This window comes from Chenopodium album, chromosome 27 (assembly GCF_948465745.1).
Source record: "Chenopodium album chromosome 27, dcCheAlbu1.1, whole genome shotgun sequence".
Classification (NCBI taxonomy): Eukaryota; Viridiplantae; Streptophyta; class Magnoliopsida; order Caryophyllales; family Amaranthaceae; genus Chenopodium; species Chenopodium album.
Window position 1 is genome coordinate 34,926,011 of NC_137860.1, and position 209,088 is coordinate 35,135,098.

Sequence of the window (209,088 nt, forward strand, 5' to 3'; positions counted from 1 at the left end):
TTATCTGCTTACAACTTGCACCAATTTCGTTAACTCAAACCTACCACAGAAGTATATGACAACATACAATGGTCATATATGCTTCCAAACGATATGATATGACCCCGAGATGTATCCCCTAGGATCACAAGACTTTTCGACACCGGGCCCAAATCCTCCAAAATTCCTAAAAAAATGTGGATAATAGCCTTCAATTTTGGAATTTTTTTACTTTTTTTCGCCCAAAAATAAAAATTGCCGAGATGTTTACTATGGTCCCTAATACCCTCCGAGAGCCCAATTAGGTGGATGGAACCATCCAATTTGCCTTTAAACTGTCAATTTACTTGTTTGCAACTTGCACCGATTTCGTTAACTCAAACCTACCACGAACGTTTATGACAACATATATCAATAATCAATCAATCAATAACTACATACTAAAAGACACACCAGCAATGACACGTGTCATCTTTTGGTGTGTCCTTAGTATATTTTTTTTATGTTAAAAAAAACTTTTGAAAAAAATGATAGAGAATATACGCAAAATATTTTCTTCCAAAATTTAATCGCAAAATAATATATTTACCAACTTAGATATCTAATCATATCTTTCTATTTCTATATAAGTAATTGCTTTTTAATGTATATAATTATTATTTATAGTGAAAAAAATCATGAATATAATCTTTCAACCTAACATAATTAGCGAATGAAAATTTTTTAAAATGTGAAATAAAAAATGTAAAAAAAGAAAGTTTGAATTAAAAATATAATATGTAGTCATAAAAAATAAAAATAAAATAATAGTAGTATTTTAAGTTGCTAGATTTGGGATAAAATAAGAAATAGACTATAGACCAAATTTTTTTTTATATTTAAATATAGTTTTAATTGATACTCCGTAACGAAAATTGAAAAACCGTGCATGGCACGGGATCTAACCTAGTAATGGACATATACGCTTCCAAACGACATTATATGACCCGAGATATATCCCCTATGACCACAAGACTTTTCAATACCGGGCCCCAAATCCTCCAAAATTCCTCAAAAAGCGTGGATAATAGCCTTCAATTTTGAAATTTTTTGACTTTTTTTTTGCCCAAAAATAAGAATTGCCGAAATGTTTACCATGGTCCCTAATACCCTCCAGGAGTACAATTGGGTGGGTGGAACCATCCAATTTGTCTTTCAACAGTCAATTTATCTGTTTAAAACTTGCACCGATTTCATTAACTCAAACCTACCACACACGTTTATAACAACATATAATAGTCACATATGCTTCCAAACGACGTTATATGAACCAAAGATGTATCCTCTAAGATCACAAGACTTTTCGACACTGGGCCCCAAATACTCCAAAATTCCTCAAAAAGCGTGGATAATAGCCTTCAATTTTGAAATTTTTTGACTTTTTTCGCACTGAAATAAAAATTGCTGAAATAGTTACCATGGTCCCTAATACCCTCCAGGAGTCCAATTGCGTGGTTGGAACCATCCAATTTGTCTTTAAATGGTCAATTTATCGATTTACAACTTGCACTTATTTCGTTAACTCAAACCTACCACACACGTTTATGACAACATAAAATGGTCATATATGCTTCCAAACGATATTATATGGCCCGTGTGACATATCCTCTAAGATCACAAGACTTTTCGACACCGGGCCCCAAATCCTCCAAAATTTCTAAAAAAGAGTAGATAATAGCCTTCAATTTTGGAATTTTTTGACTTTTTTTCGCCCAAAAATAAAAACTGCCGAGATGTTTACCATGGTCCCTAATACCCTCCGGGAACCAATTAGGTGGCTGGAACCATCCAATTTGCCTTTAAACTGTCAATTTACCTGTTTACAACTTGCACCGATTTCGTTAACTCAAACCTACCACAGACGTTTATGACAACATATATATAATGGACATATACGCTTCCAAACATCATTATATGACCCCAAGATATATCCCCTAGGATCACAAGACTTTTCGAAACCAGGCCCCGAATCCTTCAAATTCCTCAAAAAGTGTGGATGATAGCCTTCAATTTTGAAATTTTGACTTATTTTCGCCCAGAATAAAAATTGCCGAAATGTTTACCATGTTCCCTAATACCCTCCAGGAGTCCAATTGAGTGGGTGGAACCGTGCAATTTGTCTTTAAACAGTCAATTTATTTGTTTATAACTTGCACCGATTTCGTTAACTCAAACCTACCACACACGTTTATGACAACAGATAATGGTCATATATGCTTCCAAATGGTATTATATGACCCCGAGATGTATCCCCTAAGATCACAGGACTTTTCGACATCGGGCCCCGAATCCTCCGAAATTCCTCAAAAAGCGTGGATAATAGCCTTCAATTTTTAAATTTTTTGACTTTTTTCGCCCAGAAATAAGAATTGCCGAAATGTTTACCATGGTCCCTAATACCCTCTAAGAGTCAAATTGGGTGGGTGGAACCATCCAATTTGTCTTTAAACAGTCAATTTATCTGTTTAGAACTTGCACCGATTTCGTTAACTCAAACCTACCACGGACGTTTATGACAACATATAATGGTCATATATGCTTCCAAACGACATTATATGACCCCGATATGTATAGCCTAGGATCACAAAAAATTTCGACACCAGGCCCTGAATCCTCCTAATGTAATCCCCCGTATTTTTAAATATTTTATAAATGAAAATTTATTTTATTTATAATATTTATTTGTTATTTTTCATAATTTAATTTCAAAAGTTTCAAATTATTAATCTGGGTCGAAAATTATTTGAACAAATTATTTTATGCACCTTTATTCTACAATTTATGTCCAATCATACAAGCCTAACCCATTTGTTTACTTAATCGACCCATTATTTTTATGAGGCCCAATCTTTCTTTTTACCCTACAATAATTCTCTCCTATAAATATCCCATGAATCTCCAAAAAAAAAAATTTCCCACACAAAAAGGTTAGTCTTATTTTCATCCTCCTTTGTTTCATTATTTTGCTTAATGTTAATTTAATTGTTTTGGGTTTTGATTTTAGTATAAAGATTATATTTTTAGTATCAAATTATATTTTAATGGTATAAAGATTATAAATTTCAGATTATATTTATGTTATAAATTTCATATTTTATGAATTATAAACCTAGGGTTTCAATTTATTGAAAATCATGATTTTAGGGTTTTTATGAACAATTGATTTAGGGCTTTTATAGTAATGATGTTTTGAAATTTTGGTGATTATAACTACTGATTAGTTTAACTTAATTCCAGATTATTTTGAACACATAGATTCGTGTTTTAATTTTTAGATTTCCGTTCGTTAATATTAATCCCGTTTTAATCCCGACCAGGTTCTAAACTCATCCGATTTTGACAAAAAAGTAGTGTTTTCCATGTGGAAACCACGTTTTAAGAAAGACTCACTACCTTTGGTAGTGAGCACCACCCTCTCGAGGCCAAATTCAGCCTCTAAATATGATTTTCGGGCAGTTTTTGGTTTTAACGAAGTTTTTACATACTTAAAATATTATCCTTGAGTTTGATTAATAAAATTAATTATGTTTAAAGTTAATTAAGCATAAATATATGTTTTTATTGAAGTTTCAAGTGTTGGAAATAGTTTCTAAGTACTACTTTTGATGTTTTATAAAGAGGGTTTAATCACCCATTAAAAAGAGAGATTTTAGGGGGTTTTATATAATTTTCAGATTTTTATTAGACTTTGAACTTACTGTAATTTCATGTATAAGAGTGTATTTTAAGGTTTTTATGAAGAAAAATTTAAAGAACTATATATAAGCCTTTAATTTTAACAAAAGGGAAGGTTTTAAAGTGTTGTTTGATTTGGATTTTGAAGGTTTTAAAGTAAGTTAGTATTGCTGTAAATTTAATTGATTGGGTATTGATTGAGATGTTATTATTTGGCTTAGGAGAGGAGTTTATTGAAGGTGATTTCTAGTTAGTAAAGTGGCATACCAATTCGTTTGCTCAAGGTACGTACAAGTTACAAAACCTTGCTTTTAGGTGCATGTTTAAGGACGGATCGAGAACTTAGTATCATGTCTAGGGATGACTGGGTTAAATTGTTTGGTTATACATTGTGAATTTCCTTTGACGTGCACTATTCCTTATTGTAATTATTGGTTATGTTCTAATTATGCAAGGTGCGCTTAGAGGCAAAGGTATGTGATTGGTGAAATGACTTAATTATTACTCATTCATGATTTAATGAAATAGGATGAGTAAAGGAATGGTTCATTCTTATAAGACAAGGTTAAGAGTTTGGGGTGCCTTATGCACTCAAGGTGTTTATACACCGAGGTAGTAAAGGAATAAATAATAAATGTTGCTTGCCACTAATAAATCAAGAATTGAAATTGAAAAGTTGCTTTACTTGATTGAATTGATATTGGATTGATTGTATTGTTATGCATATGAGTCATCACCAAGTCTAAACCTGTAAATCACGTAAAGTGCAAGATGGATGAGCAATAAAACTCTGGATTGGTGCACTTCTGGAGTAATGACAATCAGGGGTTGGGGTACATGGGGTATTAGCCGTGTACTTTTCTCGAGGCCGTCTGATCTACGAGTCTCTTATTTCAAATATTTTTCAAAACTAGGAGTTAGGTGAGATCTCATACTAACTACGGTCACGGAGTCGCGCCCGTGGTCGTTGGATGTTTATTGATGTTTCCGAAAGGAGGCATGGGGTTTTCTTTTATTGATGTTCCAAATGGAGCATGGGTTGGACAACCTTGTCTATTGCGTAATCCAATGAATAAAAATAATGATTTACCTATTATTAATTAATGGAGTCTTAGTAATATAAATAGTTGAGTCGTGTGTTGAGTCTATATTTTAATGATGCATGATGATTGATTATTAGTAGCATGTTATGGAATTCTTAATTTATTTTGCATCTTGTATGTACTCAGCTTTGCTGATTGCGTGCTTTGTGTGTCTTTCTTTGGTCATGGCCTTCGCCTTTCAATGACCCTGTGACGATCCAATTTTTACACTTGTAATATTGGGGAGCAGAATTACCACAGGTTCTTACACATGCAGCATTCATCAGGGTTGTGGGATCTTGAGTAGAGAGTTGGTTGTTTCATTTTATTTCTTTTGCAAGTTTGAATTTATTTTAATTCGATTTTATTCGACACTATTTCTTTTGGGTTTGAATTTATTTGAACACTGAATTTAATCACTTACTACTTTTATTGGGTTTTGAATAAGGGCCTTAATGGTTCCAAGTTGTATGACTTAATTTGGTTTCATTCGTTGGTTTTGAAACTTATTTATAACTGATTTAGTTTTTCCGCTGCTATTTTCTGATAAAGCCTTAACGTTTGAACACGTGGCGGTAGCACGCCAGTAATTCTCTTGAATATTGTTCAGGGTCCTCAGAGGTTTAAAGAGAGAATTATTGGGGTGTTACACCTAAATTCCTCAAAAATCATGGATAATAGCCTTCAATTTTGGAATTTTTTGACTTTTTTTCGCTGGAAAATAAAATTTGACGAGATGTTTACCACGGTCCCTAAAACCCTCCGGAAGTCCAATTGGGTGGGTGGAACCATCCAATTTGCCTTTACACGATCAATTTACCTGTATACAACTTGCACAGATTTCATTAACTAAACCCTACCACGGACGATTATGACAAAATATAATGGTCATATATGCTTCCAAACAATATTATATAACCCCGAGATGTATTTCATAGGATCACAACACTTTTCAACACCGGGCTCCGAATCCTCAAAAATTCCTCAAAAAGCGTGGATAGCCTTCAATTTCGAAATTTATTGATTTTTTTCGCCCATATATAAAAATTGCCGAGATGTTTACCATGGTCCCTAATATTTTCAAGAGTTCAATTGTGGGGTGGAAACATCCAATTTGTCTTTAAACGGTCAATTTACCTGTTTACAACTTGCACCGATTTCGTTATCTCAAACCTACCACGGACGTTTGTGACAACATATAATGGTCATATATACTTCCAAACGATATTATATGACCCCAAGATGTATCCCTTAGGATCACAAGACTTTTCGACACTGAGCCCCAAATTCTCAAAAAGCGCGGATAATGCCTTAATAAGTTTGGAATTTTTTGACTTTTTTTTTCCCGGAAATAAAAATTGCAGAGATATTTACCATGGTCCCTTATACCTTCGGGATTCCAGTTGGGTGTGTGAAACCATCCAATTTGTCTTTAAACGGTCAATTTACCTGTTTACAATTAGCACCGATTTCGTTAACTCAAATCTACCACGGACGTTTATGACAACATATAATGGTTACATATGCTTCCAAACGACATTATATGACACTGAGATGTATACCCTAGGATCACAAGACTTTTCGACATGTAAATTTCCTCAAAAAGTGTGGATAATAGCCTTCAATTTTGGAATTTTTTGACTTTTTTCGCCCGGAAATTAAAATTTCCGAGATGTTTACCATGGTCCCTAACACCCTCCGGAAGTCCAATTGCGTGGGTGGAACCACCAAATTTTCCTTTGAACGATTAATTGACTTGTTTAGAACTTGCACCGATTTCGTTAACTCAAACCTACCACAAATATTTATCACAACATATAATGGTCATATATGCTTCCAAACGATATTATATGACAATTAAAATTTCCGAGTTGTTTACCATGGTCCCTAACACCCTCCGGGAGTCCAATTGCGTGGGTGGAACCACCAAATTTGCCTTTTAACGATTATTTTACTTGTTTAGAACTTGCACCGATTTAGTGAACTCAAACCTACCACAAATGTTTATCACAACATATAATGGTTATATATGCTTCCAAACGATATTATATGACCCCGAGATTTAGACCCTAAGATCACAAGACTTTTCAACACCGGACACCTTTTAACGATTATTTGACTTTTTTTCGCCCAAAAATAAAAATTGCCGAGATGTTTACCATGGTCCCTATTACCCTCCGAGAGCCCAATTAGGTGGCTGGAACCATCCAATTTGCCATTTACCTGTTTGCAACTTGCACCGATTTCGTTAACTCAAACCTACCACGGATGTTTATGACAACATATAATGGTTATATATGCTTCCAAACGACATTATATGACCCCGAGATGTATAACCTAAGATCACAAGTCTTTTCGACACTGGGCACGGAATCCTCCAAAATTACTTAAAAAGCGTGGATAATATCCTTCAATTTTAGAATATTTTGAATTTTTTTCGCCCGGAAATAAAAATTACCAAGATGTTTATAATGTTCCCTAATACCCTCTAGGTGTCCAATTGGGTGGGTGGAACCATCTAATTTGCCTTTAAACGGTCAATTTACTTGTTTACAACTAATACCGATTTCGTTAGCTAAAAACTACCACGGACGTTTATGACAACATATAATGGTTATACATGCATCCAAACGACATTATATGACTCCGAGATGTATCCCCTAAGATCGCAAGACTATACAACACCGAGCCCCGAATCCTGCAAAATTTCTCAAAAAGTGTATATAATAGCTTTCAATTTTGGAACTTTTTGACTTTTTTTTGCCCGGAAATAAAAGTTGCCGAGATGTTTACCATGATCCCTAGTATCCTCCGGGAGTCCAATTGGATGGGTGGAACCATCCAATTTGCTTTTAAATTGTCAATTTCCCTGTTTACAACTTGCACTGATTTTGTTAACTCACACCTACCACAGACATTTTTGACAACATATAATGGTCATATATATGCTTCCAAATGACATTATATGACCCCGAGATGTATTCCCTAGGATCACAAGACTTTTCGACACCAAGTCCTGAATCCTCCAAAATTCCTCAAAAAGCGTGGATAAGAGCCTTCAATTTTGGAACTTTTTGACTTTTTTTTGCCCGGAAATAAAAATTGTCGAGATGTTTACCATGGTCCCTAATACCCTCCGAGAGTCCAATTGGGTGGGTGGAACCATCCAATTTGCCTTTAATTGGTCAATTTACCCGTTTTCGTACACGCCTCTTGTATTGGCATAAGTTTTCACAGGGCCTTTACGTAGCCGAATAATGGTCATATATGGGTCGAAACAATTTTATATGATACTAAAATACATCCCGTAGTGTTCCGTGAATTTCTGATACCACACGCCCCCTTGACCATCCATCATCCCAGCACTTAGGCATTGTAACTTGTCTTTATACCGTCCATATTTCTAGAAAACAAGGAATTAAATGGGCCTAGACCTGAACAAGGAGGACGAGAGTTTGGTCCACAAACAAGGCTTAAGAGCTTCCATACTAAAACCAATTAGCAATAGTAGGAATTACTTCTCTACCTTATAAAGTGAAACTAACTCTCTTCTTTATCCAATGTGGAACACTCTCAAATGGGCTACAATATAACCATTGGTAATTAAATAATTGATGTTAAGTAATATAAGATGGATATATAGGAATATTGTTATTCTGATTGATATACAATTGCAGTAATAACTAAAATCAAACTATAAATATATGGATAACACCGTACCTTAATTAATGGCTTGATCAATTTAGAATAACTATATTTATATTTTATAGATTGCTCAATTTGAGACAAAGTCACGTGTAGCTGCTATGCCCTTTCGTCGGTGATCAATGGTAATTAATAAAAAATACAATCCTTTCTGAATAATATACTCTCTGCAAGAAGACTTACAATATTATCTTTAATATTCATCTTCTCAATAAAAGATTAAAAGACATTTTCAATCAATAATACCCAAATTCTTGCATTGGTGATTTGTTGTATGTATGGTGAGATGATGAGATTAGTGAAATGTTGACTACTACAATTTGAACATTTCTTATTCCAACCATAATGAAATGAATATTTCTTGTATTTTAATCAATTAATCATGTTTTAAGCAATTGATTTGTTAATTAATTATCCCACGTTTTGCGAAATTGCGTTGTCTCCTCCTCACTAAAGAAAGTAGTCCGTACCACTTATATGAGTAAATAAAATAAAGTATAAACAATACTTCACCTATATTTTCTTTCTATATAAATAGAAAGCATTACTCTGTTTTCAATATCAGTATATCACAAAGTATGAAAATGGGTAATTTACTCTGTTTCATCTTCCTCTTCTTCTCATCTGCTTCTGCTGCTTGTAATCAATGTGTCTTATCAAAAGCTTCTTTCTTTTCTAGCAATAATGGTCTTTCAGGTAATCTTTTGTTTTTGGTTTAATTAACAACAACCCAAATGTTGATTTGTCAAAAAACGAAAAGGGTAGTTTTTAATTTGTTGAAATAATGCAGCTGGAGCATGTGGGTATGGTTCCATAGCTTTGGACTACTATGGTGGACATGTTGCTGCTGCTCTTCCTTCTATTTACTCCAAAGGTGAAAATTGTGGTGCTTGCTTTCAGGTATGCTTATCTATTTCGCTAAATGATCTATCTTTTGTTCGCTAATTATTTTAAACTAGAAATGTGACAACTAAATCTGGACGGATAGAGCTATATTGATCAGTGATGTTACCAGTGAGTACTATATTGAATGAGGTGTTGTACGTGTTGAGCAGATGAGATGCAAGAACAGTGCTATTTGCACTACCAAGGGCACAACGATAGTTGTGACTGATGTTCACACTGATACGAGCAACACCACCGATTTTGTGCTGAGCAACAGAGCTTTTAGGGCTATGGCCTTGCCCGGCAAAGACAAACAACTCTTACGTGTTGGGATCGCAGATGTCGAATATAAAAGGTATTAATCGTTACTTAAGATTGATTGAAACTTCTGCCGCATTATTCATCAGTATCAATTTAATTAGTATACTATACTTTCATCAGTCCATATATAGTCAGTAGCACATGTACCCAAGTCCAACTAAAATTTGTTTATTCGGAGTATGTACTATGTACCACATTTTGCCTCTCACAAACTTTATTAGTTGTACTACCTCCGTTAACATTTAGTTGCAACTTTGAAATATTTTATGTCTCTCAAATAATATCCCAAAGTGGCAAGTAAATGTTAACGGAGGTAGTATTAAAATATGGCTCTCGATAGATTTACATGATTTGTGGCTTTTTTTTTTTTTTTCTTGTAGTAATATACACACACTAATGATATTGATCATTATGCAACAGGGTACCCTGTGTTTACAAAGGTAAAAACATAGCTATCCAAGTGGAAAAGTTCAGCAAATTTCCCAACTTTTTGGCTGTCAAAGTCCTCTACCAAGGAGGTCAAACCTCAATCTTAGGTGGCGACGTTGCCTCGGTAAGTAACAAATTAAAGTGTTACATGTTCTAATAGAACCTTGACTTGCCTAGAATGTAGTCTAATTAAACTCATTTATCTACTGTTTTGTCTATATTTTGCATATAGGTTGATCAGCCAAGTAATTGGGTTTCCCTGAGCCGAAATTACGGGGCAGTCTTTGACACAAACAACGCTCCAAGCGGGAAGCTGATGCTTAGATTCATCATCAACTCCGGTTTTGATGCACAATTTGTTTATGTTAATGAAGCCTTGCCGGCGAACTGGAGGCCTGGTGTCATATACAACACTAGTGTGCAAATTAACAATGTTGCCTTAACTGGTTGCGCTCCTTGTACAACCTGGAAATAGATCATGCACGCTGCTTTGATCGATCTCCTTGGAGTAGTGTAATAAGTGTGTTAGCATAGCTCATAATTGTAGCAAAAAATAAACCCAAGGCACAAGCTAAGGCGCTAAGCTAGGCTGGTTCGGTTTCATACTTTCATGTAATAGCTTAGTTATCTGATTTTGTATGTTTATCAATCTATCATAAAACTTATTGTACTCTTTTGAGTTTAATTTCTTTTCTTATTTCACAATGTTTTATATACGGCACTTGTCAAATTGTCGATCCATCTAAGGGCATGTTCTCTTCAAATTCAGCTTGATCACTAATTTTTGATGGAGGGAGTATTCTTTTTTAAACTAACAATAGTTCGATCAAAAGTGTGACAAATAAGCCAACTAGCATGGGGCTAAGAGGTCACATGGATTGATCGTGCCTAAACCATATTTTTTCATCAAGATTCAAGAGTATACAAGTATACAGCACATATCGACTCTTTTAATTGCCCAAACTTCTTGTACCAAGATTTGCCTCAAAATATCGAGCAAGAATTAGAAATTAGCTTGATGTCGAATTAACTACAGATAAATAACCATTAAACCTTACAGAGTATTACTCTACATGACTACATATATTTACTTTCTTGAAACTTCATGCAAAAAGTAAATGTGACTTTTATTTGGGAACAAAGAGAGTACACCGTATTGATGATTAAAACTATATATACATCAAAAATTATTAAAACTCCAAGATCAATTGTGATATGGGAGGAAGTATAATATGATATTTTTTAAGGATCGGTATTAATAAAAGAAAATGCAGACTAATCATTGATTTATATTGTAAAATATAACCATGCTTTAAGCAATTGGTTAGTTAATTAATTTTCCCGCGCTTTGCGAAATTGCTTTGTCTCCTCCCCACTAAAAAAAGTACACTGATTTTAGTAAAATAAACAATACTTTTCGTATTTTCTTTCTATATATAGAAATCATCATCATCCCAATTTCAATATCTCAAACAAATCTCCATGAAAATGGCTATTATACTCTGTTTCATCATCTTCTTCTTCTCCTCTGCTTCTGCTGCATGTAAACAATGTGTTTTATCAAAAGCTACTTTCTTTTCTATTGTTGCATATAGGTTGATCGTCCAAGTAACTGGGTTTACTTTAGCCGAAATTATGGAGCAGTCTTTGACACAAACAACGCTCCAAGCGGGAAGTTGATGCTTAGATTTATCATCAATTCCGGCTTTGATGCACAATTTTTCTATGTTAACGAAGGCTTACCGGCGAACTGGAGTCCTGGTGTCATATACAACACTAGTGTACAAATCGATAATGTCGCTTTAGACGGTTGCACTCCTTGTAGACCATGGAAACAATTCGGGCGTGCTACGTTGATCTCCTCTGAGTAGTGTTGTTGTGTGTGTATATGTTTTTTTTTTTTTTTTTTTTTTTTATCCAATAAATTTGTTACTGAAGCTCGTAATATTGTAGGTAAAAAGCCCAAGGCACAAGCTAGGGTGGCTCGGTTTCATACTTTCATGTAGTACTATACTCTGTAGTAGTTGTTATCTGATATAGCATGTCTTTCAATCTATGAAACTTATTTTACTCATTTGACTTTCTTTCTTCATTTCTTTTTCTTTGATCCTTGTCAAGTTGTGGACATTCTTAATTAAATGGTGTTCTAATCAATCATATAAAATTATGTGAATTAAAAGATGAGATCCCATAGAATCCGGATGTAATGAGCTTCATTTCTATCATTGTACCATTATTAAACATTTCATGTGGGAATTAAATTCGCATAAAATAGAAATTTATGTAGAAACTTAATTCATTTATAGACCAAAGAAGCACAAAAATAATGCAATATTGTCTTGGTTTCATTTTAAATGATCCGTACAATATACATAGTACTCCCTCCGTCGAACGACCTATTTGGGTTGATTATGCGGGTATTAAGAAAGTTAAGTAAAAATATATTGAAAAGATAAATTTACGTGGGGTTTGTAAAAAATAGAGAGAGAAAGTAATAAAATAACATGGAAAATAAAATTTTTATATGGGGAAGCTAATTTTGCACAAATATTGTTGCAAATTACTAGGTGTTTTAATGCAAATGGGTCATTCTTTTTGGGACAAAGTTTTGGCCAAATGGATCGTTCTTTTTGAGACGGAGGCAGTAGAAAATTATGGAGTCCTCATAATATTTTTCATGTCAAATAAATAATTACCATAATAGTTGATAATTTATCTTATTCATTTATTAAGCCTTCCCTCATCATCATATATTCGTCGACACTAGCTGATACGGATATTATGGATTAAACTCTTTTAAAGACAAGCATATTAAAAAAGACTCATCAAATTTGGGCAAAGTCACGTGTTGGTGTAGCCACATACAAGTATGTAGTTATTGCCACCCAACTCGTAGCTTAGGTGATCATTTTGATCAATGCTAATTAATGAAGCTAAGGGATTTTTTCCAAAATTGCCGTGCCATACTTTGGTTACTAATGATTCTATGTAGAAGGCTAAAAGAAGTGTTTGGCTATATTATTTTCAATCATAAAATGTTCAATTACCCATTAGGATGACAACCTAGAGCTACTTTGTATTTGAGAGAAATATCTATTCTTGGATTTTAAAAATATCAAATTTTTACTTACAAGTATATGTATGGTGGGATTCGAATTTGTGACCTTCTCCACCATCTCTATCAAGCAAGATCGAATATTAGGATTATGTTCCTCCCGTGCTGTAATTATTTTAAAACGTATACAATTGTAAGTTACGAGTAGTAGATAAGGAGTAGTTTAAATCAATTCATCTTGCTTTTAAGCAATTGCTAAGTTGATTTTCCCGCGCTTTGTGCATTTGGTAAGTCTCTTTCAGAGTACTTAAGAAACCTATGCTTTGAATAAATTAATCGCAAATAATCACAAAATTTACCATTTTACCCTCTTCATAGCCTGTACTCCACTCTCTCCCTTTCTCCCTCACTACTCACTTTGTTTTCTTTCTATAAATAGCAAACATCACCGTCTCCAAGTCCAACCCCTCCTAAAAAAAACCCTCACTCAAAATTCTCACTAAAAAAAAAATAAAAAATTGAAAAATGGGTGTCTTGCTCTGTTTCATCTTCTTCCTCTTTCTTTCAGCTGCTTCTGCTGCTACTCCAACTTGTAACCAATGTGTCTTTGCAAAAGCTGCATTCTTTGCTAGTTCTAAAGGTCTTTCTGGTAATTTTCTTCTCCATTTTCTTAAAAACTTTAACTTTTTGTTCTTCAAAAATTGAATTTTTTTTAAGACCCAGATGAATTTTAATTTAATTTTGGCTAAATTAGCAACAACCCAGATGATAATTTGGCAAAATATGAAGTGGGTAACCTTTAATTTGTTGAAGTAATGTAGGTGGAGCATGTGGGTATGGTCCATTGGCTCTGAACTTAAATGGTGGGCATGTTGCTGCTGCTCTTCCTATAATTTACAAGAAAGGTGAAGGTTGTGGTGCTTGCTTTCAGGTATACCCTTTTATCTTTGTTTTTGGTGTAAAATTTTGGTGCTTTTGTGTTATAGTGAAATTAATTGTGTGAAAATGTGGTTAAAGTTACAATTGCTAAGTTCTTCTAGAATTATTGCTTTCTTGTTCAGTTGTTCTGGTTTTGTAGTCGCGTTGATAGAGTAATTTGAACTAGTAATGTGACAGCTAAATTCGGACTAGATAAAGTGAAGTGGTTTGTTGTTATGTTGAGCAGATAAGATGCAAGAAAGTCGGTGTTTGCAGTACAACAGGCACATCAATTATTGTGACTGATATTCACACTGATAAGAGCAACACCACTGATTTTGTGCTAAGTAGCAGAGCTTTTAGGGCAATGGCCTTGCCTGGCAAAGACAGACTACTTGAACAAATTGGGATTGCTGATGTCGAATATAAGAGGTGACATTCATTACTTAGCTTATTTGAAGCACTATTGATCTTTATATCAATCACTATGTTTAATTTTTCATGTTTATGAAAGGCTAGGATTTTGTAGATTAATTCATGTGATTCTTGTATAAATTGGTAAAATTTAATTGCTTTTTTGAATTGTGATACTTTAATGTTAGAATTTGCTTATTAAGCTAGTTGCCTAAATGCCTAATTGTAAAAGTCAATAGTGCACTTATCCCAAGTCTTACTACAAGTTGATTAACAAGGTATTTAGGACTTTGATCATCCTTTTTGATATGATATCTACTTTCATAAACCTTAATATAATTGTTTGAGATTTCGTCCGAAATTTCAGGCAATAGGTTGATATTGCTGCTGTAATGATAACCAACATAGCAATCATTCAACTTTTTTTTTTCTTTCTTTTAGTTTGTCTTTTGAGAAAGCTCTTTCAACTCTATTAATTACTAGTTTTTATTAATGTATATAAGAAATGGCTTATAAAGTAATGCTAACATAATGATATTGAATATGCATCAGGGTGCCCTGTAACTACAAAGGTCAAAACTTAACTATCCGAGTGGAAGAGTTCAGCAAACCTCCTAACTATTTGGCAATCAAAATCCTCTACCAAGGCGGTCAAACCACTATCCTAGGAGCCGAAGTTGCTTCTGTAAGCAATCCTATACATTTCTTGATATGTTATGAATAAACCTTGGCAAAAGAATAGCTAACATTTAACTTTAATTTTATATGTTATGTTCTGTAAATAGGTTGGTAAACCAAGCTGGATTCCCATGAGCCGAAATTATGGGGCAGTCTGGGACACAAGCAAGGCTCCAACTGGGAAACTTATGTTCAGGTTTTCCATAAACTCAGGGTTCAAAGCTCAGTATTTCTACACCAATGAAGTCCTACCCGCGAACTGGAAGCCTGGTGTCATGTATATCTCCAAAGTGCAAATTAAGGATATTGCTCTAGACGGTTGCACTCCTTGTAAGCCATGGAAATGATCATGCCGCTTTGATCTCCTCTTAGTATTAGTGTTGTGTGGCTGAACATTTTCGTGTACTACTAGTCTACTATGTACTTGTTATTAGAGCTCAAAATTGTAGCAAAAAAAAAGGCTGAAGATCGAAGAGTTGGTTCATGTCATATTGTCATGGTTATCTGACTTTGTATGCCTGTAATGAAACTTAATTTACTCTTTTGTGTCTCTTAGTACTTGTCAACCAATCTAAGTTGAAAGACTTTATTCATATGAATGAATGAATGATATGAAAGATCTCATATATTGGCCATCTCTTCTATTCTGTTTTCACTCCCCACTCCTTATAACCTACAATGCAAACAGTCATCTTCTGAATGTTCTGATGTATATTTTGTTGCATCAGTTGTAGCCAGGAGCAACTCCGGCACTGCGATATTGAGACTTATGAGTTGCCTTTTCTCTCCTTGTTTGTTCTTGCTTTGCATTTGGAGTTGTTTTGTGAGTCAGTGAGTCACTTTCCCCTGCTTTGCTCTCCTTGTTTGTTCTTGAATTGGTTTGCAACTGGATTTGCCTAGTTTATCTGTTAAGGTATTCACGGCACAATGTGTAATGACCAAAATGCCCCTACTTATACTTTGTGTTTATGTGGCGAATAGCAATGTATATGTACAAGGATAAACTCAAGTTTTTGAAGGTCATCACTTAATTAAATGTCAGCTGTAATTGTGATAATTGTCTGATATCAGGTTGTTGTTTTGATGAGATTTTGGCGTTAGTAATAAAATGTGATTTGGTTCATGTGATTTTGTTTTTATGTTAGTGGGTGTCCATTTTGATGATCAAATCCTCATTAATATAGTGGCTATTTTTGGGAGGATTCAAGGTTAATGATCTTGTTTACAAGATTTTGGTGGGATCAGCATCAGACCTCAGCTCACCAGATACTGACCCACCTCAGATTAATATGAAAGTTTTTATTTTGATTTTTGTTAGTACTTAGTAGTAATTATTGATTGCCAATAAACTTGACCTTGTTTCCTTTCAAATTGTGTGACACATACAATTTTAACTAAATTGGCCTAAATTGAACCTGATCATAACAATGCAACTTGCTATGATTTCATCCACTCCTCATACCTTTCGTCCAAGTATATAATCTTGATAAACTAAATAAAAGGTTAGATTATTATTTCCATGGAAACATACATATTAATTTTGTTTCTTATTTTTTTTACAAATTAAATGATCAACTGTAACAAAAACTAATGAGCTATGTGAACTAGGGTACCTTGTGTTCACAAAAATAGAAACCCTTCCGTTCGAGTTGAAGAGTACATTCAAAGGCCCTATTATCTTGCCATAACAATCTTATACCAAGGTGGTCAAACACAGATTGATGCTATTGATATAGCCACGTTAAATAAATAATCTTCGACAACTCTAATCTAATCTCTATTATCCTTTTGATTTCTTGCATATATAGTCAAATTGATGCACTTATTTAGAAACACAAGAAATGTAATTGTTATAATAACGCGTGTATAGGTGGCACTCGTTTGGAGAACATTGAAGCATACCTATGGCCTATGGGGCTGTATGGGAAACAATCGTGTGCCAGAAGGCCCATTGAGGTTTGGGTTTTTGGTGAAATCAGGAGACGAAGATTTCAACTATTATAGGACTCAAGTTATACTACCATCTGATTGGACACCTGGAGTTATTTATGAAACTGGACTTCAAATTACGTTACTGATGTTGCTCAAGAAAAATGCTACCCTTGTGATGAAAGTACTTGATAATCTAAAGTTGTCATAAACGTCCGTGGTAGATTTAAGTTTACAAAATCGGTGCAAGTTATAAACAGAAAAATTGACCGTTTAAAGGTGGTTCAATCCACCCAATTAGACTCCCTGAGGGTGTTAAGGACCATAGTAAACATCTCGGCAATTTTTATTTCCGGACAAAAAAAAAAAGTCAAATTCTTCCAAAATTGAAGGCTATTATCCACGCATTTTGAGGAATTTTGGAAGATTCAGAGCTCGGTGTATAAAAGTCTTGTGATCTTAGGGGATACATCTCGGAGTCATATAATGTCGTTTGGAAGCATATATGACCATTATATGTTGTCATAAACGTCTGTGCTAGGTTTGAGTTAACGAGATCGGTGCAAGGTGTAAACAAGTAATTTGACTGTTTAAATGCAAATTGGATGGTTCCACCCACCAAATTGGACTCCCAGAGGATATTAGGGACCATGGTAAACATCTCATCAATTTTTATTTCCGGGCGAAAAAAAGTCAAAGAATTCCAAAATTGAAGGCTATAATCCACGCTTTTGGAGGAATTTTGGAGGATTCGGCGCCCGATGTCGAAAAGTCTCGTGATTTAAGGGGATACATCTCGGGGTCATATAATGTCATTTGGAAGCATATATGACCATTATATGTTGTCATAAATGACCGTAGTATGTTTGAGTTAACGAACTCGGTGCAAGTTGTAAACTGGTAAATTGACTGTTTAAATGCATATTGAATGGTTCCAACCACCGAATTGGACTCTCAGATGGTATTAATAGAGTGCATGGTAAACATCTCGGCAATTTTTTATTTTCGGGCGAAAAAGTCAAAAAATTCCAAAAATTGAAGGCTATTATCCACGCTTTTTGAGGAATTTTGGAGGATTCAGGGCCCGGTGTTGAAAAGTCTTGTAATCCTAAGAGATACATCTCAATGTCATATAATGTCGTTTGGAAGCGTATATGACCAGTATATATGTAGTCATAAACGTCCGTAGTAAGTTTGAGTTAACAAAATTGGTGCAAGTTATAAACAGGTACACTAACTGTTTAAATGCAGATTGGATGGTTCCACCCACCCAATTGGACTCTCAGAGGGTATTAGGGACCATAGTAAACATCTCGGAAATTTATATTTTCGGGCGAAAAAAGTCTAAAAATTCCAAATTTGAAGGTTATTATCCACGCTTTTTGAGGAATTTTGGAGGATTTAGGACCCGCAGTCGAAAAGTCTTTTGATCCTAGGGGATACATCTCGGGGTCATATAATGTCGTTTGGAAACATATATGACCTTTATATGTTGTCATAAACGTCCGTGGTAGATTTGAGTTAACGAAATCGGTGCAAGTTGTAAACAGGTTAATTGACTGTTTAAATGCAAATTGGATGGTTCCACCCACCCAATTGGATTCCCGGAGAGTATTAGGGACCATGGTAAACATCTCGGCAATTTTTATTTCTGGACGAAAAAAAGTCAAAAAATTCCAAAATTGAAGGCTATTATCCACGCTTTTTGAGGAATTTTTAAGGATTCGAGGCATGGTGTCAAAAAGTTTTGTGATCCTAGGGGATACATCTCGGGGTCATATAATATCGTTTGGAAGCATATACGACCATTATATTTTGTCATCAATGTCCGTGGTAGGTTTGAGTTAACGAAATCGGTGCAAGTTGTAAATAGGTAAATTCACTATTTAAATGCAAATTGGATGGTTCCACCCACCCAGTTGGACTCCCAGAGGGTATTAGGGACCATGGTAAACATTTCGGCAATTTTTATTTCCGGGCGAAAAAATGTCAAAAAATTCTAAAATTGAAGGCTATAATCCACGCTTTTTGAGGAATTTTGGAGGATTCGGCGCCCGGTGTCGAAAAGACTTATGATTTTAGGGGATACATCTCGGGGTCATATAATGTCGTTTGGAAGCATATATGAACATTATATGTTGGCATAAACGTCCGTTGAAGGTTTGAGTTAACGAACTCGGTGCAAGTTGTAAACTGGTAAATTGACTGTTTAAGTGCATATTGGATGGTTCCACCCACCCAATTGGAGTACCGGAGGGTATTACTGTATTAGTAGGGACCATGGAAAATTCTCCGCAATTTTTATTTATGGGCGAAAAAAAGTCAAAAAATTCCAAAATTGAAGGCTATTGTACACGCTTTTTGAGGAATTTTGGAGAATTCGGGGCCCGGTGTCGAAAAGTCTTGTAATCCTAGAGGATACATCTTGGAGTCATATAATGTCGTTTGGAACTGTATATGATCATTATATATTTTGTCATAATCGTCCATGTTAGGTTTGAGTTAACAAAATCGGTGCAAGTTATAAACAGGTACACTGACTATTTAAATGCAAATTGGATGGTTTCACCCACCCAATTGGACTCTCGGAGGGTATTAGGGATCATGGTAAACATCTCGGCAATTTATATTTTTGGATGAAGAAAGTTTAAAAATTCAAAAATTGAAGGCTATTATCCACGTTTTTTGAGGATTTTTGGAGGATTCGGGGCCTCATGTCGAAAAGTGTTTTGATTCTAGGGGATACATCTCAGGGTCATATAATGTCGTTTGGAAGCTGTATGACCATTATATGTTGTCATAAACGTCAGTGGTACGTTTGAGTTAACGAAATCGGTGCAAGTTGTAAACAGGTTAATTTACTATTTAAATGCAAATTGGATGATTCTATCCATCCAATTGGACTCCCGGAAGATATAAGGGACCATGGTAAACATCTCGGCAATTTTTATTTCCGGACAAAAAAAGTAAAAAAATTCCAATATTGAAGGCTATTATTCATGCTTTTTGAGGAATTTTGCAGGATTCGGTGCCCGGTTTTCGAAAAGTCTTGTGAACCTAGGGGATACATCTCGGGGTCATATGGAAGCTTATATGAACATTATATATGTTGTTATAAACGTCTGTTGCCTCGTGCATTGGTATGATCATTTGTTATTTCTAATCACATGAATTCGAGAGTTCATTCTCTTAGATTTGTGAGTAAACTCCTCTTATTACTTGTAATCTGCAATGTTTTTGGATGAGTAAATGAATACATGTGATGTTGGTCCAATGGTCCATAATATATGGAAGAAGATTTGGGGTTTATAAATAAATAAACAAGGGTTATGGGCCTTTTAGCCCAATTGGAATTTTTTTTTAAAAAATTAAAATAATTATATAGAGAATAAATTGGGCTTCATAATTCATACTTCGTATGTGTAATTTAATGTATCTTACCTTTTTTTTTTTTTTTTTTTTTTTTTTTTTTTTTTTTGTGCTCATGTATCTTACTTTGTATGTGAAGGTTAAGATGTTTTCTAGCAACATGTACCAAGGAATAACTTAAATCAATAAATGTGTTAATTAGAGATAATCAACATACAAGTATATCAACTCGACTGGGTTAACTATAGTGTAGTTTGGTTTCCATTCCTTAATATGACTTGCTTCGATGGTCGAGTATTCAAATAGTTTTACAAAGTATGATCTCATATGAAATTGCAATTTTGGGTGTATTACGGTTCCATAGGCCTATCAGATTATATAGGGTGATACTTTCAACTCAAAGCGTGGTTTGTAAAATTTACTTACGTTCACCTCTATAATTATATAATTAATCATTAAATAACCAATCAGACCTCTTGGTATACTGATGAATTATGTAAGCTAAGTGGTGTAAAGGGAACGGAATTTACACCTGGATGCACCATCAAACTATTGTACATAGTATGTTACATTTTACATTTTTACATTATATTTAAGAAGTGAACATATAAGGTGAATAAAACATGATCAAGAGTCCAAGACCGATAGACCAATATATTCCAAAATTTTCAACGACATAGAAAATAATGCTTATCCTGATGCATCTATATATATATTAAAACCCAAGGCAAGAATTGTAATCATGCCACGTGTCATCATTTTTGCCACATGTCGTCATGAATTGATAAATGATGTGAGGTCATGTGATTCATGTCATATTAAAACTAATCATCAATTTTCCCTCACAAAAAATTAATGCTCATAAATGCTAATTTTTTAATCCTCATTCTTTCGTTTGCTCATCTATACTTTGAAGAAATTTATAATGGTAGATAAAAATTCATTTAACAGATAAAACAAACTAATATGAAGTATAAAAGTTAGGTTACTGCATATTTCATAATGAATTTTGTTAATGTTCAATAAATTTTATAAAAAAATGTCTTTTTTAATTTTTTTTAATTATAAAACCATAAATAGATTTCCCTTTAATTTATTAAAGTTATTTTTTAAAACAATTTACTATAGTTTTTTATATAAAAAAAATGACCCGGGGTATTGCCCGGGCATCAAACTAGTTAATTAATTATTACCAAACGAAAGAAAAAAGAGTAGGTCTTGATAGGACTAAGGAGGCTAGCTTGCAAACTGTCCTCAATTAGATGATGCTGAAAGTTCTAAAACAGGAGAAAGAGTTGTTAGTTGAGGGTTATCATATAGTAATGTACTTTGGCTTTACATGCTTTTGGTACTAGCATGAAAACTGGAGACTACTACTACAAATAGATTAGACATTTATCCACTCTCTCTCCTATTGTTCGTCTCGTCACCAAACTTGTCTACTTTTTAATTAATTAGGATATTATTTCAGCTAATCCTTAGCTTAATCACAATCACAACCACTCGCGCGGCCGTGCATAATATACTTGTATAATTAACGATTTATTATTGAAAGGAGAATATTATATGCTTTCACCTAATTATTCTTCTTTAACTTTGATTAATCATTAATATTTGGTACCACTCATGAATATAGTAGCCATAACACTCCTGATTTCTGACCGTTTTAGATTTAAAGTTGTTTTTTATTTTATTTAGTTTGTATTTTTAATTATTTTGTATGTCGACAATGCAATGCAACAATGGTTCCATGGATTTGTTACACCTAAAGTCCTAAATGACACATTTACAAGCTACTCTATCTAGGAACACATATACTTTACACGAATTATATTACTCCGCCTCAAACATATAACCTTAAATTCATATGGTTTGATTCTCACAAGCTCCACCAAACTTACTTATTACCTAAGTAAGGGTCTGTTCACATTTACTGAACTGAGCTGAACTAAACTGATTGGAGCTGAACTGAACTGAACTGAACTGAGCTGAAATGAATATTTTATGAGAGAAGGAAATTAGGAGCTGAACTGAACTGAGCTGAGCTGAACTGAGCTGAAATGAATATTTTATGAGAGAAGGAAATTAGGAGTTGAACTGAACTGAACTAATTGAGTTGAACTGAACTGAACTGATATTAAGTAAATGTGAACAGGCCTAACACGTGATTTGCATATTCTATCATCTTCATAGTTCTAGGATTACTTGTATAAAATATAGTATATACACACTATATTTTAAATATACACTTATTTAACTATGTAAAATAGCCAAACATTACTATCAAGTTGGATCACTCCACCTTAATCAAGCTCTCTAACAAGAGTAAAAAAACTAAAAATATGTCAAATGTACAATGTTTCTCTACTTTACGTATCATTTATGCACGCCGGTTTAAAATTACATTTCTAAATCAATGAACAACGACCGTAAATCCGTAAAAAGTATAGATAATACACCGATAAGGCGATAACAATAAGAATAACAAAACATGAGAGTTCGTTCACACGATCAAATTCACCCTCATCCAAATTCCAAAATGACCTTGATCTTAGGAACATCATAAATAGATGAATGAATTAAGCTTCACTTCAAAGTTTCAAGTAACAAAATAATTGTTCGTAGCAAAACCAACAATAAACTTGCTGTCAGTGTTCACACTGCACCCCCACTTGACCGCTTGTCTCACTGTCAAACACTTCACTTACTTTCGCTTAATTTGTCCGACCGCCTTAATTTCTCAGAGGTCGGTGACTCCCATTTTTTCACTCTCTCTCCTTTTTTTTCTTTTCTTTTTTATATTTTACGCGTTATTCACCTTTATCTTCTTCGATCTTTCCTAATTACATTAAATAAAAAAAATTAAAATTACACCCAAAAAAAAAGCAAAAATTTATCTTACCTTTTTTTTTGCCTATAAATAAGAAAAAAAGCACATCACTTTCATTTAAGACAAACACATAACTATATACTTTACCCAGAAAAATACAATTGTTTTTTAAAAAAATGGCGAATTTAAGTTGGTTGATTTTGTTCTTGTTCGTTTCGTATGCAAGTGGGTGCGATCAGTGTGTTTTATCAAAAGCCTCTGTAATCACTAAAGCTTCCACTCTTTCTTGTAAGTTTTTGATTTCTGTTACTATTTTTAGCTCTTTTTTTTAGACCCAGATGATTTTAAATTGAAATTAGCTCAAATTAAGATTAACCCAGATTATAATTTGGCAAATAAACAAATGGGTAATCTTTAATTTTATGATTTGATGTAGCTGGAGCATGTGGGTATGGTTCCTTAGCTCTGAACTTCAATGGAGGACACGTGGCAGCTGGTGTTCCTTTTCTGTACAAAGATGGTGCTGGTTGTGGTGCTTGTTTTCAGGTAATTTTATTACTAATTTTATAAAGTATGATCAAATTAATTCATAATTATTTGATTGATTAATTGATTTTTAATATAATCTTTTTAATGTTATGATGATCAGATAAGATGCAAAAACAGTGGAATGTGTAGTAAAGCAGGAACTAAAGTGATAATGACTGATGTTAATAAGAGTAACAACAGCTCTGACTTTGTGCTAAGCAGCCGAGCATTTAGAGCCATGGCTTTACATGGCAAGGACCAACAAATTCTTAAACTTGGTGTTGTTGATGTTGAATATAAGAGGTAACGCTACAACCCAATTTAACTAATCGTACTTAGTACCACGTATAGATCTAAATAAAATCCTCCGTCCCATTTTTTATGTCTTGGGTGCATTCTTTCTATGTATATTGATTGGTTCATGCAAGTTTGTTTATAACACACTAATACACTTCTTAGTTCACTTCACACGCGACGATTAGAGTATTATGAGTTTATGACTTATGAGCCAAGTCGGGTCGAGTCATTGTTGAAATTAGACCATAGTCTATAAATTTGTGAAATTAGACGTTGTTTGGATACTTTTGGAAAAGATTGCTTAGTTGCACTCGAATGGCAATCATTGCTAATTTGTGACCATTGGCTTAGAGGTCTAATAATTTACCTATAGTAGCACATCTTTATTTTAAATTTTCTAGCGGATATTGAGAGATTTGTCAATTGTTTTGACATGATATTATTGACCTTGGCATTTTGTCCAATGGTGTGACAGCCAACGTATAAAAAATTATGGGCTGTAGCCAACCAAAAATGTCCTAGTCCATTCTTTATGCTTTAAAATTGAAAAATTGAAGTTACAACTAGCACATTGAATGTTAACCGGACTAGCTTGTCTAAAATTTTAATGCACATGTTGTAGATGCGCAATGTCTATTTAATTTAACTCGAACTTTACTCCACGCTTAGATATTGTAGGCCCTTTTATTTGCCCATATTAGGCCCGTTTTCGAGTGTCTTTAGAAAAATAAAGTACATGTTCAAACGATTACTCGGTTGACTTATTATTTGGTTGCATTTATGATCAACGGTTATATATGAACGAACAACAGGAGACGTAGAAGTGATTAATCATGTAAGCGTGTGGACTTAGGAATACATCTACTCGATCTAAACCAATAAGGAATAGTGCATTTAGCTTTTCCCTCGTGAAAAGGTCTTTTGATGGTTTTTTTCTTAAGAAGAATGTATTCCATGTTAATTGTAGTTTCCGCGCTTGATTAGTAATCTAACTTGTGTGTATTGTGCATCAGGATACCTTGCGATTATAAAGGTCAAAACTTGGCAATTCGCGTGGAAGAAACTAGCAAAAATCCTGGCTATTTGGCTATTAAAATTCTCTACCAAGGTGGCCAAACCGAGATTGTTGCAATTGATATTGCTCGGGTATGTCACAAACATTAGTAAGCTAGCTAAAATGCTAGATTGATTACATTGTATATGTAAATATTTTCTTCTAATGGTGCTAACACGTTGCTTATAATATATTTACAGGTTGGTTCAACAAATTGGACATTTATGAATCGGAAGTACGGAGCAGTTTGGGAAACAACCAAGTATCCAGGCCCTGGTCCATTACAGTTCAGATTCGTCGTGACATCGGGCTTCGATGGCAAGAACGTTTGGGCTCAAAATGTTCTACCTGCAAACTGGAAGGCAGGAGTTACATATGATTCTAAAGTCCAAATTGATGACATTGCGTTACAAGGTTGCACCCCTTGTTCTGATAGCCACTGGAATTAATCTATCTAGTTAATTATTCCATCCTCTGTATAGGACTAAAAATTTCTTTTTTTTTTTTTTTTTTTTTTTTTTGGCGTAATAGCAAAGTAGAATGATTATTTTTCAACATAAGTTTGTTATCAGCTAATAAAATTACTCGGAATTCTTTGTTTCTATTTCTCCTTTGTTACTTTTGAATCTCTCATTTTCGGTGCATCTAACCAATTATTTATGTGGATAAACAACATTGAATATGAATGATCAATTGTTTGGATCATGTAGATGTAAACAAGAGATATTGTCTGGTTATTGTTTATGAGTATTGCTAAGAAAACACCCCACATTGGTATTATTAGCTTGGTTTTTATCATGTTGGCTAATAAACCAATAGGTATTGTGGAGTATGGTCGCATACTCGTATATATGGACACTTCTTAAATATGTCAATATTCAAATTATAATACTTCATACTCGAACATTAATATGGACACTTTTAAAAAGTGACATTAGTGACAATAGTAAGATTATGATGATACTTTATAGTCGATTATTGATTATATGTACGTATGCCTTAGGCACGAAAACATATAACTCACCCATCTAGATTACTCGTACTTTGCTAACTGCTAAACATCAAGCCAAGCGATTTTGTTGCGTAACTTTAGCTTGCTTCATAATAACTAAACTATCAATGCTTGATCCTGAAGTTTTAAAAGTACTAGAGCAACATTTTAATGTCTTGAATACGAAGTATGTACTAAAGTCACTTCTAAGTTCTAAAAATGCAAATTCAGCAATTCATGAAATATCTATGATTCATCATCATGATTAGTATTAAGGCTATTAGCCGGGCCTTATACGGATAGATTGTCTTCTGTTTTACTTATCAATCATCAATATGGCAGTACCTTAAAAATCAACTTTTAAGCATGTTTTGTCTTTCGTTTCATTTTGACCTTTTAAGTATGTTATTACAGCATTATTTATAGTTTAAGCAACTCGATTTATTGATTCAAGATCCGCTACTGATTGAATTACATCATATCTCATTCGACAGCAAACAATTTTTCGCCTAGCTAATCGTTACTAATTACAACTAATAGCTAACAACCACCTCTACAACTACTCATATATTTTACTAAACAAGGCGCATATCATAAGGTGTTTCTGTTTAATAATAGAAAAGTAAAGAAAGTAACACCAACTTTAAACAATAGAAAATCTTTAACATGAACATTACAAATTCATCACTATGAGTGAACATTAATTTAAATCAATAGAACATTCATCACTATTAGCAAACATTAATTTACACCCATCTCATAATAAAATAAAACATGATGATACAAGTAATTAAGTAGGATTACACATGCCCTTATATAACAAGTTAATACTCCAATAACAAAATCACTAAATCATAAAAATATCATAATCATTCAATATAAAACCAATGAAATATTGGGTAATTGTCAATAGTCAAGACAGCACATAAGATAATGGCCACAAACAAAAACCAGTAACTAAGTGCCCTGTTTTACACATTCACTCACTTTCATCCTCCTCATTTTTTTTTTCCTTTTTTCGCCGCCATTTTTCCGCGTTTGCACAATTTCCCCTGTCTTTTTCCTTCACCCCCACAACAAACTTACCTCATTATTTATATCTCATTTTTTTCCCTCTTTTTGCTTACCTGTACACCAATTTTTTTTTCTTAATTTACAATTATTTTCTAAGTTATAATAGACTTCTATATATATGTGAGAATTAAATCAATAATATCTAACCCAATTCAATATATTCCACAAAATTAATTTTTTTAGGGAAAAGAATCAAATATGGGGAAATTTGCCGTCTTCATAATTATAATGATGTTTGTATCATGCGTAACAGCTTGTGATCGTTGTGTTCATCGATCAAAGGCTGCTTTTTTCTACAATGATTCACCACTTTCATGTAAATAAATATCTCCCCTGTTTTTATTAATTTTTTAATATTGGATTTTGATTGAATTGGATGTAATTAGAAAAATCTGAGGATAAAACAGATGATATTTGATCATAATATTTAAGTGGGTTTTCATCAATTTGTTAATTTGATGCAGCTGGAGCATGTGGGTATGGTTCTTTGGCATTGAACTTAAACAAGGGATTTCTTGCAGCTGGTGTTTCTAAATTGTATAATGATGGTGCTGGCTGTGGTGCATGCTTTCAGGTATATTCGGCCCGGAATTAACTACCACGTTGATAGTGTTCGTGTTGTTTAAAATAGTAGTGTGACAACTAAATTTAGATGGACGTTGGTGCAAGTATGTTTTAGTACCATACTTAATAAGATATACTCGTATTTGTTATGGCAGATAAGATGCAAGGATAGTAATCTGTGTAGTAAGGCAGGGACTAAAGTGATATTGACTGATTTGAATACAAATAACAAAAATGATTTCGTTCTAAGCAATCGAGCTTTCAAAGCCATGGCCAACCCCGGAAAGGCCCTAGATGTTGAGAAGCTTGGAATTACTGACGTGGAATATAAAAGGTTAAATTTTCCAACTAATTTTATGTCATCTTGCTTACATAATATATACTTCGAATATATTTATGAATGTGAAATGATACATTGAAAACAAATACAAGTGTGAAAGAATATGTTTTTTCAATATTGATGATTTTCAAATGCAATAACATGATTGTGGTGAACATTATCTAAGCTAATCTTAAGTATGTAGTAGAAACTAGAAAGTATTAAGGTTAAAATTAATCTTACATCATTTTACGTATGCATAACAGGATCCCGTGTGATTATAAAGGTCAAAATTTGGCTATTCAAGTTGATGAGTCTAGCCATAATCCTGGTTACTTGGCAATTAAAATTCTCTACCAAGGTGGTCAAACAGAAATCTTAGCAATCGACGTTGCTCAGGTAACCATTGCATCTTGTGAAAACTATTTCATCTATTTCTTCAAGCATATCAGGAAGTAGTTAAATGACTTTAGTGAAATTTCATCCATAAACCTATTAATTTGCAAACTAGGGATATCTCCATAAATGAGAGGTTTAGGCAAATATAAAATTTGAAAATAGAACTCGCATGTCAAAAAACATTAGCCCACATTTTAAGAATGTTTGTTCACATTTAATAAACTTTAATTTTTGTGAAATAATAGATTGGTTCACAATTATGATACCTTAATAAACTTTAATTTTGTGTTTGTGTATGAAATAATAGGTTGGTTCACCAAATTGGACTTTCATGAGCCGAAATCATGGAATTGTGTGGGACACAAGCAGGGCACCAAGTGGGCCTTTACAGTTCAGATTTGTTGTGACATCGGGCTACGATGGCAAAAATATTTGGGCCAAGAATGTGTTACCAGCAGATTGGAAGCCCGGTGTTATTTATGACACAAAAGTTCAAATCACTGATATTGCTCAAGAGGATTGCTCTCCTTGTGATGATACACAGTGGAAATAAATTTAAATGTACAAAGCTATAAGTTGTATGTAACTATGTATTTTAGAATAATAAAACTAGAAGTTTGTATTTACAAAAAAATTAAAATAAGTATTTGTATGTAATAATAAAAAAGATATATAGGAATGTCGTCTGAATTTTCCCTTTGAATACAAAACTTAAACTAATTCGCTATATTTACCATTAATTTGAACAAAAGGAAAGTGAAGGGATAGATGATTAGAGGTGGTGTAAAGTGATGAGGGTGGATTCTTGAGCTACGTCGTGGGGGGGGGGGGGGGGGGGGAGGGGTTTGACAATTCACCGCGTAATAAGTTATACCAACATCTACTTTGATCGTTTTACACAATAACTAGGCTATAACTAATACTCTCTTCGTCTCTTTATTAATGTCCACTTTCTTTATATTATGTGAGTAATAAATTATAGAAAGTGGATATTAATAAAGAGACGGAGGGAGTAGCTAGCTCTCAAACATGACGATAAACATCTAGAATTATTGGTATTTTATTTAAAATGGGTTACATGGGGGATTTTTTTTTTTTTTTTCTATTTATTGATAGGAAAAGAAAAGAAATGGATTATTAATTCATTACTAGAGAAAACAAAGTTGTAAACTTGTAAAGGCAAAGAAATGCTAAAGACTTGAAATACAACAACTCATTTGAGGAACAATGGTTTTATTCATGCAAAAAAAAAAAAAAAAAAAAAAAAAAAATAGTGGGCCGTTTTCATAATGTAGAAAATGGGCCTAACGAGCCGGTGGCCCACTAATCTTAAAGGAGTACAATACTCCACAAAGACCATTAAAAATGTGTAAATCCAATTCATTTACAAGAATGAAAACAAATGTTATGAACTTATCAATGTAGGATGTTTTTCTACCAATTTCCAGCCTTAGAGATGAATTTCACATCTTTGTGCGAGATCACAGTTTGGATAATGAGATCGTCAACTAATTTTATGAGTCTGTACGTAATTATTACAAATCCCTAATCCTTTATGAGATTGAGGTAGTCATGATATAATTTTTTGGGTAATGAGATATACAACTCTACATTCAAAATTAGTACTCCGTACATCATATTAATTTAGCTATATGAAACAAAATTACATGACAATCAATACAAACTAATGTTAGACTTTATTTAGTTTATTTTGCTTTAACTCCTTATATATATGCAATCATGTATTCGATTTCATCAAGATAAACGATTGATCTCCACGTTCTAAAGAGTTGAATTGTATAAAGAGGAACAAGTGGGAATAGTAATTCCAAAGAACAACTAACGCGTAGAAAATGAAATGAAAATGAAAATGAAAAGTGAGAAGGGAAGGTTATCGTATATGCAAAAATCAAGATTAAAGGGTCATTTTCAATTCAAGGGAAGATTCTTTTGGTGTGGGGGACTGGCCCCTCTTAACGACATTGAGGTTGACGACGAAGAGGGGAACAACATGTTCACTACTCTATTAAGCAACCAACACACTTCCATCAATTTCCCTGTTTCTTTGTTTCTTTTACCATTATTTTTTGCCTCCAAACTGTCGTATATCTTTGCTTATTTTTGTATCAAATGTCATATGTGACTAATATGGTCTCAACATGCCCTTTTTCTTGCAGGTTTTCGACTTTGAGTAAATTTGAATATATCCCGTTATTTACTTAGCTGATAATGATGTCGAGTTATTTAGCTCTTTGTTTACTATGATAAAATATGTTACATATTCACATAAATAAATTTGATATATCAAGAATCAATACATGTATGTAACAAATATTTCAATAAAACAATCGAATTGTATGTAATGACACTATGTCGTATATGCTTGTACCGATGGGCATTGGTGTAAGCAAGAACTAGCTGTGTTATACGTGTATATGTGGTACCAAATCTTAAAATTGACTTTTCTTACCAATTATTATAACAAAAATCAGTGTATAGTAGGGCATTACAGTGAAATTGAAAGGAGCTAGCTAGATAAGTCATTGGGAAATAGAAGCAAAACGAGTAGCACCAGCTAGTAATGCAGTGTAGGACTAATATAATAGCCCATACTTATAACATCCCCACCTTCAAAGTAAAACACCTGTTAAACATGCGAAAATGAAGCTATGTGGGCAAGATTTTGCCTTTGCTTGGAAACAAATCTACTTTGGCTTTGTTAGTATTCGAGGAAAATTTCTAAGATAGTCATCCACTTTGTGAATGAATAAAATCTAGTCTTTATCAATTTATCTAGCCATCCATGTTCAATTGAAAAAAAAAAAAAGGCAACATAGACTAGTGTTATAGCCGACTTGAATTGTATTTGAAGTTCCTACTTTTTAACATTGTACTTAATAATGGACTTTTTTAACGGATGTCCATGGACACATAAGTTTAATAGATCTTATTATTTAATTATTATAGTAACATAATTAAAGTTTGTGTTCGGACAATGGGTACATTAGTCATTAGTACATAGCCTATTGAAAGGTTATAAAGACACAACAACTCGGTAGGCATGGAGCAAGGTTGTACGTTAGAGTTGTGTGTGCAAAGGGTGGCATTTGTGTCACATTAGGTGCTAATTGCATGAAATACCACTCTAACGTAAATGATTTTGTGCTTCTTAAAAATAAGCGAAGCTAAGCTAAGCGTGTCCAAATCTAACAGGAAGAAATGCGCCTCGATGCCATAAAATTGAGGAGTACTTAGAGAGAGTATAGGAAGCGAAATGAAAGGGAGGGAAAGAGAAGGGGTGATGAGAGTGATGGTAATAAAATCAGAGTAACCGGAAAAAGGAAGATGAATAGACATATAAAAGGATTAATGCACGCAGGCCACAACCAACCAACCCGTAATCATTGCGCCGTTCTATGCAAACTTCCCCTATTCCTTCAGCTGCCGTAGCCTAAGCCTATTCCCTACTTCCTTACATTTTCTTTGGTTTTTACTGTAATTGTCAATGAGGTTTTACCGGTGTGTGAAATTATTCGTTGTTTTTTTTACCCCCTTAGACATTTTTGATAGGTTGTTTGAATATAAAAAAAATAAAAAGAAAAAAATAAAAAACTGAAAATTGATTATGTTACTCCGATTACATTTATAGATAACGAATAAAAAGTTATAATTTATAGATGAAAATTAAAATAATTCAAATAAAACATCAAAGTATGTTTATTTGTGAGTTTAACACTTTAAGGCATGTTCTCTTCAGATTAAATAAGGGTCTGTTCTCATTGACTGAACTCGGCTGAACTAATCTAAACTGAGCTGAACTGAACTGAACTGAACTGAACTGAACTGAAATGAATATTTTATAAGAGAAGGAAATCAGGAGCTGAATTGAACTGAAATGAATATTTTATAAGAGAAGGAAATCAGGAGCTGAATTGAACTGAACTGAGCTGAACTGAACTTCAACGTAAGAGAACAGGGCCTAAGTTCAGTTCAGTTCAATTTTTAATTTCCTTCTCTCATAAAATATTCAGTTCAGTTCAGTTCCAATAAGTTCAGTTCAGATCAGTTTAGTCAATCAGAACAGGCCCTAAGTCTTTAGCTCAACTAATAAAAAATTACTCCGTAATCAAGAACGAAGAAAGAAGAAGGGAGGATGGTAAATTTACGCAAAATAAATTTATTTTTCTTAAATAATCAAAGGATTCTATTAAAGAGCACCCTTAAAGTGTTAGATAACTAATTAATATTTCACCTAAAAAATATATTAAATATTAAAATTATGCGTAAAATATTGTAATTAGTGTTTATTATGCTTGTTTAAAAAATATGTTTTTTACAGAGTAATTTTATAGTGTTAGCACTTGTTCTAAATTATTGAACTGAGCTGAACTAAATTGAACTGACTGAAGCTAAACTGAATTGAACTCAACTGAACTATATGAAGTTGAAATGAATTGTTTATGAGAGAAGGAAATTAATAGTTGAACTGAATTGAATTAAACTGACTGAACTGAACTGAACTGAATTGAAGAGAACAAGCTCTTAAGGCATGAGCAATAGAACACACCTCTAAGAAGTTTGTTTACTTGCCACATCATCATCATACAAACCCCACACTTGACAAACCTTTCATCAACATCCCCATCAACAATAAAAACCTCTTCAAAGGTGTATGGGACCTACTTACAACTCATTAAATTTATCTAAACAATAAAATAAACTCTAACAAGATTTATTTTATTTTTTTTAAAAAAAAAAGGAGAAAGTGGGCCATTTGGAGCAAATGAACTGGTTTGTATATACAAACCTGTTCCTTATTTTGCTTTTCCCACAATAAGAGGTTTGTCAACAAATCTCAAAATTGTTCCAACAAACCCAATAACAAACCTCTTATTGTGGATGCCCTTAGTTTTCTTATCTATCGTCCTCTTGCATAGGCCCGATCCAACCCGATTCTTAAACACCCCTAGTTAAAATTGCAATGGAGACACAGAGTATAGGTAAAAGTAAAAAAAAAAGTTGAGATTTTATACAAAAAAGTAGAGCGAGGGAAAGGAAGGATGCGCTTGTAGTGTAGTGTGTGATGCGGAATAGCGGTCAGTTGAAATAGACGGACATTCTCCTATTGTCCACCTAAAACATGACACGTAGCCAGATTTGATTTGGGAAAGTGTATACATGAAGTATGAACAATGCTCTTATCAAATCAATTGTCATTTACATCCCTACATTAATTGCCCGTGTTTCACTGCCATCCCCTTACACTTCTCTCTAATCACTTTCACTTTCACTTTCTTTCATATATATGCACCTTCCATTCATTCTCTCTATTTCATCTCACCTCTTTTTTCAATACCATACCAATTTCTACCATATCATATTAATGCTCGTACCTCCGTTACAGGTTATGTGCAACGATTTGACATAAAGCAGAGAGGGAAAATGTCTAATCGTTGCATGCACATAATATGTAACGAGGGTAGTATTATGATGTTCTACAATGAACTACAACTATTTAAGGATCTCCCATAAATATCAAAAAAAAAGGAAATTTTGTCAGAAAAAACCATTTATAACAACCTTTTTGTTGGAAAAAACCTTATAAATTTTTTTTGGCAAATAGAAACCAGATTGTAAACTTTTTTTGTTGAGGACAATCAAAAACCCCTAATTGACATTATTAACCTCTAATTTCTCTTATTTATTCTAATTACACTTTTAACTCTCATTTAACTATTTAATAATTAAATTAATATACATATATTTTTTTTAAAAAAAACAAACAAACAAAAACCACCACCAGGCCACCACCACCCAGCCTGCTAGAGTGCTAGCCACCCCTTCCCCTTCCCCCTTCCTATTCAAGCCGCCACCTATAACCTCCACTCTCATTGGTGACCAACCTCCAATCAACCACCGCGTTCACGACCTTGGTTGTTGCCCGCCGAGCTCCCCTGCTGCGACCAGCCAAAAATTTCTTCCATTCTTTTCTAATCGTGCCATTTGCTACTGCCGACAAACAATTCCATGGCAAAATCAACATCTCACAACAAATTCAGGCAATTCAACAACAAAAAATGAGAGAAAATCACAGAGAAAGAGATGAAACCTCGAGGATTGATGACGAAGACGAGATCAGAGCAGCGAGAGAGAAGATTAGTGGAGGAGAGAGAAAATTGAGGCGGCATGGATGGAGGATAGCCACTCTATTGGGTGGAATTTTTGGGTTAGGGTTTAGGAGGGAGGTCGTGGCGATTGTAAAGGGGAAAGAGAGGAGGTTGGTTCGCTGGTGGAGGTTGGTCGGCGGGGGTGGGGGGTTCCAGGCGGCAGCTGGGGATGGGGGAGGGGGCTGCTACCTGCTGCCACGGGAGAGGGAGAAGGAATTGGTGGCTGTTGGCGGTGAAGGTGGTTTTTGTTTTTTTTTTAATTAACTTAATTATTAAATAGTTAAGTGAGAGTTAAGAGTAATTAGAAGGAATTAATGGGAAATTAGAGGTTAATTGACTGATTAGAGATCTTAGGTTGTCTTCAACAAAAAAAATTTACAATCTGGTTTCTAATTGCAAAAAAAAATTTATAAGGTTTTTTCCAACAAAAGAGTTGTTATAAATGGTTTTTTCTGACAAAATTTCCAAAAAAAAAAAAAAGTTACAAAAATCGATTAGCATTAAATTTCATTATCTACACTTACCAATTGTATCCTGATGACTATATCATTATTATGTTAAGCCTAATTATATATTTGTTAATCTTTTACAATATATAGTGTTTTCTTTTTATTGGTATATTATGATAGAGAATGTGTGATCCATTGTCATAACTTTATCCTCATAACCATATAATTTTTTGCTAATTACGACTCTAATACCTAGGTAGTTAGTGTGTTACGCTTTTCGAATACCATGAGAGAGAAAGCTAGAGAGAGAGTCCCCAACCCCTTCTAAACAACAACCTCCAACACCTTCTTCCTCCACCAATCCCCCTCTGTCTCCTCTGCTGCAACCAACAAACCACCTCCCTCCTCCTACCCCTCAACCTTCATCAACTCTATCTTTTTTAGATGTTGTAAAATCCAAATCTCAACCTCCACTCTCCCCATCCCTTGCAGCCACTACCCCCCCTGATTCCTTTGATGCTTCAAAAGAAGTGTTCATCCCTATTGAAACCAGTGAATATGAGGCCCTTTGTGACGATTGGTCAACCTCAATCATTTCCAAACCTTGTGGGAAATCATTCTCAACTGAATTCTTTACTGAAAGTATCACCAAACTGTGGAAACCAAAAGCAAAAGCATCCTCCTTCCCCATTGGAAAGGGATTCTTCATTACCAAATTTAACCTCATTGAGGACTTTGATCGAATTCTCAAATCTGGACCGTGGTTCCTAAACGGTACATTTATCTCGGTCGAAAAATGGAAGCCAGGATTCAAACCGTCTCTTGCGCCCCTGAATAAGACAGCAATTTGGGTCGAATTAAACGAGCTTCCAGCGGAATTGAACAATCACGCTATGCTAACAAAAATTGGAAACTCCATTGGTACCTTCGTAAAGAGAGATACTTCTAGAGGCATCAACTGTCTGCGGATGGCCAGAATCCTTGTTCTTATAAATGATGATCAGCCCAGGAAAAGCCACATTTGGCTAGGAAACTTAAAACAGGGGATTTCCTACAAGGAAATTCAGCAAAAGCAAACAGGAAATTCCAAGCTTAATAGTTCAATTCCATCCAATCAAGGGGAGTTGGCTACGGCGGCCACCTCAAGCAAAGTTGTTCAACCCAAAAGCGGCCGGAAAATCGTAGGCAAAGATGTTGCTCAGACGTCGTCAAATGAGCAATGGCAGATTGTTACTAAAAAAAAGTAATTTTTTGGCTCCATTATCCACTGGATATCCATGTGAGCAAATGTGGGACCCCCGGAAAAATAATCCCATTTCTTCGGTTGTAAATAAGACAACATCAACAAAAACGACAAATTCCTTCCAATTGTTGCAATTAGAAAATGAAGAGAGTGGGGCCTCTAAAGAGTTCATTCCCTCTGACTCCACCCTTACCCTTCTGAACAAAAAATCTTTCCAAAATCCATCTTTAACCCTTCCCGAAGCTCTTTCCAGCTTCTTCGCTGAGCAACGCCGCCTAAAATCGCCCTGTCCTCTCCAATGTCTTCTCAACCAGACCTCCCTCACCTTCCCCATAACCGGCACTATTCAAATTTCAAAACCCATACTCCTTTTTACCCAGTTAACTCTATCTTCTTCTCAAAAAAACCCTCTCATCTTGAAACTTTCAAACCATCACCCAGAAAATGGAAAAAACCAAAAAGAACGAGAGAACAGCCGCTCTGATCAAGCAAATTCAGCGCCACAACCCAAAGCACAGCCTCGTCACCGTGAAACAATCGCCGGAGAGAAACCTCATCACTTGGACCAAACCCAAATTCTCTGTAGCAGAATCGCTAATCAACCTGCAATCCTTCATTGTGCAGGATATTCTAGGAAATTGGCATACTCTGACGCCGGGGGTGGTGAGACAAATCTTGCTAGACCCAGCGGGAATTGCTCCGATGTTCACCAATCTGAAAATCGGGGACCCATCCGACCCGCGAGTCCTAGTACCGGCGCACGTGCCATCCATAGCAGATGTCACCCTGATGTGCGAGCCGTTGGGGATCCTGCTCAAGTGGTGGATCAACGAATTGCAGAAAGTGTTCTCCGGGATGGTCATGCCTTGGGAACTTCAATTGCTAGCCGATCCGGAGCTCGTGCTTCCCAAAGAAAGATTGGCGCTGTCGATTACCGAAGATTGGCTAGTGGTTCAGTCCGTAAACGGAACAAACAATGTGAAGTGGCTTCATCTTGTTCGGGAGGCGACCCAGATCCAACTCCATTGTGGGTGGGGGAAGAAGAAAAACTCCAACATCGAAATGTCGGGTATCAAGGTGAAGAAAAACACCCTCGAGAACAGTCATTACTCCGATCAGTATGTGACTCTAGACAACGACGCCGCCTTCGAGACGAAGGTGGAGATGACGAAATACCCTGCCATGAAACCCGGGATGTCAATGCTCCTTTGGAATGCTAGGGGGATCGCTCGTCGGGGGTTCAAAAAGAATTTCCGGCAACTGCTTAGGGACCACGATCCGGAGATAGTGATCCTTACCGAAACAAAGGTGAAAAAATCAGGGGTGGAGGAGATAATTCGCAATCTGCCATTCAATTCCTTCAAAGTAGTCGATCCTGTTGGGCTGTCAGGAGGAATTCTGATCCTCTAGAATAGCGGGGTGAATAACATCACCACTGTTTCAAAAGATAGGCGTTTCATTCACGCCGTAGTTCAGGTACAAAACAAACACCCATTTTTTATTTCGGTTATTTATGCAAGTACATGTTTTAAAGCTAGACTAGAATTATGGGATGATCTTTTAAATTTAGCGCCTCATATTTCCCTCCCTTGGTTAGTTTGTGGCGACTTTAATGAGATTGCTTTTGCTCACGAGAAATGGGGTGGAAATCCACATCCCATAGCTCAAATGCAAGCATATAAGGAAACTATGGACAAATGTAATTTAATTGATCTCGGGTATACGGGTCATAAATTTACTTGGTTCAACAAAAGGAGAAACTCTCCTATTTTCGAAAGACTTGATAGATTTTGGGCAACCCCTTCTTGGATCCAATCATTTCAAGAATCGATTGTTCAAAATTTGCCAAGAATGTCCTCGGATCACAACCCTCTTATTTTACTCTTTGAAAAACGGATTGATACTCCGGGTCAGAAACCGTTTCGTTTTGAGCCCATGTGGTTGTCTGAACCGGAGTTTCAACCCTTTGTTACAAATGAGTGGGTTGTGATCCATTCCTCCTTGCCTTATAAACTTAATGAATTGGCCATCTCTCTTTCTAATTGGGCTGCCATTCATGTTGGCTCGATCCAAAAGAAAATTAGGAGAATAAAAGCAAGAATTGAGGGGGCTCAATTGGCCTTCCAAAATAACCCCCTCAATGCTTTCTTTTTTGATCTGGAAAATTCATTAAATGATGATTTAAATCGTCTTTTAGAGCAGGAGGAAATGTTTTGGGCTGCTAGGGCCCGAACGGATTGGTTAATAAACGGAGATAGAAATACTAAATTTTTCCATCTCTCTTCAACTATCCGTAAAAAACGTAATAAAATTTCGGCTCTTAAAAATGAGGTGGGGGAATGGATTGTCGAGCCCCTCCAAATTCATGATCATATAATCCATCATTTCCAATCCCTTTTCACTTCTGAAAATATTCAGCTTCCTTCTCCTCCTATCTCCACTGAAGCTATCTCTTGCTCGGCCCTTCCTTCTCTCACCGAACTCAAGGAAGCTGTCTTCTCCATTAGGCCTTTGAAAGCCCCTGGAGAAGATGGTTTCCACGCCATCTTCTTCCAAAAAATGTGGGATACAGTTCATCCTGAATGTTTCGAATTAATATCTTCAATTTTCGCCTCAAAAGCTGTTCCCCATCACTTAAATAAAACGGTTATTTGTCTAATTCCAAAAATCCAAAATCCCACAAAAATCTCAAGCTTTCGACCTATCAGCCTTGTCAATTGTTGCTACAAGTTTGTGTCAAAAATTTTGGTCAATCGAATTAGGCCCCACCTTCATTCAATTATCTCCCCGAATCAGAATAGTTTTCTACCCGGACGTGGTACGGAAATAAATTTTATTATTGCTTCGGAAATTATCCACTCCATGGGGAAAAAGAAAAAGGGGAGAAAAGGGTTTTTCGCTCTAAAAATTGATCTTGAGAAAGCTTACGATAGATTGGAATGGCCCTTCATTAGACATTGCCTTCTCTATTTCAATTTTTCTATCGAAACGATTGATCTTATCATGAGTTGTGTCACTACGGTTTCCTCCTCAATCCTTATTAATCAATCCTTTAACCCCTCTAGAGGATTGAGACAAGGTGACCCCCTCTCTCCTTACCTCTTTATCATTTGTATGGAATACCTTTCGAGGCTAATCCATAAAGACTGTACAATCAATCATTGGAGTCCATTCCGATTTAGAGCTGGGAAAACAAGCATTTCTCACTTACTATTTGCGGATGATGTCCTTTTATTTGGTCAAACCAACAAAAAAACCCTTCATGCCATGTCAAAAACTCTTTCTCATTTCTTTAGAATTTCCGGTCAAAAAATAAATGATCAAAAAAGTTCCATTCTCTTTTCTCCTAACACCCCCCAATCAATGATTGATGAGTTCGAGCAACAACTTAATATCACAGCAACTTCGGATTTAGGGACGTACCTTGGATTTCCACTATCTTCCAAGAAGCCTTCCAAAAGAAACCTGCAGTTGGTGATTGATAAGTTAGGCTCTAAGCTTGCTTCGTGGAAGAGTAATACTCTAACCAAAGCTGGAAGACAACTACTTATTCAATCTTCCCTTCAGTCCATCCTGAGGTATTCCATGCAATGCATTCTGTTTCCCCAGTATATGAACAAGCAACTCGATTCAATCTGCTCAAATTTCCTGTGGGGGAGTAATTCGGACAAAAGAAAAATAAGTTAGGTTTCGTGGGCTAAGGTTTGCACGCCTAAAGAGCAAGGTGGGCTGGGCTTTGTGAAGCATGATGAGCTAAATAAAATCTCTCTAACAAAATTATGTTGGTCAGTCTATAATAACAAAGGCTGGGCAGCTCAATTAATTAGAGAAATCTACATTGATTCCAAACAAAATCCCACTTCATTCAACAAGGGTTCCTTCATTTGGAGAGGAATAGGAAAATCTTGGCCTATTTTCCAATCAAGCATTGTTTGGAATGTTGGGGAGGGGACCAGTATAGACTTGTGGGATGATAGGTGGCTGCTTAATCTTCCTCTAAGGCACTTCCTGGTGGGCCCTATTGACCTCCATGCCATTCATCTTCCCCTTTCTGCAATTAAACAATCCACAAAAAGCCAGTTACAAACACTCCTTTCCTTTGAAATTTCTGATCATTTATTCGACCTTATCCAATCTGTTTCATTCTCTCAAAATCCAGACACTCACTTCTCAACCTGGTCCTTCAAGGGCAAATTTGATTCTAAGAAAGCAAAATTGTTTATTCAAGAAGCTGCCAATCTAATCTCTCCTGATATGAACTGGGACCTTATTTGGAGAGCAAGTACTCATCCTAAGATAAAGTCATTTATGTGGCTATTAGCTTGGGATCGCGTAGCTCATAGAAAAAATTTGCACCTTAGAAAAGCAGCCACCTCCCCCAAATGTTCCTTCTGCCCAGACCAGGATGAAGACTGTAATCACATCTTCATTGAATGTGTAAGAGCAAAAGAATTCTGGGAAAAGATTCCTTGCCCATTCACCATTGGGAATGACTTAGGATGGATTGAATGGCTCTCTAGCAATCTGAGAAATAACACAATCACCAAATGGTCGATTCCTTGGAATGTCATATTCTGTTTTGCAGTTTGGAACATTTGGCTAAGGCGAAATGCTTGGTCAATCTCAAACACAAACACACCCCTCTCATCTTCAATCAATCAGTATATTTGGGCTGCTTCAGAATTCTACTTCTCCTTGAGGTCTAATTCTGAAAGCCAAGAGCCCATCCCAAGCCACTGGTTTCCTCCTCCCTCCAACTTCTTCAAAATTAATTGTGATGCTTCCTTTCTTCCCTCCACCAAGGAGGTTGGGTGTGCTGTTGTGTGTAGAGATAATTCAGGTGAATGGATTGAGGGCCAAACCTGGAGAGGGTACCTGCCTTCAAGTCATGATGCTGAATTAAAAGCTATTGAGCTAGCTCTTATGTTAGTTAAAACCAGGGGATGGAGCAATGTGCTAATCTGCTCAGATGCTAAACAAGCAGTGCTGGAAGTTAACTCCATTGATTGTGTATCTAATGCTCCTTCCATACTAACTCATTGCAGGGACCTCAGAATGGAGCTCCATCAGGATATGCTCTTTGAAAGTAGGAGCAGCAACTGTCTGGCTGATGAACTAGCAAAGGATGCAAGAGCCAACTTGGAAAGATTGAATGAAATTTGTATTTTGAGTCAACCACCACTTGTTTGTAATGCTACTTATGTGAAAGACTTTAACTTTTGTGCTGAGAACTCATCTCATTTGACTGGTGATATATCACCAAGTTTGGCTTGTAACTTAACTATTACTTATTGAATGCATCCTTTTTTTTTCAAAAAAAAAAAAAACGACTCTAATACCTACTAGTGATGTTGAGTCTCACATTAGTCATATGAGAGATAAATAATTGGGGTTTTAATAGATCGGCATATAGTTCTCCTTCGTGTATTATCTACTAGCCTCATTAAATCTACACACAAATATAAGTGTTGCGACATCAAGTTTGGTTAAGTAGCAAAAGTGCTAAACCTTGAGGTTAGGGTTCAATCCCTATTAAAGACACTCTGAAGGTGAGTGATCCTTTACCCTTTCGATCACTTTCTAACTTACAAATAATGGGCCAAAAAATCTATAAGAATTGAAGCCTGATCAACATCTTTCTCTTTATCTTTTTTTAAAAAATAGTAAGTATTGTGACTATACAGAGCTAGGGACATAATATTTTACTAACTAAGGACAGGTTTATTTGTTTACCTTATTTTGTTTATCCGAACTTGTTTTATGTGATTTGATCCGATTAGTAAAATCAGCAAGTAGAAGATAATATTGGGGAGTATCTTGCTTACATTGCATGAAAAAGAAAAAGTGATGGACCTAGTGTAGGGAATATTTCAAGCATCATGATAACCCCAAACTTGAACCCCACTGTGATCATACACTAAAGTACGGTGGCGTTCCAAAGGGAAAGAAAAAGAGCAAAAAGTCGCCAACAAGTTTTAGGAACTTGTAAACCCAAAAGACAATCCAAAAGGACCATCAACTACTCCATAAGGTCTTGAACCAAACAGGGTCCGGGGATGAGGGTACGAATCCAATCTACAAAAGAAAGGACCCGCCCTATAAAATAGGCCTCTACTTTGTTCTGCTCGTATTCATGTGCGCTTTTCGAATAACATACAAACATCATATTAAACCTACCATGTTTAATCTATGTTGGTTGAATATCAATGCACAAATAATACTATTATTGGCGATCACTTGAATTAAAATCACATTAGCCTAAACCAAATTATTAATCTTATTAAGCGTGATTTCAAGTACAAATTCCCTTTAACAATCATAAAAGGTGTGATCAAGCAATAACAATAAAAAATAAATCAAGCAACATAATAATAAATCATAAACAATAATGATGATAATAACATGATATAATAAAGCTTAAATATAATAGCAAGATCCTAGGCATGATACTAACAAGATTAATAACAAACCCTAGCATGTCACTAAACAATAAAGATCAAAGCTTTAAACCTAACATGGTACTAACATGACATTATAATATTAGAAATAAGTAAAGGTATCCTAAACATGATACTAGAAAGCATAAAATAACATCCTAACATGATATTAGGAAGCATTAAAAGCATCCTAACATGATACTAGAAATTAAACATTAATAAACATGCTTTCTACATTGAAAGAGAGTAATAAGATTACATACTTTGAAGCCTCGTACCTCTTGCACGTCTAGGGCGAAGGCAACTTCGAACTTGGCTAAGAGATTCCAAGTCTTGTGAATGTGGAATATTGTGTTTTGTAAAAAGGTAGTTTAGAAAGAGAGAGAAAAATAAGAATTAAGTAATTCTTGATGAGAGAATAGAGAGAATTAATTGGGAGAATAGATGAGAGTTGATGAAAGTTGATGATTGATGATGAGAATTCCTGATTCTGAAAACAGGGATTCGGACCCTTTTTATAATGAAAATAGTCCGGAAAATCATAGAATTTGATAAGGAATAAAACTACACGCTGTCGCCAGGAATCGACTCTGTCGCGACGCGACAGGGTCTGTCGCGCGGCGACAGACTTGTCGTTTGGCGACAACCTGTATTAACGCGTTTTCTTCACGCGGAATCCGATCTTTAATCAACTTGATCTACGGAATCTGTACAGAAGATAAAATACGTATTTTTAAGATAACAAAATAATATTTTACTCCAAATAAAGTCTATTTTAAAATAATTAATTATTAAATCTAATAATATTAGAATTAAAAAGAATCTCCTAGAAACTTCTAGGAAATTATAATTAATCCTAATAATTTTAGGAATAATAATTAACATCAGGCCCTCCTCTAGATCATTGGGCCGTATTTAAATAATTAACCGGGCCCAGTTTAGTATATTGGCCATAACTTCCTCAATATTTCATCGGAATTGGGCTTATAATATATCGTTGGAAAGGTCTTTTCAAGCTCCATCCAACTACACTATTATTGGACCTTAATCATGGACCAAACTAAACCGGTTTGGCTATTTTCAAATAAATAGAGTTATTTTCAAAAACAGAGAGAAGAGAATTTTAATAAAACTAAACCGCAACACTTGACTTTCAACCACTTTCACCTTATTCGATAATGGTTCGACGTGAAAAACATTCATCACTGGGTTTGGTTTTGGGGAGACACAAATGGATGTCTACACCTAGTAAAGTAGGAAAGGAAGAGATTTAAAATAAGATGCAGAAAACAATTAATGAGTAATGATAATAATAATATATCTACTGCCACACAGAATTGTCCATATCAAACTTGTCTTGGGAACCATCAGTTAATGATAAAGCTGAAGTCGATGAATTCCCGATAATCATCACAAATCATTTATACGCCATGACGTATTAATCCACTTTGCTACCTCAACTTTAATTCCTACTTGTACTAATTAATCACTACTCTCAGCTAGCTTGTAGTTATAAATACTACACCCTCTGTTCCTAAAATATTTTTACATTTTCATTTAGGATGTTCCTTTTTATTTAGTACATTTAGTATCTTTTCTTATTCGTGTATAAATTTGATTAATTAACTCACTAGGTTGAGTACACACACCCACATCCACATCAAAGAAGAAAATGATCATTTAACCTTTGTAGGATTTCATTCTATAATCAATTGATAATCAATAGGAAAACTAGCTACGTCATCGGTCTTAAATTTTAACCTTTATTTTTCATGTATGTATTTCTTCAATGTGGATAGCTACTTAGCTAGTCCTAACTCATACGCAGGTTTTTAACATCGAGAGTACTTTAAAAATGAAGGGATCATTATTTTATCCATTTATAATAAGAAACAGGCCAGGGGAAGTAAAATGTTACAAGTGCTTTAAAATTAAAGAGATCATCATTTTTATCCATTTATAATAAGAAACAGGTCGGGGGAAGTACAATCTAAAACCTCTCATAGATTCACAAGTCAACCCAATATGTCACACTAACAAATCAGCAAGCTAGTTAAATACTATACTTTGAGAATGAGTGAGAAAGATAAGGGAATTCTTAACCTCAAAGTACTCATAAGGGGTCGGGGATTAAACCTGGCCTCTGGTCTCAAGGTCAAAATATTCTTTCCTTATCATTCGGCTAATACTACTTTATTTGTGTAAAACCAATTTTGGATAAGAGTATAACTTACTCTTATCAAGAGAGTAAAATAAAGTCATAACTTTTATTAAAACGTACGTAGTATGATATAAGGAGTCACATAGAATTGGATAGAAAAGGAAGAGTGGTTTACGTTAACAAAAGGCAATAGCAGCAGCAGCAGCAGCAGCAGCTAAACGAGAAACACACTGATCGATCAGCAGCTAACCAACTGCTCTGTATGCTGCTGCTGCTGCACTAATTAAAGGTGCCTTAAAAAAAGCTAAGCTTATTCAAAATTACAAACAAAGATAGAAAGAGGTAACTTGCGTTGAAGCCTTGCTTTTGTGTGTGGATAAACACTTTTTTTTTGGGTGGGGGCTTATTACACTATCATTTGACCCAATTATAAACCAACATTTGTGAGTACAAACTAGTTTTTAGGGGGTCCAATTTAATTAAGTATTTTTATTTTCATCAAATTTAATAAATTGTTCACCCACACGTTGCCTTATGTTTTGTCACTTTCTCTTCATTTTGTATGGGTGTGTCACACCTACCCTTTAATTTTAATTTTTAAAGTGCCTTTCTTTTTTATCTTAACAACAATAGTAATTATAAAAGATGTGTTTAAATCAATTTCTATTTTGAGTATGTAAAATGAATTTAATTATATAAAAAGTATGTGCTTCACATGTGGAGTATAAAACGTGGATACAAAAATTGCGAGTGAGTAAAAATTGAGTATCCATAAATATGAGTAAGAGTTTAAGCGTACGTGAAATTAAGAATTTGTATTACACGCTTTCACATAGAATGATTTAACTTATAATTTCTAACATATTTTGAGATAATGAATTGAATTCATAAATTTTTACAATAAAATAAAAGAATTAACAAAACATATATCCATAAGACTACAAAATCATTGCTAAAAGTGCATTTATAGTATGTGAATGAATTATAAAATCTCAATTGTTAGGTTTGTTTGTTAGTTAGTTAGTCTCTTCAATGTTTAATGATGATTAGATGTATTGTCCACAACAAAATATGTAGGTAAGGGCGGAACAATTATTTATTTAAATTACGCTTGGCCAACATTATAATGAAGTAGTTATTTTTATCATATGAGTTTATCCTTTATCCTTTTGTATATTTTAATACGGAGTCATTTTTACTCTCACATATATACTTATTCGTATTTATTCTTTTATTAATGTATATCGATCTTATCCTCAAATAATATCTTAAAAATGGTTATCCAAAAAATATAAATGAGTATAGATATTCTATATGAAATAATTATAAAAGACTATACAAGCTAAGCAAGTCTAACACATAATAACAATGCTTTAACAATGCTTTAAGAATAATAATAATAATTAGGAGTATACATTGTACTCCGTACTTCATATCATTTTATCTTAGTTAAGAGGAATAACAATTACAATAAATGGTAATATTTAGAAAAATCTAATAAACATATATCTATTGTTTGGGTACTAAAATGATCATACCCATTTTAGTCTTGGGTAATTCTACCCATATAAGCCCAAAGGGCATAAAAAAGGTCTAAAAGGCCCCAAATAAGTCAAATGCATCAATATGGCCTACAACGGCCCACATATGTACTTTTAGGGCTCACAAACCCCCTCATGTACTCCTATAAATACCCCTCAAAGGGCATAAGGTAAAGGGAGGTCACTCTTATTATCTAAGATGACCATACTCATCCACTCTCTCCCTTAAACTCCTCTCAAAATATGCATTGTTTGGCTACTAACTTGGGCGTCGGAGGCTCCACCCCGGGGTCAACCCCCGGGGCTCGGGGTTCATTTTGCAGGTTCATTCAAGACCCAAATTCGAGGTTCTCAGGCACCCCTCCGAGGTCCGGTTAGCTCATTTTTTGCCGAAACAATTTGGCGCCGTCTGTGGGGAGACGAGTTCTACTACCCATGAAAATCCACTAATTCATGGCTACCGTGTTCTATCACGAAAATGGGTCAAAATTTTCAGTAAGTTTAGCCCAAAGTCCATTAAACAGTCGTATCTTTCTTCAGTTAAAGCCTTGCTAAAAGCTGAAGTGAGGTATATGAGTAGTTTTGTCGAACTACCACTTAGCCAAAGGTGGCAAAACTCATTTCCACTTTTGATTATTTACTAAACACAATTGCTTCATTTTCTCCATTATTGTGCCTTCTCAAACACATACTGTAATTGAACAAAGAAAATGGTGGAAAAAGGCAAGTCAAAGTATACTGTAATTTAAGTGGAACAAACTTTGTTCATTGTGCCTCGATATGCACGAAGGCATTAGGTGGTGGCATTAATTAATCTATGGATTTATTAAAAGCCACCAACATAAATCCAGAATAAGTAAATACTAAAGCTAAAGATCTTGTCCTCGTCAAATTGCCGAGGTCTATATCACAAGCTTCAAGGCTCGCAACTCCGCCACTAGAAGGAGGTTCAGCTGAGACGAATGAGGTTCAGCCGAACCAAATTGCATCCGAGCCGAAGTTAGCCATTGCTGAAGCTTATCTCCCAGGCGAGGTTCCACTAGACGAAAATACTAGTTGGCCACCGGTTCAAAACCCCCCTATGCCATCGGTTTTGAACCGGTGGTCAGTTGGGGGGTGGCAAATCCTTGAACAAAAGGCCACCGGTTCAAAACCGGTGGCAAAATAAATAATTGCCACCGGTTAACCGGTGGCAATTATATTTGGCGGTTTTTATTTTTAGGGGGATGGCAGACATTTTATATATATATATTTTTTTTTTGGTCTTTTTCACTTTAAATATAATGGACCAATTAACTCAAAAAAAAAAATAATAACATCAAATTTAAATATAATTGACCAATTTTATTCATTATATTCGAAAAAATTACAACATATAATCAAAAAAAAAATTACAACATCAAAATGACAAATTACAACGTATAAATCAAAAAAAAAAAAAATTACAATATAATACAAAAAAATAAATTACAACATTAAAATGAAAAACCCCAATACAACATCTTGATTCTTCAACTTATATTCGATCATCTTCATTCTTCGAGTTATTAAGATCTAAATCAATTAACCTGCATCAATTAAAACAAAAAAAATTACTTGACAAAAAAAAAAAAAAAAACCAGAAAAATTAATTAAACCCAGAAATTCGTTTAATTAACAAATCAAAACCCAAAAAACCTAGAATCCTTCGAAGATCATCAAAACAAGAAAAAATTACTTGACAAAAAAAAATTACTCGACAAAAAAAAAAAAAAAAAAAAAAAAAACAAGAAAAATTAATTAACCCAGAAAATTCGTTTAATTAACAAAACAAAACCCAAAAAACCCAGAATCCTTCAAAGATCATCAAAACAAGAAAAAAATTACTTGACAAAAAAAAAATTACTCGACAAAAAAAAAAAAAAAAAACAAGAATAATTAATTAACCCAGAAAATTCGTTTAATTAACAAAACAAAACCCAAAAAACCCCTAACCCAAAACATTCGAAGATCATCAAACCCAGAAAATCAAGGTGACCCAGCAAACGCAGAAAATGAATTATACATGCAACATCAATTAAGCCCAAAACTTTCGAAATCAACTAAATCCATAAATTTCGAAAAATCAATTAAGCACAAAAAATCACAAAATCAATTAACACAAACCTCGTGGCTCGTGCCGCTGCATGTCTTCGTGGTGGTCTTCGTGGTGGTCTTGGTGATGATGGAAATGAAAGAGAAGAGAAAAGGGAGAAGGAGATCAAAGAGGGAGAAGAGAAGAGATCGAAGAGGGAGAAGAGAGACGAAGGAGATCGAAGAGGGAGAAGGAGACGAAGGAGATCGAAGGGATCGGAGAAGAGAAGAGGGAGAAGGAGATCGAAGGGAGAAGGAGAAGAGAAGAGAAGGGTTTGGAGAAGGAGATCAGATGAATTGAAAGAGAAGAAGAGAGGGGAGAGCAAGAGAGAGAAAGAACGGCTGAGGGAGTGGGGAAATGAGGAAGCTAGGGTTTGGAGAATATAAAGGGGGCATTTTTTTTTTTTTTAAATTGATTATTGCCACGGGTTCAAACCGGTGGCAATTACCATTTATGCCACCGGTTCGGTTTGAACCGGTGGCAATGTGAATTAGCCTATCCCGCCCATTTTTTAAGCCACCGGTTTTCAAAAACCGGTGGCCATTGACCGGTGTTTTTTTGAATTTTTCTACTAGTGTTCACCTCGCCGAAGTTCGAGCTTCCAGGCGAGGTTCACTCTCGCCAAAGCTTAAGCTCCTTGCTCGGGTTCACCATTGCCGAGGTTAAATTGCTCCATGCCGAAGGTGGTGTCGAAAATTGGTTCATCCGAACCGAAGCTCACCCAGCTGAAGGAGTTTTAGCCAAAGCCGAAGGTGTCTCAGCCTAGGCCGAAGGTGTTTCAGCCCAGGCCGAACTCAGTCAGCTAACCAAGCATGAGGTTGGTTCGTCCGAGCCGAAGCTCCTCTGAGCCGAAGGTGGTTCATTCGAGCCGAAGCTCATTTCAGCCAGAGGTGGCTCATCAAAACCGAGGCCTATCAAGTGCTTCATGTCTAATTGTCTAGCCGAAGCAAATGATCCGAAGCAATTAGCTTCGGCAACCAATCAAATGCAGTTGGCTCAGATTGTACCAAACTTTAACCTTCATCAACTCTGATGATTATGGTTTATAAAAAAAAAAAATGTTGATTTGCTGAAGCTACTACGAAATGATGAAGAAATCAAGAAGGAAGTGCTACCTCAAGATTGTCTTCAATTTGATCGTGCCCATACAGCCTACTTTTACATAGTAGGTGGCGCATCATGGGCTCAAGCTAATTCAGCAAAGGCATTTGATTATTAAGGAAGGCCGACTACCAAAAAAGCCTACCAATCAAAATGCTTCAGCAAAATGAAAATGGCTCTCAATACTTTGAGTCAATATTTTCCTCAAAAAATAATCATCAACCATCCTCACGAGGACGATGATAAAATTAATCATCAATCATCCTCATGATGATGATGATAATAAAAAAAAAAAAAAAAAAGAGAAGTCCGATCCCTTCGGAATTCTTTGGGTTCCTCGGACCAAGAGTAAACTCTTTCTATCCTTGGATTAAGAGTAAACTCTTTCTATCCCCGGTTCAAGAGTGATAAACTCTTTCTATCCTCGGATCAAGAGTAAACTCTTTCTATCCTCGGATCAAGAGTGATAAACTCTTTCTATCCTTGGATTAAGAGTAAACTCTTTCTATCCCCGGATCAAGAGTGACAAACTCTTTCTATCCTCGGATCAAGAGTAAACTCTTTCTATCCCCGGATCAAGAGTGAGAAACTCTTTCTATCCTCGGATCAAGAGTAAACTCTTTCTATCCCCGGATCAAGAGTGATAAACTCTTTCTATCCCCGGATCAAGAGTAAGCTCTTTCAGTCCTCGGATCAAGAGTGATAAGCTCTTTCGGTCCTCGGATCAAGAGTGATTAGCTCTTTCGGTCCTCGGATCAAGAGTAGCTCTTTCAGTCCTCGGATCAAGAGTAGCTCTTTCAGTCCTCGGATCAAGAGTGATAAGCTCTTTCAGTCCTCGGATCAAGAGTGATAAGCTCTTTCAGTCCTCGGATCAAGAATAGCTCTTTCAGTCCTCGGATCAAGAGTGATAAGCTCTTTCAGTCCTCGGATCAAGAGTAATAACTCTTTCAGTCCTTGGATCAAGAGTGTTGCCTCGGATGAACTCTTTCAGTCCTCGGATCAAGAGTAATAACTCTTTTGATCCTTGGATAAAGAGTGTTGCCTCGGATGAACTCTTTCAGTCCTCGGATCAAGAGTAATAACACTTTCAATCCTTGGATAAAGAGTGTTGCCTCGAATGAACTCTTTCAGTCCTCGGATCAAGAGTAATTAACTCTTTCAATCCTTGGATCAAGAGTGTTGCCTCGGATGAACTCTTTCAGTCCTCGGATTAAGAGTAATTAACTCTTTCAATCCTTGGATCAAGAGTGTTGCCCCGGATGAACTCTTTCAATCCTTGGATCAAGAGTGTTGCCTTGCATAAACCTGAACAAATAAAGTCCTTCGACTCAATTTCTATGAACGAATTATTTGGGAAATTGAAACAAAACCCAACTCATTTTTCAAATAGAATTGGGTCTCGGGGGCTAATTGTTTGGGTACTAAAATGGTCATACCCATTTTAGTCTTGGGTAATTCTACCCATATAAGCCCAAAGGGCATAAAAAAGGTCTAAAAGGCCCCAAATAAGTCAAGTGCATCAATATGGCCTACAACGGCCCACATATGTACTTTTAAGGCTCACAAACCCACTCATGTACTCCTATAAATACCCCTCAAAGGGCATAAGGTAAAGGGAGGTCACTCTTATTATCTAAAATGACCATACTCATCCACTCTCTCCCCTAAACTCCTCTCAAAATATGCATTGTTTGGCTACTAACTTGGGCGTCGGAGGCTCCGCCCCGGGGTCAACCCCCGGGGCTCGGGGTTCATTTTGCAGGTCCATTCAAGACCCAAATTCGAGGTTCTCAGGCAACCCTCCAAGGTCCGGTTAGCTCATTTTTTGCCGAAACATCTATAAATAAATAAATAAATAATAAAAAAAAGAAATATAAAAGCACTAGAAATATTAGTTTTTTCAGTTATTATTACAATCCACGGGAGATGGAAGTTGGATATGGATATGATCATATGATCTAGGGTTTTGGGCGGTGGACGGTGGGGAAAAACGATACGAGTAATATTTATGGAAATGAAAAGAAATAATAATTGGAATAACATTGGCAAGTCGTACAAGTAAAAAGCATTTGTTTATGTCTATTTTATCCTAGTGCTGCTACTGCACGTGTAGTCGCCACCATCTTTTAGATTTTTTTCTTTTTAATTACTTCGAATTATTTTTTGAAAAATAATTTAATTTAGAGTATCATTTGATTTCATGAATATTATCACACCCCAAGACAGAAGGATATATGGACTTCGTAATAGCCTTGTTGATTGATCGTGCTTTCAATCAATATATAGGAGGTGCATTTCCTCATTTTTGATCAAGTCTAGATAATGTATAAACTATTAGGGTCTGTTCTCATTGACTGAACTCAGCTGAATTGAACTGAACTGAACTGAGCTGAGCTGAATTGAATATTTTATAAGAGAAGGAAATTAGGAGCTGAACTGAACTGAACTAAGCTAAACTGAACTGAACATAACTTAATTTAAATGTATGAGAACATACCCTAATTCGTACAAAATAAGTTCCGACAAACTTATAATTTGCCAGATGTCAAATAATATAAGTTCCGACAAAAGGCGTTAAATGAAACATGCTCATATATACACCTACGTTGTAACGTTGGCTACGTAAACAAGATTAATAAATTGGATAGGATAATTGACCATTTCGCTAATCTTGGAAACAGTCTAATAATACGTCTCCCGACTGGTAAACAAAATACATTTACATGATACGAAGATTAAATTATTAGATTCGATATTTGTTATAGTAGTAATTAGATATAATGGAATCTTATTATGACCTATTAAGATATAAAAATTGGTCAAATATATGGTTTTGATCATATAACGTACATATGTTGTTCAATGCGTATGTGACATAATATTAAATTACATACATCAGCTTAACACGTAAAAGTTTATTAAATTAATGTTAGATCTAAGCAAATATACTTGATGGCAACATAGGATAATTAGCCAGTAAGACAGTTGCTGTGAATTTATTAATTAATTAAGATTTGTGTTAACAATTTGCTAAAGGAGGCTGACATTACGTACTCAAGGTGTTAATATCAAACAAAATAAAGGAGATTAATTAATTAAACCTATATTAGTCCAAACTGTGGTAACAAGATTGTGTTAGATTGAATTGGATTCTTATTTGTCCAAATCCAACATTATTATAGTTTAATAAGTGTAATAAAGTTTATGTTCCGATATTATTTGAGGTTGATTCAATTTTGTCTCATTATGTTTATGCAAAATGAGGGTGGTTAATATAAACATAACCAATAAGAGAGTGATGGTACGGTCCAAATAAAGAGTGGTCGTCTTTACCTCTTGATTTCTCACTAATTTTTTTTTTTATATATATTTAGATTTAAAAAAAAGGTTTGAATTCTAAACACCATAAGAATTGAAATTTGGATTATTAGGAGTTTGAAGCTTAGATATGAAAGTACTCGTAGTTCTCAAAAACTTAAAAAGTCGAAACTTAATAACACCTAAACTTAAGTGTACATATATGAAACGACATCAACATCTATTCCGACACTATGAGTTGGAATGTTAAACACCTTAACAATGTAAACAAAACATCATATATCAACATTTTTTTGAAAAGAAACTTTGCCACATGGAAGTTTGATAAAAACTCTTCTATTATCTTGAACCTAATAAATAAGGACGGCGTATTGTCTAAATTTGAGAATGCGAAATGAAAAATGGAGAGTTATAGTTATCAGATTAATCTCCGTACTTATCATACCTTTAGTTGATTAATTAACAACATGCCACTTAGCCAGTTAGATTGAAGAATAATAAATTTCAAAACATACTACGAAGTACATTTATTTTCTACCTACATGCATATTAAAAGGAAAAATTTACCTAACAACTTAAATAAAACTTGTAAACGCAATAAAATTAAATATGAGTCAAACATTAGAGGCGATTAGAGTAATTGATACTATCATGTTATTTTAAGGAAAATATTGAATCAACATTTCTCACAAGTCAGCTCTGAAAAGTTAATGTTAGAGAAAGTTAATACTCGTATGAGTATAAAGGCCTATTTTGATTGACTGAACTGAGCTGAACTGAACTTATTATAGCTAAACTAAATATTTTATGAGAGAAGGAAATTAGGATAAGAACTGAACTAAACTGAACTGAACTGATTGGAGCTGAACTGAAATTAAGCTAAAGAGAACAAGCCCTAAGAAGATATTTTCTAAAACTTAAAGAAAAAATTCCAAAATAAATGTAAAATAGGGACACGTGGAGGGACCGGGTGGCAAGAGAAGCAAAGAAGAAGCCAATCTTTCCTTTTTGTCCTCCTCAACCTCATTTCAATATTTCATACTCTTGAATCTTGATACACTATTCCTCCAAAAGAAATGGGGGCTCCACTTTTTTGCCTTGGACCCTTGGTTCCAGAACTTAAAAACTACACATACTTTTTTCTTTTTATTTATTACAAGTATTTTGCATAAATAATTCAATTTTCATTTCATTAAAAAAAAAAAAAAAGAAAAAGACAAAGTACCCCTATAAAAAATTAAATTATGAAACTCTATAAATACTTTATATAGTCATTATAATCCCTTCTCATTTTCCCATCTCTCTCTATCTCTATATATAGTGGACCGACCTCTCCTTGACCAATCACCATTTGTTCCCCTTTTTATTAAATTATAAATTACCAAAAAAATAAAATGTGTTTTGAGAAACAAACAGTAGTAGAGCAAAAAATGGAGCCAACAACAACAACCATAGTAAAAGAAGCTGCTTCTTCTTCTTCATCATCTTCAAGATTCAAATGTGTTTGTGTTTTCTGTGGTAGTAGCACTGGTAAGCGTGATTCTTACCGTGAAGCCGCCATTGAACTTGGCCAACAACTGGTACTTTCTTCTCGTTTAGTAATTACTGTTTAATTTGCTAATTATGGAGTAATTTCTTAGCTTATTTTCTGGGTTTTAAAAGCTGATTTTGTGTTTTTTTGTTCAAGGTTGAAAAAAGATTGAATCTTGTTTATGGTGGTGGAAGTATTGGGTTGATGGGTTTGGTTTCTCAAACTGTTCATCAAGGTGGAGGTCATGTTATTGGGTATGATTTTAACCTAGATTTAAAAAAAAAAAAAAATCCTTTCTTTAAAAAAAAAAAAAAAAAATTTGAATTTTTGTGTAATAATTTTGTTTATTGTTTGATATTTTGTGAACAGAATTATACCCAAGACTTTGATGGGGAAAGAGGTAATTTTTTTTTGGCATTTTTCTGTTAAAATTATGTTACATGATTTTTATTTTTACAAAAAATAAGTTAATAATGAGGGAATGTTTGTGTATTTTTGGATAAATTCAACTATAGCTTACTGGAGAAACAGTTGGGGAATTGAGACCAGTTGCAAATATGCACCAAAGAAAAGCTGAAATGGCCCGCCACTCTGATTGTTTTATTGCTCTTCCAGGTCCCATTACTTCCCCACTCGCTAAATTTTACCACCCGCGTTAATTAATTGTCACGTTGATAGTGTAATTTGAACTCGTAATGTGACTCGAAGGTTGTCTATAAATTGAACAGGTGGGTATGGAACATTGGAAGAATTGCTGGAAGTTATAACATGGGCACAGCTTGGAATTCATGACAAACCTGTATGTAAATTTACATACACCTTACCATATAATATAAATAATAATGCATGCAATATAAGTGTAGATTGATTAATTAATTAAAGGGTGAAATTATGTTTATTATATGATATTGATGATTGTAATTTGATTAAAAAAATTATGTAGGTGGGATTGCTGAATGTTGATGGGTATTACAATTCATTGCTCACTTTCATTGACAAAGCAGTTGATGATGGTTTCATTCATCCTTCACAACGCCACATTTTTGTTTCTGCTCCTACTGCTAAAGAACTTGTTCAGAAACTTGAGGTGGGTCCTACACCTTTTTTATTTTTCATCTCTTAAACCTCTGTAAAAATCTTATCTTTTCTTTTTTTTGTGTGTGGCCTTACCTTACTAATTTTTCACCATTTCAAATACACTGTTACTATGTTGCACGGTTTGGTTTTAAATAAGTAAAACCCTCAATTCAAAATTGATTGTCACGTTGATACTGTAATACAAATATGAAATGCCGAGGAGGGTACCATAGTAGTTTCTAGGATAAGTTGGTATATTTGAACAAGTTTATGACTTTTAAGTCACGGAGTGAGTACGGAGTAGTATTTTATGATTACGGACACAAATGATGCAGCTTGTTATTTTGAAGGGAATCTTGACCCATAATATCTTTTTGATCATAACTATCAAGTAGTGTACTTAAATTTTTTGTGTATGTATATTATTTTACTTTTTGAGAGACTATTAATAACTTAGATCACCCTTTAATTAACTATGCTTGACTTTGAAAAAAGAGTGATTAAAGCTTAATAACATAATAATGAAAGAATAGTAAAATATTGTCATATCAAATTTATTAAATTATAAATGATTTTGTTAAAGGGGTCATATGCCAATTAAAAGGATAAAGATATTGGGATTTCCACTATATATATGAACCTTGATGTGTAATCTCCATCACCATATTAGTGGAAATCTTATCAGAGGCAATGAAAATACAGTAATATGAAATGATTTATTATTAATGATATTCATTAAAAAGTCATAGATAATAATGATTACACAATTAGTTGGCATTATTTCACTTTATTTTATTCAAATTTATTTAATTTGATTTATTTAATTTTATGAATTTAGGAATATGAGCCAGTGAATGGAGTAATAGCAAAGGCAATGTGGGAGGTAGAGCAACAACAACAACCTCAAGTGGGATTCAACACCACTCCTTTGCAAACTGAAGTGGCTATGTAAAGATCATGCATCATCAAACAAAGAAAGTCCAACTTTTAAAAATTTAAAAAAAAAAAAAATTATATTAAATTTTTTGCTGCTGATTTGGAGGGAAGAAAATAGGTAAATTGTGGAAAGATGAAGAATCTTCCTTTTGGGTCCCTCTAACTAAAACTATATAATAGCATGGGAAGTTATAAGGGGTTAAAAAAAAAAAAAAAAAAAAAAAAAAAACTCAAAATCATATTATTAGTAACTGACCATATGAAAAGTTGCATCAAGTGTAAAAGGTCATGGAATGTTGCAAGTGTTTTTTTGCTACAACTTTTGAATCTTCTTTTTTGAGCCTACCCCTATCTAATGTTGCTAGCTACCTCCAAAGAAAAAAGGAAAAAAGAAAAAAAAAAATACTACTAATGTCATTATATATATTATTGTAGGTGGTCTTGGTTGTATGTAATCTTCTAACTTTTTATTATCCATGAATTGTATGTATGAAATGAATATAATGAAAGTACTATTATATTACTATCTCCGTTCTTTGAAATTTTCATCTTTGTATTTCAAATGTGTTTTTAACCCAATAGACGTGGTATTCTACATGTCAAATTTAACCCAATCTCCTTATCGCCTAATGGAAATTGTCACAATAATCAATATATTTCAAATAATATAGATAAATTTTTAGTTGTGAATGGAGCATCTCCATGTCTATACATTACAATAAAACTCAAAATTCCATTAGTAGTTGTGAACTGAGCATCTCCATGTCTATACATTACAACCATTCTCGAAACACCAACTATGGAGGCGTGTTATCACCCTATGGCCCTGCCTCGTTACCATTATGCATTTTAAGGTAGTATGGCATAGTACACCGAGATGATATGCATAAGCAAAACAGTGTAAAATGATTAATAACAGCATGGGATTTGCATGCATCACTGAAGATGTAAAAAGAATAAAGCTAGGATGCATGATATTATAAAATGGTATGAGGCTTGGCTTCCTTTGCGATTATGGCAGGTATTCTTTGAGTGTTTAAGGCTACTTTTGTGTATACTTGAGTAAGAGGGTGAGATGCAATTTGTACGTAGCGTTGTGCTGCTTCAAATGATCAGTAAAGCGCGGTACACGATTTCAGGGGAGTACAATGCAGATGCTGCACAAGTAATTTTGTTTCATCTGATGTAGCTTTGAGGGCGTTTGCTGCCTGTCAATGGTCCTCCACCAATCAAACACCTGATTTCCTCTTCTTTTTTTGTGTGAAATTAGAGGGAAATGATGCAAGATAATCTTCTTATCAATAAACTTGACCAATCATGACTCTGCTAGTCAAGAAACAAATGGTGTAGTTTGTATTGGTTTTCTGTCTTTCGTTACAAGTCCGTGTTATTTTGTTGAATGTTTTGATTAATTTGAATGTTTCGAGCATGTATATACAAGGTACATACCCTTCACTATTAGTACGACGAGTACAAGAATAGATCCTGACTTGAATTGATCGTTTCGTGTGCAACATCCATACATCAAGCCATTCTTAAGGATTAGTAGTGCATGTATTAGTTGAGTTCATTTGTGGGGTGAGGAAAGAGTGTCAATATCTTCCAAGCAACTGCTACCCCTCGAATTGATCGATTATTGATACATTGTAACATTGTTATCAAGATTATTGTAGTGTAGTATCATATCATTGTCAAAATTCGAGTGTTTCTAATTACAAGTATACATACAATATTTTTATATTACATTTATAGCTATAAATGTGTATTTGCATGGACAGCATGGTATAGATCAAAAGAACCATTTTACTACCTCTTATAACATTCAGAATAATGGACCATTAACTATCATTATCCTAGGGAAAAATGGACCATGAACTATAGAATTATTTCTCTTCTTTTGACGCACATGTATTATGATAATTTTAGGTCGTCGGTGTTGAGAATGTTCGGTCATAAATAGAGGTAATGATAATAAGTTTATGCATACGTTTAGTAGGAAGTCTAATTTTATGTCGATTGTGTTCATGATGATACATTATTTTCGATGCATGTAATATTTTCCATAAAAACCAATCGTCTAGCACCAAATAAATCTACGAATAAAGTGAGTGATAGTAATAATTCATGAGTAAATTTTTTACAAACACAATGTTTCGTCACTAGTGATACGCTAATAGAATTGATTGCCTAGTGAATGTTTAAATTTCTTTTTGATAGATTTAATTGTTATAGTGTCACTTATCTTAATAGAACCTGAACTTATGAGAAGAATATTTAGCGAATATTCTCTATCATTTCAACTAGCTTTGTCAAGATCAAGCTCGGTACATAAGATGCCGTTATAATCTTAAACGTTGATTTCTTTGCGAGACTAAATTTCAAGTACGAAACCCTCAATCGTACATAAAATCTAACCCTAATCAATAGTACCATCTTAGAGAAAGGACATCTTAATCCACTTGTTTTCCAAACACACCACAAAAAAAAAAAAAAAAAAAAAAAAAAAAAAAAAAAAAAAAAAAAAAAAAAGCCAATTGATAAGAAGTAGTCCCCCCCAATATTATTCTCATGCAATACTTAAAACTGGTCACAACCCTCATTCACAAAGAACACATGAAGGACACAAGCCTAGGACAGTAGGAGTCCCCCACCAAACAAAGGCCACACCCACACCCACACCCACACCCACATTCGCACCGCGACACACACCATAGTTTGGTCTATTCTCATGGGCATGTCTTCTATTTTTGGAGCCCCGGGACATGTGAAAAGATGTGGACTACTCTTTGCTGTTTTTCCAAGTACATTGCTCACTTTTCTTCACTATAACCTCTACTTTAATTTTTTTTCATGTAATATAAATTTTTTATAATAATGTTTATTTCTGTCCTTGGCCTGGACCATATAATATAAGAACCTGGACCATATATTATACATACAATCTGTTCTTTTTACCATTCTTAGCTTCTTCTATGACTGTATGACGCTAACATTTGTAGAACATTTCTATTGTTTTTTTGCTATTTGTTTATATTTTGCATGTTTATTATCATGAAACTGAAACTTTAGGTACTGTAAAATGATCATATACTTGTATTAGATCAACTTTTGTCAAGTGTAAAAAGGTTTGTGACTGTCTCGTTTACCAATGTTTCATCAAGGTTCATATAAAACTCTGAAATAGTAAGTAAAATCATAAACTTTCATAAATTCAGAATGTACTTGAGCCTGGTTTTATGTAGTGTTACATTTAAACCATAACTCACTGTAGACTGTAGTGAATCATGACTTCGATCTGCTAATAATTTTTTGAGGGTGCTAATTAATAAAATTGGTAATAATATGTAATGTACAGTACATATTGTAGCACAGTATTTATGCACCAAATAACTCCCTAGTACTTGTCCACTTGTCCCTTTTTTAATTGTTTGTTGTAATCATTTTGTGTATGTACTCTTACTCTTTTCAAGTTATATGGGGTTTCATTCTTTTTGTATCCCAATTATCTACTCTAGTTTAAATATTTCTTTTTCTTTTTCAAGGAGAGGGAGGGATGAAAATGTGCAAATGGACACGATTATACCTCGTGGGTTAGAGGTAAGTGCGCCTAAGAGTATTATTTGCGCATTTAACACCTTTTTTTTTAATGTAATTTTTCTTTTTTTTTTTTTTTCATTTCACTAAGCAAAAAATTACTCTTGGATATACCTCACCCTGCATGCAACCTGTTACATAATAATAATTTCTCGCAAATTTTTGTACTTGTAGGGAGTAAGAACCTATTTATAGACGTGTTTAGCAATAGCTTTTGAAGTTGTTAGTGAGCCTCCCCAAAAATATTTCAAAATTAAAGATTATAATCCAACTTGTTAGTAGATTTAGAAAGCCTAAGGCCCCATTATATTGGTCACTAGATGTACCCCACAAGCCTACTACAATAAAGACTGTAAGCCTCAAGATTATAAATTTATTATAGGAGCTTGATCAGCCCACTAGTAAGAATTATGGGCTTTGATCGTATTAAAGTTTACGGAAAGGCCCAATAAGGATTAAGTAGAATTGTTTCTTTGATTCCAACTTCCTTTTACTTTCTTCAGTACAAAGGGCTGAGATGAGTCTAATTAGCTTAGGTAGTTTAATATTTTTAGTTATTTTATAATTAAGGTGCTTTTGTATCTAAACTGTTGTACGAAACACAACCTTGCTCTTTTTAGCATGGTAATATATGTTTCACCACATTTTATCCCACACTGTTACCATTTTTAACTCGGATTTGAAGATATGAACAGAGGATTAGATAAAAAGTTCTGGACTGCAAATATGAGATTGACAAAAAAGTTATTAGGATTCAATTTGCAATATTGAAAGGAGACCAAAAAAAGGCGAATTGTTTTAAAATTCAGATCTTGAATACAAGTATGAATTTATTTTTCGTTACTTTTGTTTTTGTATGTAAGTCACTTGATGCTAAGAAAAACACTAGTCTAGTCAAGTGGTTTTTCCTCTTGCTAGCTAAATACTTCATATATTTTGTACTTCGTAGCATTTTTTTCCTCTAATCAACATTTCTACTTTACACACGACTAACAACTATAACATGTACGTTCTCTATAGCAGTTATATCCAACATTGGTCATCTGTGCACTACTTTGAATTTGAGATTTAGAAAATTAAATATGATACAAACCGATAAAAGTCTTACGGTAAATGTCTGTAAAGTCTTAAAATATTCTCTTATAAATAGGTTTATAGACTTGGCCCAAGTAATTATATCTTACAAGGTACAGATAGTAACCTCTACCTTTGATTGTCCTTGTTAGAAGATTCCTGGAAATTGTAACATTACAAATATAGGGTTTCCCTTGAATTCCAACCCTATTAATTTTGGTACAAACATCAAGTGTCTGATATATCATATATACCATTCCCTTGATCAATTTTGTCAAGTTTCAAAAGGACTCTTGTAGACTGTAGGTTTGTAGGCTAAATATCTGACCTTAAAAAATAAGTGATTGAAAGCCGAAGCATGACTTCAAGTCAAGTCTTGAAAGAAAACGCGTCTTTTGCTATCATAACTTGATAGAAGTATTGTATAAACTTCGTTGTTGTTGATTTTTTTTTTTTTTTTTGGATGATATTGTGTTGTTGTGCATGCTATTAATTAAGGAAAAATAATTACAAAGCTAATCTAATGATTACTTGTTTAGAAAGATAGTTTTAACATTTATGGTCATTTAATTAAGGTAGTGTTTTATTTACCTTTTATACATTTTATTTTTTTATTTAAATTGAAAGTATGGTATGAGTCTATGAGACATACTCACCTTCTCCCTCAAGTTTCTAAATTCTTTACCTTTTGTGTTCGAGGTTTGGATTTAAAAATTGAAATCTTTTTAAAAATTCACTATTTGTTTTATTCATTCAAAACTTAAACCTCATACCAAAAATCTTAATTAGCAATGAAGGAATACGATTAATGGAACTAAAACGGACTACAACTACGATTTTTTTTTTTTTTGGTTGTTGTTGTTGTAAAGATCAAATACATAGAATTTCTTTTTCTCTTTTAAATGTGAAATATGACTAATGGAGTGATTAGATATAGTAATAAGAGGACTTTAAAACTAATCTAAGAGAATGAATAATCGTTGAATTCATATGTGAATAATGTGATTAGAAATAACAAATGATCATACCAATGCATGAGGCAACGGACGTTTATGGCAACCTATATAATGGTCATATAGGCTGTCAAACGGCATTTTATGACCCCGAGATGTATCCCCTAAGATCAACAGACTTTTTGACACCGAGCCCCGAATCCTCCAAAATTTCTCAAAAAGCGTGGATAATAGCCTTCAATTTTGGAAAATTTTGACTTTTTTTAGCCCTGAAATAAAAATTGCCGAGATGATTACCATGGTCCCTAATACCCTCCGAGAGTCCAATTGGGTGTGTGGAACCATCCAATTTGCCTTTAAACGGTCAATTCACCTGTTTATAACTTGCACCGATTTCGTTAACTCAAACCTACCACGGACGATTGTGACTAGTCATAAATGCTTCCAAACGACATTATATGACCCTGAGGTGTATCCCCTAAGATAACAAGACTTCGACACCGGGCCCCGAATCCTCTCAAAAAGCATGGATAATAGCCTTCAATTTTGGAATTTTTTTATTTTTTTTTCGTCCAGAAATAAAAATTGCCGAGATGTTTACCATGGTCCCTAATACCCTCCGGGAGTCCAATTAGGTGTGTGGATCCATCCTATTTTCCTTTTAACGGTCAATTTACCTGTTTATAACTTGCACCAATTTCGTTAACTCAAACCTACCACGGACTTTTATGACAATATATATAATGGTCATATACGCTTCCAAATGGCATTATATGACCTTGAGATATATCCCCTAGGAGCACAAGTCTTTTCGACACTGGGCCTTGAATCCTCTAAAATTCCTTAAAAACCGTGGATAATAGCCTTCAATTTTGGAATTTTTTTTCATCTAGAAATAAAAATTGCCGAGATGTTTACCATGGTCCCTTATACCCTCTGGGAGTCCAATTGTGTGGGTAGAACCATCCAATTTGCCTTTAAACGGTCAATTTACCTTTTTATAACTGGCACCGATTCGGCTAACTCAAACCTACCCCGGACGTTTATGATAACATATATAATGGTCATATACGCTTCCAAACGACATTATATGACCCCGATATGTATCCCCTAGAATCATAAGACTTTTCGACACTGGGCCCTAAATCCTCCAAAATTTCTCAAAAAGCGTGTATAATAGCCTTCAATGTAGGAATTTTTTAACTTTAATTCGCCCGAAAATAAACATTGCCGTGATGTTTACCATGGTCTCTAATACCCTCCAGGTGTCCAATTGAGTGGGTGAAACCATCCAATTTGCATTTAAACTGTCAATTTACCTATTTACAATTTGCATCGATTTTGTTAACTCAAACCTAACACGGACGTTTAAGACAGCATATAATGGTTATATATGCTTCCAAATGACATTATATGACTCCGCGATGTATGTTGTAGGATCACAAGACTTTTTGACACCGAGCCCCGAATCCTCCAAAATTTCTCAAAAAGCGTGGATAATAGCCTTTAATTTTGGAAAATTTTGACTTTTTTTAGCCCTGAAATAAAAATTGCCGAGATGATTACCATGTTCCCTAATACCCTCGGAGAGTCCAATTGGGTGTGTGGAACCATCTAATTTGTCTTTAAACGGTCAATTCACCTATTTATAACTTGCACCGATTTCGTTAACTCAAACCTACCACGGACGTTTATAATAACTTTTATAATGGTCATATTTGCTTCCAAACGGCATTATATGACTCCGACATGTATCCCCTAAGATCACAAGTCTTTTCGACACCGGGCCCCGAATTCTCCAAAATTCCTCAAAAAGCGTGGATAATATTCTTCAATTTTGCAATTTTTTAACTTTAATTTATCTAGAAATAAAAATTGCCGAAATGTCTACCATACCTGGGAGTTCAATTGGGTGGGTGGAACTATCCAATTTGCCTTTAAACGGTCAATTTACCTGTTTAGAACTTGCACCGATTTCATTAACTCAAACATACCACGGATGTTTATGACAACATATATAATGATCATATACGCTTCCAAACGGCATTATATGACCCCGAAATATATCCCCTAGGATCACAAAATTTTTCGACGTCGGCTCCGAATCCTCAGGCTTGAACAGCAAACACAAAAGTATGGTCCAATTATTATCAAATGGTTGAATGTTTCAAACCTTGCATTCAACAATCAAAAAAATCTGAAAAAAAAAGTCTAGATAATAAGAAGCTTTGAAATTTTTATAAAACTTTTACTATTCTATTTTTTTTCCCATCAATTATGGAAAGAGTAAAGGAATATATTCTAGTTTTAGCTCATTTTTAGATACGAGTATATCTCAAAAATACAAAGAAACTCATAGTGCTTTTTCAGTGGATGGTAGACTTAGGTCAACTTAAAGTTATTTGTTTAACATTATTTTCCAAGTCTATATTTGATTCTTTGGAGGTTATGATGATTAGGAAAGATCCTAAAGTATCATTCTTTCTTTTAATTATTGATTATCTCCATTAATTAATTTGCAATATTCTAAATCTACATTACTACTGAAATGAAAAGGATTGATATTTGAATTGGTCAATTGAATCTTCACTTTTCACTAATTTAATCAAAATTTAATTTATGTCTTTAAATAAAAATCTCATTTATTTCCCGTACACAATTTTTTAGAAGAAATTGTGATACGAGTATTATTGAAAATATGATCTCACTCGTTTTGTACTAGAAGATATCCATATCCTACATACTTGTACATCACTATTAGGCCCTGTTCTTTTCACCTTAAAAAAATAATATTAAGTAAAAATAATTTCAGTACAGTAAAAATAAGTTCAGTTCAGTAAAAATAATTTCAGTTCAGTAAAAATAAGTTCAGTTCAGTAAAAATAAGTTTTCTTAAAGAAGAATTATAATAGAAAATCAGTAAAAATAATTTCAGTTCAGTAAAAATAATTTCAGTTCAGTAAAATTAAGTTCAGTTCAGTAAAAATAAGTTCAGTTCAGTAAAAATAATTTCAGTTCAGTAAAATTAAGGTGAATCAAACAGGGCCTAAGGCCCTGTTCTTTTGAGCTTCTGGGTAGAGCAGAGCAGATTTCAGCAGAGCAGAGCAAAGCAGAGCAGAGCAGATTTCAGCAAAGCAGAGCAGAGCAGATTGAAGCAGAGCAAAGCAGAGCCGAGCAGATTTCATTATTATTATTATTATTATTATTATTATTTTTTATTATTATCATTATTATTATTATTATTATTACTAATATTGTTATTATTATTATTATTATTATTACTACTACTACTACTACTAATACTATAATAATAATAATTGTAATGCTTTATTATTGTTATTAAATATTAAATATTATTATTATTATTATTATTATTATTATTATTATTATTATTATTATTATTACTACTACAACTACTACTACTACTATTATTACTATTATTATAATCATTAAATTTTATTATTAAAAATTAATTATTATTAATAATATTAATATTATTAAATATTAATTATATTATTATTAATATATTATTATTAAATATTAATTATATTATTATTAATATTATTATTATTAAATATTAATTATATTATTATTAATATTATTATTAGTAAATATTAATTATATTATTATTAAATATTAATTATTATTATTATTAAATATTAATTATATTATTATTATTAAATATTAATTATATACTTCCTCCGTTTTCTTTTACGTGCAACACACCTTTTAAGCACGCAGTTTTAGGAGATGATTCGTGAGGGTAAACGAGCGATTTTATCAATATAATTTTTACACGAAAATTAGAATAGAGTTAAGTATCATTTGTAAAAATTATAATGAAAAATTTGTCCATTTACATTACATAAACCAGAGCTCAAAACACGTGCCACAAGGCTGTGTTGCAAGTAAAAGAAAACGGAGGAAGTATTATTATTAATAAATATTATTTATTTATTTATTATTATTAAATATTAATTATTATTATCATTAAGTATTAATTATTTATTATTATTTTTATTAAATATACATTATTATTATAATAATTCAATATTAAGTATTAATTTTAAGCAGAGCAGAGCAGATTGAAGCAGAGCAGAGCAGAGCAGAGCAAATTTCAGCAGAGCAAAGCAGAGCAGAGCAAAGCAGAGCAGATTTCAGCAGAGCAAAGCAGAGCAGAGCAGCTCTAAAAAACGGGGCCTAAGTCTATTATGCTGTTATCAAGATAGATTGCTAAAAGGCTCAGAAATTCAGAAATTCACAAGGCAAGTGACATGGCCAATAATAGTACATTTTTCATTTCTACATCTAGTGTGTGTAACCTAATTGTTTTAATTCTTTTGTTTACGATGTTCAAACAAAAGAATATAGCAACTCTAGTAAAACAATGGTCATAAGTCATATTTCTTTCTTATCAAACTAATTATACTTAAAATTGTACTATTTGAAATTCTAATACTTCCTCAAATTCTAATACTTTCTTATCCTCCATTCTTCCATATCTTCATAATTTCGGACTTTCGGTATATGACCATGAGACCATCTCTCAAATACAGAGTAAATTTTTCTACTGTAACTCTATTTCTTCCAAATGTTGATTAGTGATGCCTTACAAATTTCCTAGATTATTAATTCCATTCCATAGTCCTTCTTAGAGAGAAAGAAATGTCATATTTTTGCCAACCAAATAGTACCACAAGAGACAAGTAACCCCCACTCCTAATAACATAATTGTAAACTTGTAATCATAAGTTACAATGTTTGTTAAATTTACACTTTAAATATTGATAAAGTGAAACTAATCATAAACACATTGTTTGGTGCTTAATACACGTTTAATTTTAATATAAATAACATCAAAAAATAAAATAAGAACCCATAATATAAAACGGAAGACTTCAATAATAATAATAATATGATGAAATTACATTGAAGAATATAATGAATTTAGACAGCCATCATATTCATGGTTATGCAAAATTTTATTTGGCCATCTGCAATTGTTGTTGTCCGTATACTATTAATGGACTAGACGAAAGAGACGTCAACATAAGACTTGGTAAACAATTTGACATATGAGGTAATAATCCACCAGTTTAATCTAGAATTTGGACCGTTAACAATTTTTTGTGGTTGAAGCTTGAAATTGACTTCATTACTTTGAATTAGTACTCGTAGTAGTACTAATATTACCAATGCACCAAGAATCCAAGATATACTTGAAAAGGATATAATCATGCACTTACATCATTACCCGGAAAATTTCAACCATTTGCAAGGGCATTTCTTTGTTGTAAATATAGTGAAAATATAATAGCAAGTTAAAGTAACTTTACATGCTTAAACTAACTTAAACTGCTGGTAAAAAAATCCGTTTATTATATATCCAGATGTATATTAGCCTATACTTAACTACCAAATAATTTATCCCCCCAAAAAAATAAGAATAAAAACGGTGCCCAATGAAACCTATTTGTAATACGAAGTATATATAAATGAGCTAAATAACGGTTTAAGGACATATTGTCATACAAAAATAAGATACGGGTTAAGATGTAAGTGCATGATTGCCCTTAAACCGCCACTTGTAATAAATGTCATTCAAAAATAATTTATTTTTCTCAAAGGTGTCCTGATCAAGGTGTGGACAGAGCTTAATTAACAAACATTATCCATAAGTGCACAAAGGAATAGGCGTGGATAGAGCTTAATTAACAAACATTATCCATAGAGTTAAAATAAAATTTTGTTATGATATTTTGAAGAATCAACATTCAAACATCAAAAACTAAGCTTTTGTGCTTTTCACTTAATAAATTGATAAGTTTAGACAAAATTCAATAAGAGTTACCAAAAAACATAAAAACGTTAAAATAGTTGTAAATAAGTGAATATAATATGAAAATAAACCGCGCTAAGCAGCTAAATCACCACAAATACAATTCACAAACAATTCTCCATTTTGTTTGTACAAAGAATAGTCTTACCAAAAATAAAAAAAAGTGAGTCAAGCACCAAGACTCATCAATTGACAATAGTTTGTTTGATAGTTTTAAGACTCACTAATAAGTTTAAAGGGATTAAGATTAACCAAATTAAGAGGTGATATTATCATCTTCAGTGGGTCAGTCTACACCGTGTGGGTCCAACATCAATTGACCCCACTTCAAGTCCACTCTTTCCTAGACTTTTCGTTCATGCCTCTCTTTATTTAAACATTACCATCATTTCTTTTATTCTACAAAAACATTAGATTTTGTATTTCGTTCCTTATAAATACTTTCATGCTTCTATTTCATTAACCATAGTTTTCTCAAATAACTTGTAGTACAAAAAAGAGTATTTGAAAAATATATATATAGAAGTCATGGATAATAAAACTTCCCCAAGTTTCGAATTACCCGGTTTTCGATTCCATCCTACAGAAGAAGAACTCTTGGATTTTTACCTTAAGAACATGGTTAATGGAAGAAAAATGCACCATGATATCATTGGGTGTCTTAACATTTATCGCTTTGATCCTTGGGATTTACCAGGTTTGTTACATGCACAATATTGTTTTACAATTGATTTATATATTTTCTATGGCATTATAACGAGTTTTTACGTAATATTGTAATAATATGCAACTATCATTGAGATTATTGATGAGTTTGATTCATTTAGTGAAGTTTTAGTACGTATGTATAACTAAAAATGTTACATGAAAATGCAGGGTTGGCGAAAATAGGAGAAAGAGAGTGGTACTTCTTTGTTCCAAGAGACAGGAAGCATAGTAATGGTGGAAGGCCTAACAGAACCACTGAACATGGGTTTTGGAAGGCTACAGGTTCGGACCGAAAGATTGTGAGCTTGTCGGAGCCTAAACGGGTTATCGGGTTAAGGAAGACTCTTGTGTTCTACCAAGGTAGAGCACCAAGAGGTACCAAGACTGATTGGATTATGAATGAATACCGCCTCCCTGATAATTATGTTTTGCCTAAGGTTTGTCTATTGATGCATATCAAATTTTTCATTACTATCCATATACACACATAAACATCGAACAATATTACCTTCAATTAATGTGAAAAGTCGAGGATCTTTCCTAAAGTCCACATTAAATTCCACATGTATTACCAAATGATAGGCCCCACCAAGGTTCTATCATCAAAAAACATATATACAGACGCAAAAATCAGTTTTAATCAGTAAAAATCACTTCAGTTTACTCCGTATATCCTTTGTTATAATACGAGTCTCATGGTAGATAATGTTGATGCAGGACATAGTATTGTGCAAGATATACAGAAAAGCAACCTCATTAAAAGAACTAGAACAAAGAGCAGCCAAGGAAGAGGAGAAGTCAACAAATGGATTAGCATACTCTTATCCCACATCTCCTCTATCATCATCAAATGATACTCATCACTCTTTTTTCGGTGCTGCTAATGCTAATGCTAACGCTAACGCTAACGCTAATGCTAATGCTAATGTCAATAATGGTACCGGACAATTATTGCAAGACTTTTTTGCACCAATGTCTACAAACCATATGATTACAACTTTGAAGAAGGAAGAGCAAACTACTTTTGTGGAGAACAATTGCAAAGTAGCTGCTGCTGCTGTTACTCCTACTCCTAACACTATACAACTACCCTTTGGAAAGGAGAACTTAGAACTTCAAGTTCCGAAGTCGGGTATGGATTGGGGCCAAGACCCGTTTTGCTCATTATCATGCAGCCCATGGCTAGAGAATTTGTTGAACTTCTCTAGCCCAACTCTAATTTCTCAAATATTATGATCAACTCTACTTAATTAGTTGTGCTAGATGTGACTAATTTGGTTTAATTAATTGAGCTTTAATCTTGTTTTACTATCCTCCCTTCAAAGTAAATGAGAGTTACAGAGGGATGAGATGGTTGTTTGTTGCTAGAAATCAGCTCATTAATAAAGTGGAGTATTATATATGAGTTTTACTAGTGTGTCATGTATAGTGTATTCATATAGTAGAATCGTTGAACATAAATTAAGTTACTATATCATCCCCATTTTCTTAAATATTAATGTCTTCTTCTCTTATAGTTTGGATATACTCCGTACATATAAAGGACTGAGAACTAAAGAGGTTAAAAAATCTATTTGCGCTTTTTATTCATAACCTTAAACAAGCATTCATCACTCTCTAGAATAAAGGATAATTAAGAAACGAAATCTCTATTAGCCAGAGAAATTTTATAAGAACCTCTCCTAACCCCACCTAGGACGAGAATTTGTTTAATTTTCAAAGGTAGAGGGATAGTATGGATAGACCTTAATTCATAATGAATAGACACATAATACATCTTCGACGTTCAGAAAATTTTCTTAGAATATGTTCATTTTATATCCTTTTAATAGTTTGGTTATAGTCCCATTTGGATAAAAACTTATTTTTCGGTCATATTTAGGTCTACTATTGAATAACTTACGACACATTTGTGATTTTTCATGTTTAAAAAAAAAAAAAAAAAAAATCGGGTTAGATTCGTACCTCGGTACCTGCATAGAGAGAGCCCACGTGATTTTGTCCAGTGCCCGATAATCACTCCAGAATGTCTACCACTTCTGTTCGAACAAAGCTAATGACAGCATAACATAAACAAGTTTTTGAGCACTTATAGTTGATCACACATCACAGTAATGAAAATAATATTCATATTAAAGCTTTATATTTAGAAAATCTTTAGACTAGCAGCATAATTCTGCTTTCATAGTGTAGATGATGCACGGTATCTAAGATAAGATCATACTGAAAAAATTCATGCGCTCAAAATTTGAAGAAAAAAAAAATGCGTGGACGGCAGGATTCGAACCTGCGCGGGCAAAGCCCACATGATTTCTAGTCATGCCCGATAACCACTCCGGCACGTCCACTTCCTGTTACATAGGTTGCAGAAGCAACACATGACATGATCAGAACATGACTAGTAGATAATTAATTAATAAGCCAAGATTAGGAATATAATAATTACCATAAATGCAACTACTTACATTCCACATCGAATAATAAATAAAATAAGGAAGGGTTATCATGATTTGTTGCCATAAAATTATGAAAACATTTTAGCACAAGCCAACAAATGAGTATAACACGTAGACAAATACGTTCACTCTCTTAAATTCCATTTCTTATACACCCAAATGTTAACTTTTCATCCTAAAATCCTACTGCCTATGCAGTCTACAATGATTCTTCACTCAATTTAGACAACTTAAACATTTCAGCTAAAAGTATGGAAATAATGTTCATGGATTAAAGTTTCCTTGTGTCACCACATCTTCAATAGACTTCAACCAAACTCAACCAAAACATTTGCAATCAGTGAGTATGAAGATAAAGCAAAAACCAACTCACTTGTGGCTGACAACAATTGCGAATATTCAGAAGGTAGAACAATAATTTTGGATAGCTTCATTCTTCACCTTTAAAAATGGGTAGTAAATTGTTCAGGGCAATTCTATCATTTTCATCTTAATTCAGCATTGGTCTACTCTCAAGATATGAGCTTTTATCATTGGTGAAACATAAACAAATTGTTCTACAATCATTACAAATTGAAATATAATAATTTGTCAAAATTTTTACACAGTATTATGAGAGCAATCCAGCCATTATAATTTTATAAAGGGTCAGCGAGCATAATTGTATCACAAACTTAATATCGAGGGATTGTGTCAATGTGACTGTCATTTTCGGATGGAGGGGAATATAACTTACAGAAAAGCAAATTTAGTCATTTCATGATTAGGTTCACCACATAAAAGCACTTAGGAACAATTTTGTACCTTCCAAGAGCCATAAAGTATAATACACATGAAATTAGATACAATTAACAATCTAATTAATAAGAAAACAAACGGCAATCATGTTAAAAATGCATAAATGTGTATTGCATAAATTGGAGTATTTAAAAGTGTTTAAGACGAAACCTCAAAAGGTGCATCCCTTTAAAAAATAAATATGGATACAATGGTCAAATATTAGGCTCAAAGCCTCAAACAACCGAAAAATCTGACTTCGAAGAGGAAAAAGATCAAATGAAGTGTACTACGGAGTGACAAACTAATTACACCAAACAACAAGAAATCCAAAGCCTTAAATGGAAAAAAATGAAGTCGACTACATGAACCACTAATCTACTTAGGGCTTGTTCTCATTGACTGAACTCAGCTTAACTGAGCTGAGTTGAAATGAAATGAATATTTTATAAGAGAAGGAAATTAGGAGCTGAAGTGAACTGAACTGAATTTCAACGTACGAGAACACACCCTTAATCTCTATATATATCCACAAATACCATCTTTCTTCATTCATTTTTATCTAGTGCTACATGCTCTTGCAAACTCATTTTCTTCTCCAAATAAAATCGCCAAATAAAATCGAAACAAGATTCAAACCCCTACATTCCCTACTATCCCAACTCTTCACAACTGTCCCCAATAAATTACCCCATTTTCCTTTTAGGTTTGTCCTCTTAATTTTCCCAATTAAAACAATAATCCAATGCAAACCCAGTTAAATTAGTGTGCAAAGATAACTACAAATCCAATACAACTCTTAAAAAGTGAAAGTTGATTTCTAGGGCAAATACGAAATAGGGAGTATTGAATTAGTGTGTTGATAAAATAATAGTCTCAAAATTCCACTCATGGTGCATAAAATTCAGCAATTAATTAACAAATTGGGATGATCACTTCCTAGTTCCTGATAAAAAAAAAAAAAAAAAAAAAAAAAATTCAAGCAAGAAATAAGACAACTCCTTTCCAATTCCCAAAAGAAAACAAAAGGTAGTTTTTGGTGTAGATAATACTTTGTAATGAATAAGAATTAAAAATTGGGTAAATGTAAAGAAAATTTAGGGCAAAATCTGCACAAAACAACATCATAAATTAAAAAGTGAAAATAAGAAACAATTGATTGTTGGTACCTGGCAAAGAAGAGAGTGAAAAGGAAGGGTTTGCGTTGATAGGAAAGTGACGCCTCAAAGAGTCGCAAATGACGGCCATAATATTTCGTCGGAGAAAAGGGTCTAACGTTTCCGGCGATCTTCTATTTTGCAATGAAAATTACCACAGGTCCACAGGGTAAATTTACTACTTTCACTTTACCTAATTCCTCCGTTTCTTTTTGTCTGTCTCATTTTGACTATGTACGGGTTTTAAAATAATCTTTTAACCATTAATATCTTTAATTATATAAATAAATAAAAATTTTAATTATATATTTTATAGAACTTTGATATTACTTTTATAAAACTATACATCAAGATAATCCAACAACATATGTTACTTTTTTTAGAAAAAATATATTAATGTGAATGTTTGGTCAAAATTTTAAAAGTTTGACGATAAAAAGTCAAAATGGGATCCAAAAAAAAAAAAAAAAAAACAAAACAAAGGGAGTAATTTAAAATTTGCCTACTTGAATTTATTTAAACATGTTGAAATTATTTTAATTGTAATCATTGTAAAATTATTTAATCTGATTATGTGTTAATCTATTTTTCGTAATAAGTATAAATAAGGTGAATAGATTAAACATCTTACCCTCGACTATGCATAAACAAAGTTGTTGGTAGTAAGATTAAAATGAGATCAATGTTGACTCATCTAAGGGAAAATTGTTAATGCATTGATGAGATTATAAGGTGTTAAAAAGATTCATAAATTTTATGAAGTATGTTTGCTTTTTTGGTGAATTCGGCTATTTGAGCTAGTGTGAAAGAAAAGATCACAAGTTTAAATCTTATACATATCCATCCCGGCATTTCAACATATTTACCTCAAATACCCATGTCGAATTCTTAACACCTCATATGAATAACGTACTCGGACACTTCATATGATGAATAAGGTACTTAGACACTTCATTTAAGCAAAAAATTATAGAAAATTTTCTCAAAATAGCCAATTGGACAACAAGTATTCATATCAGTTTTGTGATATGAATACTTGGATCGATAGATACATTAGCAACAAGTGATTGTGAACATTAGCAACTTGGATCGATAGATAAATTGACAACGAAATGTAGAATTATAGAAAATTGTATACATAAATATTGCACTTTTATTCACAATTTGAAGCCTAGCTATAATTTGTACAGAAGTAATTTGTACTCTAATTACTTAGAATGTTAAGAAGAGTTGCTCTAGTCCTAACAAGATGCCTAAACAAGCATTCTAATGCTTCATCAAAATCTTGAATTTCAGACTCTAGTTTTACCATCTGACTTTTAATATTCTCTACTTGTGACATATTAATGCCAGTTTTCTTCTTCAGGATTAGTAAATCCAATGTATCATCAACAATGTCGAATTCGCTAACTGATGATGCTGCCTCCTTGTTTCCACCCTGGTTGATTAGTTTGGAAACTACAGACCAACTGCTTTTCTGGGACTGTAACTTTGCACCAGCAATGTATGACAGAAAGGACTTGAAAGTATCAATAGTTATTGCTTCTGTATCTTTCAGCATGCTTACTATGGCATCTGTTTCGACGTTTTTGTGAGCTTCCTTGATGTCTCTTAAGCACTTTTTGATGGTGTTCTTGGCTTTCTTTCTTGTGTTTAGATATTCTGTTACTTCATTGGCAATGCTTAATTCGCCACTGCTCCTTCTGCGCAGCACTGATTGTATGTCCTGTAATCGCTCTTTTGACTGCTGTAAGACATCCCTGGATGTACCACAAATCTCTAGGAGCCTCAGAGACCCATTTAAGACCTCTTCTATTGATTTTGTATGTTTGTTTTTGGATAAAAGTAGTTGATTAGAAGGCAATTGAAGCAACTCATCAGCATTGTCATACAAGTCCTTAAGACTGTTAAGTCTGTGGCTTACTGATGATGATGAAGTCGAGGCAGCTTGAGATGACCTCAATGTATACAAGTGTTGTTCAAATTGATTGGTTTTTGAGTGAGATTTTGATGGAAAACTTATAGAACGGGTTTGAAAAAAGGACTTGGAAACCGGAGAAGAAGTCATTTCAATTGTTTTTTGGACCTTTTAAGGGGAGCAAAAGGCTAAGAGCTCGATTGCAAGCTAAGTCTTGGTTTGGTGTCTTCTCTCCCACTCCTGTCTTTATATATAATCTAAGTAAGAGGAGACAAGAGGAATCTCATAGTAAGTGAGAGGTAGCGCGATTTCTTTTTTCTATTAGACGCTTTCTTGCATGGTTCCACGCCGTGTTTTCAGATTGTCTTCTCCTATCTATCAAACTTGGCAACTACGCAGTAGGCTGAATGGTCATATTCTTGAATACATAAAAACTCGAGGTTATGTATGTTGAATGTCCGGCATGATCCAATTTCAGCGCTGCACACGAGTGGAAATATATCACCTACACTTCTTAATTGTCTTGTTGAGCTGCGCGCTTGTTCCTTCCAGCTTCACGTCATATTATAATATAACAATCTGATCTATCCCTATTGGAAAGAAACATGTAGTTTCATAATCTGACCAACTGTCAAATTTAATAAGCATTCTAGACAGTGTATTATTTGTTTAAGAACTTGATGGTTTACAAGCATCTTTTCCTCGTGTTATATTTACTTAATTATTCAAGTTTTGGTTGATCAACGTATACTAATGTTGCACTAGAGAAAAGAAAGGCCAAGATAGTACTCGAACATGTACGTATACAATATGATTATCCGTCATACTACGGCCTGTAATAATGGAATTAGTAAACACAAAAACTATGCCAATGTAGTGTGTAAACTAGACTATAGTGGCGGCAAATAACTCCTACCTTGTACACAGCCTCGGACTGGTGTCTTGGGGCTGCTACGTTGTATGTAGCAAAGTATCATTAGCAGTGCCCCTAGATAACAAAATGTGCTCCCCTATTTTGGCATACAAGTCTTCTGCCGGCACTAGACAAGATTTAAGCAGCTTTATAATGAGATTTGGGGATACAGTTATTGCAGAAGAAATAGCTCTTGAGTTTATAAGGGAGAATGAATACCTTTACTAAAGAACCTGAATCCAACCAAATGGTTTTGTTCTGTTTTTTCTCAGCACTTACTAGCTAACATATCAGCTTCCAATCTGTTTCCCTTTGTTTAACTTGTTGCGAAAATTTAAGCTTAAAAAATTCCTGAAGATGAGGCTACACACTGGTGGCTCTGACAGCTTGTCTTCAGGGGTGAAAACTCATTGATGTTTCTTTCTTGGCAATTTGTTTTTTTAATGAAACGCACGAACGGTTTTGAATTAGTGATTGATTATACTATTATGAAATGAATGATTAGCATTTTCGAGTCCTGTAAGGTCATCTTTGTGCACATGTTATTTGCTATGAATAATTTGACAGCATCATCCTGTGATGCAGGCAGATGCTTCTGTGTGTTGTTTGAATAAGTCAAGGACATACTGATATGTATAGACCTGGCAAAAGTAACCCCATCCGAATCTCCTAACTCAAACCTATATTATTACATCCAAAACCACATGATCTGGTTTTGGACTATACCAAAATTTTGTATAATTTATAACAACGGATTTTTCATAACAACATAATTATCAATTTATCACAACAATGTTGATTTTGAGTAAAAAAAGGGCCATTGATATAATCATACAAGTAATTACAATATACATCTTGACGGACCAAAAACATGAAAATGAGAAAAACATTAAATTGGTAATCTATACATATATGACATTTCATATAGAGGTGATCGTGGACCAAGTCAGGTCACGATAAAAAAGAAGTCCATTTAGGCTAGACCTATTTGGCCAAGCACTACTTCGGACTCAAAAGTCAAAACATATCAATACTGTAAAAATCGGGTTTAATTGGATCGTGCCTCAGGCAAAAATAGCCTGAAATAACATTTCAGGCCAAAAAAGTGTTCCCAAAGCTGGGAAAAATTACCCGAGGCACGATTTTCAAACCGGAAAAATTCTGCCCAAACTTGGACAAAGTCGAGGCTGGCCAGGCAGGGTACTGATTTCAATTCAGAGATTTTCATGTGTAAACTTCTCTGGTTTTTGGTTTTTTGGGTGGTTTTTGATGACTTTACTTTAATAGTAGCTGAGATTTAGGAGGGTTGCCCTGGTCTTCACCAGACACCTGAACAAACCTTCTAACACTTCATCCAAATCCTGAATTGCTGAGTCTAACTTCACAAATTTTCCTCTCAAATTCTCAGCTTGCACTACATTGAGACAGCTCCTCTTCTTCTGAGCAATGATCAAAGAACTCAAAGTCGAATCGATATCTTCAAATTCATTTTTTGACACCTCTTCTTCCTTGTTAAATGACTCATTTTGGTACCTTATCAGCTTGCACATAACAACAGACAAACTAGCACTTCTCCTATGAGATTGCGCCTTTGACCCTGAAATTGCTTCTAATAAAGACTCGAAAATTTCAGCTGTTGCTCCCTCAACTTCTCTCAAAACATCTATCATTGCAACATTCTTATGATCTCCTTCAAAGGTACATTTTTTCTTCATCATGCTCTTAACATCCTTTGAGCATCTCTTTATCATCATCTTAGTCTTCTTCCTCATATTCACATACCTAACCATTTCCTCGCCGATGCTTAACTCTGCATTGGATCTTCTCCTAAGAGAAGATTGTATTTCTTGCATATGCTCCTTCATTTGTGACAATGCATCCTTTGCAATGCCACATACATCCAAGAGCCTCAATGATCCATCGAGCAACTCATCGATGCATCTAGCATTCGAGTATTGCTTAAGTCTTAGTTGGTTTTGAGGGAGAAGAATCAAATCACCCAAACAATCATACACATCTTTAAGGATGTTAAGTTTGTGGCCTAGTGAAGATAATTGTGACACCGAGGTAGAAACCACCTCGAAAGACCTTAGACTAGCTAGATGTTCGTCGATTTGGGGGACTAGTGGGTGAGGTCTAGATGGCAAACTAATCGAACGAATAGGTTGATTTGAGGGAGAGTTAGCCATCTTTTTACAATGAACTCTTTCAAGTTTTGAACATATATATATGGGGTGATTATCATGTAAGTATTTTGGGTTGTAAAATGTGTAGATAGATGAAGTAAAAAAGACAAAAAGAATCCCTTCTTTTTGTAATCTTCTGATTTAGTAACATGATTTTAATGCTAACACCAGCTAATTTCATGGCATGTCTTTCTCCTAGACTTTTAGCTTTACTTGGTTTCCAAGGTCCAAATTAGCTGTCAAGCTTTGCTGCAGCAACAATTTTGTCTCCCAAGTCGAGTTAAAGTTGAAGCAACTCCTATGTTTATCCCCGTTTTCTCAAATGCTTCACTTCTCAAAAGACACGGTGCAATTAATCTGTACCCAATTACACTTCCCAAAACCGAAGTTTACCCTCTATTAGACCTAAATTGAAATGACCTGACTCAAATTGATGTGGCAAATATCATTTATTTTTCCACGATAAACTATGTACTAATTGACAAAAATGACAACAGACACGAATCCAAATGACGTGTTTGTCTCCTCTATTGTTAAAACCGAATTACCAAGGTTTCTGCACATATAATTTTCTTATTTATGGTACATATGCATACAGCTATGTCGGCTACTCCATCCCAGGTCGATGGATTACTCATTCAGAAGGGTGTGTTTTCATCAGAATCATCACATGATTTGTTGAGCTTTATTATACCATGATCCATAAAATGTGCAAGTGCACGAGTGGGGAACATATGTTCATGTAACTGTGATTTTCTCTAACTTTTATGTAATTTTTGGTTGATTTTACGAGAAAAACATTATTAGCTTATTTCTGAAGTTACTACAGGCTGACTAGGACTAATGGCAACACATACCATCAGATATGGTAGCACCACAATACCACATGCTTTTTTTACTTTTTTTTTTTTCCTAAAGTTCTAGGGACAAATACTGCTCATAGCAAATATAAAACATAAGCAATTTATCTATTGCATAAGTGTTACATAAGTCATACTAATAATGTTCGGGTCGTTAGATTGAGGTTATGGATAGATAACATGTTCTCATGTGGGTAAGAGTTTGAGGTTTAGAGACGCCACTCTAAATTAAGATAAAGTTATTGAGAGAAACTCAAATTCGACACCGCATGAGCATAAGATGTGTTTTATTACCCATTTTAATATGCTCTTTTTTTATATTTTCCTTGGTTATATTATGTGAGTAATAGCTTGAAAATGACACAAATCCAACATAACCAAAATCTATGCTTGTAGTAAATTTAGTTTTTACTACCTTTTAGTTTACACTCGATATATTGTTTACTAGTTTTGGTAATATAAAATGGCTATAATTAGTTACAGAGTAACTTTGACTTAAAGCCATATGTGTTGTTATTAGTATAGCACAGTAAATGTTTGGTATTTATTTTCTTTTATATATGTTCTTCAAATGGACTTTCATAAAACAGTCTTAACTTAAGGTAAATTGGCCATCCTGTCAAAAAAAAAAAAAAAAAAAAAAAAAAAAAAAAAAAAAAAAAAGGCCATATGTTTTTACTGTACAATTTTATTCATAGCACTGCACACTTTAAATTGGCCAATGTACTTTTGTGCCTTTTAAATGCATTTTTATGTCCATTACAAAAGGGGCCCATCCAAACTAGCCCATATGAATTTCTTAATGGGCCATCCTCCCCATCCAGCCCAGCCCAATGGACACCCCTTATTCTTAACTTGGTGAAACCATAGACAGGAAATACAACAATGGTAGCACCTTAAGGTCCTTAACAGGAGTCAAGAAGATGATTAGAAGCTAAAGGTGGATGAATGAATGATGATAGACATGGAAAGCAATTTTCACACACCGACAAGGCGACAAGTTTATCAAGTTTATAAATTGACAATAATTCTCTTTATGTTCAAACAAGTTGCCTGTACAAAATATGTAAGAAGAAATGCTAGTATCATTCCTCTATTCAAGTCTTGCTAATAATTGTCACATTTGGCACGTCAAATTGATCAAAATGAACGGTGAAAGAATAATTTGCAACTTTGTTTGCAAATTGCATTTTCATTTTCACTTTTCCCCCTCTTTTTTTTCAATCTCTTACAGCCCCCCAATAACTTACAATGACCACACAATCATACAATCGAAAGTATAACATGATGCAATTTTTGCATCAATAAGAATCTTCTGTTTCCATTTCAGGTTTTACAGACACTCGGGTTCAGAGAAGAGTCAATCTACCCTTTTTCGGATGATCAACCTCTTCCACCTTTCTGCCTCTTTTCTTCAAGGCCAGATGCTTCGCTTAGCATATCAAGAGCATCCTTCTGCATGTCTAGTTTAGCAAGGGCAACTGACTGCATATAGAAGGCTGTTGGCCAATCAGGATGTACACATTGTGCTTGCATTGCATCTCTAAGGGCAGCATCTGCTTGGTCATTCATGAGGTAGCACAAGCTTCTCCTTGCATACACAGTTGGCGAAACCATAGTCCCCACATCGATAAACTGCCCCAAAGGAGACCCCGAAACAGAAGGGGGGGAAAAAAAAAGAAATAGATTCATCAAAACCCCAAAATTTACAAGCTTTGGCCAATGAAAGAACCAATTTAATGTGAAGGTCAATTACTGACTTTCAGACTTTCAATCTAGCAGGAAACAGTCAAAGTTTCCAGTTCCTTTTTCCCTAAATCCTTTATCTCTCCCTTATGAGTTTTTTTTAAACGGATAATCGCAACCAAAGTATTCTAGAAACTCTATAATTTAGGACAGTATGTCTAAGAGATAGTTTACACTAGCATTGACTTCAAGATGAGATAGATTTCAGGAAAGATAGTTGCTTAGTTTGTCCTACGATTAGGTCAATAATCCAGAAACTTCATGGTTTAAAGAGTGTGAAGATACCTGAGAGTAACAGTCAATGGCTGTTTTGAAGTCTTTCTCCTTAAAAGCATGATCTCCACGCTTTCTCGCTTCCAGCATATCTCTCATTTGCTGTGTCCATTCTTGAAAAGACAGCTGAACCAAAAGAAAATAAGGTAAAAAAAGGAAAAAAAAAAAACACACACACACACACACACATACACAATGTAAACATTAGTATATATAGTTCAAGTACCTCATTCGTTCCCTCATCATCTCTGTAGTGTGTCATAAACAATATTTGATGGATTGCTGTGAGATCCTTCCGAGAGCATGCTTCACCCATCGCCGAAAGAGGCCGCTGTGGTGTAGAGGGTGCTTCTTCTTGCTGTGATATCCCAAGCATGACATGTGATGCAACCTGAACGTCAAATATTACAATTACTAACGGCAGAAGCTCATTATGAAGTAAATGAAAAGTGTACATATTAAAATGGCAGAGAAAGAGAGAAATCAAGTAGCCACAATTTTTTTTACAAATGATGATAATGTTGCAAAACATATATACAAGACAAGCTCCAGTAAAAGAGAGTAGTAGGCCCTTACTTCTGGATTTGTATTCAATGGAGCAAGTGTTGAAACAAGATCCTTGGTGTTTGGTCTCTCCCGAGGTTCATATTGCAAACATTTAGATGCCAAATCAACAACTGCAGTGGCTTCTTCAGTGGAAAATTTTCCCTCCAAATGGGAATCCATCAAAAGGATTATATTTTTGCCACGTATCATGTCGAGGGCCTAAATGAAATAGGCACATGAAGAAAGAATAACCACTTCAACCAAAAAATTATGGAAAAATATATAACTGTATATACAGCCAGAAATACAATAGTGTTGTTAAGCCAGATCACTTCTTATCCAGAAGAAAATCCAGCTTTTATACACTAATATAGAAGCCCCAACTCCCCACATTATAATCAACTATCTTATCAATATATATTAATGCACGTGATATCTCTGAAATAAGCTGCAATTCCAGAATAAGAACTCAGAGAAAATGATTAAAAGCAGCATTTGCTTTCCAGAGTGATGAAAACTTCACCATTACTAAATCCATTTGTCTATAATTGGATGTTGGCCGTGATTATCCATTTGTATATAATTGGATGTTGGCCGTGATTGCAAAACTCCTCATGTGAAGACAAGTTTTATTAATTATATGATACATAAAATTGGAAATTAAACAAAGAAACACAAAAGAAAACACACAAGGTGATTCTTTTCTGAGGGAGAAAAACACTCTTGCAAAAGTGGGATGCAACAGCAAGCTTTAATTTTACACTATTGATAAACAAACTATGTTTATGCCATTACCAATGGGATAAAAACATGAACAAAACTTGATCAATCATCTAGCAGTCATGTAAAATCAAGTGACCAAATTTTACTTACATGACTTGGAGGTATGTGCTTTCCACTCAACAAGTCCAGAAGAATTGTACCAAAGCTGTAAATAACACTTTCAGGAGTAACTTTTCCTGAAATACAAAGAGAGGAAGTCAGAGCTAATGCATGCTAGAATGTCAGCCCAAAACTAAACTTTGTTTTTAAGGGGATGAGGGGAGGAGGTTGGTTGGCAGTTTTGTTCAATACAGCTTGATGAAGCTTGAAGACTAAACATTTTGTAATAGTACTACTGTACAATGCAAGCACAGTACTGCATTTTAAATTAGGGTTCTAGTGCACAAAATTCTTGCTACTTAGACATGACTGTATATCAACAATGTGTGGTCAACCATGAGTAATGATGTCACAATTGGCACATAAAACTGTAGATGAACCAAGGCAAGAAGACAATGTACAAGTTTAATGTTGGGTTTAAGCCCAAACCCACAACAAATGTATGATCTAAAGCAGAAGGTAGCATGCTGAGCCGTGTAACCCAGCATGATCACTCAAAGCAGCAGCAGTTTCTTTGATTGAGGCGGAAAGTAGCAGACCATGCCTGACAACAGGACCCCGTCCTGCAAATTTGTGGTGTGTAGTGTTTCAATTATACCATCACTTCAGGAAAGCCCTACTTATGATGTTGTATTCATCTCAATTTTCAAGTATATTAAGGATATATTATAATACTTAAGTGTCCTAATAATAGCAGCGGTATGGTAGGATGTATTACCAAAGTGCTCTGAGCCTTCTACTCCAATGAGATACATAATCTCTAGGTATAGGTTCTCGGGGAAGAGGTTTATTAACTGGGTGATTGAGATGGTATCCCCATTAAATAATCAGCTAGTTTTTGGTCACCTAGATTGTCAAATAGACATTCATTGTCTTATAATGCATGATTTTGATGAATGTCTCCTTTTTCAATAATTTTTCTTTCTTATGTGGTTATTATTATACAAGTATTTTATCATGAAAAGGAGAGCATATAAGATTACATAGTTCAACATGTGGCAGGTGGATTGACTTGAAAACACTTCTAATATATTAAATAGATAGATTAAGAATCCTTTAATTTTGCCCAAAATATTGTGTATTACTCTTATGGAGTATAATTTTGCTATAATTTTTTCTTGTATTGTAATGAACATCCTTAATTCATGATATTTTCCATATTAAATGATAAAGCCATACAGGAGCATTGCACAAAGCTCCAGTAATGATTTGATCTTGCCAGCTTAAACAGGGTGAAGTCTTGAGACTATCTTCTCTAGAATAGCTTATCCCAGATAGGACATCTGTCGATATGAAATACAAAATGCCTAAAATCTGTCTACAGCTAACATATCTTAATCATTCTATATCCTTGCGAAACTTGGAAAAAAAATCACGTATCCCCGTGCCTTGACCTTATTGACCCTTAACCCTTTCCAAGCTGATTAACTATTCTAAGCTTTTCACCACTTCTACTCATGTCAAATAGTCATAACTATAGATGCATTAACAAACTCTGTTCTGAGAGAGAGACATCCAAAGCAGCCACACAACAAGTTCAGATGTAAAAATGTTCATAACCCCTGTTAAATTCTAATACCACAAATCAGTTTCTTTTCTAAATGAAATGAACAACTTAACAATATGAGCATAAGATATACGAAGTATAACATTTACTATAACTATAAGACAATACTAAATTTACAAGAAAGAAGTCAGAACTACTCAAACAACTTTGGGATGGTTAAGAATTATTTAATGGAATAAGTAGGCTAACCAGAACTGAGAAGTAATTACCATTTCTAAGATATTCTGGAGGAGTGTAGGCAAGGTTGGTGCTGTAACTTTTTCCATCCCTACTGTTTTTCATCAATCCAAAACATGAAAGTCTAGGATCACCATTCTACAACAGCCACCATAAAATCACAAAATCAAGTAGATGTATTTGCATAGAGAACTAAAAAAAATCAAAGTTTTTTGCATTTTAATGATCCTACCTCATCAAAGAGAACCCTATAAGCATTTAGATCATGGTATAATGGACGACCTTCAGAACTGCAGTAATCTAAGGCTTCAGCAACATTGAGAGCTACTCTCAGTCGCATTGCCCACTCAATTGTCTGGTTTTCCCCTGCGGAACAAAAAAACAAAGGCTTAAGATAAAACTAACAAAAATGTTAACAAAGTTGATCATCAATTATAAATTATAAACGCAACAAATTAATAGCTCAGCAAAAACAGGAACCTGTACCTAAATGACAGTAAAAACCGACCTTTTTAGTTGCACTTAATATTTGACACTTGAGAAATTATCATTAATAATAGGTGATTAGACTGGTTACACGAGATTGAAAGATTCAAATAAAAGCATAACCAAGTTTAGCTCAATTTCCTCACTAGCAAGGCAATGTCTAACTCTAATCTTTGTAAATAATCATTTTAAAACACCCCAGTCAGGCAGTCATCACTCATCAGCAATCACATTTGTCAGTTGTCACATCAGAATATGACATATCAATTTTACTAATTCAAGTCAAGAGGAGATTGATCATTAATAGCCCTTATCCATGCTTTACCTTGCAGCACATAGTACAATCAATGTCCAAATGTCCAATTATCCATAAAATGATAATTACTCTCACAATTTCAGAAAACATGATTGAGCAATGTGAACTCCATCACCAGACTAATCTACTAACAACTCAAATTTTACTCAAATTTTACTTGATAAGCAGGCAAATGACTCTCAAAATGCCATATAGACCACAGACCAAAGTCAACAAGTTCCAATGAGCATTTGCTCAAAATATTTGGCTCAAACTTTCTACACTCCGGACAACCAGAAACCCGATATACAATCAATGCAGTATGGAAGCACATCAACCAAGATATAATGTAGTTAGTACACCCTCCATAAAGTAGAGATCACCTAATAAATACTATGAGTGAGTGACAAACAAAGAAGAAACAAACCATAGCATCATTTAATGAATTAACACCTATCACATGGAGTCAAGATAGAGCATAAATCCCATTCCTTACAACATTGCTTTGGACCACCAAGGGGCATCTGCCTTACCGCAATAGAAACAAACATGGGCAAAAAAACATGTTTGCCCGTAAAAATCAGGTACGACATTTAAGTCACTCAAAGACCAATATTCTCTTCTGCATAAAACTTATCCCACATTAAAAGATTTGCAAAATCTAAATAACATGATCAAATAGTCATCTATCTCCACATCAAAGTAAAGAACAGGAACCCTACACCGACATCCAGGGCCGGAAATTGGTTGGAAGGATAAGTTAGAAGCAACAAACAGGAATGGGAGAACAAATTACAGTGGAACAAATGCTTTGCAAGAGTATCATTAGGCATGAATTCAGCAACCAGCAACCTCTCATCACCATCACAGCAATATCCAATCAAATTTGCAAGCCTTTGATGTCTTAATTTACCAACTCCCCAAGCCTCCTCCTACAATGATAACAATCACAAAATAAACAATGTATCAAACACTATGCCACCAACAAAAAAAAAAAGAGACAAAAATACCTAAAAGCCTAAAAAAATGCCCAGATAAAACTTTTTCCCAAAAATGTATCACAATTTTATGCTAAAAAAAAGCATAAAAGCCAACAAAAAGGAAACAAAAGCAAATGCATTGAACCCTTTAAAACAACATAACTTACAAAAACCCAACTTCATTTTGCCAAAAACACAAAAGATACAATGTATCACCAATTTTAACAGCAAAATTACCAAACACCCTGAAAACATTTTGCCCAAATAAACAATGTATCAACAATTTAAACAACAAATTCATGAATAAAAACAAACCCAGATAAAATTATGCCCAAATAACCCCAATTAAACAATGTACCCCAATAAAGATATTAACTTTATGCAAAACCCATTAAACTTATTTAATGAAAAACGGACCGCAAATTGTTTAGGATCAGGCCAAGCTAATTTGGTAAACTTCTTAACAGCAATCCAGTGTTGATTCTTAAGACGGCCTTTATAAACAAGATTAGGCGCTTTTTCACCACTTTCTGACACTATATTTTCTGTACTAAAATTATTTGTTGCTGTTTTCAAGTCAGAAAACGAGAACTCAGCAAAGGCAGGAACTCCACCACCACCACCACCTCCCCCAACAACAACCCCACCTCCACCGCCGGCGCCGCCGTCAACTCCACCGACGTCAGCCGTATACGGCGTTTGCTGGTGGTGAAAAGGTGGGTTAGAATTTCTGTTAAAAGGGTGTTTAATTTCAGAGGATTGACAGCACCCCATGAAGAAATTAATTAATGGGTGTTTCTAAAATTTGTTCCTTCATTAAAAAAAAATTGGTTTTTTTTGAGGTGATTGTTAGAGGAAAAGCATTTGAGTAGGCTGGCAGCTTTGAGCAAGCTCAATCAGTGAGAGAAAAAGAGGAGAGAGAAAGTAAAATTAAGGAGTTTGTCTTTCCAATTCAGCCCAACCGTGTGCATATTCACAAAGGCACGGGAGAGGGAGGAGAGAGAAAGAGCAAAAGTGAAGGGAAAATGTGAATAGAAAGTGGAAAAATAGGAATTGGTTGTAAGATTCTTGTTTTATAAGTCTAGTGGGTGTTTAATTTATTTTTGTTGTTAAGATTTTTATATTTTGTGGAATAATAATTGGTGTATTTGATTTGATTACAAGTGTAAAGAGTTGATATTATAAAGTTTGTTATATTATGTTGTTGTACTTGAGTACTCTCCTTGAAATATATTGGCAAGTTCATTTTACTCTCTATGGACTATGGTTGTTGGATACTTGGATCAGTTGGATGTGTAATTGTGTAGTGGTTGGTACATCAATCTTTGGTCCTCGGTGTAATACGTCGAGTCTTATGACCATAATTACAACATATGTACTACTCCGTACTTTGTGTCTCTGTATATGGTTATATTTAAGGTTAGAGATGACTAAGGGTATGTCCACTTCAGTTCAGTTCAGCTCTAATCAGTTCAGTTCAACTCTAATCAGTTCAGTTCAACTCAGCTCAGTTTAGTAAATGTGAATAAGCCCTAATTATTACTTATCGATAGTTAACTTGTGTACTCATCAAATTAGATCACTACACTCTTATTAGAAAAGTGATTTAGCATGGTTTTGACTTTTTATGGCCAAGTAAATTTTTGCTACTTGTATTTCATCAATTGATGTATTTCCACTCTAATTTTTCAGTGTTGTGTTATAACCAATTATATGTAAATTTATTTGTGATCAAGGTTAAAAACTCTATACAATTACTTATAATCCACTCAGAATATCCTTGTCAAGTAAAATCATTAAAGCATTTTTTTTCTTTTTTCTTTTTTTGTTAATGCTTCCATGAAAATAGATTGTTGATTGATTGGGAGGAAATTAGGTTGTAAATAAGAGATTTAAACATATACGAAGTATACAAGTAAGCTGACCATCATTCATGATCATTGGCAAGGCTCTCATTATTAAGGACCAAGGTATTAAGACATCCCTTAGAAAACCGTGTATAACAAGGACGGTAGTAAGAGACATTTGGGCGGCTAGGAAGAGATAAAATAGAATTTGCTCCTAAATTATCTCAAAAAAATTATTACTCTGGCTCAACTAATTAAGCAATTACATGTACCATGTACTTAACAAAGTTTAGCATATTCAGTTTTTCAACCCTAAGGTTGGAAGTTCAATTTTTATTAGGTATACTTTGAGGATAATTTGTTATTATTTGTTATTTCCCTTACCTTTTCTCCTTATTATCAAAACGCCTAGCCTACAACTCGATCAGGTTACTCTATGAGAGACTTCATAGAGCAGGTCATCTTACCTGCCTAAAAAACAAAAAAGAATTTAGCAAATACATATATATACAAAGTACGGAGTGTATAGGATTAGATCCTTTCATGTACGTATCAACGTATGTTACTAAATACTACTCGTAATACCACAGTTTATACAAAGTACAAGTTAAATGAGTTTATTTATATTATAAAAAAAATCTAAAAAAAATAAAAAAGGAAAAAAAGGAAACAACGTGATACTCCGTAAATGGGTGATTTCAACAAGAGTCTTTGGAGTTTCTGATATGAGTACGTACAACACTTGTTTAAAAGATGAGATTACCTTTGCCGTAGGTCAAGGTTGTTGCCATTTATTCGCATTGTGTCTTCATCCTTGATGCACTATGTTTTCATACTCACTGATTCAGCTTTTACTTTTCTTCATTTTTTTTATTTGTCATATTATTATTGTTACATTGCTACTCATCATCCCTTTGAAATTTCCTTGTCAAATGTGTTCTTGGAATTAGATCCGAGTTTTTGTCAAACGCGATACATTTTAAAATCATGCTAGTTTAAATCTTTTTTTTTTTTTTTTTTTTTTTTTTTTTTACACTAGTATCAGAAATGAAAGTTTCTAGTCTAACTTCATGAAATTTTTTCCCTGCATCCAGTTTTGTTTTATAAAAAAAAAGGCGGAATGAACATATAGTTGTTTAGTAAAGAACATTTAGTTGTTTTGTAAAGAACATATATTTATCTTATAAAGATCATCACATATAATTGTTTTGTAATGAACATATAGTTGTTTTGTAAAGAACATATAGCTTTATGTTCTATATATATCTAAAGAACATCTGAAATATTAATAAAGAACATGATAATATAATGTAATGAATATTATTTGTATTCAACCACCTTAATCTAAAAGCAAAATTTAAAGAACATTTCAAAATAAACAATTAATTTTATGTCACAAATAAAAGTACATTATACTGTCAATCAAAGAACATTATTAAATAACACGCATGTTCTTTTCACTCTAGGTATATGTTCATTATATTTTAATAGTAGGTTTTTTTCACTTAAGGTATATGTTCATTGTATTTTAGTAGTATGTTCTTTTCATTGTAACTATATAGATATGTTCATTATGTTTCTATAATATGTTCATCCGCTTTATAAAATATGAAAAAGAACATTTTATTGTATTTTAATGTACATTGTATTATCTAGATCTACAACCTTTTCTGAATTTGCTAATTTGTTTGCTTTCTTTTTTCAAAATGTAATAATTGGTCGGTTTTCTTCAAGAACTTCATATAGTTTCTCATTGCAACACCAAAACCACATAAATCACAAATTTACACCAAGAACTTGCAAAAAAAACTACCAATCAAACTCAAATTGAACAACTATGCATGTCGAAATTGTGCTTACCTTTTGTTTTCATCAGTCATCTTGAACAATTTTGCACCAAGAAGTTTGAAATTAACGATTTTTTTATTAAGGTTTGATGAACTTGAAGTGGTTTTCAGTTTTTTCTTTTTTGGGAGAGAAATCTTGTAGAGAGAGAAAAATTCTAGAGAGAGAGTATAGTTTAAAATGATTTGAAATTACTGTATGGTAAAAAAATAATTACTATTTATCTTTTTGCTTTTTTACAAAAAAGAAGCTCAATATAACTCGTGTACATTAGAATTGAACAATATGTTCTTTTTACAACCATGTACATTATGATACAACATAATGTACATTCCGCAGCGAATGCACAATGCGGATCGTGCATCCGCATGCAGAAACCACCCACTACTAACTTCAAAATAAAAAATCAATAACACAGTGTTTGGCTAACACAAAAAAGTTTCGATGGTAGTAACTAGTAAGTTAGTAACAATATTGATTATACATGATATAGTGATTAAAAGATTTAACAATTATCATTTTTTTTTCCATCAATAAACTAAAATTGGGGTTTACTGTTTATTTCTTCTTCAACAAGTTTATAGTAAACATAACTTTTTAGCCATATGAGTCATGAGTATAGAATATTTGAGGGTGAAGAACAAATTAAAGTGTTGGTCGGTACAATAGAAATGTTGTATTCGAAGGTATCACAACATATGAATACGTGTCACAATTTATACAACCATGAAAATAGTGGTACCTTGATCAACAGTATACAAGTCCCTCCTTAAAAGTGGGTGATCCAAAGCAATTAAGTCAAATGATTTTATAGTTAAAGATTATTTATTTGTTTAATGAAGTAATATAATGAGGTTACCTTTAATAATATTATTGCGCATAATTAAATCTAGTATTAGCAAATGAAAGTGGACAGCTAATATGGTTTTTACTTGTTAATAATCTTCCGTGATCATCATTGGATTCTCTAGTTATATATTGTAGCTATAGCTAAGCTAGCTAGGGTATACTTGTATATTATTATTTGCTTTACATAGGTTACATTCTTACACTCAAAATAAAGAGCAAGAACATATTCTCCATTCATGGTATTTTTTATTGGCTTAAATTAACCATTCACTATTATCCTATATATCTCAATTATTCGTTATCTTGATCTCGTTGTTTTTCCTATTCGTGTAAATAGTGTATTTTAATCATTAGGACCATTTTAACCACTATAATTAATTTTTAATTCGACCAATAATTTTAATGTAAAAATAGTAATTTTATTTATGTGTCATTTCTATAAAGCGTGACACTTAGACTAAAGGTTTTTATTAAAAGCATCCGATATTTTTTCCTTCCCCTACACATACAATATGAATAGATTGCCTTTTTGAAGAAGATTTAGCTACAATAATCCCCCTTTAATAGACCAATAGTTAGACAAGAAGTTAATTTGAGTATAACAAAAAGCAAAAGTGACAATAATCAATGATGGTAAAAAGAGAAAGCAAAGTATGACAAGTAATTTTTAAAAGAGATATCCTCTTATGTCAAATGAGCGTAACTTGAGATTGATTGAGTTAAAAAGATTTGATTTACCCTTTTCAAGAGAGTATTCATACAAATTATCTCAAATGGCTAAATTTAAACATTAGGGAGTAATTGACAGATGTTGGTAGGTTAGTGAATGATTGTTCCTTTGAAAGTGATCCATGTCATCGTTGGATATGAATTATGATACGGTTTTTGTCCATTCGTGTTGTGCTAGAAGTCAGTAATTCGATAAGATAAGGTATCAAAGTAGCGAGTGTGCTTATAATACTACTCACATTTATTCGTGGTAAATTGAGACAGGTGACGTCAACATATATAATTTGTTAACATAAAATATTGAGCATATGTTACATCATAATTTATAAGTCTTTTTCAATTACTTACGCCTTGATATTAATAATATCAACAAAATACTTGTAAATGCCCAATGTTTAAACTCATCCTTAATTTGGATGTACTTTCCAATAGACAACAATTACTAAGAATCGTTGATTTGAGAATAGGTTAGTCTTCCAACACAACAACAAAGCAAAAAATGACATCCTCGATTATATGAGATGGCTAATGGACCACCAATTTGTACTCTTTGTACAATATTGTTTAAGAATTATTGCTTTGGACCATCTTAATAGTGAATTACTCCAAATTGTATCTTTTTTTTCTAATGAAAGATATAATAATTAAGATTTAAGACGATGGATTTTTGTTTGTCAACCCACTTTTTCTCTTTCAACTAAGCTAATTATTTCTTTGGTAGGAACATGAGATGTTATATTTCTATACACCACACCTTAATGGGTAATAAAGAATCAATGATCACCCATTTATTTAATTTTTTTCAATGGGATAATGATAATCGTTACACGGTGATGGGATGGATGCCATAACGTTTTTTCACTTCATTACGCATTTATGCTTTCGAAGATACTAGTTTTCTTAGTACATACTTCCTCCTTTTTATAAGTACATAACTATATACTACCTCCGTTTCATGTTTTTTGCAACTTTGGAATATTTTATATCTCACAAATAATGGCCAAAGTTGCAAAAAACATGAAACGGAGGTAGTAGTATATACTTCCTTCAGGGTTTTCTTAACTCTTTTGTTGTATTAGTACTCACTTAGACCATATTTAATTATCAATCTATACAAATAATAACCCTTAATTAGTCTCAATGCATTCTTATTTATTTATTTTTTGGCGGGATTGATGCCTATTGCAAATTATGATTTTTCAATCAACAATTTTAATAATTAAAAACCATAGATTTCAATACTTAAACTTATACATTGAAATAGCTAAAACTAGAAGTATTGCAACGTGGAGAAAGTATGTGCTATACTTTTTTTTTTTTTTTTTTTTTTTTGGTGTTTAGAGAGCCATAAGGGCGGGGATAAGAATCGATCCCATGATCTCCTGGAACCGGGAGGGAAGCTCTAATGCAATATTCATAGGTTAATATGAGGGATGGTAAAAACCAATGTCTTGTAAAAACTGAGGTGAATAGTAATAATAAAAAACAAATTATTTTTAGGTTTTAGTGTATGTAAAGAGAGCTACAAAAACAAATTATTTAGACTAGATCTAATATCATAGTTCGAATAACGCCTTTTAAAACTTTAACTAAGCTAGTTGATCATCTACGGAATATTAGGATATCTTAGATGGTGCTTGAACTTGAAGTCTTGAATAAGAACTCTGTTAGGCTCTATTCCCCTCAATTATTGGACACAAAAAGATACTTGTTTATTGGGTTTTTCCATACAAGGTGCACCATCTTGAAACATTGGGCCGAAGTATGAAACCATGGAAAGGATTTGCGTATTTCGGCTTTCTTGCGTCTTCCATTTGTCTTTGAGTAAAAAAAAAAAAACTCTTGATTATGAAAGTTCAGTCGTTTAGCTCTTATTTTATGGACATTATGTTCTCCAATCTTATCATTATCACATCATTCACATGTCTATATAATCTAATTTTCTTTATGTAATTTAGATATTAGAATAATAATTATTATTTTCCCTAAAGGTGAAACGGGATAATATATTGAACAAAATTTTCACTTAATAATGATTGGTATACGTGATTTTATGACTGGTTGACTGCCTTAAGATGAAAATGCTTTGATTTTACACTAATGGCGTCACCAGTGAGAGGGAGCTAATAGAAGGACGAGTTTCTTCCATTTTTCTGAAGTCAAAGAGTTCCAATTTCTTGCAGGTCGTCCAAATACTCGTAAAACTACAATGGCTAGAAAAAGAGATGAACACAAGATGCAGACTAATAATCGATTCAAGGGAACCAAAACCGCTTTATTATGAATAACAACAACAAATTTCAATCACCAGTTCCAGAAGAACTTCCTATCGGTGTATGTAATAAATAGGCCTCAATGTCAGTCTCCAAGATTCTGTACAACTAAATAACTCTTACACCTGATCCCTAAGATTTTCTATACACGGTACATCTCTAAATTCTGGGCACTTACAAAGACAAGACTTGCGTCCCCCCAACCCAGAAAGTCCTAATCTATAGCTCCTATCGGTACAAAATTCAAGTAATTACGATTTACCTGCTTAGGCAATGGTCATCCAACTCCTCACCAAAGCCAAAAGCTCTTGCTTTAATTTTCAGGGTGTTGCTGCACAAGACACCGAGGAACAGGATACTGCAGATCCAACAAGCAAGTATTGAGGATTTAAGATCAACGCGATTCTACTGCAATGTTAACTATGAAACATTTCCATGTTCTCGTAACACCTCTTCAGTGCGCTGAAGGAGCTCCTCATAAACTTTCACAGAATCTGTTGTAAACCTATCCAAGGCCTCAAATACATGCCGTAGACCAGCCTGTAAACTAGTCTTGCTGCTGGTATCACTCTGATAAACAACATTGCCAGATAAGGGGAGACCATCAGAGTCCCCAGAAGCTAGAACCATCTTCTTTTGCATTTTTATATCTTCTTTCTCCAAGTTCTTAACTTTCCTCTCCATATCTCTATTTGCTGTCATTCTCTGCCGTAGTTCACCTTTGTCCCGTTCTCTGAAGTGTAAAACTATCATGGCAAACACACGCATTGATTCAATCAGATCTTTCTCAGATGTCTCTGATATTCTTTCCAATGATTGATCCCACTGGTTGCATATAACAAAGATTGGAGGTGCTCCTGCCCTTCCAGGTGAGAAAGGAGCTATTCCATCAGCTGTTTCTTCGGGTTCATTCAAAATACATTTTAGAAGCCAACGATTCAAGGCTCTGACATAACCCTTTTGCGCACCAATCCATTCTGTGAACCGGTATGTCCAATTTAGAAGGTCATGTTCAAGCTGCAAGGAAGCGTCCAGGTGCGTGTCGGTGGGATTGCTAGGAAATGCAATTGCATCTAGACCCCTTGCCCCGTCAATTACCTCGCACTGACTGTGATGGCATTCAAGCATGGCTTTCCACATTCTGCTCAGGCTGAAGAAAGAATAGGGGGGGGAAAAAAAAGTTAGTCGGCACTAAGCAGGCCACTTTATATCATAGGAAAAGCAAAATATGAAAATTACAAAATTTGCAGCTGACAGCAATTGATCGATACATGATAACGTTGAAAGCTTCAAAATCGAGAAAGGATTAAGTACGTTATCAAGCAACCCAAATCACAGACAAGACCCACCCACCTCACTCCCCCACCTAATCACAGAAGAGAACCTTCAACCTTCAACTAAGTACCAAATACCATTATTTCAGTCAAATAAACCCTCATTACTGTAGATTTCATTACTAACTTAAAGGAACATTTAAATAAATAAAAAAAAAAAAAAAAAAATCTAAGTATGCATTCTTCAAGAACTTGCTCAAATACTACCTTAGCTTCAAGCCTTCAAAGTCTCTGATAGAGTTAATTTTAAGATCCAAACTCATTTTAATGACAACCCATCTCTAGTTCTCTACCCATGATACTTGTACAAACTACAGATGTCTAAGCCTGCATTCTACATGTCCTACAAGAGTAAATTATACCATCATCATTAAATTCATGCTAGAAATGATTCTATGTCCATATTGAAGTCATATGTTCCCTCGGGGCTGCACTGAAGCAAGCTGCAACTCAGGTCATTTATTTAAATCTCTCTCATAAAATTACTGACAAGGAAAATTTCCAGGATGCCACGGCAACATATTGTTACGGCCAATTTGGATTGATGCTAATGAGCTAATCCATGAGAGCACAACTAAAAAACAACCAGAGTGCATTTATCCTCATAGCTATCTTATAATATTGGTAAAGTACCTATGTTATGCCCTACATCCTCAAGAGAGCAACTAAAATACAGGACCAACAGGCTACCAGTACCAAATTTGATTATTTGTGCCTGGCAATACTTTAACCTAGAAGACTAGCTCAAGAATCAATGTTAACAATCCAATAAATCAGTATATCAAATTATAGGAGTGGAACACACAGTAAGAAAGTATTGAGTACAAAATTAAGCTGCGGACGGAAGAACTTATTGCACGGTCCAGGACCAAAGCCCCATCCTTTCATAAAGAGATTCTTGACAAGAGAGGGGAGTATCGGCCCAAGAACATGCAGTAATTTTTTGTGGTCTGGAGTCTAAAAGCAGAATTGCCATTTTCTATTTATTTATTTTTATGATGCCTTCTCATAATAGTCTTAAACCCGAAGTGAACTATCTTTATTGGTGAATATACAAAGACTGACAAACAACAGAAAAAACAACTTGATAAAAATTCACTTACCCTAGGATTAACTCATTCAACTGAGGCCATAACTCTTCATCTCTGAGCTTATTTATTTTAACTGAGATCCTGTCAACTATTTGAATTGCAATTCTTATCTTTGTGGACAGACTCCTCACCACGCTTCTTGTTGATTCTATCTTGGTGGGTTCAGCACCTTTTTCGACCAAATGGTTTAATTTTGCCAATTTTCTATCATGTGAAACCCTCATTTTTTCTTCAGCCTGTACAGAGAAAGTATGACTACATGAAGAATTGACCATTGGGTACAGAGATGAACCAAATTACTCATCATCAATGAAAAAACATAGCAGCAGATTCAGCAAATTGAAAGAATTACTATAATTGAAAAGGAGCGTAAATCACACTCCCCCACCCCTCTTCCCTCCCACAGTCCCACAGTCCAACCCCACCAAAACACAAACAATATATGAATCCAGAATGAAACATAAAAGCATAGATTATACAACTGAAAAAATTCCACTCAAAAGATTTTGCTTGACTCATAGCGATAGGTTAGAAACCAAGAGATTCTACTCTAGCAACAACTATGTATGGTATCAGATATTAGCATTCAAACAGATAGATAAAACCAGATAGATTTATCAGTCCGGAGAGCAATAGAGTAAGAAAAAGATTAAAGACCACAAAAAAGAGGTACAATCGCAAAGAAAGCAGATGTAATAAAATAGAACTTTTTTGGCAGCTTAATTGACTTCGTCATGCATCAGCATTATTAGGAAATAAATTTGCACACAACAATTCATCATGCATTGAATCAGGAAAAAAAAATGTGCTGCCAAAACTAAATTGTGTGCATTTCTTGACCAAGTATACTATAGTATAGGAAGGGACAGTCAGCAAAATAACATTAATTTAGAAAGTGTGGAAGTCTACTCTGCAAACCAAACTCAGTACAAAACAATTGCTTGCCCAAATCAAACTCTCAACCCACCCATATTATCCAGCTACATTTTCTTCACAATCTAACCATTTCATGATACCTAACTAAAAACCGCGTGGCAAAATTAGAATTGTAGCTACAGTCACAACTCACAAGGAAAAGACATCCTCTACCATTACCCAAACAACCTTTTGCATTACAATCAAATTTAATAATTTTTTTTTCATAGAAAAGCCCCAAATTGGAAATAACAGATCCTGATTCTCGAACAACCGTTAAGCAGAACAACAAATAAAACACAACAGATCAACAATAACCTTCAACAGTAACATATAATTTATCATCAAAACCTTGAATGATTGTATTAATAAGCATAAACCAGGTCAAATACTAACTATTTGGTGAAAGTGAAAGTGTATATACCTTGACTTCGTCAAAGAGTTTCTTCTCCCAAAGATACAATTTTTGCAAGGTAGCTGAAAGATTAGCTGATCGCAACTGCACATCTTCATCAAGGTCTAGAGAAGCCTCGTCTTTCGATGAAGAGGGTAATGATGGAGTAATCACATTCAGCATCTTTGTAGAAACTGTTTCACAAACCACAAATGTCAATTAAAATAAATTAATAATCCTACCCCCTGGTGAAAACCAAACAATTTAAGCAATCAAGAAACAAAAATAACTCAAAAACATAACAACTTGATGTAAAATGCAATCTCCTAACCTTGGTAAGCTGCATTCTTTCTTTGATACCGGAGTTTACCCACCTCCAGCACCTTAGCAATCTCACCCCCAGAAGTGGCAGCCCTCTCAAATTGCACCTGAATTTCCCTCACAACCTCGAAAACATTCTTAAAACCCGGCCTTCCACCGCCTTTACCTTGCTGTTCTGACTTCCCCTCCACACCAACCACCTTCTTTTCCACCATATGAACCTCATACTCCACCGGGGCACTCTCAGGCGACGACGCGCTAGGCCTTGCTCTATACAAACCACCATCACCCTCACTAACCCCAACAACCTCCTCAACCTCGGCTCGTTTCGAATCACCCTTCCCTTCACCCACCCCACCACCCCCACCCCCACTACCACTCCCCCCAGCATTATTACTATCATTAACAAATTTCTGATGGCCATGAACTTCCTTGACAACCTCATGTTGATTATCCTCATCCTCCAAATCAGGAATACCCTCTTCTTCCCTCACCTCCCTAGAATCCCTACTAGGAGTATAAGATGGGTAATGATTATCAATACTCTCAAACAAATTCATAAAATCCCAAGCCGACGTCGCAGGCGGCGGTGGCGGAGGTGGTGGTGGAGCTTGTTTTGTTTGCCCCATCGGCGGCGGCGGCCCACCATTCCAACCCCCATATCCACCACCACCTCTTGGTGGTTGTGGTGGGGCCTGATTCCCAAAATAACCACCATAATTCATATACCCATTACTATTACTATTAATATTACCATTACTACTATTATAATTATTATTATTATTCATACTATTATTATAATTATTACCATAACCACCTCCACCACCAAAATAATCATAATAATTACTGGAAGAAGAAGATGAAGATGGATCACCATACTGTACTGTCTCAGTCTGATAACTTACCGGCCTCTGTTCATACGATACAGACGGCGTTACATGCTTCTTCATATAATTCATCTGCATATTATACCCATTTCCTCCATTTGTATACATATACGGATTAAACCCACTTCCCGGAATATACCCACCTCCTCCCGGAATATACCCTCCACCTCCCGGAATATACCCACCTCCTCCGCCGCCGCTGCCAACTCCACCGCCGGCGTCAGCTTCCGGTGTTCCGTCGTACGCAATAGAATTCCGAGGAGGGGAATCATGGAGATGATGATGAAGAGACCCAGACCCAGAATCATCATCGTCGTCGTCGTCGTCGGAATCAGTGTGAAAGTGAAGGTGGGACCCAGAATTAGAGTGAGAGAGGTGACCGGAATCAATCGCCGGAGGGGGTAAATCGTCGGCGGCGAGTTTGCGTTGAGGAGGGAGGTCGAGAACCGGCGACGGCGGAGGAATTCCGGCGGAAGAATCGAAAAAACGGTGAAGAGAATCGCCGACAGATTTAAGGGAGTGGATGTATGCCACGTGGGATTCAGCGAATGCGTACCGTTGATGTAACGCTTGAGAAAGGAAGTCTACTCTTTCCCGGCAAAGGATTACCGCCGGGAGGTCGTCGAGCTTGGAGCTCGCACACCCCATTAAAGAAAGTATTATTCAATTTTAATTTTGGGATTAAATTAGTATTAATAAATATTAAAAAAAATAATAAAAATTGGAAAATGGAGGAGAACGAAGATTTGGGGGAGAGTTAAAAAAGGGAGATCTGAGGAGAGAGAAACATAATTAGGGTTTTCAGAGAAAAAATGAGGAGAGAGAAAGAAGGAAGAAGAAGAAGAGGAGGAGAGAGAAAGTGAAAAAGAAAGAGAGAATCTTTGACAGCAGAGACAGTGTCGTCGGGATATAGCAGAAGGCTGCTACACAGAGTAGAGCATTATCGTCGGTGAAAATTGGGGGATTTGGTAATAACAATTTTTTTTTTTTTTTTTTTTTTTTTAGAGTACTCTTTTTATAAATAAAATAAATAAAAATGAGTGATAAAGAAAATAATTTTATATGTACTTTATTATATTTTGTTGTTTAATATTTGGGTGAATTATTTGGGGTGGGGGGAAGTGGGGAGGAGAAGAGTTTGGGAGTGTCTTTTTCTCTAACTTTTATTTTAACAGTTTCAACTTCAAGTGGGGTAGGTCAATAAGGTCATTAGGTGTATTCTTCTATTGGTAAATAAATTAATAAATTTTGCTGATTTCATGCATTTTGAGTTTTTTCTGTTTTAGTTAGAGGTTGAATATAAATCTGGCTACATGACTAACATGTTAGGTAGATGATTAATGTTGGTAAGAAGTTCGAAAAAAATAAAAAGGAGTTGAAAGCATATTTCATACACTTTCTTTACTATGCGCGTTTCAATTCATTATTTCACACTCTTTTTGCTTTTTATAATTATAACAATTTAACTTTTTTACTAATTTAATTTATATTTTTTACTAATGAAATACAAATAAATTTATACTCGTATTAATTATTAATTATAATGTATATTTTCATAACATTAACATTTAAATTTAAAATTATTTGTTAGAAAAAGTAATAGACTGGAAACAAAAACACGAAGAACCATTGTTTTGATATAAACGGAATCGATGGTACTAAACTGATTGTCGGGCAGAAGAAGTATATGTGAGTACTCGTAGTTGACTAGGGAGTACTAGTGATGGATGGGTAGGGAGCGGCATGAGCGGGAGCTGATTCATTGATTTAAGCCATTGACGTTGGTTGCCGCCATTTGTTATTCCGGGTCAATATTTGTCATGGTCTTGTTTCCCGCTAAACACAAACAAACATTGGTCTTTTACTTTCCTTTTACTGCAATCCCTCAACTTTTATGTTGCACAAATTACGAATAGCCCCCCCTCCCTCATTCCAACGCCTTTTTTCACAACCTACCCAATTACTCCGCTCTTAAATTTGCCAACTACAGTACTCCCTTAATCCCTTTTCTTTTTTTATTTTATTAAAAGGTACTATTTCAGTAATTGGAAAAAAAAAAAAAAAAAAAGTCCCGTAAATAAGGTAGAATTATTATTAACATCAATATACGAAGTATATATTGTCCAATATCAAATGACTTACATTAACAATTCAATCTGTTGCGCAATTTGCCTCTCGGTTAATGAATTGGATAATCTAATTGTAAAAATGAGTGAGAAAAAACAAATGTCTTGATAATATGTTGGATCTGCTAAGAGACTGCCCAAATGTCTTTTATTGAGTTGATGACTAATTATTGGTTATCACTTCCAAATTCAACTAGCCTTCTGGCCCGTGCAATGCACGGGTTATTCATATAAAATTGTATTGAGAGATAAGTGAGGAAATATCAGTAAGTCATTATAGGGTATAATATGTAATCGGAAACATGATTAAAGAAATTAAAATTATGGAACTTTAATCGAAAAAGAGGCTTAAATAGAAGGTGGAAGGGCTAAAATTAAAGAGAGAATAGGAAAAGGTTGAATTTAAGGGGAGAGATGAAGATTAAAAGATGAAGTGTGTATGAAAGATTTAGTATAAGTTTAATGAAAGAATTAAAAAAAATTTTGCAATAAATAATTAATAGTGTAAGATGACATGTGGCACTATGGTTAGAGAAGTGTAATAGAATGGATGTGGACATGTGTCTCTCTTAGTTTATTGGTTATAGTTTTTAAATACTAAGTATAGATAGATATAGATGTTTTAATAGTACTTTGTATAACATTGTACTTTTGAACTACTCACGAAGTACTAGTTATCAGCACTCATATAATCATATTTCACTTTGCACCAAAAAAAAAAAAATAGTCATATTTCACTTTAATGTATTTGTTAAAAAAATGTTACGTAATAAATAACAATGTTTAAGGTGGTTTTACATAATATTCATCCCATTGTATATTTTCAATTCATTAAACTATTACGTGTACGTAGTATTTATCGGTAAATCAAGGATAATAAAGATAATGCATATGCAATTAAAATAGACATGGAACATAATGGATATTATAGCAACGAATAATGTACTTCGTATGCAATGGATACCATGTACAGATAAACTGATTCATACAGTATTCAATTCAATCATTTGTACCAGTATTATTGCACAAATAAGATTAAAAAAAAAGGAATATACTTGAATATGTTACATTTTAGTTAAAGCATGACACTAAATCTTATACGAGTAAGAAGGCAAAAATCGAGAAATACAGGTCAGAAATATCCGTTAAAAAACCAGTTCCCAAGTCCTCTGTAATCTGCATGAAACATCCAATGAATTTCCAAAGTGAGTTATTTCCATGAAATTGAGTTATTACCAATTCTCATACTTGTAAAGTTGTAATCCCTAGAAATAACACTTGAATTGATTTTTTTAGTGACTTATAGAGAAAAAAAAAAAAAAAAATAAAGTCTTTATCTATCGTAATTTCCCAAGCATTTACATTGCCCTTGCTTTCCATTGACTTATGTACTCCCCTTCTCCAAACTCGTTTAATAGTGTAGTATACTCTGATCTATTCAAGTCAATAACAACCCAACTAGCAACAAGTTTGTACAGGGAATCAAGCAAAACTAAAAGAGGCCTCATGAAGAAAAAAAAAAAAAAAGATTGTTGTTGATATTGCACTCGCGAGACAATACTATATGTACATAATTTAGCTGCCCGTTGGTTAGGTGGGAGTAAGTTACGTAATAAAAAATAAATGTATAAGGCAAAAATTGTCTGTAAAATTAAAGTGTTATTAGCTAAATAATATCCCACTTATGAGATTAAGACTTTGATTGATTGATTAATTAGCTAAATATATATATCCATTACAATATCAGCGATAAATAATTATTCACATTCACATTTTTTCTTAAAATCGTATACCGTATGCACGAAGTATATTTGTCTAGTGAATTGTAGCTACTTTCACCCAACGTTACAAATCTTGCAAGATTGCTTCTAATAAGAAGTTAAAGGTAATAAATGCATGCTGGTGGCTCAATTTACATTCTTTGTGTATGCATCGTCAAGCACTCCAATGTTTTCATTCAATCATGCATGCAATATTTTTCAGAGCAATTCTGTCATGCATGCTCTGTCCTTGAGTCATTAATATTGACACAAAGTTGTTACTCAACTTAAATTCCACATTTTCATTTTGCCCTTTTTTTTGGGCACATTTTTTTTAAGGTCCTTTCATAATACAATTGTCCTTCATTTGACTTTGATGTGGGAAGAGGAGGAGGACTGGAGGAGGAAGAAGAGTGAAGATGGATAACGGTGTTATTTCAACAAAAAAAAAAAATATGAAATATTAATAAATGTATTCTCAATTGAGAAACTGGAACTCCCTCCAAATACTATATACAGCGTACATAATATTATTATAGAAGAAAAGTACAAATTAATTTGAAAAATAACATTCAAAGCTAAAAGCCATACAAATTTGTGTATTATTTCATCGAAAGAAATTAAGTGATAAAATACGAATCAGGGTATTAGGTATCTAAATTATTCTAACTAGTACTCCGTATTTGACAAATACTCCTAGGATGATGCAATGAGTAATTGAGTATATATTATGTCAAATCTAGTAATAGGATTGCTACTTGATCCATCAAGAAGTTTGATTTGAAATAAGATTGGTAGGAGAAAACAAACAATAGTCTTAATCAAAGAATTTGACTACATTCTAGATATAATTGTAGTTTATCTTCTCGATTACTCCACACCCCTATTCCACAACATACCGGCGTCTTAGCCTCTTAGGGTTATTTATCTCCTCGACCTTCTCATCTTATGTAGTTACGTTGTCTATTTTGGCTACTCAAAAGTCCCAAATTCTGCATAGCACATTTTATATAAGGAAATTAACTTGGCCAATCAAATCCGCCAAAAGTTGGAAACTAAAATTGGTGTAAAATTGGTGTGACATATGACAATTATGTAAGACTTTTTGTAGGAAGTATATGCGATTATTATTTTTAAATTCATATAAAGTATATTGTACATATAAAATACGTTGAATAATTAATTTCTATAATATTTACTTTCAAGTAAGGTAAAATAAATGTTATAAAAAAATTGAAAAGTTATATGCAAGATTTGATCTCGTGTCTTCACTAGTTGTGAAAAATACTCGTAACGTTTTAATTACCAAGTGAGCTAGCTGATATCTACATCCCGTTATTAAAACAAAATTTGAATGAAAAAGGTTGCTTTTAATTTAATTAATCTAACCTAGCTATTGTACTATTCAATCAGTTAGCTTAAGCATAGTTAGTCATTGTTGTCTATGTCATCAAATTGGAGCTTCTATCTTAATTTGTCTTGATGAAGTTACATGTCCTAATTGGCTTAGACAATCTTACTAGAAATGAAAGTGAGCTAGTAAATCATCCAACTATCCAAGTATAGCACAATTCTTATCGCTATATATAGTAAGTGTCAATTTCAATTATGACTTTTTAATTTTTATTTGAAAAAATCTATGCACATAATGGCCCTCGATACACTTATCATTGCCCTAGTGCCTCGTATTTTATAAACTCGCAATAAATAGATTAACATTATTGACAATGACATTTAGCTTGGACTCATGCGTATAGCATAGGAATTTATACAAGTGCTTCAATTATTTGGATCATTAATGCATTTGTATCAATCTCTTTTGTTTTTTCCTTTTATACTAAATACAAATGAAGATCATAAATTATTACGAGAAAGGAGGGAGAGCAAAAGGGAGAAAGAGGCCGGTGAGGTGGGGATCGGATCAAATGGGGGCAAATGAAAGCGGAAATGATGACCAATACTTCTTATTGTGTATCTGATATACATAATTTGAGTAGAGGTTAAAAGTTAGGGTTATCAGATCAAGTAATACAATAATATTACATACATTTTGTTACTCAGATTGATGTCGACCCTAGTAGCAGTGGTCTACACATGTACGGACCTTTAACCTTACACAAGTAATGAAGTAACACTATAAAATGTACTATTCAATAAGAATATTAGGGAGTATGTACGTAATGTACTCGTATAAAATTACACTAAAAGAAACATATCCCCAAAATCAATCTTACTATACGCAGAAAATGCCAAGTGTATTCAAATTACCAAAACAATTTTTTAAAGTATCAGCACTAATGACCTGATTAGATGTGAAAGATAAGGAGTTAAATTAATAATTTCTATGATACTTATAATACTTTACTAAGCTCCAGAGAATAAACTTTACCGCATCCATTACCGTTGGTACATGTGTATATACTTAATTTATGTACGGGTTAATTATTCTTTAATTTTTTTTTTAAATCCATAATCTATAGTAGTCTACATATATTAAAAAAAATATATTAAAAAAAAAAGAAAAAGAAAAAGGAAATAAAAATAAAAAAATAAAAAATAAGTTGGGTGCTTTTAGTTGAGACTTAAAACTTGGATGCTTTTCTTTAAGTTTGGAATGGAATATTCAAAAATTCCTACCAGATGGCTGCACGTGGGAAGAGAATTGTCTAATTAAAATTAGAAGAATAAGTCAATAAAATTACGAGTTCTAGTAACAGTTTATAGTATGATTCATCCATGCACATGCAAAGACCAATTTGGAATGTTAACACATGTTAGTCAAGCTACCCAACTTTGGTATATATTCACATAGTCTAAAATATATACTCTAAAGTATATACAAGTACTATATTTGATTAAAGTAGTTAGTACAATGTGTAAAGTGATTTTTATTGATTGTGCAATTGATAGGTATTATCACAACTTGATTGCAAATTGGTAAATTTTTTTTGTAAAGGGTGACTAGTACATGCAAGCAAGCTTCCTATATTGGCATCGCGCCTGGTAGCTTTTAACAAACAACATGAATGATAAATACAGGTTTAAGAATGGAGCTCGATCTGATTTGATATATTTGTACATATTTTAATGTTATCATCCTTAATCTTGAAATATAGTTCAAATTAAATAAAACAAAACTCCGCAAAAAACACATGGGAAAAAAAATCAACATCAATCAATTATATGTATTGCATGTATTAAAGCTCAAATTGATCAATACCTAGACAATATATGGTTAAAATTCCCTATAGCTTCATTTGCGCCTACAAGCACCATCCTCTTACCTCAAGCAACCGCGACTAAACAACCTCCCTCTCCGGTCTCCACCATAGCTTAGAGGTTCCACATCCAATAAATGATATACATACTTGTGCATGATCATTGATCATTAGTCACAAAATCAGTTAATTAATTTCACTTTTCCAATTTAACCTCTAATCAATGAAATTGAATAATTATTAGGTTGATAATTAATAATATGGTGATAATAATGGGTATCCTAGTACGTACACTGGCACTAGTGATAAAAGGTAAGACAATGAAGCTCACAGAAAGCTGCACAACAGCTAACACTAACTAGACAATAGAAACAAACACAAATACATTCAACATCTATCTGATTATTGGTAGTGGGCCTCAATCACCACTTATAATCGCTTGTCATTTCTTTTTGATTATTGGTTCGATCATGAATGAGCTATCATTCAATTTTTTCTATATTGAATCTATACCATATATTTTCTACTTTGCTCAATCAAGCTTTTTCCCTCCTTTTATCCTCTTCCTTTTTCATACTTATGATATGTGTGGACCATAATTTTATAAGATTTTTATATTAATTGGCCTATAAAGTTTATCTTCTTTGCTTCCATCATTTCTTGGACTAGTATCGAGTCAATGCGCATCAAAAAAAACCTAATCGCAATACATAAATTATATACTGTTAAGCGTATGTAAAAACAAACTATGGATTTCTATTGATCTTGATTGAAATAAATTAAGCAAGTTTTAGTACTTGTCTAATTATTATCGTTAAGCTAAGATTAGAGCGGGTGCGCCTTACTTATTTGTTCATAATAAGCTGGAATTACTGAAGAAGCTAATTAAATTAAATCTGCCAAATTTGTTCAATTTGGACGAATCTAATGCAAAACTATCATTATATGTTGTTCAATTCAAAGTTGGCCCTATTGGGTTTAATTAGTGATTACCAAGGTAAGCAAAACTTGTCTTATTGCTTATTTGTGCCTTATCTTACGTATAGAATTGTTGTTTAATATAATTAATAATGCATATATATGGTGAATTATTGTATAGCACTTAGATTAGCAAATTAGCTTATAAGGCTAGGCGCATTATCAAAAGTATAAGTCTATTATATTCCATTCTTTGAAATTAAAGGATCTGCAAATGGATTATCTAGTGTGGAGATTTGTCATTGCTAGCTTCATTCATACATAAGATTTAAGTACAATATATTCTTTAGAGCCATTGATATATAAAGTACTATACAGTATGAAAGACAACTTGATAAGGATGTGCATTGGAATTTAGTCGATCATACATTCATACACTTGTTTGCTACATAATGCACGATCTTGTGCATACCACACACATATATACATGCAGTGATTGATGCAAAGACACGCACAAACACTAAAACATATACGAGTACTTCATAGTATGTTGTACGTAATAATATATATAAACGAACCCAGATTCACAAGACTTAATTACATTAGTTCGTTGCTTGTGTGCAAATCCCATAAATGAAGACACACACAAACACTGAAACAAATATGAGTACTTTATATAATTAACAGGTTTAAACGCACACATTCATGTGACTTAATTATATGATATCATTATACTTCGTATTATACCACTTCTATAGCTATAATATAGTTGTATGTGGAAATACGTGATGTTAGAGTGTCATAGTGAGTGACTTTAATTAAATGGTAGTTCATCTAATAATTCTAATTAGCTTAAAGGGGATAATTGATTAGACTTTGCACAAAATTAACCCATTAAATTGCATCTTTAATCACCGACCAAATACCGTCATTACTATTTTTGCATAAAGCCAAGCTATTTTGGGTCTATGAGTTAGCTAGGAATTGAACAAGCTTTTCTCTATCAACTACATTTGTTTTCCATTTTTTTTTTTTTAAGATGCATGATTATATTTTATACTATAAAACTTTACATTTTGAGAAAAAACCAACATACACAAATTAGGGTACGGTTCTCAATTAAGTCACCAAAAGCAGAAAAAGGGAAGAAATTTTCACTAATTTAAATTATTTAATTTAGTCGACAATCTAGACCATTAATCATCAGATACGATGTACATAAGAATTTTATTTTATAGAATTTTTTTATATCACTTCACTTTTAATATTCTACTTTGTATTAGTTTAATTTCAAGGAGGGGAAACTATCGATCACGTGAGAAAGTTAAGCTTTTATTTTCCAATATTCATCAAATTCAACGTAATTTTTTTTTTATTTTTTTTGACGAAAAAATTGCTATCCTTGGTGTTGCGAAACTTATTTTTGATAAATTTCACAAAATGCTATTCTTAATGTTGCATATTGGATGTCAATTTAAATTCAAATTAAACTTTAATATCCGATTTAGATCATCAATATATGCAAGTATGAATTTTTTTATCATTATTTTCTTTCTTAGGTCAAATTTAACCTTATGAAAACACATAAAATGTGGCAAGAAGGTTGATTTACAAGTAGGTAGTAGTACTTCCTCGTGGATGTTGTATAAGGGTAGAAATGTGAAAGGTAAAAAACAATGTTGGCAAGTATAAGTGTGATGTCCAAGTTTGGTGTAAAAAAAAAATGGCAGATATTCTATTATCTTCATCATCTTCTGTATGTTGTAGGTAAGTCTAAGCTGGTGGTCATCTAAGGTGAATCTTAGACTTTACCTGTTATCTCTGCAATCAAATTCTTTGGTCCCCCTAATTATAAATTTATAATAATTTCTCATCATAGTATTGCCAAATCTAATTACACGAAATGCCAAACATGGCTACAAGTTTTATATCTATCAAAAATGCCATTTAAGTGAAAACAACTTAAACAACTATATATCATCTAGTAAACTAACGTGACATGTATACCCACAACGGCACAACCTCAGCAACTTCACATGACTTATACTTAACTATCTTTAGTTTGTTTCCTTTTTGGTTAGCTAGGGTCAAGTTAGGACGTAAGGACGGGACGGTCATAGGGCCAAAACTAAAAACTCAAATTATATGCTATAGAGAACTCATTACTCGTAGAGTTGTAGTACAAGTATACTTGTATACTAGCTAGTATATTTAACAGATCAACTTATCTTAACCCTTAATTATCCCAAATCACATAAAAGTGAACGTAATATTATTTCACAAAGTCTTTATTAAATGATGAGTAGATTATGTAAAAGGAGAGACAGCAAGGCAGTAGGACACTAGCTAGGTGAAGGTAATCCCACAAGTTAAGGGCACAATTAAAAATGGGTCACCACTTGTAGAGGCCAAAATTGCATGCATGGGACCCACTCGGGCCATCAAGCAAACAAAAAAAGCAGTCTATGATGTAAACAGTGCTTGTCAAATTAAAGGACAATTTATTGGAATTTTTCATGCTCCTTTTACTACGACTAACCCATATCTTTAAATTTAATTATTGAATTATGCACATCTCTAGGTCATCAAAAGCACCCCCTCCCTCATTGCATGTTACATTCCGTACATTTGCCATGTGATTGGTAATCCAAAATTATTTACTCCATATAAGTTTGATATCATTACGAGTACTAATCGAGTCATTTTCTCTGTTCGAAAATAATTGTCACGTTTTTAACCAGATGAAAAATTATACACAGAGTAACATATATATAATAATACAGAGTGCTTCGGAAACTACCCATGGGAGTAGTCGGAGGGTTATATATAAGTTGGCATGCATCATGCAAATCAAATCACGTTATATTGAGCTATATGATGAAATGAATTGAAGAGGAAAAACATGTGAATATGAGCAAGTATTGCATTGTGCTTAGGTGACAAAATTTGTACTCTTCTAAGTGTCTCATATGCCATTATTTGGTCTACAAGACTATAAGCTATTATTACAATATGTCTTTTGCAATGATACAATCAAACAATGTACGTAATAGAATAAATTCGTATTATATCGTGATCGATCGGTTACACTATGATTTATACAATTATACATTTATACTCCTATTTAATGCCAAGCATCAGCTTTGTTACACACTAGGACAATTTATGTTTCACGTGCTTAACAAATCACTCGCACACTTATACGATTATTATAATTGTACATCGCATTAAAAATCAAGGAAATCATTCTTGAGATTTTTAATTGTACGTTGCCAAAAATGCAAGAATGGCATTGCGGAATGCTGATTGCGGGACCCAGGCAGTACCGTTCATGAATTTAAAGAGCATGTTTGGCAAATTAGCGGTTTTGTTAATTACTGGTATTACCTTTATGTGTTAGAGATATGATATATCGGAAAATATATGATGTCATGTAGCAAGTTTGACTTGTTGATTGTATTTTAATTTGTAATTGTTACGAATACGATGTTTTTTTTGTAATAATTATTTATTTATTATATTATAAGAAGAAAAAAAAGGGTTCAAACATGATTAGATAGTTATACGGGGAATTAAGCTGATGTAGATTAATCATTGTACAAAAAAGCAATTTCTATAAGATAATTTCATAGTTTTGATTTCTCAAAGTAACGTTTAAAATTGAGTTTGAACTCTAGCATGTTCTACTAGTCGTTTTCAAGCATTGTTTTCCCTTCAAAAAATATGGCTAAAAAACAACATAAACTTTAATTGTAGGTACTATAATTGTAGTATCGTACGAGATTAAAACTTTGAATTCGGGCATCCGTCAATCTTATCGTTGCATGATCATTAAAAGAAAACAAATGTCTTTTCATAAATTCGTGGTAATCTGATGATGAATTGGCAATTGGCAAACATGTCAGAGTTCATAAAAATTGTTACTCTGTAATTGATTTACTCCAACTAGTCAAAAAAATCGGTTAAAATTTCCAAGAACATTAACTGTACAATTGTAAGTATATTAAATTTGTCTCTCTTACTCATATTGAATAACCTTAAATAATATGGACTACGTAATAATAAATACGAGTATGTAACTATATAACGCATAAATACGGAATAATTGTACTCTGTATAATACACGATTTACACTTTTTACGGTATATAATTTTATATTTTCTCTTCATTCCATACTCTTTTCATGATGAAGTTTAGATTTTTAGAAGAGGGATTTATCCAAAGCCAACAAAAAAAAAACTGAATGGCAAAAAATGAATATCACATCAGTACTTACTGATTGATTAATTTTTTTTTACCTGTTAAAAGTAAAGTAAAATAATCATTCTTACATTCATTCAAAGATAATCATTCACATTCATGAATCATGATCCATCTAATTTTTGGTTTGTTGATGAGAATATTAGTATAGTACTATTAAAAATCAAAATAATTTATGATCTTAAAACTTTGGGCCCAACCCAGTACACTTTTTTGAACAAATCCAAATATTATAGTCTGTTTAGGGCTGGCCCACCATTTCTTTTTGGCCTAACAAACTTACATTATCCTCACACTTGAGGTCTTGAGGAGTTTAGATGGACAATTCTCACATGCAATTGGTTTTTTCAAGAGTCCTTTCTTCCATCATTACACATTAGGTGTATTTACTAGTCATATTTAGGGTTCTAGGGATCAAACTTAAGTGTTGTTTTATATGAGGTTAATAAATCATTAGGTTCATTGATAATTACTTTGACTAGATTAATCTTAAACTTTTGCCTACTTAATTTATTATGACAAAAGTTAGCTATCCGTTATATAAATAATGGAGTGATAGAAATAAGGCCATTAAAGATTATACATTGTTTTTTAATAAGGAAGTTGATTTAATTTTAAGTAAATGTAAAAAAAAAAAAAAAAGAAAAAAAAACCTACATACTCATTTATTTGTGTCTAAACCGTCTTATCAACCTACACCAAATTGTACTAGTTAATTTCATCTTTTTCATGCATGTACTCTCTAATAGATTAGGTATTATACTAAAATTGAGTCCATATGAAATTCCCATGGCTTTTCCAAATAGTATGAGGCGGACTTTACCTTCCCAATCTACCTAGATTAACCAAAAATCTGGGTTAAGATGAAATTCCCCAAAGGTATGCAAGGGGGAAGAGTCTCTAAAAGGTATTCGTATTCCCATGGCTTTTAGAAATTCATTTCATAAGAGCAAGCAAACTAGTTGAAAAAGATTGATCTAATTGTTTCTTTTTAGGAGCAAAAGCACAAGACTATGTACTGTAGCCCGTAGGTAACTACTCCGAGTCTCCAGCTAACGAGATTATATTGGGGTACTTTAAGAAACGTGACATATTAAGACTAATCTAGTGTTTCACGAGTGTACATAAAACCCTTAGGGTTATTATAAACGAACTTATTTCCAAAAAAAGAGTTATTAGTAAACTTCATTTTTCAAAATTTTATTTTATTTTAACCCTTTTAATTACATGGAGTAAGGTCCTGTTTGATTCACCTTAATTTTGCTAAACTGAAATTACTTTTACTGAACTGAACTTATTTTTACTGAACTGAACTTAATTTTACTTCACTGAAATTATTTTTACTGAACTTAAATTATTTTTACTGAACTGAAATTATTTTTTTTTACTGATTTTCTATTATAATTCTTCTGTAAGAAAACTGAATTTTATTGACCTGAACTTATTTTCACTGAATCGAAATAATTTTTACTGAATTGAAATTAATTTTACTGAACTGAACTTATTTTTATTGAATCGAAATAATTTTTACTGAATTGAAATTAATTTTATTGAACTGAACTTATTTTTACTGAACTAAAAGACAGGGCCTAACAGAGTAATTAAGATGAAATACACACAGTAAATACAGAAGAATGTTTTCTCTTCATGTTGTTCTTGAATCTGGCGTACTTAAATTTCTCCATTGTAGCGGCTTGTGAGCTTTCTTTCCTCCATTGAAACAGCTTCTGAGGTAGAGTAAGATTTTTTTTATTTTTATTTTTATTTTTAATTTTAATTTTAAATTATCAAATATCAATTCCACAGTTTAATCGTTTATATAATTTCTGAATAGTCAATTTAGGGTTCTTCTAAGGTGAATTATTGAACTATAATAACTGAAAGATTATAACTTTAGTTTTTAGAATTTCGCTATTAATACTCTTTGGCAAAAAGAAATTATTTTGATAAATGAGTCAAATTTAGTTGCTAATTGTTGCAGGCTTTTGTTCATAATGTCTGGTGATTCGAAGGCTAAAACTGGTGACCCAAAGGCTAAAAATGGTGAGTTTGTGATTTTTCGATGCTAATTACAATGTATTTTGTTATTAATGGAGGATTAATGTAGTTGTTAATAACCTGGAATTGTAGCCGGGAAGAAGAAAAAGGAGGTGAAGAAAGAAACTGGATTAGGGCTAACTTACAAGAAGGATGAGAATTTTGGGGAGTGGTATTCTGAGGTATTTGATTTATTATTCTATACTATGGTAAATATATACTTGGTAACTTGAATTATTGGGTTGAAATGCTATATATGTGTGATTGATAATGCAGGTTGTTGTGAATTCTGAGATGATTGAATATTATGACATTTCTGGGTGTTACATTCTGAGGCCGTGGACTATGGCGATTTGGGAGGCTATGCAAGTGAGCAGCTGTTATCTTTTATTTCAATAAGATGCCGAAACTTGTAGTAGAAAGAAACTGTGAATGCCTTTAGTAATCGACTTACTTTTGTGGTTGTGATCTTTTATTGCTTAGTGAGTCAGGGTTCTGTGAGCTTGTAATGTGTAAAACAAACTTTTATTGAATGTTCGGCTGCAATATAGCATTACTACTCCAAATTTGGATAAGAGGGAGGGTTCCTGGTTTCATTTTCAGTTGTATTTTGCTATAGTTTGTGTTTATATCTCTCAAAGTTATGTTGCAAGCTCTTTTGAGGAAGGACTCTGGTGACTTAGTGTATTAGCATGATGTATTAGTTTAAGGATTATGTACATGATACATTATTAGAAGTATTTGAGAAGGATTTAAACAAAGTTAATTTTTTTCTGAAATTTGCCATAGTGATTGAGGGAAGGATTCAGATTTCGGTTGAAGTGAACTAAATAGAGCATATGGTTTGTTCGTCCTTTATTATTATTAATGATAGTCTAGGAGTATTTTAATCATGCTGGACAAATGTTCAGGGTCAATTTGAAATATTCTTAGTTGCAATAAGAATCAAAGGTCGTTGCCTTACTTGAAGCAACTCCAACCTCAATCCCCCCTTGATCTCATGTCGTTTTAGAATGACAATTGCTGATTGATTGAAGCTTCAACTGAATGTTTGCCAACAACCATTTGGGGAAATTTCTAATTTTCTTAATCTAGAAGAGTAGACTCAGTGAAGATAGGGTATGAAACAAGCTGATTTCAGGCTTTTACTGTCACCTTTAAAAGTTGATTTCAGGATCAACGAGCTCATATCAATTTAGAAAAAGGGGCATTAAGCTTAGATAAGTTTAGATTAGTTTGATTCAACTCCTGACTTGTCTATAAAGCTCAATGTAAATATAAGTTTCCAGGGTTAAAGAAAAATCTTTAGTGAGGATTATTGCATTGAATTATAGAGATACGAACATCTTCCCTGATTATTTTCGTCATTCTATATTTTCAAAATCTTAGGAATTTTTTGATGTGGAAATCAAGAAGATGAAGATTAAAAATTGCTACTTCCCGCTGTTCGTCTCTCCTGGTGTTTTGGAGAAGGAAAAAGATCACATTGAAGGTTTTGCCCCTGAGGTAAGTTTATATGAGGACATTTATTATATTGAGCAGTAGCTTTGAAACTATGGGTAGGGAAAGGATGACAAAGGAATACTGGCTCTATTGCTAGTTTGGACCAGGCTGGGAGAGCTGTTAGTAAAATTTTTTGGGGTTATTCTGCTTATTGTTGAACTTTGCGGAATATTACATGCTTCTAATAGTTGAATTTTTTTCATCAGGTTGCATGGGTAACAAAGTCTGGGCAATCTGACTTGGAGGTGCCTATTGCTATTCGTCCCACTAGTGAGACTGTTATGTACCCATATTATTCAAAGTGGATTAGGGGACACCGTGACTTGCCTCTAAGATTGAATCAGTGGTGTAATGTTGTTCGTTGGGAATTTAGCAATCCTACTCCTTTTATCAGGTAGTATAGTCTATAGTGTATACATTTCTACAAAGTGCCTTTTAAGTTCTTTTTACACAGTGTGCATTTTCCTTCTTTTCCTTTAGCGTACTATGCTTGATGGTTCCATTGGATAATACATATATTTTTCTCTTGTCTTTCTAAAGACTAGTATAAAGATCCATATAGTGGTAGGCAAAAAAAGCTATCCTGTAGGTCTGGTAGTTAATGAAAGTATTATGAAGCATGTTGTAGTCATACTTTTCAGTAAGCATTTATTATTTAATGTTGCTATCTACTTACATGTGATTGTAAGATCAAGATTACTATATCTACAAAGTGTATGTAAGTTTAGAAAGCACTAATCTTTTAGTCAAGAATTTTGATTTCCCGTTTTGAGCTGTTATAATTTGTATAGTCAAGAGAAAGTCTAGATGAAATTCTATCAGGTAGTTGCAAGAAATGATTATTGATTTGGACATACTTCTGTTAATGATATACAAAGGCTTTTTTTAATCTGTTAAAAACAAAGGTAGAAGTACTGTAGAAAGGATAAAAGCTAATTTTTGTTTGTCAGTAACAAAAGTATTTTCTAAGAAATTGGTCTTGTGAGAGAGAAATGTAGTTCTTAATAATCTTTGTTACATGCAAATGATCCTCTATATAAAAGCTTATATATGCTTGTTCTTGTGTTTGTAGGAGTCGTGAATTTCTCTGGCAAGAAGGCCATACAGCTTTTGCAACACAGGAAGAGGCAGATGCTGAGGTATGACCACATGTAGCGTACTTTGCTAACTATTAGCAAGTTGAACTAAATACTTTATTGTACTGCCTTACTGGCATTGGCGAATGATGTTTAAGATTAATAGGAAATCAAGACCTGAATTGCAATTTACTGCCCTGAGGAGATTAATAATTTAATACGCCCAGCAGCCCCTAAGGCCCTAACCTCCCTTCCCCTCCCCACCCCCTAGAATTCTGACTTAAGTGATATGCTCCAATTCTCAATACATTTGCATGCCAATTCACTGTACTATGTGATCCAGTTCATCTAGATTTGCTTGCTGAAAAACTTGGGGCTTTTGTCATTTTGGTATTATTATCTAGTTGGCTATAAGTTATCTTCTCTGGTGAGCTTTGTCATGGGGAAAATGGAAGTGGCAAAAAATCAAGAGGAACAAATAATCTAGATCATAAATGCATTAAATTAAAAAGAATGAAAATGTAGTTTTGGGAGTGTTGGTTATCTGAGTGATTTGATTCCATCAATATCAGTTAATTATGCCGGCTACCTGTGCTCAGGCATGTTGTACAGTTGCAGGGAGGGAGAGGTGGAGAGACAGAGAGTTGGGTTAGTTTATGAGCCGGGGAGGAAAAAGTAACTTTTAAAAAAAGTACTATCATTTTATTATTTATTTATTATTTATTTATTATTTATTTTTTTGGAGAAGTAATCTTATTTACTCTTACAGATTTAGCTATCAATTTTCACCTTTTTTTATAGACAAAGGTCCTTTCTCAATTTCTCTCACCTCAGCATATACAGAGTACTGCCCGGGGCGTATCATCTGACACTGTATTATGATCTGAATAACCATATCAACCAGAACCCCCAAATGTATGATAATCTCCCAACAAGCGTATTGCAATCTTGTGCTCATTTCGCATAACGAAGTGTACTACGTGATAATAGATTTATAGGTAACGTGGTCCCAACTTAAATCTAATTGTGCTGCTCTTTGAACTACTTTTTTCAAGAGTTTGTCACATACTGTGAAGCTGATAGAGTCTGGTGTTTCCTGTATACAAATTCTGTTGTATGTTGAAGGGTAACCTGTAACATTTAAATTCTTTTGTACTTTTCTTTTTCCTTTTCAAATCACATGATTTTAAAGTGGTCTTGATCATCCATTAATGGCTAAAACAAAAAACTTGATGTTGCCGCATATTTTGATTGCTGCTTTAGGTTCTTGATATATTGGAACTCTACCGGCGAATATATGAAGAATTTTTGGCTGTTCCAGTGGTCAAGGGCAAGAAAAGTGAAATGGAGAAGTTTGCAGGTGGATATTACACAACAAGTGTTGAAGTAAGTGATAGTTGAAGCTGCTTTTTATTTGAATTTTTCTTTGTTGAATATTGGAATCACGATGAGTGTTGTATTATGTAAATTAGGACGAGACCTTCTCTGAGTACATTACCAGATGGAGGGAAAGGGCAATTTTTTTCTTGTTGCATAAAATCCTAAATTTTATATCGTTTTTCTACTTCAGGCATTTATTCCAAACACTGGACGTGGTGTTCAAGGTGCAACCTCACATTGTTTGGGTCAAAATTTTGCAAAGATGTTTGAAATCACTTATGAGAATGAGAAAGGAGAGAAGGCAATGGTCTGGCAGAACTCATGGGCGTACAGTACCAGAACGGTTTGCTTTCCACCATTTGCTATTTTTGTTAAAGTTATTTGAATGGAGCTTTTGTGCAACTTTCCCATCTGCTGCATCTTGGTTCAACTCATGGACCTATTCTGTTGGAACACTGTAGACTGTTGCCAAGAGATAGGAGAAGCGGAGAGCTAGTCAGCTAATCTATACTCATTTGATCATTAAGGATCTTGTTATCTACATTCTCCATGTGGAACAATACCAATGAGGGTTTTTAAGGGGGCAAGAGAGGGTGAAATTGTTTCAATATAGGATGGGTTGATCATGCCACATTTTTGTTGAATATGATTCCTGTTTAAAGTCTGAATTTACATTCTTATTATTTGCAGATAGGGGTTATGGTGATGACACATGGTGATGACAAAGGCTTAGTTTTGCCACCTAAAGTAGCAGCTATCCAAGTCATTGTGGTACCTGTTCCTTTTAAAGATGCCGATACACAAGGAATTTTCGATGCTTGTGCTTCTACTGTCAAAACTTTGACTGAAGCAGGCATTCGGGCTGAGTGTGATCTTAGGGATAACTATTCTCCAGGTTGGAAGTACTCACACTGGGAGATGAAAGGTGTTCCATTGAGGCTTGAGATTGGACCAAAGGATTTGGCCAATAGTCAGGTAAATCTGATGCATGTCTCTTCCAAATTGTTATAATTCATGCTGTATGTTTTTCTTATCTAAAATTTTTTGGCTATCTGCTCAATGGTTTATGTGATGGTACAGAGAAATGCTTAGAGTGTTTTTATTTATGTGTTTCATTACCAAATCTGCTGAGTCCTTCTGCCCCTTTGTTGCTGGAATAGTTTGTAATACATTACAGATTTGTGGTCACTGACTCACTGAGGTGCTGAAATAGCATCATAAGTTCGTAACTGAACAAGAATCTTTCAAGTTCCCTTTTAGTGACGGATTGTGATGGCTGGTGCAGTAATGTGATGGACTGTTTGTTACTGAAGGTTATGGTTTTGCAAGGCATCAATATTAGGGGAAGGGTATGTTAGTCATAGCCTATAAAAGTTGCTTGGGGAGTAAGTTAGAGTTTGTTATGAGAGTTTTTCTATAAATAGGCCTCATTAGGAGGAATAATGAGGAGGTTGAATATTGTTAAGGTTATGTTATTGGGAGAGAGTGAGCCTCTCGAAAGCTCATATTAGGAGAGAATCCACCTCTCGAAAGTGGAATTATCGTTCTATTAGTGTAATTCACCTATTATCAATATAATCAGCATTGTTCTTCCTTTCTGCCATAATTAGAGCTGTAATCTTGTCAGAAACCATGCTAACTCCTAGCAGTTTTTTTGTGTTTTTAAGAAGCACATTGTATGATATATTGCGTGAAAGAGATATGATTTTGTAGTCATTGTTCTGATTTGGTTCTGACTTGTGAGGTATTTTGAATGGTAAATGGTCCCCGTTGGACTAACTTCAGCATGGTTGTATTCTTGTATAGCTGCTGTGGCAAAATGTTCATTTGAGGGGCAATGAATAACTGCTCCCTCTTTTTTTTCCTTTCCATATCATCACTGAAATCAAATAGTTCAAAGTTCAGGCACTAGTCCCTTTGGCCTTTTTTATCTCATGCCTTGGTGGCGAAGGAGTGCCTCATTAAATGTGTGCTTATGCATCTTTTTATTTTTATGTTTGTAAAAATATTGACAACTTGATCTCCTGGGATAACTTTAGTAGTGGTGCATCACTTGTGGCTCTAATACAGCTATTGCCACATCAGTTTTATTCTCAGTTTGATAATTTTAGAAGCTAACAAATTTATCAACTTTTAGGCTCGTGCTGTTAGACGTGACAATTCGGCCAAGAAGGATATACCAATGACCAATATGGTCGATCAGGTGAGAGAATTGTTGGACACAATTCAACAAAACTTGTTTGATGTTGCAAAGGAGAAGAGAGATGCCTGTGTTAAACAAGTTAGGACGTGGGAAGAATTTGTTGAAGCATTGGCACAAAAGAAACTTATATTAGCTCCTTGGTGTGATGAAGAGGTAACATGGATTTTACATAATATTTGAGTTTATATTTTTTGAAAGTTCTTCACTTTATCTTCATTCTTCTGATCTTTTTTCTTAATATAGAAGTTACTTTCTCAAGATAGGAACAACCGTGTTACTTTCTCATAAATTGATGTAATCTAATTGAATCCAACTTACGGAAAATCTAATACATGCTGTTTCATTGGAAGAAAGCCGTGACTCTTCTCACTGCAATCAAATGCATGCAACCTACATGAGTGGACGCTTTAGATCTTAATTTTTGTATTGACTTTCTTAAGTAATTTTTTGTGTAGACTAGGGTGTTAGTACCAGGATAGTTTGTAATATTGAAAAAATTTGCACGGTGATGCACAACTTGTGGAGGTATTGAATATATGCAACCCCCCCTTCCCCCAAGGAATAAAATCTCTAGATCCACCAAATGTGTTTTTGGAACTGCTGCAACTTAAATTCTATGTGATGCTATCCTTAAGAGATGTACATTCTTTTTTCGTCTCTTTAGGAAGTTGAGAAAGATGTCAAAGCGCGTACAAAAGGAGAAATAGGGGCCGCAAAGACTTTGTGCTCACCATTTGATCAGCCAGCACTGGAAGAAGGTACAAGCTCTTTCTTGTCACTTATTTAGACAACTTAATGCATGATTCTAAGCTCCTGCATTGTAGTGACATCGTTTTTTCCTAAACTGGTGCTCATTTAATTATATAGTGTTCTTTTGCTGTCTTAATAAAGCGGAAGTGATTTGTTCCATTGCTCAGGTACCCTTTGCTTCGCTTCTGGAAAGCCAGCTAAGAAGTGGTCGTATTGGGGCAGAAGTTACTAAATTATGATCATTGTTATTCTCCTGTTTTGGACATACTGAAGGGTGGATTGAAGATATACACTTGAAGCTTCTTCTTCTTTTTTTTTTTTTTTTTTTCGAGTGTTACTACATTTGCAGGGCTTACACTTGCGACCTTTGATTAGGTTAAAACAATTGTTTACAGCTGATCTAAGCATTCTTAGAAATATGTCTCATCCTTATCAACACACATTAACCTGCACATATTTGTAGTTTAAATTCATCTTTTCCATTCATTGGCTCTCAAATATGGTTGCTGTAATACTTATTCATAACTTCATTGTCTATTTTATGAAAACCGTTGAACCTGATTTTATTGTGAGCGTCCTTACCCTATAACCCTTTAATGGCCTGCAATGTACTTTCTGGTTAGCAACTTCAAAATCATGAAAGTTCCCTACAGAGTTTTGGTAAAAGGCATTTCGTTTTATCAGAAACATGTTTGGATTATCAGTGTATGACATGTTTCAGATAGACTACAAGTACAAGAAACATGTACAGATTATCAGTACAAAAAAGGCAACAGTATTGGTTTTAGAGAAGCTTATCCTATGTATTGTAATTACAATTAGAGCTGTTTGTATCGGTACAAAATATATGAAAATTGAAGTGAAAAATTCAAAGAATTTAGATTCCATTAAAAATGAGACATCTCTGCTGTACAACAAAAGAAGTGAAAGCCGAATCCATGTGACTGATGTGAATGCAAGACCCTTCAGAAAAAGATATCAGATTGCTTCGATTGTGCTTTAAGGTCTTTCAATTTCTTCAAAATGTTGGTGAAATAATCTTGCAAGTATTTTTCCAAAGTAACAATGTCTTTTGGATCCACACCAAGAAGTTGATAGGTCTCTGCCATTGGAGCTGAGAACACCATGTCGCTCGAGAGTACCTAACAGTTTCCAAGTAGTGGTTATTGCCTCAGTATTTACCTCATGTACAGATTACAAATTTAACAGCAAACTGTAAATGTAAAATTATAATAGCTGATCTTATCAGTTCTCTTCATTAATGAATGTATTTTTAATTTTTAATTCCCCAGTTGGTGACTAAAACAAGATTCGTATAGAATAGTTGGTGAACATTGTTCTGACTCATAGCTTTAAGATGACTAATATCCAAGTTTGTGGAGTTCATTTACCCCTTTTATCAGATAAAGCAATAAAAGAAATAAGAAAGAAAATGAAAAGACATAATGAATCATCTACAAGTTCCCATGCATTTGAATCCAACTGAATAAGTGAGAGCAACTGAGCAAGATAGTGCCATGTTGCCATACTTGCTGACAAACAATAAGAATATTGATTTTACCTCTGAAAAGGCCAATCTATCAGCAACGTCACTTGTCCACTGAAAGAATCGAGTCAGCTGGCGAGTTGTTTTTAAGACGGATACAGGGACTGTCGTCACATTGGCATCTTGTCCTGCTAGCCTCTCGCATAGCGTTATCACCTAGTAACAGCAAGACCTATTTCAGTAAATATTATCCCACATACAATTTAAAAAGGAAACTCTTTCATATCATTGAGGATTTGAGTCCAACCGATTCATTCAGTAACAACAACTAGGACCATTGATGAAGAAACTCAACAGACAACTAATGTCCTCAACCAAAGACATAATTTTAGTACCTCTTGTGTTGTCCATGCACGAGGTCCAGCAAACGTGAGAAGCTTTCCTTTAAGATTTTCATTGCGCAAGGCAATGAAAGTTAGTCGAGCTATATCCTGGGAAATAAGGTTAATTTAGTTTAATAAGATTAAAAGAATCTTGTCTAGTAGACTACAAGAGATGTGGGAATCAAGTAATCGACTCCTGTGTAAAAAGACCTGAGTGTCCATATAAGCTATCCTTGTCGGGGCATCAGTTCCCCAGACAGACTTCTCTTCCAATATTGGCACAGCATACTGCCCAATAAGGCCCTGAGAATTGGAAGCAACAATGGCAAAGTTAATACCGATGGCTGCAAAAGTCAGCTTGGTATGGCACTTGCACTAAAGATGTAGAGGTATAAATTTTTACAGTAGTGTTACCAAAAATAACTCAAATTCAGAATACCACAGGTAAAAGTAATATTCAATCAATATTTCAAATTTTGTAATAGTAAGGGGGAGAGATAATAGTCCCAAAAATGTCATTAGGGGTAATTTCTACCAATTACCTTTCTATGTCCAAGTTTTAGATAAAGATAGTACTTGGTGTGTCAAAGGTACAGAAACCAAACTACATTCGACGTAAACAATCACTTTGATTTATAATCTTGCAATATGAAAATTAAATCATCCTCTTAAGCTTTACTCTTTCCTGACTTTACCTGCATGAACCCGCATAATCTTATGGTAATATGGTTCAATCCAGAATCTTGAAGAAATTTCTCAGTGCAATACTTGATCTCCATTAATGGTACTTCAGGATGCTTGTCACAGTTGTGAATAGAAAAGAACACATACTTTTGGATTCCCATTGCTTTTGCACATTGTATGAGAGCAACTTTGCCTTCCCAATCTACCTAAATTGACCAAAAAAATTCAGTAAGGTTGAAAGTCCATATAGGTATGCGAGGGGGGAGGGGGGGGGGGTATCCTCCAAAAGTTGCAGAGCATGCAATTATTCAACCGTGACGACATGATAGCCATGAAGTCAAACATCAGACTCCATAGGTAATTACATGCTTTGTATATTAGATGTCGATTTCTTAAGCACAGCTAATGATCTGTCTGTTACGACACAAAGCAGAACAGGATAGTATGCTTTTATAAGTGCCTAATATCCCTTTACTCATTATGCACGTATAGCAAATATTTGAACAACAAACAAGACCATTAAACAGAGAAAGGAAGGGAGTTGAGACTGGCAAAAAAAAATCCTATTTCTGTCCAGATTTTGGGGAAAATATTTTAATACGGGATGAGTAACTCAACAGCCAACTCCAAAGGCACCAACACTCTTGTTTCACGAGTCAATAAGCAATTGATAAACTTTGGATACATACTGTTTTGATAGGCTCCTCAGGACGTCCAGTGGCACAATCGATAATCGTGTGAACCCCCACCAGTGTTGCTGGTATTGTCTCTGGTTTGCTCAGGTCTGCCTGTTCAAACATCAATCTGTTATCAGTGTACAAAGAAGAGGAGCATAACTTCAAAGTTAGATTGTGCTGACTAAACTACATATTTTAATAAGAAAGAAACTCCAATATAAGTTCCAGCACCAAATTGTTATCTGGGGGGAGGGTAGGGAGGAACTTGTCTTCCCTGGGGACAACGCAGAAAAGCGATTTCTTCCAAAATGTAGGTAAGTCAGTTACTGTATGAAACAAAGAGTCTTACATTAACAACAATTGCACCCCAGTCACGAAGGAAATCAGCAGGAGCTGGTCGAGGCCTCACAAGACAGCGTACATCATAGCCTTCATCCAGTGCCCGTCTTACTACCTGCCTTCCAAGAGTCCCAGTAGCACCAACAACCAATATACTAGTCGGCCTGACAGGTGTACCAGGAGCATAATTAGTCGATGCAGCTGGCTGAGCGGTGCACTTTATTAAGGGCGGGGCATAAGATCTTCCTGAAATAAATGTCACTCATATTGAGCCTGATATTAAAGCACTCTCTTGCATTTTTAAAGTTATAGTAAATCCCAACAATTCATGATTTTACTTCATCTTTTTCATTGCTATAATGCTAATAAGCTAACAAACACGAGTCCACGATCAATGTCTATAACATTGTTATAACAGCTTTGATTCTAATTCCATCTCCCCGCCAACAAGGCAACAACCTAGAGTGAATTTCAGTAGCTAACAGCACTCCAGTGCGCACCTTAAAATTACCAAGAGACTGAGAGTTTGAAAATTTTATCGTAGTCGTTTGAAATATGACTACCACAACCGATCATATAGTTTTATCATTAAAATACTATGGTAATCAACTAATCACATTTCAAACGACTACTGTAAAAACATCACGAGAATTAATGTCACTAGTTGTAGACATGCTCAACATAATGATCTACACTTAACCACTAATCCATATGAGCCACATATAACAACCCACACGACACGATAGACAATTTTTATGTGTGTTTAAAGAGCCACAAGGGCGGGCGATGAGAATCCACCCCAAGATTCCTCGAACCATACTATCCAACTTGTAAATAAGAATAGAGGGAGTAATAAATATAATTCGCATTCTCAATTCTGAAACCAAAACATATACAGTAATTAATCCCGACTACCACATTTTGCTATTCATTTACAATTGAACGAAATTAAGATGGAACATTCAATTATCCAAACAAAAATACCAATGAAACAAAAAAGAAATGGAGTAAAAGAGGAAAGAAGTACCAGAAAGAGAGGAGAGAGAAAAAGAGGGAGAAATTCGGAAGTTTTGAAAGCTAAGATTGGATTTCCAAGACAACAAATTGGGGCACCCTAAATGATGGTGGAGCTCCGGTGGAGTAGCTACTTGTGCAGGAAGTCTTCCCGCCATTGTTGCTCTCTCTTCAATTCTTCAGTTTATCTGCAGAGTAGTTGTTCTCAACAGTTGGAATTTGGAGAAGAGAAGAAGAAGAAACAAGTGGACGAAAAAGGGTCATCACATATACTGATCTTAGTCTTGCCACGTCCCTCTCTTTCTGTGTTCTTTATGGATTACGTTTTTTTCTCTCTTAAAAAGTTGAAGGGTTACATAAAAGTGTCAATTTGGGTCATTGCGTCCGCTTCAATTGGAGCTAGTCGAGTCATTTTAGGTTTGGGTTATACGAAGTAGTATATTATATCATTGTGTCTATTCAATAAGGTTTGGGTTTGGTTGTGTCTTATATAAAATACGAGTACAGATTACCTGGTTTAATCCAAAAAAAATCACGAGTACCTAGTTAATGTAATATAGAGAAATCTCAATTAAATAAAAAAAAAAAAAGCTTAATGTAATACGGAGTAATTTCACACCGATATATTTTTATAAAGTAGTATAAACATTTACATGTATGATTTCTATAATTTGAAATTAGAAAGCAAAATAATAAAATGATGTTTAAGTCCTACAATTTCCCCTTGCTAGTCTATCCTGTATCAAATGCTACCTAGAGAAAAGTATAACCCCCTTTTTTTTTTTTTTGAAATCCAAGTATAACCCCACTACACCAAGAAACTAAAAGCAAAAATTTAGTTAAAAGAAAAAACTGCCCTGAGAAAATTCACTTTGTATCTTCAGTTGCCTCTAATGTACAAGCTTATCTTGAGGCTCAAACACTTTGTCATTTACAGAAACCGGGAAGTCGAAACTGGAACTTTCTTCTGTGCTAGCCAGAAAAGGCCATTCTGTACAAGTTGTATTCACACGTCGCTGCTGTCTGCTGCTCAAATCAATCCAAGACAAATTCAGCTTACTAGCAACAGGCAAGTCCAAATGCATGGAGTCAATGAATAGGATCAGTTGAAGAACAGAGAAGCTGCTAAGAAAAGTAATTTTTTTGAGCCATTTAATCTGAAAGGAACTCCTCTAATTCTGGCTGATCCGATGTCAGGATAATGCTTGGATCCCTATTAATGCCACGAGGCAGTTCTCTTTCTGGGAGGTTATTTTCATTATCTAAATCTTCTTGATCAGCCAATTCTTGTTCATCCTCAATATTCTGGTAATCGTTTATTTCACCTGTATCGAAACCTCCTGTGCTATATTCTTTCCTTTTTTGATACATGGTGGCTGGATTATCCTGAAGATCATAGACCGGAATGTTGGGCGAGGAGCTTTCACAAATGCAAGACGAAGGATTTTCATGGAACTCGCCTCTTCCTGGTTTTACTTCATTTGGTTCACCCATAAAGCCAACCTGATGAGTTCTAATTCCCAAAGCAAATCCTTCCCATGTCATATTGTTCAGGTTCAAGAACAGACGGGATATCTTTTTAGCATTTGGGCGTATAGTAGGCTTGTGACCATAGTACCTCCTGCACCAGAGAACTACATGTTTAGTTGCATGCTTTTCAAAAACTAAATTATCTCCAGACTAGCTTGATTAGACTGTAGTTAGCAAAGTTGGTTTGAGGTAGAATACATACCTTCTTCCTGCTAAAATCCTGGCCATGTTACCATTGTTATTGGTTACAAATACATCACTCTCGTCAGAAACGATGAAATCCAAAGCAGCCATCCGAGCAGAATATGGTGCAAATGGAGCCAGCTCCTCCTGACTGGCTAGAGTGTCCTTAGAATGGAAATTAGGGAAAAGCGCCCTAAGAGGTGCCAAAGTATCTTCTCCGCCATAGACCTCTCCAGATGCCACGTAAATATGTACATCACTGTTGTAGCCAAGCGCTCTCAGCATGAGACCAACTTCCTCTGGAGTGAGTGGGCATTTTCCCTGCCTTCTCTGCTTGTCAGGGTTGCTTTTCTGTCCACATTTTCAATGGTTTTATTAGAAATGGTTTAGCTAATTCCTTCATGTACAAACAGATACATGCACATTGAAACTCACATGTAATGTCTTCCACCGTTTTCGTATCGCACCAAGTTCTGCCCTTTCTTTCTCTCCTCCACCATAATCACAGCCCGAGAATGCAAGCATGTCAGGCTCAAACCTGTGGCATAAGATAGAAGTATATATAAATCAACGGATTGGCCTACATTATTTTTAGAGTGAGGTTCAAAATTTGGTCAAGGGCCACTAATGAGTAATGACTGTATGACCTAAATTATTCTTACAGTGAGGTTCAGAATTTGTTCAACCACTAATGACTCTATCAACAAACAATGTGTAGCAGAAGCAGATTCACTAACAAAAAAAAGAGAGAGAGGGGGGGGGGCGGGGGTGGAATTGAGCATTAACATGGAAATGCACTAACAGAATACTAAAGATTTAATTTGCTACACTCTTACCTCAAGTGCAGGGCAATAAAATGTTCACTTCTCATCCTCATTCTTTCAACTAGCTTTCTTCCCATCTCAACAATGGGATCAGTGAATTTTAAAGCATGGTAATTAACCCTACATCTTAGCTTTTGTAAATTTGTCTCCAGGACATTTGATAGCCTGTAATCAAATTTAGTCAGCTGTACAGCCTGCACAGCAAAGAAGTCGGTCATCAAATTCCGTTAACTCAACAGCACTCACGAAAGTCTACAAAATGTCTAAGACTTATAAGTTATAACATAACCCAATCATTCCAAAAAAAAAAAAAAAAAAAAAAAAAAAAAAAAAAAAAAACAACTCATGAACTTTATTGATATGAAAATGTTGCATAAACCTTCATAAAATAGTTTATTCAATATACCCATATGCAATAGAGTTAAATAAGTCATTACTAGGAAAGTATTCCATGTTGAGCTACAATCAGCTAAAATCATCTCTTATTTATCTCCTTATTGTGAAGTAGGACATACTAGTTAAACACATCACACACACACACACACACACACACAGAGACACAGAAAGAGAGGAAGTACGCATATATTTGACCCTCCTACACAACTCTAGATCGTAGTAGTAGTAGGGTCGATATTAATTAAGGTAAAAATAGAAGTCGTGCTGTTTGCATCAAAATGTGAAAGATCTGAGCATGATGCATCCTGAATGGTCTTATAGCACTACTTGAGTGATCAACTCAGTATGTTCTATGTTGTCAAATCACATAATTGAAATGGGAAGGGGAGCTTTACATCAGAGAAGTTGACATATTTCCTCGAAAGAGAAATGCACTTTGCAGAATACAATACTCACATGCTTCTTTTTGAGAAGGGGTAAGATTCGATTCAGGTAGTATTTAGGACTGGACTTCCTAGGAACTCGAGTACGAACTGGAGTAAGAACCTTTCCTCCTACCATTGGAAGCTGCTTTAGAATTTTTACATCATTTGAAAGAAATGATATAAACCAATCAACATCAAATATGTCGCCAAAATCACTGCATGCAAAATGAAGTGGATAGAGTAAGACATAAGAAGACAGTGCTGATGTTCGTTTTCCTTTCTAGACCAATTAACTAATCAGTTGATTGGTAAATGCTACTCCGTAGGAAAGAGTCAAAACAAACCTTGCATCCTTCCAGTAAGATTTCTGGTCCAGATTGGGAACGATAAGTGTTGCATTTAAGATATAAGCTGCAACAACGGCATCTGTAATCTGTTCCATTATGAGCATGAAACAGTTCATATTTGTTAGCAAAATTGCAGTTCAAGTGCTAAAGCATATCCAAAGCATGATTAATTTAATGAAAAGAGCACAATGGATTTAAAAAGAAAGATTCTGATGACAATTCTTTTCTTAAAAGTGGAGCAAATTGAGTAAATAGCGTCATATTAAGCTACATGGTTTATTATCCTATCATATCATGGGGCTGTACTTCCTTAAGAAGCATAAGCATCCAACGAGCTAGTCAGTACAAGGTTTGTGGGGACTATGATTAATTACAAGTTTTAATAGGAATTTTAGGTTGGCTTATCTGATGAAAAGACTTGCCAAAAGTTGATCCCTTCCTCTAATGTGACAATTATTGTACAGGCTTGTCAATAGCGCGAGAATAGCATGCACTACCCATGTGTTCTTTAAATTCAAAAATTGAAGAAGTATCCAAAATGGGATAGTCCCAACATTTCTAATCTTATTCGTTTAACCTTAGTCTTTGATGGCTTAAGCTTCAAAAACAACTGAAAACATGAACGAATCTAAAAATAAGATAAGCTAGATCAAATAAACAAGAAAAATGACTGATGCAAACTATAGCACTCTCCATTAGGCCTACTCTCCATTCTTCAAAGTCATTTACTTTTTGTTTAAGTCTGTTCGTTGAGATCTTCCTAATTTTTCTCATTCCACTTAGGCTTAAAACTTTCATTTTCCTTGCCCAAGATGACAGTAAAGGGACTCACATTCCACTGACCCCATTTTTCATTAGTTACGTTGATACTGTAACTAAGAAGCCGTTTAAGGACTGAGGAAGTACTTAACTTCCAAATATGTGTATCATACAAAACTTTAAACTCCTTTTATTGAAAAGCAGCTAGAATAACCAATTCCTTAAGCAAAATCAAAGCTCCTTACACGCTATCCTCTTATACCAACCAAAAGAGGTACTCCATACTAATTTCAGACTATGATTGCATATAAAAACCTTTATTTGTACATTACACACGTAGAACTTTAGGTATTTATAATTGACTTTTGATAACCAATTAACCACTATTATTAATATGGCTTTCGTCTCACTCTCACATCAACCTAACTACTTACCGAATAATACTAATTATTACTGATTACAATATATTAACAACAATACAACATGATCATGTTTACGTACATGTAAAAAATTCATCGTCTCTAAAAGTTCTTCCTGTGTGTCGAGTATTAATTAAATAAATTGCGAATAACTCACCCCTGTTCTTTGTTGATTCAATCCTCCGCTTGTCGAAATCAACAAGTATCTATCAGGTTTAGTCTTCTCATCCGCCGCTAAATAAACAAAAAAATTAAAAAAAAATTAAAATTTAAATCAATAAACAATGGAAATTCAATTAAAATTTGAGTTTAAAGATTATGAAATAAGATAATAATTAAGAAATTAATCAATTGTAAGTAGAACTAATGATTTTATACCAAATAGAACAACTAAACAATTTCCATACTGAGAAGAGGAGAGAGAAAGTGAGATTTTACAGAGAAATTTATTGCTGACATTGCTGCAACCATAGTATAATCCCGACGAATTCGTGCTCCAAAGATCACGTCGTAGACTTACAACTCCACTCTGTAATCCAATTTTTCACAAACAAATTTCAAAATTTCAAAAATAAAAATAAAAAACTACAATTATATTAAAAATATAAAACGTGTTGCAATCAACTTACCTTCGTATGTTCATCAATCAAATCATCATCCTGAAATCAAATTAATTCATCAGACCAAAAAATTTTAAAAAAAATAAATAAATAAAAAAAGTAGAGAGAGAGAACGAGTACAAGGTGGTGGTGGTTAATATGGCGGCGGTCGGAAAAAGGAAGAGAGAGGAGAGAGAAAGAGACAACAAAAACAAAGAGTAAACCGAAAAAAACAGGCAAAAAATTCCGGCGAAGACGGTGATGATGATAACGATAACGGTAACTATTCCGGCGAATGATGAAGACACTACCACCGGCGGCGGCGGCGGAGATGCCATTTTTCTTCGGCGAAGAAGAAGAGAGAGAATGACGGATTAACGAGAGAAAACAGAGCAATGGTTGTTGAAGTTGATGTTTCTTATTATTATTGTTACCAATACCAATATTCCTCTGTAACACCATATTTTCCGACGCCGGAGTTTTATTGTGTTGGGTTTTGGGTTTTTTTAAATTTATTTTTTAAACTTCAGAAAGTTGTATTTTTTGGGGGGTTGGAATTTATATATAGGAGTGACTCTGAGTATGTCTTTCCGTGCTACAGGGGTTTTGCAGATATTAGAGTGAGTCTAATCATAAAATGACAAATTTAGATTAACATTATCTTTTTTTTAAAATTTAATTTTTTTTAAAAAAATTAAAAATAATGAGTTCTCTATTACAGTGTAATGTTGTGGTGGGATAATACGATTGTTTGTTGAGGATTCTTTGCTTATGTGTGCTGGCTTCGGCTGCTATACTAACCTCATTTTTGTGTGTTTTTTGAATGAGTTTTATTGATTATTATATTGCCTAATCACCTGCCTCATCTTATTTATATGGTATTGTGGACAGCTTAGTTTGGACTAATGAAATTTTAAAGTGATTGTAGTGGTTATGAGGAGAACTAATATACTCGTACTTCATGATTAATATACCAAATTTTTGTGGGTTACAAGCTCATAATCAAAGCGAAAATGCCACCACAATGTCACTTTCGTGTTTAGCATTAGTATGTATGTTAATCTATTCTCTATAGCTTTTAATAATATGAGTGTTTGTGTCTAAGTTGTTACTACTCATCAATCTTATGCAATAACAACAATTCGTCACTATCACATGATCCCTTTTAGTGACAATTTGAATTATGGCTCTACAATATATTGTTCTAATTAAAAAATATAAGGCGTTAAGCTATCACCTTCTATGTCCCTCTTTGCATGTTAATTCTATCATCAATCATGCCGATGGGCGAGTGTCAATGATTTATTAAAAGATTAGCTACTAACTTAGAATGCCTATTTCTAAAACAATACATTCAATAATCAATGATGTATTAAGCCCCTTGAGAGTTTATAAGATCATTTGAAGAAATTAACTTACCATTTATAACTAATCTAAATAGATAATTACAACACAATCTAAACATCATATATGTATAGAGTTTCCAACCATTATGTTAATAAAAAAAAGTAGATAATTATCATATAGAGTAACAAATTGTTAATTCATTTATTGAAACTGTATGACTAATCCCCACCTTATATCACTTCATTTCAATAAATTTAAATAAATTGAGTTTAAGATATTAATTGTATATATATTCATGTTAACTAGACCGCGAGAATAATGAATATTTAAATACATGTGACTAGTCACACACATTTACAATAAAGTCATGATATGTTTCATATTACGGAGTACTAGTCACACATATTAACCTGCCTCAAAAAAATCTCATATTATGCTAGAAAAACTACACTAATCATGGATCCATTTATGTGAAGTCATAATTATCCCAATAATACAAATTCCCTTTGTGAGATATTGAGAATTATAAGCCATAATTACTCAATAGTACAAATTTTTAAATGTTGATTCAAATTCTCAAATAGTAATCCATATAAGTTGTAACGTTTATGGTCTCCTTTAAGGTGGGGTCTAAAGCACTAATTAATTACGTTTTGATTTCTTTGTAATTACTACACCCCCTAAACTTTTCAACAGATTTTTGTTCAAGTTTCCCGGCAATCCAGCAACATCTTTGTAATTTTGTAACTGTCCCTTTGCTCCCTTCACGTCACGTGCTTTAAACGTGCCCTCAAGCTTTTAGCCTTTTTCCAACAATTACTGCAAATTGTTGGATTTTCCACGTAATTGACAACTCAAAGACCAAAATACCCTCCTATTTTACTGCTAACAGAGTCGCAGAGCAATACACATGCACTACCTGAGCGCGTTAGGTAGAATCTTTCTTCTTCTCCTCCTTTATTTTTGTTTTGTTTTTTTGGATTTTATTCTAGCTTTTGTGTTTGAATAATTCTATGTTATCTTGGTTGTTAATTAATCTATTAATATTTTTTGTGCAACTTGTGAATCTTATTTAGCAATTTGGTTTTCGATCAATTTTTTATTTAACAAGGTTTGGTGCTTTGGTCATCACTTCAAAAACGAGTAATGCTAAGAATTTTAAAGTTTCAACATTTGAAAATAATATATGCATGTTTCCATCGAATTGTATCAGACCGACTCTAATAGTGATCAACTCCAGAGTAATAATCATTTTATACTTCTAATTTTAATTATATTTTATCTTTTACATAATTTCTAATGTACTTTAGATAGAAATTTATTCTCTAGATAGACACTAATAATTTAATAATTTAAGGATAAATTTTTGTAGATAGACATTACGTAGTATTTTAAAAAAAAAAAGATATTATATGAACCCTCAAGATAAAACTTTAAAGTTTTAACCCCTAAATCATATAGAGTATAAGAGTACGGAGTACTATCTTTTCAAAAAAAAAAAAAAGTACGAAGTACTATATTAGGGCCTGTTCTCATTGACTGAACTCAACTGAACTGAACTGAAATGAATATTTTATAAGAGAAGGAAATTAGGATCTGAACTGAACTAAGCTGAACTGAACTGAACTGAATTTCAACGTAAGAGAACAGGCCCTTAGTTTATTACTTGTACATGTTCTTTTCAAAAAAATTTAAAATAAATGAAAATTGATTATGACACTCATGCGGATAATCCGAAACATTGCCTATACACCAAAACTAGTTAGTCACATTAAACATGTCCTATATTCAATTACAAGGATCATCTAACAATGTTTGCCACATCAAATGAATAAACAATACCTAATGGATGGATGGAATAACTTAATTCTAGTCAATATTGGCAATCTATAAAGATTAAGAAAAAGCAATTAATTAATAAATTTTTCAAAACCATACCTTTTTTTTTTAATTAAGGCCCAAAATAATTTCAATAAAGTTGGAATTTGACAAAATCATCATCTTTTGTTATCCTTAGACGCAACTACTATGTATAGCAAAATCCTTAAGTTGGAACTATAATACAGAGTATCCCAGGTTGTATAAAATGTCATATAGATTCTACCAAGTTTTTCTTGTACTGTATCACCTTTTAACTGCTCATAAATTCGTTGCCAGCACTTGCACCATGAAAAAGAAAAGTTAAATATCTGAAGATTTACTCATCTTAAAAAATCAAGAAAATAAGTCAACAAATAGGTGGCAGTACAAAAAGATGGTTAAAACCTCGCACTTTTAAGTGGAAAATGATGATTTTGGTGGTAGTTGGTTAAAAAATTTAAAAGCCTTCAAAATCTCAAAAAGTGGTGCCCACTAATGGTTACATTCCATGCATGAAGTTTGATTAGTAGGCCATGCCGGCAAATTAGTTAGCTAATCTAGATGCTAATGACAAATTAATCCATTAATTAATGATCCGTACTTGGGTACTTGATATACAAGTTGACCATATGCAACACATTACTTGTTTGTTGACTTTTTAATTGGTGAGCCTATTTTTTGCTCTATATCTTAAAGATAACTCAATTTGATTTTTATGGTAACTAACTAACTATTAGGGGGTGTCTGGTTAGTGTATTTTTTTTGGATTGGAAACGAATTCGATTAAACCAATATCGTTATTTTGTGTTTGGTTTGAATGCATGATAATAATTACCATTACTTAAGGGTAATGGTTCGTTCATTTGTTACCTCTCAAAAATTTGGGGTAACAAATACCCTTTTCTTAACAATTACTCTTTCTATGGTTAAATCAAACAATTGAAAAGGTAATAGCTAAAGGATTTATTTATCCCCTTCTTATTTGCTTTCTTTTCATTTTCCGAACCAAACGCCCCCTTGATAATTTCGCTTGTGTGTAAAAAATTTCTTGTACTCGTATTATATTGTAATCTTTCACATATTGGCTCAAGCGAATTCAACAAGTTTGTGTTCTATGAAATAAATGGGAAAGCCCTAGAGACCTCTTTTTTTTTTTAATTTTATTTTATATTTTTAGGGAATTCAATATTTTCTTCTATGAAAAATGAAACAATCGGAAAAAAAAAATTAAATATTAAGGCTTTGTTTGTTTTGAAAAACAAAATTCATCTTTTTTATTTTTTAGAAAATGACTGTTTAAAAAATACTCCGTATAATTCACCAAAATAAAAAGAGCTACCGCTAAAAGCCGGTTCACTTCGACTTAATTTCAGTTCAGTTCAGTTCAACTCCAATCAGTTCAGCTCGGTTCCTAATTTCCTTCTCTCATAAAATATTCATTTCAGCTACTGGTATATTTAGTTTAGTTCAATTCAGCTCCAATCAGTTCAGTTCAGTTCAGTAAATTTGAACAGACCTTAAGACTAGTTCCTTTATATTTTTGTTCCTTAAAAAATTATACTCCGCAAAAAAAAAGAGTAATGCAAGAGTATTAGAGAGATTGATATATATATATATATATATATATATATATATATATATATATATATATATATATATATATATATATATATATATATATATATATATTTTAAATAGCGATAGAAAAAAATAAAAACCAACGACAAAAGATAGATCATACTCGTAAAATATTTTCCATCAAAACAAACGAAGCATAATAAACGTCCTCCCATCAAAAACCCCATCTACAAAACAACGAGGCCTTGATGAGAGGCCCAAGTTTGTATAACATGAATTTTGGTCCGTCAAAAACCCTGTCCACATTTCCATTATTCAGTTGAAGGTTTGGATCACAAATTCAATCACACTACTCACTTAACTTCATTTTTTTATACGTTTTTTTTTTCTCTCTCCTCAAATCACCATTGTTATTGTCATAACTAGTTCCAAATCCTCCATTGAAATCGTCGCAACTTCTCCGTTTTCCTTGGATTAAATCATCATACCTGCAAATTCAAGGATTTTTTTCACTAATTCGATTTAGGTTTTAGCTGATTCATCGATTGCATATTCTCCAGGTATTTTATCTCGCTTAAATCGCCTTTTCTAGCTACCTGAATCGTTGAATTGCTGTTATATTCATGATTTATTGTTTCAAAGCTCGAATTAATGTCTTGTAATTTAATTACAACCTGAATTGAGATTTTTTTTGTTAATAACTGTTTGATAAATTGGCAGATGACGATACAAATTTATGCTTAACATTGATTTTTTTCTTTTAATCTCTAGTTATAGTTGTTGATTAAATTAGTTTAAAGTATCAATGTATTTTTTCATGAAATTGATGATTTTATATGTTCAATTCCAGTGTATATATAGTGATATGCTTTCAAAAATAATAGTGATATGCTTTTGATTTTGTTTAGTAATGGCAATTTAGTTTCAATTATGTTTAACAGATTTCGCACATTGACAAATTCCTTGATTCTGAGGTTTCAATGTCACATTCTGTTTAATCTCTTGAAAGATTTTACTCTTTATTAGATATGGTTTCATGCTTCCATTTGTATGTACTTCAAACAATTATGATACTCTTATTCTACTTTGCCGAATCAATGGCCACTTAATCTTTGTTAGTGTCTTCCCATGTTTGTATCAATGTTTTCCGAATCGATAACCTAATTAATGTTGTTTCCCTCTCTTTCTCAATCAGCCAAAGAAAAGGCAACATCGAATAACTTATAGGAGAGAAAGTGTGGAGAGAAATGAGTGAGAGTAAGAGTAAGAGTGAAGATGGGAAGCTATATCCATCTGTAAGCACTGAATTGGATTCGGACCGACCCAACATCGAAGATTATCTCTCCGAATCCCTCCCTGAGCCTCATGGCAAGCTTCGTTTGTACTTATCTCTCTCTATCCTTCTTATATTTTTCCTTCTATTTAACTTTTTTTTAATGGAAATATGTATTAATTTGTTTGTGGGATTCAATTGACTCAATTTTAGGAGGGACTTGATTGATCTTTCTCCTGCTCTTACTGAGGCTGCTGGTGCCATTGTCGATGTGAGTGATTTAATTTTTGATTGAACATATAGTATGAACAAATATATTTGAACCCTTTTGATATTTTGAACAATGGTTGCTTACTCTGTCTCCTTCGGTATTACTTTGGTTTTGTGTATGTTGTTTACGTGTGATTTTCTTTCTAAGAAAACTTTGACTGTGTTGCTGTGATTTAGTAAATCTTGTTTGTTGCAGGAACGCTGTTTCTATTATAACATTATTGATGGCACATTACACATTTGTTAGATTGTTTGGGCTAAAAATCAAAATGAGAAGCAAACCTTTGGCTTTCATTGTCATGCTTTTAAGTATCATATGCTTGGACTATGACTTCTTTTAACTATATATTTTTGTTTAATACATACGCAGGACTCTTTTACGCGTTGCTTTAAGTCAAATCCTCCAGAGCCCTGGAACTGGAATATCTATCTATTTCCGCTGTGGTGTTGTGGAGTTGTTATGAGATACTTGATTATTTTCCCAATAAGGTTAGCTTTCAAATAGATTAATAGGAACCACTTTTTCTTAAAAGAGGTGTTAATAAATTTTCCAAGTAAGCTAGAGGGTAACTGGAGTTGGTTTCTTTGATCTGACTGCCACTTAAGAGGTGGTTATGCAAGTCTTGAGGAATTTTGTCCACTAAAGATGAGATAAAAATATTCGTCTAGACAGACATGTAGAATATGCATTAAAGGTGGGAAAATCATGAGCATGTAAAACAATGTATTCCTAAATTTGTCAAGACAAACATGTTAAATATGCTTTGAGTGTCAAGACAAACATGTCAGTTTGTGTAGGTGGCCATTCTGTAGTGAGATAATAAATATATAAAATATCTGAGTGGAAAGTGACACAATTCGATGGCGAAGTTGGTTTTGGTGATTTATGAGGTTATTGTAAAGATTAATTGAAGGCTTGCCATGACACTTCAAATTTTGGACATTCTTCTGGTGCAAAGAAATGGTCTTTCTATCAATCATCCATTGTTCCATTTTCTTAAAAAAAATATGTCAAGAGGAAGTGAATAGGTTTACGGCTCCCAATTCAAGAATCATATCTTTGGCCCTGCATCAATTTATAGAAAGGAAGTAATCTACGATCTCTACTGTAGTTGGATGGTGTTTTGCTTTGAGATTCTTTGCACTCTAAGTTTGTTGCTGATAGGTTAATGAGAGTTATGTACTTGTAATATAGCTCATAAACCTTATGACTACTCCGCATTGTGCTACTCTCCAGCTGACGCTTGTTTAATGTATTTCCGCAGAGTTCTAGTTTTGACACTTGGATGGATAATATTCCTTTCTCTCTACATGCCTGTTCATTTCTTATTAAAAGGGCATGACAAGCTGAGGAAGAAATTAGAGGTACAGTTCTCCACTTCCCCTTTTTTTTAATTTTTTTGTTATTTCTTTTTTTTATACCGGGGGTTAAATTTAAGCACTAATACATGTTTAGGAATTCATATATATTCTTTTGTACTTTGAAAAATAGTTGCCCCAGAAAAAGAACTAATATGTGCGTGTCGTGATAGCAGTGCTGCTTATACAGTTATACTGCATATTTCAAACAACAGCAACAATCATTTTAGGTGCATGTAATGGCATGATTTTTATTGGTACTGGAGAGTTGGGGACATATTACCTGATATAGGACCTATTATAACCATATGCTAACAGAATGTGAAACTGGTATAACATGGCTGTACCAAATAGTAAACTAGTGCTCTATTTACAAAACTGGTAGTTTGTAGTGATACCCCATTTACAGATACTTCCAAAATAGTGAACCTCAGAAACAATAATTCTATAATTTTATGCCTGGTTTTTTCCGCTCAAATAGTGAACCACTTTCATGGGCAATGCGGATGGTTTGTGGTCTGATACCGTATTTGCAATAAGCTTAACTATTTTTTAAAATGCAATTGCAATGTGGCTGAGGTTAATACCATGATCAAGTCATTGACTTTGTTATGTTTTCCTTAAATTCAGGATTTGTTAGTTGTTAGGTTGCTATGATATAATTAGTAGTGTAAGTACATTGCTTCATGTAATGGTTAGAACTGTCCAGAAATAGCTTCTATGCGTATTACAATGTAGAAATAAGAAACTTTTTCTCTCAAGCCTGAGCTCAACTTGAGTAGCAGTGTCAACTTCTTATCTTTAACAATCTTCTACTCTAAAATCCTCTAATTCTAACATGAAGTAAAAAAGTAATTTTGCTGAAGTTGGGAGCCTGGGAGGAGAGAAAATAGGTTTGTGTAAGTAAAAAAAGGCCACTCTAGCTGTTTCAACTATTAGTATTTGGGGAAGCAAAAATACTTGTGGTTGTAAATGAACTGTGTTTAAAAGGTTCTCTATTATTTTTGAATTGGTAGTCCTGAAAATACCTGCTGTGACAATTTTTGTTTCATTTGATTTCATATCAGCGATCTCTTGTGGAGCTTATTTGCAGTTTCTTTGTTGCATCATGGACTGGAGTTATTAAGTATCATGGGCCACGGCCGAGTGTGAGATCTAAGCAGGTGAATCTGTGCTGTCTTTTTTTTTTCCATCAATGTTTTTTCCCATATCATGTACTGTAAATTGATCTTTTGTTTTTGTTTCAAACAGATTTTCGTGGCCAATCACACATCCATGATTGATTTCATTGTTTTAGAACAAATGACTGCATTTGCTGTAATTATGCAAAAGCATCCTGGCTGGGTTGGTAAGGATTTCAAAGCAATGGATATGTTAACAATTCTCTTTGCATGTTCCACCTTTTAGAATTTGATGTTTTTGGTATGCTGTCACGGATTCTGCTTTTCTATATATTATTAGAAACTTGATGCTCAAATGATACATGTTAATGAATGATGTATTATTAGAAACTAACAGGTAATTGTTGATATGTTGCAACTTGAGAGTTTCAGAAACTGAAGCATTTCACGTTTACAGCTTAGGGCTTAATAATATCATAATTTATAGCAAAGCTGCAATCAGACATTGAATAAGCTGAGCCTAACACAGATGCATATAACGTTGGATAGTGTTTTTTCATTGTATTGTCCTATTAAAAAAGGGTAAATCTATGTAGTGACTTGTTACTGTTGTCCTTTTTGTGCAGGATTGCTGCAGAGTACTATTTTAGAAAGTCTTGGATGTATTTGGTTCAATCGTGCAGAAGTAAACGACCGTGCTATTGTACAAAGAAAGTGCGTGTCTGGAAACATTCAAGTTTTGTATCTTACATAGGCTTTTTTTAATTTCAAGTTTACATTTGCAGGTTGAGGGACCATGTGCATGGGGCTGACAATAACCCGCTTCTGGTATTTCCTGAAGGAACTTGTGTTAATAACGAATATACAGTTATGTTCAAGAAGGTAAAGAGTACTTTAATATTAAGTTTTAAATGCCACTGTTGTGAACTTTTGGATGAAATTTGTTGGCAGTAACTTGTTCTTTGATGCTTAACTATTATTTTCATGTTTTCTTTTGCTTCATTTAGGGTGCATTTGAGCTTGACTGCCCTGTTTGTCCTGTAGCTATCAAGTACAACAAGATTTTTGTTGATGCCTTCTGGAACAGTAAGAAGTAAGAGATGCTGTGAGCTTCTTTCTTGATTCTGCATATCACATAAGGATATTTTCTATTGCTACATTGATCGTGTCTTTCATCCTTTCATTTTTGTTTAAATTGATCTTAGATTCTTCAGGCATCATTTAAGTTTCTATGCTATGGCATAATTCCTTTCAGCTTGTGATCTTGTAATATACAAATCAACCTTAGAAATTAGAATTGTTCTTGTTCTAAACCAGCAAGTCTCGATGTTTATAGGTGGTTGGATGGTTGCTTCTTTGTGAGTGTTTCTTGTGACTGCAACCTGTGAATCCTTTAGAAACATCCATAATTTCTAGTATCCAACCTGTTTTATGTTCCCATGACCTTGGTGGGGGTAGAGACAAGGGAATAGTCAATAGGAACAGATAAAGAAGAAAAGAAAAGAAAATGGCAGAAACTTGATCTCTATGCTGAGCCCTAAGCCCTAAGTGTCCATTGGTAATATGCCTGCTAATAGACATAGTTTAGATAAATTAAGTCCGATTATAGTGTGCCGGTAAATGCCCATCACTTTTGTATTGTATTTTCATCTTTTTGATCATTTGAAAGCTAGACCTGTTTGAATATCTGGTTATCTCAGGGGATTTCTGAACTCTCTATATATGCAGGCAATCATTTACAACACATCTGCTTCAGCTAATGACATCTTGGGCTGTTGTTTGTGATGTTTGGTATCTAGAGCCCCAAACAATAAAAACGGGAGAGACTCCCATTGAATTTGCCGAGAGGTGAATGAGTATTTCATTTTGTATAAGCATGAGATGTTGGATTCTTTTTTTTTTTTTCTTTGTTTTTCTTTTTTTTTTTTGTGTGTGTGTGTGTGTGTGTGTGTGTGTGTGTGTGTGTGTGTGTGAGTAATGTATTTCTCTTTTTGCAGGGTTAGAGATATGATCTCTCATAGAGCAGGCTTGAAAAAGGTTCCTTGGGATGGTTACCTGAAGTATTTACGCCCTAGCCCTAGGTTCACAGAGAGCAAGTAAGTCCCCCCCCCCCCCCCCCTCCCCCCCCTTCAGTAAGGCGAATTAAAGTAACGCAAATATTGTTTAATCTTTTTCACCCTCATACACAGGGATGCAACTACTTACATTGCTTCCTCTTGGCCACCCTCTCTTTTATGTACCCTTCTTTCTTATTTTAAGGGCATGAGGGTCATTTTTTCTTTGGTATTGTTGGGGAGGGGGTGGTGGTGGTGGTGGTGTTGCAATCTAACAAAGAGGCTTGCTTAGTTAAAAAATGGCTTGTGTCCATTTGGACTAGTGCAACCTCTCGTTGGTACTTAAGTATTGCTTAGTTGGTATCCGGTTAAGTACAGATACACTTCAGTACCATTTTTAAGGGGTCACAAGCCATTATGGCAAAAGACTTCCTCATATATCAAGGGGGCAGTAACAGAAAAAATGAAGAGAATGAAGGTGGTGGCAGATGGGGTGAAGTAGAGCCTGTAAGGAGGAGGGAGAATTGAGAGTAATCTTGGGAGTTTTCCTTCTATTGCTGCCTTTTATCAATGCTTACTACAAATATATCTATCCCTAATTCGCAGGTACATATTATTGACCTTGAATGTTTCGTATGCACAGGCAAAAAAGCTTTGCTGAATCAATATTGCGACGTTTTCATGAGAAGTGAAAGTTCTAATTCAAGCTCGAGCTCGGCCTTTCGGTTAGCTCCTCCTTTCAACAACTTGTTAGTGTATCTAGTCGTCAACTGATTTGTTCCTCTTGATCCCTATATAGAACATAGAGTTTTTTTTAAATATGATGTTGAATGTAGCTGTCTTTTCCTTGATATACATTTGGTAGGAAGTTTTTGATTTGACAGAAATGTTTGATTATGATTTTCTAATTAAACTTGTAAACTTTGACTTGCAAATGCTAGCACTTGTTTATAACACTAAGAAGAAATAAAAACCAAATCAATGCTTGTGCTGTGTTTTCATTACTTATGTAGTATTTTGATACTAATATTTTATATTTTTAATTGTCTTGGTTTTTACTTTTGGTCTTGTCTATAACTAAGTCTTTTTAAATTAGTTAATTGAAGTGCAGTTGATATGTATCCCTTTCTAATTGCTAATTTGCTACACTTTTTGGTTTAAAATAATAATTGATATTAAGTGAAGTTTGTAGATAAAGTTTTTTAGTTATAATTTTGTAATTTACTGATTTGATCCAAACCAAAATTGACCTGATCCAAACATGAAAGGAATTGGTCCCATAATGACAACGTAAAAAGTCATGACCTGACCGAGCAGCTTGACCTGAAACAACACACTCTTGACATCTATAATGAAGGGTTGATGTGATATCGCAGTGTCTTAGCTTGGGCAATCCTAGGCATTCCTAGCATAATGAACTTTGAATTAGTTCCTTCCCAATGATTAGGTGGTTATATACTAAGATTTCTGTGGCTACTAGGTAGGACACAAACCCATCTGCAGGAAGCCAGAAAATAATGTATATGGGTGGCCATTAAACATGGCATGTTTTTGGGGTTTGTCTTAGGAATAAGTGAGGACTTAATTATTTTACTCTTGCCAAATCTGTGATTCCTTATTAGCAAACGAATCTCCAAGCAAAGCACGCAATAACATGCACTCCTGAAACATTTGGAAATTGTTTTTTCTGGGCTCTTGATCTGTGGTTCTTAGATAGGTGAGATTATTTCCAATTTGTTTCTCTTAATTTGTGCTGTTATCATCTGTTGATTATAAGCTCGGGGTCTTGGAGTGTCAGACTGTCAGGGAGTTGCAAGTTGCCAATTAGTATAGTACGAAGTATGTGATTAAATATTTACCCATAGTAAAATTTTGAAAATCGGATTTGAGGATAGTTTAAGTAATTTTATAGGTGAAACATCGTGGACAGCAGGACAGGTTATTCATAGTCAAGGTTGTGGTCCTTGTGGAGAGTGGAGACCCTTTGCTCTATATAATCATATTTTATCATCAAATTTAACACTCACACTTTAATACAAGTAGTTTTTTTTTATTCTTTTGAATTCTACAAGTAGTTTTTTCATTCTTTTGAATTCTCGAATTCTGCCGTTTCCACTTGTGAATGTTGTGATACATTAATTATGAACTTGTAATATTTCTAAACTGATTCAGTCTTGACAGGTCCGATCTATCGTAAAAGCTTAACAATCTTCATCAGACTTTGGTTAATGCTGTGTGCTAATACTAAGATCAAAAGCTTGTCTTTTGGATGAGTGATTAATTGGTATTTAAAGTGTACCTGTGCTTAAGTTTAAGTGTGAACAATCTAAGCATTTGACTTCCGGAAACCAGAATGAAGGAGAATGTGTTCAAATGACATACATTAAGCCGAAAACTCTGGGGTTGACTTCTATGTGGTCAACGCCAGGACACCATTATTGTCTAAATTATCAAAGTTCTAATCTTAAATTTTCTCTGTTCTATCATACGACCCATGTTGTTGGGGTGTCACATCATTATATATACGTCTATAATCATAATTTAATTCTAGATTAATAGAGTAAAATAGTATATTAATGAATACTTAATAATAATATACTTGTAAACAATATTATTAATCTCTTGAGGCTGTGCTGAAGCAATTCACCTTGACTAAATTAATTTAATATGTTAAATGTAATGAAATTATTAGATGCTTTGCTGTAAGTCATTATTAGTATGAAGTTATAAGATGGGATTTTCATTAATGTAACATTATTAAACTCCGACTAAAGTCAAAAGCCAAAAGCTAACCAAAAAGCCATTAAAAAGCCAATTACCAAACATGGCCTAATCGGCTAATCCTATGATGAACTGAATAGTATGCCCTTAATAAGATAGAATAATTTTCATGTGAAAGTGCCAACTTTTCCACTTAAGCTACTTCGTTCCAACACGTCGTTGTAAGTCTATAAGAATACTTGTATGAAAGAATTCACACAATGGAATTTGATCCCACTAGTTCTCAAAAAGAAGTTTGACTCTTCTATCAACCTTCCAATTTTTGTGCCCTCGTGAGTCTTTCTGTACTCCATGTAAGAAATGAGTCATTTTTGTATAAGCGTTGAGCGAAATATGAAAATATTATCCTTATTTTTATACAGTAAGGAAAATGATATATGCAGCTTCTATAAGAAACTAAAATAATGAATGATTGTATGTGACATGCCATAATGGGGGTCATATCGCTAGTGATATAGGGGTAAATCGATTAGTGTTATATAGGTTATTCGACCAGTATTATAAGAGTTACTTTATTCTTTTACAACCGACCACATAGGGTGGTCAGACACACACAAGATAGATGAGAACTCTCAAATCTCAATGTATCCCAACTTAACCAATTATACATAAGAAAATTCAAATATACTAGGCTAGTATATATGAGTCGACATGTCATAAGAAATGCTATTATTAGAACAAGTTGCAAATCAAAATTTACACTAATACCCTCCAAAACAAGGAGCCCGCCAACACTAATTTATCACTATCGTAGACTTAAATAACATGATTAGTCAAAGGCCACTCTTTTCTTGCACCCTTCAACCAACTAGACAAACAAACCCAAAAACCACATTAAATTCATCCCACCCTTTTAATCAAAGTTCCAACTTCAAACCTCCTATCTTTCTTCTCCCTCTTTAAAACAAAGACACCAAAAACTAACACTCCCACCTACAACAACAACAATGACTATCCTCCTCATCCCACTCTCCTTCCTCCTCCTCCTCTCACCACCACTTATCTCCGCACAGCCACCACCCCCCGCCTTCCGGTGCACGACAAAGCCGACTTGTCGTGCACTAGCCGGCTACATCTCCCCAAACACAACCACACTAGGTCACATCCAATCACTTTTCCAAGTCAAAACACTCCGTTCTATCCTCGGAGTCAACAACCTCCCTTCAAACACTCCTGCAAGTCATACTGTGGCTGCGAACTCAACCATCAAGATCCCTTTCCCTTGCCATTGTCGTAACGGGACAGGGATCTCTAACCGTGTTCCTAAATATACTGTTGTCAAAGATGACGGTCTATTTCATATTGCTAGTCAAGTGTTTTCAGGACTCGTTGATTACCCTCAAATTGTGGCTGCTAATGGGATTAAGGATGCTAATCTCATTATTGTTGGTCAGAAGTTGTGGATCCCACTTCCTTGTAGTTGTGATGACGTGGAGGGTCAGGAGGTGGTTCATTATGCACACGTGGTGGCTCAAGGGAGTAGTGTCAGCCAAATTGCGGCCGAGTTTGGGATGTCTTCGGAAAGTTTGATGAAAGTGAATAGTATTTCTGATCCTAAGACTCTCATTGCTGGTCAAGTCCTTGATGTCCCTATTAAAGGTTCTTTCTCTCTTCCCTCTCTCTCAATTTTATTATATTTGTGTGTCGATAATGTAATTTGAGTTAGTAATTTGATAATTAAATTCAAAATAAACTATATAAGAATTTAGTTTCATTTTAATTTGAAAATCAATCTATAAATAATATCAAATGAGCAAAATTTATGTTATGGTCCGATAGGTTTGGCTTCCTTTATGTACACTTGGGTGCATATAAAAATTTTCAGTCATATAACTCTACTAACATTGTGCTTATTCAATGTTCTCTTTGATAAACAGACGTGTAATGAAAAATAATACGTTCAGGTGTATAATAGAAAGCGGGATATAATTTAGTATATAAGTGTATTGACACATAACACAAAGAAAAACAGGAAATGTTTTTTTTTTTTTAAAGAAAAAGGTTTGGTATTTATTTAAATTGGTATTAAGGAGTGTTAATCTAAAACATAGCAAAGGGATAGAGATTCGAATACGAGAAGAAGTGACAAAGTAAAGAAATAGTTCCGAAATTGGATTTTGTAGTCAGAAAAAGGCTGCTATGTCCACCCACGGTTTGCAATTTGCATGTGCACGTGCTTTGCTATTGAGTTTCTGCCTAATTTCGAATTACTTCTATCATTAAACAACAAAATTGGGCCATAATAAACAATTATACTAACATTTGAATTATATTTATTTAATTACTCCAAGGTTTAACAACGGCATTATATACAAAGTATTACCTATAAAATATTACAAAAATTGTCTGTTACATAGGTGGATACATAATGTTTAAAAATTTCAATTTATCTATTAATCTATAATAAGTTAAACAACATTAATTAAGGAGTAACCTTGTTAAAAATTACTACTTGTAGTTGTAGTAGTTTTTGTCTGTTGCATACTTACATAGGTGGATATATAATGTTTGAAATTTCTATTTATTTATAATTTCTCTATAATAAGTTAAACAACATTAATTAAAGAGTAACCTTATTTTAACATAGATTTTTTTGGAACAATTACTACTTATTATGGGTCGCCAAAATAATGAGATTATGTTTGAATTTATACTGACGGGCTATAGTATAATGTTCAGAAAATTAGTGGGCAAGTTGGGGTTAGGCCTACTGTTATTCAACCCACTTATCTTTAGCTTTACTTGGGCCCACGGTTTACTTGCGCATTCTCTTGTTCCCATAGTTTCACACTTGTGTGTTGCCGGCTAATGACTCTTTCAAACTTATGAAAAATCAGGCTTTCGTATTTGTAATTGATTGCGCCATGTAAGATATAATGTTTTCGGTGGATAGAATTTTACTCCGTAACATGTAAAGAAGATTGAGAGGCCGAGAGAGTAGTGGAAAATTGTTGAAGTAAGAGGTCAAAAATTTTTGAAAGTAATTTTAAGGCGGTATATAGTACGAGTAATATGCTTTTACAAGAAAAATAATGTTAAGAAAAATATACAAAGGTGATACTGAACTGAACTAAATATTTTATGAGAGAAGGAAATTGAGATAAAAAGTGAACTAAACTGAACTGAAAATAAGCTGAAGAGAATTGACTCTAATCTATATGTTGATTTAATATTATACCAGCATTTTGTTCAAAGAGGTTTTCATATGTTGCATTCATTTTTCTTCATCTTTTTCCTCAGCTTCATGATAATTTTTTTTACAAAAAATTCTGATGCAGCTTGTAGCTCAAGTATAAACAGCAGCTCCTCTGATTCCTCGTTGCTAGTCGCCAATGGCACTTACGTTTTCACTGCCAACAACTGTGTAAAGTGCAGCTGTGACGCTTCACATAACTATACGTAAGTTCATTCTTTGTATCATATAGGACTATTGGTTCAGTTTCATCAATTGTTTACCCTTACATAAACTTCAACTAATCTAGCTGTGTACTTACATGTTCTATGATGCTTGTATGGCTTGTTTTAGGCTGCAATGTCAACAATCAGGACTTAAAGCAGTGAATTGGCCTACATGTCCTGCTATGAAGTGTTCTGATTCGAATTTGTTACTTAGTAACTCGACTACTTCTAGCTGCAGCCGTACAACTTGTGCCTATGCTGGTTACAACAAACAAACCGTTCTCACAACCCTTGCTGTTGAAAACACTTGTCCCGGTAATCTTCAAATTTCTGTACTGTCTTACAAACATTTGCTCATACACATTCATAATGCGCTTTAATGGAAATAACCAAGTTCTTTGATTATTGAATTAAGGAGTGGCTGTAAAGAGTATTGAGTTTGTAAGTATGTATTAAACTTAAATAGCAAGATTTTCTTAGGAATCCCTTGGATGATGCAATGATATTTTATAACTTCATGCATACTCGCTGTGATTATGTACTTGATAAGAGTTGCTGATGGTTAGCTCTGTCTTTGCTTAATGTTGTAATGCAGCCCCGCCGGGATCAAGTGATGACAACAATCGAGCTCCAGAAATCCGTTCGAGAGGTTGGAGTTTGGCTATTGTTTTGCTCAGTCTTCAGATGATCATGCTCCAGATATTTCTGTGATTCGTTTATACTTGGGAGTTTTTTTTTTTTTTTTTTTTTTTTTTTTTTTTTTGTGTGGCCTAGTACATTAGAAGTTAGATTTTGTTTTAAAAATTTATTTCCTTCTTTTTGTTTTTGGTTTGTTTGAGGGGAAAATGGGGGTGTTGGTTGAAGAAATTGGATGTAACTTGTAAGTGTTGTAGTTGATGAATTGTCTCGCATTTATATCAGATTCAGTAATAATGTTTTGAAATCCACTTGTTTACTTAATTACGATTATGTAAACTAACTATGATAGTAGACAACTTCTGCTGCTATTGATGGTGTGAAATTGCTCTATGACAGTGCTTGTTTTTTTATCAAGTATACAAATTTAATTTGAAAATTCACCCAAAGTATCAAATTTAGAAACCCATGAAGAAAGGTGTGCATAACTCAAACCAAACATTTAGACATCAAATAAAAGTAAGCTTAAGGTTTATGAATTTTGTATTTGATAAGTTGCTAATTTCAATTCAAACTCATACCTCAAGTTACAAAATGTAAAGTTGTAAACCAAGTAAAGTTTGGTCTAATGAGAAAGTTTGCATTTTACAATCGATAGGTTGTGAGATCAAACCCCATTAAATTTGGGGTGGAGATTCCCTTACCCTCCATCCTCCCCACTTTCAAAGTGATTAGTCCGCTATCTCGAGATTTGAAAAAGTTACAAGATGTAAGATATCAAGTTTAGAAACTAAAGGAACTTCAAAAAATAAAAGTTTAGGGTGTGGTTAACAAATTAACTTGTTATGCCACATATTGAGTCTAATCACTTCAATGGTAAGTTAATTAACAAATTAGCTTGTTATGCCACATAAGATTATAAACTAATCACTTTTGTAGCTAATTTCTACTCCAATGGTTAGCTAGTTGCTTGTGATTTAATTGAGTCTCAATTTGTTAATTATTGTTTTACATTTAATTTTAAAAATTTATCAACCTATCTTTTTGGCAAGTTTATTTCTCAAGCAAATTAGCTTAGCTAAGCTAGTTTGCTTGACCAAGCTAATTTAATTTGGTAGCTCCAATGGTTAAGCTAATAGCTAAGGAATTTTCTAAATTGCAAGCAAGTCCCTAGCTACAACCATTGGAGTTGCTCTTAGAGCTAAATTGTCAAGTTTTCAAGCTTTGATACAAATACCAATACCACCCTATGGAGTACTTTGATTTCCGATTCCAAACCTATATTACTATTTTGACCTAACCCAAAAAGGATAATTTAGCATTAATTAGGATTGAAATTAAACATGATCTAACCTGACCTTATCAAATTCGACCTAAACACCCCGAATTAACACTTAGCTTGGCTAGCTATACCCCGTGCCATTTTGAGATTAAGGACATAAAAATACCGACCCACAAGCGGCCCATCGAAAAGAACTCCTACCGCCTACGTGTTGCTGTAACACAAATCAAGTAAAAAAAATAAAAATTCAATCTTTATGCAAAACTTCGACAAAATAACCGCTTCCTCTGCAATTTCTTCCTTCTTCACTCTCATCCACCCTAAAAAATCCAACCCAGGTATTCTTCTGTCTCTTTTTATTGATTTTACTGCTTCTTTTTCCCTCAATTTTTTGTTTTTATGCTCGGAGAATTTTGCTCTTAACATTTGCTTTGATGGGTATTATTATATCCATTTTATCAATATTGTTGTTATGAGAATTTTCCATTCTAGGTGCAGGAATTTGAAACTAATTTAATTTCTTATAACGATAAAGAACGTAATTTGTTGCTTTTGTTTGATTCAGTTCGTATGCATTAATTTTTCTTCAATTTTGTCTTTCATTATTTTCTTTGTAATTTTGTTGATGTTTAATGTTCACTCTACTTAATTTTTAGCTGATTTAAACTGTTTTTCATTGGTTAATAATGATTAAGGCTGGATTATAATTTTAATTATACATATAATTCTGATTAACCCTTAATTTTTACTAATTATGGAGTATTCCTTGTTCAATTCATCTTTTTCTCATATTGGGGTATATTTATGTCCTTTTTCTTAATTTGGATTGTTTCATTTATTCCTTGATTCTGCTATCATCATTATTTATTTTTAAATATGTTTGTGGGTGGGGGTTTCTTGTAAATGTGGGTTTTTGTTTGTGTGTTGTTTCTGTAAGTTGCAAGAAGGCAAATTTATGTCCTTAGGTGGTCCATACATGGGGTGTAGCTATACATTAAGGCCACAGCTAATGTTAGTAATGTAGATGGAAACGAGTTTCGAATTTGGTCTTGAATTCGAAATCATGCCCGTGTTGTTTAACACTATAATTAGATTGTAGCGCACTGTATGCAATTAGTGGGCATTGCTTGATATGAGTAGTGACCTTCCTTCTTTATTGATGATTGGTGAAAAGGTATATTATTTTGATATGAATAGTTATGTTGATGCACAAATTTCTGCACATACCATTGAACTGTCATTTCTTGTGTAGAATTTTATGGGTTGAGAAGATACAATATAAAAAGCTTCAAGGATGACAGCTGCACAACTTTGTGGTGGTAAAGTCTCAGCAGCATTTTCTAGCACTAGGAGAAGATGGAGCAAGGAAGCCGGATCAAATTCTATGGGCCGGTCATGTGGATTTCCTCCTTCAGTGTTTTGGGCTAATCGAAAGAGTCTTGAAGATGTGTCTGGACTCTGCTACATGTCTGCTGACAGAAGAAAACTGTCTCAGGAAACTATTATTCGTCGTAGAAAGCCTTTTCAGAATGTGACATATAGTCTGTTGGGTTCAGATTGCAGTGTTGAGCCTTGTGATGTGGAGGAGGAGCCTCATGATTTAGTGGAGAGTGCTGCAGAAGAGATTACTTTTGAAAATGGTGATGGTGTTAATGGTTTAAGGTTTGAAATATAATTAAGCTTTGATTTATTTATTTATTTATTTTTATTGATTTACGTCAGTGTATGTGTTTAAGGACATGACTTTTTTTTTTCCTTAATTCTATGTCAACAATGTAAAAAATAACCCAATTTGATTATATAAACTTCTGTTTCTTATAATCTATGCTATCTCATTGTTCTATTATAGATATTTTGTTTATTAAAACCTTATAAGGCTTTTTATGTTGAAATATCTTTGGTTTTTTTATGGCTTTCAAATTTAGCAATGTAAGGTCTATACTCTATATGGCTGTTAAAGTCAAAACTTTTGCTTCAATCTTCATGGATCCATTGCATGTTGTTAATTACCATTATTAGCTGCTGAAAAATTTCATGCTTTCGAAAAATTCTTCTGTTTTAAGTTTTTTGGTGTATAAACATCCTGGTATAGTTCCTTTCGTCTCAAGAGTATTATAAGTGCAATTAACTCTTTCTCGTATTTGTTGCTAATAGCACATTACCACTGTTTAAGCCCTGCATCTAATAAATTGTGTGGTATAAAACTACTTCTTTATGATTATGATTATTTAGGAACTTTAGGGAAAAAAAAATCATCCGAAGTATATTTCTTTTTATATGTTAGTTTGACTGCCAGGTTATTTGATGACTTTGCAGTGAGCCTTTATTTCAGCCCATTAAACAATTGCCTCCTCCGAATGTGAAACGAGAGCTTATAATGCTTTCTTTGCCGGCGTTAGCTAGCCAGGCCATTGATCCTATGGCGCAGCTGATGGAGACAGCTTATATTGGCAGTTTAGGTTAAAATCCAGTTTTCCATGTTGAATTTTCTATGTCTTTTGTGAATTTAATAATTTTTTACTCTATATTAAAACTTCATAATCACGGTGAATTGTGATCTAAATTTGTCCATTATGTGTGCAGGTCCTGTAGAACTTGCATCTGCTGGTGTTTCTATGTCGATCTTTAACATCATTTCGAAGCTATTCAACATACCACTTCTAAGTGTTGCAACTTCTTTTGTAGCTGAAGATATAGCAAAGTCTTCTTTAGGTACAGTATTCTGAATTGTCATTCTGATCATAATATTAGCCATTGAAGTATGTTGTAATGCTCGATTATGATGTATTATGTTTGCACCTACTAGATGGTCATGAAGAATTCGAAAGAAAGCAGTTATCATCAGTTTCTACAGCGTTATTTCTTGCTTTAAGCATTGGCATCATTGAGGCTCTAGCTTTACTTTTTGGAAGTGGATCATTCCTCAGTTTAATGGGTGTCTCACCAGTAAGTTTCAAATACTTTTGATTTGGTTGAGATCTTATTTTCCTTTCAAAATGAATTTAAATGTTTAAACTTACAAGTATAACGTATGAGCCTTTTGTTATCTGTCTGGCCATCATCTGATAAATCCTTGGCACTAAACTACAGAAGTATTGCTCACTGGCATAATTTATTGTTGTGTTGCAATCTCCCTGCAGGTTTCTCCCATGCGATTACAAGCAGAAAGATTTTTGTCACTTAGAGCTCTTGGAGCCCCTGCGGTTGTACTTTCTTTGGCTCTTCAGGGCGTCCTAAGGGGCTTCAAGGACACAAAAACCCCTGTATACTGTTTAGGCATGTTTTTAAACTTCAGTATTGCTTATGTATTCCTATGTTTTATCCCCTGGTTGCTTTTCTTGTTTTATAAAAAAAAAAATGTTTTTCTTACTTTCCATTTTTGACTTCTTATGTGTGTTTTGAATTTTTGGTGATCCTTATGCAGGTGTTGCTAATCTTGCAGCCGTTTTTCTGTTCCCACTTTTTATAAATTATTTTCAGATGGGTGTCACTGGAGCAGCCACTGCCACTGTTGTGTCTCAGTATGTATATACTTGAAGTTTGTTATTCCACTTTTTTCTTTAAAAAAAATTTAATTTTTTTGGTGATCATGCTGCTTTTTTGTGCTCCAGATACATTGGTAGCTTCTTGATGATTTGGTATCTTAGCAAGAGAGTAGTATTATTACCTCCAAAATTTGGAGACTTGAAGTTTGGGGTCTATTTAAAGTCTGGTGAGTGTAATAAAAAAAAAAAAAAAAAATGGTTTTTTACAGTTTATGATTCGTTGTCCAGTTCTTAAATTGTAATATCCTTCTATTCAATAATCACCATTACAAACTTATCAAATTAGTCTGCTTGGCCATGCTATTTAAGTGTTGCATGCTTGGAGTACCTTACATTATCGTTTTTTACAGGTGGATTTCTTATTGGAAGAACTCTAGCTGTTCTGATAACTATGACAATTGGGACCTCAATGGCTGCTCGTCAAGGTCCTCTAGCAATGGCTGCTCATCAAATCTGTATGCAAGTGTGGCTGGCTGTCTCTCTTTTAACTGATGCATTAGCAGCATCTGGTCAGGTATGGGCTTTCAGAGTTTCATCCATCTAGGAGGTTCCATATCCAGGCTATATGCTCATCAATCATCCACTTCGACTGATAGAAAAGAAAAAATATATTCTACCTCCATCCTAAAGTGTTTATCTATGATGACTCACAAATATTGAAGAATGTGCCTACCTTGTGGTGTGTCTAGCCAAATATGGAAATCTGCATCGATGCATATGCAGTGAAGAGTGATATGTAATAAGAATGGGGCATTAACATAGAACGGAATATCGCCTTTTGGATGGTTGGAGTGATTCAAATGGATTTGAAAACAATCAATATCTGATCTTTAAACAGTTTGTTAACTATTAGCATTTATCTTATGCTGCATCTGTATTTATGCTGTAAGATCGAGTTCACTCAGATCACTTTTCATTTCAGGCCCTGGTTGCTACTTCTTTGTCAAGAGGTGACTACAGTACTGTGAAAGAGCTAACTAATTTTATTTTGAAGGTGCTATTTCATATTTTACTTCTTTAGTATTGCATGTTTGACATCTAATTGTCATGTCTGTATATTCGTCATGTGGACGTGACCATTAACGGTGCTTGTTCTTTGTTTGTTTTAACTCCTTCCAGATTGGGATAGTTACTGGCGGTGCTTTAGCTGTGATTTTGGGGTCATCTTTTGGCTCTTTAGCGAATTTGTTCACAAAGGATCCTGCAGTATTACAGATTGTAAAATCTGGCACTTGGGTAAGCGCCAATATCTCATATTACTGAGTTCATTTGCCTAAATAATAGGTAGCAGCGATGTTGCCTCTCATAATTGGCCAATTGTCAACAGTTTGTAAGTGCAAGCCAGCCACTCAACTCTTTAGCTTTTATCTTTGACGGTCTGCATTTTGGAGCGTCAGACTTCTCATATGCTGCTTATTCCATGGTAAGGTGTTAGGACTTTTTGGTTTAAAAGCATGTTGTCGGCTTGTCGCTTAGTCTACTTACATTTCTGAATTTCAGATGTTGGTAGGGGCAATTTCGTCGGCCGTCCTTCTCTATGCTCCTTCAGTGATGAAACTTCCTGGTGTTTGGCTTGGATTGACCCTCTTTATGGGCTTGCGCATGGCTGCAGGATATTTAAGGTATATTTTTGTCATTATGAACTGCTTTCTCATGATCTGAAGTGATTTCTGATTACCCTAAGTTTGAGAGCTTTGGTTACCATAATCTGCAAAACTGGTTGATTAACAATATTAGTTTTTGAAGCTTGTATATGTTGGACACAAATACAATATTTTATCGATACTTGCTTCAGTTTTAGTAAGCTCATCTTTCAAGGCAGTTGCCTGGTCTCAATCTCTATGTTTGTTACTCCATTAATGTTATTTCCATCTTTTGATGATATTTTTTTTGCTTCAAATCCCCAGAATTCTCTCAAGGAATGGTCCATGGTGGTTTTTGCACAGAAATTCACAGCAAATTCCGGTACGTGGTTCATCTCTGTCGGATCCTTGTATTATCTTTTGATCTTCTAGTCTTAATTTTGTTCACTTGGGCCAAGTTGGTAACTGTGTTTCTGCTTCTGTGACAATCAATATTTGGTGTGTTGTGTATTGCTGTAAATTTGACAGCAACTCTTATTGCTTCCTGTTAATCCGTATTAGATACCCATTTACCTAATTATTGCCTGCATTGTTTCAGGGCATTAATTAACATGACTGAAATAGTAGGCAACAACGACCCAAGTGATACAAAAATTCAACTCTTCAAAGCATTCTGTAGGTAATTACTGTACAGTCCTTTCCGTAAATTGGTTTTAGTACGTGGATAGATAAATGCCATTACAAATTAGTAAATTTACAGACAATCATAGCAGGGCAAAGTTTTGACAATGTGCTACAATGTAATAACAAATTTGAATTTTTGTTACATTCAGAAAGGATTTGTAAGTTTCATGTTCTCAGTAGATTGTAGCTCCAGACATCTACAAATGTCTAATCTACGCGTTTATTTTCCCTGTGCCTGTTATCCTGTGTTTTTGGTAAGCTGACAGTGAGCATAATAGCATTTGTAAGTCATTCAGTTGTTATGCATCAAGTTCTTTTCCTGCAAAATGCCTATTTTTAAGTTTTAGTACTACATTTTGCTTAAAAATCTGGGTTAATTATGGGCCATCCTTGTGCATTTTTTTTTTCCTCAAGTCAAAAGCTAAGTGTTCCTTTTTAACTCAAGTTATGGAATGGTGATACTTGTATAAATTATCTTTGGATTAGCATTATATTTTGTGATTAAATTAGCCTATGTTTTCCCACTTAATATTGATAAAAAGTTCCACTAAACTAACAGACAAAGGAGAAGACATTTGCATATCTTGATATCTATTCATTCTAATCCATGTACATATCCTAGTCCACTAATTTTGTCAATTATTTTAAATTTTGTCAATCGTTTATTTAATCAATCTTATTTGCGCATTGTGTTTTTTTATTGGTTCAGCTGGACTCTAGCAAAATTTCGCATCAGAACTTTTGAATTTTTTTTTTTTTTTTGGGTGTGGGATCATGGATCAAGAATTATTCAAGAATACGACGATAATTAGACACACAATAATTAACGTGCAAAACAGGGTCTAATTGCATCATACAACTTGAGCTAATGCATGATACACGGTTATCTCTCACAATCTGACCACAACTACACTTCTAAGAGCCACCTAGCCTACCGATTCACATGTTTTACACATAATTGGTAATTGCATTTTTATTAGAAGTCCCACACTCTTGTATAAATGCACGTTAATTACAATGAGTATAAACTTTTCTTATATAAATATTATAAATAAAAGATTAATTAACAATATTAAAGATAGATAAGACGATTTTTTTCCTGCAATTATTTGTCAAATTCACGTGAAAGTGGGACACCAATATCTAAAATCAGTAGATGTTTGAATAATTTGGATGATTATTCCTAATTGAGTGATATGATATAGGATGCCATTTTTGATATGATATTTCATGTGCTTATCCCTTTAAACCTTAAAATAGTAATAATAGCTTCTATGATTAGTGAGTGATTAACTGATTATAAGATTATAGGACAGGAAAATTTACATATCACTAGTTATCTCTTTAAAATCATTATGTAATTTTGATTTATATAATGTAATATACACATCAGTCTCTTTATCAATATCACTTATTGTTCATTGCTCCTTTTGTTTTTAGTATTTGACATCATTACGTAATTAAATTCGATAGATATATACACCCATGTGTGTTGTGCACATATAAAGCTATTTAAGTATAGACATCGCAATCCTCATTTCATTTTTAACATCCTCTCGATGCTTCTTATAATACGTGTCATTTGAAGATAAAAACTTCATCTTTAGAGTACGGAAAAAATAATAAAAATATCAAAACATAACGAGATGAGTGCTACTAAAAGTTGAATGCCATTTCCCACATTCAGCAGCCCCTTCTCTGTCCCATTTCAACAACTAACACTACACGAAAACATGACCAATAAATAAGTGGCATATGTACTAGTACGCACAACTTAGTGGCTAGGGTTTTTTGCAACCAACTAAACCAAGATTTTATAAGTTGATACTAAAGGAAGGACTTAATTAATGTAATTACATGTAATCTCTCTCTTTTAGTGGCTAGGGTTGTTCTTGAATTGGTAGGCACGCACTGTGAAATGAGGACAATACTACGCACCTTACCTTAAATAGATATTAATTAATCCGTATTATATTATTGTATCTACTAAATTATTGGACTATTTATTAATGTTACATTCTTCCTTAGCTTCATATAATATAATAATATGGAGTAGACTCTACTCTAATGGGTAAGTTGACTGCTTATTAGGTGAATTTTTTATGCTATCGTTTTCCACATATTTTAGGTTATGTTTTTCTAGTTTCTAATTTCTTGTATTGTTGTCTTGAAATGTTTTCGCTGGTTAAGTCGTTACTGATTATATGGAATGACATTGGTTAAATATCCATATACTTGTTGTGTTAAATACATGCCTTGATCGAATTTCTTAAAAGAGAGTCCACTTCATAAAACCATATGGCTTTGATACCATGTTAAATAGAAATTCGAGACATAGACATCATTGAGGTGTCCATTTTACAAGGTTATTAAGAAGGTTCCATCTTAAAACCATGTTAAATAAATACAAATTCTCGGTTATTTTATCTGTAAGTAAGACACTTACATGTATGGTTCGGGAAAGGTTACACTTCAACATGTAGAGCTAGACGTAGCATTGCCGACTGGCAGGTGTTGTCTTGTTAAGTTAAAGTTCATTATCGCTTTATGTTGTTGGCTAGCTTAGTGCTTAGTTAGCTAGGCCACTACTAGTCCGAGTGTACCTTAGGAAATGCAAGTAGCTTGGGAATGGATGTCTCAATCTTTACTTTTTACGTAATAAAATGTTAGCAATCACAAGTATTTGATTATCAGCCAATTGCACTTGTAATTAATTGAATTAATTTATGTGCTATAGCTTCAGCTTAGCACTTATTTCGTGCGCGCTATATAGACCCGCATTTGCCCCTCTTATCTACGTACGTACCATCTTCATTCTTGTGCTTCATTTAGAGAGCAAAAGAGAGGAAAAAATTTAAGAGTAGTAGTTCCTTAATGAATTACTTTTATTCTTTAGGCAATAAGTTTAAGCAACTTTGTATACAATACTATCATAAAAAACTTCCTTCAATTCCCTATTATCTAGCATGAAAACTTCCATGTTTAACTACATCGTCTCTCATGCCAAACCATTTTGGCTTCATATTTGTTATTTCCTTGTCGTTTCATTGATCGGTTTCATGGCTTTGAAGGTCTCAAAGCCGAGGACTGATGTTGATCAGCTTAATAGCCTTGATCTATTTTATACCGCGGTTTCAGCATCAACGGTTTCTAGTATGTCAGCAGTTGAGATGGAAGTGTTCTCTAACTATCAGCTTATAGTCATGACAATTTTAATGCTCCTTGGAGGTGAAGTCTTCACCTCCATGCTTAGTCTCCAATTAAGAAGGTTCAAATTTTCTTATTACGAAAGCACAAAGGTAGATAATTCAAAAGGAATAGATCAATCTATAGAATTAGGCATAATCAACCAATTTTCGAGTACTAGTAGCAACGATAATAATAAGAGCTATTCAAACTTTAATTATAATTACTCTATTAAATTATTAGGGTATGTGGTCTTAGGATACATGATTAGTTTACTTACAATTGGATCAACTTTAGTTACCATGTATATGATCCTAACTCCTAGTGCAAATAATGTTCTTAAGAACAAAGGACTTATCCTACATACTTTCTCCTTCTTTGTCATTGTTTCAACTTTTTCGAGTTGTGGTTTTGTTTCTACAAATGAGAATATGATGGTCTTTAGGCAAAATCCCGGCCTCCTTTTGATTATCATCCCTTATCTTTTCCTAGGAAACTCGTTGTACCCCGTGTTCTTAAGGCTTGTGATATGGGTTTTAGAGAGGTTTACTAAGAGAAAAGAGTTTCATTACATGTTAAACAAATATCAAGAGATGGGTTATGACCATCTAATGTCTAGTAAAAAGACATGGTTTCTTGGTGCCACTACTGTAGGGTTTTGGGTGTTACAAATCGCGGTATTTTCTGGTATGGAATGGAGCTCAGGAGTTATGGAGGGAATGAACTCGTACGAGAAGTTTGTAGGAACCATATTTCAAACGGCCAATTCAAGACATAGTGGAGAATATATTGTTGATCTCTCCCTAATTTCTTCTGCTGTCTTGGTTTTGTTCATCATCATGATGTGAGTTCTTTCTGTCTTCTTGTTACGTACACTTTCATTTAATTTATATTCAGATGATTCATGCTAATTAATCAAATATGGTTGCAGTTTGCTTATATTAGGAATGAACTAATCATCTTCATTCGAATCAATTAAAGTTTGTTAATTAACTCATTAACTTAATGAAAATTAGCCTCATAATTTTCACGTTGATTCAATTGATCTAAGATCAATTATATTTTAGACTCAACGTGGTTTACCTACAAAATTTAGGTTTGTATTAAGGTCTTTAGATTATTTTCAGTTCAGTTCTTAATTTCCTTTTCTCATAAAATATTCAGTTCAGTTCAGTTCAGTTCAGCTCCAATAAATTCAGTTCAGTTCTATTCAGTCAATCAAAACAGACCCTAAGTAATTGAGTACGTACTAGGTGTCTATTAATTTAACTATTTGGTTTACTTTCATGTGAAAGATTAAAATCAATAAAATAATTAGAGATTTGTTCTTATAATATACTCTTTGATTTTTTTATATATTGATATAAAGTTTAACTTAATTATGTTTATGTAACTCGTGCAATGGCCAATCTTTTGGTTGAAATTTAAAGGTATCTTCCAGCATACACATTTTTTCTTCCAATCAGCAATGAGCATCAAGAAGAAGTAGCAGAAAGTAGTATAATTATGAAAAAACAGAATGAGAAAAAGAGGAAAATAGAGAATATGCTACTATCCCAAATATCATATTTGGCCATCTTTATAATGTTAGTATGCATCACTGAAAGGAAAAGTATGAAGGAAGACCCTCTCAACTTCAGTGTTCTAAACGTTGTCTTCGAAATCATAAGGTAATTAATAATAAGACTGTTTCATTTTCATTTTCTTACAAATTATATTAATTTATTTAAATCTTAAAATTGTCCCTTATAGCTTTTATATAAAATAATTAATATATATAATAGCCAACATGTATGAATTGTCCCGTAAGGCCCTAAATCCCTAAGAAAAACACGTCAAATATATGACTAATATGATTATCAAACATAACCACGCAAGCTTGGTAGAAATGGTTGGGAACTCACCTTGTGACGTTAAGGTTACAAGTTTGAGTTTTATTAACATGCCAAAATATTTATTGATTGCAGTGCTTACGGAAATGTGGGTTTCTCAATGGGCTACAGTTGTAAACGGCGGTTAACTACTGATAAATATTGCGAGGACAAATTGTATGGATTTTCAGGGCGATGGAGTAATGGTGGAAAGTGTGTTCTTATTCTAGTTATGTTTTTTGGACGACTCAAGAAATTCAACATGCATGGTGGAAAAGCTTGGAAAATACTTTGATTTCCTAATACGAGCTATATTTACATATTTTTTATATATGGATTATTGTGTATTGGTTTATTATTAACTTGACCATGAAAACTTCTAGACTTCAGGAATTGTTATAGTTAGCCAAATTTAAATTACGACTTTATTAAGTTTGACTAAGTTCAGCTAAGTTTAAATAAGATAAGTTATGTGAAAATTAAATCAGAATATATTCATACCTTAATGACATAATGTACATATAACACGGCAAATAGCTCATAGCTCCCATGTTATGCACAGACACGGGTACAATTTGCAAGAGGGACACGTGACTGCCCTATAACGCATGAATTTGATGGCATACATTCTCGCATGGTGAAATTAAACTTGTGTTTCATAAAAAAAAAAAAAAATTAAACTTGTTCATCACACAAAGTGGATGTCACACAAATGAAAGAAAACAAGAACAGAAGAAGCAAAGATATTAGTTAAGCATAGTCATTTGGGCCATAAGGCTCAAACATTTCGGCCCAAGCCCCCTTCTTCCTCTTTGGGTTCAAACCCATATCCTTGCAAAGTTGATCATTGTACCAAATATGCAATGCTCCAATGCAAGATCTTCTATAGTATTTTCCTGAGGACCTCTTCTTGAACTTGTCCCATTCTAACACATCTTTTTCCATCTTTTGAATGTTTGGTAGTTTGAACTTACCATCAAGTAGTTCAAATAGCCATTTACATCTCAACTCTGAAGTATACAAGTTTGCAATGCTCTCCGAAAAACCAATCACAGCGAGCTGTGGGATTCTTGGATGGATACATTCCCTATATATAAACCATATCACAATTAAACTCGTGTTAATTAAAGGTATTTTAATTTAAAATGACACATTTAACGTGTGTTGAGATATATATGACTCAAAATGGAATGTCATGACAAGGCCCACAAAAAAAAAAAAAAGATACGAACCTGTATAATGGAACAGTTTTGTTGGAAGAGCCAATAATATAATCCTGAAATTTTGGAGACGAAAAAATGTCTTTGAGTTTTTTATCACCCTTGTATCCAGTAGCAAGAATAACCAAGTCACTCTTAATAGATTCTTTTGTTTTAGCATTATTATCAAGTAAAACACCATCTTTGCAGAAGCTAAAAGTTTGAGATCTTTTCAATATAATGCTTCCTTTCTCAGCATTATCATAAAATCCTTGAGGGACAGTTGAAATTAAACACGAGTTCATCTCTTGTAAGAAGCTATGATCCGGTACCATGTCGAATTTCTTCAGTCGATGTTTCTTCTTTATATCACTCTCCACAAATTTGCTAATAGACCATCTCTGTTTTTTTTTTTTTTTTTTGGATGAACAATCATAATGTTAGTTAATCCATGAATTTAATTTTCAAAGTGGCTTAATCACGCCAACTTAAGCTTTATTCTCTTCAACTTATTTTGTTTGTAAGTAAATTTCAGTTTTCAGTACTAAAAAGGACACAATCATTGAAAATGCCCGGCAAATAATATAATTTACTCACTTAATATCGTAAAAAAATTAAGATGAAGAGAATAGATGCTTAGTGAGCAATGAACTTGACCAATAGTCGATATAAAAGGAAAAATGTAATACCAATGGTAGGAGTAGAGAGGCTAGGAGGCTAAGTAGAAGGCCTTCTCCAGGCTTATGAACCAAGAGTTCAGAAAAGCGATTCAAATACAAGTATGCAAGAGGAAATCCCCAAGGGAAGTAGTCCGGTACATTCCAATGCGGAGTTCTACATATTACCGTACATGGTTTCTCCACTCCTGCATTCAACATCATATACAAACATATAAAAATTTACGTCTTTATTAATAGGTAAGATGAACGACCCAATTACATCTAAACCCTGTCATGTCACTCACTAGCTAGTAGCTAGTGTACACGAAAGATTGGTACAAACATGGGACATGCAATTGTTACATTATATTTGTGACAACAACGGATAATAATAAATAATAATACGGGGTGTAGCTCTTACCATTGGCAATTGAACACTCCATAGCAATGTCGAGTGCAGATTTTTGGAAGCCAACTACAGTAATTTGCTTTCCTTTGATTAAATTTCTAGCAGATTCATAGTCCAAAGCAGAGTAATCCATAGAATGCATAACCTTGCCATCAAATACCTCAGGACCTTTGTCTGAAGGGAACTCTGGTATGTTTGGTAAATCACTAAATCGTCCTAAACACAAGATCACAAAATCTACTTGCATCACCTGTGTGTCATTAACATTAATACGTAAAGACGTTGTGGCGGATCTAGGTGGGTGCCTGGGTGGCACGGGCCCCACCTAAATATTACAGTACTTATTACCCGTGTCTACATAATTATTCACTAAGTGCCTTTCAAGCTTAGTATCCTGGATCCGCCTCTAGTACTTGTGAATCCTTCATTTGGTTATCAATTATGTCCAAACTCTTCACCCATTTATTACTTACCAAACCAATACCATTATGTTGTTGATGCATTCATTATATATGGGTTGTTTTCTTGTTTATACTATTGGTGTTTAATACTCGACACCAATGTTAATCTAATTATCTCTAGCCAAAGTCAAATTTAGATGTGACACGAGCAACAACGTTATCTAAAACTTGGAAAAGACACACACCGATCGACTAACATCATTTTATCTCTTTGTTTGCACCAAAAAAAAAAAAATAATACGTAAGTCATTTCTTTTGTTATTAGTATTTTGTTGTTCACCTTTTGTTTCTTAAAGATCTTCTACCTTTTTAAATTCATCCATAAACTTCGTTTCAATTACTTGTACTCTTATAGTCATATTGTATTTCGTTCATACATTTACTTTTTTTTTTTTTTTTTTTTTTTTTTTTTTTTTTTTTGTGACAAAGAAAAATCTTTCTATTATCAACATTTCTCTATATGCATATCTATTTAGTTTGTATTCATGAGATACCAACATAATTCTTATAAAACCATTCAATCTTTCTATTATCAACATTTCTCTATATGCATATCTATTTAGTTTGTATTCATGAGATACCAACATAATTCTTATAAAACCATTCAAAAAAAAAAAAAAAAGGTAATAAAACTAATACTAAAACTAATGTTGAAAGTAGGAGACAAAAAATATGATAGAAAGGAGGAAAAAGTGCCATTACTTTGCAAATTGAGAAAATAAAGAGATTATATATATATCACGAAAAAATAAAAATTAAAAAAAAAATCTTAAATAAGAAAGTTAAAAATACCTCAATAGTTTGATTGAGAAGATGTTGGGTGGTGACAACCCATTTACCCAAATTACCAAATGGATCATTATTACCACCCCAAAGAGCCCAAGATTGGATCTCTTCATCAGATGGACCTTCATACTTAATACTCACAACTTTTGTGTTAAATCTAATGTGTTTAAGCAAATCAAAGTGATTAACATAAGATTGAAGATAATCAAAAACTTGATTTTGGTCAGGAAAAACAGTTTCAACTGAAGAAGGCCAAGCAAAATCAGTGAATTGATAAAGTGGTTTAGGAGTTTGAAGTTTAGTTGTTTCTACAGTTTGAGTCCAAACACCACCAATTGTGTTTCTTGACTCAAAAACTATGGGATTGTAACCCTTAGCAAGGGCATATTTGCATGCTAAAAGCCCACTTATGCCTGCTCCTATTATGCCTACTTTCCTTTCCATTTTTTTTAGTGGTTTATTTACTCAAAATTGAGTGCCCCTATTTATAGGGATTCTTGTCACATGTCAGGTGAAATAAGTCAAAAAACAGATTTATTTTTTTAAAAAAGAAATTGATGAGTAATACTCTGTATTAATTAGTGTTACCCGTATCCTCTATTACCAAAACTAATATATTGCGTACCTGGTTGTTTCTTATCCGTATTCGTCTATCCGGTTATGCACTTGTCGACTTGTCGTTGTGCAACCTAGCTAGTTCTGCTCTATGTATAAGAAGTTACATTGAAAAAATTTGAGTTAGAATGTTTGATTAAGTAAAACACTAATGTACTTTTGTTTGCCACCTAATGTTTTAGGTGTGTGTATATTCCTTTGTTTCTGAAATCTTTCTATTGTAATTTTTTGTCAAACTTTGATATCTTTTATCATCATTTCTCACTAATAAGAATGAGTGGCGCTGAGTGAGTTGTCTCCAAACTAGCTAAGACGATTTACACAATCAAACATAATCAATTACCCCTTGTTACATGTACTTTTTTGTAATTAAAACAATGTATAATCAAATTGAGCAAGAGTACTTTAATGAGCAATGAGCAAAAATATACGAGTTAGCATCCATTTATACTTTTATAGTATATGTTGCAAATAATAGTTAACGGAGGAAGTAAGTATTTTCAAAAATTATGGGTAGAGGGAGTATATTCATGTATTAAGTTGAATTATATGATCTGTAACGAGGCACATAATTCTGTTCCCAATTATGATATCATTGTTAAAGTTAAGATAATAATAAAACAAAAATGGAAGTTGTTGCCAGTACTGCCGCACAATGATGCCAACAAAAAAAGAAAGTCCACTTCTCACATGCTTCCATAAATTTTTATAATACAATTGTTTATAACGAACACAAATGCACGTCTTCTCTAATTTCTATATTATTATCCTCTTTGTTTCTTAAACATTATCTCATATTTTTATTTTAACGATTTATGGTAGATTACCGGCTATATAGAATATAGATGATGATTTATTGATTATATTTCTTCGTATTATATATAGATTGTCTTATTCATAATTTGGAGCCAATCAACTATCCGCGTCTTCAGCTACAAAATATGGTATGAATTGGCAAAGGGGACATTTAAGGTTTTAATAAGAAGCATGCGATCCATGCAAATTCTCATTGTTGATTTTATATGTTGGTAGTTTGGTACAGCATACCTGGAAGATGCGAGTATACATGATTGTATTTTGCCAATTTTGGGCATTTTGCATCCTACATTATAGTGCACGAGCAACCAACAGTTGGCATATAAACTACGTTGTGATTGTTGTCCATGTATGAAGGTGCAAATGAACTAATTTGTGTATTAGATCACACTTAATCATTATTAGCGCATGTTATACACGTGGTGGCTACATCGTTACATACTTATATGTGATATTGTTTACGAAAACTGCAATAAGGCAATCAACCATTACATTATTCTCACCCCAGGTCCCCAACGCAAGAAATGGGAGAAAATCAGAAGAAAACATATAAAAGTAATATACTTAAAATTATGCGTAATCCATTGGGCCATAGGGCTCAAATAACTCGGCCCAAAACCCTTTCTTTCTGTTTGGGTTTAAGCCCATATCCTTGCAAAGCAGATCATTGTACCAAATATGCAATGCTCCTATGCATGGCCTTCCGTAGTACTTGGAAGAGTACAATTTCATAGACTTGTTCCATATTGAAACTTCTTTCTCCATTTCTTGAATACTTGGCAATTTAAATTTCCTGTCAAGTAGTTCAAATAACCAACGACAACTTATTTCTGAAGTGTACAAGTTTGCAAAGCTCTCCGAAAAGCCTAGCACCGCAAGTTGTGGAATCTGGGGATGGATGCATTCCCTACACGAGCATGAGTTCATGACAACATAAATCAATACGGGTCAGTTTACATTTACTGAACTGAACTAAATTGAACTGAAATTAAGCTGAAGTGAACATGCCCTATGTAACATCTACATTTTAAAAAGCAACAGAAGAAATATGACTCGTTATAAATATTAAAGGAACTAGTAAAGTAATTACTAACCGATATAATGGGACAGTCTCATTAATAGGATTGGTAAGGTATTTCTGAAACTTGATAGATGCAAAGATATCTCTAAGCTTTTGATCCCCCTTAAATCCGGTAGCAAAAATAACCAAGTCACTCTTAATAGATTTGGTAGGTTCAATACTATCATCGGAAAGTAAAACACCTTCTTTGTGAAAGGTAAAAGTTGGAGATCTTTTCAAAATGATGCTTCCTTTCTCAACATTGTCATAAAATCCTTCTGGGGTTGTAACAACTGAACACGAATTCATCGCTTGTAAGAAGCTGTGATCGGGTACCATGTCATATTTTTTGATGGGTTGCCTTTTCTTTATATCATTCTCCACGAATTTGCTGATTCCCCATCTCTGTTTGTACGTACAAATATAAGTTACATTCAAATAATTAGTACTCGCTACAATTTGAATTAATTAGTTGTTACATTGTTCAAGCATTTTATAAATAAAGTCGTTCAAAATGTTGAAAAAAGTACCAAAGGAGAAAATAATGAGGCTATGAAGTTGAGTAGAAAGCTTTGGCCAGGCTTATGAATCAAGAGTTCAGAAAAACGGGTCAAATATATGTTTGCCCAAGGTATGGACTGTGATACATTCCAATGTGGAGTCCTACATATCATTGTGCATGGTTTTTCAATTCCTGCAATCAAAGTTTAACTGCATGTGTTAATTTCACATCATAAAATGATTTAAAGATCTTAATAATCGTACATTACTATAAGTTAATTTTCCAATTAAAATGTTCTCTTTATACGAAGTATATTGATTTCCTTATGACTTTACTGATATTATATCAAGGCAGATTTTGAAGATTTTTTCTTATGATAAAAAGTGATTTTTTAAATGTAAAATGTAATTCCTCCAACATAAATTATACAGAATAAATATATAAATGAAAAAATGAAGAAAAAGAAAAAATTGGAGTTTTAATTTGTAAGTATGAAAACGAATACGAGTATTGAATTTAATACGCTTATTTAAGTTGGCCTGGGTCATGCAGTGCGTGGTTCCTACAGGCGTCTGTACCATGCATTGTACAGACGTTTTTCGCGAAAAGAACATATTATACAAATGTAAAGAACAAACATCTATCTATAGTGAAAAGAACATACTATTAAATTGTAATGAACACATACCTAAAGTAAAAGGAACATATTATTACCAAAAAAGAGTGAAAAGAACATATTTCCATGTTCTTTTATTGTCAGTTAATGTACTTTTATTTGTAATATTATGTTCGTTGCTTATTGCGAAATGTTCTTTGAATTTCGTCTTTGAATTATGATGGGTATATATAAATAATGTTTACATAATATTATCATGTTCTTTATCTTTTTTTTTTTTTTGACAGGATGTTCTTTTTTAATTTTACAGATGTTCTTCAGATAAATAAAAAGTGATAACATTTAGTTGTTCTTTACAAAACAGATATATGTTCGTTACAAAATATTTGTACGTTCTTTACAAATTAGCTACATGTTCTTTCCGCGTTTATTGGTGGTACCATGCTTGGTACCACCGCCTGTAGCTTAAAATTTTCATGGGTCATACCCATCAAATGGAACAAATTAAAGTAAAGTGTAACCCTTAGTTTGAAACATATTTTGTATACTTTTAGAAATTAATTAAGCTGAAATCAAGGGATTATATATATTGAGAATGGATGATCTGATCAACTATATTAATTGGTTAAAATCTTGAGAATACCTAAGATTAATTCTATCTACATGCTCTTACGACTCTCTCTACAACAAAAAAATAATAAAATAAAAAATGACGAAATATACAAAGTATTTGTGTAAGTTATGTATAACCATGCATGCACGTAGTTGCACGTAGTAGTTGCTCTTTGCATATTAAGGTAATTACCATTGACAATTGAGCACTCTGTGGCAATGTCAAGTGCGGATTTTTTGTAGCCAACCACTGTAACACGCTTGCCTTTCACCAATTTTTTTGCACTTTCATTATCCATAGCTGAATAATCCATAGAATGCATGATCTTCCCTTCAAATACCTCTGGCCCTTCATTCGAAGGAAACTCCGGTATATATGGTAGGTCACTGAATCGTCCCACACATAAGATCACAAAATCTACTTCCATTGCCTATATACGCAAAAATCAATAATATTGTAATCAATCAACATCAGGGTAACATGTATTTACATGGCGCGGAGCTAATTGATCCAAGAAAAATAAATTAAAATTACCTCAGTTGTTTGGGTGATGAGTTGTTGCGTGTTAATAATCCATTTTCCCTTACCAAATGGATCACCATTGTTATCACCACCCCAAAATTGATTTTCTTCGCGAGATGGACCTTTATCATCATACTCAATTCTCACCACCTTTGTTTGAAATCTAATGTGTTTAAGCAAATCAAAATGCTTAGCATAAGATTGAATGTAATCACATACTTGGGTTTGGGTAGGGTAAAGTGTTTGAATAGAAGAAGGCCAAGGAAAATCAGAAAATTGATAAAACGATTTAGGAGTTTGGAGTTTTGTAGTCTCTTGAGTTTTAATCCAAACACCACCAATTGTGCTACGAGACTCAAAAACTATGGGATTGTAACCCTTAGAAAGGGCATATTTGCATGCTAATATACCACTAATTCCTGCTCCTACTATACCCACTACTTTCCTTTCCATTTGGGGTGGTTTTATTTCTAAATTGTACTTAGTATTATGATGTTTATTATATATGCATAATAAACTAGACAATATATAGTTCGCCAACGGGCTGAACTAGTATTGCCTCGTAGGAAATGATGACACTTGTAGCATTGTAATAATAGATATACTCCTTCCGTTTTAAAATACTTGCTCCATTTTCTTTTTTCGGTCGTTTTTAAATACTTGCTCCATTTCCTTATTTGGAAAGCTTTTACAATATTTAATTCATTTTCCTCACCTAGTGAACCTAACAAGTATCATATTTTATTAATTTCATATTCTCTCTCCTCCAATTTATCCACTACTTTTGTTGTTTACAATTTTTTATTCTCCCATCAACCCTACTACTTCCATATTTTATTATTTTCTCCAATTTTTTTTTTAAAACTTCGCGCATGGAGAAATGGAGCAAGTATTTAAAAACGGATGGAGTAATTGTTAAAACATCGAGTCAATTAAAAGCTTAAATTTGTCAATTAGGATGGCCCAATAGAAATGAAGATAGTGCTAGTTAACCATTTATGGAGCATTTTTGGAAAAAGGTATATATAGATCAATTTGGCTGTTTGTAGATGGACTTAATCACTTGCACAAGATATACTATTTTGGCAAACAGTACATTTTTGGGGGGCAGGAAGGTTTGCATGCAATTACAGATTTGTTGGATTCAGTAAGATCGATAACATACACATCCCCAAATTTCGATTATTTCAATAAGAATGTCAAGAAAATAAAAATAAAAATAAGTTGGGCTGGGGCAAGTAGCTGTATGGCCTGTAATAGCCCTGGCCCCTGGATGGCAACTATATCCAAAACATTACATATATTTTTAATGACAATAATGGAAAGAAGACGACTTTACTTCTACTACTAACCGCTAGTTACTGTAATATAATTAATAAACGTGGAAGAGGAAACGAGAAGACATAGAATGATGGAGAATCATGTATGAATGGAAATTTTGCAAAGTAACAAACACTAAATTCTAAGTATATGTTATGCTTTGCATATAGTTTTATGGAAGGATGTGGATGTATGTTTATGTGTATGTGATGGGACGACAAGGCCCTCATGCATATTGGATGTCCCATCAGACCTGTTAGTGGACCAACTCAACCAAAAGTTTAAGCTGATGGTTGAGACCCATGAAAATGTTTTATACTCTATCACTCCCCTCATATGAAAGGCCCTTTGGGCTTGAAATGTGGATGCTATACAGGCCCACCCATACCTGGTGCGAATTAATTCCACTTTGAAGGAGGGGCAGATGAGATTCGAACCCGTGACCTTTTGTGTCACGCAGGCTCTTGATACCATGTTAGTAAACCAACTCAACCAAAAGCTTAAGCTGATAGTTGAGGCCCAAGAATATGTTTTATACTCTATCAAGACCATCAACTCGATTTAGCTACAATGCTAATATTATATCTTATTATTAAGAGAATCCTATTTTAATTATTGGCCAGGCTAACCTACTAATCTTTTTTCCATTATCAAAATCATTGACTTAAATTAAAGAGCTAATTACTTCTAACGAATTATTAGGGTGTAGTAAGAGTAGGTATAGAGAGAATCCGAGCTATATATCTGTGTATGAGCGCGTGTCTGTACACTTAACACATGTGTCAAGATAAATTGATATTTACTCATTCTCAATAATCATGTAGATGTTCAATTATACAAATACGGTGTTTTTTTATATATAAACTTATAAAACAACGTAGAACTGTAGAAGTACCCTAGTAAAAAGGATAAGTTCTAAACTCGAGGGTGTGAATGGTGATGATGGATGGATGGCTACATTGAATATAGAAGCGAAGCTGGCCCATGAATTTCTCCATTAGTTTGCAGCATGTTTCTAGTGGATGTAGCGAAAGAAAACGTGTTTAGAAGGCTTATAATCTCTCATTGTCATAAGGTAATTATCAAACATATGCAAATGTTTGTGAGTGATCATGATTTGAAACGAGTCCATGGCATTATGCATTTGGAAGGCATGGTGATAGAGGAAACATCAAACATCTTGAGCTTCTTCGAATCTTATGGGTGTAACTCAATAGTTGGACTATTACTCACCCTTTTTCTTTCTCATTTCACCGATTGTGAATTTGATAGGATTATATACCAATAATGGAAATCATTGACTTATTACTCTCTTTTGTTTTAGTGGTGTACCCTATTCTTGCATATATGGTTAGAATGTCTTCTTCGGAATGAAAATTTACTTTATACCCTGATACTAGTATATTTATACAAATCAAAGTGTTGCAACTTTTATTCTATTTTCTTTTTATGTTTTTAACAAAAATATTGCGATTATCACAACATGAATGAAGAATAATTGTTTTACAGATTTTCCACCAGTTGTAACATACTTATTAGCGGATGGAGGACTAACATGGAAAAAATGACCAAACAACCATATTCAATTAAGAGATAATCATCAATAGGTGTAGTGTCAAAATATGGAAGTATTGAATCTCACAACTGAAATGGAAAACATTAGGAAAGCCAATAAAATGTACTCGTAGTAAAGTTGCCAAGGGAAGCACAACTTTTCATACTTCTTTGAAGATTACCTCTTCAATTATTCAATTTATTGTTAGATAACTCGAATTCTACAAATGAACAGAGGATATGCACAACTAACCCACCAAGTGTTACAAAGTGGGATAACAAATTAGAATTACAGAATACAGAGATGAAATCAGACCACACCAGAACAAAAAGACTAAAAAGAAATTGTAGAATGATAATTTACACGTTGAGTGGTGGTGTTCGGATACTCCTGCTGCACATAAATATTATGGACTTCAGGCTAATTAACCTCTGCTCTGTCTCGGTCAATGGCATAGCATACATATATTGTGTCAATCACATCATCGAGCAGGTGCACAAAGAAACCGAGCACCACTATGAGCAGCAACCAAGCCAGGCCAGGAGGGAAACGTAGTATGAATACACTCCAAGACTTGTTACACCATTTAGAATAGCATAGACCTAAAAACATTCACACATTCCGCTTTAATTGAACACAACTTAAGTAAATGAGGAACCAAAAGATGATAGCAAAACTTCCTTACCATGATTATCCCACTAATTCCTGCTCCTACTATACCCACTACTTTCCTTTCCATTTGGGATGGTTTTATTTCTACATTGTACTTAGTATAATCATGTTTATTATGTATGCATAATAAACAAGACAATTTATAGTTCGCCAACAAGTTGAACTAGTATTGCCTTGTCGGAAATGATGACACTTGCAACATTATAATAATATATATAATTAGTGTGTGTCCCGGGCGATGCTCCGGGTTACTAATTTGTGTATTTCTATAATAAGGTAATTATGTTCAACTATTTATATATAGTGTGTGGTTCGAGCGTTGTCTCGGTTGTCACTTTTTTTTTTTTTAACCTCATATGCATTTATATTCTCGTCTTGTGAAAAATAAATGAATCACCTAATTCACATCACCTCTAATGTACTTAATAAATGAATAGAATATATATTATTATATGAAATTTAAAACATTAATTAAAGTTGGTTGAGATAGTAAACGTATCACATTTATGTATCTGAGGTTTTGGGTTCGAAACTAGCCTAAAGTATGTTTTATTTTGTTAAATGATGGTAAGCTTACGTGACACATATACTTTGGATGTGATGTGGCATTATGACATGACGTATTTACTGTGAAGAGTGCCAGCCTTAGTTGAAGTTCAAAATTAATTGTTATATCTCTCCGAATGAAAATTTAATTATCCCAAAACTTGGTGTTCCGACAATTTTGTATTTCTTTAATATATCTCGGAATCAACAATTTCTCACACTTATTAGTCATACTAAAGTCAGTGAGATGCGAATCGGATATAGCACAAAATCGTTGTTTGATTTGATTGGAATAACACACGTTTCAAAAAATTGATCTAATTTATTAAAAAAAAACTTGCAATTCCAAAGAACATTGGTTGATTTGGATTTCCATACTAAAATTGATATGATACTATAATCTATTTTATCCCTGGATTAACTTGCTATAACACACCTAGCACTTCACTTTTTACCTGGAATTGATCTTTTCCCTTCGAGTCCTTGTAGAGCAAAACATTAAAACCAAAGTTTAATTTAATATACTTAACATGATATCACACATTCACAAAAACTTATTATTGTTTATCATTCATTATTAAATTGGTTTAAATTAGTGTTATCTGAGGAATCGTGACACTTGTAACATACTACGTAGATTATTAGTACTAGTAATTAGATTAGTGATCATGTGCTTGCACAAGTATTATACCTGCCAAATTATACAGTACATATATTGTACTTTTCCTATTCACAATTATTTCACATGCCAAATTTAATACATATGTTATATTTAGAGGTGTCACAAATCGACATAATCCAATCTGACTTGACTAAAACCCATTTCAAATTTCGACTTATATGGACATAATAATTTAGCTTGACTCAACTTTGAAATAGGCCCCGATCCAATCTCACCTAACTCGATCCAAGTAACCAAATTGGGCAAAACTTGAGTTGAGGCCTAGTTTACAATAGTTCGTAGATTCAACCTCATTCCTCATGTGTAATGTCCTTGTTCCTCATTTAGACCCTAAAAAAAAAAATCTAGTATGTTGTCAAAAATATTAGCTTACAATCTTACATACAATACAATATACTAGTGAATATAACTATGCCTTCTAATTAAGGCAGTAAATTTAGTTTTAAGCATAGTCCATTGGGCCGTATGGCTCGAACAACTCAGCCCAAAATCCGTACTTTCTCTTTGGGTTCAAGCCCATGTCAATGCAAAGTTGATCATTATAACAAATATGCAAAGCTCCAATGCAAGATCCTCTGTAATACTTGCCTGAGTACCTCTTCATAAACTTCTCCCATTCTATAACATCTTTCTCCATCTCTTCAATACTTGGCAACTTAAATTTGCCATCGAGTAGTTCGAATAACCAACGACATCTTATTTCCGAAGTGTACAAGTTTGCTAAGCTCTCCGAAAATCCAATCACTCCAAGTTGTGGAATTCGTGGATGGATACATTCCCTACAAGTTCATCATGACGTACATTATAAACTTTAATAAGCTAATCTAACTTTGATGTCGTCGTTGTCTCAAAAGATCATCTAATGAGAATATAACAAAGGTTTCATTGAAGAGATTTTTGACATATATAAAGCATAAGATTATACGAACCTGTACAATGGAAGTGTTTCATTGGAGGAGCCAAACATGTAATCCTTAAATTCGGAAGATTCAAAAATGTCTTTGAGCTTTTTATCACCCTTGTATCCCGTAGCAAAAATAACCAAGTCACTCTTAATAGGCTTCGTCGATTTAATACTATCGTCGAGTTTAACACCCTTTTCAAAGAAGCTAAAGGCAGGGGATCTTTTCAAAATAATACTTCCTTTCTCAACATTGTCATAAAACCCATCTGGGACTATTGAGAACTTACAAGAGTTAACTTCTTGTAGGAAGCTATGGTCCGGTACCATGTCGAATTTCTTCAGAGGATGTCTGTTCAATATATAACTTTCGACAAATTTGCTAATTCCCCATCTCTGCAAGGAAATAAAGAACGTACATTGTTACACACTTACACTACTAAAGATTATGAACATATATTCAGTTATTCACGAATCAAGATCAAAGAAAGAGCCTAGTACGTACTAGAGGTGAAAGTAGTGTCGCTAAGAGACTAAGTAGAGGCCCCTCTCTGGGCTTATGTAGCAAGAATTCCGAAAAACGGTTCATATACAAGCTTGTGATAGGAATTCCCCAAGGAAAGAGGTCTGGTAAATTCCAATGCGGAGTCCTGCATATTACCGTGCACGGATGTTCTACTCCTGCACCCAACATCTTGCGTTACTTTTTCGTCATTTAGAACATATGCGACACATTATATAATTTTCAAATTTAGTTGTCACATAACTAGCTAATATGAAACACGTACATGACCAACTTGTACATATTTTATATGCAATTACGTACCATTGGCAATCGAACACTCCATAGCAATGTCAAGAGCAGATTTTTGGAAGCCAATCACGGTAACTCGTTTTCCTTTGATTAAATTTGTAGCAGATTGATAGTCCAAGGCAGAATAATCCATAGAATGCATGACCTTCCCTTGAAATACCTCTGGCCCTTTGCCTGAAGGAAACTGTGGTATGTTCGGTAGATCGCTGAATCGTCCAACACACAAGATCACAAAATCTACTTCCATTACCTGCGTCATTAATATAAACCATACAATTTGCAACATCACTCTAATTATACACTTTTAATAAACCAATCGTTCTTAATCATTTAATTGTATGTGATATATTAAGGGTTTAATTACAACACAAAATCAACCTGAACACGAGCTGATTTGATAGATTAATCAAATTATAAAATTATCTTATGTTTTACATAGTTTTTGATAATTTTGTGATTAATAACAAATGAACACGACATATAAAACAAAATCGACACAATTGTTTGCCGACAGACCTACAACTATTCGATATATATATATTCTACCTCAGTTTTTTTATTAATTGACGTGTTTTGACTTTAGCACTATTCACACACTCCCCTTTGACCATATTTTGTGATTTATATGTAATGAAAAATATAGTCATGTGCGGTGTTGTTAGATTCGTCACGGTATATATTTTCAAAATATCAACTTTTTATAATTTTTACTTATCGGTAACTAAAGATATTAACGATTTGATTTGTTCATTGGCAAACATGACTAAATAAATGCGTCAACTAAAAAGAAACGGGGGGAATATTACTCATTCTAATTCCAACCACACGATTTTTTTTTTATGGCTTTTGGTTATTATTTCTCCATTGTACTATGATACAGAATTAAATCACATGGCACCCGTGAAAAAAAATATGAAAAAATCATATGGCCCCCAATTTGGCCATTACTATCAAGAACCTTGTCTACTCGTCATTTTCCGTTGGTTGATAATTTATGGCATGAGACACTAAAATGCCCCTTTCCAAAGCCAGTCATCAATCATCAATCACATAGTATCAACTTGTCCTTTTTATGGTATATAAAGTGATACTACCTCCGTTACAGGTGCAACGATTATAAGGTAGAGAGGGAAAATGTCTAATCGTTGCATATAATTTGTAACGGAGATAGTATTATAATTATAAATATTGAATGAAGATTGCAATTTATATGTTGAAACTTGAAAGCACATCTTTTCACTTTCTGATTGTAGTAACAATTTACAAGTCAAATACAATTATAAATTTATAACAGACCATGTTAAATTTATTTTATTGTGATTATTCAAAAAATATACTGCCACTATTTTATACTCCCTCCGTTTTAAAATACTTGTTCCACTTTTTTTTTTCGGCCGTTTTTAAATACTTGTTCCATTTTCTTATTTGGAAATCTTTACAATAATTAATTAATTTCTCTCACCTAGTGGACTCAACATATATTCTCTCTCCTCCAATTCTCCCCACTACTTTTACCTTTTACATTTTTTTATTCTTCCACCAACCCCCCTACCTCCATATTTTATTACTTTCTTCAATTTCTCCTAAAACTCCGCGCATGGAGAAATGGAGCAAGTATTTAAAAACGGAGGGAGTATCACTTGCAACAAAGTAGTATTGTTTATGAGATACGGAGTATTAAATACTCCTTTGTTAATAATGTTTAATGTTTGTCTTTTAATCTTTACAAAAGAAATGACTCAACTAAATTAAGACGAGTTTTTTTTTTTGCATTTTCTATTCAGAGCAAAAAAACTAAAGATAGAGCAAGTACATAAAAACAAATATTGGAAACAATATAAAAAAAATTTACCTCAGTGGATTGATTAAGGAGATGTTGGATGTTGACGGTCCATTTGCCCTTATTACCAAAGGGATCACCATTACCACCCCAAAGAGCCCAAGATTGAATTTCTTCATGGGATGGACCTTCATACTTAATACTAACAACCTTTGTATTAAATCTAACATGTTTAAGCAAATCAAAATGCTTAGCATATGATCTTATGTAATCAATAACTTGATTTTTATCAGGATGAAGTTGTTCCAAAGAAGAAGGCCAAGGGTAATCAGAGAATTGGAACAATGGTTTAGGAGTTTGAAGCTTAGTAGTCTCCACAGTTTGAGTCCAAACACCACCAATGGCGCTACGAGACTCGAAAACAATGGGGTGGAAGCCCTTAGAAAGGGCATACTTGCATGCTAATAAGCCACTAATGCCTGCTCCTACTATGCAAACTTTTCTTTCCATTGTTTTTGTGTAATGCAAAGTATGGAATATGATAGCTTTGTAACTATAGGCTTATCTTAAATGACCATGTTCTCAAATGAAATAACCTAGCCTCTTTCTTTATATTGATTGACACTACGAAAATGTGGTCCAATTATTAACCCTTTTCTTTGGGTAGTTTGATTAAGAGGAGAGGCTTGAATATCTAACAATAATATAGGCATGTGATTTTTTTGTTTTTGGATCGGATAAGTTATTGTTTTTGGTATCTTGTACTATCTTATACATATAGTAGTAAGCTTAGAGCACTCTCACTCGTGGGCATTTTTTGCCCATGAGGAAAATTATTTTTTTAACAAAAATCGAATTATTGCTTCCCACTCGTGAATGCGTGAGAAGTTGTAAATATAAATTGTCCTTGAGGAAAAATGGCAAAGATGAATGAGAAAGTGGATAGAGTGACAATGACATTCTTTTTTTGCCCATGAATGAGAGTGGTCTAAGTAGTGTTTTTCGGTAATAAAAACAAAATAATTCCAGCATTTTGATAAGTTCTAGTCATATCGACATAACAATAGCATGTAAGGTAGATTAGTTTAGACAACTTGTCCCAACTCACATGTGGGTCATTAACACTTCAAGTCACAGTTTAGAAATCGATATAATAAACCTTAGCTTGATTTAATAGTTAAGGATACTTGTTGAAAGTAAGATGAATAGGAGAAAAACTATTTTTGCATTGAAGTAGCTAGAGGTACAAATTAACAACAATCTCCAAGAAAGAAATAAACATTTCTAATTTCTTGTATCAAATACAGAGTATTCAGAACAATATAACTAAGACTTTGAACTTCTTAAGCTTAATTCTTCTTAACTTAACACGAAGAGCATTTCGGAATCCTAAAATGGGAGTCCGAACGATTTCTCCATTCTTGATCTTCTCCCATCCGTTCATACAAAGCCCCCCAAAAATCATAAGTCCACCAAAAGTAGCTTCTTACAAAAAGAAGCTATTAAATGAGAGTGGTCTAAGTAGTGTTTTTCGGTAATAAAAACAAAATAATTCCAGCATTTTGATAAGTTCTAGTCATATTGACATAACAATAGCATGTATGGTAGATCAGACAACTTGTCCCAACTCACATGTAGGTTATTTTCCTAACACTTCACGTCACAGTCAAGGAAATTAAAACAATTTTTGCATTGAAGTAGAAGTACAAATTAATAACAATATCAATAAAATCTCCAAGAAAGAAAACAACATTTCTTGTATCAATTACAGAGAATATGCAAACTTTTCTTTCCATTGTTTTTGTGTAATACAAAGGATGGAATATATATGATAGCTTTGTAACTATAGGCTTATCTTAAATGAGCAGGTTCTCAAATGAAACACCCTCTTTATATTGATTGACACCGCGAATATGTGGCCCAATTATTAACCCTTTTCTTTGGGTAATTTGATTAAGAGGAGAGGCTTGAATAATATAGGCATGTTTTTTTTTTTGGATTGATTATTGTTTTTGGTATCTTGTACTGTCTTACACCATTCAATTTGCCTTAAAACGGTCAACTTACCGTTTAAAACATGTACCGATTTCGTGAACTCAAGTCTACCACGGACATTTTGACAATATATAATGGTCATGTATGATTCCAAACGTCATTATATGACCCTAAGATATATCCCCTAGGGTCTCAACTCTCAAGACTTTTCGATACCGGGCCCCATAACATCAATAATTCCTCAATAAGCGTGGATAAGCCTTCAATATTGGAATTTTTTGACCATTTTTTAACCAGAAATAAAAATTGCAGAGATATTTACCATGGTCACTAATACCCTCTGTGAGTCCAATAGGGTGGGTGGAACCATTCAATTTGCCTTACAACGGTCAATTTACCCGTTCGAAATTTGTACCGATTTCGTAAACTCAAGCCTACCACGAACATTTTTGACAACATATAATGGTCATATATGATTCCAAACGTCATTACATGACCCTAAAATGTATCACTTAAGGTCTTCTTTTGCCACTGGGCCCCGCCACATCAAAAATATCTCAAAACGTGTGGATAATAGTCTTCAATTTTGGAATTATTTGACCATCTTTCGTCCGAAAATTGCCGAGATGTTTACCATGGTCTCTAATACCCTCCGAAAGTCCAATTGGATGGGTGGAATAATCCAATTTGCCTTAAAACAGTCAATCTACCCGTTCGAAACTTGTACCGATTTGGTAAACTCAAGTCTACCACGGACATTTTCAACAACATATAATCGTCATATATGATTCCAAACTTCATTATATGACCCTGAGATGTATCCCCTAGGGTCTCAAGATTTTTCGCCATTGGGCCCCGTAATATAAAAAATTCCTCAAAAAGCGTGGATAATAGCCTTCAATTTTGGAATTTTTTTGACCTTTTTTCGCCCGAAAATAATTGCCGAGATGCTTAACATTGTCCATAATACCCTCTGGAAGTCCAATTGTGTGGGTGGAACCATCCAATTTGCTTTAAAACGGTCAATTTACCCACTCGAAACTTGTACCGATTTCGTAAACTCAAGCCTACCACGGACATTTTTGACAACATATAATCGTCATATATAATTCCAAACGTCATTATATGACCCTGAGATGTATCCCCTAGGGCCTCAAGACTTTTCGCCACCGGGCCCCGTAACATCAAAAATTACTCAAAAAGCATGGATAATAGCCTTCAATTTTTGAATTTTTTTTACCTTTTTTCGCCCGAAAATAAAAATTGCCGAGATGTTTATCATGGTCCCTAATATCCTCCGGATGTCCAATTAGGTGGGTGGAACCATCCAATTTCCTTTAAAACGGTCAATTTACCCGTTCGAAACTTGTACAGAATTGGTAAACTCAAGCCTACCACGAACATTTTTGACAACATATAATCGTCATATATGATTCAAAACGTCATTATATGAACCTGAGATGTATCCCCTAGGGTCTCAAGACTTTTTGCCACCGGGCACCGTGACATAAAAAATTCCTCAAAAATCATTGATAATAGCTTTCAATTTTTGAATTGTTTTTTACCTTTTTTCGCCCGAAAATAAAAATTGCAGATATGTTTACCATGGTCCCTAATACCCTCCGGAAGTCCAATTGGGTGTGTGGAACCATCCAATTTTCTTTAAAACGGTCAAATTACCCGTTCGAAACTTGTACCGATTCGTAAACTCAAGCAAACCACGGACGTTTTTGACAACATATAATCGTCATATATGATTCCAAACGTCTTTACATGACCTTGAGATCTATCCCCTTGGAGTCTCAAGATTTTTCGCCACCGGGCCCCGTAAAATAAAAAATTCCTTAAAAAGTGTGGATTATAGCCTTCAATTTAAGAATTTTTTTGATCTTTTTTCGCCCGAATATAAAAATTGCCGAGATGTTTATCATGGTTTCTAATGCCCTCCAAAAGTCCAATTGGGTGGATGGAACCATCCAATTTGCTTTAAAACGGTCAATTTACCCATTTGAAACTTGTACTGATTTCGTAAACTCGAGGCTACCACGGACATTTTTTACAACATATAATCGTCATATATGATTCCAAACTTCATTATATGACCCTGAGATTTATCCCCTAGGGTCTCGAGATTTTTCTCCATCAGGCCCCGTGATATAAAAATTCCTTAAAAAGCGTGGATTATAACCTTCAATTTTGGAAAATTTTTGACCTTTTTTCACCCGAAAATAAAAATTGCCGAGATGTTTACCATTGTCCCTAATACCCTCTGGAAGTCCAATTGTGTAGGTGGAACCATCCAATTTGCTTTAAAACGGTCAATTTACCTTTCGAAACTTGTACCGATTTCGTAAACTCAAGCCTACCACGGACATTTTTGACAACATATAATCGTCATATATGATTCCAAATGTCATTATGACCCTGACATGTATTCCCTAGGAACTCAAGACTTTTCGCCACTGGGCCCCGTAACATCAAAAATTCCTCAAAAAGCGTGCATAATAGCCTTCAATTTTAGAATTTTTTTGACCTTTTTTCGCCCGAAAATAAAAATTGCAGAGATGTTTACCATGGTCCCTAATACCCTCCGGAAGTCCAATTGGGTGGGTGGAACCATCCAATTTGCTTTAAAACAGTCAATTTACCCATTCGAAACTTGTACCAATTTCGTAAACTCAAGCTTACCACGGACATTTTTGACAACATATAATTGTCATATATGATTCCAAACGTCATTATATGACCCTGAGATGTATCCCTTAGGGTCTCAAGACTTTTCGCCACCGGGCCTGTAACATCAAAACAAAAAGCGTGGATTATAGCCTTTAATTTTGGAATTTTTTTGACCTTTTTTCGCCCGAAAATAAAAATTGCCGAAATTTTTATCATGGTCCCCAATACCCTCCGGAAGTACAATTGGGTGGGTGGAACCATCCAATTTGCTTTAAAACGGTCAATTTATCCATTCGAAACTTGTACCGATTTCGTAAACTCAAGCCTACCACGGACATTTTTGACAACATATAATCGTCATATGTGATTCCAAACGTCATTATATGATCCTGAGATGTATCTTCTAGAGTCTCAAGACTTTTCGCCACTAGGCCCCGTAACATCAAAAATTCCTTAAAAAGCGTTGATAATAGCCTTCAATTTTGAAATTATTTTTACCTTTTTTCACCCGGAAATAAAAATTGTCGAGATGTTTACCATGATCTCTAATACCCTCCGGAAGTCCAATTGGATGGGTGGAACCATCCAATTTGTTTTAAAACTGTCAATTTACCCGTGCGAAACATATACAGATTTTGTGAACTCAAGCCTACCATAAACATTTTTGACAACATATAATGGTCATATATGATTCCAAACGTCATTATGTGACTCTAAGATGTTTCCCCTAGAGTCACAAGAATTTTCGCCCTCGGTCCCCGTACCATCAAAAATTTCTCAAAAAGCATGGATAATAGCCTTCAATTTTGGAATTAATTTTACCTTTTTCGCCTGAAATAAAAATTGCTGAGATATTTACCATGGTTTCTAATACGCTCCGAAAGTCCAATTGGGTGGTTGGAACCATCCAATTTGCTTTAAACGGTCAATTTACCCGTTCGAAACTTGTACCGATTTCGTAAACTCAAGCCTACCACGGACATTTTTTACTACATATAATGGCCATATACCATTCCAAACGTCATTATATGACCCTAAGATGTATCTTTTAGGGTCTCAAGACTTTTCGCCACCGAGCCCCGTCACATCATTTTTTTTTTGGAGGGAATCACATCAAAAATTCTTCAAAAAGCGTGGATTATAGCTTTCAATTTTGGAATTTTTTGACCTTTTATCGCCCGAAAATAAAAATTGTGGAGATGTTTACCATGTTCCCTAATCCGCTTCGGGAGTCTAATTGGATGGGTGGAACCAGCCAATTTGCCTTATAACGGTCAATTTACCCGTTCGAAACTTGTGCCGATTTCGTGAACTCAAGCCTATCATGGTAATTTTTTGACAATATATAATGGTCATACATGATTCGAAACGTCATTATATGACCTTAAGATGTATACCCTAGGGTCTCAAGACTTTTCACCATAACTAAGCTTAGAGCACTCTCACTCGTGGGCATTTTTTGCCCATGAGGAATTTTTTATAAAAAAAATTCAATTATTAATTCCCACTCATATATAAATACTAGATTAGGTCCCGTGCCATGCACGGTTATTTTAATTACTCCATATTTTCTTTTTATAAATTAATTTATGCATTTATGGCATACAAAATAAAAAGTTAATATCTTTGTAGAATAAATTATATTCCACCATAAATACACTTCTTTAAAAAGATTATTTATTTTCTTTTTAATCCGTACTTAATTGGGTAATAACATAAGAAAGGTAAATATATTATTGTTTGTTTATCTGATTGACAAAAAAAAAAAAAAAACTTTTCTTTTAAATAACTTCTTTAAATAAAATTTTCTAAATTTTAAAAAAAAAATACTAAGGACACACCCGAAGATGACACGTGTCATTGCTGGTGTGTCTTTTTGTATATAGTTATTGATAAAATGTCCATGAGAAAAAAAAATGTGAAGGAGGACTGAGAGAAAGTGGGTAGAGTGAGAATGACATTTTTTCTGTTGAATGAAAGTGGTTTAATTTAGTGTTTTCCCGTAATAAAAACAAAATAATTCCAGCATTTTGATAAGTTCTAGTCATATTGACATAACAATAGCATATATGGTAAATCAGACAACTTGTTCCAACTCACATATGGATTATTTTCCTAACACTTCACGTCACAGTCAAGGATACTTGTTCAAAGTAAGATGAATAGGAGGAAATTAAAACAATTTTTGCATTGAAGTAGAAGTATAAATTAAAAACAATATCAATAAAATCTCCAAGAAAGAAGACAACATTTCTTGCATCTATTACAGAGTATATGGAACAATATAGCTAAGACTTTGATCTTCTTAAGCTTAATTCTTCTTAGTTAACTTAACACGAAGAGCATTTCGAAATCCTAAAATGGGAGTCCGAACGATTTCTCCACCCTTGATCTTCTCCCATCTGTTCATACAAAGCCCCCAAAAAATCATCAAAAAATAAGTCCACCTAATGTAGCTTCTTACAAAAATAAGCTATTAAAGATCAAGTTTACCTGTAATTAGTGACAAGGTTATGAAGAAAAATAGTCATTAACACTTTAGCAAAATCTGCTCCTGCACATTGCCTTGTTCCTCCTCCGAATGGCATAAAGTTTTTTGCTATAACATCAGGCTGCATTTCCTGTTATTAATACATGATTACAAAATAAACTCGAGTAATTAAGGTTCGTTTGATCATCTTATAATAATCATGTACTCTGTTAAATTTATAGGCAACTGACCTTCCAGCGCCAAGGATTAAATGTAAGTGGATCATTGTATATGTCAGAGTTATATTGGCATGCAGATGTCACTAACATAATTGTCCATCCTGCTGGAATTGTATACCCTGCAAAGTATATTATGTACTTATTAAGTTTATTGGCCTAATCACTTCACTCAATCAGGAAGGTTTTACATAGTAACCGGCCAGCACGAGTTATTGGACTAATCACTTCACTCAATCCGGAAGGTTTTAGTGTTTTACTTAGTAACCGGCCAGCATGAGTTGGGCTGCCACTTTTTCGTGGTGTAACCCTTTACCCTTCTAGTATGGTGTGTTATAGGCTATTTTAGTCGACGGACTTATATATCTTCCTAGCAAAACTTCATGAGCACATGGCTTGGCTCATGATCAGCTCTAGTTTTAAAGGAAGTAAATGCAAATTAAGAATATGAATTGCTAATTTTCAAATTATGTATACCATTAATTTCGATATCTTTCAGTGTTCTCCTGAGTACTCCAAGTGAAACATTTCCAAGTCTCAAAGATTCATTAATCACCTGCATCAAAAGTATATGATAAGTTAAACATAACATATAATAGCACCCTTTATTTTATGGTCTTTTAAGAGGACTAATTATGCATATATAAGAGTATAGTATACGTTTCAAAAAAAAAAAAAAAAAAAAAAAGAGTATAGTATATTTTACTTGAAGAGTGAAAGTCATTGATTTCACTTCAGCCCAAGTCAGGGGAGAATCAGGGCTTTCTCTGTTCATGATGATCCTCTCATGCTCAGCCTGTTTAAGGGAAATTTATTTGTAATTATGGAAGCTTAAGAAAAGAACTCGAAGTTATAGATGACATATCAACTAAACAAACCTCTAATTCTTTCAAGACGTGAGGATTTTCTGACAAGAATTTGAGGACTAAAGTTAATGTCATGGAGGTAGATTCAGAGCTAGCAAAGAGGAGTCCAAACATAATCTGTAGTATAAATTCCTCGGACAAGAACTTCTCGGTGCTGAGGTCTTTCAGAGCATGATCTAGGAAATCCCCTCGATATGACTCTGGTGTAGTGAGCCTATCCTTTAGAGCAGTCCTCATCATATCCATTACTTCTCTTTGGCTCTAATCAGATTATGTACATAAAACATTTCAGAACAACAGTAAAAATGTTAGTTCAGTAAAAATTAGGTGAAGAGAACATGGCCTAATAAGTAACAAAATCGCGTGTTTTGGATACCTTTAAGCAGCTATGGTAAGTAGTGCCAGGAATGTTCAATGGTAAAGAGAAAAGTCCTTGTGTAATATTACCAAATTTCTCCCCTATTTTCTCCTTGCTCTTGTCAGAATCATATCCAAATAGTTGCTTTGCTACAAACTCTATAGTCATCTTCATTCACATAAAACATAAACCAATTCAATTTAATTAGTCCCAAGTAAATCATATATGCTTATTTAAATTAGCACACAAGAGATAAAAAAAAAAAAAAAAAAAAAAAAAAAAAAGGGGGAAGAACTGTACAGTTAATGCGGATTCTTTAATATCAATGGTATCCTGAGATGACCATCCATGTAGAGTGTTTCGAACCAAACTTTCAAGGTGAGGGAGCAAATTTACCCTAAGGCTTTCAGAGCCAAAATGGCTTAAAGTAAGGTTTCTAAGGTATTTATGCACTAGGCCAGCAGCAGTAGTCCTAGCTTCACCATCTTGAGCAAATAACTTAGAGAATGTGTCTAAGTACCACATTTCAACTGACTTCCCTTCTTGTTGCACAATGTACCGGTTGAAGCCTGGATCAGCAGACATCACAACTGGCCTTCCAACAAGTCGCGTTTGGAATATAGGCCCATACCTTTGAACTCTGGTTCGAATGAACGAGGGAAGGTCTAGGGAGTAACTAGGGATAAGGAGTTGAAGGGTTTCTCCTATAAGAGGGAAGCCTTTAGACCCTGGAGGTAGAACAACTTGTTTTTCTCTTGAATTCCTCCTTTTTAATACCAAGAGAATAAAACATATTGCTACTATTGTTGCAACATATAAACCCACAGTTGGCCACATTTTTATTGTAACACCTTTCTTAGAAAATGCTAGCTAGTAAATGTATGTAATAAGTCTTTTTTTTTTATGAATTATGTGATCATGAAGAGAACCCCTTATATAGTTTTTAGAGATTTGAACAAGATCCAAAAGATTTGTAGCAAAATACGATTTATCGAAATCCAAATGACACATGAATATGAAACAGATTAAGATGATCAAATAGATCTTGGTTATTGTAAGACCTATAGATTTTATGACATTATGTAATAAGATCAGATTTATTATGTGATCAAGATTAGTCAACATTGTACTAGCTTGGATTGTCATGCCCAAATATAGCAGAAAGGTGTCCAATTATAAAATATACTACACAGATTTAAATAAAATAAAATCAAATCAAGAAGTTGACGAAAATTTATTGACTTGGAGATTCTAATTATAAAATTAAATGTATATTAGATATATTAACATTTTAAGATCATTAAAATTGTTTGCACAAAGTTCTCAAAAGGGTTGCTGTGGTGTAGTGGTTATCACGTTAGTCTTACACACTAAAGGTCCACCTTTTTTCCCCTTATTTCTTTTAGATCCCATTCTTTTACTTAAATTATTCTGGTCATTAACTGTACTACATTGTTATACTTAATTTGTATGTTCTAGTATGCAACATTGAAATAATGCCTTGTTAGTTAAGGTTTACGATTAAGTAGCATTGTCAAAACGGTTTGACAGTTCGGTTTCGGTTCGGTTTGAAATCGGTTCGGTATTCAATCGGGTCGGTTTGGAATCGGTTTAATTGTCTCACGGGTTGGTTTTGGTTCGGTTTAAATAGTTATCGGTTCGATTCGGTTTCGGTTTATTCTTAAGCGGTTTTAATTCGGTTCGGGTTGTAAACAGTCCGGGTAGTAAACGGTTCGGTGCAGACGGGTTGCAGTTTGCTAACGGTGCGGTGTAAACGGTTTTTATCCCGGTTCAAACAGTTTCGGTTGGAAACGGTTTCGGGTTAGAAACAGTTCGGTTCTTTTTTGGTTCAGTTTATAACTGGTTCGGTCCTTTTTCGGTTCAGTTTATAACTGGTTCGGTTCTTTTCGGTTCAGTTTATAACTGGTTTGGTTCTTCGATGGTTTAACCACTTTAACGTTATTCATATCGGTTCCATTTCAAGTTTACTAAATTACGGTCCGGGTCGGTTTTCGGTTTCAAAAAATAAAATGTTTATCGAGTTGTTTGGATTCGGGCAGTTAAATGGTTTTGGTTTGAAATTTGATAGTACTTGCTAACCTTTTTCGTTCACAAGTTTTATATAAAGTCGCGAATCATTTCATATTTACTATTTAGGCATCATATTATAAACAAATTCTCATTGATTTTATAAATACATATTATGTTCTGTTTCAAGTTTAGTCATACTGATTTTACTAGTTTATTACGAAGTAGATTATAAGAGTTAGTGTATTAATGTATTACTGTGTTTACAATTAGGTTATTATATACTTCTTATTTAATCATTTATATACATGACTAGAGGCAATAGTGTTGCTAATAGTTTGAGGCAGGGCCTGAGCCTGCTTGTTTTGCTCTTGTTTGTGAACACTGATTATCATTAATGAATGATTTGCCTTGCTATTTTAAAAAAAAAATATTCTAAGATTTCTAATATTTAATCCATTTAATTATATTCCCGTCAAAAAAAAAATCCATTTAATTATATACAAAAGGTTGTAAACGGTTCGATTTAGAAGCGGTTTGGTTCATAAACGGTTCGGTTTATAACCAGTTTGGTTTACAAACAGTTCGGTTTTTAAATGGTTCGGTGCAAACGAGTAGCAGTTTGCTAACGGTTCGGTGTAAGCGGTTTTTTTGCCAGTTTAAACGGTTTCGGGTTGGAACCGGTTTCGGGTTAGATACAGTTCGGTTCTTTTTCGGTTCGGTTTTCTTTCAGTTCGGTTTATTTTTGGTTCGGTTTGTTAACGGGTTCGATCCTTATACGGTTTAACATTATTCGGGTGGATTCGGTTTCGGGTTTACTAAAATACGGTTCGGGTCGGTTTTCGGTTTCAAAAAAATCGGTTTTTAATCGGTTCGGTTCTCATTTGGGTCGGTCGGTTTCGGGCAGTTAAACGGTTTCGGTTTGAAATTTGACAGCACTACGATTAAGGGTTGATAATTTCATTTTAGAAGGTCGATTCTTCACATTTCAACCCCAAAATATTGATGATATGATTACAATTTAATAATTCAACATAAGATCATAACCAATGTCATATCTGTTGAGGAAAAAGAGTTCTAGCTTGATATTGATCTTTATAATAAACACCGGAAATCAAAATTTATTACTGAAGTAGTTTCAGTGTAATCGTAACAAAGATTTGGTATAATGAATCCTCAATTCTAAAAGCAATTCTAAAAGAACGCAAAACTTCAGTAGCTGAGAAAGGAAAGTTACAAAAAAAATTCCCGTACCCAAAAAAGTTTCAAAATGGGAAACTCTGCCAAGGAGAGTATTATCTCCCCCGAAATGAATCACTTGTTATGTTGCAAGGAAACGACCGAAACAATGTGCAGTATGGTAAGAAAATGTCAGTAGATCATCAATCCAGATTGGCTAAAACAGCATCAACAACTTGTTGAGTAGTACTATTACCACCAAGATCCTTGGTTCGGTACTTGCCCTCTTCGATTACATGCTGCACGGCAGTCTCTAATCGATCTGCAAACGAAGGGAACTGAAGGTGCCTCAACATCATGGCTGAAGAGAGAAGCAAAGCAACAGGATTTGCCTTCTTTTGCTCCACCAATTCTATCTTCCCTACATTTCCAGCTGAAGCACCTTGCTCGAATACAGCATGCTCAGGACCGACATTACCTAAAGTTCATCGAGCTTATTAGATGTTCAAAAATTTGGAAAGGCTTCTATATCAATGAGTATGCTTTGATCTAAGATCAATAATTCCACCCAAATAAAGGTTTACACTACAGTAACTATGTAAAATGTTCAAAGTTACAAGCTTACAACATGTAATCGATAGATACCCAATGTGGGATATGATCATATGCAGCTACCATAACAAAAGCCCTGCCCTCTATTATACTGGTTTTTTTTTTTTTTTTTTTTTTTTTGTCATGAGCAAATAGCTTCACATATTAAAGCTGATTTCAATAAATTCAAGATTCAAACAGATTTTTAGTGAGTTTTTTTTTTTGATAAGTTAAATAAAACAGGACCAAAAGCATATACTTGGGATATGGCACAGACCAATATAAAGTTAAGAGTTCTTATGACACGCAACTTTAATGAACAAAAGGAAACTGAAAAAGATTGAGGTTGCAAAGGTTAAAGGACAATACCTCCTGGCATGACCCCAGTTCCTCCAGCAATACCAGCAGCAACATTAGATACAAGATTACCATATAAGTTTGGCGTAACCTGTCAAATGTAAAACACAACAGACCTCATCAGAAAATGTATTATCAGATTGCCACTGTCTATTTTCACAAAAACCATATGAGAATATGACTATATGAGTAGTCAGTGTATATGGGAGTCAGTGTATATTACATGATATTAAAGGATATAGTCACGAGGAACAGGAGAAATAGGAATTAGGATATATACCATCACATCAAATTGCTCAGGCTTCGACACAAGCTGCATGCAGCAGTTGTCCACGATGATCTCATTATACTCAATGGTAGGGTACTGTGCTGCAATCTCCCGGCAAGATTCTAAGAAAAGCCCGTCTGCAAGTTTCATGATATTGGCTTTATGCACAGCAGTCACTTTCTTTCTGTTGTTCAAGTAAGCATATTCAAAGGCATACTTTGCAATGCGTTCAGAGCAGAACTTTGTTATCACCTAGTACAATAGAATTAGCTTTAATCTTTTAGACAATATGATAAAGGCAATAACTATACAGAGATTTTACAAACAGACATTAAACTCAATCTTCTAGACAGTAGAGGAAAAAAAAAGTCAACTATCAGCAACACAATAACTATGCGTTTCGAACAAAACTTTTAGTAGCATAATGTCAATTGCAAAAGAAAGGAGTTCTTTTTTTTTTTTCCTGGTAGCCCTTACAGGGCAATACAAATGACTTCACATCGCAAAAATGAGATAGATCTGCAGACATTTAGAAGCACATACAAAGATAGCAAGAGATGATATAAAAAGAGGCCAACATTAACCAAATTGATATAGAGCTCTAGAGAAATAGTTTGATGTGTAGATACAAGGCACTGAGCATTCATACATGTTCCTTTGTGTTTTCTTAGAAATTTTACATTAAGGCCTTTTGAATTCTTTCAACAACTGTATTGTTAGGCTAGAGACGATCAATGACCCAATATTTGAAAAAGAATTCCTCAAATACCAACCTTTCCCAGACCACATTAACCAACTCTAAACTTGAGCTAGCCCACCTCAAGCTTTAAAGTTTAAAGTCTCCCTTGGAACTATCCTCTCTCTTCGCTAGGCATTACTAATATCCACATCCAAAGGACCCCAACTAAGCCCCATACCCAAAACATGCATTACTACCCATTTATAGCCTTCAATTTTGTAATTTTTTTACCTTTTTTCGACCGAAAATAAAAATTGCTGAGATTTTTACCATGGTCCCTAATATCCTCCGGGAGTCAAATTAATTCGGTGGAACCATCCAATATGCCCTTAAACGGACATTTTACCCGTTCACAACTTGTAGTGATTTCCTAAACTTCAGCCTACCACGGACGATTATGACAAAATATAATGATCATATATGATTTCAAACGACATTATATAACCCCGAGATGTATCCCTTAGGGTTCAAGGTTTTTCGCCACCGGGCCCCGAAACCTTAAAATTTCCTATAAAAGTGTAGATTATAGCCTTCAATTTTGTAATTTTTTGTCATTTTTTCGCCCGAAAATAAAAATTGTCGAAATGTTTACCATGGTCCCTAATATCCTCCGAGAGTCAAATTGGGTCGGTGGAACCGTCAAATATGCCCTTAAACGGTCATTTTACCCGTTCACAACTTGAATAAATTCATAAACTCAAGCGTATCACGTACGTTTATGAAAACATATAATGATCATATATGGTTTCAAACGGCACTATATAACCCCGAGATATATTTCCTAGGGTCTCAACACTTTTTGCCACCGGACCCCAAAACCTCAAAATTTCAAAAAAGCGTGGATTATAGCCTTCAATATTGTTTTTTTAATTGCTGAGATGTCTACCATGGTCCCTAATACCCTCCAAGAGTCCAATCGGGTTAGTGGAACCAACAAATATGGCCTTAAAAAGTCATTTTACGCGTTCGCAAGTTGCATTGATTTTGTAAACTCAAGCCTACCACGGACGTTTATGACACTATATAATGATCACATATGATTTCAAACAGCATTATATGACCCCTAAATGTATCTCTTTAGGTCTCAAGGCTTTTCGCCACACGCCCCTAAACCTCAAAATTTCCTAAAAAAGCGTGGATTAGCATTAGCATAGTGGGACTGTTTGTATCGCACATTCGCACTAAACACGTAGTGAGCAGTATTTTTCTTTCTTTAAAATCAAATTGCAATATACTATAGTACTCGTATAATTTTTTAAAAAATAATGGTTCGAATAAAATAAAATGATTTGATTATTTTTTATGTTTAAACCAGCTCATCCTTTGGGCTAATCCAGATTCAGGGATCAGTTCTGGGTGGTTAGGTTCCAGTCCCCTCCCGATGTTTTATGTTCAAGACTTTTGGCCACCGGACCCCGAAACCTCAAAATTCCTCAAAAAGCGTGGATTATAGCCTTTAATGTTGTAATTTTGACCTTTTTTGGCCCGAAAATAAAAATTACCGAAATATTTACCATGGTCCCTAATATCCACTTGGAGTCAAATTGGGTCAGTGAAACCATCCTATATACCCTTAAATGGGCAATTTACCCGTTCACAATTTGAAGTGATTTTGTAAACTCAAGCCTACCACGGACGTTTATGACAACATATAATGATCATATATGATTATAAACGGCATTATATGAACCCGAGATATATCCCTTAGGGTTTCAAGGTTTTTCGCCACCGGGCCCCGAAATTTTAAATTTTCCTCAAAAAGCGTTGATTATAGCCTTCAATTTTGTAATTTTTTCGACCTTATTTCGACAAAAAAATAAAAATTGCCGAGATGTTTACCATGTTCTTTAAAATCCTCTGGGAGTCAAATTGGGTCAGTGGAACCATCCAATATGCCTTAAACGGTCATTTAACCCGTCACAACTTTTAGTGATTTCGTAAACTTAAGCCTACAACGGACGTTTATGACAACATATAATGATCATATATGGTTTCAAACTGCACTATATAACCCCGAGATGTATCCCTTGGGTTTTCAAGGTTTTTCGCCACCGGACCCCGAAATCTCAAAATTTCCTAAAAAAACGCGAATTATAGCCTTCAATTTTGTAATTTTTTTGACCTTTTTTCGCCCGAAAATAAAAATTGTCGAGATGTTTACCATAGTCCCTAATATCCTCCGGGAGTCAAATTGGGTCGGTAAAACCATCAAATATGCCCTTAAACGGTCATTTTACCCGTTCACAACTTGAAGTGAATTCGTAAACTCAAGCGTATCACGTACGTTTATGAAAACATATAATGATCATATATGGTTTCAAACGGCACTATATAACACCGAGATATATTCCCTAGGGTCTCAACACTTTTCGCCACCGGACCCCAAAACCTCAAAATTTCTAAAAAAGCGTGGATTATAGCCTTCAATGTTGTAATTTTTTGACCTTTTTTCACCCGAAAATAAAAATTGCCGAGATGTCTACCATGGTCCCTAATACCCTCCAAGAGTCCAATTGGGTTGGTGGAACAAACAAATATTCCCTTAAACGGTCATTTTACGCATTCACAAGTTGCACTGATTTTGTAAACTCAAGCCTACCACGGGCGTTTATGACACTATATAATGATCGTATATGGTTTCAAACAGCATTATATGACCCCTAGATGTATCCCTTAAGGTCTCAAGGCTTTTCGTCACAGGCCCCTAAACCTCAAAATTTCCTAAAAAAGCGTGGATTACAGCCTTCAATTTTGTAATTATTTTGACCTTTTTTTGACCTGAAATAAAAATTGCCGAGATGTTTACCGTGGTCCCTAATATCCTCCGAGAGTCAAATTGATTCGGTGGAACCATCCAATATGCCTTAAACGGTCATTTTACCCGCTCACAACTTGTAGTGATTTCGTAAACTTAAGTCTACCACGGACGTTTATGACAAAATATAATGATCATATATGGTTTCAAACGGCATTATATAACCCCGAGATGTATCCCTTAGGGTTTCAAGGTTTTTCGCCACCGGGCCCCGAAACTTCAAAATTTCCTAAAAAAGCGTGAATTATAGCCTTCAATTTTTGATTTTTTTTGACCTTTTTTCGCCCAGAAATAAAAATTGCTGAGATTTTTGCCATGGTCCCTAATACCTTCCAAGAGTCCAATTGGGTCGGGGGAACCAACAAATATGCCCTTAAACGGTCATTTTACACGTTTGCAACTTTCACTGATTTTGTAAACTCAAGTCTACCACGAACGTTTAAGACACTATGTAATGATCATATATGGTTTCAAACGGCATTATATGACCCCTAGATCTATCCCTTAAGGTCTCAAGGCTTTTCGCCACGGGCCCTTAAACTTTAAATTTTCCTTAAAAAGCGTGGATTATAGCCAAGGGAGTGCATAATTAGACCTAAATCGGAAACCCGACCGAAACTAGACCAGAATTAGACTGGACCGACCCGGACTGGTGGAATACGGTACGGTCCCCGGCCCCTAAAAATAAGGCATTCCGGATTTCCGATTTTGTCCAAGTAAAACCCGAAATATTCCGGTCCGGACCGTAAGCCCGTTTTTCTTAGAAAAAAAATAATAAAATCAGCCTTTACCCCCACTATATTTTACTAACCATAATTCCTCCTTGTAGAGTTGTAGCCGCCCATATAAGTCACATACAAACTGTATGTTTTCTCTTTCTCATTCTCACCCCCATTTTCCCTAACCTCTACTCTTACTGTCTCTCTCTAACCCTCACTCACTCATCTCAAGAGTCAACGTCGATCAAGCAACAACACTCGCATGTTAAAACTAGCCATCAACCACAGTCACCGCTGTCGGAAATGAAAAATAGCATAAATAACGATTATCCTCGACTTAGTTGAAGAAACTGAGTTTCGGGAGATTGGAGTTTTCAACTAATGGGGTCTTATTGCAACTAGCAAGGTAGTTTGTTCTAATAATGATGGCACATGGATTTTTTTTATTTTTATAAAAAGAAATATAAAATTGAAACAAACCCCCTGATTCAAATCGTGGTAGGTGGTTATATAATAGGAATTCCTATATAATACTTCAATTGTTATAGTACTCCTATTAGTGTAGTACAATTTACAGATTTACCTAGTTTATATTATTTGTTTTTCTATTTTTTTCCTTTTCTTTAAGATTTTATTTTAGGAAAGATGGACTATAATATGTAAAGCACTATTTTTTTTTATTTTTTAGAATTTATTTTGAATTTTAAATTTTTTTTGCCGAAAAACAATCTTTCCGGTCCAAAAAGTCTAAAACCGGACCAACCCGGAATTTTCAAGTCCAGACCGGAACCGGACCGGCTGATGGCCTAGCAAAGAAATATGTCGACTGGTATTGGAGACCACCCTTACCGGTTATAAGAACATTGCTCCTTAGCTACCACAATGGTCACAATAACGGCCTCATACTCCATACTTAGATAGGTAAATACATTCATTCAGGTAAAGCTTTTGGCTTTTGCCTTTAGGTCATTAAAAACCAGACAGAAATCTCCTGAAATGTAATGTTACTTCCTACTCCATTACAATAATCATTAAATCCAGACATATATACAAGCCCTAGTTAGCATCAAGGCAAAATTAAACAACAGTAGCATACTCATTGCATTGTCAGTGATGGGTCGAATAGGAGCCATACTGTACTCGTAACATAATGAATGGCTCAAGTAATGACACTGTAGAAGTATTAAGGTAAGCTTGAGGGTAGTATAGCTCCAATGATGGAACAGAACAAGGAGATTTGCAAAGAATACATGAATAAAACCACATTAACTGCTCCGGCACTCCCCTCATTTAACAGTCAACACCTATTAGATTTCAAGTGCTTTCAGTTGGACGGTTTCTTTCAAAAAGAAACACAGTATGAATTGGGGACAGGGGGGTTACTATGGTTGATAGTACTTACTAGCTAACTTACACTGACAACACAAGATGGTTATCATTGCACCATGATAGTTGGTTTACGAACAAAACAGAAACTAGGCTCAGAACCTCAAAGCCACAGTAGGACATAGAAATGTTACAAAGATAATAAAGAAAACAAAAGAAACTCGGTCTAATATCCCTAAATAAGAAGTATTAAAAAGAATATGATCATCCTTCCTCCTAATAGACATATTAGCATACCTTCAATAATAGTCAAAAGTCAGACCATAAGTCAGAAACCAACATATCTTTTTTCAGTAACCGAATTCCAGTCTCTGCACACCTCAAATCAGGCACATAACCATCATGTCTTTCTCCAAAATTCACAGGGGAAAATCAATAGTCTTGCTCACCAACTCATCCTTCTTTCTTAATATTATCATATCATCCTAAATTCCCAATGGCTTTATGCATATACAGAAGTTAAGCTAAACTCTTAGCTTCCTTACCCACCCCCACTTTCCCCAATAAAGGCATTACGCGAGCTAAGTGGCACTTGTGTAACAGTACAGGTAAAAATCATGGTGTGATAAATCCAGTATAATCATCCTCCACAATAGATTTAACCTCATCATCCATGATCATAAATCTCCCTCAATAACCTTCTCTATTACTATTAAATAAAAACCTTAAGAGACACTATTTTAAAAGCATAACAAATTTATTAATTGCCGGTACCAATACATGACCTGTTTTAATGAAAATGAGATATAATCAACTAACAAAAAAACACCCAGATTCACAAAGACAATGTGCTTCACTAATTTATGTGTTATCTAGCCGCGAGCAAGCGTTTAATCAATACACTTATTAACAATGCATAAAGCATAACAATTATAAATCCTCAATCTATGTACAAGTATAAACCATTATAATACACTAATCATAAACAATACAGTAATACATAAAGCATAATAATTAAAAATCCTCAATCTAAGTACAAGTACAAAGCATTATAATACATTTATCATAAAATTATTCATAAAGCATATTAATCTGACAAAACTAACAATAATTCCACACATTAAAATAATAATAAGAACAATAATAATCAAACAAAAATAAAAATTACCTTGAGACTCTCAACAACACCAGGAACAACCTCATGCTCTAACCCAGCATACTCTCCTTCAGAATTCTCTCTAATAACAACAATATCAACATTATCATGTCTAGTTTGAATACCTTTGACATTAAAACAATGAACCAATGAAGCGTAAAGATCAAGCTCCTTCCTCAGATGAACATTCAACGAACTAACCCCACCACCGACAGGTGTCATCAACCCACCTTTGATACAAACCTTATTCTCTCGAATTGATTCAAGAACACCTTCTGGAATCTTCTTCATATCACCATGAACCTCGTACTTCTCGAACACGATTGGCGCGTGCATTGCATCCATTACTTGTTCGACTGCACCCGTAACCAAAGGTCCGATTCCGTCGCCCGGAATTAGGGTCACTTTTCGGGTTGAACCGTCGCCGGGTCGGGGCATGTAGGTTACGGATCGGGTACTGCATCGGGTTATTGAGGGTATGAATTTTTTAAGGATTTGGAGGGATTGTCTTCGAGACATTTTTCTGGGTTTGAGTTTTTTTGATTGAATTTTAATGGAGTTTTTTTGTGTTTGAGAGAAAGGAGAACATGTGTGAAGAGCTGTAAAAAGGAGAGAGAAAGAGGTCACAGAATTTTATTTATTCTATTTCTATAGTCGTATATTGAAATGAAATCAGGGCTCTTCATGTTGATCAAGGGTTGGGTCTTACCAAACCCGGCCCAGCCCAATTCATATTCAGTTTTTTTTTTTTTTTTTTTTTTTTTTTTGGTAAATGTAAAAAGAGCTTAGCAAACTCAATTAAAAATGTGATTGGTAAAATTTGTATTCGTTGGGTTGAGAACTATAAGATTGTTTGTTGATGAAATAAGAGTTGGCAAAACTTAAGATTATATTTTGCGTCATTTGTATTCGAAGGTACTCTTTTTCGTCCCTTAATACAAAGCCTCTTTCTAGCATTTATTACTCACATAATGAAAAGAAAGAGGCTTTTAATTTAGAGACGGGGAGTACGTGTTTTATTTTGTTTGGAGGAAAAAATGTGTAACGAAGTAAAGGGGCGAAGGTTTGTGTTCAAAGGAAAATATGTGTAACAATGTAAAGGGAGGGCTGGAGGAGCAGAAGGTTTTTCTAGCAATTGGGGGAATTTTGGGTGTCTCTAATAAATTTCTTTTACTTTGAAAAATATGAAACTAAATTTGGAGGATAAAAAATTCAGCATTTATTCTCAACCTCTTTTATGTAATCACTAAATTATCCATTTTTGTAATTTATTACTGATTCTACTTGAAAATTTGTAATCAACCTCTTGTGGAGTGCCTAACGATACTTCAAACAATTAGCCACTATGTGGAGTGTGAACAGGAAAAAAGGATGCAAGGGATTATATTTTGTCAAATGAACCAAACACATAAGGGAGCTCATGGGGTCTTGGTTCCTTTCCCGTCCCACTACGAAGTCTCCTGATTCATCGTATCTTTTACATAGACTCTAACCAAACAGCCCCTAAATTTGACTGTTGCTTTGATGCAATACCAGACTTAGTTGCTCATTCCCTCTTCCTCTTAAATGATCATAGCAACTGAAGAATCTGTGAATAAGGCCTCATCTTACAAAATATTTATTCTCTTATGTTGGCATACTCCAGTGCTACATCTACCTGTTACCACCTAGAAGCAGCTGTATATGATTCTCCAACAGACACTCCATTTTGATAGGAAAACTGGAAAACCGCCTTTATCTTTCGGAGCTTATTAGATAGGAGAGATCCCTGACTACCTTCACCAACAGGTAAACACTAAACAGTATGCTTGCAACTTTGCAAGTGCATACATTTAAATAAGCATCAGCATTACAACAGAACATACAAAGATGAGAGATCTACCTCTCCTGCAGAAAACCAAACTACTATATACCTATATAAAAAGGCTTTACCTTTCAATTAAGCCTCAAACTCACATTTTCCTGCTAATTTGCTTCTGCTGAAACACTCAAATTACTGACAGCAGAAATGATGGACACTAACCTAAGTAAAGCCTTCAACAATTATCATAGAACTCTAAAATCTGAATCGAAGCTGTCACCAAAATTACAGCCAAAAGGGGTCCAAAGTCATAAGAAGCCTCTACTAAGTAATTTGCTCGGTCAAAGAAGCACGTACTGATGTACATTCGGACCTACAACAATCTAAAAAGAATAAAAACAGATGCAACATTACTGGCAGCAAGACCACGAAAACACTCTTTTCTAGATGTAAACACAAATTGCCTCAAAAAAAAAAAAAAAAAAAAAAAAAAAAAAAAAAAAGATGTAAACACAAAAACATCACAACAATGCAGCCATATAACAGGAAAACAAAAACATGCAGAATATCCCAACAGAACTTCATAAAGTTGCAAATATTAACAAGTTCAAAAATAAAAAACAATCACCTTTAAAGCTAGAAGTCGCTTACTGAAGATTACTTGAATCAAGATGAATTCCAAATGTAATGAATACATGACTATTATAAAAGAAGCTAGAAGAAAAAAATAATGACATGTTCAGCACACATATACATCAAAAGAGATTAAATTTGAAGAGTATTCAGGAGCAAAAATTTACTCACTTTTGCAAACTATATAACTATTTCAATACATCTTCAAAATATCACTGTATTCAATTATGACTGATGCTTCAGAAATCAAAAGTATTCTAGCTTAGATTGACTTCCCTGCACAAATGATGGGAATAGATGCCAACCAAGTCTGCCAATTTTCAGAAGAGCAAATGAACTCCTCACACTTATCAATGAGCTGAAGGCGCAGGATTAGCTCCCAATCCCATCTTCTTTCCCAGTAAGGCAAGTTGATCAACAAACTCTGCCCCAGTGAGAATTTCTGTTGTTCCATATATAATATGCTTGGCTGGCTGCTGACGGGACACAAGCTCTTGTAAGCTTGCATGCTCCACGTAATTCCCTCCCCCAATCATAAACACAATAGCCTCCTTGAATGGTCCTCTAAGATGGCTACCAGAACTAGATTTAGGAGCTCGAGGATCAAACATCACATAGGAATCGACCTCTGGGTTAGGTCTCCCTTCCATCAAAGCTTCAACTATCCTTGCCAATGCCAGCTGCCGATCACCTGCCAAAAGATTCTTCATACCAGCAGCCAAAAGATTTCCAGCCCAGTCTACTATGTTACCTCTGCTTGCAGCACTAGCAGAGGTCAAAGGAACATTCAATGACTTTATCTTTTTTACATACTGAAATGCACTAGTATCAACCTCAGCTTCTCTGAGTGCCGTTTCCACCATTTCTGCTTCAGATTGTGGAACAGTCTCCAAAGAAATAAGATACATGATAGCAAAACGGAGCTTATCCATCTTGGAACCCTTCCCTTTAAACACACCCATCAACTCATTCATATCAATACTACCCCTAACCATCATATCATACTCTTTTTTGGCATAAGAATCGAGGGACCTCTCCTTAATCTGACCCAACAACACGGTTGCAATATTAGTGTGCTTATCAATCACTTGCTTCCTCTCTGTCAACTCAGGCAGCGAGTTAACAGCACTCATCAAATGCTTTGTGTTCCCAATCAAATCCGTCCCATCAAACTCCGCCCCACTAGTGCCACCAGTCCTCCTATTCACATCATCCACATCCTTCTTATACTTCGTCAACTGATTCTCAATCTCAACTGCCACCTCTGGAAACTCCAACCCTCCATTTGCCACCCAAAACGGATCCGACCCATCTAGCTCAAACGACTTAGTCCCCCCCTTCTCTCCTTGCACACTCACCCTATTAAGCCTTAATCCAAGCACATCATGAACAAGCGGCTTATACCTAAAATCATGCTGAATCCCCATAGCCAACTCGAAATTCCTATCAAACAAACACAAAACCGGCCTCTGAAACGACGAGGCAAAATTCCCACCTTCACTAAACAAATTATTCTTTGCCAACAAATGGTCCCTAAGCCTCTGATCTAAGGCAGAGGCCACCATTTCAGCAGCCCCACCTTGCGGGCACCGAATAATCGGCACCACAGACAATGTAGCCAAAACACAGAACAACCCATCAACAACTTTCTCAATAATTTCCTCAATTTCTCTTTGTTCAGCTTTAGGATCATTCAATTGCACATAACAATTACTATAAGCAAGCGAAAACAAGTTATCCTCTAAAGTAACAAAATCCAAATACTGATCATGTACCTTAGAAACCCTAGAAACGGCGTCGTTTGATTTCAGAAGCCCAGAAGCTAGATCCTCCAACAAAGGGCGAGGAATCGAAGACGAGAAGTTGAGATGAAACGTGTCGTATAGAGGTACAGCAGCATCCGAAACGACGCGTTGAATGTTGGCCGGAGTTGGGCGGATGAAGTAAACGGCGGGAACATCGGGAATAGGTTTCCGAGGTTTGTCGATGAGGAAGAAGAGAGTGACGCCATGCTTACGTAAGTCTTTGACATGGATTAGAGGAGAGAGAATATCTTGAGAAGATTTGTCGTAGATCAAGATCTTGTATACTTCTTCGTTTGCCATTCCTGTTGATGAATTCACTGGTTGATTCAGATTCAGCATTCTGATTATACATTCTGCAAAACAAGCACAAAATTCGATTAAGATTGGAAGATGGTTAGTAGAAATTAGATTGAATTGAAATGAAATTGAAGTTGGAAAATGAGTTTTTAGGGTTTTGATTTGTAAGAAGGGGGGAATTTATATACCTGTTTGTTTCTGGCGAAGATTGAGAGACATTGTTGCGATTTGGGGAAAATGGAGGTCTGAAGGTTGCAGAAATGGCGGATTAAGATGAAGAAGGTGTGTTTGGTTGGTTGATGAATGATGAGATTAGAGGATTTTGATTCAGATACTACACAGAAATGTCACCGACTCACCGCCAAAAATCCTTTTACCCTTATAGTAAAGGCGTTTGATTTAAAGGATGTAGTAGCACTCCCATCTCGTAACCTCGAGGTTACAGGATCGATCCTTGCCCCCAACATATGCTGCAATTTTCCCCGCCCCCGTTGCACCCGCCCTTGTGGCTCATATGAATAAAAAAAAAGGCGTTTAATTTAACCAAGAAAATGAATTATCGACCAAACTAATGTTGATTTTCTAGTTAAAGAAAGAAACCTTCTAAGTTTTTATACCATCTCCAATGGTGAGACTCAAGTTTGAGTATTGAAATACAAAATGAGCAATTTTTTTACCTCCAATACCATACCACTTCTCAATTTAGCAACTCATATGAAGGTCTAAATTATCAATGGTGAGACTCTAAATTATACAAATGTCACTTTCAATTTATAACCCATCAATTATTATAAGATTAAAAAATAATTAAAAAAAAAAAGGTAAAACTAAAATAATTTACAAAATAAAAAGGTAAAACTAACATAAACCCCAAACCGAGAAACTCGGGTAACCCCGGCAACTCGAGTAACCCCCTGATAGAGAAACTCGACTATCCCCTGGCCTGATCGAGGAACTCAAACAACCCCAATAACTCGAGTAACCCATATCATAACCGAGAAACTCGAATAACCCCTGCCAGGCTGCCACACGGTACAACAGACCGCGTACAAAATATTGTGAAATTTAATTCTTTTATTTTAATTGGAAATTTTGACTTTTGCCCTGTCAAACATATCAACTTCACTTTTGCTACCTCTAAAAACTTTTATTTTATTTCACAACCTAACATATACCCTTTTATTAAATTTTGCTACATGTTAATGGAATCGGTTAGAGTTTCGTTAAGTTTATTTTTTTTAAAAAAATTAATAATAAAACAAAATTAAAAATTAAAAATAAAAAAACCAGCCACCCCTTCCCTCCAACATGCCGGCGGCCGGCGCCCAAAAGCGTCGGCACGAACGCACCCCCTCCCTTTCCCCCACCCTACGCAGCCCCCCCTCCCTTTCCCCGACATTCTCGCTGCCCCAACCCCCACCCCGAACCAAAACCACCCCTCTTTCCCCTTCCCCCCACCAAAATCCGCCCCCCAGCGCCGTTCCCCCCACCGAAATCAACCCCCCCCCCCTTCGCCTACCGTTTTCGGCCTTCCCTAACCCTAAACAACCACCCCAATATGAATTTAGAGTTTTGTTATGGGTGGTTTTGGTTTGAAAGTGGTTGCTCGATCTGGGAATTGATGAAGAGTGGTGGCCGGAATTCCCTAAAGCGTGCACGTCAATGGTAGCTCGCTGGAGTTCGCTGCTTCTGTTGCAATTGATGCTAAGCTGATTGCGGTTGATGTGGGTGGCAGCGATGGGTGGTAATTGGTGGTTTGGGCAGCGATGGTTGGGAGTTGGAGTTGTGGTTCTGGGTTATGCTACGGCTCGGTGATTAATCGCAATTTTGGTGGCTGCGAACTGGTGCTTGTGGCTGCAAAAGCTGGGGGTGGTTTGGGCTGGTGGTGCGGTTGTTTCGGGTTAAAGGATGGAGCAGGGGAGAAGTGTGGCTGGAGAAGTGAGAACGGGAGTTGAAGGATATGTGGAGATGGTGGTCAGGTGTTGCTGCGTATGGTGGGGTAAAGGGAGGGGGTGTGTGTTCGCGCCGGCCGCTGGCGGGGGGGGGAAGGGGTGGTTAGTTTTTAATTTTTTATTTTTTTTTGGCTTACGGGGAGGCATTTAGAATGGCTAAGGAGGGAGTGGTGGCCGGAAGGTGGTAATGAGGGTGGCTGGATCTCACTAACGGAATTATTAACGGATTCCGTTAACTGGTAGCAAAATTTAAAAAAAAACGGGATTTGATATGTAGTAAAATAAATAAAACTTTTTCCCGGTAGCAAAAGTGATTTTGATGTGATTGACAGGTAGCAAAATTCAAAATTTCCATTTTAATTTGTTGATTTTTAATTCTAAAAAAAAAAAAATTCTAATCTCTTTTCCATTGACTACAATCTACAATTTTCTTATGTAGTGCTCTAAAATTATTTCTTGATTATTATTGTATGTTAATCTCAAGACTTTCTTGTATGTTGTCATATTAATCTTACTAGCTAAGTTTCCTAAAAAAATTTATAATTATGATTATTATTGTTGTGTGGACAAGCATGAAATAACAAATTTTAAAATTTTAAAAAAAATAAATAAATAAAAAAAATAAGTATATAATGTTGATTAATTTTGAGAATTGGAGACAAAATTCCAAGTTGTTTAATTAATTGCTTAGGATATGGTGTTGTAATTGATTAAACAAGGATTAGAGCAAGAACGTTACCCAAGTAGCAGCAGCATAGCTTATTTATCAGGCCATGGAAGTACTATCAATCACAAGTGCAAAGAACATGGAAGCCATTAACGCAGCCCGATCGAGTGGTGATAGCCCAATCGGGCGCGTGACGTGGTTAAATCTTGCAGTTTCACCGCCCGATCGGGCCACCATCATTTGATCGGGCGCGTGAGGATGATTTATTGTACGTTGGTAATAGCCCGATCGAGCGGTGGACACCCGATCGGGCCCGTATGTGATGTGATGTTGACGTTGCTGCTCCATTCGATCGGGCTTTCACCGCCCGATCAGGCCGATCAAATTTGGGGATTTAATGCTGTCATTATTGACGGTTATTTGGTGGTTTTTGGCTCTATAATTATATTGCTATATATATGTTGGAAGTTGGGTATGAAAAGTTACGAACAGTAACTTTAGTTTTCATTCTCATATTATTGCAAAAAGTTTTTTAATTATCATCATCTCAAATCCAAAGGCTTAATTACATTGATTTGTAATCATCCTACTTGTGATTGCAAAAGTTCTTCGTTGTATCTCCTAAGTAAATTTCCGTGAAAACCCGGTTGTAGTATAGGGTCGGAATTATACTTTTGGGAAAATGATTTCGTTCACGGCTCGAAGATTTTTCGGTCTAATTTGTTTGCTATTTTTGTGACCCTTGTTTAAACACAAAATCCCCAACATATAACTCTTTCAAAAACAGAGCATCTTTCAAAAACAGAGCATTTGACGATATAATTTCTCTCTTTCATACATCATTTAAGTCCAATGCGAATCAATTCTCTCCTTCATACTTCATATAAAAGAGTGAATATCTAATAGTGAACAAGTGAACTCTCATTATAGAAACCCTCATATAGAAATTTCGATCATCATATGAACGGAAGACACTCATAGAGGTTATAGTATCGATCGGAGTATTGGATGATATGTAAGTGGATACATGTTATCAAATGATGCCCAACACCACTATTTATATAGGTGATGTATGGAGGTAGAAGAAGTGTGTCAAATTCTACACACATGCTCTTTAAATTACTACATAAATCTATAATTCTCATGACCATTCACCAATTATAGATTCCTCCACAATTCTCTATCTATAGAGTTTCCTAGAAATATTGAGATGAAAAGTTGTGATATGGAATTTGGGCCATACTAACCCAACACTCATATAATTAAACCTAATTAAAAAAAAAATGCATCATGTTTTTTTTAAAAAAAATAGAGGGGACTTTTTTATTTAATAATTAAGGTTATAGAAACCAATAATGCAAGGTATATAGACACTTGCATTTTGTTACAACAGGAACATAATGCCCCTCTCTAACATAACTAGACATAAAGAAATAACCTCAAAGCCAAAAATAAAAATAAATAACAAAATTAGAAATGACAAAGGAACAAGCAGATTAATCCACAATCATTTCGGATATGATCATAGTTGGGAGTTTGTTTGATTAACCATTGAAAACTCCAAGAAGCGCAGTTGCACCATAATAATCGAGATAAAATTTAGCATGCACCGAGGTTCCAGTCAGTTTGTCATAGACCGTAGTATCGGTCAATGTTGAGGCTTCTAGTCTATGCATGATCCGTACCCAGTTGATGCCTTCAAAATCTTCTATATGGCCACACTCCGCATAAACCTGTCCCATGTACTATGTATAAGTAATCGTAACATTATTTTTGAAAGGTGAAGAATATAAATTACATACAATGAAAAAATAATTTGTTAAGATTTGATGGATTGGGTTTGAAATATTTTTAATATAGTTGGATTGATTTGATATATACATCTAAAAAAAACTTGTATTTTCTTATCAATTCTAATGTGACCTAATCAAAAATTGTATTGATATAACTTGAATTGATAAATAAAATTTTGAAATAAGATGAAAGAAATTTTGACAATTACCACCTTCTGTTATGTCCATTTTAGCAATTACCACCTTCTATTTTTTTTTTGAAAATTACCACATTCTATTTTCAAAAACATCAAAAGTTACCACCTTCTTGCCCCCCAACAACCACATGACGTCATTTTGGGCCCATTCTTTCCCTTTCCTCCCTATTTCCCTCACATTTCTCATTCCTATTTAGATTCTCATCTCCACTTTCACTTTTTTACCCCCAAACCACCAATAAGTATTCATCAATTTTGATTTGGAGGAGTGAATTGAATTGTTTTTGATTGTTTGGGGGAAAGAAGTGAAAGGGGGAATGAGAAATGTGAGGGAAGGGAAAGAATGAGCCCAAAATAACGTCACGTGGTAGTTGAGGGGCAAAAAGGTGGTAACTTTTGATGTTTTTGAAAATATAAGATGGTAATTTTCAAAAAAAAAAAAAAGGTGGTAATTGCTAAAATGGACATAACAGAATGTGGTAATTGTCAAATTTTCCTAAGATGAACTAACAACATAACCTAAGCAATAACACGTTAATAATTTAACAACGTCGTACACATGCATTCAAGCATAGATGAATCTATAATGTTTTTGTAGTTTACCTTCTTTCCATCAGTCTTAGAATCAGCCCAAGCAAGAAGCCATCCGCATTCAACACCGTCACTGTTCTTGCCGGCATACACCACCGCCGACATGATGCCTTTAGCCGTGTAGCTTATTTCTCCGAAGATACCATAACTATTAAGAGGGTTTGGATAACCTTTTGCAGTGCATCCTGCCCATAGCTTGGAATTAAAAACGGTGAAGGATCCTTTTGTCCCATTTTTTAAGACGCCTCCTAGAATGATATCAGGAAATAAGCCCGTAAGGGCCGTTGCCTCAACCATGTTTTGGTGTTGATTTGCAGCCAACACAACATTGGATTCATTCATTGTATGCTCAGATTGACGCGAGCTCTTTGCGTCCTTGATCATCTCGGCTAATTCCGCTTTCTCTTGGCTGCTCAATTCGAAATGTTGAGCTACTTCCTTTTCCTCACACTGGACTGTTGGTGCCATTTCTCTTATGTATATATGTATCTTCAAGTTGCATGCATGCATACATTCATTAATTACCGAGTTAGTTAATCACCAAAAATAAAATGATCCGGTAATTAATTGATGAATTTAATTACTACAAGAACTATAATATCGAGGAAATCCAAGTTCATCAGGCTGATAAACTTGTAATGTTTATCAGGGGGTAAATTTGTCTTTTCCAGGGCAAGTTGGGGGTATTAAAGTAAAATAAAACATAGAATTGCATCTGATAACTAGAATGAACTTCAATGGAGGAATTCGAGATTGTTAAGGATGCTTAATTGCTGACAGATTCAACGGAGGAATTTATAGAGTTTTTTGTTTGATTTGGCGGCGAAGCCGCTTATATTTGTCGCCGACATGGTGGTTGACGTCGGTAGAGATGATTCAGACGAAAGAGGAAGAAGATGGTGTTGGTGGTTGTTGTCGGTGGAGGCGAAAGAGGAAGGAGATGGTGTTGGTGTTTGTTGTTGGTGGAGGTGAAAGAGGAAGCTTCAATGGTGCTTTAATGGTAGATATATGGGTAGGAAGAAGATGAAAGTAACCTGTTCTACTTTAGCAAAACGTACAATGCAATAATAAATTAATATAACACAAATACCAAAGCTCTCAATTTACAATATTGCCACCTGATTAACAAAGTTTTGTTAATCAGGCTGATTAACCGGGACCAGCCCCTATAATATCATTTAAGAAAACTAAGTGGAAAATAAACAGTATATAATAAATAATAAAACAAACAAAAGAAAGAAAGAAAGAAAGACGAAAGGAGAAAATTACCTAGGAAGAGTAATAGAGTATGTATATAATCTCTAGAGAAGACTGAAAACTGATAAGATATTGTTGATGCACATTTACAAGGCACTATTGTGAGGGTATTTATAGACTTGATTAAGCATCTACAATGTTTAAATTAAAAATAAAAATTGACAAACAAACAAATTGGAGTTAAAAATCTTTATAAAAAAAAAAATAAAAGTTGCATGTCACTAATTTGCATAAGTATTTGGGGAAGGCATAGCTATAGACGACGTACCAAATAAAGATATTTTAATTTCAGCAAATTATTGCGGATGATAATAAAATAAATGAGCAATGTTGAAGTCGTTATTTATTACGAGTAATGCAGGGGAATGCATGTTCCCACCAATCTTTCTTCACGTTCGTACCAATACAACCATATTCTATTGATTAAGAATTAATAATATACGTAATATAGTTTAGCAATAGTTGATAACTTGATGTTCTTCTGTTTTCTCCATCAATTCATCCATATTAAAATTGTAAGGAAATCCATGCTTCCAAGGTAACATGAGGTACTGGTTTGAACATTGCAATGGAAATATAAATAATGTGATGCCATATCATGATTTACATTTTACAATATATGGAATATACATTTGATCTTTAATATATTTTACATAGTGTATAAATGCAAACTAGCCTTCTGTCCCTTACATTTTCGTAAAAAAATTACTAGTGTATTGAGAGATGAGTAAAGAAATAGTATACTTTATTGCATATTAATAAAATAAATGAGAAATGTTGAAGTCGTTATTTTTTAATATGAGTACTGCGGAGAATTGGACATGAAAAATAAAGGAGACAAAATGCGGGGGACTGCATCTTCCTACCAATCTTTCATCATAATTAATTATTTTTTTTTAATCATAGGTAATTACATACTTAAGTGTCCACTGATTGTTTGGCAGTAGTTGATTTTCTATTCTCATGATTAATTGTAAGGTAATTTACTCGATCTCTCAATTCTTTAACCACCCTTAACTACGAGGTTGTAGGATCATTCTTCAATAGCTGACTAGCTAGGAGTAATTTAGCTTGGCGGGTAGATTAGGATATGGCCTTGCGAGAAGACATTCCTAATATCAACCTATATCTTACTTAAAAAAAACAAACAAACAAACTTAAGGGTTCGTTTGACATCGCTGTGATTTTCTGTTTTTTAAAAGTTTATTATATATGTCACATAATGAATCAAAAAATATTTAGACTTATTAAAATCATGATAATATTGAAAACTGACAATATAAAAGTGGAAACACATTTTTTTATTTCATGTTTTTGGTTTTTAGTTTTCAAAAAAACAGGAAACTGAAAATCAACAATGATGCCAAACAAGTAAAGCGGTGGGGATTCCCTTACCCTTATTCCAACTTTCAACAAATATTACTCAGTAAGACAGTAACCCAAATCGAGTTGATATGTCAGAGGATACTACCATATTATATTCGTTTTACCGTGTTCAAACATCAAACCAGTAACGAACTCACAGGATACTACCATTGAAATTTGAAAGCAAGAATTTCCTTAACAGTTTTTGTGAAATTTATGCAGAAAATAGAACACCAACTATTGCTAAGCTATGTATAATTATAAAATATACTTAATTTAAATAATATAGTTGGTGTATTGGTATGAACGTGAAGAAAGATTGGTAGTAGGAACATGCATTACCCGTATACTACTCTTAATAAATAAAGACTTCAACATTTTCAATTTTTCATTTACATAGTATTTTGGTAATGCAAATTAGTGACATGCAACTTGTAAAAATTTATAACTCCTACTTCATTTGAGTGTTAATTTTTATTGTTAAACCTTGTAGGACTCTTAATCAAGTTGATCTATAAATACCCTCACAATAGTGTCTTGTAAATGTGCATCAACAATATCTTATCAGTTTTCAATCTTCTCTAGAGATTATATATACATATACATATATACTCTTCCAAGGTAATTTTAATTTCTCCTTTAGTCTTTCTTTTGTTTGTTTGCTTTATTAATTAATTTATACGGAAGTTCATTTTCCATTTAGTTTTCTTAAAGGTTATTATATACGAAGTATAGTACTATAACGTAAATACGTATTTAGTGCATGGCATAGTACTACTTCCTTCTTCCCCTTTTGATAGTCCCTTACGGGGAAATTT

General features: G+C 34.1%; 23 protein-coding genes and 1 non-coding gene across 27 annotated transcripts; 11 read left to right on the forward strand and 13 right to left on the reverse strand.

Annotated features, from left to right (window-relative positions):
- The first annotated feature begins 9,047 nt into the window (after positions 1 to 9,047).
- LOC145621251 (expansin-like A1) lies at positions 9,048 to 10,673 on the forward strand. Its single transcript, XM_081675991.1, has 5 exons — positions 9,048 to 9,176; positions 9,271 to 9,380; positions 9,536 to 9,720; positions 10,107 to 10,239; positions 10,348 to 10,673. The coding sequence occupies exons 1-5, from the start codon at positions 9,059 to 9,061 to the stop codon at positions 10,588 to 10,590; spliced, it is 789 nt and encodes a 262-aa protein (XP_081532117.1). The 5' UTR covers positions 9,048 to 9,058; the 3' UTR covers positions 10,591 to 10,673.
- A 2,975-nt stretch (positions 10,674 to 13,648) lies between these two features.
- Positions 13,649 to 15,805, forward strand: LOC145620820 (expansin-like A3). Its single transcript, XM_081675537.1, has 5 exons — positions 13,649 to 13,819; positions 13,992 to 14,101; positions 14,336 to 14,520; positions 15,055 to 15,187; positions 15,288 to 15,805. The coding sequence occupies exons 1-5, from the start codon at positions 13,696 to 13,698 to the stop codon at positions 15,525 to 15,527; spliced, it is 792 nt and encodes a 263-aa protein (XP_081531663.1). The 5' UTR covers positions 13,649 to 13,695; the 3' UTR covers positions 15,528 to 15,805.
- A 7,614-nt stretch (positions 15,806 to 23,419) lies between these two features.
- On the forward strand, positions 23,420 to 25,795 carry LOC145619545 (expansin-like A2). Its single transcript, XM_081674256.1, has 5 exons — positions 23,420 to 23,596; positions 23,745 to 23,854; positions 23,958 to 24,139; positions 25,147 to 25,279; positions 25,388 to 25,795. Exons 1-5 carry the CDS (start codon positions 23,485 to 23,487, stop codon positions 25,634 to 25,636), a joined length of 786 nt encoding a protein of 261 aa, XP_081530382.1. The 5' UTR covers positions 23,420 to 23,484; the 3' UTR covers positions 25,637 to 25,795.
- A 1,537-nt stretch (positions 25,796 to 27,332) lies between these two features.
- Positions 27,333 to 29,201, forward strand: LOC145620405 (expansin-like A1). The gene is made up of 5 exons (XM_081675081.1): positions 27,333 to 27,568; positions 27,717 to 27,826; positions 27,972 to 28,150; positions 28,402 to 28,534; positions 28,842 to 29,201. Exons 1-5 carry the CDS (start codon positions 27,451 to 27,453, stop codon positions 29,085 to 29,087), a joined length of 786 nt encoding a protein of 261 aa, XP_081531207.1. The 5' UTR covers positions 27,333 to 27,450; the 3' UTR covers positions 29,088 to 29,201.
- Positions 29,202 to 54,365: 25,164 nt separating this feature from the next.
- On the forward strand, positions 54,366 to 57,134 carry LOC145618906 (cytokinin riboside 5'-monophosphate phosphoribohydrolase LOG5-like). Its single transcript, XM_081673514.1, has 7 exons — positions 54,366 to 54,644; positions 54,752 to 54,849; positions 54,965 to 54,995; positions 55,111 to 55,210; positions 55,324 to 55,394; positions 55,539 to 55,682; positions 56,511 to 57,134. The coding sequence occupies exons 1-7, from the start codon at positions 54,459 to 54,461 to the stop codon at positions 56,622 to 56,624; spliced, it is 744 nt and encodes a 247-aa protein (XP_081529640.1). The 5' UTR covers positions 54,366 to 54,458; the 3' UTR covers positions 56,625 to 57,134.
- An 11,354-nt stretch (positions 57,135 to 68,488) lies between these two features.
- LOC145619552 (NAC domain-containing protein 6-like) lies at positions 68,489 to 70,290 on the forward strand. Its single transcript, XM_081674268.1, has 3 exons — positions 68,489 to 68,765; positions 68,945 to 69,213; positions 69,494 to 70,290. The coding sequence occupies exons 1-3, from the start codon at positions 68,597 to 68,599 to the stop codon at positions 70,010 to 70,012; spliced, it is 957 nt and encodes a 318-aa protein (XP_081530394.1). The 5' UTR covers positions 68,489 to 68,596; the 3' UTR covers positions 70,013 to 70,290.
- A 752-nt stretch (positions 70,291 to 71,042) lies between these two features.
- Positions 71,043 to 71,124, reverse strand: TRNAS-AGA (transfer RNA serine (anticodon AGA)). Its single transcript has one exon. It is a non-coding gene; the product is annotated as a tRNA-Ser (tRNA).
- Positions 71,125 to 74,370: 3,246 nt separating this feature from the next.
- On the reverse strand, positions 74,371 to 75,234 carry LOC145620149 (uncharacterized). The gene has a single exon (XM_081674786.1). The coding sequence runs from the start codon at positions 75,232 to 75,234 to the stop codon at positions 74,371 to 74,373; it is 864 nt and encodes a 287-aa protein (XP_081530912.1).
- Positions 75,235 to 77,277: 2,043 nt separating this feature from the next.
- On the reverse strand, positions 77,278 to 78,186 carry LOC145620150 (uncharacterized). The gene has a single exon (XM_081674787.1). The coding sequence runs from the start codon at positions 78,184 to 78,186 to the stop codon at positions 77,278 to 77,280; it is 909 nt and encodes a 302-aa protein (XP_081530913.1).
- A 1,924-nt stretch (positions 78,187 to 80,110) lies between these two features.
- On the reverse strand, positions 80,111 to 87,047 carry LOC145619082 (serine/threonine-protein kinase BSK1-like). Its single transcript, XM_081673681.1, has 9 exons — positions 86,413 to 87,047; positions 85,812 to 85,947; positions 84,467 to 84,600; positions 84,267 to 84,372; positions 82,482 to 82,567; positions 81,639 to 81,827; positions 81,289 to 81,453; positions 81,075 to 81,188; positions 80,111 to 80,678 (listed from the first exon to the last, which is right to left on the reverse strand). Exons 1-9 carry the CDS (start codon positions 86,767 to 86,769, stop codon positions 80,427 to 80,429), a joined length of 1,539 nt encoding a protein of 512 aa, XP_081529807.1. The 5' UTR covers positions 86,770 to 87,047; the 3' UTR covers positions 80,111 to 80,426.
- Positions 87,048 to 93,519: 6,472 nt separating this feature from the next.
- On the reverse strand, positions 93,520 to 99,396 carry LOC145620517 (uncharacterized). The gene is made up of 4 exons (XM_081675203.1): positions 97,604 to 99,396; positions 97,303 to 97,466; positions 95,976 to 96,199; positions 93,520 to 94,688 (listed from the first exon to the last, which is right to left on the reverse strand). Exons 1-4 carry the CDS (start codon positions 99,126 to 99,128, stop codon positions 93,959 to 93,961), a joined length of 2,643 nt encoding a protein of 880 aa, XP_081531329.1. The 5' UTR covers positions 99,129 to 99,396; the 3' UTR covers positions 93,520 to 93,958.
- A 12,978-nt stretch (positions 99,397 to 112,374) lies between these two features.
- LOC145620691 (proline--tRNA ligase, cytoplasmic-like) lies at positions 112,375 to 120,283 on the forward strand. The gene is made up of 13 exons (XM_081675398.1): positions 112,375 to 112,494; positions 112,744 to 112,805; positions 112,893 to 112,981; positions 113,076 to 113,168; positions 114,189 to 114,305; positions 114,509 to 114,696; positions 115,375 to 115,441; positions 116,642 to 116,764; positions 116,949 to 117,101; positions 117,449 to 117,733; positions 118,896 to 119,114; positions 119,626 to 119,719; positions 119,879 to 120,283. Exons 2-13 carry the CDS (start codon positions 112,757 to 112,759, stop codon positions 119,941 to 119,943), a joined length of 1,542 nt encoding a protein of 513 aa, XP_081531524.1. The 5' UTR covers positions 112,375 to 112,494; positions 112,744 to 112,756; the 3' UTR covers positions 119,944 to 120,283.
- A 206-nt stretch (positions 120,284 to 120,489) lies between these two features.
- LOC145620692 (protein HIGH CHLOROPHYLL FLUORESCENCE PHENOTYPE 244, chloroplastic-like) lies at positions 120,490 to 124,589 on the reverse strand. The gene is made up of 8 exons (XM_081675399.1): positions 124,308 to 124,589; positions 123,291 to 123,526; positions 122,954 to 123,052; positions 122,276 to 122,470; positions 121,791 to 121,883; positions 121,593 to 121,688; positions 121,273 to 121,413; positions 120,490 to 120,853 (listed from the first exon to the last, which is right to left on the reverse strand). The coding sequence occupies exons 1-8, from the start codon at positions 124,450 to 124,452 to the stop codon at positions 120,677 to 120,679; spliced, it is 1,182 nt and encodes a 393-aa protein (XP_081531525.1). The 5' UTR covers positions 124,453 to 124,589; the 3' UTR covers positions 120,490 to 120,676.
- Positions 124,590 to 124,717: 128 nt separating this feature from the next.
- On the reverse strand, positions 124,718 to 130,282 carry LOC145620693 (O-fucosyltransferase 6-like). The gene is made up of 10 exons (XM_081675400.1): positions 129,918 to 130,282; positions 129,807 to 129,836; positions 129,616 to 129,706; positions 129,335 to 129,411; positions 127,997 to 128,085; positions 127,684 to 127,867; positions 126,844 to 127,025; positions 126,443 to 126,545; positions 126,027 to 126,358; positions 124,718 to 125,915 (listed from the first exon to the last, which is right to left on the reverse strand). The coding sequence occupies exons 1-10, from the start codon at positions 130,236 to 130,238 to the stop codon at positions 125,447 to 125,449; spliced, it is 1,878 nt and encodes a 625-aa protein (XP_081531526.1). The 5' UTR covers positions 130,239 to 130,282; the 3' UTR covers positions 124,718 to 125,446.
- Positions 130,283 to 134,853: 4,571 nt separating this feature from the next.
- LOC145619314 (glycerol-3-phosphate acyltransferase 9-like) lies at positions 134,854 to 143,157 on the forward strand. Of its 3 annotated transcripts, none has more exons than XM_081673984.1 (14): positions 134,854 to 135,121; positions 135,757 to 135,942; positions 136,048 to 136,105; positions 136,475 to 136,593; positions 137,370 to 137,469; positions 138,531 to 138,626; positions 138,715 to 138,811; positions 139,211 to 139,298; positions 139,370 to 139,466; positions 139,592 to 139,677; positions 140,313 to 140,432; positions 140,582 to 140,680; positions 141,282 to 141,363; positions 142,811 to 143,157. In XM_081673984.1, the coding sequence occupies exons 2-13, from the start codon at positions 135,809 to 135,811 to the stop codon at positions 141,328 to 141,330; spliced, it is 1,143 nt and encodes a 380-aa protein (XP_081530110.1). In that variant the 5' UTR covers positions 134,854 to 135,121; positions 135,757 to 135,808; the 3' UTR covers positions 141,331 to 141,363; positions 142,811 to 143,157. The 3 variants fall into 3 exon arrangements, with proteins under 3 accessions (XP_081530110.1, XP_081530109.1, XP_081530108.1); XM_081673983.1 differs by having other exon boundaries at positions 142,820 to 143,157; XM_081673982.1 differs by lacking the exon at positions 142,811 to 143,157 and having other exon boundaries at positions 134,855 to 135,121; positions 141,282 to 141,639.
- Positions 143,158 to 144,096: 939 nt separating this feature from the next.
- Positions 144,097 to 147,833, forward strand: LOC145621168 (lysM domain-containing GPI-anchored protein 2-like). Its single transcript, XM_081675904.1, has 4 exons — positions 144,097 to 145,018; positions 146,698 to 146,818; positions 146,946 to 147,133; positions 147,414 to 147,833. The coding sequence occupies exons 1-4, from the start codon at positions 144,367 to 144,369 to the stop codon at positions 147,527 to 147,529; spliced, it is 1,077 nt and encodes a 358-aa protein (XP_081532030.1). The 5' UTR covers positions 144,097 to 144,366; the 3' UTR covers positions 147,530 to 147,833.
- A 1,112-nt stretch (positions 147,834 to 148,945) lies between these two features.
- LOC145620351 (protein DETOXIFICATION 45, chloroplastic-like) lies at positions 148,946 to 154,776 on the forward strand. Its single transcript, XM_081675016.1, has 15 exons — positions 148,946 to 149,074; positions 149,989 to 150,398; positions 151,053 to 151,195; positions 151,320 to 151,448; positions 151,543 to 151,682; positions 151,877 to 152,012; positions 152,161 to 152,257; positions 152,348 to 152,448; positions 152,632 to 152,795; positions 153,204 to 153,275; positions 153,401 to 153,517; positions 153,609 to 153,704; positions 153,782 to 153,903; positions 154,189 to 154,246; positions 154,463 to 154,776. Exons 2-15 carry the CDS (start codon positions 150,031 to 150,033, stop codon positions 154,472 to 154,474), a joined length of 1,755 nt encoding a protein of 584 aa, XP_081531142.1. The 5' UTR covers positions 148,946 to 149,074; positions 149,989 to 150,030; the 3' UTR covers positions 154,475 to 154,776.
- A 2,582-nt stretch (positions 154,777 to 157,358) lies between these two features.
- LOC145621019 (cation transporter HKT1;3-like) lies at positions 157,359 to 160,077 on the forward strand. Of its 2 annotated transcripts, XM_081675757.1 has the most exons (3): positions 157,359 to 158,578; positions 159,165 to 159,404; positions 159,702 to 160,077. In XM_081675757.1, the coding sequence occupies exons 1-3, from the start codon at positions 157,515 to 157,517 to the stop codon at positions 159,898 to 159,900; spliced, it is 1,503 nt and encodes a 500-aa protein (XP_081531883.1). In that variant the 5' UTR covers positions 157,359 to 157,514; the 3' UTR covers positions 159,901 to 160,077. The 2 variants fall into 2 exon arrangements, with proteins under 2 accessions (XP_081531883.1, XP_081531884.1); XM_081675758.1 differs by lacking the exon at positions 159,165 to 159,404.
- Positions 160,078 to 160,209: 132 nt separating this feature from the next.
- Positions 160,210 to 163,563, reverse strand: LOC145621018 (putative flavin-containing monooxygenase 1). The gene is made up of 5 exons (XM_081675756.1): positions 163,126 to 163,563; positions 161,885 to 162,122; positions 161,494 to 161,669; positions 160,838 to 161,205; positions 160,210 to 160,692 (listed from the first exon to the last, which is right to left on the reverse strand). Exons 1-5 carry the CDS (start codon positions 163,561 to 163,563, stop codon positions 160,356 to 160,358), a joined length of 1,557 nt encoding a protein of 518 aa, XP_081531882.1. The 3' UTR covers positions 160,210 to 160,355.
- A 1,557-nt stretch (positions 163,564 to 165,120) lies between these two features.
- LOC145621415 (putative flavin-containing monooxygenase 1) lies at positions 165,121 to 168,316 on the reverse strand. The gene is made up of 5 exons (XM_081676148.1): positions 167,876 to 168,316; positions 167,534 to 167,771; positions 166,141 to 166,304; positions 165,645 to 166,015; positions 165,121 to 165,457 (listed from the first exon to the last, which is right to left on the reverse strand). Exons 1-5 carry the CDS (start codon positions 168,314 to 168,316, stop codon positions 165,121 to 165,123), a joined length of 1,551 nt encoding a protein of 516 aa, XP_081532274.1.
- Positions 168,317 to 173,069: 4,753 nt separating this feature from the next.
- LOC145621429 (putative flavin-containing monooxygenase 1) lies at positions 173,070 to 176,681 on the reverse strand. The gene is made up of 5 exons (XM_081676159.1): positions 176,206 to 176,681; positions 174,366 to 174,603; positions 174,045 to 174,220; positions 173,568 to 173,935; positions 173,070 to 173,417 (listed from the first exon to the last, which is right to left on the reverse strand). Exons 1-5 carry the CDS (start codon positions 176,641 to 176,643, stop codon positions 173,081 to 173,083), a joined length of 1,557 nt encoding a protein of 518 aa, XP_081532285.1. The 5' UTR covers positions 176,644 to 176,681; the 3' UTR covers positions 173,070 to 173,080.
- Positions 176,682 to 183,105: 6,424 nt separating this feature from the next.
- Positions 183,106 to 185,571, reverse strand: LOC145621567 (beta-amyrin 16-alpha-hydroxylase CYP87D16-like). The gene is made up of 8 exons (XM_081676293.1): positions 185,035 to 185,571; positions 184,753 to 184,902; positions 184,389 to 184,637; positions 184,217 to 184,306; positions 183,988 to 184,066; positions 183,526 to 183,632; positions 183,298 to 183,425; positions 183,106 to 183,206 (listed from the first exon to the last, which is right to left on the reverse strand). Exons 1-8 carry the CDS (start codon positions 185,569 to 185,571, stop codon positions 183,116 to 183,118), a joined length of 1,431 nt encoding a protein of 476 aa, XP_081532419.1. The 3' UTR covers positions 183,106 to 183,115.
- Positions 185,572 to 187,839: 2,268 nt separating this feature from the next.
- On the reverse strand, positions 187,840 to 196,531 carry LOC145619190 (isocitrate dehydrogenase [NAD] regulatory subunit 2, mitochondrial-like). Its single transcript, XM_081673824.1, has 4 exons — positions 195,925 to 196,531; positions 189,170 to 189,409; positions 188,902 to 188,980; positions 187,840 to 188,419 (listed from the first exon to the last, which is right to left on the reverse strand). The coding sequence occupies exons 1-4, from the start codon at positions 196,429 to 196,431 to the stop codon at positions 188,145 to 188,147; spliced, it is 1,101 nt and encodes a 366-aa protein (XP_081529950.1). The 5' UTR covers positions 196,432 to 196,531; the 3' UTR covers positions 187,840 to 188,144.
- A 1,829-nt stretch (positions 196,532 to 198,360) lies between these two features.
- Positions 198,361 to 200,825, reverse strand: LOC145621151 (SEC1 family transport protein SLY1-like). The gene is made up of 2 exons (XM_081675882.1): positions 200,637 to 200,825; positions 198,361 to 200,504 (listed from the first exon to the last, which is right to left on the reverse strand). Exons 1-2 carry the CDS (start codon positions 200,665 to 200,667, stop codon positions 198,697 to 198,699), a joined length of 1,839 nt encoding a protein of 612 aa, XP_081532008.1. The 5' UTR covers positions 200,668 to 200,825; the 3' UTR covers positions 198,361 to 198,696.
- Positions 200,826 to 209,088: the final 8,263 nt, after the last annotated feature.

Bases quoted from the DNA above. Each gene is read 5' to 3' on its own strand.
- LOC145619082 (XM_081673681.1), bottom strand. From the start codon at position 86,769: ATGGGGTGCTGTCAATCCTCTGAAATTAAACACCCTTTTAACAGAAAT. The intron at 82,568-84,266 runs GTAATTACTTCT...TTTGTATTTCAG, and splicing joins TCCAGAATATCTTAGAAATG to GAAAAGTTACTCCTGAAAGT. The intron at 81,454-81,638 runs GTAAGGGCCTAC...TTTGACGTTCAG, and splicing joins CATTGAATACAAATCCAGAA to GTTGCATCACATGTCATGCT.
- LOC145620693 (XM_081675400.1), bottom strand. From the start codon at position 130,238: ATGGTGTTACAGAGGAATATTGGTATTGGTAACAATAATAATAAGAAA. The intron at 126,546-126,843 runs GTAAGAGTGTAG...CTTATGCCACAG, and splicing joins TTTATTGCCCTGCACTTGAG to GTTTGAGCCTGACATGCTTG. The intron at 126,359-126,442 runs GTGAGTTTCAAT...AAATGTGGACAG, and splicing joins AACGGTGGAAGACATTACAT to AAAAGCAACCCTGACAAGCA.
- LOC145620149 (XM_081674786.1), bottom strand. From the start codon at position 75,234: ATGACTTCTTCTCCGGTTTCCAAGTCCTTTTTTCAAACCCGTTCTATA.
- LOC145621567 (XM_081676293.1), bottom strand. From the start codon at position 185,571: ATGTGGCCAACTGTGGGTTTATATGTTGCAACAATAGTAGCAATATGT. The intron at 184,903-185,034 runs GTACAGTTCTTC...ATGTGAATGAAG, and splicing joins TTAAAGAATCCGCATTAACT to ATGACTATAGAGTTTGTAGC. The intron at 184,307-184,388 runs GTTTGTTTAGTT...TCCCTTAAACAG, and splicing joins ACGTCTTGAAAGAATTAGAG to GCTGAGCATGAGAGGATCAT.
- LOC145621429 (XM_081676159.1), bottom strand. From the start codon at position 176,643: ATGGAAAGAAAAGTTTGCATAGTAGGAGCAGGCATTAGTGGCTTATTA. The intron at 173,936-174,044 runs GTACGTACTAGG...ATTTCCTTGCAG, and splicing joins CGACACTACTTTCACCTCTA to AGATGGGGAATTAGCAAATT. The intron at 173,418-173,567 runs GTTCGTATAATC...ATGAACTTGTAG, and splicing joins GAAACACTTCCATTGTACAG to GGAATGTATCCATCCACGAA.
- LOC145621251 (XM_081675991.1), top strand. From the start codon at position 9,059: ATGAAAATGGGTAATTTACTCTGTTTCATCTTCCTCTTCTTCTCATCT. The intron at 9,381-9,535 runs GTATGCTTATCT...CGTGTTGAGCAG, and splicing joins ATTGTGGTGCTTGCTTTCAG to ATGAGATGCAAGAACAGTGC. The intron at 9,721-10,106 runs GTATTAATCGTT...ATTATGCAACAG, and splicing joins GCAGATGTCGAATATAAAAG to GGTACCCTGTGTTTACAAAG.
- LOC145618906 (XM_081673514.1), top strand. From the start codon at position 54,459: ATGTGTTTTGAGAAACAAACAGTAGTAGAGCAAAAAATGGAGCCAACA. The intron at 55,395-55,538 runs GTATGTAAATTT...AAAATTATGTAG, and splicing joins TTGGAATTCATGACAAACCT to GTGGGATTGCTGAATGTTGA. The intron at 55,683-56,510 runs GTGGGTCCTACA...TTATGAATTTAG, and splicing joins AACTTGTTCAGAAACTTGAG to GAATATGAGCCAGTGAATGG.
- LOC145620691 (XM_081675398.1), top strand. From the start codon at position 112,757: ATGTCTGGTGATTCGAAGGCTAAAACTGGTGACCCAAAGGCTAAAAAT. The intron at 113,169-114,188 runs GTGAGCAGCTGT...TCAAAATCTTAG, and splicing joins CGATTTGGGAGGCTATGCAA to GAATTTTTTGATGTGGAAAT. The intron at 114,306-114,508 runs GTAAGTTTATAT...TTTTTTCATCAG, and splicing joins TTGAAGGTTTTGCCCCTGAG to GTTGCATGGGTAACAAAGTC.
- LOC145619545 (XM_081674256.1), top strand. From the start codon at position 23,485: ATGGCGAATTTAAGTTGGTTGATTTTGTTCTTGTTCGTTTCGTATGCA. The intron at 23,597-23,744 runs GTAAGTTTTTGA...GATTTGATGTAG, and splicing joins TAAAGCTTCCACTCTTTCTT to CTGGAGCATGTGGGTATGGT. The intron at 25,280-25,387 runs GTATGTCACAAA...ATATATTTACAG, and splicing joins TTGCAATTGATATTGCTCGG to GTTGGTTCAACAAATTGGAC.
- LOC145621168 (XM_081675904.1), top strand. From the start codon at position 144,367: ATGACTATCCTCCTCATCCCACTCTCCTTCCTCCTCCTCCTCTCACCA. The intron at 145,019-146,697 runs GTTCTTTCTCTC...ATTCTGATGCAG, and splicing joins CCTTGATGTCCCTATTAAAG to CTTGTAGCTCAAGTATAAAC. The intron at 147,134-147,413 runs GTAATCTTCAAA...GTTGTAATGCAG, and splicing joins TGTTGAAAACACTTGTCCCG to CCCCGCCGGGATCAAGTGAT.
- LOC145621151 (XM_081675882.1), bottom strand. From the start codon at position 200,667: ATGTCTCTCAATCTTCGCCAGAAACAAACAG. The intron at 200,505-200,636 runs GTATATAAATTC...CTTGTTTTGCAG, and splicing joins TCTTCGCCAGAAACAAACAG to AATGTATAATCAGAATGCTG.
- LOC145619552 (XM_081674268.1), top strand. From the start codon at position 68,597: ATGGATAATAAAACTTCCCCAAGTTTCGAATTACCCGGTTTTCGATTC. The intron at 68,766-68,944 runs GTTTGTTACATG...ATGAAAATGCAG, and splicing joins TGATCCTTGGGATTTACCAG to GGTTGGCGAAAATAGGAGAA. The intron at 69,214-69,493 runs GTTTGTCTATTG...ATGTTGATGCAG, and splicing joins ATAATTATGTTTTGCCTAAG to GACATAGTATTGTGCAAGAT.
- LOC145620150 (XM_081674787.1), bottom strand. From the start codon at position 78,186: ATGGCTAACTCTCCCTCAAATCAACCTATTCGTTCGATTAGTTTGCCA.
- LOC145619314 (XM_081673984.1), top strand. From the start codon at position 135,809: ATGAGTGAGAGTAAGAGTAAGAGTGAAGATGGGAAGCTATATCCATCT. The intron at 137,470-138,530 runs GTACAGTTCTCC...ATTTCATATCAG, and splicing joins AGCTGAGGAAGAAATTAGAG to CGATCTCTTGTGGAGCTTAT. The intron at 139,678-140,312 runs GTAAGAGATGCT...CTATATATGCAG, and splicing joins GCCTTCTGGAACAGTAAGAA to GCAATCATTTACAACACATC.
- LOC145621415 (XM_081676148.1), bottom strand. From the start codon at position 168,316: ATGGAAAGGAAAGTAGTGGGTATAGTAGGAGCAGGAATTAGTGGTATA. The intron at 167,772-167,875 runs GTAATTTTAATT...TTGCGTATATAG, and splicing joins TCATCACCCAAACAACTGAG to GCAATGGAAGTAGATTTTGT. The intron at 166,305-167,533 runs GTAATTACCTTA...CTTTGATTGCAG, and splicing joins AGAGTGCTCAATTGTCAATG to GAATTGAAAAACCATGCACA.
- LOC145620351 (XM_081675016.1), top strand. From the start codon at position 150,031: ATGACAGCTGCACAACTTTGTGGTGGTAAAGTCTCAGCAGCATTTTCT. The intron at 152,013-152,160 runs GCATGTTTTTAA...ATCCTTATGCAG, and splicing joins AACCCCTGTATACTGTTTAG to GTGTTGCTAATCTTGCAGCC. The intron at 152,258-152,347 runs GTATGTATATAC...TTTGTGCTCCAG, and splicing joins ACTGCCACTGTTGTGTCTCA to ATACATTGGTAGCTTCTTGA.
- LOC145619190 (XM_081673824.1), bottom strand. From the start codon at position 196,431: ATGTCTCGAAGACAATCCCTCCAAATCCTTAAAAAATTCATACCCTCA. The intron at 188,981-189,169 runs GTATATATCCTA...TACATTTGACAG, and splicing joins CTGAGCAATTTGATGTGATG to GTTACGCCAAACTTATATGG. The intron at 188,420-188,901 runs GTATTGTCCTTT...GATGAACTTTAG, and splicing joins AACTGGGGTCATGCCAGGAG to GTAATGTCGGTCCTGAGCAT.
- LOC145620517 (XM_081675203.1), bottom strand. From the start codon at position 99,128: ATGGGGTGTGCGAGCTCCAAGCTCGACGACCTCCCGGCGGTAATCCTT. The intron at 96,200-97,302 runs GTATATACACTT...TTCTCTGTACAG, and splicing joins AACTCTTTGACGAAGTCAAG to GCTGAAGAAAAAATGAGGGT. The intron at 94,689-95,975 runs GTAAGTGAATTT...TTCTTTCTTCAG, and splicing joins TTGAATGAGTTAATCCTAGG to CCTGAGCAGAATGTGGAAAG.
- LOC145621018 (XM_081675756.1), bottom strand. From the start codon at position 163,563: ATGGAAAGGAAAGTAGGCATAATAGGAGCAGGCATAAGTGGGCTTTTA. The intron at 162,123-163,125 runs GTATTTTTAACT...AATGACACACAG, and splicing joins TTCTCAATCAAACTATTGAG to GTGATGCAAGTAGATTTTGT. The intron at 160,693-160,837 runs GTTCGTATCTTT...GTTTATATATAG, and splicing joins AAAACTGTTCCATTATACAG to GGAATGTATCCATCCAAGAA.
- LOC145620405 (XM_081675081.1), top strand. From the start codon at position 27,451: ATGGGGAAATTTGCCGTCTTCATAATTATAATGATGTTTGTATCATGC. The intron at 28,151-28,401 runs GTTAAATTTTCC...TATGCATAACAG, and splicing joins ACTGACGTGGAATATAAAAG to GATCCCGTGTGATTATAAAG. The intron at 28,535-28,841 runs GTAACCATTGCA...ATGAAATAATAG, and splicing joins TAGCAATCGACGTTGCTCAG to GTTGGTTCACCAAATTGGAC.
- LOC145620820 (XM_081675537.1), top strand. From the start codon at position 13,696: ATGGGTGTCTTGCTCTGTTTCATCTTCTTCCTCTTTCTTTCAGCTGCT. The intron at 14,102-14,335 runs GTATACCCTTTT...TATGTTGAGCAG, and splicing joins GTTGTGGTGCTTGCTTTCAG to ATAAGATGCAAGAAAGTCGG. The intron at 14,521-15,054 runs GTGACATTCATT...AATATGCATCAG, and splicing joins GCTGATGTCGAATATAAGAG to GGTGCCCTGTAACTACAAAG.
- LOC145620692 (XM_081675399.1), bottom strand. From the start codon at position 124,452: ATGGCGGGAAGACTTCCTGCACAAGTAGCTACTCCACCGGAGCTCCAC. The intron at 121,414-121,592 runs GTACTAAAATTA...TGCTGTTACTAG, and splicing joins GTGCATGGACAACACAAGAG to GTGATAACGCTATGCGAGAG. The intron at 120,854-121,272 runs GTAAAATCAATA...GGAAACTGTTAG, and splicing joins ATAGATTGGCCTTTTCAGAG to GTACTCTCGAGCGACATGGT.
- LOC145621019 (XM_081675757.1), top strand. From the start codon at position 157,515: ATGAAAACTTCCATGTTTAACTACATCGTCTCTCATGCCAAACCATTT. The intron at 158,579-159,164 runs GTGAGTTCTTTC...TGAAATTTAAAG, and splicing joins GTTTTGTTCATCATCATGAT to GTATCTTCCAGCATACACAT. The intron at 159,405-159,701 runs GTAATTAATAAT...TATTGATTGCAG, and splicing joins GTTGTCTTCGAAATCATAAG to TGCTTACGGAAATGTGGGTT.